At 43.8% G+C, this 288358-nt stretch overlaps 3 protein-coding genes and 1 pseudogene across 4 annotated transcripts; all 4 read right to left on the bottom strand.

Moving 5' to 3' along the window:
• Nucleotides 1–93468: 93468 nt before the first annotated feature.
• On the bottom strand, nt 93469–241075 carry LOC130309035 (dehydrogenase/reductase SDR family member 4-like). 2 transcript variants are annotated; one of them, XM_056552284.1, is made up of 9 exons: nt 241018–241075; nt 112603–112709; nt 112163–112340; nt 111461–111562; nt 104326–104396; nt 104132–104183; nt 102207–102341; nt 97217–97269; nt 93469–93663 (listed from the first exon to the last, which is right to left on the bottom strand). In XM_056552284.1, the coding sequence occupies exons 2-9, from the start codon at nt 112689–112691 to the stop codon at nt 93549–93551; spliced, it is 795 nt and encodes a 264-aa protein (XP_056408259.1). In that variant the 5' UTR covers nt 112692–112709; nt 241018–241075; the 3' UTR covers nt 93469–93548. The 2 variants fall into 2 exon arrangements, with proteins under 2 accessions (XP_056408259.1, XP_056408258.1); XM_056552283.1 differs by lacking the exon at nt 241018–241075 and adding an exon at nt 116363–116433.
• LOC130343885 (U2 spliceosomal RNA) lies at nt 100268–100426 on the bottom strand (annotated as a pseudogene).
• On the bottom strand, nt 144533–145471 carry LOC130270494 (olfactory receptor 5V1-like). Its single transcript, XM_056518195.1, has one exon. The coding sequence runs from the start codon at nt 145469–145471 to the stop codon at nt 144533–144535; it is 939 nt and encodes a 312-aa protein (XP_056374170.1).
• A 12387-nt stretch (nt 241076–253462) lies between the features above and the next one.
• On the bottom strand, nt 253463–254401 carry LOC130270340 (olfactory receptor 6F1-like). Its single transcript, XM_056518184.1, has one exon. It carries the CDS (start codon nt 254399–254401, stop codon nt 253463–253465), a length of 939 nt encoding a protein of 312 aa, XP_056374159.1.
• Between the last annotated feature and the right edge of the window lie 33957 nt (nt 254402–288358).

Raw genomic sequence — 288358 nt, 5'->3', positions numbered from 1 at the left:
TATTTTTTTACACTAACATGCTGGTGTAGACCCCAACTTCACCTTTTCATAAGGGGTGAAAGGAGAAAAAGACCCCCAAGATTTGTTAGGCAATTTCTCCCGAGTACGGAGATACCCCATATGTGTCCCTAAACTGTTGCCTTGAAATACGACAGGGCTCCAAAGTGAGAGCGCCATGTGCATTTGAGGCCTGAATTAGGGATCTGCATAGGGGTGGACATAGGGGTATTCTACGCCAGTGATTCCCAAACAGGGTGCCTCCAGCTGTTGCAAAACTCCCAGCATGCCTGGACAGTCAACGGCTGTCCGGCAATACTGGGAGTTGTTGTTTTGCAACAGCTGGAGGCTCCATTTTGGAAAGAGTGGCGTACCAGACGTTTTTCATTTTTATTGGGGAGGGGAGGGGGGCTGTGTAGGGGTATGTGTATATATAGTGTTTTTTACTTTTTATTTTATTTTGTGTTAGTGTAGTGTAGTGTTTTTAGGGTACAGTCACACGGGCGGGGGGTTACAGCGAGTTTGAGCTGCTGCGCAAAATTTGCTGCATCGCAAACTTGCAGCCCGATACTCACTGTAAGCCCCTGCCCATGTGAACGTACCCTGTACATTCACAGGGGGGGGGACATCCATCTTTTGCAAAACTACTACTAACAATGTTTCCCAACCAGTGTGCCTCCAGCTGTTGCAAAACCACAACTCCCAAACATTCTTAGGCATGCTGGGAGTAGTAGTTCGGCAACATCTTTAGAGCCAGATGTTGCCGAACTACAACTCCCAGCATGCTTGGAGTTGTAGTTTGGCAACATCTGGAGGACTACAGTTTGCAGACCACTAATACAGTGGTTCCCAATCTGTGCCCTTCCAGATGTTGCAAAACTACAACTCCCAGTATGCCAAAACTGTCCAGGCATGCTGGGAGTTGTAGTTCTGCAACATCTGAAGGGCCAGATGTTATAGAACTACAACTCCCAGCATGCCTGGACAGTAAGGGCATGCTGAGGATGTGTAGTTTTGCAACATCTAGAAGGGCACAGTGGTCCAAAAACTGTGGACCTCCAGAAGTTGCAAAACTGCAACTCCCAGCATGCCCAGACGCCAAGGGCTGTCTGGGCATGCTGGGAGTTGTAGTTTACAGGGTCCCAATACAGCAATGCATGTCGCGACGTGCATTGCTGTAAAGGGCCCGACCGCGGCTGAAGATCTACTCACCTGTCGCCGCCATCTTCCTCGCCGGGATCCGGGTCTTCAGGGACGAGGTAAGTACCGGGGCCGGTCCCCAGCACTCCCCCATCCCCCGCCGCGTCCTCCGGTCTTCCTCCCGTCCTCTCCGGACTTCAAGGGGCCGGGCAGGACGGGAGGAAGTAACCGCCCCCCCTCCTGCGATTGGTCGGTTAACTAACCGATGGATCGCAAGGAATAGGAGGAGGTGGTGCCACCTCGCTCCTATTCTTTAGCATGGTCCTGGCTGTCTGTGACAGCCGAGATCATGCGAAATTACCGGGCGGTCGGGTTCTAGAGACACGATCAGCCCGGTATCACTGCAGATCGCAAGGGCGATTTCCTACATGGCCCCCCTCTGCGTTTGCCCTGGATGCCTGCTGAAGGATTTCAGCAGGCATCCGGTTCCGATCTCTGCCCGGCAAGCGGCAGAGACCGGAAAACGCCATGACGTACGGGGACGTCCTGTGTCCTTAAAGCCCAGGGTGCGGGGACGTCCCTGTACGTCCTGGGTCCTTAAGAGGTTAAGGACTCAGCCCGATTGGACCTTAACGGGGTACTCCGCCCCTAGACATCTTATCCCCTATCCAAAGTATAGGGGATGAGATCTCAGATCGCGGGGGTCCCGCTGCTGGGGACCCCCGGGATCTCGGCTGCAGCACCCACCTCAGCGGCTTCCAGCAACATTGGAGGCTTTGGATCCTGACCCCGTGAGCGGAAAAGCGTGATGTCATGACTCCACCCCCGTGTGATGTCATGCCCCGCCCCTCAATGCAAGTCTATGGGAGGGGGTGTGACGGCTGTCCGCCATTACGGGCGGGTCCCTGGGTGCTATCAGCTCCGATGCTCGCGGTTATGCATAGGACGTAAATGTACGTCCTGTTGCGTTAAGTACCAGCTCACAGGACGTACATTTACGTCCTGCATCGTTAAGGGGTTAACCCCTTAACCCCTTCATGACCCAGCCCATTTTCACCTTCAGGACCTGGGCATTTTTTGAAAATCTGACCACTGTCACTTTAAACATTAATAACTCTGGAATGCTTTTACTTATCATTCTGATTCCGAGATAGTTTTTTTGTGACATATTCTACTTTATGTTATTGGTAAAATTTCACTGATATTTTTATTCTTTCTTGGTAAAAAATCTGAAAATTTCATGAAAATTTTGAAAATTTAGCATTTTTCTAACTTTAAAAGTCTCTGCTTGAAAGGAAAATGGATATTCCAAATAAATTACATATTGATTCACATATACAATATGTCTACTTTGTGTTTGCATAAAAAAATTGACAAGTTTTTACTTTTGGAAGACACCAGAGGGCTTCAAACTTCCGCAGCAATTTTCCAATTTTTCTCAAGATTTTCAAAATCGTAATTTTTCAGGGCCCAGTTCAGGTTGGAAGTGGATTTTAAGGGTCTTCATATTAGAAATACCCCATAAATGACCCCATTATAAAAACTGCACCCACCAAAGTATTCAAAATGACATTCAGTAAGTGTTTTAACCCTTTAGGTGTTTCACAGGAATAGCAGCAAAGTGAAGGAGAAAATTCTAAATCTTCATTTTTTACACTCGCATTTTCTTGTAGACCCAATTTTTTTATTTTTACAAGGGGTCAAAGGAGAGAAATCACCCTAAAATTTGTAACCCAATTTCTCTCGAGTAAGGAAATACCTCATATGCGTATGTAAAGTGTTCGGCGGGCGCAGTAGAGGGCTCAGAAGGGAAGGAGCGACAATGGGATTTTGGAGAGTGAGTTTTTCTGAAAGGGTTTTTGGGGGGCATGTCCCATTTAGGAAGCCCCTATGGTGCCAGAACAGTGGACCCCCCCACATGTGACCCCATTTTGTAAACTATACCCCTCATGGAATTTAATAAGGGGTGCAGTGAGCATTTACACCCCACTGGCGTTTGACAGATATTTGAAACAGTGGACTGTGCAAATCAAAAATTTTATTTTTCATTTTCACAGACCACTGTTCCAAAAATCTGTCATACACCAGTGGGGTGTAAATGCTCACTGCACTCCTTATTACATTCCGTGAGGGGTGTAGTTTCCAAAATGGGGTCACAAATGGATATTTATTGTTTTGCGTTTGTCAGAACTGCTGTAACAATCAGCCACCCCTGTGCAAATCGCCTCAAATGTACATGGTGCACTCTCCCTTCTGGGCCTTGTTGTGCACCCCCAGAGCACTTTGCACCCACATATGGGGTATCTCCGTACTCGGGAGAAATTGCATTACAAATTTAGAGGGTCTTTTTTCCCTTTTACCTCTTGTGAAAATGAAAAGTATAGGGCAACACCAGCATGTCAGTGTAAAAAAATAATTTTTTTACACTAACATGCTGGTGTAGACCCCAACTTCACCTTTTCATAAGGGGTTAAAGAAGAAAAAGCCCCCCAAAATTTGTAAGGCAATTTCTCCGAGTACGGCGATACCCCATATGTGTCCCAAAACTGTTGCCCTGAAATACGACAGGGCTCCAAAGTGAGAGAGCGCCATGCGCATTTGAGGCCTGAATTAGGGATTTGCATTTGGGTGGACATAGGGGTATTCTATGCCAATAATTCCCAAACAGGGTGCCTCCAGCTGTTGCAAAACTCCCAGCATGCCTGGACAGTCAATGGCTGTCCGGAAATACTGGGAGTTATTATTTTGCAACAGCTGGAGGCTCTGTTTTGGAAACAGTAGCGTACCAGACATTTTTCATTTTTTTGGGGAGGGGGGCTGTGTAGGGATATGTGTATATGTAGTGTTTTTTACTTTTTATTTTAGGTTAGTGTCAGTGTAGTGTAGTGTTTTTAGGGTACAGTCACATGGGCAGAGGTTCACAGCAAGTTTGCCGCTGGAAGTTTGAGCTGCAGCGCAAAATTTGCGCCATCTCAAACTTGCAGCACTCACTGTAAACCTCCGCCCATGTGAGTGTACCCTGTACATTCACATTGCGGGGAGGGGGCAAACATCCAGCTGTTGCAAACTCCGAGCATGCCCTTTGGCTGTCTGTGCATGCTGGGAGTTGTAGTTTTGCAACAGCTGGATTAACACTGGTTTGGAAACACTAAGTTAAGTAATAAACTTTCAAGTGTTTTGCAACCAAACTTAGTGTTTCCAAACCAGTGTGCCTCCAGCTGTTGCAAAACTACAACTCCCAGCATGCATGGTCTGTCAGTGCATGCTGGGAGTTATAGTTTTGCAACAATTGCAACAGCTGGAGGCACTGAGGTAGGAAACGGACAATGTTTCCCAACTAGTGTGCCTCCAGTTGTTGCAAAACTACAACTCCCAGCATGCCCAGACTGCCCAGGCATGCTGGAAGTTGTAGTTCGGCAATATCTGAAGGATCAGATGTTGCCGAACTACAACTTCCAGCATGCTTGGGCAGTCTGGGCATGCTGGGAGTTGTAGTTTTGCAACATCTGGAGGTCCACAGTTTGGAGACCAATGTATAATGGTCTCCAATCTGTGCTCTTCCAGATGTTAGAGAACTACAACTCCCAGCATGCATGGACAGACTGAGCATGCTGAGATTTGTAGTTTTGCAACATCTGGAAGAGCACAGATTGGAGACCATTATACAGTGGTCTCCAAACTGAGGACCTCCAGATGTTGCAAAACTACAACTCCCAGCATGCCCAGACAGCCAAACGCTGTCTGGGCATGCTGGGAGTTGCAGTTTTGAAACTCCCAGAGGCAGCAGTGAGATCGCTTTACGGCGATCTCACTGCTGCCAATGAAGTTGCCGCCCTGCTGCCGGAAACTCACCTCCAGAACGCAGCGCCGCCGGGACCGCCTGGAGGATGCCGCTCGCGCCGGGACCGCTCGGTACACCGCTCGGACGGGTAAGTGATGCCGGGGGACAGGTCAGGGACACTTAGCAGAGCGGTGTGTGTCCCGATCCCCGTGATCGGGACTCACACACTGCGCTGCTAAGTATTCTGATAGCGAAACGCTGCTATCAGCTAGTCAGATTTGACTAGCTGATAGCAGCGATCGCTGAGGGTGGGGTGGGGGATGAAACCCCCCGTGGTCGCATGGTAAGATGGCTGGCTATCAGTGATAGCCACCATCTTTCCGGGCGCTGCGGGATGCCGCGAGTAGCGGCAAAAATGTTCATGACGTCCCTGTATGTCATGGGTCGGGAACACCTTGCCACCCATGACGTACAGGTATGTCATAGGTCGGGAAGGGGTTAAAGGGGTACTCCGGTGGATTTTTTTTTTTTTTAAATCAACTGGTGCCAGAAATTAAAACAGATTTGTAAATCACTTCTATTAAAAAATCTTAATCCTTACAGTACTTATTAGCTGTTGAATACTATAGAGAAAATGATTTTATTTTTGGAACACAGTGCTCTCTGCTGCCATCACGGGTAGAGATGAGCGAATCGAAGCTGATGAATCCGAATTTGATTTTGTCTCGCGATTCGCTTCATTAAATTCTATTTTACAGCGTTCCCGGCTAAAGGAGACCTAAAATGGCGGATTGACATGTGAGCACATGGGGCAGGAGATTATGGGAGGGTGGGAAAGTACGGCGGGAAGGGAGGTAGGCGGGATGACCCTGAATCAAATGCGAGATGCAGCCTATCAGCATTCATAAATGTATTTCATAGTGATGTGGTACTTAACGCACCATGACGTACATTTACGTGCCGCCATGCGCGGCAGGTCCCAGCTGATCTGATCATCCAGCGTGGCGGCTGGAGGTCCCCTCACCTGGCTCCGGCCGTCTCCCGGGGTCTTCTGCCCTGGTTTGAGATCGATCAGACCAGAGCAGAAGATCACCGATCATACTGATCAGTGCTATGTCCTATGCATAGCACTGAACAGTATTAGCTATCAAATGATTGCTATGAATAGTCCCCTATGGGGACATAAAAAGTGTAAAAAAAAAAAAAAAAAGAGTTTAAAAATGTAAAATAAAAAAGTGAAAAAATTTGAAAAATCCCCTCCCCCAATAAAAAAATAAAATGTCAGTTTTTTCCATTTTACCCCCAAAAATCGTAAAAAAAAGAATTAATACACATATTTGGTATTTCCACGTGCGTAAAAGCCTGAACTATTAAAATATATTGTAAATTATCCCGTACGGTGAACAGCATAAATGTAAAAAAATTTAAAAATCCAAAATTGCTGTTTTTTGTCACATATTATTAAAAAAATTATTATAAAAAATTCATAAAAAGTAAAACCTAAGCAAATGTGAAACTGATAAAAACTACAGATCATGGCGCAAAAAATGAGCCCTCATATCGCCCCATAAAAGGAAAAGTTTGAAAGTTATAGGTGGTCAAAATAGGGCAATTTCAAACATATTAATTTTGTTAAAATGGTTTGAGATTTTTTTTAAGCGGTACAATTATAGAAAAGCATATAACATGGGTATAATTTTATTTGTATTGACCCACAGAATAAATAAAGCATGTAATTTTTACCGGAAAGTGTACAACGTGAAAACAAAACCTTCCAAAATTTGCTAAATTGCGGTATTCTTTTCATTTTTCCCACATAAATAATATTTGTTTGGTTGATTTTATGGTAAAATAAGTGATGTAATTACAAAGTACAATTGGTGACGCAAAGAACAAGCCCTCATATGGGTCTGTGGATGGAAATATAAGAGAGTTATGATTTTTAGAAGGCGAGGAGGAAAAAACGAAAATGCAAAAATAAAGTTGGTCCAGGTCCAATTTTACTTTAGCATTTTAGTTTTTTCCTCCTCGCCTTCTAAAAATCATAACTCCTTTATATTTAGACATTAAACAGCTACATTAGCGTGGTCTAAAGTGATAGGAGGTGCTCAACCCCAAGTGCAGTTGTGCACCTACGTTGGAGTGGAGGACCTGCACTTGTGGACCAAGTATATTGTGGTCCACAAGTGCAGGTCCTCCACTCCAATGTAGGTGCACAACTGCACTTGGGGTTGAGCACCTCCTATCACTTTAGACCACGCTAATGTAGTTGTTTAATGTCTAAATTATGTAATACACATCCACATTTATCTTGTGTAGGATGCCATTGTGGTACTTGTGACCGTCTGCAGGCATCCTCCATTGTATGCACTTTATGCTGGGGATCGCCCATTGCAACGGATCACAAGTGCAGGACCTCCACCCTAGCGTAGGTGCACAACTGCACTTGGGGTTGAGTGTCTCCTGCCACGACCACGTTAATGTTTAATGTAAGCACTCTTTTATATTTCCATCCACAGACCCATATAAGGGCTTGTTTTTTGCGTCACCAATTGCGTCACCAAGTGATGTAATGACATCACTTATTTTACCATAAAATGTATGACGCAACCAAACAAATATTATTTATGTTGGAAAATTTAAAAGAAAACCGCAATTTAGCAAATTTAGGAAGGTTTTGTTTTCACGCTGTATACTTCCAGTAAAAATGACATGTTTTCGTTACTCTGTGGGTCAATACGATTGAAATGATACCCCTTTTCTATAATTGTACTGCTTGAAAAAAATCTCAAACCATTTAAACAAAATTAGTATGTTTGAAATTGCCCTATTTTGACCACCTATAACTTTCTAATTTTTCCGTATATGGGGTGGTATGAGGGCAAATTTTTTGTGCAATGATCTGTATTTTTTTTATCAGTACCACTTTTGCCTAGGTTTTACTTTTTATAAATTTTTTATAAATTATGTGGGGGAATAAAATGTGACAAAAAAAGCAGCAATTTTGGACTTTTAAAAATATATTTTTACATTTACGCCATTCACCGTGCAGGATAATTAACAATATGATTTATTAGTTCAGACTTTTATGCACGCGGCGGTACCATATATGTGTATTCATTTTCTTTAACATTTTTTGGGGGATAAAATGGGAAAACAGACGTTTTACTTTTTTATTGGGGGAGGGGATTTCTCACATTTTCTTACATTTTTATTCTACATACTTTTACTTTTTTTTACACTTTAATAGTCCTCATAGGGGAATATTTATAGCAATCATTTAATTGCTAATACTGTTCAGTGCTATGCATAGGGAATCGAGCAGACCAGAGCAGAAGACTTCGGGAGACAGCGGGAGCCAGGTGAGTGGACCTCCGGCTTCCATGCTGGATGATCGGATCGCCGCGGCAATGCTGCAGGTGATCCTATCATTCATTCAAACTACCGCACTGCCGCAGATGCCATGATCTGTATTGATCACAACATCTGAGGGGTTAATGGCAGACATCCGCGCGTTCGTGGGCTATCCGGCGCTCACGGTCATGGTGTCGCGTAAATGTATGTCATGGTGCGTTAAGTACTACGGCACCATGACGTACATTTACGCCCATTGCCATTAAGGGGTTAATGACAAAAGACGTAAATGTATGTCCCTGTGTCCTGGTACTTAACGCACCATGTACATGACACCAGCACCGAACTGGTGCTCACATCATGCACTGCAGGTCCCAGCTGCTATCAGCAGCCAGGGACCTGCCTGTAATGGCAGACATTAGCCATCTCCCTGATGTCAGCCATTAACCCCTCAGATGCCATGATCAATACAGATCACGGCATCTGCGGCAATTCAATTGTTTGACTGGATGATCGGATCGCCCGCAGCGCTGCCACAGGGATCATCCAACATGGCTGCCAGAGGCCCTCTCACTGCTCCGGCTGTCATCCTGGAGTCTTCTCCTCTGGTCTAACATTGAGCAGACCAGAGAAGAAGATCGTCAATAATACTAATCAGTGCTATGCCTATGCATAGCACTGTTCAATATCTGCATTTTATGGGGGAGGGGGGTTAGTGACAGTTTTCCTTTAAGGCAAAATGGGCTGTGTTAAGGGGTTAATGACATAGCCAATTTTCATGTTTGCATTTTTGTTTTTTTCCTCCTCTCCTTTTAAAATCTATGACTCTTTTATTTTTCCACTTACAGACCCATATGAGGGCTGTTTTTTACATGACCAATTGTACTTTGTAATAAGATCTTTAATTTTACCATAAAATGTACCACAAAACCCCAAAAAATATTATTTGTGAGCAGAAATTAATAAGAAAACAGCAATTTTGTAAATTTGGGGGGTTTGGCTTTTACACAGTGCACTTTATGGCAAAAATGCTACATTATTTGAATTCTGTAGGTCAATGTGATTCAAATAAAACTAATTTAAAAATGCACATTTTTTTTATATTTTATTTTACACCTTTTAAGTCCCCATAGGGTACTTCACAGTATGATTGACGTTCCACTGATATAGCCTAGCTAAGGGGACCCTTTTCACCATTTTAGCATGCGGGGGTTCTGTGAGTCCCAATGAGCTACTGGCAAGCTTTACTTTAACTTTAGACGCTGTGATTGGCATTGATTACAGCATCTAAAGGTTTAAATGACTGACAGCAGTGGGATAGCCACTGACATTCATTGGCACTGACTGTACCTGACACTCACTACTCTGAAGCGGGCACAGCTCCTGCACTCGCTTCAAACCTGTTTAGAGATTTATGGTGTACATGTACACTGTCACGATGCCGGCTGGCAGGTAGTGGATCCTCTGTGCCAGAGAGGGATTGGCGTGGACCGTGCTAGTGGACCGGTTCTAAGCCACTACTGGTTTTCACCAGAGCCCGCCGCAAAGCGGGATGGTCTTGCTGCGGCGGTAGTGACCAGGTCGTATCCACTAGCAACGGCTCACCTCTCTGGCTGCTGAAGATAGGCGCGGTACAAGGGAGTAGGCAAAAGCAAGGTCGGACGTAGCAGAAGGTCGGGGCAGGCAGCAAGGATCGTAGTCAGGGGCAACGGCAGAAGGTCTGGAAACACAGGCAAGGAACACACAAGGAACGCTTTCACTGGCACTAAGGCAACAAGATCCGGCAAGGGAGTGCAGGGGAAGTGAGGTGATATAGGGAAGTGCACAGGTGAACACACTAATTGGAACCACTGCGCCAATCAGCGGCGCAGTGGCCCTTTAAATCGCAGAGACCCGGCGCGCGCGCGCCCTAGGGAGCGGGGCCGCGCGCGCCGGGACAGAACAGACGGAGAGCGAGTCAGGTAGGGGAGCCGGGGTGCGCATCGCGAGCGGGCGCTACCCGCATCGCGAATCGCACCCCGGCTGGCAGCGGAATCGCAGCGCCCCGGGTCAGAGGACGTGACCGGAGCGCTGCCGCGGGGAGAGTGAAGCGAGCGCTCCGGGGAGGAGCGGGGACCCGGAGCGCTCGGCGTAACAGTACCCCCCCCCTTGGGTCTCCCCCTCTTCTTAGAGCCTGAGAACCTGAGGAGCAGACTTTTGTCTAGGATGTTGTCCTCAGGTTCCCAGGATCTCTCTTCAGGACCACAACCCTCCCAGTCCACTAAAAAAAAATTTTTCCCTCTGACCTTTTTGGCAGCTAAAATTTCTTTGACCGAGAAGATGTCCGAGGAGCCGGAAACAGGAGTGGGAGGAACAGATTTGGGAGAAAAACGGTTGAGGATGAGTGGTTTGAGAAGAGAGACGTGAAAGGCATTAGGGATACGAAGAGAGGGAGGAAGAAGAAGTTTATAAGAGACAGGATTAATTTGACACAAAATTTTGAAAGGACCAAGATAGCGTGGTCCCAACTTGTAGCTAGGGACACGGAAGCGGACATATTTAGCGGAGAGCCATACCTTGTCTCCAGGGGAAAAAACGGGGGGAGCTCTTCTTTTCTTATCCGCGAACTTCTTCATGCGTGATGAAGCCTGTAAGAGAGAATTTTGGGTCTCTCTCCATATGATGGAAAGGTCACGAGAAATTTCATCCACAGCGGGCAGACCAGAGGGCAAGGGAGTAGGGAGGGGGGGAAGAGGGTGACGGCCGTACACCACGAAAAATGGGGATTTGGAGGAAGACTCAGAGACCCTGAAGTTATACGAGAATTCGGCCCATGGGAGGAGATCTGCCCAGTCATCCTGGCGGGAGGAAACAAAATGTCGCAAATAATCACCCAAGATCTGGTTAATCCTTTCTACTTGTCCATTGGACTGGGGATGATATGCAGAAGAAAAATTTAATTTAATCTTGAGTTGTTTACAGAGAGCCCTCCAGAATTTAGACACGAATTGGACGCCTCTATCCGAGACAATCTGCGTAGGCAACCCGTGAAGACGAAAAATGTGTACAAAAAATTGTTTAGCCAACTGAGGCGCAGAAGGAAGACCAGGAAGAGGGATGAAATGTGCCATTTTGGAGAATCGATCAACGACCACCCAAATAACAGTGTTGCCACGGGAAGGGGGTAAATCAGTAATAAAATCCATACCAATCAGAGACCAAGGCTGTTCGGGGATAGGCAGAGGATGAAGAAAACCAGCGGGCTTCTGGCGAGGAGTCTTATCCCGGGCACAGATAGTGCAGGCTCGCACAAAGTCCACAACATCCGTCTCCAGAGTCGGCCACCAATAGAAGCGGGAGATGAGTTGCACAGATTTCTTGATACCCGCATGACCTGCGAGATGGGAGGAGTGACCCCATTTGAGGATTCCGAGGCGTTGGCGAGGAGAAACAAAGGTCTTTCCTGGAGGAGTCTGCCTGATGGAGGCAGGAGAAGTGGAGATCAGGCAGTCAGGTGGAATGATGTGTTGCGGAGAGAGTTCAACTTCTGAGGCATCCGAGGAACGAGAGAGAGCATCGGCCCTAATGTTCTTATCGGCAGGACGAAAGTGAATCTCAAAATTAAATCGGGCAAAGAACAGAGACCACCGGGCCTGGCGAGGATTCAGCCGTTGGGCAGACTGGAGGTAGGAGAGGTTCTTGTGGTCGGTGTAGATAATAACAGGAGAACTTGATCCCTCCAGCAGATGCCTCCATTCCTCAAGTGCTAATTTAATGGCTAGAAGCTCTCGATCCCCGATGGAGTAGTTCCTCTCCGCTGGAGAGAAGGTCCTAGAGAAAAAACCACAAGTGACAGCATGCCCGGAAGAATTTTTTTGTAGAAGAACAGCTCCAGCTCCCACTGAGGAGGCATCAACCTCCAATAGGAAGGGTTTGGAAGGGTCAGGTCTGGAGAGGACGGGAGCCGAAGAAAAGGCAGACTTGAGTCGTTTAAAGGCGTCTTCTGCTTGAGGAGGCCAGGACTTGGGATCAGCATTTTTTTTGGTTAAAGCCACGATAGGAGCCACAATGGTAGAAAAATGTGGAATAAATTGCCTGTAATAATTGGCGAACCCCAAAAAGCGTTGGATAGCACGGAGTCCGGAGGGGCGTGGCCAATCTAAGACGGCAGAGAGTTTGTCTGGATCCATCTGTAGTCCCTGGCCAGAGACCAAATATCCTAGAAAAGGAAGAGATTGGCATTCAAACAGACATTTCTCAATTTTGGCATAGAGTTGGTTGTCACGAAGTCTCTGAAGAACCATACGGACATGCTGGCGGTGTTCTTCTAGATTGGCAGAAAAAATTAGGATATCGTCCAGATATACAACAACACAGGAGTATAACAGATCACGAAAAATTTCATTGACAAAGTCTTGGAAGACGGCAGGGGCGTTGCACAGTCCAAAGGGCATGACCAGATACTCAAAGTGTCCATCTCTGGTGTTAAATGCCGTTTTCCACTCGTCCCCCTCTCTGATGCGGATGAGGTTATAGGCGCCTCTTAAGTCCAATTTAGTGAAGATGTGGGCACCTTGGAGGCGATCAAAGAGTTCAGAGATGAGGGGTAAGGGGTAGCGGTTCTTAACCGTGATTTTATTAAGACCGCGGTAGTCAATGCAAGGACGTAGGGAGCCATCTTTTTTGGACACAAAGAAAAATCCGGCTCCGGCAGGAGAGGAGGATTTACGGATAAAGCCCTTTTTTAGATTCTCCTGGACGTATTCGGACATGGCAAGAGTCTCTGGGGCAGAGAGAGGATTGGCGTGGACCGTGCTAGTGGACCGGTTCTAAGCCACTACTGGTTTTCACCAGAGCCCGCCGCAAAGCGGGATGGTCTTGCTGCGGCGGTAGTGACCAGGTCGTATCCACTAGCAACGGCTCACCTCTCTGGCTGCTGAAGATAGGCGCGGTACAAGGGAGTAGGCAAAAGCAAGGTCGGACGTAGCAGAAGGTCGGGGCAGGCAGCAAGGATCGTAGTCAGGGGCAACGGCAGAAGGTCTGGAAACACAGGCAAGGAACACACAAGGAACGCTTTCACTGGCACTAAGGCAACAAGATCCGGCAAGGGAGTGCAGGGGAAGTGAGGTGATATAGGGAAGTGCACAGGTGAACACACTAATTGGAACCACTGCGCCAATCAGCGGCGCAGTGGCCCTTTAAATCGCAGAGACCCGGCGCGCGCGCGCCCTAGGGAGCGGGGCCGCGCGCGCCGGGACAGAACAGACGGAGAGCGAGTCAGGTAGGGGAGCCGGGGTGCGCATCGCGAGCGGGCGCTACCCGCATCGCGAATCGCACCCCGGCTGGCAGCGGAATCGCAGCGCCCCGGGTCAGAGGACGTGACCGGAGCGCTGCCGCGGGGAGAGTGAAGCGAGCGCTCCGGGGAGGAGCGGGGACCCGGAGCGCTCGGCGTAACATACACCCTTTGTTCTTAAGTACAAAAAAAGAAAAATTGCTGATTCGTTAAGGGGTTAAGTTTCCCTTGACATTAAAATCTTTTTGTTCTTAAAAATTGTTGCTTTTATAGCTTCCTTTACACTCTCGTTGCGGAACGTAAAAATGAAAGGACTTAGTAGTGGTGTTATTATTATATTAATAACAGAGACTGCTTTGTTTGCTTCCAATGAGCGGCTATGAGTGGGAGTGACATAAATAAATATCATTCCCCCATAGCCCAATGTTACCAAAGTCAAGTGGGAAACACACGTTGAAAAGGCTTTCTTTTTCTCAGTTGCAGTTGATAATTTACATATAATTACAATTATATAAATGTATGTAATAAGTATAACAAAGAGAGAACTAAACACAATGACTGTAGAAATGGTGACATTCAGAAATTCAATAAGTAATGTTTCTGTACAAGAGAGTCGTATCAATGGACTGCTATCACAAAAAAAGTGGTTAATGATATTATTGCAAAAGGTCTTTCTTAGCATTAATATAGAAGGGAAGGAGATAGCAAGAAATCCACAACACCAACAGCTTATAGCCAAATTCCTTGATATAATGCCACTCATCAAATAAGAGTAGTGTAGAGGTCTACATATGGCTATATAGCGATCTATTGACATAATAGCCAGTAGAATCACCTCAGTACTTCCCAATGAGAAGTAAAGCCAAGACTGCAACATACAGAAAAAATAGGATATGGTCTTGTGTTTTAGCATTAAATTGTCTAAAAGTTTTGGAATTATTAGAGTTACATTAAGAGTTTCAAGCGTAGAAAAATGTGCAATAAACAAGTACATAGGAGTGTGAAGACTGCAGTTATTGAAGATCACAATTAAAATAAGCAAATTTCCAAACAAAGTAATATTGTAAACAATAAAAAGTAAAACAAAAATTGTAATCTCCACCTTTCGAGTTACTTGAAATCCTAATAAAATAAATTCAAAAACAGTCGTTCCATTTTCAGTAAGGTGTCCCATGACTTTTTCTGTATTATCCTATGAAAGAAGAGAGATAATAAGCGATGGGGGGATGGAATAAAATGTATTCTTTTGTGGTATAGTAAATTTTAATGTATCATCAAAACTGTTATGGATTCCCATTTCTAGGCTCATGAAGTATTCATTGGTCAGTTCTTCAAACTTTTTTTTTTTTTAAAGCAACCAACTAATCCGAAATCATGATTATTAATATCATTAAGCAGGTGCATTCACAGTGCATTAGAATATGAGCTTTAGGTTAGGTTTTTCACACAGTTATTTTCTGGCATTTTTAAAGTAATAATTTCCATGTAATTTTCCTATTATTTATGTAGGGGGTCTTTTTTTCTGACCGCACTGCCCTCAACCATTGTGCGGAGACAGTGGGTGATCTCCCCTGGACTGAAGCAGAGCTGTGTTTTTCATCGTACCCACCAGTGGCAGCAAGGTTCAGCTGCCTATGATTCAGTAGCATTATCCCATGATACAGTGTCTTGCGTAATCACCTGGGGGGGGGGGGGTTGCGACTAGTTATGCTTAGGTTTCTATGGTTGTGCATATGATTATTGTGTATAGTATGTGTCAGCAGATAAGAACCATTTGACCCATCTAGTCTGCCTAATAATCTGAATCCTATCAATAGTCTCTGGCCCTATCTTGTATGAAGGATGAAGGATAGTCTTATGCTTATCCCATGCATGTTTAAACCCCTTCACTGTATTTAAACTCCTTCACTCCTTCACTGTAGTTGTAGTGACCACTTCTGCAGGAAGGCTATTCCATGTATCCATACTGCCTGATATTACTGCATAAACCTTTGCCCATCTAATTTAAAACTGTATCCTCTTGTGGTAGTTTTTCTTCTTTTAAATATGCTTTCCTCCTTTTCCGTATTGTTTCCCTTTATGTATTTAAAAGTCTCTATCACATCACCTCTGTCTCTTCTTTCTTCCAAGCTATACATGTTAAGGTCCTTTAACCTTTCCTGGTAAGTTTTATCCTGCAATCCATGTACTAGTTTAGTAGCTCTTCTCTGAACTCTCTCTAGAGTATCTATATTCTTCTGGAGATACGGCCTCCAGTACTGTGCACAATACTCCAAGTGAGGTCTCACCAGTGTTCTGTACAGCGACATGAGCACTTCTCTCTTTCTACTGCTTATACCTCTCCCTATACAGCCAAGCATTCTGCTAGCGTTTCATGCTGCTCTATAACATTGTGGTCCTACCTTTAACCCCTTAAGGATGCAGGATTTTTCAGTTTTTGCATTTTCTTTTTTTCCTCCTTACCTTTAAAACTCATAACCCTTTCAATTTTCCACCTAAAAATCCATATTATGGTTTATTTTTTGCATCACCAATTCTTATTTGCAGTGACATTAGTCATTTTACCCAAATATCCACTGCGAAACGGAAAAGAAAATCATTGTGCGGCAAAATCGAAGAAAAAACACCATTTTGTAAATTTTGGGGGCTTCAGTTTCTACGCAGTGCATATTTCGGTAAAAATGACACCTTATCATTATTCTATAGGTCCATATGGTTAAAATGGTAACCTACTTATATAGGTTTGATTTTGTCATACTTCTGGAAAAAATCATAACTACATGCAGAAAAATGTATACGATTAAAAATGTCCTACCCCAATAACTTTTTTATTTTTCCAAGTACTGGGCAGTATGGGGGCTCATTTTTTGCGCCGTGATCTGAAGTTTTTATTGGTACCATCTTTGTTTTGATCAGACTTTTTGATCCCTTTTTATTAATTTTTTAATGGTATAAAAAGGGACCAAAATACGCTTTTTTGGATTTTAAAATTTTCTTACGTGTACGCCATTGACCGTGCGGTTTAATTAATGATATATTTTTATAGTTTGGACATTTACACACGCGGCGATATGACATATGTTTATTTTTATTTTTATTTACACTGTTTTATTTTTTTCATGGGAAAAGGTGGGTGATTCAAACTTTTGTTAGGGAAGGGGTTAAATGACCTTTATTAACACATTTTTTTACTTTTTTTTGCAGTGCTATAGCTCCCATAGGGACCTATAACACTGCACACACTGATCTATTACACAGATCACTGGCGTGTATTAACACACCTGTGATCAGTGTTATCGGCGCTTGACTGCTCCTGCCTGGATCTCAGGCATGGAGCAGTCATTCGCCGATCGGACACCGAGGAGGCAGGTAAGGGCCCTCCCGTTGTCCTGTAAGCTGTTCGGGACACCGCGTTTTCACCGCGGCTGTCCCCAACAGCCCGACTGAGCAGCCGGGATACTTTCACTTCAGACGCGGCGGTCAGCTTTGATCACCGCGTCTGAAGGGTTAATACAGGGCATCACCGTGATCGGTGATGTCCTGTATTAGCCGCGGGTCCCGGCCATTGTTAGCCGCCGGGACCGACCCGATATGACGCGGGGACACCGCGTGACCCCGCGGCATATCGCGGGAGCCGGCGGAGGACGTAAATATACGTCCTTCATCATTAAGGGGTTAAGTCTTCTGAAATAATTACTCCTAAATCCCTTTCCTCAGATACTGAGGTCAGGACTGTGTCAAATATTCTATATTCTGCCCGAGGGGTGTTGCACTTATCCACATTAAATTTCAGTTGCCAGAGTTCTGACTATTCTTCTAGTTTCCCTAAATCTTTTCCATTTGGCGGATCCCTGCAAGAAAATCTACCCTTTTACATAGCTTTGTGTCATCAGCAAAAAGACACACCTTACCATCGAGACCTTTTGCGATATCACTAATGAAGATATTAAACAACATAGGTCCCAGTACAGATCCTTGAGGTACCCCACTGGTAACAAGACCTTGCTCTTAATATACTCCATTGACTACAACCCTCTGTTGTCTGTCACTCAGCCACTGTCTAATCCACTCAACAATATGGGAGTCCAAGCTCAATGACTGTAGTTTATTGATAAGTCTTCTATGTGGGACAGTGTCAAAAGCTTTACTAAAATCTAGATATATGATGTCTATTGCCCCTCCACCATCGACTATTTTAGTCACCCTGTCAAAAAATGTATTAGATTTGTTTGACATGATATCCTTGAAGTAAAAACAAGTTGTTTTTCTTCTTGCAATCCATGGGATTTTAGATGTTCCACAATCTTATCCTTTAGAAGGGTTTCCATTAATTTCCCCACTATTGATGTCAGACTTACAGGCCTAGTGTTGCTTGATTTCTCCCGACTACCTTTCTTGTGAATGGGCACGACATTTGCTAATTTCCAATCTTCCGGGACAACTCCTGTTACCAGTGATTGGTTAAATAAATCTGTTAATGGTTTTGCTAGCTCACCACTAAGCTCTTTTAATAATTATGGGTATATCCCATCAGGCACCTGTGACTTATTTGTCTTCACTTTAGACAGCAAATGTAGAAAATCTTCCTCTGTAGAGACACATGCATCAAACAATTTATCAGTCTTCCTCCCTAATGGACGTCCTTTTCCTTCTTTTTCTTCTGTAAAAACTGAACAGAAGTTTTCATTAGGACAGTCCGCTAGTCCTTTATTCTCTTCTACATACCTTCCTTCCTTTGTTTTAATTTAGTTATACCTAGTTTTAATTTCCTTTTTTTCATTTATATATCTGAAGAATGTCTTATACCCTTTTTTCACATACTGAGCTAGTTTTTCTTCTGCCTGCGCTTTAGAAGTTCTTATAACCTGCTTGGCCTCGTTCTGCCTAGTCTTGTAGATTTCCCTATCTTCATTGCTCTGGGTGGTTTTATAATTACTAAATGCTAGCTTTTAGTTTTTTATGATTTTGGCCACTTCTGCTGAGTACTACAGTGGTATATATACTGTATATCTCCTGGACTGCTGCTGTGGTAAATATTACACAGGCTCTCAGATACAGAATCAACAAGTGTCCCCAAAATATTAGAAATCACTTTCTTCTGCATGGGTTTTCGAGGCATTGCAGCACTAAACATGAGGATAATATGCAACCCTTCAAAGTAACTCCAATCAACCACATATCTAGTACAGTTACAAACAGATTTGAACTTTTACAGAAAAGAGAGGTCTTCTGGATTTATAAAATGGGAAAGCTGACCCCAGAAGGCCTTAACGAGAAAAGAAGAAAACTTGTTCCTACAAATTAAATTATAATATTATAAAAAAAATTCCCCTCTCCTCTCAACTAGTTTCCCATATTGCCTTGGTCAAGACCGACATACCTGCTTCCATATAACAGCAGAACGGTAATGGAAGATTGTAACGAAGAATACCCCAAGCATATTGCAAAAATAGTACATCCTTGCAAAAAATAAATGAATAAATAAAAAAATAAAAAAAGATAAATGTATATGTATTTTTACCAAAGCTTACAATAATAATAGCACAGTCTTGTTAAAAAATTATAAATGCACATTTTCCTCCTGTATAGTTTAATCTAATAGTGGACAAATGTATGGGAAACTCAGGAGAAATACTCTGGAAAATTTACATCAACAACTCTATACAACATACCAATTCCCCCCATCATTTTCGGATCATCAAACAGCATAAATTGGATATGCAAACAATGCGCGAATAGCGCATCTTGTACTAATTTCTTGGACTGTCAAATAACATTAATTGGAAGCGCAAACATAGTGTGAATAGTGGGATGCATCTAAGTTCACTTAATGCATGGGAAACCCTGATCCTTGGCATTGCATTAAAGCCACCCCTTATTTAGAGCAGTGTCATGCATTAAAAAGATGAGTAATCATTATCTTAGGATGAAGGTTTTCCAATGTCAGCTGGCATTTGGTCCGTTACAACCAATATCACTGCAACTTATACGCAGCATACTGACATCGTTACATTTTTGCAGTGCCACTCCATTGCAAAGAATAGCGCTACTACTAGGTGAATCAATGAATGACATGCAGAGATTGTGTAACAGAGCTCCTCCATTGTTTCGTCTGCAACTTTTAGTGAAATCTGTTTTCTTTTATCTTTTTTGATTTTAAATGTATCTGAGAACTGTTGCAGTTTTAATTATTGTATTATTAACCATGTCAATGACGGGTTTTCACTTTTTTGGAACTTTTTATGTAATTTTATAATGTTATGTAACACAGGAAGCCCCGGAATCGCCATTTTGGGACTCCCTGAAGTGAAGCCAAGGTCTGGGTGTGGCAATTTCACGGGCAATTCCACAGCTTGTCCACTCATTAGTATGCCTTTATATAATGTGTCCTGGCCATGTATTTGTATGCACATCTTTATAAAGAGCTCGATACGAGCTAGAAATGTGTTGAAAATGCTATCACCATCCTTTTATACCTTTGATGTTCAAATAAAGAAAACCTTTTATGGGAGAAGCGCAACATTTGGAGATTTTTTTTCTATAAACTACTACAATCCATTTCTGCTTGCTGACCCTTTTGGAGGATTGGATGCTCCAAGTCTGCTGACCCGCTCAGTAACATGCTGCTCTAGATGTTATGCTCTGAGCATAACCAACTACGGTGACCATAACTTATCGACAACCTTTGCTCCTATATACTATGGTAATACACTAGGATCATGCTTCTCTCTCTTTTTGTCTATTCAGCTAATTTCTATGGGGGGGAGACACACTGTAACAAACCCCCTCCTCATGTAATCCTCTTTCTACTGGGGTGACACACTGACAACACAATAAAACTCTCCTCATGTAATCTCCTTACTACTTGGGAAGGAGGGGCCACACTGTAAAAAATAAAATAAAACTTCTGATGTAATCACCCAACTACTAAGGTGACACATTGTAACAAATGCCCACTTTATGTAATCAACTTACTGCTAGGGTGACACACTCCAACAAACCCCCTACTCATGTAATAACCTTTCTTCTCTGGTGACACACTCTGAGGCTGGGTTCACATATCTCCGGCATCCGGCATATGTGAACTCTGCCTAAATCTCGACGCAACTGATGCCGCAACTGATGACAACTTGCATCAGCTGTGTAGCACCCATAGTCCATTGTTTCTGTACAGCAGAACGCAGCAAGCTGGATGCTGGATTAGGATGAGTTCTAGCATCAGTTTCCCTCCGATGCACACTGGAAGGAAACTATGCCAGATGCAGGACATATGTGAACCCAGCCTAACAAGCACCCTCCTCATGTTATCACCTTACTACTGGAGATACACACTTTTCAACTGGGGTAACACACTGTAGCAAACTATTTTCTCATGCAATCACCTTACTTTTGGGGTAACACAGTGAAAAACAGAGATCTTCACACACAACATAACCAGGAGCAAAGCTCCTATGTTTCCTGCCAGGAATAGAGTTCCACTTCTATATCTAGACCCTTTTTATAGACTTTTATGTCCTGGCTGAGGGAAGAGTGAAGAGAATATGAATATTCATGATAGGGGAGGGGATACATGGCTGGAAATGACAGGAAGAACATTGCTGAAGGAAACATTTGCATATTAGCAACTATAAGGATATCTCAGCAATGGGTGCAAAGATTTAGACTGGGCACAGAGTGTCTTTTTTTTTTTTTTATCAGGATCACCTACACTATAGACCTCATATCTAAGAAAGTGGGGGTGATCCTGCTGTCGGATTCTTTTAAATGTTTTTTTTTTTTTTTTTATGTATTAAGCCAAATGGTTTTATTTAGCCACAATGGTTTTCTCCCGTTTCTATCACATCTAAGATTTAGGATGCTTTTAAAGATGTCCATTTTTAACTTGCATGCTTACATTTTTGAGAATATTATACCAATTTAAGCCACTTAAGCTACTAAACATCTTATTAAATCAGTTATAAAAAAAATATATGATTTTACCTTGGTCAGTATTACTTAGGTCACCCCCTACCAAATATGATCAAATACTAACTGTTAAGAGAAGATATGGAAATACATATAAATATATTCCTTCAAAATACAATTTAAAAAAATGCATTTGTACATTTTGAAACTGATTTCTTTTCCAAAAGATTCTTCTTTTTACCTTTTTATATTTATAAAGTAAACAAAAAACAGTTGGTGCTGTATCTATTGTTCACCTAAAAATAAATCTGGGGACAGCAATACTATGAATTTGATCCTCTTTGAAAAGCTGCATTCCATGCAGTGGCTGCGGTTCATACCCGATAAGATATGATGCAGAAATAGAAAATAATTTATCGCTTTGAACACCATGGTTCTGATCAGGAACAGCAGATTTATTTCTTTCCAAAAGCCGTGTGTTCCTGGCAGGAACAAGAGCTTTATAACTGAAGTAAAAAGCAATTTAGAAATAGAGAATAATTTATCTTTTCTCCCCAAACTTTTCTGTTCCAGGCAAAGCCAGTCAATTTATTCTCTATCACAAAGGCTTATGTTCCCAGTCTAAGCTTTATAACTTTTGTGAAAAGACTAAAAGCAACATGAATATAGTGCTTCTATCATTTTGTCTACTAACAGCCATGAATACAATGGAACAATTGCAACATTTTCAATACAACCAATAGGTTTAGATGTTATTCAATATTACTTTATATTAGGTCACAATGTATATCCAGCATACAAAGCTGTAAAGATCTGAGAGGTAGAAAAGAAACATAAAAAGAGTATCTGTATATTTGTCCGGTTATACAGTATTTGCTGCTATTATCCTATGTTACTAGTTACATCACCTGTAAAGTAAAAAAAATCTATCCTGGAAATAAAAAAATAATAAAAAAACAAACTATATGAATAAGGTTTTCTGACTTCATAATTCTATAGTGAAGGTGACTATTGTTAAATGAAGAGGACTTGAAATTTTGAAAATTTCTAAACTATTGGCCTACCATCTAAAATAATATTCTGTGGACAGAGGAATCAATAGTGGAACTTTTTGGACATTATTGTATATTACAATAAAAATTCCATGGCAAAATATGAAATAAGCCAAAACAGCACAGACCCCTCTACAGTATGGGTCCAAATTATATTTAGTGTGTCCTAACGTAAAATTTAGTTTTAGAGGCCATGAAAGAGAAACAGTGAACCAGGTTGAGTAAAAATTGTCTTATTTGCCAGTAGCAACTAAAAATGAGAAAACTTTTCAAAAGCTTGGTTCTGGCAATTAGAAAAATTCTGGCAAAAGTTTGGGTTTTGATGTAACAACTAGTCCTGTCTGAACCTGTACTTCACAAATAGCCCAACAATGTGTGTAACATAACAATGTCTAAGAGCCCTACAAGTCATGTATAACACTGTTAAATCTAGGAGTGTATCTATGTACTTCTGAGCTGTTTGTAAGGCAAAGTTCATTTTAAAGTAATAAGCAACAGATATGGCTAAGGGTAGACAAATGGTATCTGGCAGTTATTGACAAGTTAAAAAAAAAACACACTACACTAGCTGATTTTATATGGTTATTAAAGTTGAGCTGTGTTGAGATGTGTTTTTATACACGTCTAGGTGATCTATAATCCTCATACACTTCTGTTTATTTTTCTACCTTTATACATCTATTTAATTATCTATTAATATTTTTATTGTCTATGCACTATACTTGGTTACTATTATTTTTGTTTAGTAGACTTAATCTTACAAATCTAATCTATCTGTGTCTGTCCGTGTCTGTGTCAGGAACTGCCCGGAGCAGGAGAGGTTTGCTATGGGGATTTGCTCCTGCTCTGAACAGTTCCTGACACAACGAGAGGTGGCAGCAAAGAGCACTGTGGTCAGACTGGAAATAACTACAGCATACAGCAGCTGATAAGTACTGAAAGGCTTAAAGGGGTACTCCGCCCCTAGACATCTTATCCCCTATCCAAAGGATAGGGGATAAGATGTCATATTGCCGGGGTCCCGCTGCTGGGGACCCCGGGGATCGCTGCTGCAGCACCCCGCTATCATTACTGTGCAGAGTGAGATCGCTCTGCACGTAATGACGGGCAATACAGGGGCCGGAGCATCGTTACGTCACAGCTCCGCCCCTCGTGACGTCACAGCCCGCCCCCGACAATACAAGTCTATGGGAGGGGGCGTGGTGGTCGTCACGCCCCCTGCCATAGACTTGCATTAAGGGGACGGGCCGTGATGTCATGAGAGGTGGAGTCATGACGTTACGCTGCTCCGCCCCTTGTATCGCCCGTCATTACGCACAGAGCAAACTCGCTCTGTGCAGTAATGATGCCGGGGTGCCGCAGCGGTGATCGCCAGGGTCCCCAGCAGCGGGACCGCGGCAATCTGACATCTTATCCCCTATCCTTTGGATAGGGGATGAGATGCCAGGGGCGGAGTACCCCTTTAAGGTTTTTAAATAGAAGCAATTTACCAATCTGTATAACTTTTTGGCACCAGTTGATTTAAAAAAAAAAAATAAATTCCCTCTGGAGTACTTCTATGTAATGTGAATTCCGCAATAAATGTGCGGGTGTTGCAGAATACAGTGGGGCAAAAAAAGTATTGTCAACCACCAATTGTGCAAGTTCTCCCACTTAAAAAGATGAGAGAGGCCTGAAATTTTCATCATAGGTATACCTCAACTATGAGAGACATAATGAGAAAAAAAATTCATTAAATCAAGTTGTCTGATTTTAAAGAATGTATTTGCAAATAATGGTGGAAAATAAATATTTGGTCACCTACAAACAAGCAAGATTTCTGGCTCTCACAGACCTGTAACTTCTTCCTTAAAGGGGTACTCCGGTGGTTAATTTTTTTGACTATATGGCATCTTCTTTGTAAGTTTAGTCTTTTTGCAATATACATGTGTTATATGTTTTGGCAGCATGTATGTGTTTTTCTTACCTGTTTGTTGGGCAGGAAGTTCTGTAGTTCAGAGGGTTTTCTTTTACTGTTGTCCAAGATGTCACAGCTTTTTTTTTTTCTCTGTCTGCAAGAGAAAAATAAGCCACGCCCCCTCCTCTCATCCAGCTGAGTACACAGCTTCTCACCTCCCCTCCCCCCTGCTCTGTATTCTAAGGATGCAGGTCTGCACAGGAAAAGGACCTCACAGAGAAGATAAGTGTTATCTGAAGGGGAGGATGAGAAGGTGCATGGGCTAGGGATGTATGGACTGCAGGGGAATAAATCTCATACTGGGAATGATCTCTATATGTGAAGAGGGAGGGGGGACTCCTGAATGACACATGCTGGGAGTTGTAGTCCCTGTTGTGTGTGTATGTTAGTGTTTACAAACCAGTGTGCCTCCAGCTGTTGCAAAACTACAACTCTCAGCATGCCCTGTCAGACTTTGGGCATGCTGGGAGTTGTAGATTTGCAAAGACTGGAGGCACACTGGTTGGGAAACACTGTTCTAGCCTATTCAGCATACACATCATGTTACACCAGTGTTTCCAAACCAGTGTGCCTCCAGCTGTTGCAAAACTACAAATCTTAGCATGCCCAAAGGCTGTCAGGGCATGCTGGGAGTTGTAGTTTTGAAACACCTGGAGGCACCCTGGTTGAGAAACACTGGTGTATGCCCTACAGAGGTGTGGTGAACTACAACCCCCCAGGAAACTACAGAGGCAGCATGCTGGTATTATACCACAGACTGAAGACTCCTAAATGACACATGCTGGGAGTTGTAGTCCCTTTTGTGTGTGTATGCCAGTGTATCCCACCCAAGGCTGATTATATTAGTGTGCTGTGTATAAGGGGGCTGACCCGGGAAAATAGTAGGATGGGTAAAGGGCAGAACAAAAAAATAATAATCAGCCTACCCAAACCAGCAAGGCATGTGGCATGCTGGTATTTGTAGTTTTCAGCACAGCAAGAAACAGGAAATAGAAGCAAAGATAGGAAAACAAAGTGGGGGATTAAAAGACAACAAAGAACGGAAATAGAGTAGGCTAAACAACAAGAATAGAAATGAAACAAAACAAATAGGGTAAGTCAAAAACGGAAAAACACGTTGACCACCGAAGTACCCCTTTAAGAGTCTCCTCTGTCCTTCACTTGTTACCTGTCTTAATGACACCTGTTTAAACTTGTTATCAGTATAAAAGACACCCGTCCACAACCTCAAACAGTCACACTCCAAACTCCCCTATGGCCAAGTCCAAAGAGCTGTCGAAGGACACCAGAAAAAAAATTTGTAGACCTGCACCAGGCTGGGAAGACTGAATCTGCAAAAGGCAAGCAGCTTGGTGTGAAGAAATCAATTATGGGAGCAATTATTAGAAAATGGAAGGCATACAAGACCACTGATAATCTCCCCCGATCTGGGGCTCCATGCAAGATCTCAGCCCGTGGTGTCAAATTGATCACAAGAACGGAGAGCAAAAACCCCAGAACCACACGGGGGGGGGGGGGGGGCTAGTGAATGACCTGCAGAGATCTGGGACCAAAGTAACAAAGGCTACCATCAATAATACACTACACACTAGGGACTCAAATTATGCAGTGCCAGAAGTGTCCCCTGCTTAAGCCAGTACGTGTCCAGGCCAGTCTGAAGTTAGATAGAGGGCATTTGGATGATCCATAAGAGTAGTGGGAGAATGTCATATGGTCAGATTAAACCAAAGTAGAACTTTTTGGTAAAAACTCAACTTGTCGTGCTTGGAGGAGAAAGAAGGCTGAGTTGCATCCAAGAACACCATACCTATTGTGAAGCATGGGGGTGGAAACATCATGCTTTGGGGCTGTTTTTCTGCTAAGGGACCAGGACGACTGATCTGTGTAAAGGAAAGAATGTATGGGGCCATGTATCGTGAGATTTTGAGTGAAAACCTCCTTCCATCAGCAAGGGCATTGAAGATGAAACATGGCTGGGTCTTTCAGCATGACAATGATCCCAAACACACTGCCCCAGAAACAAAGGAGTGGCTTCGTAAGAAGCATTTCAAGGTCATGGAGTGGCCTAGCCAGTCTCCAGATCTCAACCCCATAGAAAACCTTTGGAGGGAGTTGAAAGTCCATGTTGCCCAGCGACAGCCCCAAAATATCACTGTTCTAGAGGAGATCTGCATGGAGGAGCCAAAATACCAACAACAGTGTGTGAAAACCTTGTGAAGACTTACAGAAAATGTTTGACCTCTGTCATTGCCAACAAAGGGTTTATAACAAAGTATTGAGATTAAATTTTGTTATTGACCAAGTACTTATTTTCCACCATAATTTGCAAATAAATTCTTTAATAATCAGACAATGGGATTTTATGGATTTTTTTTTTTTCACATTATGTCTCTTATAGTTGAGGTATACCTATGATGAAAATTACAGGCCTCTCTCATCTTTTTAGGGGGCAACTTGCACAATTGGTGTCTGACTAAATACTTTTTTGCCCTACTGTATATGGTAGATAAAATGCATATTTAGCAAACAGCAAATCTGTAGCAACTCCACACCAACATCTAAATAATTTAGTGCAGATTTGTTACAGTGAAAATGCTAAATGATGTAAAACTACCCTTAAGGATGGTTTCACATAGCATAAAATCGTAAAATTTGCCAACTTTAATATAAGTAAATTTTTTTTAAGTGTCCTTTTTTATATAATTTACGGTTCAAAATGAGCACATAAAATGTTACACTGCTTGAACCCGGCCTAACATAACTTTGTGATCTTTCTATGCTGGTTTGCAGCTGTTTGAATCTCTCCTACAACTTGCAGCCTCTATAGGACAAATTAAAATTTCATTCATGTATATGATTACTCAAGTTCCCTTTTTTAAGCAGCACCTATGGCTTGAGATTGCATAACCAAAGGGCCACCTGAAGCTGTTTTACATTGATTTTATTTTCACACAGACTCTACCTAGTTGAAGATTGGTAAAGAAAATCTTTCACATTCTGATAGATCTTTACACACTCAGTATAAAACTTGTTTTAGTATTCTAAATTATACCTGAAAATCTTGATTTGAAAACTTACCTGTATACATTTAAATTAATTCATTCGAATACTTTTAGGTAAAGTCTTTTTTTTTTGTCATAAATACAGTACACCTTCTTGCAGCAGCTGAGTAGCACTCATGGCTTTCACTTTTAAAAAGGTTCTAGATTCATGTGTGGATTACTCTCATGAGTAGATATTTCCTTGGAGAGATTATTAATATCGTAGAATGGAATTATTGCTCACAGAAATATGTAAATGACACAGATAATGGCACATGTAATTACATTTCTAGAGGGGCATCCCATTTTCAGAAAACCATATTAATGAGAAGTTGTAAAATGTAACAGTGTTTCAAAGTATCTATAATCTCATTTAAGGTAAGTACAAGAGATAAGCAAACTTTTTAAAATTCTGGCTTGGCTTCTATGGCCTAACACCAACAAACAGTTTGATTCAGACAGCCTGAATTTGATTGTATAATAATTTTAATGGATTCTCAGGTGCACTGTACCCATTATAACCTCATTACCCCAAGCATCAGGGCCACTGAGAAATGCTAAGCACCGGCAGGTATGGACTTTCAAAAGTGTGCTACCAATTTTCTAAGTCATCCATCATTTCTATAACCACCAGGTTTTCAGCCACTACTATTAAAGATGTGCGAACTTTTCAAAAATTCGATTCGGACGATTCGCTGAATTTTCCGATAAAGTTAGTTTTGATCCAAATTTTTTCGCGGCGATTCTATATTAAAAAAAAGGCTATTTCTAGTCTACACACATCCTCTATAGGGGTATAGAACACTTTTCTGTGTTCTAAAATGCATATGGAGTGTGCTGGGGTAGTGAAATAATACTGTTATTCAGAATAACATGCAGATTACCGGCATCGCTTTTAGAATCACTGCCGCACAGCAGCACAATTACAGAGCCTGGTGGTGGCATCAGTGTCAGGAGACCATATAGTGACTGAATGACATAGCGTGGAGGTGTTGGCAGCATGAGGAGACCAAATAGTGGCTGAATGGCACAGTGTGGAGGTGTTGGCAGCATGAGGACACCATATAGTGGCTGAATGACACAGCTTGGAGTTGGCTGATGCACGAATACACAGCAGGGCTTCACACTCCCCCCCAAAAAACACCACAATTTTAGAAATTTTTGAAAAAGATTTTGTATAGCGGGTGCTACCTATGAGAAAATTTGAAATTCCCAGACCCAGGCCCCACAGCGGCATCAGTAACCCATATATTGTCTGAATGATACAGCCTGGAGTTGGCTGATGCACGAGTACACACCAGGGCTTCACAATCCCCCCCCCCCCCCAAAAAAAACCCACAATTTTAAAATTTTTATCAGGAAGCAGCATTGAGCATTGAACACCAGGGCTTCAGAATCCCAAAGAAAAAACAACCATTTAAAAAAAAATATTAAGAATATTTAGGACAGCGGGTGCTACCTACATATTGCCTGATGACACAGCCTGGAGTTGGCTGATGCATGCGCACACACTAGGGCTTCACAATCCCTCCAAAAAAACAAAAAAATTGTAGAAATTTATGAAGAAGACTTTTGGATAGCGGGTGCTACCTATGAGAAAAGTGTAAATTGCCAGACCCAGGCCCAGCAGTGCCATCAGTAAACCATATATTGCCTGAATGACACAGGCTGGAGTTGGCTGATGCATGAGTACGCACCAAAGCCTAACAATCCCTAATAAAAAAGACAAACATTTTTGACGAAAAATTTTAATGAGAATTTAGGACAGCGAGTGCTCTCTATATATTACCAGAATGACGCAGCCTGGAGTTGGCTGCAGCATGAGACCATTAAAATGTGTGATTTATTTATTTGAAATTTAAATCAAAATTTGTGTCCCGCACCCCGCCGTGTGGGTGCAAAGGACCTAGTCTCACAAGCACCCACAGGGCTCATGTGGCCATAAGATGTAGGCACAACGTCTCCATAGCCCTGACCGGCCATTTTTGTTTTTTGTACCTTTGTTTAAGAACATGCGCATATCCAAGAGTCCAGAAGACTCTATAATGCAGGACGGGGGACCACCAAAAGACATTCTTCTATAAAATAATTTTTTATGAAATAAAGAAGCAGCGTTCATCCCTCTGTGTATTTTTTTGAAAATTTTACTTAAAAAAATCACACACAACAATCGTTCAATGGTGTAATGGTTAATATTGTGAAAAATTCAAGTTTATTACTGTGATAATTATCAGAAAATTTGAAAAAAACACTACCCAAGAGTGTTTAATAACCCCATACATTGCACCATAAATGTTGAAATTTAAATTAAGCATGTATGTATGTATTTCAAAAATCCTAAAATTAAAGGCCCAAGCCCAGAAGCATCATGAAGTCAAGTAGTTCCTGAAAGACACAGGAGCAGTCAGGAGTAGGCATCAGCAGTACCCAAGAGGCTTTAATAACCCCTTACATTGCACAATCACTCGCGAGATTGAGCAATAACAGGGGTGTTATGCCCTCAGAGGTCAAGGGCTGCACACGCGCTACACTGAACGGACCAGCGTGTGTCTATCTTTCACCGACAGGTGTGGGTAACCCGCCGAACCCCGTTCGCGATAGGGATCAGGGATTGCAATTATTTGCCAGAAAAGAAGAATCACAACTAAGCGCGGGTCATAAGCTCGGGTTCATTAGGTCCCTGCCCTTTGTGCACACCGCATGTCTCTTCTACCGATTGGATGGTTTAGTGAGGTCCTCGGATCGGCCCCGGCGGGGTAGGAGAAGGCCCTGGCAGAGCGCTGAGAATTTAAAGATCATTGTTGTCATTTGCATTAAGCATGTATTAGCTACTGCTAAACATCCAAAAATTGAAGGCCCAAGGCCTGAGGCATCAGAGAGGCAAGTAGTTCCCGAAAGACACAGAATGAGTCAGGAGCAGTCATTCACAGTACCCAAGAGGGTTTCATAACCAATCCCTTACATTTAAAGATGAATGTTGAAATTTGCATTAAGCATATATTTAGCTACTGCTAAACATCCAAAACTTGAAGGCCCAAGGCCTGAGGCATCAGGGAGGCAAGTAGTTCCTGAAAGACACAGAATGAGTCAGGAGCAGGCATTCGCAGTACCCAAAAGGTTTTCATTACCCCTTACATTTAAAGATCAATGTTGACATTTGCATTAAGCATATATTTAGCTTCTGCTAAACATCCAAAAATTAAAGGCCCAAGGCCAGAAGCATCAGTGAGGCAAGTAGTTCCTGAAAGACACAGAATGAGCCAGGAGCAGGCAATCACAGTACCAAAGAGGGTTTAATAACCCTAATTGATAACCAAAGAGGGTTTCATAACAAACCATAATTGGGAAATGTTGGTGTAGCAGCATGGTCAGTCTACTCTGAGGCATCTGGTATTGGTGGCTGGAAATCCCGGCTGATCCATCCCTGATTCCACTTGACAAACATCAGTCTCTCCACATTTTTTGTGGACAGACGAGTTCGCCTTGGGGTGACTATGGCCCCAGCCGCACTAAACACCCACTCTGATGGCACACTACTGGCCGGGCAGGACAGCTTTTCCAGGGCAAACTCTGCTAGTTGTGGCCATAAATCAAGTTTGGCTGCCCAGAAGTCCAGCGGATCTTCAATGGTTGTTGTCATGGCCATGTCAAGGTATGCCACCACCTGCTGGTTCAGGTCCTGCTCCATGTCTATCTGCTGCTGATGAGTTGCTTCACTATGCAGGTGAAGAAAGCTACTCATCAGCGACTGTAGACTCAGGCTGCTGCTGATTGAGCTGGTACTGCTCCTGCCACCGCATGTCTCTTCTACAGATTGGATGGTTTATCTTGACAAACGTCAGTCTCTCCACATTTTTAGTGGACATACGAGTTCGCCTTGGGGTGACTATGGCCCCGGCCGCACTAAACACCCGCTCTGATGGCACACTACTGGCCGGGCAGGACAGCTTTTCCAGGGCAAATTCTGCTAGTTGTGGCCATAAATCAAGTTTGGCTGCCCAGAAGTCCAGCGGATCTTCAATGGTTGTTGGCATGGCCATGTCAAAGTATGCCACCACCTGCTTGTTCAGGTACCGCTCCATGTCTATCTGCTGCTGATGAGTTGCTTCACTATGCGGGTGAAGAAAACTACTCATCAGCGATTGTAGACTCAGGCTGCTGCTGATTGAGCTGGTACTGCTCCTCCCAACCCTCCCCTCCCCAGCAGCCATGGCAGTGGAAGGTGAGCGCAGAGGGCCCCCCGAGTCAGACCTGCGAGTGGATGGACCATGTGGCCGATAGGCATCAGCCAACTGACTATGTAGAATCTCTCTGTAGTAGATCAGTTTGTCCTTCCTCTTAGTGGGTGTAAAAAAGGCCCCCATTTTGGGATGGTAGCGAGGGTCTAATAAAGTGGAGATCCAGAAGTCATCCCGCTGACGAATTTTGACAATTTGGGGGTCACTACGCAAGCAACTGAGCATGCATCGTGCCATTTGCGCCAGCAACTCGGACGGACTACCTGCCTCCATCTCCACTGCATACTGTCACGGTGTGTCTAGGTCCTCTGTCTCAACTTCCTCATAACCCTCCAGCTCCTCTGGCTGCTCCTGCCCCTCCTCTCCTGTTCGAAGACTAGAAACACCGGCCATCTCATCCTACCTAAACTGTGCTCCGCTCTGCCCTTCATCATCCTCCTCCTCCAGTTCAGCCCCCCACAGGGCTCATGTAGCCTTGAGATGTAGGCGCAATGTCTCCATTGCCGTGACCAGCCATGGTTTCAATCATTTGTTGTAGGAGACTATGTTGTGGGATACCGTTTTGACGCTGCAGCTCAAGGAAGGTGTGCTTGGCGGTGTACGAGTGGCTTAAGTGCATCCACAGTTTCCTTGCCATTTTCAGGATGTTTTGCAAATGGGGTGAAGACTTGAGGAAGTGCTTGACAACCAGATTCAACACGTGTGCCATGCAGGGCGCATGTTTCACACTTCCTTGTCGCAGCGCGGACACAATGTTCTTCCCGTTGTCCGTCACCATGGTTCCCATTTCCAGATTTCGTGGAGTAAGCCATACTCGGATTTCTTTAGAAATTAACTTTAGCAGTTCCTCCCCTGTGTGACACCGTTCGCCAAGGCAAACCATGTGAAGAACAGCTTGACACCGCCGTGCCCTACACACGTGGTACGATGAAGGGCCACCGAGATTTGGACGTGCAGTGGAGGCCGAGGACACGGTGAAGGATAAGGAGGCGGCGTCGCACACTGTAACAGGACCAACTGCCTGGGAGCGAGAGCGTGGAGGAGGAAGCGGGTGACCTGTCCAAGTTGCTGTTGTGGCTGTGCAGGAACCACATTTACCCAGTGGGCCGTGAATACAAGTATTGTCCCTGCCCATAGTTACAGCTCCACACGTCGGCGCTGCCGTGCACTTTTGAACACACCGACAGGCTCAAGGACTGGCCCACCTTATCTTGTACAAACTTATGCAGGGCTGGTACTGCTTTCTTCACAAGGAAATGACGGCTTGGGACTCTCCACCTCGGCTCGGCACAAGCCATCAATTCTCTGAAAGGTGCAGAGTCCACCTTTTGAAAATGGAGGGACTGCAACACCAGCAACTTGGACAGGAGCACATTCAACTTATGCGCCGTTGGATGAGTGGGTGCATACTGTTGTCTCTTGGACATGGCTTCGCCGATGGATTGTTGGCGGAATGGCAGACTAAAAGCGGGAGAAGCTGCAGCGACAGAAGGAGGGTTTGACACACAGCTCCCTTCGGCTGAGGTGGTGGAGCCTTGTCTGGATGAAGGAGGGAGCGGATGGCCTCTGGGTGATGCAGCAGGCTGGACCACTACATCGGAGCCACGGTTCTCCCAGGCAGCTTTATGTGGCGAAGCATGTGTTGACGCAGGGCCGTGGTGCCGACATTGGGACCCTGGCCACGCTTCACCTTCTGCCGACAGATCTTGCATGTGGCTACGTGAACCTCCTCCGTATGCCTTATGAAAAATTTCCACACCGTCAAGTAGCTGATTTTCCTACCCGCAGTCCGCATTTATTGACTGCTACTGGCGCCGTCTCCAGGAACCCCTGTTCCACTACCTCCCGGAAAGGTAGGCTACCGCGAAAGCAGGTGGTCTCCCCCAGGCACGTTTGGCTCCTGAATTTCCACTACTGCTAGCATGCTGACTGCCAACCATGCTACCGCCTTGCTGCCTCAAGGGCAACCTGCAACTCTCTTCTCCTGATGATGATGAAGCCCCTTCTGCACCCGGCTCCCAATTGCGATCGGCTTCATCATCATCCACAGGTGTGTGCACGTCACTGATGTCCTCCTCAGGTTCCCCAACAGTGTCTGTTTCAGGACCCTTAACCCTTGCAACACCGCCACCCACGTCACTCTCCACATCACTACTTGGCCACCTAGCTGAGCAAGCTGCACATGTCTCCTCCCCTTCTTGGCTGTCCAGTAGCTGCTGATTGTCCTCTATTAGATCGTCCTCAGTAAATTGTGGAGCTGAACCCACAGCATAAGATACTTCTTTAGGAGAGGGAACAGCATGGGACAAAGGCAATGGGAGGACAGGGACTGCTCCCGGGCCATGCATACTGAGGGTTGTGTCTGAGGAACCCACCGACTGTTGACTGGGGGTGTCAGATGTCACTTGTGATTATGTGGATGAGCGTGTTAACCAATCGACGAAGGCTGGGTTGGCTGATAACGGGAGCTCAGGTCTATCGCTGCGACTCCTGCCTCCACTCGCCCCAAGTCTGCTGCCAACTCTGCCTGAAGTAATTAGGCCTCTGCCACTCTTCTGTGCACGTCCTGGCACTTCTCTGCCTGACATACTTAGTGCGTTTATGAGGGTATTACAATACGCTACACTACTCTTTAAACAGTATTTGTCTAGAACAGAAGCAGGTGATTACTTACGGCTGTCCTTTCATAGTATAAAGGCCCTTGACAGATTAACAGGTACTAGATGGTACAATACTTGGATGTACCTGTCACGATGCCGGCTGGCAGGTAGTTGATCCTCTGTGCCAGAGAGGGATTGGCGTGGACCGTGCTAGTGGACCGGTTCTAAGTCACTACTGGTTTTCACCAGAGCCCGCCGCAAAGCGGGATGGTCTTGCTGCGGCGGTAGTGACCAGGTCGTATCCACTAGCAACGGCTCAACCTCTCTGACTGCTGAAGATAGGCGCGGTACAAGGGAGTAGACAGAAGCAAGGTCGGACGTAGCAGAAGGTCGGGGGCAGGCGGCAAGGTTCGTAGTCAGGGTGGATAGCAGAAGTACTGGTACACAGGCTTTAGACACACAAAACGCTTTCACTAGGCACAAGGGCAACAAGATCCGGCAAGGGAGTGCAAGGGAGGAGACCAGATATAGCCAGGGAGCAGGTGGAAGCCAATTAAGCTAATTGGGCCAGGCACCAATCATTGGTGCACTGGCCCTTTAAGTCTCAGGGAGCTGGCGCGCGCGCGCCCTAGAGAGCGGAGCCGCGCGCGCCAGCACATGACAGCAGGGGACGGGAACGGGTAAGTGACCCGCTGTGCGAATCGCATCCCCGACGGCCAAGACAGTGCAGCGCTCCCGGTCAGCGAGACCGACCGGGGCGCTGCGGAGAGAGAGACGCCGTACGCGCTCCGGGGAGGAGCGGGGACCCGGAGCGCTAGGCGTAACAGTACCCCCCCCCTTAGGTCTCCCCTTCTCTTTGTCCGGTAACTGCCTCCCCTGGGATGAGGACACCGGGAAAGGATGGAGGGATTCCTCAACGGCAGGCAGAACAGCAGGAGTGGGAATGGGGAGGGAGGGCAGAGGGCGAGGCCTGGCACGGGGCAGTGTGACACCAGGACGAGGGCCATGAGGAGGCACCGAGGCTTGCCTGACTGGACTGGGAGGGGGGGAGAGGCACTTCTTAAGGCAGGCAGAGTCCATAACGACCTTAGGGAGACCGGATACAGGAGGAACCACAGGGTCACGGCAGGGAGTACTGGGAACCGGTTGAAGGCAGTCCTTGGAACAAGAGGGACCCCAACTCTTGATCTCCCCAGTGGACCAATCCAGGGTTGGGGAATGGTGTTGAAGCCAGGGTAGTCCAAGGAGAATTTCGGAAGTGCAATTGGGGAGGACCAAAAATTCAATTTTCTCGTGATGAGGTCCGATGCACATTGGGAGGGGCTCCGTGCGGTAACGCACGGTGCAATCCAACCTGGCTCCGTTGACCGCGGAAATGTGGAGTGGCTTGAACAGACGGGTCACCGGAATGCGGAATTTATTCACCAAGGACTCCCGAATAAAATTCCCAGAGGCACCAGAGTCCAGGCAGGCCACGGCTGAGAGGGAAGAGCTGGCTGAAGTAGAAATCCGTACAGGCACCGTGAGACGTGGAGAAGCCGACTTAGCATCAAGAGATGCCACACCCACGAGAGCTGGGTGCGAGCGTGCGTTTCCCAGACGTGGAGGACGGACAGGGCAATCCACCAAAAAATGTTCGGTACTGGCACAGTACAGACAAAGATTCTCTTCCTTACGGCGATTCCTCTCTTCCAGGGTCAGGCGAGACCGATCCACTTGCATGGCCTCCTCGGCGGGAGGCCTAGGCGCAGATTGCAATGGAGACTGTGGGAGAGGTGTCCAGAGATCTAAGTCTTTTTCCTGGCGGAGCTCTTGATGCCTCTCAGAAAAACGCATGTCAATGCGAGTGGCTAGATGAATGAGTTCATGCAGGTTAGCAGGAGTCTCTCGTGCGGCCAGAACATCTTTAATGTTGCTGGATAGGCCTTTTTTAAAGGTCGCGCAGAGAGCCTCATTATTCCAGGAAAGTTCAGAAGCAAGAGTACGGAATTGTATGGCGTACTCGCCAACGGAGGAATTACCCTGGACCAGGTTCAGCAGGGCAGTCTCAGCAGAAGAGGCTCGGGCAGGTTCCTCAAAGACACTTCGAATTTCCGAGAAGAAGGAGTGTACAGAGGCAGTGACGGGGTCATTGCGGTCCCAGAGCGGTGTGGCCCATGACAGGGCTTTTCCAGACAGAAGGCTGACTACGAAAGCCACCTTAGACCTTTCAGTAGGAAACTGGTCCGACATCATCTCCAAGTGCAGGGAACATTGCGAAAGAAAGCCACGGCAAAACTTAGAGTCCCCATTAAATTTGTCCGGCAAGGACAGGCGGAGGCTAGGAGTGGCCACTCGCTGCGGAAGGGGTGCAGGAGCTGGCGGAGGAGATGGTTGTTGCTGCTGTAGCTGTGACTGAACTTGCTGTAGCTGTGACTGTTGCTGCTGTAGCTGCGACTGGAGTTGCTGTGTCATGGTGGTCAAGTACGACAGCTGGTGATCTTGTTGGGCGATCTGTCGGGCTTGCTGGGCGACCAGCGTAGGGAGGTCAGAGACAACTGGCAGGGGAACCTCAGCGGGATCCATGGCCGGATCTACTGTCACGATGCTGGCTGGCAGGTAGTGGATCCTCTGTGCCAGAGAGGGATTGGCGTGGACCGTGCTAGTGGACCGGTTCTAAGTCACTACTGGTTTTCACCAGAGCCCGCCGCAAAGCGGGATGGTCTTGCTGCGGCGGTAGTGACCAGGTCGTATCCACTAGCAACGGCTCAACCTCTCTGACTGCTGAAGATAGGCGCGGTACAAGGGAGTAGACAGAAGCAAGGTCGGACGTAGCAGAAGGTCGGGGGCAGGCGGCAAGGTTCGTAGTCAGGGTGGATAGCAGAAGTACTGGTACACAGGCTTTAGACACACAAAACGCTTTCACTAGGCACAAGGGCAACAAGATCCGGCAAGGGAGTGCAAGGGAGGAGACCAGATATAGCCAGGGAGCAGGTGGAAGCCAATTAAGCTAATTGGGCCAGGCACCAATCATTGGTGCACTGGCCCTTTAAGTCTCAGGGAGCTGGCGCGCGCGCGCCCTAGAGAACGGAGCCGCGCGCGCCAGCACATGACAGCAGGGGACGGGAACGGGTAAGTGACCTGGGATGCGATTCGCGAGCGGGCGCGTCCCGCTGTGCGAATCGCATCCCCGACGGCCAAGACAGTGCAGCGCTCCCGGTCAGCGGGACCGACCGGGGCACTGCGGAGAGAGAGACGCCGTACGCGCTCCGGGGAGGAGCGGGGACCCGGAGCGCTAGGCGTAACAGTACCTATGCGGTATGCACATATGAGGGCAGTAATATGCGTAACTATATGCAGAAAAAAAATCTGTATTTTTGTAAAACTCCAGCCGGTGGATACTACTGTTTGGACTTTGACGGTTTGGAGCACTTTGATAGCTTAACAGGTACTAAATGGTACAATACTTGGATGTACCTATGCGGTATGCACTGATGAGGGCAGTAATATGCCTAACTATATGCAGAAAAAACTCTGTATTTTTGTAAAACACCAGCCGGTGGTTACTATTGTTTGGACTTTGACGGTATGGAGCACCTTGACAGCTTAACAGGTACTAAATGGTACAATACTTGGGTGTACCTATGCGGTATGCACTGATGAGGGCAGTAATATGCGTAACTATACGCAGAAAAACTCTGTATTTTTGTAAAACACCAGCCGGTGGTTACTATTGTTTGGACTTTGACAGTTTGGAGCACCTTGACAGATTAACAGGTACTAAATAGTACAATACTTGGATGTACGTATGCGGTATGCACTGATGAAGGCAGTAATATGCCTAACTATACGCAGAAAAAAATCTGTATTTTTGTAAAACACCAGCCAGTCGATACTTTTGTTTGGACTTTGACGGTATGGAGCACCTTGACAGCTTAACAGGTACTAAATGGTACAATACTTGGATTTACCTACGCGGTATGCACTGATGAGGGCAGTAATATGCCTAACTATACGCAGAAAAAACTGTTACGCCGAGCTCTCCAGGTCCCTGCTCCTCCCTGGAGCGCTCGCGGCGTTCTCCTCTCTGCAGCGCCCCGGTCAGACCCGCTGACCGGGAGCGCTGCACTGACGTTCACGATGGGGATGCGATTCGCATAGCGGGACGCAGCCGCTCGCGAATCGCATCCCAAGCCACTTACCCGTCCCGGTCCCCGGCTGTCACGTTCTGGCGCGCGCGGCTCCGCTCTCTAGGGCGCGCGAACGCCAGCTCTCTAAGATTTAAAGGGACAGTGCACCAATGATTGGTGCCTGGCCCAATCAGTCTATTAGCCTCCATCTGCTCCCTGTCTATTTAACCTCACTTCCCCTGCACTTCCTGGCCGGATCTTGTTGCCTTGTGACAGAGAAAGCGTTTAGTGTTGTCCAAAGCCTGTGTTCCAGACCTTCTGCTATTGCTATTGACTACAAACCTTGCCGCCTGCCCCGACCTTCTGCTACGTCTGACCTTGCCTCTGCCTAGTCCTTCTGTCCCACGCCTTCTCAGCAGTCAGCGAGGTTGAGCCGTTTCCGGTGGATACGACCTGGTTGCTACCGCCGCAGTAAGACCATCCCCCTTTGCGGCGGGCTCTGGTGAAAACCAGTAGCAACCTAGAACCGGTCCACCGACACGGTCCACGCCAATCCCTCGCTGACACAGAGGATCCACATCCAGCCTGCCGAATCGTAACAGTAGATCCGGCCATGGATCCCGCTGAGGTGCCGCTGCCAAGTCTCGCTGACCTTCCCACGGTGGTCGCCCAGCAATCTCAGCAAATTGCCCAACAAGGACAGCAGCTGTCGTAGTTGACCGCCATGTTACAGCAACTTCTGCCACTGCTACAGCAGCAACCATCTCCTCCGCCAGCTCCTGCACCTCCTCCGCAGCGAGTGGCCACTCCCAGCCTCCGCTTGTCCCTGCCGGACAAATTTGATGGGGACTCTAGACTCTGCCGTGGTTTCCTGTCTCAATGTTCCCTATATATGGAGATGTTGTCGGACCAATTTCCTACAGAACGGTCTAAGGTGGCGTTCGTAGTTAGTCTTCTGTCTGGAAAGGCCTTGTCTTGGGCCACACCGCTCTGGGACCGCAATGATCCTTCCAATGACACAGTCCAGTCCTTCTTCGCTGAAGTCCGTAGTGTCTTTAAGGAACCAGCCTGAGCTTCTTCTGCCGAGACTGCCCTGCTGAACCTGGTCCAGGGTAATTCTTCAGTAGGCGGGTACGCCATCCAATTTCGTACTCTCGCCTCTGAATTATCTTGGAATAACGAGACCCTCTGCGCGACCTTTAAAAAAGGCCTATCCAGTAACATCAAGGATGTGCTGGACGCACGAGAGATTCCTGACAACCTGCATGAACTTATCCATTTGGCCACCCGCATTGACATGCGTTTTTCTGAAAGACACCAGGAGCTCCGCCAGGAAAAAGACCTTGATCTCTGGGCACCTCTCACACAGTATCCTTTGCAATCTACCCCTGTGCCTCTCGCCGAGGAGGCTATGCAAGTGGATCAGTCTCGCCTGACCCATGAAGAGAGGACTCGCCGTAGGGATAAAAATTTATGTCTGTACTGCGCTAGTACCGAACATTTCTTGGTGGATTGCCCTATTCGTCCTCCCCGTCTGGGAAACGCACGCACGCATAGGAGAGGGAACAGCATAGGACAAAGGCAATGGGAGGACAGGGACTGCTCCCGGGCCATGCCAACTGAGGGTTGTGTCTGAGTAACCCACCGACTGTTGACTAGGGGTGTCAGATGTCACTTGTGATGATGTGGATGAGCTTGTTAACCAATCGACGAAGGCTGGGTTGCTGGTGAAGATGGGTTGCTGGTGGGTGTGGCGTCTCTTGGTACGAAGTCTGCTTCTCCACGTCTCACTGTGCCCGTGCGGATTTCTCCTTCTGCCAACTCCTCCTTCTCAGCCGTGGCCTTCTTGGACTCTGGTTCTTCTGGAAATTTTATTCTGGCCTCTTTGGTTAATAGGTTCTGCATCCCGGTGACCCATCTCGTCAAGCCGCTCTACATTTCTTCGGTCAACGGAGTGAAGTTGGACTGCACCGTGCGTTACCGCACAGAGCCCTTGCTTATGAGCATTGGACTGCATCACGAGAAAATTGAATTTTTTGTTCTGCCCAACTGCACCTCTGAAGTCCTCCTCGGTCTGCCATGGCTCCAGCATCATTCTCCCACCCTTGACTGGACCATCGGGGAGATCAAGAATTGTCGTCCTGCTTGCCACAAGAAATGCCTCATGTCTGCTCCCAGTCCCGTCTGTCGGGCCTCAGTGTCTCCTCCTGTGCCTTGTCTCCCCAAGGCCTATCAGGACTGTGCCGTGCCTCCTCATAGCCCCCGTCCTGGTGACACTCTGCCCCGTGACAAGCTTCACCCTCTGCCCCCCCCTCCCCATTCCCACTTCTTCTGGATTACCGGCCGCTGATGTAGCTACCCAGGACTTCTTTTTGTTCCGGAAGGAAACTCAAGAGGCACCCCCTATGTTCTCGTCTCATTTGAAGGGACAAGGAGACAAAAAGAGGGGGAGACCTAAGGGGGGGGGTACTGTTACGCCGAGCGCTCCGGGTCCCTGCTCCTCCCCGGAGCGTTCGCGGCGTTCTCCTCTTTGCAGCTCCCCGATCAGACCCGCTGACTGGGAGCGCTGCACTGACATTCACGATGGGGATGCGATTCGCATAGCGGGACGCAGCCGCTCGCGAATCGCATCCCAAGCCACTTACCCGTCCCGGTCCCCGACTGTCACGTTCTGGCACGCACGGCTCCGCTATCTAGGGCGCGCGTGCGCCAGCTCTCTAAGATTTAAAGGGCCAGTGCACCAATGATTGGTGCCTGGCCCAATCAGTCTATTAGCCTCCACCTGCTCCCTGTCTATTTAACCTCACTTCCCCTGCACTTCCTGGCCGGATCTTGTTGCCTTGTGCCAGAGAAAGCGTTTAGTGTTGTCCAAAGCCTGTGTTCCAGACCTTCTGCTATTTCTATTGACTACGAACCTTGCCGCCTGCCCCGACCTTCTGCTACGCCTGACCTTGCCTCTGCCTAGTCCTTCTGTCCCACGCCTTCTCAGCAGTCAGCGAGGTTGAGGCGTTTCCGGTGGATACGACCTGGTTGCTACCGCCGCAGCAAGACCATCCCGCTTTGCGGCGGGCTCTGGTGAAAACCAGTAGCAACCTAGAACCGGTCCACCGACACGGTCCACGCCAATCCCTCGCTGACACAGAGGATCCACATCCAGCCTGCCGAATCGTAACAAAAACTCAGTATTTTTGTAAAACACCAGCCGGTGGATACTATTGTTTGGACTTTGACGGTATGGAGCACCTTGACAGCTTAACAGGTACTAAATGGTACAATACTTGGATGTACCTATGCGGTATGCACTGATGAGGGCAGTAATATGCGTAACTATACGCAGTAAAAAACTCTGTATTTTTGTAAAACTTCATCCGGTGAATACTATTGTTTGGACTTCCACGGTTTGGAGCACCTTGACAGATTAACAGGTAGTAAATGGTACAATACTTGGATGTACTTATTCGGTATGCACTGATGAGGGCAGTAAGATGCCTAACTATACGGAGAAAAGAATCTGTATTTTTGTGAAACACCAGCTGGTGAATGCTATTGTTTGGACTTTGACGGTATGGAGCACCTTGACAGCTTAACAGGTACCAGATGGTACAATACTTGGATGTACCTATGCGGTATGCACTGATGAGGGCAGTAATATGCGTAACTATTAGTGTTGAGCGGCATAGGCCATATTCGAATTCGCGAATATTCGCGAATATATGGACGAATATTCGTCATATATTCGCGAATATTCGCATATTCGTTATATTCTCGTTTTATTTTCGCATATGCGAATATTCGCGTATGCGAAAATTAGCATATGTGAATATTAGCAAATACAAAGTTAGCACAACAGAAAATTCGCATATGCGAAAAGTAGCATACACTAATTTTCGCATATGCGAATTTTCGCACGCCAGTCTTACACAGTAGTATTACAGCCTTCTTTACACCACACAAGCTGGAAGCAGAGAGGGGTGATCACTGTGATGTGTACTGTGAAGAAAAAAAAAAAAAAAAAAAAACGAATATTCGTAATTACGAATATATAGCGCGAAATTCGCGAAATTCGCGAATTCGCGAATATGCGATATTCGCGAATAATATTCGAATTGCGAATATTCGCGAGCAACACTAGTAACTATACACAGAAAAAACTCTGTATTTTTGTAAAACACCATCCGGTGAATACTATTGTTTGGACTTTCACGGTTTTGAGCACCTTGACAGCTTAACAGGTACTAAATGGTACAATACTTGGATGTACCTATGCAGTATACACTGATGAGGGCAGTAATATGCGTAACTATAAGCAGAAAAAACTATTAAAAAAAAAAAAAACAGCCGGTGAATACTATTGTTTGGACTTGCACAGTATGTTGCCCCTTGATAGATTAGCAGGTACAAAATGGTACAAATGCACTACAGTCCACTGAACAATCACGTATTTCTGAACAGCAGCAGGACCCAACAGTGCAGCACCACAAAAAAATTATTAAAAAATCCAGGGATTAAACGCTAAATTGCACTCTGTCACACAATTCTGAACAGCAGAAGATTTGTGGAGCCAAAAAAAATAAAGTCAATAGGGCTGAAAAATGAGGAAATAAGATGCTTCAGAAAGTTCAGGCAGCTTGGAGATCTGTATGAGGCAGCTGACAGCTATCTGCTCCTCTCTGCTGCAATGCTCAATAACGTGAATAGGAGGTTTAGCTATCAATGATCCTTTTCAGTCTAACAGCACAGCACTCTGCACTCCTTTCTTTCCCTAATGCTGATGTGACTAACAGTTGCAGTGTAACGCTGTGGTATGAGCTATTCACACACACGCAGTCCCGTCCTCTCCATCTGAGTGCATAGATGAAATGAAGAGAGGCAAGATGGCCGCCGAATATATAGGGGCTGTGACATCACAGGGGTCAGTGAACACTGATAGGCTGCATCTCACATGTGGTTCAGTGTCAGCCTGCCTACCTTCATTCCTGCCCTCCCATAATCCCCTGCCCCATGTACTCACATGTGGATCTGCCATCTTAGCTCTCCAATAGCCTGGAACGCTGTAAAATGGAGTTTAATGAAGCAATTTGCGCGATCAAACCGCGGCGATATTCGCATTCGTTGCAAATCAAATTTTTCATGTAATTCGTAACAAATTCGGGTTCGTCAACTTTGATTCGCTCATCTCTAACTACTATGTTCAGGGTAACTCTAGTGTGTTGAAGTTCATATTTTACTGCCTTAATTCTCTCCTACATATCAGCCAATTGAGTTGTAAAGACAGCCCCATCCTTTTGCATATGTATCATGGTGTTAGTTAACATGGTATCTAACATGGAAATAAGATTTATTGATAATTTTGTGGTCTCTTCCAAAGCCAACACTTTGTTACAGCAGGGAACACAGATATACAGATGCCCCATCACAGAGCTCCCATTTCTGCTGTCTCACATATGTGCGCCAGAACCAGGAATCCCACTGGTTCAATTCTTTGCTTAAATCCTATCTATGCCTCGTGGCATTGCAGTCACTTCCTTACTAAGAAGCTCTCTCTACAGGTTTAGGTGGTCAAAGTCCGGACATGAAAGTTTTAAATAAAGAACCTATCTAGAACATTAAAGGGGTACTCCGCCCCTTGACATCTTATCCCCTATCCAAAGGATAGGGGGTAAGATGTCTGATCGCAGGGGTCCTGCCACAGGACAGCCGACACACCGCATCCCATAGACTTGCATTGAGGGGGTGCTGCGGGACCCCCGCGATTAGACATCTTATTCCCTATCCTTTGGAGTGGGGGCGGATTACCTGGGATAGTGGTTTAGTTAAATGTTGCATGTGATTCCCAAGTTTGCTTACATCTCTACCCACCAGGTTGGCACTTGCTATGCCATCACAAATAGGGAATCAATCTAGGATGTGACTTTGCCAACATGTTGAAAGGGTAGGATGTCCTGGGCTGGTTTCTTAATTTAGATATAGTATGTGGCCCCCAGAGACAAGCCTACACCTTTTATACCCTTTATGCCTGGCATTGGCTTTGACATTGGTCATCACTGCTGTAGTAGTCTTCAAGAGCTCCCCAGCTATTGCTGCTGTCCTTGACTCTGTTGCAATGATGTTGCAGCCGGCACTGTTAGTGGAAGTAGGAGACAGGACCAGTGTGCTGATATTTGTTATTCTACACACACACACAAGTAAGACAGTGGGGTATGGGGGGGCTGATAAAGTGATGTAGTAGACCTCTAATGAGTTCATGAAATCTCCTAATGGTACCATAAAGTACTGAAGAATTTAAAGTAACCTCCAGAAGGGTGTTTACCGTCTGTGGAACTACACTAAGGGGGACATGTATCAATGCCTTCTGACTACTTTTCAATTAGTACAAATTTTTTTTTGCATTTGTGGTGCATTTTTTTTGGGTGGATGATTTTCTAAAGTTGTCATATGTTTGGTGTAATGTACACCACTTTACTGGTATGCATCATTTGCGCAAAAAAAAATTTGATTTTTTTTGTGCAATTGGGTTTTTTTTTGCAAAAAAAAAAATACGAGTGGTAGCAAGGAAACGTAGAAAAGTGTTGGACGCTGGACTATGCAGGAGCCAGCCCTTAGCATTGCAATACTACAACTTTTCCCATCATGGGACATAATCTGTCCCATGATGGGAGTAGTTTTAGTACCGCAGTGCTGAGGGACAGCTCTTGCACATCCTCCGGCTCTATTGGGACTGTTAGGACTACTACTCCCATCATGGACAGACTCTGTCCATGATGGGAGTTGTATTCCAGGGGCTGAAGGGCAGATCGCAGCAGGTAATTTTCCAGAGACCTGCTGTGATCCACATTTATTTACAACTACTCCCATCATTGGACACAAAATGTCCCATGATGGGAGTAGTAGTCCAAGGGACAGTTTGGCAGAGGGACAGATCACACTGGGTCTAACTTCTGAGACCTCCTGCGACCTTTACTACTTCGCCCCCTAGTGATGACATCATTAGGGGCGGAGCTACACAGTCCAGGCCTGAAGTCAGGGTGGTAAGTATGGCTCTGTTCTCATTATGCGTTTTGAATAATAGGAACAGAGCCTTTCTGGCAGTGTGTTCAGGGAGACTCCAGCTGTTGTTTAACTACAACCCCCATGATGGGAATTGTAGTTTAGCAACAATTGGAGGCTCCCTGTTTAGGAACACACTGCATTATGTGAGCTCTCCCCAGGGGAGAGCGCAAAAATTTACTAACCCATTTTTCGTGTTTTTCTTTTTCTCATTTCAGATATGTGAATGCGGAGGACTATGTCAGATTCGGTGGACTGCGACGATGACCGGCATTTTTTTAATGTCAATAAAAAGGTTAACAAGGGCTGTGGGGGAGTGTTTTTTTCAACATTTTTTTTCAATGTGTCATCTTTTTTATAATTGAATTTTCAGGCTTAGTAGTGGAAGCTGTCTTGTAGACAGAATCCATTACTAAGCCGGGGCTTAGCGTTAGCACCAAAAACAGCTAGCCACAGGGGTGTCGGGAAGAGCCGGTACCAACAGGCCCGGAGCATCAAATATGGTGCTCCTGGGCCTAGGTGGTAACAGACTGGCTTTATTTAGGCTAGGGAGGGCCAGTAACAATTGTCCTTGCCCACCCTGGTAATGTCAGGCTGTTGCTGCTCGGTTGGTATTTGGCTGAGAATGAAAATACGGGGAACCCTATGAGTTTTTTTTTTTATAGATTAAAAACGTGTGTGGTTACCCCTATTTTCAGCATCAGCCAGATACCAACCAAGCAGCAACAGCCTGACGTTACCAGGGTGGACGTTACTGGCCCTCCCCAGCCTAAATAATGCCAGCCTGTTACCACCTAGGCCCAGGAGCACTATTGTTAATGCTCCGGGCCTGTTGGTAGGGCTCTGTGGAGGTGGGTACCGGCGTAATAATTGGGGGTTAGCACTAACTGTTTTGTGGTTAACGCTAAGCCTCGACTTAGTAATGGATCCCATCTACAAGATGACTTCCACTACTAAGCCTGATAATGTAAAAATGAAATTATAAATAACACGACACGTTGAAAAAATTTTTTATTTAAAAAAACACTCCCCCACAGCCCTAATTAACCCTTTTATTGACATTAAAAAACTGCTGGTTATTGTCGCAATCCACCGAATCTGACGTAGTCCTCCACATTCACGTATCTGAAATGAAAAAAAAAAAAAAAAGGTTAGTACATTTTTGTCGCTCTCCCCTGGGGAGTGCTCCCATACTGCAGTGGAACAAGGAGCCTCCAATTGTTGATGTCTGCCTACAGTATCCTGTATATACAGTTATCTATAGACAGCTGTATATACAGGATAGCGTACAAAGACTTAACCCAGAACTGCTTTGCAGCAACGTGGGTTAAAGGGGTTAGCCAGGAAAAAACTTTTTTTTATATATATATCAACTGGCTCCAGAAAGTTAAACAGATTTGTACATTACTTCTATTAAAAAATCTTAATCCTTTCAGTACTTATGAGCTGCTGAAGTTGAGTTGTTATTTTCTGTCTAAGTGCTCTCTGATGACACGTGTCTCGGGAACCACCCAGTTTAGAAGCAAATCCCCATAGCAAACCCTCTACTTTGTGCAGTTCCTGAGACAAGCAGAGATGTCAGCAGAGAGCACTGTTGCCAGACAGAAAACAACAACTCAACTTCAGCAGCTGATAATTATTGAAAGGATTGAGATTTTTTAATAGAAGTAATTTACAAATCTGTTTAACTTTCTGCAGCTAGTTGATATAAAAAAAGTTTTTTCCTGGAATACCCCTTTAATGCTTTATTTGCTGGGCTTCTGTAAAGTATACATGGATACACTAGGCACCCCAGTATACTATACAGCCAGCGGAGGTAAGTAGTGATGCTCTCCACCCTGTATATGTATATACTATGCATCACTCATTACGTACTTACACTCTGTGGGCCGGGCGCTCTGCATCTGACCCACATAGTGGTACCTGAAGGCAGTGAAAAAAATCACCACAGGGTACAAAAATAATTGTTTCCACACACCAGCAAAAATGCAAGAAAAACTGACAAAATGCAGGAAAAAGCTGTGACAGTTTTTCTGGCGTTTTTGCTGGTGGACAAAAAACCTCAATGGAATCCTGGCCTCAAAGCAATAGAACAAAATTCCTGTGTCCACTTTCCTGTGAGGTGTAGATCAGGTGTACAAATAGAACTGTGTAGAAATTTAGAACTTTGCACAAAATTTATCTTGTGCCTTGCACAAGTATGGTAAGTTTGGTGCAACTGCACCAAATTTAGACCAACCAAAATGATCTACAAAAAACGTCTACCTACACCAACATTGATACATGTCCCGCTAAATGACGACTTTAGTAAGGTCAAGCCAAGGTCATGGGTGCTGAACTAAATTTGGACAGTATTTTTTAAAAACTGACAGTTTTTCTCATGCAGTGGTATTGACAGTATACTAAGAATATTGTGAATGAGGAAAAACATCCAACAAAAGGGGATCCTGTGGATGTAAAAAACTCATTAACAAATAGTGGAAGATGCCAAAAAAATCTGAAGCAATGTTCACAGTGTATTTTCAGGAATGTTGAAGAAAAAATGTTTCGGTAAAGTTGCCTTAATTTTAAGTCTGTTCATTAAAGGTGTATGTGCTCTATGTAAGTTTATAAAAAAAAAGTGGTTGCCTGTGCACACAGTATATAAAAAAAGGTGTAATTTTTGCTTCCATAAAAATAAGTCACATGGCCCTCCGTTTTTTAATATGTAGAGGGGAATTTATCAAACCATTTATGTTACGTTATGCACTCCGGCCGCACATGCTAGCTAGCACATGGTCCCGTTACCTGCTGCTGCCAGTGGGGGTGGGACTCGCAGTTCAATTCCGCACTCTTGCCTCATAACTTGCATGGAATAATGAGGCCTTGTGTGCCACATTCAAAAAGGGACTGTAAAGCATGATTAAAGATGCCCTCGCAGCATGTGATCCTCCATCCTCTTTGACTGAACTTATCCACTTGGCCACTCACATTGATGTGCGTTTTGCTGAGAGACAGGAGGAACTGCGCTTAGAGAGGGAACCTGTCCAAAAAAGGAGAAATCCTCGTCTAGCACCCGTGTTTCAACATCCACCTCTTCTGTTTCCTGCGCCTCTTGCCGCAGAGGCTATGCAAGGATCATTCTCGTCTTAAGAGGTCACAAAGACGTAGTGAGAATATGTGCTTGTATTGTGCTAGCCCGGAGCACTTCCTCAAAGACTGTACAGCTCACCCACAGCGTCCAGGAAACGCTTGCACCTAGGGTTTGTGGGAGAAGCGTCCCTGGGTGTGAATATCACCTCTCCAAGCTTAACTATTTCTGTACAAGTCTTTACTTCAGCCAATTCTTCCTTCAGTGTTACAGCCTTTTTGGATTCTGGATCAGCAGGTCATTTTATTGATGCTTCTTTAGTCCACAAGTATCATCTTCCTCTTACTCGGCTTGCCAAGCCCTTGTTCATCTCTTTTGCTAATGGACAAAATCTGGACTGTATGGTTCACTTCCTTACAGAATCTTTTGTCATGCAAGTGGGAGTACAGCCACACTGTACTTCAGATATTCATCTTGGCCTTCCTTGGTTGCAACGCCATTCTCTGCAACTGGATTGGAAAACTGGAGAGATTATTCGTTGGGGACAATATTGTCTCCAATCAGTTCAGTCTAAAATTGTTTCCAGTCCTCCTCCTTTACCTGGCGTGCCATGACCTTAACAAGATTTCTCTGATGTTTCCTGCAAAAAACAGGCTGAGTCTCTGCCTCCACATCGTCCTTACGATTGCCCTATAGATCTTCTGCCTGGTACTACTCCTCCTCATGGAAGGATATACCCTCTATTGGTTCTTGAGACCAAATCCATGGCTGAGTATATCCAGGAGAATCTCCAAAAGGGATTTATCCGTAAGTCCTCTTCTCCTGTTGGAGCAGGTTTCTTCTCCGTCCATGCAGTGACTACAGGGAACTTAACAAAATCACGGTCAAGAACCATTACCTTCTACCTCTTATCTCAGAACTTTTTGACCCGTCTACATGGTGCCAAGATCTTCTTCAAGTGGGACTTACGTGGAGCGTATAACCTCATTCGTATCCGCAAGGGAGATTAATGGAAAACGCCTTCAATACTTGTGACAGACATTTTGAGTATCTCGTAATGCCTTTTGGTCTCTGCAATGTTCCAGAAGTTTTTCAAGAATTTGTCAATGATATCTTCCGTGAACTTCTCTACACCTGTGTTGTCGTATACCTAGATGACAGCCTGATCTTCTCTTTCAACTTAGAGGAGCACCATACTCATGTTCTTCATGGTTCTTCAGCAACTACGGAAGAATCATTTCTACGCCAAACTTGAGAAATGCCTGTTCGAGAAATCTAGTCTTCCATTTCTTGGCTACATTGTCTCTCATCAGGGCCTGCAGATGGATCCAGATAAATTGCCTTCAGTATTGGATTGGCCTCGTTCTTCGGGCCTACTTGCTATTCAACGCTTTCTGGGATTCGCTAACTATTATCGTCAATTTATCCCACATTTTTAATCCTTGGTTGCTCCAATTGTGCCTCTCTCTAAGAAGGCATCTAATCCTAAGTCTTGGCCTCAAGAGGCAGGCTGAAGAGGCCTACTCCCATTTAAAGTCTGTGTTTGCCTCTGCTCCCGTGCTTACAAGACCTGATCCGAAGAGGCCCTTTGCTTTGGAGGTTGATGCCTCATCTATTGAATCGGGTGCCGTTCTTGCTCAGAAAAATGCCAAGGGCAAGACTGTTGCGTGTGGATTCTTCTCCAATACCTTCACCAATGGAGATCGTGAACTCCTCGCTATCAAGCTAGCTTTGGAGGAATGTCGACATTTATTGGAAGGTTCTTCTCATCCGGTCAGCATCTACTCCGACCATAAGAATCGTCTATACATTCAGTCAGCTCAGCGTTTGAACCCCCACCAGGCAAGGTGGTCACTGTTCTTTTCTAGGTTTAACTTCTTCATTCACTTCCGTCCAGCAGACAAGAACATCAGGGCTGATGCTCTCTCCAGGTCCTCTGATGTCACTGGTTTGGACTCCACGCCTAGGCATATTATTCCTCCTGACTGATTCCTGACGCTCCTGCTGAGACTCAGCAAGTTCCTCCGGAAAAATTCTTTGTGCCCGCCAGATTGAGACGCAAGGTTCTGAAATGGAGTCATTCTTCCTTGACAGCAGGACATCCTGGAATGCGCAAGACTCTACTTCTTATCTCCCGGCACTACAGGCAGCCCCATCTTGAACGTGATGTTTCTCATTTTGCTCGTTCCTGTGTAACTTGTGCCCATGATAAAACTTCTTGAAAAAGACCTGCAGGACTCTTACAGCCTTTACCCATTCCAGAGACTCCCTGGTCCCATATCGCCATGGATATCATCACCATATTGCTACCATCTCATAATAACACTGTCATCTGGGTTGTTTTCCAAGATGGCTCATTCCTCTACCAGGTCTTCCTTTTGCCCCGTAACTGGCGAAGAAACATCTTTTTCCATATCTTTCATTTACTGTGCAGTTTGTCTCTAAGTTCTGTCCAGTCCTTTGTCACCATCTGGACATCAAACTTGACTTCTCCTCGGCCTACCACCCTCAGTCCAACGGTCAGGTGGAGAGGGTTAATTAAATCCTTGAGACTTATCTTCGGCATTTTGTTTCAGCTCGCCAAGACAATTGGGTCGACCTTCTCCCCTGGGCTGAATTCTCATATAATCATAAGGATTCCTAGTCCACAAGGTCATCCCCCTTTTTTGTTGTCTCCATCTCTGTCCTCTTCTTCATCTCCCAGTTTCCTCCGGTGTGCCTGCTGTTGATGAGCTGGTCCGTGACTTCTCTACCATCTGGCAACAGACCCGACAGTCATTATCCCAGGCTTCTTCATGCATGAAGGTGCAAGTGGATAAAAGTAGAATACCAATTCCGTCCTTCTCTCCTGGTGACATGGTGGGGCTTTCATCCAAGTACATCTGCTTCAAGATCCCCTGTTACAAGCTCGGTCCTCGGCTATCTTGGTCCCTTCCAGTTTCTACAAAAAATCAACCCTGTCTCCTACAAACTCTGTCTACCTGCTACGTTACATATTTCCCATTCCTTCCAAGTCTCTCTCCTCTTGTCATAAACCGGTTTTCACAGAAGAATCTTGTCCCCACACCTGTCTCTGGCTCCTCTGACATCTTCAAGGTTAAAGAGATTCTTGCTACAAAAACTGGGGTGTTACAATTTAGACTGCTTTTTTTCTATATTTGTCGCATGAGCAGGTTTGTTCTGTGCAACATTCTCTGCGTCATTTCATTTTCAATGCTTACATTTCATTACCATGAAGTGTTCTTATTTAGAACACTTTGTACAGTGGTCACTGATTTATCATGTGCGACTTCTTGGGAAATGTCTTACAAAAGTTGCACAAATGTTGCAAAGGCCAGTTTTAGAAGTAATCACATGAAAGGTCAACCCTGCCCTATAATGGCTCTATGTGACAATTGTCTTAAAGAGGTACTCTGCTGGAAAACATTTTTTTTAAATCAACTGGAGCTAGAAGTTAAACAGATGTGTAAATTACTTCAATTAAAAAATATTAATCCTTACAGTACTTATCAGCTATTGTATGCTCCAGAGGACGTTGTGAGGTTCTTTTCAGTCTGACCACAGTGCTCTCTGCTGACACCTCTGTCCATTTCAGGAACTGTTCAGAGGTTTGCTGTGGTGATTTGCTCCTACTCTGGACTGTTCCTGACACAGACAGAGGTGTCAGCAGAGAACACTGTGGTCAGACTGAAAAGAACTTCACAACTTCCTGTGGAACATACAGCAGCTGATAAGTACTGGAAGGCTTAAAAAGTACCTGTCATCAAACCATATTTTCTAAACTAACTCAGATTATATTCCATGACTACTCCTAACACCCCTTCTGCGCTTAGAATTTTTTTCCGAGCTTTAAAAAGCTCTGTATCATACCTTTCCTCTTGCTCACATTGTGTAAGCTCCCGGCAGGAGAAAGTGGGCATTCCCCAGCAGCCTGAAGCCTGAAGCTGTGCCTCGCCATGCCCTGCACGCACTGCCTGAGTTTGGTCTCCTGCCAGGCTGGAAGGAGACCAAACTAACTGTTTGACTTGCACAGGAAACAGAACAGAGCCACATAGTCGCCGTTTTTTCAATTACATTAAAAACATATAGGATTGAGAATTTTAACAGCAAGTAAATAGCAAAGTGTCTTATAATTGCACAATGAACAATATATAAAAAGTTTGGTTTGGTGAAAGGTACTCAAAGATTTTTTAATAGAAGTAATTTACAAATCTGTTTAACTTTCTAGCACCAGTTGATTTAAAAAAAAAAAAGGAGTACCCCTATCACGCCCCCTCCCGTAGGCTTGCATTGAGGGGCGGAGCGTGACGTCACACGGGGGCGGAGGCATGATGTCACACGCCGCCGGCCCTGTGGTCGCCGGTAATCAGACCGGGAGCGAACACGCTCCGGGAACTGATTACAAACGGGGTGCCGCGTGCAAGATCCCGGGGGTCCCCAGCGGCAGGACTCCCGCGATCAGGCATCTTATCCCCTATCCTTTGGATAGGAGATAAGATGTCTAAGCAACGGAGAACCCCTTTAATTGGTCACAGAGCATTTGATACATTTTGTGCAGGTCACATTTTCTGAAATTTCACTCTTCACATACACCAAAAAGATAAGCTAAGTCTGGGCTTGTGTAGTTTTTCAGTGGCTGTGCACCTTTTTTGCGCCTTTTCACAAAAAGGCGCAGTTCCTAAAACCCTTCCATATCATGTGTATTGCCAAAATCTGTGAATTGCAACTCAAAATCAGCAGAAATGTGTAAACAAAAGGCGCAAAAAAGGTGCAAATAAACCCTGCTTGCACCTTTTTTGTGCCTTTTCTAGACACAAAAAACAGTCTAAAGACAATGATAAATGTTGCCATATGTGTCACAAAGATAGCACTCTCTGTTACACAGAGAGGGAGGGCAGTGAATAGTGAAAGCGCTCAACAGTGCTGTAGATACCAATGTCTTATTCTATTTCATTTACTGTATATAGCCCAGCTGGCATGGGGCCGATATAATATATAAAAATCCCAGGTACAGTATGTAGTAAAGGTGCTCAGCAATGCAAGAGATCCCTTTATCACAGGTACAGTGCATCGACACAGCATTCTGCAGCACTGTAGGTCCCTTAATCCTGTCCTTTACTTGATTGGCCCTGATGGCACAGGGCCGATGTTATAAACAAGTTACAAGTGGGATACTGTGTGGGGCTGGTACTATGTACCTCTTACCCGTTAGTTGATCTTCTGTCATATAAACTCGTTCCGCTAGCTCAAGCCGGTTCTCAGCTTGCGGGATGTGCAGAGCAGGTATCCGCATGGAGCGCCCGCTCTGATCATGATGTAAGTAGTTATTTAGTTTGGCTAGTGTTGGGGGTACATCAGAATGTTCTGCTGGTGATGCTAGACTCGTTTCGGGGAACCAGGTCCCCTTTTTACATGCAGGGGGACTCTATGGATTCCATGTAATGACGACTTGTTGTAGTTCTGATGGCAAGGTCCAACATGCTACTTTTTGGACACACTGTTTTTTTTCCACAATTGCAAAAAAAAATGCATATCTGCAAGGATTTTTTTTTTCTTTTTTCTTTTAGTGGCAGTTTTCCACCAGTGGTCTTAAACTGTGGCACAGTGGTCTCAAACTGTGGCCCTCCAGATTTTGCAAAACTTTAACTCCCAGCATGCCAGGACAGCTGTTGGATGCAGCCAACGACTGTCCAGGCATGATAAAGGTTAAAGTTTTGCAACATCTGGAGGGCCACAGTTTGAGACCACTGAGGTAGACATACAGTTTGAGACCACTGATTTAAACTATGAATATTCTAGATTTATTTAACCCATTGAGGACTAGTAATGAGCTGCATAGGCCATATTCGAAATTGCGATATTTCGTGACTATTTGGACGAATATTCGTCCTATATTCGCAAATTTCGCATATTCATTCACTTTTTTTCCATGCAAAATTTGTAATAAAATTTGCAACATGAGCATTTGCGATTATATATTTCAAGTAACTATTTTCCTATTAATTGCTATGGATATTGCTAACCTCTGACAACTGTATATTTGCATCCTTCTCATTGGCCAACAAGTTTAAAAAAGGGAGGGATCAGTGTCCTCTGGACGTGCCAATAACTGCATTTTGTTCACATAAAATTAACATTTGCATATTTGCCTTCTTTGGACCATAAGCTGAAAGCAGGGAGGGACGATCACTTTTTATTTACTGTGTACTGTGAAAAAAACAAAAAAAATTAATATTTGTCATAATGAATATAATTTGTGATATCCAAAATATTCATGAAATTGCGAACCACCAATATTTGTGAAAAAAAATTAGCTATTCGAATATTCGCGCTCAACACTATTGACATCAGGCGTACAGGTACACCCTTGCTGCCTGAGCCTTAATGCTCCAGGGCATACCTGTACACCCGGCAATTGAAAAAAAAAAAAAAAAATATGCGCATAGTAAGGAATATGGAGGTGGCTCACCGGTCCGGATGCAGCTTAGAGATAGTATATTTACCACATATGTACTACTGGGAGCGATGATCCGCGGCCATCCTATGCCCGCTCTCAGGCCGGGGAGCGCACCACTGGAGTCTCGGCCGACTCCTATTGACGCGGGGCTTGAGGATGATGGGCAAAGTTCTCGGAGGCTGCAGCGCTTCCACAAGTCACAGTGGCGTCCTCGTGGTTGTAGCACGCGTTCATAGCTTTGGATTGCGCGCTCACCGGTGATTGACAGTTCTTTATAAAGTTGTGAAAATCTGTTTCTATTGACTGCAAATGATGGTTAGAATACAGGTGGTCTGTCAAGTCTCATAGGGGGGTCGCTGGACGCGTTTCAGGACCCACTTAGGTCCTTTGTTCAGCAGCTTATCATATATGCGTTGGGGGTCCAAGTTCATTCATTAAATAAGGTAGAACTCCACACCTACCAATAATGATGTCACAGTCTATTGGAAACATTGTAGTAAAAATAGATTTTTGAATGGCAGTGTTCTAAAAAATGTCACAAAGGGAAAATATATATCCTATTGCTATCATTGAGTCTCCCTATCCGACACCTTGTGAAGAGAGAGCAATGTATGTGCTATACTAATAAATAATAATAAATATACATATATCATAAATAATGAAATAATATAAAACATCATAATAAAATATATCTAATAGTAAAATGGGAATACTATATTAAGAATACTAATCTACTGTAAAAATTCATAAATTCATACAAAATATATATAAAAATCTAAATTCATAGATGGGAATATAGTAATATAATAGGTTTAACAAGTGCAGACTTCTGGACGTTTCATAGATCCAATGTAGATATTGATAATAATATAGAGTATAAAAATATGAAAAAATATGTGTAAAAAATGGAATATAAAAGTATGGCAAATGTACTGAGATGGTATTAATGAAATCTGCATAAAGATATATTATATCAAACGTGTGTTTTATAGTAAGTTTAACAGATACATTTTCTGGATGTTTCATGGAATCAATGCAGAAATTGATAAAAGGTATATATAGAAATATATAAAAATTATAGATATTGAAATATAAAAATATAAAAATATGGAAAAGGTACAAAATATGAAGAATAATGTACTAAGATAGTATAAATAAAAACATGTATCCAATACTGTATATTATTAAGAATTTATTTGGGGAATGGGGAGTGGGACCCTCCTAGGACCGATCGGCATACTGGGAAACTACAGCCAAACGTCGAAGGGTCATTAAAGGGGCACACCCTTCTGTCACTCTTCTAACTAGTCCTGGAAACCGAACAACTCCAAATCATTATTTAGACCTCTTGGTGCCAATATTTTACGTGATTCAGCTCTTGACATCTTGTCTATGTAATTGCCTCCTCTCCAGTCTTGTTTAATCTGCTGTAATGCCACATATTTCAAATTATTATGATTACTCTTGTGGCAGTGTTTAAAATGGGCCGATAAAGGGTGCTTATCATTCTGCTTTTTTATATTATATCGGTGTTCGAGGATGCGAGTTTTCAAAGCTCTTGATGTTCGGCCTATGTATTGTTTTAGGCACGGACACTGAATTAGATAAACAACCCCTTTACTGGCACAATTTAAAAACTAATTTATTGTGTAACTAATATCATTGGACGTGGATTTTACTATGGTCATTCTTTTTTCAAAATTAGTTGATTTACAGTTTGGACAATGTCCACATCTATAAAAACCCTTGAGATCTATTATAGTTGAAGGTGTCTTAGTGCTTGGATTTGTCTGTCTCACTGTGGGTGCTATTTTAATGCCTAAATTAGGGGCTCTTGTATAGACAATTGGGGGTTTCACTGGAAGAATATCCCCCAGAATGTTGTCCTGTTGAAGGAGTGGCCAATATTTTTTCACACTATTCTCTATCTTACGATGTTGAGTGTTGAAAGGGATGATCAGTTTGCAATTATCTTTTTGATTAGTAGGACTAGTTTCTGGAATTTTAGGTATAAAAAATGTGGATCTATCTAATTTTCTAAAATTTTCCAAAGATTTTTGCAGGTTGGACGGTGGATATTCTTTTTCTAGGAATTGGCCTGTTAATTCGGCTGCTTCTATTTCAAATTGATCGTTTGAAGTACAATTCCGTTTCAGTCTGCGATATTGACTCGTGGGGACATTCATTAACCATTGCGGCAAGTGAACACTGGAATGTAGAATGTAGCAATTTTTTGCTACTGCTTTACGGTAGGTGCTACATATTTGTATATTACTTCTATTAAAAAATATTAATCCTTTCAGTACTTATGAGCTGATGAAGTTGGGTTGTTCTTTTCTGTCTAAGTGCTCTCTGATGACACCTGTCTCGGGAAATGCCCAGTTTAGAAGCAAATCCGCATAGCAAACCTCTTCTACTCTGTGCAGTTCCCGAGACAAGCAGAGATGTCAGTAGAGAGCACTGTTGCCAGACAGAAAACAACAACTCAACTTCAGCAGCTGATAATTATTGAAAGGATTAAGATTTTTAATAGAAGTAATTTACAAATCTGTTTAACTTTCTGGAGCCATTTGATATAAAAAAGAAAGTTTTTTTCCTGGAATACCTCTTTAAGGCCAAAATGGGCTGACTCCTTAAGGGGTTAATCTGCTCACTGGTGGGTGTCTGGGGCTCCAGAGCTAACATCCACTTATTAGTGTTTTGATAAAATAAAACAATGCATAACATAACCTAAAAAAATATTTATGTTGATTCTTTTAACCCCTTAACGTGGCCGCCTCTCATTATGTGAAGCACGCTCAGGAGCTGAGCGTGCTTCATACCCGGCAGGTCCTGGCTACTATCAACAGCCAGGACCCCCAGCTAATACCGGACATCGCCGATCGGGCTGGTGTCCGGTATTAACCCTTTAGACGCCGCAATCAAAGCTGTTTAGCTCAGTGGGCTGTTTGGGACTGCCGCACGGAAATCGCGGCATCCCGAACAGCTGAGAGGACAACGGGAGGCTTCTTACCTTGTCTCCCACCGTCCGATTGTCACTCTGCTGCTCCGTTCTCGAGATCCAGGCTGGAACAGAAGAGCACCGATACCACTGATCAATGCAAAGCTATGGCTTTGCACAGATCAGTGTCTGCAATCAAGGTATTGCAAGTTATAGTCCCATATGGGAGCTATAACATTGCAAAAAAAAGTGTAAAAAAATTGTTAATAAATGTGATTTAACCACTTCCCTAATAAAAGTTTGACTCACCCCCCTTTTTCCATAATAAAAAAAATATATGTAAATAAAAATAAAACTGTGCTATCTCCGCGTGCATAAATGAAATATAATGTTAATTAAACCACACGGTCAGTGGTGTACACGTAAAAAAATTCCAAAGTCCAAAATTGCGTCTTTTTGGTCACTTTGTATACTCTAAAAAAATTATAAAAGGCGATCAAAAAGTCCCATCAAAACAAAAATGGTACCGATAAAAACTGATCATGGCCCAAAAAATTACCCCTCATATATGTATATGGAAAAATTTAAAAGTTATAGGGGTCAGAAGATGACAATTTTACACATACTAATTTTGGTGCATGAAGTTATCATTTTTTTTAAAGTAGTAAAATAAAATAAAACCTATATACATTAGATCTCATTGTAACCGTAAGGACCTACAGAATAAAAATATTGTGTAATTTTTACCGAAAATTGTACTCCATAGAATTGGAAGCCCCAAAAGTCACAACATTTTTATTTTCTTTTTTTTTATTTTGCCCCACAAATATTTTTTTCTGGTCTTGCCATAAATTTTATGGTAAAATTATTGAATTCATTATAAAGTAAAATTGTTGGTACAAAAAATAAGCCCTCATATGGGTCTGTAGGTGCAAAATTGAAGGTGTTATGATTTTTTGAAGGTGATGAGGAAAAAACAAAAATGCTAAAACTGAAAAACACTGCGTCCTTAAGGGGTTAATGACATGAATTGGGAGGCTAGGTGATTCTCTTAAAATGCTCAACTGAAAAGAAAAAAAAAAACATGTAATTAAAATTAATTGTAATAATTGGTTTGTAATTCAGGAGCTTCCGTATACACTGTATAAAACTATTTACAATAGTATTTGTGATTACTACTGCTTTACAGAAAACCCCCACAAGAGGTCATCCTATCAACATCATAAAGCATAGATGCTGGAAAAACATTTTACAGGATATTTAATCCCTTTATGTAAGACTTTTCTAAATTTTAGAATAAACTATAACTTATAAATCAAGTTATAGTTTGTGTTTTAGTTCAGAGACTTCATTGCAAATAATAATTCATTTTAATTGCAATCATGATTATGATAAAAGATAGTCTAGTAGCTGTTATGTCTTGGAAAGAATATAAGGGTGCATTCACACACACAAGACACACTGCAGAATTGAAGTTGGGCATCCTGAATTGCGGATCTGAAGGTGTAAAATCTGAAGTTGCAGATTTTACGAGGAAATCGAAATACATAAGAATGACTTTGTCAGCTCTGCAGTTGCGAGTCAGCAATTGTGAATTTTACAACTTCAAATCCACAGTGGTAACCGAGTGTGAATGTACGCTAAGGCCGTGTTCGTTCGCATGGCAAAATTTCTGTCCGTCATTCCAAATTGGAATTCTGCACAGAGATATCGCAGCAACAGAGTCCCATTGAATTCAATGGGATTCTGCTGTGCTGTGCACATGGCGGAATTTGTTTCTGGTGCAGAAATTCCGATTTCCGTGTCCGCAGAAAGAATAAACCTGTCCGTTCTTTCTGCAGACTCTGCATGGAAAGCATAGCCCTCTATGAGATGGCATATTCATGTGCGGTCTTAGCAGCGGCATGTTATGACAGCACCTGCAGTCCGCGGGATGTCTGCACAGACATTTTTTGTGCGGACATTTTGAGATGTGAACATAGCCTTCACACATCCTTATTTTTCAGTTCACACATCCTTATTTTTGCTCCAGAGTTGCTGCAGCAGATTTTACTACCCAATGAAGCAAAATTAAAGGTGTGTGAACTGACAATAAGGGTGTATTCACATGTACAGTATCCTGCATGTTTTTAATGCTGTATAGTTTATGCTGCAGATTTCAATGTAAATGTGCAGCATAAAATCTGCAGCGTCAAATCTGCAGTAACAAATATGCACAGGATACCATATGTGTTAGCACACCCTGAGGCTATGTTTACACAGGGGAATGTCCGCATGGAAAATCTCTGTGTGAACATTACTTTAACAGCACAGTGCCGGCAGAACATATCGGTGCCAGGACCGATTGGAAACGCACCATCTCTTAGACCGCAATGAATTTCCATGCGGAGTCTGCAGAAAAAATAGATGTGTCTATTCTTTCTACTGACAATGGAATTTGAATTACTATGCCAAATGTTATGTGAACATCACGGCAGAATCCCATTGAAATCAATCAGCTGCTGCGGAATCTTTGTGCGGAATTCCAAAGCGGAATTCTGCATGGAAATTCCATCGCGTGAACATAGCCTAAAGGTTTGTTAATAAGTACAGGATCTGCTGCATATTTTGCTTCATATTTTCTGCAGCTGTTTTTGCTACCCATTGAAGTCTATGGGTGACAAAATCAACAGCAGAAAATATGCAACAAAATATGCAACAGATCCTGTACACGTGAACATACTCTAAATGTTCTTGTGCAGCTCCTGTTGTTCAACGGTTATCAAGAAAAGCTTAGTAACAACCATTGTGGGACCTGGGCTGAGATCTCAACTAAGTATAAGGTAAAAATTAAAAGGGCACTGTCAAATTCAAAAACATTTTATATGTTGTACATCTTGGCAAAACATTAACATTTCTAATATGCGTCATAACAAATTATTATTTATTTATATAAATTGTATCATACAGACTACGCACAGAAATACAGACAGGAGAGCACAGAGGAGTATTATCAGAAAGGAGAGAGCACAGAGGAGTGCTATCAGACAGGAGAGAGCACAGAGGAGTACTTTAAGAAAGAAGAGAGCACAGAGGAGTACTATCAGACAGGAGAGAGCACAGAGGAGTACTCAGTACAAATTACAGTGATCATCCCTCTCTGCTTCCAGCTTGTGTGGTTTAAAGAAGGCTCTAATACTATTGTGTGACCGCCGGGCGTATATACAAATTTAGCGAATATATGACGAATATTCGGCCATATATTCAGGAAATATCGCAAATTCGAATATGGCCTATGCCGCTTAACACTACAGATGAGTACTATTAGGCAGAAGAGAGCACAGAGGAGTACTATCAGACAGGTGAGAGCACAGAGGAGTACGTTCAGACAGGATAGAGCACAGATGAGTACTATTAGGCAGGAGAGAGCACCGAGGAGTACTATCAGACAGGAGAAAGCACAAAGGAGTTCTATCAGCCACAAGAGGTTAAAGAGGAGTACTATCAGACAGGAAAGAGCACAGAGGAGTGCTATCAGACAGAAGAGAACATAGAGGAGCACTATCAAACAGGAGAGAGCACAGAGGAGTCCTATCAGACAGGAGAGAGTACAGAGGAGTACCATCAGACAGAAGAGAGCACAGAGGAGTCCTATCAGACAGGTGAGAGAACAGAGGAGTAGTATCGACAGGAGAGAGCACAGGGAATTACTATAGGAAAGGAGAGAGCACAGAGGAGTACTACCAGACAGGAGATTATACATAGGAGTTGTTATGATTCGGCTAGCTGGAGGTGGATCCTCTGTGTCAGAGAGGGATTGGCGTGGACCATGTCGGTGGACCGGTTCTAGGGTTGCTACTGGTATTCACCAGAGCCCGCCGCAAAGCGGGATGGTCTTACTGCGGCGGTAGCAACCAGGTCGTATCCACCGGCAACGGCTCAACCTCGCTGACTGCTGAGAAGGCGTGGGACAGAAGGACTAGACAGAGGCAAGGTCAGACGTAGCAGAAGGTTGGGGCAGGCGGCAAAGTTCGTAGTCAATGGCAATAGCAGAAGATCTGGAACACAGGCTTTGGACAACACTAAACGCTTTCTCTGGCACAAGGCAACAAGATCCGGCCAGGAAGGGAAGGGGAAGTGAGGTTATATGGACAGGGAGCAGGTGGAAGCTAATTAGACTGGTTGGGCCAGGCACCAATCATTGGTGCCCTGGCCCTTTAAATCTTAGAGAGCTGGTGCACGCGCGCCCTAGAGAGCGGAGCCGCGCGCGCCAGAACGTGACAGCCGGGGACCGGGGCCGGTAAGTGGCTTGGGATGCGATTCGCGAGCGGGCGCGTCCCGCTATGCGAATCGCATCCCCGTCGTCAGTGTCAGTGCAGCGCTCCCGGTCAGCGGGTCTGACCGGGGCGCTGCAGAGAGGAGAACGCCGCAAGCACTCCGGGGAGGAGCAGGGACCCGGAGCGCTCGGCGTAACAGTACCCCCCCCCCCCTCAGGGGGGCGACTTTTGAGTTTCCTTTTGGAAAAAAGAGAAGTCCTGGGTAGCTATATCAGCGGCAGGTAATCCAGAAGAAGTGGGAATGGGGAGGGGGGGCAGAGGGTGAATCTTATCACGGGGCAGAGTGTTACCAGGAAGGGGGCTATGAGGAGCAGATGTGAGGCATCGTTTGTGACAAGCAGGACCCCAATTCTTGATCTCCCCGGTGGTCCAGTCAAGGGTAGGAGAATGGCGTTGGAGCCATGGCAGACCGAGGAGGACTTCAGAGGTGCAGTTGGGCAAAACAAAAAATTAAATTTTTTCGTGATGCAGTCCAATGCTCATAAGCAGGGGTTCTGTGCGGTAACGCACAGTGCAGTCCAATTTTGCTCCGTTGACAGAAGAAATGTAGAGCGGCTTGACGAGATGGGTCACTGGGATGCAGAACCTATTGACAAAAGAGGCCAGAATAAAATTTCCAGCAGAACCAGAGTCCAAGAAGGCCACGGCTGAGAAGGAGGAGTTGGCAGAAGGAGAAATCCGCATGGGTACAGTGAGACGTGGAGAAGCAGAATTCACACCAAGGGACGCCACTCCCATTTGAACAGGATGCGTGCGTTTCCCAGACGTGGAGGAAGAATAGGGCAATCCACCAAGAAATGTTCGGTACTAGCGCAGTACAGACATAAATTTTTATCTCTGCGACGAGTCCTCTCTTCATGGGTCAGGCGACACCGATCCACTTGCATAGCCTCCTCAGCGGGAGGCACAGGGGTAGATTGCAAAGGATACTGGGAGAGAGGTGCCCAGAGATCAAGGTCCTTTTCCTGGCGGAGCTCCTGGTGTCTTTCAGAAAAACGCTTGTCGATGCGGGTGGCCAAAAGGATAAGTTCTGACAGGTTAGCTGGAATTTCTCGTGCGGCCAGTACATCTTTGATGTTGCTGGATAGGCCTTTTTTAAAGGTCGCGCAGAGGGCCTCGTTGTTCAAAGATAATTCAGAGGCGAGGGTACGAAATTGGATGGCGTATTCGCCTACTGAAGAATTACCCTGGACCAGGTTCAGCAGGGCAGTCTCGGCAGAAGAAGCTCGGGCTGGTTCCTCAAAGACACTACGGACTTCAGCAAAGAAGGACTGGACTGAGGCTGTGGCAGGATCATTGCGGTCCCAGAGCGGTGTGGCCCAAGATAAGGCCTTTCCAGACAGAAGACTAACTACGAACGCCACCTTAGACCGTTCTGTAGGAAATTGGTCCGACAACATCTCCATATGTAGGGAACATTGAGACAGGAAACCACGGCAGAGTCTAGAGTCCCCATCAAATTTTTCCGGCAGGGACAAGCGGAGGCTAGGAGCGGCCACTCGCTGCGGAGGAGGTGCAGGAGCTGGCGGAGGAGATGGTTGTGCTGTAGCAGTGGCAGAAGTTGCTGTAACATGGCGGTCAACTGCGACATCTGCTGTCCTTGTAGGGCAATTTGCTGAGATTGCTGGGCGACCACCGTGGGTAGGTCAGCAAGACTTGGCAGCGGCACCTCAGCGGGATCCATGGCCGGATCTACTGTTATGATTCGGCTAGCTGGAGGTGGATCCTCTGTGTCAGAGAGGGATTGACGTGGACCGTTTCGGTGGACCGGTTCTAGGTTGCTACTGGTATTCACCAGAGCCCGCCGCAAAGCGGGATGGTCTTGCTGCGGCGGTAGCAACCAGGTCGTATCCACCGGCAACGGCTCAACCTCGCTGACTGCTGAGAAGGGGTGAGACAGAAGGACTAGACAGAGGCAATATCAGATGTAGCAGAAGGTTGGGGCAGGCGGCAAGGTTCGTAGTCAATGGCAATAGCAGAAGATCTGCACAGGCTTTGGACAACACTAAACGCTTTCTCTGGCACAAGGCAGACAAGAGAGCACAGATGAGTCCTATCAGACAGGAGAAAGCACAGATGAGTTCTATCAGCCACAAAAGAGCACAGAGAAGAACTATTAGACAGGAGAGAGCACAGAGGAGTGCTATCAGACAGAAGAGAACATAGCGGCGCACTATCAGACAGGAGAGAGCACAGAGAAGTACTGTCACACAGAAGAGAGTACAGAGGCGTACAATCACACTGGAGAGAGTACAGAGGAGTAATATGAGACAGGACAGAGCACAAGGGAGTACTATCAGACAGGAGAGAGCACAGAAGAGTCCTATAAGACAAGAGAGAGCACAGAGGAGTACTATCATACAGAAGAAATCACGGAGGAGTAGTATCAGACAGGAGAGAGCACAGAGGAGTGCTATCACACAGGGGGAGCACAGAGTAGTATTATCAGACAGGTGAGAGCACAGAGGATTCCAATCAGACAGGAGAGAGCAAAGAGGAGTGATATCACACAGGAGAGAGCACAGAGGTGCCCTATCAGAAAGGAGGGAGCACAGAGGATTACTATCAGACAGGTGAGAGCACAGAGGAGTACTATCAGACAGGAGAGAGCAGAGAGGAGTGCTATTAGACAGAAGAGAGCACAGAGGAGTCCTATCAGACAGGAGGGAGAAAAGAGGAGTACTATCACACAGGAGAGAGCACAGAGGAGTCCAATCAGAGAGGAGAGAGCAAAGATGAGTGATATCACACAGGAGAGAGCACAGAGGTGTCCTATCAGAAAGGAGGGAGCACAGAGGAGTACTATCAGACAGGAGGGAACACAGAGGAGTACTATCAGACAGGTGAGAGCACAGAGGAGAACTATCAGACAGGAGAGAGCACAGAGGAGTACTGCCAGACAGGAGGGAGCACAGAAGATTACTATCAGACAGGAGGAGAGAGCACAGAGGAGTACTATTAGACAGGTGAGAGCACAGAGGAGTACTATCAGACAGGAGGGAGCACTGAGGAGTACTATGAGACAGGTGAGAGCACAGAGGAGTACTATCATATAGGAGAGAGCACAGAGGAGTCCTATCATACAGAAGAAATCACGGAGGAGTAGTATCAGACAGGAGAGAGCACAGAGAAGTACTGTCACACAGAAGAGAGTACAGAGGCGTACAATCACACTGGAGAGAGTACAGAGGAGTAATATGAGACAGGACAGAGCACAAGGGAGTACTATCAGACAGGAGAGAGCACAGAAGAGTCCTATAAGACAAGAGAGAGCACAGAGGAGTACTATCATACAGAAGAAATCACGGAGGAGTAGTATCAGACAGGAGAGAGCACAGAGGAGTGCTATCACACAGGGGGAGCACAGAGTAGTATTATCAGACAGGTGAGAGCACAGAGGATTCCAATCAGACAGGAGAGAGCAAAGAGGAGTGATATCACACAGGAGAGAGCACAGAGGTGCCCTATCAGAAAGGAGGGAGCACAGAGGATTACTATCAGACAGGTGAGAGCACAGAGGAGTACTATCAGACAGGAGAGAGCAGAGAGGAGTGCTATTAGACAGAAGAGAGCACAGAGGAGTCCTATCAGACAGGAGGGAGAAAAGAGGAGTACTATCACACAGGAGAGAGCACAGAGGAGTCCAATCAGAGAGGAGAGAGCAAAGATGAGTGATATCACACAGGAGAGAGCACAGAGGTGTCCTATCAGAAAGGAGGGAGCACAGAGGAGTACTATCAGACAGGAGGGAACACAGAGGAGTACTATCAGACAGGTGAGAGCACAGAGGAGAACTATCAGACAGGAGAGAGCACAGAGGAGTACTGCCAGACAGGAGGGAGCACAGAAGATTACTATCAGACAGGAGGAGAGAGCACAGAGGAGTACTATTAGACAGGTGAGAGCACAGAGGAGTACTATCAGACAGGAGGGAGCACTGAGGAGTACTATGAGACAGGTGAGAGCACAGAGGAGTACTATCATATAGGAGAGAGCACAGAGGAGTCCTATCAGACAGGAGAGAGCACAGAGAAGTGCTCTCAGACAGAAGAGAGCACAGAGGAGTGCTATCAGACAGAAGAGCGCACAGAGGAGTACTATCAACAGGTGAGAGCACAGAAGAGTCCTTTCAGACAGGAGAGAGCACAGAGGAGAACTATCAGACAGTAGAAAGCACAGAGGAGTACTATCAGACAGGAGAGAGCACAGAAGAGTAATACCAGACAGGAGAGAGCACAGAAAAGTGCCATCAGACATGAGAGAGAGAGCACAGAGGAGTGCTATCAGACAGGAGAGAGCATAGAGGAGTGCTAGCACACAGGAGAGAATACAGAGGATTACTAACAGACAGAAGAGAGCACAGAGGAGTCCAATCAGACAGGATAGAGCACAGAGGAGTCCTATAAGACAGGAGAGAGCACAGAGGAGTACTATCGGACAGTAGAGAGCACAGAGGAGTTCTATCAGACATGAGAGGAGTTCTAGCAGACAGGAGGGAGAACAGAAGAGTGCTGGAGAGTAGAGAGTACAGAGGAGTACTTTCCGACATTAGAGAGCACGGAAGAGTGCTATCAGACAGGAGAGAGAACAGATGAGTACTATCAGACAGGAGTGAGCACAGAGGAGTGCTATTAGACACGAGAGAGCACATAGGAGTGCTAGCAGACAGGAGAGAGTACAGAGGAGTACTATGAGACAGAAGAGAGCACAGAGGAGTCCTATCAGACAGAAGAAAGCACAGAGGAGTCCTATCAGACAGGAGAGAGCACAGAGGAGTACTATCACACCAGAGAGAGCACAGAGGAGCACTATTCGACAGGTGAGAGCACAGAAGGGTGCTATCAGACATGAGAGGAATGCTAGCAGACAGGAGAGAGAACAGAAGAGTGCTGGACAGGAGCGAGTATAGAGGAGTACTATCAGACAGGAGAGAGCACAGAGGAATGCCATCAGACAGGAGAGAGCACAGAGGAGTGCTATCAGGAGTGCTATTAGACAGGAGAAAGCACATGTAATAAAAAAAAAGGGAGGGAGAGACAAACGGGGGCGCAACCTGTGCCGTTACTCTGATGGCAATCGATGCCGTAATGCAAATAGAACGGTGCTCACCTGGTGGTGTTGTACGCAGAGTACAACACCTTGTAGCGTATGTCACCCAATTGCAGGGTAGAGGACCGGGAGCTGCCGGAGGTAATCCCGTGTCGGAGGTTGTCTCTGACCGGTGCTGGATAGCTTGAGAGAAGATCCTCGCAGTGGCGCTCACTCGGTGGTTACTGGCAGTAGCCGGGAGAGGTATGTGAAGCCTCGGTCGGCAATATGCAATAGCGTAAAGGTGGAATAATAAATCAAAAAGTTTTAATGGAGGGACTACGCGTTACGAGGGGCAAGACCTGATGAAGAGGGGGTCTTGCCCCTCGTAACGCGTAGTCCCTCCATTAAAACTTTTTGATTTATTATTCCACCTGTCCGCTATTGCTTATTGCCGACCGAGGCTTCACATACCTCTCCCGGCTACTGCCAGTAACCACTGAGTGAGCGCCACTGCGAGGATCTTTTCTCCTGCTTCCACGGGACAACTCAAGCCATTAGACAGGAGAAAGCACAGAGGAGTGCTAGAAGACAGGAGAGAGCACAGAGGAGTACTATCAGACAGGAGAGAGCACAGAGTAGTACTATCTGACAGGTGAGAGCACAGAGGAGTACTGTCCATCAGGAGAGAGTTCAGAGGAGTACTATCAGACAGGAGAGAGCACAGAGGAGTACTATCAGACAGGAGAGAGCACAGAGTAGTACTATCTGACAGGTGAGAGCACAGAGGAGTACTGTCCATCAGGAGAGAGTTCAGAGGAGTACTATCAGACAGGAGAGAGCACAGAGGAGTACTATCAGACAGGAGAGAGCACAGAGGAGTACTGTCTATCGGGAGAGAGTACAGAGGAGTACTATAAGACTGGAGAGAGTACAGAGGAGTGCTATCAGACAGGATAGAGCATAGAGGAGTACTATCCGACAGGAGAGAGCACAGAAGAGTACTATCAGACAGGAGAGAGCACAGAGGAGTTCCATCAGACACGAGAGAGCACCTAACTAATGGACTTTGTCCATGCCTGTGCTTCAGCTTGGACAAAGCCATCATTTTATAAGCCATGATTTCTATAAAAAAAAAACACATTTTCTCATGAAGTATATTAGAAAGGTTCATGTTTTGCCATGATGTACAACATATAAACGTTTTTTGAATCCGTCAGTGTTCATTAAAGCATTGACTTAAAAATAATAAATCAATAGACAGTTTATTTTCTAACTACGCATTTCGAAAAGTAAACTCTTTTCTTTCACAGGTTTATACCATTGCAACACATATAGGGTAATTTAAAAGGGATTGTGCTAGATTATCCCCTTAAGGACCGGGGGTTTTTCCGTTTTTGCATTTTCGTTTTTTGCTCCTTGCCTTTAAAATAAAGGATAACTCTTTAAATTTTGCACCTAAAAATCCATATGATGGCTTATTTTTTGTGTCACCAATTCTTCTTTGTAATGACGTCAGTCATTTTGCCCAAAAATAGACAGTGAAACGGAAAAAAAAATCATTGTGCGACAAAATTTAAAAAAAAAAAAACGCCATTTTGTAACTTTTGGGGGCTTCCGTTTCTATGTAGTACATTTTTCAGTAAAAATGACACCTTATCTTTATTCTGTAGGTCCATACGATTAAAATGATACCCTACTTATATAGGTTTGATTTTGTCGTACTTCTGGAAAAAATCATAACTATATGCAGGAAAATTTATGTTTAAAATTGTCATCTTCTGACCCCTATAACTTTTTTATTTTACCGTGTATGGGGCGGTATGAGGGCTCATTTTTTGCGCCCTGATCTGAAGTTTTTAACGGTTCAGAGGAGAACTATCCGACAGGAGAGAGCACAGAAGGGTACTATCAGACAGGAGAGAGCACAGAGGAGTTCCATCAGACACGAGAGAGCACCTAACTACTGGACTTTGTCCATGCCTGTGCTTCAGCTTGGACAAAGCCATCATTTTATAAGCCATGATTTCTATAAAAAAACAACACATTTTCTCATGAAGTATATTAGAAAGGTTCATGTTTTGCCATGATGTACAACATATAAACGTTTTTTGAATCCGTCAGTGTTCATTAAAGCATTGACTTAAAAATAATAAATCAATAGACAGTTTATTTTCTAACTACGCATTTCGAAAAGTAAACTCTTTTCTTTCACAGGTTTATACCATTGCAACACATATAGGGTAATTTAAAAGGTATTGTGCTAGATTATCCCCTTAAGGACCGGGGGTTTTTCCGTTTTTGCATTTTCGTTTTTTGCTCCTTGCCTTTAAAATAAAGGATAACTCTTTCAATTTTGCACCTAAAAATCCATATGATGGCTTATTTTTTGTGCCACCAATTCTTCTTTGTAATGACGTCAGTCATTTTGCCCAAAAATAGACGGTGAAACGGAAAAAAAAAATCATTGTGCGACAAAATTGAAAAAAAAAAAACGCCATTTTGTAACTTTTGGGGGCTTCTGTTTCTATGTAGTACATTTTTCAGTAAAAATGACACCTTATCTTTATTCTGTAGGTCCATACGATTAAAATGATACCCTACTTATATAGGTTTGATTTTGTCGTACTTCTGGAAAAAATCATAACTATATGCAGGAAAATTTATGTTTAAAATTGTCATCTTCTGACCCCTATAACTTTTTTATTTTACCGTGTATGGGGCGGTATGAGGGCTCATTTTTTGCGCCCTGATCTGAAGTTTTTAACGGTTCAGAGGAGTACTATCAGACAGGAGAGAGCACAGAGGAGTACTATCAGACAGGAGAGAGCACAGAGTAGTACTATCTGACAGGTGAGAGCACAGAGGAGTACTGTCCATCAGGAGAGAGTTCAGAGGAGTACTATCAGACAGGAGAGAGCACAGAGGAGTACTATCAGACAGGAGAGAATACAGAGGAGTACTATCAGACAGGAGAGAGCACAGAGGAGTACTATCAGACAGGAGAGAGCACAGAGGAGTACTGTCTATCGGGAGAGAGTACAGAGGAGTACTATAAGACTGGAGAGAGTACAGAGGAGTGCTATCAGACAGGATAGAGCATAGAGGAGTACTATCCTACAGAAGAGAGCACAGAAGAGTACTATCAGACAGGAGAGAGCACAGAGGAGTTCCATCAGACACGAGAGAGCACCTAACTACTGGACTTTGTCCATGCCTGTGCTTCAGCTTGGACAAAGCCATCATTTTATAAGCCATGATTTCTATTTAAAAAAAACACATTTTCTCATGAAGTATATTAGAAAGGTTCATGTTTTGCCATGATGTACAACATATAAACGTTTTTTGAATCCGTCAGTGTTCATTAAAGCATTGACTTAAAAATAATAAATCAATAGACAGTTTATTTTCTAACTACGCATTTCGAAAAGTAAACTCTTTTCTTTCACAGGTTTATACCATTGCAACACATATAGGGTAATTTAAAAGGGATTGTGCTAGATTATCCCCTTAAGGACCGGGGGTTTTTCCGTTTTTGCATTTTCGTTTTTTGCTCCTTGCCTTTAAAAAAAATGATAACTCTTTCAATTTTGCACCTAAAAATCCATATGATGGCTTATTTTTTGTGCCACCAATTCTTCTTTGTAATGACGTCAGTCATTTTGCCCAAAAATCGACGGTGAAACGGAAAAAAAAATCATTGTGCGACAAAATTGAAAAAAAAAACGCCATTTTGTAACTTTTGGGGGCTTCCGTTTCTATGTAGTACATTTTTCAGTAAAAATGACACCTTATCTTTATTCTGTAGGTCCATACGATTAAAATGATATGAAGAAAAGAAAGCAGGAGCCAGCGCACAGTCTTCAGATTTATTCAAGAGGTATACAAAGGTAACAGGATAGTACACATACCGGCACTCCGGATAGGATGTGACGCGTTTCGGGTCACGTGACCCTTTGTCAAACAGATAGTTGGGTGGAGATTAACCACCTTTTTATATGGTGTTTCACAGGTGCAGCTTGACTGGCTAATGGAAAAAAGTCCATTAACCCTCAATAGCTCGAACGTTGTGAAAACATCAAACAAGCTTAACAAGAAAATGTTACAAAAATTGTACAAAAGCACAAATACAAATAAGTTATGTTGCATATTACAGAATTCTATATGCTAACATAATGAAATGCTGCATAATTAAAGGTAAAGTGTGGAATTGGTATAATATTGCAGAAAAGAGGTGTAGGACTAATCATAATACAGAATAATATCAGATCTAAAATTTAGACCATACGGCTGGTAACTGCGTAAATTATATATCCAAAAGATTTCTCTGTTGCGAAGGGTTTTAACCCTATCACCACCTCGTTTCTGCTTGTGAACCAATTCTATACCATGGAATAAAAAGTGGGATGTGTCACGGTTATGTTTGTCACAAAAATGTTTTGAAACACTGGATATATTAACATGATGGGGATTTAGAATACCTCTAATGTGTTCCTGAATCCTGATTTTAAGCGGACGTTTAGTGCTTCCTATATAGGAAAGTTTGCAGATTTTGCAACAAATCCTATATACCACAAAGGTAGTTTGGCAGTTTATAAAGGATTTTATGGGCAAGCTGTGTTGAGCAGAAAGTCCAGGTGTGAATTTACACTTATCGGCATATCTGCAAACAACACATCTTGAGTTGCCACAAGGAAAAAAACCTTTAACTTTGAGCCAATTGTCGGCTCGTGGACGCACACTGGGTAACATGCTAGGAGATAGCATGCCACCCAGTGTGGGTGCTTTCCTGGAAGAAAAGTTACATCCATTTTTAAGAATTTTAGCCAAAGTTGGATCCTGGTCTAGAATGGGAAGATATTTTTTTATGATTTTTAGAATTTGATGATATTCGTTGCTATAAGTGGTAACAAAGCAAACTTTGGATGCACTCACAGGTGTATTCACACGTTGCGTTTTGGGTACCAGCAAGGAATTCCTTTCTTTTCCACTGACTATAGATCGAGCCCGATCTATGGTCCACCATGGATAACCTCTATCCCTTAACCTTGAAGTAACCAAGGTGGATTCCAAATTGAATGAATGGGGAGAAGAACAGTTACGTTTTGCTCTAGTAAATTCACCTACGGGAACAGATTTTATGGTATGTTGAGGATGGCATGATTCTGCCCGCAGTAAAGTATTGCCGGCACTGGGTTTTCTGTATGTGCATGTATGCACAATGTTATTTTCCGCAGAAAGAAAGATATCCAAAAATGGAACCTTTGTTTCATGCCAGGAAAAAGTGAAAAACAAATTGTGAAAATTGTTGTTGACATAATCAATAAACTTGTGTGCACGGTCCTGTGTGGACGACCATATGATGATCACGTCATCCACAAAGCGGCCGTACCACACAATGTCTGAAAAAAAGGGATTTTCCTCACAGAAAATGTATTGGAGTTCCCACCAAAAAACATAAAGATTAGCTGCAGATGGGGAGGATTTTGCCCCCATTGAAGCTCCTGTTTTCTGTAGGAAAAATTGGTCTTCAAACATGAAAAAGTTCTGTGATAAAATGTAATGCAATGCCTCCAATGTGAATGATTTTAATTCGGAACTGTAAATGGAAAACAGATCCATGACATCCGAAACCGCTTGTACTGACAAGGCATGTGGTAATGATGAATATAAAGATTCAATATCCATTGTGAGCCAAGAATAGGAATTATTCCATTTTATTTGGTCCACAATGGATAATAAATGTTGGCTGTCCTTAATGTAACTGGGGCATAACGGTACAAGAGGCTGAAGAATAGAGTCCACCCACTCACACAAATGTTCATTTAACCCCTTAAGGACTCAGGGTTTTTCCGTTTTTGCACTTTCGTTGTCACGATGCCGGCTGGCAGGTAGTGGATCCTCTGTGCCAGAGAGGGATTGGCGTGGACCGTGCTAGTGGACCGGTTCTAAGCCACTACTGGTTTTCACCAGAGCCCGCCGCAAAGCGGGATGGTCTTGCTGCGGCGGTAGTGACCAGGTCGTATCCACTAGCAACGGCTCACCTCTCTGGCTGCTGAAGATAGGCGCGGTACAAGGGAGTAGGCAAAAGCAAGGTCGGACGTAGCAGAAGGTCGGGGCAGGCAGCAAGGATCGTAGTCAGGGGCAACGGCAGAAGGTCTGGAAACACAGGCAAGGAACACACAAGGAACGCTTTCACTGGCACTAAGGCAACAAGATCCGGCAAGGGAGTGCAGGGGAAGTGAGGTGATATAGGGAAGTGCACAGGTGAACACACTAATTGGAACCACTGCGCCAATCAGCGGCGCAGTGGCCCTTTAAATCGCAGAGACCCGGCGCGCGCGCGCCCTAGGGAGCGGGCCCGCGCGCGCCGGGACAGAACAGACGGAGAGCGAGTCAGGTAGGGGAGCCGGGGTGCGCATCGCGAGCGGGCGCTACCCGCATCGCGAATCGCATCCCGGCTGGCAGCGGAATCGCAGCGCCCCGGGTCAGAGGACGTGACCGGAGCGCTGCCGCGGGGAGAGTGAAGCGAGCGCTCCGGGGAGGAGCGGGGACCCGGAGCGCTCGGCGTAACAGTACCCCCCCCCTTGGGTCTCCCCCTCTTCTTAGAGCCTGAGAACCTGAGGAGCAGACTTTTGTCTAGGATGTTGTCCTCAGGTTCCCAGGATCTCTCTTCAGGACCACAACCCTCCCAGTCCACTAAAAAAAAATTTTTCCCTCTGACCTTTTTGGCAGCTAAAATTTCTTTGACCGAGAAGATGTCCGAGGAGCCGGAAACAGGAGTGGGAGGAACAGATTTGGGAGAAAAACGGTTGAGGATGAGTGGTTTGAGAAGAGAGACGTGAAAGGCATTAGGGATACGAAGAGAGGGAGGAAGAAGAAGTTTATAAGAGACAGGATTAATTTGACACAAAATTTTGAAAGGACCAAGATAGCGTGGTCCCAACTTGTAGCTAGGGACACGGAAGCGGACATATTTAGCGGAGAGCCATACCTTGTCTCCAGGGGAAAAAACGGGGGGAGCTCTTCTTTTCTTATCCGCGAACTTCTTCATGCGTGATGAAGCCTGTAAGAGAGAATTTTGGGTCTCTCTCCATATGATGGAAAGGTCACGAGAAATTTCATCCACAGCGGGCAGACCAGAGGGCAAGGGAGTAGGGAGGGGGGGAAGAGGGTGACGGCCGTACACCACGAAAAATGGGGATTTGGAGGAAGACTCAGAGACCCTGAAGTTATACGAGAATTCGGCCCATGGGAGGAGATCTGCCCAGTCATCCTGGCGGGAGGAAACAAAATGTCGCAAATAATCACCCAAGATCTGGTTAATCCTTTCTACTTGTCCATTGGACTGGGGATGATATGCAGAAGAAAAATTTAATTTAATCTTGAGTTGTTTACAGAGAGCCCTCCAGAATTTAGACACGAATTGGACGCCTCTATCCGAGACAATCTGCGTAGGCAACCCGTGAAGACGAAAAATGTGTACAAAAAATTGTTTAGCCAACTGAGGCGCAGAAGGAAGACCAGGAAGAGGGATGAAATGTGCCATTTTGGAGAATCGATCAACGACCACCCAAATAACAGTGTTGCCACGGGAAGGGGGTAAATCAGTAATAAAATCCATACCAATCAGAGACCAAGGCTGTTCGGGGACAGGCAGAGGATGAAGAAAACCAGCGGGCTTCTGGCGAGGAGTCTTATCCCGGGCACAGATAGTGCAGGCTCGCACAAAGTCCACAACATCCGTCTCCAGAGTCGGCCACCAATAGAAGCGGGAGATGAGTTGCACAGATTTCTTGATACCCGCATGACCTGCGAGATGGGAGGAGTGACCCCATTTGAGGATTCCGAGGCGTTGGCGAGGAGAAACAAAGGTCTTTCCTGGAGGAGTCTGCCTGATGGAGGCAGGAGAAGTGGAGATCAGGCAGTCAGGTGGAATGATGTGTTGCGGAGAGAGTTCAACTTCTGAGGCATCCGAGGAACGAGAGAGAGCATCGGCCCTAATGTTCTTATCGGCAGGACGAAAGTGAATCTCAAAATTAAATCGGGCAAAGAACAGAGACCACCGGGCCTGGCGAGGATTCAGCCGTTGGGCAGACTGGAGGTAGGAGAGGTTCTTGTGGTCGGTGTAGATAATAACAGGAGAACTTGATCCCTCCAGCAGATGCCTCCATTCCTCAAGTGCTAATTTAATGGCTAGAAGCTCTCGATCCCCGATGGAGTAGTTCCTCTCCGCTGGAGAGAAGGTCCTAGAGAAAAAACCACAAGTGACAGCATGCCCGGAAGAATTTTTTTGTAGAAGAACAGCTCCAGCTCCCACTGAGGAGGCATCAACCTCCAATAGGAAGGGTTTGGAAGGGTCAGGTCTGGAGAGGACGGGAGCCGAAGAAAAGGCAGACTTGAGTCGTTTAAAGGCGTCTTCTGCTTGAGGAGGCCAGGACTTGGGATCAGCATTTTTTTTGGTTAAAGCCACGATAGGAGCCACAATGGTAGAAAAATGTGGAATAAACTGCCTGTAATAATTGGCGAACCCCAAAAAGCGTTGGATAGCACGGAGTCCGGAGGGGCGTGGCCAATCTAAGACGGCAGAGAGTTTGTCTGGATCCATCTGTAGTCCCTGGCCAGAGACCAAATATCCTAGAAAAGGAAGAGATTGGCATTCAAACAGACATTTCTCAATTTTGGCATAGAGTTGGTTGTCACAAAGTCTCTGAAGAACCATACGGACATGCTGGCGGTGTTCTTCTAGATTGGCAGAAAAAATTAGGATATCGTCCAGATATACAACAACACAGGAGTATAACAGATCACGAAAAATTTCATTGACAAAGTCTTGGAAGACGGCAGGGGCGTTGCACAGTCCAAAGGGCATGACCAGATACTCAAAGTGTCCATCTCTGGTGTTAAATGCCGTTTTCCACTCGTCCCCCTCTCTGATGCGGATGAGGTTATAGGCGCCTCTTAAGTCCAATTTAGTGAAGATGTGGGCACCTTGGAGGCGATCAAAGAGTTCAGAGATGAGGGGTAAGGGGTAGCGGTTCTTAACCGTGATTTTATTAAGACCGCGGTAGTCAATGCACGGACGTAGGGAGCCATCTTTTTTGGACACAAAGAAAAATCCGGCTCCGGCAGGAGAGGAGGATTTACGGATAAAGCCCTTTTTTAGATTCTCCTGGACGTATTCGGACATGGCAAGAGTCTCTGGGGCAGAGAGAGGATAAATTCTGCCCCGGGGTGGAGTAGTGCCCGGGAGGAGGTCGATAGGGCAATCATAAGGCCTGTGAGGAGGTAGAGTCTCAGCTTGTCTTTTGCAGAAAACATCCGCGAAGTCCATATAGGCCTTAGGGAGACCGGTTACTGGAGGAACCACAGAGTTACGGCAAGGGTTACTGGGAACCGGTTTTAGACAGTTCTTGGAACAAGAGGACCCCCAACACTTGATCTCCCCAGTGGACCAATCCAGGGTAGGGGAATGAAGTTGAAGCCAGGGAAGTCCAAGGAGAATTTCCGAGGTGCAATTGGGGAGGACCAAAAGTTCAATCCTCTCATGATGAGATCCGATGCTCATAAGAAGGGGCTCCGTGCGGAAACGTATGGTACAGTCCAATCTTTCATTATTTACACAATTGATGTAGAGGGGTCTGGCGAGACTGGTCACCGGGATGTTGAACTTGTTGACGAGAGAGGCCAAAATAAAATTTCCTGCAGATCCAGAGTCCAAGAAGGCCACTGTAGAGAAGGAGAAGGCAGAGGCAGACATCCGCACAGGCACAGTAAGACGTGGAGAAGCAGAGTAGACATCAAGGACTGTCTCACCTTTGTGCGGAGTCAGCGTACGTCTTTCCAGGCGGGGAGGACGGATAGGACAATCTCTCAGGAAGTGTTCGGTACTAGCACAGTACAGGCAGAGGTTCTCCATACGGCGTCGTGTCCTCTCTTGAGGTGTCAGGCGAGACCGGTCGACCTGCATAGCCTCCACGGCGGGAGGCACAGGAACAGATTGCAGGGGACCAGAGGAGAGAGGAGCCGAGGAGAAGAAACGCCTCGTGCGAACAGAGTCCATATCTTGGCGGAGTTCCTGACGCCTTTCGGAAAAACGCATGTCAATGCGAGTGGCTAGGTGAATAAGTTCATGTAGATTAGCAGGAATTTCTCGTGCGGCCAGAACATCTTTAATGTTGCTGGATAGGCCTTTTTTGAAGGTCGCGCAGAGGGCCTCATTATTCCAGGACAATTCTGAAGCAAGAGTACGGAATTGTACGGCATACTCGCCAACGGAAGAATTACCCTGGACCAGGTTCAACAGGGCAGTCTCAGCAGAAGAGGCTCGGGCAGGTTCCTCAAAGACACTTCGGATTTCCGAGAAGAAGGAGTGTACAGAGGCAGTGACGGGGTCATTGCGGTCCCAGAGCGGTGTGGCCCATGACAGGGCTTTTCCGGACAGAAGGCTGACTACGAAAGCCACCTTAGACCTTTCAGTGGGAAACAGGTCCGACATCATCTCCAGATGCAGGGAACATTGGGAAAGAAAGCCACGGCAAAACTTAGAGTCCCCATCAAATTTATCCGGCAAGGATAAGCGTATCCCAGGAGCGGCCACTCGCTGCGGAGGAGGTGCAGGAGCTGGCGGAGGAGATGACTGCTGAAGCTGTGGTAGTAACTGTTGTAGCATAACGGTCAGTTGAGACAGCTGTTGGCCTTGTTGCGCTATCTGTTGTGACTGCTGGGCGACCACCGTGGTGAGGTCAGCGACAACTGGCAGAGGAACTTCAGCGGGATCCATGGCCGGATCTACTGTCACGATGCCGGCTGGCAGGTAGTGGATCCTCTGTGCCAGAGAGGGATTGGCGTGGACCGTGCTAGTGGACCGGTTCTAAGCCACTACTGGTTTTCACCAGAGCCCGCCGCAAAGCGGGATGGTCTTGCTGCGGCGGTAGTGACCAGGTCGTATCCACTAGCAACGGCTCACCTCTCTGGCTGCTGAAGATAGGCGCGGTACAAGGGAGTAGGCAAAAGCAAGGTCGGACGTAGCAGAAGGTCGGGGCAGGCAGCAAGGATCGTAGTCAGGGGCAACGGCAGAAGGTCTGGAAACACAGGCAAGGAACACACAAGGAACGCTTTCACTGGCACTAAGGCAACAAGATCCGGCAAGGGAGTGCAGGGGAAGTGAGGTGATATAGGGAAGTGCACAGGTGAACACACTAATTGGAACCACTGCGCCAATCAGCGGCGCAGTGGCCCTTTAAATCGCAGAGACCCGGCGCGCGCGCGCCCTAGGGAGCGGGGCCGCGCGCGCCGGGACAGAACAGACGGAGAGCGAGTCAGGTAGGGGAGCCGGGGTGCGCATCGCGAGCGGGCGCTACCCGCATCGCGAATCGCATCCCGGCTGGCAGCGGAATCGCAGCGCCCCGGGTCAGAGGACGTGACCGGAGCGCTGCCGCGGGGAGAGTGAAGCGAGCGCTCCGGGGAGGAGCGGGGACCCGGAGCGCTCGGCGTAACATTTGTTTTTTCCTCCTTACCTTTTAAAAATCATAACCCTTTCAATTTTCCACCTAAAAATCCATATTATGGCTTATTTTTTGCGTCGCCAATTCTACTTTGCAGTGACATTAGTCATTTTACCCAAAAATGCACGGCGAAACGGAAAAAAAAATCATTGTGCGACAAAATCGAAAAAAAAACGCCATTTTGTAACTTTTGGGGGCTTTCGTTTCTACGCAGTGCATATTTCGGTAAAAATTACACCTTATAATTATTCTGTCGGTCCATACGGTTAAAATGATACCCTACTTATATAGGTTTGATTTTGTCGCACTTCTGGAAAAAATCATAACTACATGCAGGAAAATTTATACGTTTAAAAATGTCATCTTCTGACCCCTATAACTTTTTTATTTTTCCATGTATGGGGTGGTATGAGGACTCATTTTTTGCGCCGTGATCTGAAGTTTTTATCGGTATGATTTTTGTTTTGATCGGACTTTTTGATCACTTTTTATTCATTTTTTAATGATATAAAAAGTGACCAAAATACGCTTTTTTGAACTTTGGAATTTTTTTGCGAGTACGCCATTGACCGTACGGCTTAATTAATGATATATTTTTATAGTTCGGACATTTACGCACGCGGCGATACCACATATGTTTATTTTTTATTTTTTTTACACGGTTTTATTTTTTTTATGGGAAAAGGGGGGTGATTCAAACTTTTATTAGGGAAGGGGTTAAATGACCTTTATTAACACTTTTTTTTTACATTTTTTTTGCAGTGTTATAGGTCCCATAGGGACCTATAACACTGCACACACTGATCTCTAATGCTGATCACTGGCGTGCATTAACACGCCTGTGATCAGCATTATCGGCGCTTGACTGCTCCTGCCTGGATCTCAGGCACGGAGCAGTCATTCGTCGATCGGACACCGGGGAGGCAGGTAAGAGCCCTCCCGGTGTCCGATCAGCTGTTCGGGACGCCGCGATTTCACCGCGGCGGTCCCGAACAGCCCGACTGAGCAGCCGGGTCACTTTCACTTTCACTTTAGAAGCGGCGGTCAGCTTTGACCGCCGCTTCTAAAGGGTTAATACCGCACATCGCCGCGATCGGCGATGTGTGGTATTAGCCGCGGGTCCCGGCCGTTGATTAGCGCCGGGACCCACGCGATATGATGCGGGATCGCGGCGCGATCCCGCTTCATATCGCGGGAGCCGGCGCAGGACGTAAATATACGTCCTGCGTCGTTAAGGGGTTAAAGAGCCGATGCCCGCCACGATGGGTCTCATGGGTGGCGGGAATCGGCCCTTGTGAACCTTTGGGAGTGAGTGGAAAATCGGGGTAATAGGATTAGATACTAACATGTAATCATATTGCTTTTGAGTGATAACCCCCATCTGTAATCCTGTATTTAGAAGTTGAGTCAGATTCTCAGTGAACATTACTGTAGGATCAGACTTCAACCGACAATATGTACTGGTGTCATCTAAGAGGGTTTGATTCAGCTGGCAATAAAGTGATCTATTCATGCATATCACAGAACCCCCTTTGTCAGCCGACCGAACTACCAATTCCCGATTGTCACGTAACTGACAGATAGCCATTTTTTCCCCCCTGGACAGGTTACCAGCGCCCCGGTTCTCAGAGCCATGTGCCAAGCACATGAGATCCTGAATGACCAAGTCCTGTAAACTGTCCATGGGGGAAGATCTGGACTGTAAGGGATAGAAAGTGGGATTGCCAACAAAGAAATTTTGAGACTCACAAATGCAATCCATTTGTGAGTCTCAAAATTTCTTTGTTGGCAATCCCACTTTCTATCCCTTACAGTCCAGATCTTCCCCCATGGACAGTTTCCAGGACTTGGTCATTCAGGATCTCATGTGCTTGGCACATGGCTCTGAGAACCGGGGCGCTGGTAACCTGTCCAGGGGGGAAAAAATGGCTATCTGTCAGTTACGTGACAATCGGGAATTGGTAGTTCGGTCGGCTGACAAAGGGGGTTCTGTGATATGCATGAATAGATCACTTTATTGCCAGCTGAATCAAACCCTCTTAGATGACACCAGTACATATTGTCGGTTGAAGTCTGATCCTACAGTAATGTTCACTGAGAATCTGACTCAACTTCTAAATACAGGATTACAGATGGGGGTTATCACTCAAAAGCAATATGATTACATGTTAGTATCTAATCCTATTACCCCGATTTTCCACTCACTCCCAAAGGTTCACAAGGGCCGATTCCCGCCACCCATGAGACCCATCGTGGCGGGCATCGGCTCTTTAAATGAACATTTGTGTGAGTGGGTGGACTCTATTCTTCAGCCTCTTGTACCGTTATGTCCCAGTTACATTAAGGACATCCAACATTTATTATCCATTGTGGACCAAATAAAATGGAATAATTCCTATTCTTGGCTCACAATGGATATTGAATCTTTATATTCATCATTACCACATGCCTTGTCAGTACAAGCGGTTTCGGATGTCATGGATCTGTTTTCCATTTACAGTTCCGAATTAAAATCATTCACATTGGAGGCATTGCATTACATTTTATCACATAACTTTTTCATGTTTGAAGACCAATTTTTCCTACAGAAAACAGGAGCTTCAATGGGGGCAAAATCCTCCCCATCTGCAGCTAATCTTTATGTTTTTTGGTGGGAACTCCAATACATTTTCTGTGAGGAAAATCCCTTTTTTTCAGACATTGTGTGGTACGGCTGCTTTGTGGATGACGTGATCATCATATGGTCGTCCACACAGGACCGTGCACACAAGTTTATTGATTATGTCAACAACAATTTTCACAATTTGTTTTTCACTTTTTCCTGGCATGAAACAAAGGTTCCATTTTTGGATATCTTTCTTTCTGCGGAAAATAACATTGTGCATACATGCACATACAGAAAACCCAGTGCCGGCAATACTTTACTGCGGGCAGAATCATGCCATCCTCAACATACCATAAAATCTGTTCCCGTAGGTGAATTTACTAGAGCAAAACGTAACTGTTATTCTCCCCATTCATTCAATTTGGAATCCACCTTGGTTACTTCAAGGTTAAGGGATAGAGGTTATCCATGGTGGACCATAGATCGGGCTCGATCTATAGTCAGTGGTAAAGAAAGGAATTCCTTGCTGGTACCCAAAACGCAACGTGTGAATACACCTGTGAGTGCATCCAAAGTTTGCTTTGTTACCACTTATAGCAACGAATATCATCAAATTCTAAAAATCATAAAAAAATATCTTCCCATTCTAGACCAGGATCCAACTTTGGCTAAAATTCTTAAAAATGGATGTAACTTTTCTTCCAGGAAAGCACCCACACTGGGTGGCATGCTATCTCCTAGCATGTTACCCAGTGTGCGTCCACGAGCCGACAACTGGCTCAAAGTTAAAGGTTTTTTTCCTTGTGGCAACTCAAGATGTGTTGTTTGCAGATATGCCGATAAGTGTAAATTCACACCTGGACTTTCTGCTCAACACAGCTTGCCCATAAAATCCTTTATAAACTGCCAAACTACCTTTGTGGTATATAGGATTTGTTGCAAAATCTGCAAACTTTCCTATATAGGAAGCACTAAACGTCCGCTTAAAATCAGGATTCAGGAACACATTAGAGGTATTCTAAATCCCCATCATGTTAATATATCCAGTGTTTCAAAACATTTTTGTGACAAACATAACCGTGACACATCCCACTTTTTATTCCATGGTATAGAATTGGTTCACAAGCAGAAACGAGGTGGTGATAGGGTTAAAACCCTTCGCAACAGAGAAATCTTTTGGATATATAATTTACGCAGTTACCAGCCGTATGGTCTAAATTTTAGATCTGATATTATTCTGTATTATGATTAGTCCTACACCTCTTTTCTGCAATATTATACCAATTCCACACTTTACCTTTAATTATGCAGCATTTCATTATGTTAGCATATAGAATTCTGTAATATGCAACATAACTTATTTGTATTTGTGCTTTTGTACAATTTTTGTAACATTTTCTTGTTAAGCTTGTTTGATGTTTTCACAACGTTCGAGCTATTGAGGGTTAATGGACTTTTTTCCATTAGCCAGTCAAGCTGCACCTGTGAAACACCATATAAAAAGGTGGTTAATCTCCACCCAACTATCTGTTTGACAAAGGGTCACGTGACCCGAAACGCGTCACATCCTATCCGGAGTGCCGGTATGTGTACTATCCTGTTACCTTTGTATACCTCTTGAATAAATCTGAAGACTGTGTGCTGGCTCCTGCTTTCTTTTCTTCATATCTCTGAGGAGATTGCCGGGCGCAAGGAAAGGTGTAGCTGACTATCTTCCATTTCGCTTTTGATTAAAATGATACCCTACTTATATAGGTTTGATTTTGTCGTACTTCTGGAAAAAATCATAACTATATGCAGGAAAATTTATGTTTAAAATTGTCATCTTCTGACCCCTATAACTTTTTTATTTTACCGTGTATGGTGCGGTATGAGGGCTCATTTTTTGCGCCCTGATCTGAAGTTTTTAGCGGTACCATTTTTGTATTGATAGGACTTATTTTATTCATTTTTAAATGCACTATTTTGGACTTTGGAATTTTTTTGCGCGCACGCCATTGACCGAGCGGTTTAATTATTGATATATTTTTATAATTCGGACATTTCCGCACGCGGTGATAACATATATGTTTATTTTTATTTTTATTTACACTGTGTTTTTTTTTTTATGGAAAAGGGGGGTGAGTCAAACTTTTAATAGGGGAGGGGTTAAATGATATTCATTCACTTTTTTTTTCACTTTTTTTTTGCAGTGTTATAGCTCCCATAGGGACCTATAACACTGCACACACTGATCTTTATCATTGATCACTGGTTTCTCATAGGAAACCAGTGATCGATGATTCTGTCGCATGACTGCTCATGCCTGGATCTCAGGCACTGAGCAGTCATTCGGCGATCGGACAGCGAGGAGGCAGGTAGGGGCCCTCCCGCTGTCCTGTAAGCTGTTTGGGATGCCACGATTTCGCCGCGGCTATCCCGAACAGCCCACTGAGTTAATCGGCATGGTTTCACTTTCGCTTTTAGCCGCTCTGAGCGCGCGGCTAAAGGGTTAATAGCGCGCGGCGCCGCGATCGGCGCTGCACGCTATTAGTGGCGGGTCGTGGCTTCACTATGATGCCGGGCCCGCCGTGATATGATGCGGGGTTACTGTGTAACCCTGCGTTATATCACTGGAGGAGGACCAAGGACGTACCAGTACGTCCTTGGTCCTTAAGGGGTAATAAAATGATTTATAACCTAGAGAACATGACACAAATGTAATAACATGAAAAATCCAAGTTTTATCTATACACTATAAATAATAAGAGTTATTTCTATTGGTGTGTTGTATGGGGTGTGATGGAGGGCAGATGGAAATACCCTAGAGGCAGATGGCATTAACCTCTTGTATTTGTGATGCCAGGGCGTGGTTTATCCTCAATAACATCTGAAGGTATACCGCTGGAACCTGGGCTAGGCACGGGGGGCAATAATGACTCCAACGTCAAGTTACGGACAACGGTAGTTTTACTGATTGACAGATGGAACAGTCTATACTGTGTAGCCAGGCCCACGGAGGTGACCAGTGACTTCAGAGACCTTAAGGTCTTGCTGGGACTTGCAGTGGTTTTTGACAATTTAGTGCAGGCCATGTAGACTTGACAATAGATGACAGTGACTGACTTGACTTGACTGGAGATAGACTAAGCTGTGACTTTAGCTTACTTGTAGACTTGTAGCTTATGGCTGCAGACTTGACTTGAGGTCTCCTATGATTTCAGACAAACTCTTAGGCTCAACTGCATCTCAGCAAAGACTCAGGAACTAATAATAATAATATACAATTACAGTAGATCAGATGCAGGGGGTGACCATAGGACATTGCAGGGAGGCTGCCTGACAGGGAAGCAAGGGTATGGGGTAACAACTCCTGTACTGGGCCACCACAAACTCCCCCTCTTAGCCCCTTAAGGACTCAGACCTTTTTCACCTTGAGGACTTTTTTGCAAATCTGACCACTGTCACTTTAAGCATTAATAACTCTGGGTTGCTTTTCCTTTTCATTCTGATTCTGAGATCATTTTTTTCATGACATATTCTACTTTATGGAAGTGGTAACTATTCGTCGATACTTGCATAATTTCTCTGTGAAAAATTCCAAATTTGATGAAAATTTAGCAGCTTTTTTACTTTGAAACTCTTTGCTTATAAGGAAAATGGACATCTCAAATAAATAATATATTGATTCACATATACAATATGTCTACTTTATGTTTGCATCATAAAGTTGACATGTTTTTACTTTTGGAAGACATCAGAGGGCTTCAAAATTCAGCAGGAATTTTCCAATTTTTCACAAAATTTTCAAAATCTGAATTTTTTAGGGACCAGTTCAGTTTTGAAGATGATTTGAGGGGCCTTCATATTAAAAATATCCCATAAATGACCCCATTAAAAAAACTGAACCCCTCAATACATTCAAAATGACATTCAGAAAGTGTGTTGACCCAGCAAACTGAAGGATAAAATTTCAAATCAAAATATTTTACACTCGCATGTTCTTGTAGACCCAGTTTTTTTAATTTTTACAAGGGGTAAAAGGAAAGAAATCACTCTAAAATGTGTAATCCAATTTCTCTCAAGTAAGGAAATATCTCATATGTGTATGTCAAGTCCTTTGTGGGTGCACTAGAGGGCTCAGAAAGGAATGAGCGACAATCGGATTTTGGAGAGTGAGTTTTTCTGAAATGTTTTTGGGGGGCATGTCACATTTAGGAAGCCCCTATAATGCCAGAACAGCAAAAAAAAAAAAACACATGGCATACAATTTTGGAGACTACACCCCTCAAGGAATGTAACAAGGGGTACAGTGAGCCTTAACACCCCACGTGTTTGACGACTTTTCATTAAAGTCGGATGTGTAAATGAATTTTTTTTCACTAAAACGCTATTTTTTCCCCAAATTTAAAATTTTTACAAGGGGCAATAGAAGAAATTACCCCCCCAAAATTTGTAACCCCATTTCTTCTGAGTATGGAAATACCCCATGTGTGGACGTCAAGTGCTCTACTGGCGCACTACAATGCTCATAACAGGAGGAGCGCCATTGAGCTTTTGGAGAGAGAATTTGGTTGGAATAAAAGTCGGAAGCCTTGTGCGTTTACAAAGCCCCCCGTGGTGCAAGAACATTGGACCCCCCCACATGTGACCCCATTTTGGAAATTATACCCCTAACAGAATTTAACAAGGGGTGCAGTGAGCATTCACACCCCACTGGCATTTGACAGATATTGGGAACAGTGTCATGTCAGAAACACTGTAAAATCAGCCACCCCTGTGCAAATCACCAATTTAGGCCTCAAATGTACATAGTGCTCTCTCACTCCTGAGCCTTGTTGTGCGTCCACAGAGCATTTCATATGGGGTATTTCCATACTGAGTAGAACTTGCGTTACAAATTTTGGGGGTCTTTTTTTCCTTTTACCTCTTGTGAAAATAAAAAGTACGGAGCAACACCAGCATGTTAGTGTCATTTTTTATTTTTTTTACACTAACAGGCTGTTGTAGACCCTAACTTTACCTTTTCATAAGGAGTAAAAGGAGACCCCCCCCCAAAAAAAAAAACTTGTAACGCATTTGCTCCCGAGTACGGAAATACCCCATATGAGGCCCTAAACTGTTTCCTTGAAGTAAAAAAGACTGTTGTCCACCATTGTGAAGTGCTCAAGTACTGTGGCAACCATGTGCAAGATCAGGTCGGAGGCTATGTTGTGTTACAAAGTGTTGCCTGTACCTGCAAGGTTTAAATATGTGCCGGAGAAGCGCACAAAAATGTCCAGTGGTGGTCAGGTTCCCGCCCCTGGGCGTGGAAACCATGTTGCTGTAAAGATCCGCCCCTTCTTGCCAGGGGAGCAGAAGTCAGTGCTGCACCGCTGACACACTTCCGTCTGGAAGCCATTTTCCCGGAGCCCTGTATGAAAGGAGCAGCGCCGCTGGATCCTTTCAGTTTGCCGGAAGTCTGCAAGTGGAGCAACATGGGGGAACAAGCAAGCACGAGGTCGGAGAGTCCCAAGATGGCGCCGGAGGCCCGGAAAGTCACCGCGGCCACGGCGCAAATGTTTCAGGAGCTGGCAGATCATCTACAGTGCATCTCCATTGGGGCCGAAGAGGCCTGCTACCAAGTCCCGCTGCCCGAGGACTGGCTAGAAACCCCGGCAATGGGGACTGGACAGCAACCCCGGCAGAGGGAACGCTGGCATCTTCTCGCAGATCATCACCGGCCAAAATTCATATTGAGGAATCAGATGTGAGTACCCCAGCTGAGGTCGCTTTCTTTACCCCTAGCTCAGAACAAACCCCCAGGTCCTGAAGTCTGTGTACGCCCCCGGTCCCCACCATAACCCCGGTGGTTATTTGACGATGAGCCGGGACTATCCAATACATGAGGGGACACCTTCTTCCCCTGCCAGGGAAACCCCATCACTCAGTTCCGACAGTCCAGTCATCTACAGATGTATGTGCCCTGGCCTACTCCTGTTGTCAAAGAGGTTTGGCTTAACCCCTTAAGGACTGAGCATTTTTCCGTTTTTGCATTTTCACTTTTTCCTCATCACCTTCTAAAAATCATAACGCTTTAAATTTTGCACATAAAATTCCATATGATGGCTTATTTTTTGCGCCACCAATTCTACTTTGCAGTGACATTTGTAATTTTACCAAAAAATCCACGGCAAAATGGAAAAAAAAATAATTGTGGGACAAAATTGAAGAAAAAATGTCATTTTGTAACTTTTGGGTGCTTCCGTTTCTACATAGTGCATTTTTCGGTAAAAATTACACCTTATTATTATTCTGGAAACGCTCAGGTTAGAAGAGGTTTGCTATGGGGATTTGCTTCTAAACTGGGCATTCCCTGAGACAGGTGTCATCAGAGAGGACATAGACAGAAAAGAATAATCTTAACTTCAGAAGCTCATAAGTACTTAAAGGATTAAGATTTTTAATAGAAGTAATTTACAAATCTGTTTAACTTTCTGGAGCCAGTTGATATATATTAAGTTGTTTTCCTGGAATACCCCATTTAAAGGTAGGAAGACAATGTAATAGAGCAGCAGGAAATGTTAGCAGAATGCTTGGATGCATAGGGAGAGGTATAAGCAGTAGATAGAGAGAAGTGCTCATGTCGCTGTACAGAACACTGGTGAGACTTCACTTGGAGTATTGTGCACAATACTGGAGGCCGTATCTCCAGAAGGATATAGATACTCTAGAGAGAGTTCAGAGAAGAGCTACTAAACTAGTACATTGATAGGAGGTAAAAACTTACCAGGAAAGGTTAAAGGACCTTAACATGTATAGCTTGGAAGAAAGAAGAGAAAGAGGGGGTATGATAGAAACTTTTATACATAAAGGAATCAACACGGTAAAGGAAGAGAGCATATTTAACAGAAGAAAAACTACCGCAAGAAGACATTGTTTTAAATTAGAGGGGCAAAGGTTTAAAAGTAACATCAGGAAGTATTACTTTACTGAGAGAGTAGTGGATGCATGGAATAGCCTTCTTGCAGAAGTGGTTTCTGCAAATACAGTGAAGGAGTTTAAACATGCATGTAATAAGCATAAGGCTAGCCTTCATATCAGATAGGGCCAGAGACTATTAATAGGATTCAGATTATTGGGCAGACTAGATGGGCCAAATGGTTCTTATTTGCCGACACCTTCTATGTTTCTATATGTTTCTATTCACATGCACTTCTTTTTCCTTTTCCTTTCTCTCACCTGTTTTTCTCTCTTTTGCTGGCTGTTCAGGGATGTACTAACATGTTTAAAGGAGTAGTCCAGTCCTGAAAAACTTATCCCCTATCCCAGTGTTTCCCAACCCAGTCCTCAAGGCACACCAACAGTCCAGGATTTTAATTTTTCCCTGTTCTATTCCAATGGAGTAACTGAAAAAACCCGGAATGTTGGTATGCCTTGAGGACTGGGTTGGGAAACACTGCTCTATCCTAAGGATGACAACTCTTCTCCCTCTGCTCTTTACAAGTTACCCAGTGCTATAATCCTGTCAGCTAACACAGGCACCGCTGAGGAGGAAGAAAGTGTGAGGACTGCCTCCACACCGACAAGCCGAACTGCAGGCAGTGACAGTGATGGATGTAAGTACTTGTCACTGTCTGCCTGTAATTAAATGTAAGAAAATGGTCCTTAATGGGGGGGGGGGGGGGGGGGACACACTGACAGTCCTTCTAGTACTACTACTCCCAGCAGCCTGCTGCATCAGGCTGAGTCTATTAGTCCAAAATGAGCTACAGTACAGCAGAGCCTTATGTTAATGTTGCTTACCAGACTGTAAATGCACAATATAAACTACAGCTCCCAGTGTGGTCTTTCTGTGTGGCCTATGTAATAACTCACCACATTCATTCAAATCCTGTGCACCAAATATGCACAGGATACTGTACATGTGAATAGACCCTAACAGAGAAGATTACTCTGCCTCTGAATTTGTCTGATCAGGAATACATTCATTTATCCAGCACTGATTGTGGTGACACTCTACAAGCCACCATGTGCTATCTGATATTGATATATTGTATGTGTATCAAGTCTCAGTATGGTGGCAAGATTGATATTCCTATAGTAGTTTTTACCTGAATCACTGAATGGTGGCCTTATTTAATCATGGCATGGTTGTGTTATATAGTCTTAGTGTGATGTATATGGAGCACAGGGGGCGTAATGGGATTATCCAGATGGAGGGTTTTGTTTTTCTAGAAGCATGCCCATTCTATGTTATATATGAAAAAAAAATAAACCTTTACATACCCCCAGCGCTCCAGCAGTCCTTCCAATATCCCACTCCGGTCCCTGGCTGCTATCCTCTTGCTAAGAATACTAGTATTATATACATGTGTATAGCAAAAAAAAGTGTTACTGCAATTCTTTTCTGGGAGAAATACTTCATTTACTTGAAACATTTTTTCAAGTAAATGAAGAAATAATGAGAAATAATTCTCAGAGGAGAAATAATTCTGTGCCCCGATGCCAGTGGCTGTGGGGCTGGTTTGCGATTATTTCCAGGGCTGGATTTATTCCCAGTCTGTCCCTGAATACAGTAGTGAGAAAATAGCCTGAAAGCTGTACGGGCTGCACAGAGCCCATAGACAGCACACACACTTAATTTGGATCTTCTAGGACCTTTGGTGACGTCATCAGGACTCTAAGCAAATAGGAGTCATCCCAGGTCTTGGAAGATACATAGTAAGTCTGTGTATGCTGTCTATGGGTTTAACAAACATAGGAGAGGAGAGTAGAAGGTGAGGGGAAAGTATGGGAGGGGGTGCCATAGGGAGCAGTGTATAGTTACACCTTAGAAATGGGGTGTGAGGGTGAGATTTAATATTTTAACCACTCAGGACACAGCCGGGTTTTATTTTTGCATTTTTTGTTTTTTCCTCCTCCTCTTCTAAGAGTCATAACTCTTATATTTCCATCCACAGACCCATATGAGGCTTGCTTTTTTTGCGTGACCAATTGTACTTTGTAATGACATCACTCATTTTACCATAAAATGTACAACAAACCCAAAAAATTATTATTTTGTGGGGAAATTAATGGGGCACTCCGGTGGAAAACTTTTTAAATTTAAATCAACTGGTGCCAGAAAGTTCAACAGATTTATAAATTACTTCTATTAAAAATTCTTAATCCTACTACAGAGGAAATTCTTTTCTTTTTGGAACACAGAGCTCTCTGCTGACATCACGAGCACAGTGCTCTCCGCTGACATCTCTGTCCATTTTAAGAACTGTCCAGAGCAGGAGAAAATCCCCATAGCAAACATATGCTATGATTATAACGATTACATGCTTTACTATTATTGTACTGGTTTTAAAAAAAACTCATACTTTTTTAACAAAATCAGTATGTAAAATTGCCCTATTCTAAAATATATATTATTTTAATCGGGCACCAAAAGCCAGAAGAAGACCAGGACCGAAGGACGGGACTGCGATATTGGCAGCACCAGGGAAGCGGTGAAAGGTTATTTAAAGTTTATTATTTTTATTTTGGCAGCCCGGACATAGTGGATATTTTTTCTCCTTCAGGGTACATTCACATGCTCATAACTAGCAGCCAGTTTCCCACAGCAGAAAAACTTGTGCGGGTTATGGTACCGTTCATTTTAACAGGTCTGCAAACCTGCCACTATCTCAGACTTTCCACGTGCAAGGTAGCGTAACTCACAGTGGAAGCCTACTGCTAGTTACGAACGTGTGAACGTTCTCTTAAGCACAGAAAATATTTACTATAGATCTTACATTTGGACCCTGATACGTTTGTGTTATGGCCTTAGATGCTTTTCCCCTCATTGGGATCTCAGGCCTTATTCACATTGTGCGTGATCAGTTCCCTAGTGCTGTGTATTCTGTATCACAAAACAGAGGAAACCAGGAAAATCTTTGGTCATGCAATTCGGGGGCCCCATATTAGATTTTTCCCAGGGCCACACTTAGTCTAAAACCGGCCTTGACCACTATATAGCATTGGTATACATACTTGTATGGGAAGTGCCATGCGCAAGAGCCGCTCGTCGGCCTTTAGTCTGCCCTAGATGTGATGTCTCTATGTGTTCTGTGTCTGTGTCGCCCCCTAACGCCCACATTACAATCAAATGATGTCGTTTCTGGACTTGGCTCTGCATCTGGCACCAATACTAAGGATTGTATGCACGGGGGCCCGCTCCTGTTCAGGTGTGTTATGGGATTGTTTTGTTTTATGATTGGACACTGCTTGTAAAAGTATCATCCTGTAACCAAGCTGTGACACCTCCGTAAAAAGGAAGGTTTTTCAAAACGACTGTAGGGGTGAGTGCTTGGTGGTCTGTTTTTTTTTGCTGCTACATCTGGGTATCCCTTATGTAATTGTTGTTGCTCTTTTTGCACTTTTGCACATGCAATTTACATATTTGCTCTGCTAATACAGCTTTTACTTGCCTATACCTATATCATTTTCAGTTTTGCCTTTTTTTCTGGAAGGCATATGCACTTTTTTACATGTATTTTTTCAGCACATTTATTGCCAAGCCACTGTTGCTCCCTGTGTTACAGTTGCCATTTGTCTTGTTTTTGTATATGTATTCATTATTTGTTGGTGTGATACACAATTTTAACATGATATAAATGAAGTATATATATATTTTAATATATATTTTTTCTGCCACAATTTTTTTGGTCTGTAGGTTTATATAACTTCTTGTATACTGGTATTATTCATAAAATTGGTCTCAGTATACAGGATATGGTCAGTAACTGTATTATGGTAACATGTGTGGTGATAATATTCCTACTTGTTTACTGGTACTTTTGGTAACATTATAACCATACATATTACTATGATGCTGTTACTGACCAATAAATGGGGACGGGAGTGACCAAAGGAGGGTTGGTGATATACCCATCCCCATATGGGGTTTTCCCCTGTGGGGAGGGAGTGGAACATACAACATTATCCTCTCTCCCATGACGGTCTACAATATTTTGGAAGAGTGGGTTATAGTTGTTGCTGACTTCTATTTGAAAGATGGGGGTCTTGCACAGTCTCATCACCTTCATATGCATGTCAAACAAGTGTCAAGTGTCAAAACTATTTTTTTTTTTACTGTACATTTTCTTTATTATTATTATTTTAGTTTTTTTTTATGTTTTTTGGTTTGTTTATTTATTTTTTGTATTTTTTAAATGTAATTTTTCTTTTTAATTCTTGTTTGCTATAGTATGTATGGTCATTAGAAATAGACATAATAATATGCCCCTATATATAAAGTATTTGCATTCTATACATATGCATAATGGATTAGACAAGGCTCAACTTTTTCTATGTCAATTATTTTTTCAAATGTCAACACCAAGAACAACTATGGCCCTCATTTACTTAGAAAATCAGGTTGTAAGTCTATCTTGCTTTCTAACCCGACTGCTTTTTTCCCCTGGTATTTATTATTATGTCGCATCTTGTTTGTCGCACGTGCGTTTTGTTGGTTTTGGTTTCCGAACTCCTCTGAGCTGTCGGGAAAAAATTCACAACAATTCAACAAATTCGGGTTGGAAACCTTTATAAATACGTGGGAAAGCTCAGAAATGTCGGGTTACGCCCCTTTTTCGGGTTTGGGAGAATCCACATCGGGTCCGTCGGGAAAAAATGTCGCATTGTGTCGCAGACTGGCGCACCATGTCTGCGACATGGCGCAGACAAAGATGCGACTTAAAAACCCGACAAAAGAAGTCGGGTTTAGAATAGTAAATGAGGGCCTATATTTTTAATTGTGTTAAGCAGATAGTGTTAAGTGGTCAAAATTTGAATCGATCCCTCTAGTGGGCACCAGAGCTTTAACCCCAATATCAAATTATTCATGCATTATAGTATGTCATTATAGTATGGCTTTACCTCAGGGTAAGTGAGTCAACATGGCTGCTAGATAACATCTTATTATTCTACCTATCCTACTAGTCTAATGTTAGAAGGTGTTAGTAAGTACCCAGAACCAACTCTAAATTGACAAACAAGTGTAAACATTATTGAAAGTTTTACAAAAATGGTATTAAATGATAAAATACATCTTGTAAAAGTTTTTATAATTTGCAAAAGTGCTTGCTTATAACAATATGCAATATTGGCAAACTGATGATAATGATTCATGGTCAGGATCCTCATAGCCTGCCTCGCATTCCCCCTGTCACAGCAATATTTTCTCCATTAATGTACGATGCATCTTCAGAACATAAAAATGATGCTATGCCAGCACATTCCTGTGGCTCACCGATCCTATAATATGTTAATAATAATGATGAGGTAATCATAATTAAGTTTTAGTATTTTAAACATAAAAATTGGGATATAACTGGATAATAATAAAAAAAAAAAATAAACTGTACACAAAAATAGACACAGATTACAGACACAAAATATGGTTTGGGAAAATTCTAATTTTTTACTATACAGCTTGTCTATTAACATATGGTACATATGTGAATTGTATTCTTAATGTTTTGCTGCAACAAGCTTTATCCCCTTAAGGGTACAATCACACATACAGGATCCTGCACAGGTTTGATGCACAGGATTTGTAACTGCCGATTAGAAAATGTGCTCAGTCACTTAGTTTACATTGAAATCTGCAGCATAAAATCCTGTGCATAAAATCCTGCATATCAAATCTGCATGCGTATGAACGTACCCTAAAGGGATTATCCACCATAAGGGGGTTTAGTACTTACCTGCCAAACAGTAATGGACACTCTTAGGTCTTAGATCTGTTCTTGTCATGGAGCTCAATGAGTATACCTTAGTCTACCATAATGCTGTGGCTTTATTTTTTTGAAATGGCTATTTCCTGTTGGAGTTCCCTTTCTCCAACTACAAGTCCCAGGATCCTTTGTTTATAAGAGTGAGGCCACTTTTCTTTCTCCCACAAATCAGCCACCCCACCCATTGAAGCACACCTGAGCTGCCTCCCATGCTGTGCTGTAAACAGTAAAACAGTGTTTTCCAACCAGGGTGCCTCCAGCTGTTTAAAAACTGCAATTCCCTGAAGAATCATCTCCCTCTGACCCAGCGGTCACTCCATCCATTGAAGCTCAGACACGCTCCCTGGTGAAGTAATGTATTTTTTTTTTTTTTTTTTTTTTGTATGCTGATAAAAATAAACATTGGGGCAAAGATCACAGAAGAATTGCAGGACCAACCATCAAACACATGTATGGCCCCTGTAGCATACTCAAACAAAATCCTGGAATACCCCTTTAAGGACACAGGTAATTTTTGCTTTTGCATTTTTGTTGTTCCTCATTTTATTTGTCTATATGAGGGCTTGTTTTTTGCAGAACAAAATGTGCATCGTATTGACCTTTCATTTTAACATAAAATGTATGACAAAGCAAAATAAATAAATTTTTTTAAGATGGAAATTGGAAAAAAATACACCATTTTGCAACTTTTGAGGGTTTTGTGTTTACATAGTGTACTTTATGGTAAAACTGACATGTTATTGTTACCCATCTTTATATACTTTTCTACTATTACACTACTTTAAAAATAAAAAAAAATGACAAAATAAGAGTGTTTAAAAAAGTCATCTTCTGTCCGCTATACCTTTTTATTTTTCCATATATGGGCTGTATAAGGGCTCCTTTTTTGGCACTGTAAAGTGTTTTTTTTTTTTTTTTTTTTTATTTTTTTTTTTTTGGAGGCTTTTTTTTATGTTTTAATTCTGTTTTTAAATATTTATGAAAAAAATAAATAAAGAAGTACCAGTACTCATAAGGCTACATGATCCAGCAATCCAGCCAGTATCTGTGTATGCACCAAAAATAAAGGCATGGAGAGATTTATCACAACTTGTACAGAGGAAAAGTTGACTAGTTGCCCATAGCAACCAGATTACTTCTTTCATTTATCCAAGGCCCTGTTAACAATTAAAAAGCAATATGATTGGTTGCTATAGGCAACCACAAATCTAATAAATGAGAGATACTGTTAAATGAAAGAAGTATCTGAAGAGTAATGTAGAAATGGGGATAAAAGGAGAATTGTTGGATCAAGGTATGTGAAAGGCCTGTCTAAAAAGATGTGTTTTTAAGGCATGCTTTAAGCGGTTATCTAAGAATCGAAAAACAGAGATAATTTCTTTCAAAAACTGCTCCCTCTCTGTCTCCAGGTTGGGTGTGATATTACAAATGGGCTCTATTCACTTCAATGGAACTGAGCTGCAGAACCACACCAACCTGGAGACAGACAGGGAGCTTTTTTTTGAAAGAAACTGGTTCTTTCCTGGATAACCTCTTTAAAATGTCTTATGAGAAATGGTGCAGCACTGATAAAGGAAGATCTAAAAAAAAAAAATGAGAAAAAAGGTTGGAAAAGACCAGATCATATATTGCTTTAGGAGGATTCATAAGTTGGATACCTTTTTGTTTAAATTATATTCAAAGTTAGAATGTGAGCCCTAAATGGAGGGCACTCTGTACAGCACTGTAGAATGTGTTGGTGCTATATAAATAAATAGTTGTTATTTATATTATATTCGTACGGATAAATTAGAAGAACATATCCACCATATTACATACGATGAGACCATGAGCAGAATTGTGTCATGGAGCAATGGAAGAGTTTGTACAGTTTTATAAATGACTTTTAATTTTATAGCATGTGGATGACTGGGTGCAGGTGCAGGGGAAGATATCACACCTAGGGTTTCTGTGGGAAGAAGGCAAACCAGCAGAGGCACTGTGATTCTCTGGGAAATGTTTTGCTGTAAAATATAGATCACTAATGCGCTGTCTGTTTAGATCATTAGACCATGGCCATTATACTGTATGGAGGCAAAAATGCATTTGTCTTATGTTTGACTGAAACTGGCCTTATACCCTTGACATACGGAATGACCCTTTCTCATCCAAGTATTTTTTACTCCCTGCCTTCTAATGTTAGGTTTACACCTGTGCTGAACGTTTCAATCTGGCCGCCCGCTGCAGTCACCACACATCTCACCCGCTCTGATGGTGTACGATGATTATCAGACTGGGTATAGGACATTATATTTCCTGAACTTAGTGATCTTACTATAATCAAGAATGTGATAGAAAACATTTTTTTTTTTTTTTTTTACAGGCCCTTCTTAAATCATTGTCAAAATGAAGAGCACAGGTAAAGTAGTAGACAAGTATGAGACAAGAAATATATGGAGGTGCAGCACTTAGTAGGTGAAAGATACTGTAACTTGAAAATGTATTCTAGTGTAGTGATTGACACATGGAGGAGGAACCAGTATAGCGGCTGTTCAAAAAAATTAGCCTGGCAGCTGCAGTTTTAAGACAGCTTGGCAAACAATTAAAGGGGTACTCAACCCTAGACATCTTATCCCCTAAGATGGATAAGATGTCTGATCGCGGGGTCTCGGTGCTGGGGACCCCTGCAATCCCTCCTGCAGCCCCCCGAGTCATCACTACACTGAGTCCCCTCATGATGCCACCCCATCAATGCAAGTCTATGGGAGGGGGCATGGTGCCATTCCACCCCATCCCATAGGCTTGCATTGAGGGAAAGGAGCATGGCGTCACGAGGGGGCAGAGCCGTGATGTCACAATACTCCAACTCCTGTATCGTGAGTCATCACACATGGAGAAAACTTAGCTCTGTGTAGTGATGACTTGGGGGCTTCAGAAGAGATTGTGGGGGTCCCCAGCAGCGGAACCCCCACAAGCAAACACCTTATCCTCTATCCTTTTGATAGGGGATAATATGTCTAGGGCGGAGTACCCCTTTAATACTAACTTTACCTGGAATTCACAAATATAGTTACAAAAGAAAAAAAAATCACCTGTAAACACCAAGAGGAATCAGCTTTGATGACAACTCTGGGGTCTTCAGAATCTGTACAAGCAAAAGATTAACTTAAAAAAAATGTCATTTTTTTATTTACCATGCTCTTAAAACTATTCATAATTAAAATGAAGAAAATAAATAATAAAGCTCTGTTTCCTTGAGTTTCCTGCCACGGTTTCTTTGGTAATTGACAAGTCTTGAATGACTATTCTCTTAAACCACTTCCTTAGCTGGTGTCGGCGGGACGTCTTATGGGTAAACATTTCTTGAAAAAGCATGCCCAATTGTGGCACATTATGACTTCCTAGGGGACTAACCTCTTCTTATCAAGGAGTTTGACTCCGTATGAGTCCTTCTGTGTTTCTTCCCAACTTCTAGTTAAACCAATCTCATTTATACATACCCTCCTACTCTATTTACAGAAGGATCAGAGACCTGTCTTTATTTTAAGTTGGGAGAAGGAACTGGATCGTGAATTCTCAAAATAGGATTGGATGAAATCCTTTTTCCTGTATCACAAAATTTCACTCTCGGGGAGTATTCAGGAAACAAATGACAAAATCCTATTGAGGTGGTATAGGGTTCCAAAACTACTTACCCTTCATCCTCCACCTTGTGCTGGCAATGCAGTCAGGAACTTGGTGCCATGACTTATATTTTGTGGTCCTGATTATTACAATAAACTTTTTCGAAAGAGGTTTTGGAAGTTACTTAAAGGGGTACTTCGCCCCTAGACATCTTATCCCCTATCCAAAGGATAGGGCATAAGATGTCAGATTGCCGGGGTCCTGCAGCTGGGGACCCCCGGGATCGCCGCTTAGGCACCGTGAGTTCACTCTGCGCGTAATGACGGGCAATACAGGGGCCGGAGCATTGTGACATCACGGCTCCGCCCCTTGGGACATCATGGCCCGCCCCCTCAATACAAGTCTAGGGGAGGGGGCGTGGCTGTCATCACGCCCCTTGCCATAGACTTTCATTAAGGGGGCAGGCCATGATGTCACGAGGGGCGGAGCCATGATGTCACGCTGCTCCGTCCAGTGTATCGCACGTCATTACGCACAGAGTGAACTCGATTTATGCAGTAATGATAGCGGGGTGCCACAGCAGCGATCCCGGGAGTCCCCAGCAGCGGGACCCCGGCGATTTGACATCTTATCCCCTATCCTTTGGATAGGGTATAAGATGTCTAGGGGCGGAGTACCCCTTTAAGTCCATGCCTTATGACCCTGCCCAATTGCATTTATCCATGTTCCCGGGCTCTCCTACCCATTCTGTTAAATCTCTTTTTCATTTTTTGATTCTAGCTACCAGACTAGTGATTATGCGTCTATGGAAAGCCCTTAGAGTCCCTACCCTTACTGAATGATTCACAAAGATTAATAAAATTCATAAGATGGAAGAATAATTGGTAATTAATACCCTGAGAGCTGATTCACATGTTGCATTGTGATTTCCGTGTATGGAATTTACCCACCTGTTAACCACTACATTATTTTTTGCCATGTCCTAGATTTTGGAGGAAACACCGGTCTTGTTATGGGGATCTGATTTCTTATTGCCTTCTTTTTCTTTGGTATCATGACTGCTTTTTTAAAGTAGTGGAGCAGTGCCCCAGTCCTTCCCTATTTATAAGAGAGTTTTCTTCATTGGTCTTTTGGAATGCTTATTAGTTTGGGATTTCTTTATAGTTTAGGATATTTTGTAACCAAAGTTTTTATATGACTATGTTGTGCCCTGTTTCCAGTCCCTCTCTTAGAAAGGTGTATCTTAACCTTCTGATTGTTGATTGTGTATATTTGTGGCAAACATATTTGTGTTTGCACATCTATATTGATTTTTTTTCCCATTATTATTTTTACTTTCATGTACCCTGTTTATTCAATTCTATTTAAGATAAAACTTTTAAAAAATTAATAAATAAAAGGATTCTACTGTATCATTTGACTTTTTAAGTCAATAACCGCTACTAGAATGGTGTTTTTATGTCACAATGCCATTACATGTGTGTTTTTGTGCTTTTGGATTTTGTTCTTCAAAAGTAATAGTAAAAATAAAATGGAAAACTTCCTCTGCCCAAAAAATATATAGGGAAAAGGATACTTTATTTATCATTGTTGTTGTTAATTTTGAAGTCATTTATTTTTGCTTTGGTTTTGCTTCTATGAGATACATTTATCATCCTATGGAGGGGTGTTGATAAATTTGACACACACAAGCAAAAACTCTAATCTAATCTCTAAATACAATAATAAATCTCATTTACAGTCATTTCTGATTTAATAAAGTGTTACTATTATTATAAAGAACTTGTTTGCTCAGCATTTAGGTGATTTTTTTTTAAGAGCCGAGGCAAGTGCTCTCTATCTCCCAAAGTGCATGAAAAAGTGCAAACGTGTCACACTAAAAAAACGTGCACAAAGGATGCGGTCTATCGCTAAGCCCTTCTCCAACAGGAGAGAGGCCCCCCAACAAACCTACCCTTCACCTCCGGGCCAAAAGGCACCTGCAAGGATCCAGGTTCGATGCCCCTTTTCGCGGAAGCTACTAAGGGGCCGAAAATGCTCCTGGCTTCAACCTAGGCGTTAACCAAGGTATCAGCCAAGGAGCCGTATACTGATGGCATCTTAACCAAAGCCAAGATGCCCAGAGGTTGCAGGGAGGTGAGGAACCTAATGGCCACACACACCTCCCCTAGATCGCCAGGAGGGACATCCAGAAGGGCTACCGCATCCTGCCAATCCTGTGTACAAAGAAAAACATGAAACATGGCACAGTGACATACAAAAAAAAAAAAAAAAAAATAAGTGAATGAAGTGCAGATATACTGCCCGGTCATCCGGCCGGATCTATAAAAATTTCCCCGATCCTAGCCAGAAGGCCGGGATACCAAGGGCGAGTGCCAAAGGTGAAGAGTAATGATGCAGTACTTTCACTCAGTGAGTTATAACACCCAGTGAGTTTTGGCACCTCAGGGTCACCACTCCCCAAGGCACAGACGTACCTCAGCTCTACACCCCTCTACCTCATGGCGAGACCGGGAGGAAACAGGTCACATCAGGACAGCCGTTGGGCTGGTTACGTGGCACCAGCCCCGGAACACCTGCTCCTCCATGCAGCACCCATCCTACATCAATGGCAGAGACTAAACCACTGATAAGAACAGATACTACACTTGATCTTAGCCAAAAAGCCGAGAAGCGATAACATTTAGGTGCTCCGACACTAACAATCACTAGAAAAAACTAGGAGAAGCACTTGGCGGATCGCTTCTCTCCCCAGCTTGCTGCTTTCTGTCTCAGTGCAGGAGACAGATTCTATACCAAGTTTAGGGAGCCCATCTCCTGCAGCAAGATAAGACAAGTAACTTGCAGCCTATTTCTTTTCCTGCTTGTTCTAGCAATCAATGGGGGTCTAGACAACATATTAAAATGCAGAAGCAATGTGTGAAAAATTAAATACACTCCTGCTTCCATATGAATTAAGAAGGTAAGTAGCAGACAGATGACCTTATTTGATAATGAGCAAGTGTGGCCACCTCACATTTAGTGTAAAACAAAAAAAAACAAAAAAACTGTCACATTTACCTTGCAATTAAAATAGATGTTGCACTGACAGAACAGATGCAGAACACTTTTTGCAGTGCTGCTTTATTACAATCTGTGGTGTATCACCTCTTATTGTCTCTTATGCTGGGTTTACATATATCAGAGATTGACACCTAACACCTGTTATCTCTAAAATGGCTACTAAAACTATGTGTATAGGTTTTATAGTTACATCTTTTATTAGACCCGTATGTGGAGAGTTAATTCACAATATATTGCCCAAAAAGACCCTTAATTTAGCAAACACTAAATCCCATATGCCTTATTGAATTCTACACAAATATTAAAAACAAAGTTCTATAGTATCTACTTATGGGATCCTTCCTCTCTCTCGTCTCTGCTATGTGACTAATGTTATGTCAGCAGCTTCTGCCAAACCAAACTTCCCAAAGGTTTTTGGCCAAAGCAAACTCTTAGGTCATAATCAATTGTCTGAATTTCCGTGCCGGATTCCACATTGGAATCTGTCACAGAGATTCCGCTGCAACAGAGTCACGTTAAATTCAATGCCATTCTGCTGCACCGTGCACATGGTGGAATTTCCGTGCCAGATGTTTCTTGCACGGAAATTCCATTTTCCATGTCCGTTCATTCTTTCTGCAGAGACTGCACAGTATGCATAGCCATCTATAAGACGGCACATTCCCATGCACTCCTAGCACCTACATATTATGCCGGCATCCCGCAATGTACGGAATGTCCACATGGAAATTATCTGTGCGAATATTCTGGTGTATGAACATAGCCTTATAAAACATCTGACCAGACTCGGGTTTAGTTTTCTCATCTCAACTGTGAACTCCTCTATATACCAAAATATGTGTCACTTTATTTTATGATTTAACACATTCTAAATATAAAGACAGTTTTGGGCTTCAGTGTACAAGAAAGACTTATTTGGCAACAAAAGTAATACATGGAATGGGAATACTACAGTTCTGAAGAAATGAGATCAAAATAAGGGTTATTTAATTTAGAAAAAAAGATGTCTGAGGGTATCTATAGATATAAATATATCAATGGACAGTACAATGATCCCTCCCATGATCCCATTTATATCAAGGATTGTATGCCTAAGGGGTCATCTTTTACACCTAGAGGAAAGGTTTCTACACCAGCACAGAAGGGGGTTCTTTACTGTAAGGGCAGTGAGACTATGGAACTCTCTGCCAGAGGAAAGTGATCATGGTGAACTCAATAAAATTGTCCAAATGGGCCTGGATGCATTTCTGGGGAGTAATAATATTACAGATTCTGGAGAAGAGTTGCTAATTCAGGGATTAATTCTGATTCTTTTTTTTTTTTGTATAAACTACATGGACACAACAGCTTCAATGTTGGCTAAAATAATAAAAATAAATAAAAATATTCACTAACCACTTTGCTGAAATTTGTATTGATTATTCCCAAAGCCAGTCCATTCACTCTAATGTTCATGAAACGCAGTGCTTGTGCCATTATATTTGTAAGCCCAAGAAGCGTTGTCTTAGTTATTGAGTATGGTCCAACATACTACAAAACACAGAGTTCATGGTTAGTTGTAAATATTTAATTTAAATATTTTGCCATTGCGAACAACTTAAAGGAGTACCCCGGTGGAAAACTTTACTTTTTTATTTTTATTTTTTTAAATCAACTAGTGCCAGATTTGTAAATTACTTCTATTAAAAAAATCTTAATCATTCCAGTACTTATTAGCTGCTGAATACTACAGAGGAAAATTATTTTCTATTTAATACACAGAGCTCTCTGCTGACATCAAGAGCACAGTGCTCTCTGTTAACATCTCTGTCCATTTTAAGAACTGTCCAGACTAGGAGAAAATCCCCATAGCAAACATATGCTGCTCTGGACAGTTCCTAAAATGGACAGAGATGTCAGCAGAGAGCACTGTGCTCGTGATGTCAGCAGAGAGCACTGTGTTCCAAAAAGAAAATAATTTCCTCTGTAGTATTAAGCAGCTAATAAGTACTGGAAGGATTAACATTGTTTAATAGAAGTCATTTACAAATCTGTTTAACTTTCTGGCACCAGTCGATTTAAAAAAAAAAGTTTTCCACCGGAGTACCCCTTTAAGTTTCATTTTTATTTTATCGAAGAGTGCCATTTAGTGTAACGGTTTATCAAAAAATATATAAAAAGTACAAAAAACATACAAAAAATATAACCTAGGATAGTGTTAGACAACCATTACATTATACTTTTTAAAATCTATACTTTGGATATAATACCCATAACTTATGAAGTTCTATTGAACCAAATTTGCTTTGGTGATATCTGTTCTGTTCAGTTGAAACCTAAAGTTTTGCATATTATAGCTGTAATATGGATTTTAATGTGGATGCATTAAAAAATGCATTATTATGACACAAAAGTATGCACCATATGAACAAGTACTCAGAATTCATCCACAAAATGGTACATATTAAAAAGTTTTGTTTAGCTGAATGTTACCCCAAAATAATAATAATAATAATAATAATAATAATAATAATAATAATAATAATAATAATATTGGGGGACATTTATCAAAAACTGTCCAGAGGAAAAGTTGCTCTGCCCAGTTGCCCATAGCAACCAATCATCTTACTTCTTTCATTTTTAACGAGTCCTCTGCAAAATGAAAGAAGTGATCTGATTGGTTGCTATGGGCAACTGGTCAACTTTTCTATTGCACAGTTTTTGAGAAATCTCCACCAAATACTCTGGTGAAAAACTTTTTATTTTTTAAATCAACTGGAGCCAGAAAGTTAAACAGATTTCTAAATTACTTCTATTAAAAAATCGTAATCCTTCCTGTACTTATCAGCTGCAGAATACTACAGGGGAAATTATTTTCTTTTTGAAACACAGAGCTCTCTGCTGACATCACGAGCACAGTGCTCTCTGCTGACATCTCTGTCAATATTAGGGACTGTCCAGAACAGCATATGTTTGCTATGGGGATTTCCTTTTACTCTGGACAGTTCCTAAAATGGACAGAGATGTCAGCAGAGAGCACTGTGCTCATGATGTCAGCAGACAGCTCTGTGTTTGAAACAGAAAAGAATTTCCACTGTAGTATTCAGTAACTAATAAGTACAGGAAGAATTAAGATTTTTTAATAGAAGTAATTTACAAATCTGTCTGGCACCAGTTAATTTAAAAAAAAAAAAAATTTTTTCACCGGAGTACCCCTTTAACATAAAATGTATACTAGGCTATGTTAGTTTTATTATAATTTAGATGTTCTAACACATATTGAAGGTCTTAAATGTTCACTGAACAACTTCATAACATAATCAAATTCCTATGGCACTTACCGGATGTGGTATGTATCCAATAAATGAAGAACATATAATGATTGAGCCTCCTCTATAATACAAGGAAATAGTAATATAGGTTGAAATATACATTAGTAAACTACATATACATATTAATGGGATTCATCAGGATGCTAAGCATTCTAAGCAGTTTCAGGCAGAGTTACTGAACTGACCATTTTCTATCTTCTTACCCCTGTTTTTGTATGTGAGGAGCTACAAGTTTGATCAGAAAGAATGTTGATATCACATTTATATGAAACACCTACAATAAAAATAAAGATCAGTTAAATTACCATACTGCGGTAGGAAAAATAAATCCTGGCACTCACTATTTTCTTCTGCCAAGTGTAACATGTTTATTAAACACAGCGCAAGTACAAAATGACACATTTCGGCCAAAGCCTTACTCAGACTGACATACAAGTAGGTGATTCTGTCACACTATATATGTACAGAAGCCCCTCCTACTTCCGGTTTAAAGAGTTGTTATGGATGCCAATTTGTTTGAAAACATAATATGAATCATCAACAGGAGACTGGGAGAAACAGAGGCCGGCACTGCCGTGTAAAAACACATCATTTCTCTAATGCGCACACTGGCCACAGCAGCATGACTCCGATGCGGGGCTACTACAGTAACTCTTCCCGTGCTCAACTCCTCTTGGTCAGAAGAAGCGCAGCTTGTTCAGCGCGAAAGCAGCTGTTCACCGGGTCAGTCCGCGGGCTCCTGGCATCCCGCTCTATGGAGTGTTTGCACCGCTACGATGTCCAAGAATAAAGCTACCACTTGAATCTACTCCCTAACCGTGAGTGCTCCCTCTGTTCTTTTCTTACACTTTATAATATGTATTATATTGACATACAATCATTATTAAGAGCATAATCAAAAAATTACATGAAAAATTAAACATATGTATACTGATCTTATGTATCTTACATGTTTCTGGTATGATTCCTCCCTTCACTGGAGAATCTATCAACAATGGAAAAAGAACAAAAGTTAAAATAAAAACTATATTATTTACAAAAAAGAAAAGAGCTCATAGTCCCTATTTAAACCTCTAGGCTCCAGGGTAGACAAGTGATGGATCCAATATACCTCTTTTTTCCTTAATAATTACATTTTAATGTCACCTCCCCTCCTAGGGCATTGTATGTGATCAATCACCTGGTACCATAATTGTGAGATATTAAGTCACATTTTTTCAAAGTGGAATGTAATGGGGTACAGAAGATTTTTACATCTGATTGACGATTTTTCGTAGTCTCCCCAATGTATAGGAGACCGCATGGACATTTAATGGTGTAGCTTACATTCTTAGAGTTGCAAGTACTGAAATATTTGAGTTTGATGACCTCTCATGTGTGGATGTAATAGACTATCACTCTTAATAACATTGCTGCACTGTGCGCAATGTAGGCACGGATAGGTGCCCTTGCGTTGGCTTCTCCGGACCGTCTGTTTTAATTCAGTTTTTTGTGATCCCACATCTGCCCGGACAAGTTTGTCCCTTAGATTTGGGGCTCTCTTATTTCACATCAATGGGGGACTCACAAATTCCTGAATTTTGGGGTAAGACCCTCTCAGCACATGGCAATGTTTTTTGACAATGGAATCTATTTTATGGACCAAAGGATGAAATTGCCTTACAAAGGGGATCCTAGATTGATTATTGGATTCCCTATCTCTGCTAGAAGGGGTCCTGGCTTGCTCTAATATTCGTTCCACATAGCCCCTTTGATGAAATTTCGCATCTAGTTCTCCAAACCTCTGTTGTCTCACTTCAGGATCCGTTGAACCCGTTCTCTCTGTGCCCTAGGGATGGATTTTTGACTGACATGGCGTGAGAGCTAGTATAGTGCAGTAGACTATTGCGGTCTGTTTCTTTACAAAACAGGTCCGTTTTAAGGCCCCCTTCATCGTCCTTTTGTACCATTGTGTCCAGGAAGATTACCTGGATTTGGTCACTGACCAGTGTGAATTTAAGTTCTGGTCTAAGATTGTTTAGGTGTTCCATAAATTGTAAGAGGTGGGAATGTGGCCCCACCCATATGCAGAAAACGTTGTCTATAAACCTTTTCCAGGTTTTGATGTATCTTTGGAAAAGCTGATGAGGGTACACATGGACTTCCTCAAAGTGGGCCATATAGGCATTAGCGTATGGGGGGGCTACATTCGCCCCCATTGCCGATCCTTGCCTCTGTAAGTAAAAGGCATCCTCATACATAAAGTAATTTTCTTTTAGTACAATATGTAGTAAATGTAAGAAGAATTATTTCTGTGCCATTGTATAATCCCTGGAACTCAGTAACCAACTTGTAGTCTCAATACCCCTTTCATGCACTATTGGCGTGTTTAGGCTAGACACGTCAATAGATACAATCCAAGTGTCTTCTGTGATTTTATTGACACTTGCTAACACTTGCAAGAGATCTGAGGTATCCAGGAGATGCTCTGGTTGTTTTTGTGAGGGGGTCAACACTTTCCCTAGCAGAATACTTAAGGGGGACAGGACAGAATCAACTAAGGCCACAATGGGCCTCCCTGGGGGGGTTGGATAGATCCTTGTGGATTTTTGGTACCGTATAAAATGCTGGAGTGATTGGTGACTCTTTTGACAAATAACTGTACATTTTCTTACCAATGATATTATCATTAAAGTGTACTGTCAGATTCAAAATTTTTTTTTAAAATATATCACTCAGTACCTAATCCTGACCATGTACATCTAATTTTTATGTGTCTAGCGCCTTTATTTATTTTTTATTACACTTTTAATTTGGCTCACTAGTCTGAATTCCTCTCAAAGGGAGGGGACGTGGCCTCACTGTGCAGGTCTCCGCCCCCTCCCTTAGTATGCTGTCTGCTCACATCTCCCCTAGTATTAGCAAAACTACAACTCCCAGTTTGTCCTCACTGACAGTAGCGGGACACAAGCTGACAGTTGAGGGATTTTTCCTCCAGCTATGAGCCCTGCGCTCACAGCTGTCAATCAAGGAAGTGTGTCCATGACGTAGGTGATGATGCATGGACACAGCAGGACTAGTATGTGTCCAAGTAGGCAGGGGGGGCAGTTGTTTGATTGGCTTTTTCAGTATGAAATACTGAAAATTTTCTAATGAAAGCAATTGCAAAGCCTAAAATCACCAATCCTCTTCTGGATCCTCGGTAAGGGATCCCTATCCAACCTCTCATAGGTGACACTTTCGGACAACTGACGTATAATTAAATTTTTATGCATGGTGGCATCCATTACCACCAGCGAGCCCCCCTTATCGGCGGGTTTAACTGTAATGGTTTTGTTTTGCGTGAGATCTTGCATGGCTTTTTCTCGCTGGTGGTAAGGTTATGAAAAACATCCTGTCTGCCCTGTCCCATTAAATACTTATTAAGGAAAAAAGAGGCATATCGGATCCATCGCTTGTCTACCCTGGAGCCTAGAGGTCCAAATAGGGACTATGAACGCTCTTCTTTTTTTATAAATAATATAGAATTTGTTTTTAACTTTTGTATTTTTCCGATAAAGATTCTCCAGTGAAGGGAACAATCATACCAGAAACATGCAAGATGCATAAGATCAGTATATATATATATATATATATATATATATATATATGTTTAATTTTTCATGTAATTGTTTGATTATGCTCTAAATAATATTGTATGTCAATATGATACATATGGTATCCATAACAACTCTTTAAACCGGAAGTAGGAGGGCTTCTGTGCATATATACTGCGAATAACCTACTTGTATGTCAGTCTGCATAAGGCTTTGGCCGAAACGCGTCATTTTGTATTTGCACTGTGTTTAATAAACACGTTACACTTGGCAGAAGAAAATGGTGAGTGCCGGGATTTCTTTTTCCTACCATTGCATTGCTTTCCACATGCACCACCCCGGGTCTCGAGTGCCATCACTTTCTGTTTGTTCCCAAATTACCATACTGCCACTGTCCACAATTTATATATAAAAAAACAAAAACATTTATTGAACTGTAATTTGTGCTGTATTACCCACAACATAACAATTCTGCTACTTCTTTACTTGAACATTCTATGTTGTAAAATTCCTCTTCGATTCCTTCTGAAAAATGTATGAATGCAGCTTGTTACATAAGTGTCTTTTATCGACAGCTGTGGTGCAAAGCTACAAAGTGTGTTGCATGCATTTTGGTGAACTGCAGCTGTCACTCAGTGGTGCAACAAGATGGAGCACTGCAGCCTAATAACCTAAAAATAGCAGCAGCTTAAAGGGGTATTCTGGGCACAAAACATTTTATTCCCTATCCAAAGGATAGGGAACAAGATATTTGATCGAGCGGGACCCCCCGCGATCTCCCTGAAGCAGCCGCATTCCATGTGGGAGCTACGTCTCCAGTTTCAGAAACCTCCGGTACTGGGGACGTGAAGTGATGCCACACCCCCTCCATTCATGTCTATAGGAGGGAGCATGATGGCCATCACACGGCCTCCCATAGACATGAATCTTTTGGATAGGGGACAAAATGTTTTTGCCCAGAATACCCCTTTAAAGGGGTATTCCGGGAATTTTTTTTATTTGACTATGCTACAGGGGTTGTAAAGTTAGTGCAGTTCATAATATAGTGTCTTTACCTGTGTGTGACGGTTTTCTCACAATTCTTATGTGATTTTCACCCCAATATTTATATTTATCAGCATACAAAATGACTGTTGTCTCGGATTTTTCCCAGCTTGCAATGCGGTCAAGACCTGACTCACTAGTCAGCTGATGACAGGGAGCCTGTCTGCTTCAATGGGTGGAGGGATCAATCTGCAACTAATGCAACAGCTGTAGGCCTCCTGATTGAATACCACAGGTCTGCAGCTCATTTATGTATCAATGGGTGGGGTAGCTGATGTGTGGGAGAGAGGAAAATGGTATCATGGGTTTTTGTAGGCAAACAAGAAAACTGAAAACAGGAAATACAAGTTCACAGAAAGCTAGCCACAGTGTTCTGGTAATCTCACAGCATAGCCATTTAGCCCAAGACAAGCGCAGATCCTTCCTAAGCATGTCCATTACTATCTGCCAGGTACGTACTAAAATCACCTTATGCTGGATAACCCCTTTAACTTCACTTCAATGGCATCTGAGCTGCAGTAACCTGGCAAAGCCGCAACGCAATGTACCAATCCTTCTGTTTCCTGCTCCCTTCGCTGTGTAGTGCAGGTGTCTCCACTCTACTGAACCGCTTATCAGTGGGGGTGCTATATATTGGCACCTTGCTGGTCAGAAATTAATGGCTTATCTTGAATAAAGGTCCGTGGATAGGCCATCAATATGTTTTCACTAAAAACTCTCTTGAGAAAATAGACAATTTTTATTTTTACGCTTTAGTTATTTCCTCCTCTCTGTGCCATTTGGCATAACCCTTTTATTTTTCTACCTACCTACACATATGAGGGCTTGTTTCTTGTGTGATCAATTTTAATCTGTAATGACACCTATCATAAAGCATGCACAGCAAAACCAAAAAATTATTATTTGTGGGTGGAAATTGCTAAGAAAACTCAACAAATTTTGGGGGTTTGTTTTTTACACAGTGCACTTATATATCATCTGATTAAAAATCACGCCATTTCCCTTCACGCCATTTACCATGCGGGATTCTAAATATTATTTTTAACTTATAGTTCCCCTTATAGTACCCCTTATAGGGTTAAATGTCACCCGTGAGTGTCTGGCTACTCATAGTAGCCGACATTCACTGCTCTGAAGTGAGCGCAGCTCCTGCGCTCGCTTCAAAAGTTACTTTTGACAGGTTAAGGCAAATAAACTGAATACTGTTCAGTGATCTTAAAGGGGTACTCCACTGGAAAAATTTAATTTTTTTTAAATCAACTGGTGCCAGAAAGTAAAACAGATTTGTAAATTACTTCTATTAAAAAAAAACTTAATCCTTCTAGTATTTATCAGGTGCTGTACGATCCAAAGGAAGTTCTTTTCTTTTTGAATTTCCTTTCTGCCTGACCACAGTGCTCTCTGCTGACACCTCTGTCCACTTTAGGAACTGTCCAGAGTAGGAGAAAATCCCCGTAGAAAACCTATCCCGCTCTGAACAGTTCCTAAAATGGGCAAAGTTGTCAGCAGGGAGCATTGTGGTAAGGCAGAAAGGAAATTCAAAAAGAGAAGAACTTCCTGCGGATCATAACAGCAGCTGATAAGTACTGGAAGGATTACGATTTTTTTTAATACAAGTAATTTACAAATCTGTTTAACTTTCTGGCACCAGTACACATTTTGCTGCATTATACTGCAGATTTTCCACAGTGTTTTTTACCCATAGCAAAATTACACTGCAATATACACGTGTGAATATGCCCTAAAGCAGGAAATCCTATAAAAAAAAGCAGCACCATAATGTAACTGCAGAAAAGTCATGGCAAAACATCTAAAAGGAGGACACTACAGGTAGTTTAAAGGGAATCTGTTATCAGTATCACCTGCAGTGACCTGTTGGTATAGGGTTACAGTGTGGGTGACACTGATGGAAACCATATTTACCCATCTTCTGTTTTTTACTTCATTCTTCAACAATCCCCGGTCTTTTGGATATGGTAAGTAGAGTGCTTGGTGTATGGGGAAGGGGGGGTTGTGTTCCTTTCACTGTAACCCCACCTTCCATTGTGTTTAGCCTGCTGTGCTGCTGAATGGAGCTCCATTCTGTGGCATTATGTCTATGGCCACAGCTATTGCGCATGCAGAGAAAAGCTGTTATGCTGCAGAGTGGAGCTCCATGCTGCAGCATAGCAGGCTCAACACAGAGGGGGCAGCATTACAATGAAGCCAGTTTGCAGAGATCTTTAGGACACCAGGAAACCCGTGCACCAAACAGGCTGATAATCGGTAAGTATGATTTTCATCAGTGTCACCCGCACTATAACCCTGTACCACCAGGTTAGTAAGGGTGATACTAATGACAGGTTTCCTTTAATAACATTGAATGTAAATTATTTACATTAAGCTATTACAAGTAACAATTAAATTCACAATTCATTTTTCATAATTATGTATGTTTTTTTTAAGGCTATTAAAATGGAGGGTCTGTGAAAAATTGTCTGTAATTCATTATCAGTTGCAATGCAATATTTTTGGTAAACCCCTTCAATTAGAGCTGAAAGTCTATACTGTAAACAAGTATTGCCGGCTTTGTTTTAGATCCAATAAGGTGGTGTACAGAGGCTTAATTATGAAAATTGTGTTAGTGTCTATAGCACTTCTTTACCCAACTATATGGGTTTCTAGTGAAACATGACCTATATTTATTTTACTTAAAATATGCATGTTTACTTATGCTTACCTTTTCCCACATTTCTTCTGTGGTGTCCAGTATTGGGCCAACAAATGGATTAACAGCCACGTTACAAACAAGAATGTCAATTTTGCCATATATTTCAATAGCCTTTCAGAAAAAAACAATGGTAGTTAGTGTGGCAAAAATCATTAATACCGTTGGAGGTTAAATGTATATGGTCAGAGGTACAATAATATCATGCCTTTACAAGTGGCAAACATTTTAGATATTTTTGTTGGTTTATTATGTTGCTATGTTACTCTTCTATTACTACTTCTTCAGTAAGCAATAATTATGGGAAATAAAATATCAAACAATGTATAATGGAATAGACAGTTATTGTTTATTCTAAAACATGAAGAAGAGATTGACATATTTTAGTCACTTTGCTTCTTTTTAAATTATTAAAATGTATATGTCTACACTATAAATGAAAATTTTGTGGAAATATAAGTTCGGAAAAAAGTGGATAAAGCTGTTGTGCTGTATTTCTAAGTACAGTCAAATATGCTTTCCAGTACAATTGCATACAAAATAATGCCTTAGGCAGAGGTCAGAAGTATGAAATTGTATATAAAGATCCACAAATCTGGGACATAAAGTGCTAAAGTCCTACATTTTTATACATTCTATTTACATTTTTAAACACAATTTTAATAACAAAGACCTATAATAACCACAATATAATAAACATTCCAGTTCTCTTACTGTTGCTACTAGTTTTTCTCTGTCTTCTTTATTGCCAACATGACACTGTATAGCACTGATGTTCAGTCCTTCAGCCTTAAGTTGTTCAATAGCTTTGTCTACATTGTCCCGTTTACGACTGCACAGTAAGACACAAGCACCATCTTGAGCTAGGCGACGTGCAATAGCAAAGCCAATCCTAAAATGGAAAAACAGCTTTTAGAGAACATTACATCTTATGTAAATATAGAACAAATCTTATTGTGTTACACATACATATATATATATATATATATATATATATATATATATACATATATATCATAATTTATTTATTTCAATTTTAGAATTCAATATCATAAAATTTGCATGATATTGCTATATAATGTTGATTCAAAATAATCTTTTGGTCTTTTTTTATATTGATATGACAACTTCTATATACCATATGTTAAACATACCCATATGTAGATCCTGTCACAATTGCTACCTTTCCATGTAAAACATTTTTTCCCTCATCAAACCTTTTTAATGTGGCTTGGGACAGCATTGTCGGAGTATAATTGACCTGAGAAAATGAAAGAATAGAAAATAGGAACATACAAATATTTACCTAATATTAAAAAGGATTTTAATCTAAATGAATTATCTTACTTTACTAAATGTTTCTAAGGGTAGGGTCAGACATGCCATATTTTGCTGCATATTTTCTTCAGCTGATTTAGCTATTCATTGACTTCAATGTGTAGGAAAATATACAGCAGAAAATGTATTGCAAAATATGGCACATGTGACTCCACCCTAAAACAAAATAACTTAAAAGCATTTGAAAATAGAGTAATTGATTTCTGCACAAAAATATGCATAAACATCACTTCATTATAACCTATAATGTGATGTATTGCTATTTTGCTGCTATGTATCACATAGGTTAAAATACAATGTAACTATGAAGATATATTATATTTAATGCAGTGATGCACTGAAATAAATACCTAAGCTTGATCAGGGATACTTCCAGCTGTATGTTCTAAATGATTCTTCAAACTCACTATCTGAGACAGCTGACAAGTTCAGCAAAAAGGAATGCAAAAAAAAAAAAACTCCACCTCCCAAAATGAATTAGCCCAGTGATAGAGCAGATGACATATTTGCAAATTCAGATAAGAGGCTTAAGTAAAAAAAAAAGAAAAAAAAAAAAAAAAAAAAAAAAATATATATATATATATATATATATATATATATATATATATATATATATATATTTAAGCTTTTTATACAGGACACTGTATGTACGAGGGTTCACAAGATATTAAAATATGATTCTGACACAATATTTAGCTAATTCTATATTTTTTACATTGTATAAAAAGACACAACTACAGTATAAACAGAGCAGACTATGAAATTACTTAGATGAAAAGATATTAAAACTGCAAGGATAATGTGAATACAGCATAATGCATGTACATATGAGTAGCAAAGGAACCAATTGTCATGAAATCCTGTTTGAAATTCTTAACCCCTTAAAGGGGTACTCTGCCCCTAAACATCTTATACCCTATCCAAAGGATCTCCAGGCCGGCACTGCGGTCTTCTGAACACGGAAGCTTGGAGCTTCCGTGTTCGTGATGTCATGTCATGCCCCATCATTCATGTCTATTGAGGGCATGACGGCTAGTACATAGCCGGAACACCTCCTTCCATAGACATGAGGAGGGGGTGTAATGGCTCTGGTCGCCCGTCATCAGGCAGGAAGCGGAGTACGCTCTGTGCACCAGATGGCTGGGGTGCCGGGGGGGGGGGGGGGGGGGGTGTCGAGTCCCAGTGATCAGACATCTTATCCCCTATCCTTTGTAGCTTTCATTGGTGCAGTTTTTGTTTTGATGGATCTTTTTTGTCGCTTTTTATAAAAAAAAAATTCTGATATATTAAATGATTTAAAAAATCAGTATCTTTAAAGTTTGGTATTTATTCCCATTTACACTGTTTACCATATGGGATCATAAACGCTATATGTTAATCATGTGAACATTTACACACACAGAGATACCAAATATGTTATTTTATTTTTTGAAAAATAAGTGGCGGGACCCCCGCGATCAGGCATCTTATCCCCTATCCTTTGGATAGGGGATAAGATGTCTTAGAGCCGGAGTACACCTTTAAGCGCTTGAATGGGCAGACAGGAGAGAGCACAGAGGAGTGCTAACCCACCTTCACGTACTGAGCTTTGTCCATGCCTGTGCTTCAGCTTGGACAAAGCAGTTATTTTATAAGCCATGATTTCTATGAAAAGGAAAGACAATTTTTTTATGAAGTATATTAGAAAGGTTAATGTTTTGCCAAGATGTACGGCATATAAAAAGTTTTTGTATCTGACAATTCCCATTTAAGTACTTAGTAATATGAAGCTGCTGTGCCAGTGCAATTTATGCCAAGAATGAAGCAATTTCTTCATTTCTCTCTTTCTTGGCCCTAGAGCCCAAAGAGATGAAAAGGCCATGGCTGCAACCTTACGTGTTTCCCTCAGAGTGGTAATTGAAACCTCTGGTGTGACATTGATTTCAAAAATCGAAGTGAGGAGACCTGTACAACTAGTGATGGTGAATGTTTATGATATGGACAGAAATAAAACCTGTAAAACAGACAATTAAAAAGGAAGAAATTTTCTCCAAAGCCAGGCGCTTCTCCCAATAAAAAGTTATCTTTATTCCGTCAGGAAAGACATAAAAAGTTCGTACAAAAAGCACTTTCAACACGTTTGTAGCTCGGACTGAGCTCTTTATCAAGACGTGCAAGACGTGCACATCTTGTTCAAGAGCTCAGTCCGAGCTAGAAACGCGTTGAAAGTGCTTTTTATACCAACTTTTTATGTCTTTCCTGACGGAATAAAGATAACTTTTTATTGGGAGAAGCGCCTAGCTTTGGAGAAAATTTCTTCCTTTTTAATTGTCTGTTTTACTACTGCCTGCCGACCTCCTTGGATGATCGGGTTCTCCTGGGCTGCTGACCCACTATTGATGCGCTGTTGTAGATGTTATGCTCTGAGCATAACCAACTCTGGTGAGCACATATGTGTTGAACACTTTGCTTTTAATGTTTTTGATAATACACTAGGATCGCGCTCCTCTGTTCTTTTTGTCTCTTCAGTACAATAAATAAAACCTGAATTGCTTCTTTAAATATTACAGGTATATACAGTATACTATCAAACCTATGACTGAGGTGTAGCTGAGTTTTTAAATTATAAAGGGTACTTTATCCTCTGAACATCAATGTTATACTTTTAATATTTCAACAATGTACTTCCTATATATTTAGCTAACTCCAGGAAAGGGCTACTACTATATGCCCCGGATGCAGCCATTCAAACAATTAACTTTAAATTAGTCTCCCACCTTTCAGCCCCTCGTGACGTAACAGCCCTCCCCCTCAATACAAGTCTATGGGAGGGGGCGAGGCGATCGTCACGCCCCTGCCATAGACTTGCATTAAGGGGGCGGGTCGTGATGTCATGTGGGGCGGAGCCATGACATCACGCTGCTCCGTCCCCTGTATCGCCCGTCATTACGCACAGAGCTCACTGCACGGTGTCGCAGCGGCGATCCGGAGGGTCCCCAGCAGCGGGACCGTGGCGATCTGACATCTTATCCCCTATCCTTTGTATAGGGGATAAGATGTCTAGGGGCGGAGTACCCCAATAATTCCTTTAGAACATGGGGGTGAATGCAATCTGGACCTGGCGATTTGTCTATTTATTTATTTATTTTTTTTGTAGGCAGCACTGTACTTCTTCCTGGGTTAGACATGTGACCTGTAATGGAGAGTTTATCTTATCTTGCAGTATTTTACCAGCAATTAATGTGTTTAATATATTTGCTTTTTCCTGATCCCCTTCTATAATTTCTTTCTCATCGCTTTTTAAAGGGCTAAGACTTTCAATGTTTACCTTTTTTGCTATTTATATAATTAAAGAACATTTTGGGGTTAGTTTTACTCTCTTTAGCAATGAGTCCTACAGTCTCTACTTTTGCGGCTTTTATCTGTTTTTGACATATTTCACATTTGACTCTATAGCTTTTTAATGCTTCTTTACTGCTGTCCTGTTTTAGTAGCTCTAAATGCTTTATTTTTGTCATTTATTGTCCCTTAACATTTTTATTCATCCACATTGGTTTTCTTCTATTCCTGACCTTTTAATTCCCATAAGGTACATACCTCTTACAGTAAGAATTTAAGATATTTTTAAAAGTCTCCCCTTTAGTCTCAGTATTCTTGTTTTTGAGAACATTGGGGGAGATTTATCAAAAACTCACCAGAGAAAAAGTTGCTGAGTTGCCCATAGCAACCAATAAGATCGCTACTTTCATTTTTAACAAGGCCTCTGCAAAATGAAAGAAGCAATCTGATTGGTTGCTATGGGCAACTGGTCAACTTTTCCTTTACATAGGTTTTCATAAATCTCCCCCATTATCCCATTTATATTAAGGGCTTCTCCGAGTTGATCAAACTTTGCCTTCCTAAAGTTCATTGTTTTTATGGCCCCTCGAGAGATTCCCTTATTGAAGAACAAGCTATAATGTATAATATCATGATCACTATTTCCTAGGTGTCCTTCTACTTGCACGTTAGTTACTCTGTCAGGTCTGTTGGTTAATATTAAGTCCAGAGGGGCACCCCCTCTGGTCGGGCCCTGTACCATTTGGGACAGATAATTGTATTTAGCTATAGTCAGAAACCTGTTTCCTTTATGAGATTCACAGGTCTCAGTCTCCCAGTTTATATCAGGATAGTTAAAGTCCCCCATTATTATCACATCATTCTGATTTGCTGACTTGTTTATTTGCCTCAGTAATTGATCTTCTGGCTCTTCCATTACATTTTGTGGCTTATAGCAAACCCCTATCAGAATATATATTTTTTTAAATCTCCATTTAACCCATAATGAGTCCCCATTATCGTTTACCTCCCATATAGCCTCCCACAGTGTGGCCTTCAGACTGGACTTTACATAAAGACAAACTCCTTCCCCTTCTCGTTTTGTCTGATCTTTCCTGAATAGACTATAACCCTGTATATTGACCGCCCAGTCATAGCTATCGTCCAACCAAGTCTCTTTTATACCCACTATGTCATAATTCTCCTCAGACATTATCAACACCAGTTTGTCAGTTTTATTGGTCAGACTTCTGGCATAAGTAAACATGCAATTCAAAGGTGTATGTTTTTTTCCCCCTACGAAGCCTAACCCTATTAACTATTCTAACCCCTCTCTCTGCTACAAACCCAAGTACATTAATACGTACCACCTCTCTATCTACACTATCTTCCCCCCTCTATGTTGTAGATTCCCTCCCCCAGTCCCTAGTTTAAAACACTCCTCCACCCTTCTAGTCATCTTCTTCCCAAGAACAGCTGCACCCTCCCCATTGAGGTGCAGCCCGTCCCTATGGTAGAGCTGGTATCCAACAGAAAAGTTGGCCCAGTTTTCCATGAACCTAAACCCCTCCTTCCTACACCAGCTTCTGAGCCGCTTGTTTACCTCCCTAATCTCCCGCTGCCTTTTGGGTGTGGCTTGTGGTATGGGTAATATTTCAGAAAATATTACCTTAAGCTTGTGGCCTAAGTCCCTGAAATCATTTTTAAGGACACTCCACCTACCTCTTACTTTGTCAATGGTGCCAATATGACTGCTGGGTCTTCTCCAGCCCCACCCAGCAACCTGTCAACCCGATCCGCGACGTGCCAAAGTCAAGCGACACTGTTCGGCGATCCCGGTCTTTGTGACAGATTGCCCTGTCTGTCCTCCTAATAATAGAGTCCCCAACTATCAGCACCTGTCTGGCCGGCCCTGCACTCCTCCTTCCCTCCTTACTGGAGCAGACACCCCCCTGGCGGCCAGAGGCTTGCTGGCTTTGAAATGACATCACCCTCATCTGCCAACCGGGCAAACTTGTTGGGGTGTGCCAGTTCAGGACTAGCCTCCCTGACACTTTTCCCTCTACCCCGTTTTCTAACTGTAACCCAGCTAGCTGCCTGACTGTCCTGCACCTCTGTCCCACTATCCTCCCCCACCTCTACCCCAGAGAGTACTTGCTCAGTGAGCAGGACACTCCTCTCCAAGTTGTCAATGCGATTCAGTGTTGCCAGTTGCTCCTCTTGATCCAGGATCTGGGCTTCCAGATAAACAACTCGTACACATCTTGCACAACAATATGCACCCTCAAACTGCTGTTCAAGGATTGCATACATCGTGCAAGATGTACACTGGACTGCATTTTCCCACATAGAAGCCATCTTGGCTTTGGGGATTGTAAGAATAAACAGTAAAAAAACAGAAGCAAAAATTTCAATTAAACTTAATTTAAAGTCCCTTAATTTTAAGTGTGAGGTATACTTATACCCACTTGTTTACCTCACACAATCGCTAGCTCACACAATCACTTATTGTACTTGCTTTTATAGTTATCAGAAACCACCTCTCTGTTGCACTACCTGGAAGGAAACCTAGCTAGCTGTAAAGTTAGACTGGATTTCCTTCCTCATGCTTGAGAAAGGTTGGGACTAAGCAAGGAACCTCCCACATTGTAGAGCTTTCTGTATGTAAAACTATGGGCTACTCTATCCAAAAGATAGGGGATAAGTGTCCCAACAGTCGAACACCCCCCCTCCCCCCTCTTGCGATCACCTGCATAAAATCAGGCTCTTGCCGCTAAACTTACCATTGAGTAGCTTTTCCCCTGAATGCTCCTGCGCCCACCTTCATAGACACACAGGAGTGATGTGAGGTCAGCCAAATACTACAATTACTACATGTTCTATATGCCAAACATCTTACTGTAACTCACAGCTCACAATCTATAGGTAACTGGGAGTATATGCATTATCTAACCTGAGGGGATAAGTAAGCAGTTAGATTTCGGGATGGAACCTAGTTCATACTTACAGTATGAAGCGCGAGAAATGACATTAGGAAGACATTTCTTTAAAAAAAAAAAAAAGTAGGCCATGGATTATTCAATCATTAAAGGAGGAAATTATAGTTAAAGAAATAAGAAGGCAACTAAAGGGGTACTCCGGTGGAAAAAAAAATTTTTAAATCAACTGGTGCCAGAAAGTTAAACAGATTTGTAAATTTCTTCTATTAATAAATCTTAATCCTTCCAATACTTATCAGCTGCTGTATGCTCCAGAGGAAGTTTTATTTCTTTCTGGAATTCTTTTTAGTCTGACCACAGTGCTGGTATCTCTGTCCGTGTCAGGAACTGTCCAGAGTACAAGCAAATCCCCATAGCAAACTTATCTTGCTCTGGACAGTTCCTGGCATGAACAGAGGTGTTAGCAGATAGCGCTGTGGTTAGACTGAAAAGAACACAAGAAAGAAATACAACTTCCTCTGTAGTATACAGCAGCTGATAAGTACTGTAAGGATTAAGATTTTTAAATGGCAGTAATTTACAAATCTGTTTAACTTTGTGGTACCAGTTGATTAAAAAAAAAAATAAAATCCGCCGGAGTATCCCTTGAAGAGAGCAGAATATGATATACTGTATAAGTAAGAAAGCATAAGCAAGAACAGGGTTGGATAAGCTCTGTAAATTAAGCTGACAATTTAAATTATCTTTACTATGGGCAACCAATGGAGGCATTAACACAGAAGTGTAGAATTTGAGAAATGTAAGGACCAGTATAAGAAATAAACACAGATAAGTGTAGATGGAAAGTATTTTCTTTAGAAAAAAAAGGAGATACCGTATATACTCGAGTATAAGCCGACCCGAGTATAAACCGAGACCCCTAATTTCAACCCAAAATCCCAGGAAAAGTTATTGACTCGAGTATAAGCCTAGGGTGGGAAATACCTCATCCCCCCCTGTCATCATCCAGACCCGTCATTAACATCCTCATCATCATCCCCTTGTCATCATCCCACACATCCCCCCTTCATCATCCCCTTATCATCCCACACATCCCCCCTTCATCATCCCCTTGTCATCATCCCACACATCCCCCCTTCATCATCCCCTTATCATCCCACACATCCCCCCTTCATCATCCCCTTGTCATCATCCCACACATCCCCCCTTCATCATCCCCTTATCATCCCGCACATCCCCCCTTCATCATCCCCTTATCATCCCACACATCCCCCCTTCATCATCCCCTTATCATCCCACACATCCCCCCTTCATCATCCCCTTGTAATCATCCCACACACCCCCCTTCATCATCCCCACCCCCCTTCATCATCCTCTTCTCATCATTCGCCCTCAGTGGTCTTCAACCTGCGGACCTCCAGAGGTTTCAAAACTACAACTCCCAGCAAGCCCGGGCAGCCATCGGCTGTCCGGGCTTGCTGGGAGTTGTAGTTTTGAAACCTCCGGAGGTCCGCAGGTTGAAGACCACTGCGGCCTTCAACATCATCCAGCCCCCCTCTCACCCCCTTTAGTTCTGAGTACTCACCTCCGCTCGGCGCTGGTCCGGTCCTGCAGGGCTGTCCGGAGAGGAGGTGGTCCGGTGGGATAGTGGTTCCGGGCTGCTATCTTCACCGGGGGCGCCTCTTCTCCGCGCTTCCGGCCCGGAATAGAGGCGTTGCCTTGACAATGACGCAGAAGTACGTTGGCAATGAACGCACCTCTGCGTCGTTGTCACGGCAACGTGACTATTCTGAGGCCGGGCCCGAAGCGCTTAGAAGAGGCCTCCCCGGTGAAGATAGCAGCCCGGAACCAGTATCCCACCGGACCACCTCCTCACCGGAAAGTCCTGCAGGACCGGACCAGCGCCGAGCGGAGGTGAGTACTCAGAACTAAAGGGGGTGAGAGGGGGCTGGATGATGTTGAAGGCCGCAGTGGTCTTCAACCTGCGGACCTCCGGAGGTTTCAAAACTACAACTCCCAGCAAGCCCGAACAGCCGATGGCTGCCCGGGCTTGCTGGGAGTTGTAGTTTTGAAACCTCTGGAGGTCCGCAGGTTGAAGACCACTGCGGGTGGGGGAGTTCACTCGAGTATAAGCCGAGGGGGGTGTTTTCAGCACGAAAAATCGTGATGAAAAACTCGGCTTATACTCGAGTATATACGGTAGTTTAAATGAGATATCTTATTGTTTTCCATAAGCACATATACAGAAGGCATTATTAGGGTGTTGTCCAAAAAAATTGTTATTCCAGGTGAGGCAGATGATTGATATAAAATATGCGGAGTTCTGTCTTGTCCGTGTAAATTTAGGGAAACAGAAGACTTAAAGACAGCTGATGGGAACATAAGATAGTAGGATTACTGGAGAAAAGATTGCATGGTGCTGAAAAACAGCAAAAAAACAAAAAGAACATCTAAAAAGAAGATAATCTGAGTAGTACAAATACATTTGCATTTATCATATTGTTTTGTTCCACACTGTGTTAAACCCTTCACATTTATTAATGTGTGTCACATTATCTAGAATTTTTGGGCTCATCTCAAATTGTAAACAAACTCCAAACCCCAGTTACCCAGGTGACGGGGTAAAAAACCCCTACTGAAAATTCCCTCCCTAACTAAATATATAAAACGTCACTTTTATTTAACCATTAATAAAAGGTCCCATGTAGTGAATTAAAATTGCAGACAATTCCCTCATCAAGTGTTTTCTCTCCTATCTGGAGATGACAAGTGTATATGCTTGACAGTGGCTGCAGACCACTGTCTACTGGGGAATAAAGCTGCTGATAAAATATAATCAATTTGCCTCCCCTACATGTTTCGTGGTATGACCCACGTCCTCAGGGGTTAAGAGACAAATGGCCACTTGCATATGAAAGTGCTTCCTTATATAACGTCATCTAGACACTCCCCAAGCCTTTGGACCAATCATGATCTCTGATCAACCTCCCTGTTCCTACGGCTCCTATCACTAACCAGTTTATTGAAAAGTTACTAGGGTCAAAAAATAACATCCGGCGCTATTTAATGACATCCATAGGTCGCTGAACTTACCCATACTTCCTTCTGTGTTCGTAATCTGATCACATGATCCGCTCCGTAACTCGCGCATGCGCCCACCCGGTCACTGGGTTCACTATTCAGTGCGCGATCAGCGCTGTGAAAACCCGCACATGCGCACGGACCTAGACTTTATTCCGTACCTCTCAATGTCAATGCGCATCTGCACAGACTTAGAATCAAACTGGTGGATAAGTGTATAGCGCTGTGATCAGTGACATATGTAAGTCCAAAAGATCCCCAAAAAATAATGTGACTGGTGTAAAGCTCAAAATCATCAGAAAAAATAATCTCACTCTCACACTTTCTTATTGATTTACTCACATTTGTTTTGACACACAATTATTTTTTATTTAAGGACACCTTCTTTTTCCAGACACAAGGCACCGCTATGGGGTCCTCCTGTGCACCAAATTATGCTAATCTTTTCTTTTTAGGGTGGTGGAGGAGTGAGATTGTTTTTTTCTGATGATTTTGAGCTTTACACTAGTCACATTATTTTTTAGGGTAGATTTATTGACAATGTTTTGATTTTGTGGCATGGGGGGAGCACATTATTAACCTCCTTTCTAGAAGCTCTTAATCACATTGATATTGGCATGCACTTTACTTCGGAGTTTGGGGGTAGACTAATTAACTTTCTAGATCTTACTATCATGATTGATGAGACCAACACGATTCAAATGAAAGTTTTTCGTAAACCTACATCTACGAATAATTTTCTACACTGGCAGAGCTGGCACCCTGATACATTGAGAAGAAGCATTCCTGTGGGGCAATTCTTAAGGGCTAAGCGCAACTGCTCCACCCAAGAAACTTTTGAGGCAGAATCTAGAGAGTTATCTAGGAGATTCTGAGCTAGAAGTTATCCCTCGGCGTGTGAGGAAGGCACAGAGGAGAGCAGATAATAATGAGAGAAGACAACTATTAACCTCCAATAGAGAAGCCACGACCGAACACAAAATCAGATGTATTGGTACACATGATGCATATACCACTAGGATTTTCAATATCCCATGTAGATTCTTATATTCAGATCCAGATATAAGAGAAGTGGTAGGGGTTAGGCCACAATTATCCTTTAGGAGAGGATCCAATCTTAAGGACATCTTAGTCCGCAGTCATTTGTCCACCTTGGGGGAGATTCACAACAGACATCCGATCGGGGTCACAGGTTCTTATCCGTGTGGCCATTGTGATTTTTGTACTTACCCAAAACTCAAGAGTTTACCAACCCACTTGATGGACGACATTACCAAATCAGACAGTTTATTAATTGTTCAACAAAAAATATCATCTATGCAGCATGCTGTAATTGTCATAAACTTTATGTTGGGAAGACAACACAAGAATTTAGAAGGAGAATCTCTAAGCATTTGAGTACTATACGTACAAATAGTCATACACCACTCGCGAGACATATGAGGATAGCTCATAGTCAGAATATATTCGAGATCAAAAACAGCTGGGCTCACGCAAGGGCAACATAGATAAAATACTATTACAAGAAGAGTCCAGATGGATCTATAGATTGGGTACGCGTAGCCCTTATGGCCTCAACGAAGGATTCTCTTTTGTGGCTTTTTTATAAGTAAATGGCATAATCCTTATGATTTTGATCATTCATAACTGGTAGTATTATTGTTCTTGGCAAATCAAGATATTGGAGAATTATTGTTAGATATTAACTGTGGTCCCCTTCTTTTGTTTATTGGTTTTGGCATAAAATGTGCATAGATGGACAGATATAAACTTATCTAACACAAGATAGAGGATAACTAAATGGATCATACATAAGTGCAAGTATGGCTCTAAAAAGGAAAAATTTTTAAAGGCATTAATGAGAAGTTTTATTCCCACTTAAACAAATAATTGGCACTAACTGTCAATACACTTGCCTGATACAATACTATATAGATAATAAATTGTTTATGTCATCATATAGTTGTCCACTATAGATTCCCACAAGCTACAGTCATTATAAGACCTTTTTTCCTCCCTTATAGATCAAGAGATCTTTTGGACTTACATATGTCACTGATCACAGTGCTATCCACTTATCCACCAGTTTGATTCTAAGTCTGTGCAGATGCGCATTGACATTGAGAGGTACGGACTAAAGTCTAAGTCCACGCGCATGCGTTGGTTTTCACAGTGCTGATCGCGCACTGAATAGTGAACCCAGTGACCGGTCGGGTGCATGCGCAAGTTACGGAGCGGATCATGTGATCGGATTACGTGCACAGAAGGAAGTACGGGTAAGTGCGGCGACCTATGTCATTAAATAGCACCGGAAGTTATTCTTTGACCCTAGTAACTTTCAATAAACTGGTTAGTGATAGGAGCCGTAGGAACAGGGAGGTTGATTAGAGATCATGATTGGTCCAAAGGCTTGGGGAGTGTCTAGATGACGTTATATAAGGAAGCACTTTCATATGCACGTGGCCATTTGTCTCTTAACCCCTGAGGACGTGGGTCATACCACGAAACATGTAGGCGAGGCAAATTGATTATATTTTATCAGCAGCTTTATTCCCCAGTAGACAGTGGTCTGCAGCAACTGTCAAGCATATGCACTTGTCATCTCCAGATAGGAGAGCAAACACTTGATGAGGGAATTGTCTGCAATTTTAATTCACTACATGGGACCTTTTATTAATGGTTAAATAAAAGTGAAGTTTTATATATTTAGTTAGGGAGGGAATTTTCAACTGGGTGACTGGGGTTTGGAGTTTGTTCTTGGTTTATTAACCCCCTTCCCGTCCTGGGAATTTAAGTGTTTGCTCATCTCAAATTGTGGCGCATTGCACCCAAATATGTCACATACATCACATGGTGCATCTTCCTCTTACAACTTAAACTCTGGGAAAGAAGAAAGATGGAAGCTCTTGTCACTGTTATACTGTTATATTAGGGCTTATTTTTGTGGACCAGTTGTACTTCTCTTTGGCACTCTTTATTTTATCATATACTATATATTACGGAGCCAGAAAAAATTATATAAAAGGCAACATTTAAAAAAAAAATATGGAATTGTGCAATTCTGTGAGGCAATCATTTTTCCAGAGTTCACAATGGCCCTCATTTACTATTCTAAACCCGACTTGTTTTGTCGTTTTTTTTTTTGGCGCATCTTTGTCTGCGACATGTCGCAGACATCATGCGCCAGTCTGCGTCACGATGCAAATTTTTTCCCGACGGAGCGGGTAGCGAAACGGCATAGGGGTTGTGTGTGATCTCTTATGTGAGTATAACGTGGTGACTCCGGATGCACTGTGGCAGCGTGTTTACCCTCTCTTCCCTTCCGTGGGCTGGTGTATTTCTCTAGTGCAGTGATGTTGCTATGGATGCACCTGTTGATTCCTTCAGGTCTCATACCAACACACTTTTGTCTCTAGTTTCTCAGGCTCCCACAGTGCACCAATAGATCACCTGTATACGTTGTCTCTCTTCTCTTATTATCATTCATTTTGTGTTTGCCTTTTCTATGTGTGCTCAATGTCGCAGTGTTTCTCTGCAGTATGTGTTTAACTGGTAATGGCAAACCTTTAAGAGAATAGTATTTATTAGATCATTGCACATTTTTCTGGCTATTGCTGATTCTCATTATTTATGTTTTTTATTTAATTATTATATATGTTTAATAAAGCTTGTTATTTTATTTATATTTTCACGTCTGGTGCATTTATTTGATAGATGATTCCAATTATACCAAACTTGAATATTTTTGGTTTTATGGTTTAAAATAAAGTAAATAATAGAAAACTTGAAATAGAATAAAATGTTTGTTTAACCCCTTGGGGATTAAGCCCATTTTGACCTTAACCCCTTCAGGGCAAGGCGAACATGCACGCCCTGATGTCCTGGTACTTTTGGCGTACCTGTGCACCCTGGACATTTCCGTTCACCGCCGGTAATCCAGTGGTGAACGGAACGGGATGCCTGCTGAAATAATTCAGCAGGCACCCTATGCAAAACCCTGGGGGACCCCCCCCCCCCATGCCAGCGATGAAAAGGGTGATAGGTGAGACGGCACCTATCACCCTTTAGCAGCAGGAGTGAGGTGGTACTGGTGCCACCTTATAATCGTCCTGATTCTTCGGCCATTACCAGACAATGAATCAGTACTCTCGCTTTTTGGGGTGTCCCATAACTACAATCCCCAGCATGCAAGGACAGCCAAAGGGCATGCTGGGAGTTGTAGTAGTGTGCCTCCAAATGTTGCATAACTACAACTCCCAGCATGACCTTCAGCTGCCAGTGCATGCTGAGAGTTGTAGTTTTGCAACAGCTGAAGGCACACTGGTTGTGAAACACTGAGAGTTTGTTACCTAACTCAGTGTTTTGCAACCAGTGTGCCTCCAGCTGTTGCAAACTACAACTCCCAGCATGCACTGATAGACCGTACATGCTGGGAGTTGTAGTTTTGCAACAGCTGGATGCACCCTGTTTGGGAAACACTGTCGTAGGGTAATTTTGGTATCGGAGGAAGTGTAACGCTTGAATCCTGGTCCGTCCCTATACAAATCCCTAATTCAGGCCTCAAATGCGCATGGTGCTCTCTCACTTCAGAGCCCTGTCTTATTTCAAGGCAACAGTTTAGTGCCACATATGGGGTATTTCCGTACTCAGGAGAAATAGTGTTACAAATTTTGGGGGGCTTTTTCTCTACACTAGTGATGAGCGGCGTAGGCAATATTCAAATTTGCGATATTTTGCAAATATATGGACGAATATTCGGCCTATATTCATGAATTTCACATATTCTTAGACTTCTTTTCATGCAAAATTCATAAGGAAATTTGCTAAATGCGCAAGCATGATTATATCTTTCAACTAACAACTTTCCTATTGGTTGCTAGGGATGTTGCTAACCTCTGACAACTGTATTTGCATCCTTCTCATTGGCCCACAGGGAGGGATCAGTGTCCTCTAGAAGTGCCAATATTCGCAAATTTTCGCATATTCGCCTTCTTTGGACCACAATCTTGAAGCAGGATGGGATGATCACTTTTTATTTACACAGTACACATCATTGTGTACTATTTGTCATAACAAATATATGTTGTTATATTCCAAATAGTCGCAAAATCGTGAAGTGCTGATATTCGCGAAAAAAATTAGCTATTCAAGTAATCACGCTCAATACTAGTCTACACCAGCATGTTATTGTAAAAAAAAAATATATATATATATATATTTATATATTATTATTATTATTATTATTTTTTATTTTTTATTTATTTATTTATTTTTATTTTTTTACACCAACATGATGGTATTAACACTAACATGCTCGTTTTGCCCCATACTTTTCATTTTCACAAGAGGTAAAAGGAAAAAAAGACCTCCACAATTTGTAACGCAATTTCTCCTGAGTACGGGAATACCCATTTTGTGGACGTAAAATGCTCTGAGGGCAGACAACAAGGCTCAGGAGTGAGAGCAAACCATGTACATTTGAGGTGATTTGCACAGGGGTGGCTGCTGGTTACATAGGGGTGGCAGGGGTGGCAGCGACATAAACGCAAAAAAATAAAAAATGAATAAACATTTTGGAAACTACACCACTCACGGAAAATAACAATAGTAATCCTTAACACCCCCGCAGGTGTTTGATGAATTTTTGTTAAAGCTAAAGTTTCTACGTTTTTGAAAATGAAAAAAAAATTCTGGTGTTTCCCCTATTTTTTTCATTTTCACAAGGGTTATTAGGAAAAAAGCCCCCTAAAATTTGTAACACTATTTCAGAGTATGGAAATACCCCATATGTGCCTGTAAAGTGTTCTTCAGGCATAATACAGGGCTCAGAAGAGAGAGCCTTTGGGCTTTTGGAGAGAAAATGTGTCTGGAATTGAAGGCCGTGTGCGTTTACAAAGCCCCCATGGTGCCAGAACAGTGAACTCCCCCCCCCCTACATTTGACCCCATTTTGAAAACTACACCCCCCATGGAATGTAACAAGGGGTGCATTGAGCATTTACACCATGAAAATGAAAAATGTTATTTTTCAGTTGCATAGCTCACTGTTCCAAAGGTCTGTCAGACGCCAGTGGGGTGTAAATGCTCACATGCACCCATTGTTACATTTCGTGAGGGGTGTAGTCTATGAAATAGGGTCACAAGTCGGATGGATCCACTGTTCTGGTAGCACAGGGGCTTTGTAAATGCACATGGCCCCCGACTTCCACTTCCAACCAAATTCTCTCTCCAAAAGCCCAATGGCGCTCCTTCACTTCTGAGCCTTGTAGTGCGCTCGCAGAGCACTTTACATCCACATATGGGGTATTTCCATACTCAGAAAAAATGGTGTTACAAATTTTGGGGGTCTTTTTCTCCTATTACCCCTTGTGAAAAAAAATTGGGGTAACACCAGCATTTTAGTGAAAATAATAAAAAAAAAAATTTTCACGTCCAACTTTTGCAAAAATTTGTCAAACACCTGTGGGGTATAAAGGATCACTGTACCCCTTGTTACAACAAATTTGTCAGAATAAACTGGCACTACTTGTGATATGACTTTAAAGCAGCAACATTTTGTGAAGGGTGTAGTTTATGAAGCAGGTTAACATATGGGGTGGATCCACTGTTCTGATAGCACAGGGGCTTTATTAACACACATGGCCCCAACTTCCAGTTCCAACCAAATTCTCTCTCCAAAAGCTCAATGGTGCTCCTTCTCTTCTGAGCCCTGTACTGCGCTCGCAGAGCACTTTACATCCACATATGGGGTATTTTGGGGGGCTTTTTCTCCTATTACCCATTGTGAAAAAATAAAAATTGGGGTAACACCAGCATTTTAGTGAAAATTAAAAAAAAAAGTATTTTCACGTCCAACTTTAGCAAAAATGTGGGATGTAAAGGCTCACTGTACCCCTTGTTACAATAAATGTGTGAGAATGAACTGGCACTACTAGTGATATGACTTTAAAGCAGCAGAGTGAACAAGGAGTCTTTATGAACCTGCAGCTGGCGAACTGTTAATTGCACAAAGGGAAGTGCTGACTTGGTAATGTCCAACTTATATGCAAAAAGATCCAAGAGAAAAAGAAAAGGTCGCACTAACCATGCTTCTCAAATGTGCTTTCCATCAGGAACGGTGGGTACGTTCAAGCGGGTGCAGTAGTGGAGCAAAACGTGTTTCACGCTAGACGATGCACAACTAGCATGAAACACTTGTCGCTCCACTACTGTACCCACTTGCACGTTCCTGATGTCATAAAGCACATTTGAGAAGCATGGTGAGTGCGACCTTTTCTTTTTCTCTTGGATATTTGTACCCCTTGTTACGTTCCTTGAGGGGTGTAGTTTCCAAAATAGTATGCCATGTGTTTTTTTTTGTTTTTGTTTTTGCTGTTCTGGCACCATAGGGGCTTCCTAAATGCAACATGCCCCCTAAAAACCATTTCAGAAAAATTTGCTTTCCAAAAGCCAAATGTTTGCTCTTTCTCTTCTGAGCATTGTAGTGCACCTGCAGAGCACTTTACGTCCACACATGGGGTATTTCCATTTTCCTATTACGTCTTGTAACGGGAGCTCAGGTCTCTCGCTGCGACTACTGCTGCCACTCGCCCCTAGTCTGCTGTGACCTCTACCTGAAGGATTTAGGCCTCTGACACTCCTCTGTGCACGTCCTGGCACTTCTCTGCCTGACATACTTAGTGCGTATATGAGAGTAGAACAATAAGCTTCACTACTCTTAAACAGTATTTGTCTAGAACAGCAGCGGGTAATTACTTTTGACTGTCCTTTCACAGTATGTAGCCCTTGACAGATTAACAGGTACAAAATAGTACTCTACTTAGATGTACGTATGCGGTATGCACTGATGAGGACAGAAAAATGCACTACAATGTGCATTAAAAACTCTGTATTTTTGTAAAACACCAGCTGGTAAAAACTATTGCTTGGACTTTCACAGTATGTAGGCCCTTGACAGATAAACAGGTACAAAATGGTACACTACTTAGATGTACATATGCAGTATGCACTGATGAGGGCAGAAAAATGCACTACAATAAGCATTAAAAAGTCTGTATTTTTGTAAAACACCAGCCGGTGAGTACTAGTGCTTGGACTTTCACAGTATGTAGGCCCTTGACAGATTAACAGGTATAAAATGGTACACTACTTAGATGTACATATGCGGTATGCACTGATGAGTGCAGAAAAATGCGCTACAATAAGCATTAAAAAGTCTGTATTTTTGTAAAACACCAGCCGGTGAGTACTAGTGCTTGGACTTTCACAGTATGTAGGCCCTTGAAAGATTAACAGGTGCAAAATAGTAAACTACTTAGATGTATGTATGCGGTATGCACTTAGGAGGGCAAAAAAAAAGCGCTACAATGAGCCTAAAAACTCTGTAAGTTTTGTAAAAAACCAGCCGGTGAGTACTATTGCTTGGACTTTCACAGTATGTAGGCCCTTGACAGATTAACAGGTACAAAATGGTACACTACATAGATGTAGGTATGCGGTATGCACTGATGAGGGCAGAAAAATGCACAACAATACGCAAAAAAAATCTGTATTTTTGTAAAACACCAGCCGGTGAGTACTATTGTTTGGACTTTCATAGTATGTAGGCCCTTGACAGATTAACAGGTACAAAATGGTACACTACTTGGATGTATATATGCGGTATGCACTGATGAGGGCAGAAAAATGCACTACAATATGCATTAAAAAGTCTGTATTTTTGTAAAACACCAGCCGGTGAGTACTAGTGCTTTGACTTTCACAATATGTAGGCCTTTGACAGATTAACTGGTCAGGTACAAAATGGTACACTACTTACATGTACCTATGCGGTATGTACTGATGAGGGCAGAAAAATGCACTACAATGCGCATTAAAAACTCTGTATTTTTTTAAAAGCACCAGCCGGTGAGTACTATTGATTGGACTTTCACAGTATGTAGGCCATTGACAGATTAACAGGTACAAAATTGTACACTACTTAGATGTATGTATGTGGTATGCACTGATGAGGGCAGAAAAATTTGCTACAATACGCATTAACCAGTTAAGGACCCAGGGCGTACGCTTAAGTCCTGACACCCTGGTACTAAAGGACCCAGGACGTAAATGTATGTGGGAATTTCGGTCCCCGATGCGCAGGGGGCGGGGACCGGACCAGGGTGACTGCTGATATCGCTCAGCAGGCACCCTGTGCAAATGCCCAGGGGGGTCATCAGACCCCCCCATGTCGGTGATCGCTGCAAATCGCCGGTGAATTCACACTGGCGATTTGCAGCTATTACGGGTCATACGTGATTATGGGGACTCGGTGACCTGGAGAATAAGGGGTATCGGGGTTGTCCAAGACACCCACGATCCCCCTGAAGGGATAGGAGTGAGGTGGCAGGGGTGCCACCCCTCCTATCCCTGCTATTGGTCGTCTAGAAGCAATGACCAATAGCAGATCGGGGGTGGGGGGGATAACTTTTGGTTTCCCCGTTCTGCCAAACCACAATAGGCGGGGCAGAACGGGGAAACCAACAGAGGACCGGTGCCAAAGTCCACATACCCATCGGCGGAGGCTGCGGGCGGCGATCGGCAGGCGGAGATATCATGCGGCTGGCTCCCTGGATCCTACGGAAGCCGGTGAGTTGCCTAGCAACATCGGGAGGGCTACAATTTAAGACCACTATACAGTGCTGTCTAAACCGAAGCCCTCCAGATCTTGCAAAACTACAACTCCCAGCATGCCCAGACAGCTCTTTGGGCATGCTGGGATTTGTAGTTTTGCAACAGCTGGAGGGCTACAGTTTGGAGATAACTGTTCAGTGATCTCTAAACTGTGGCCCTCTAAATCTTGCAAAACTACAACTCCTAGCATGCCCACACAGCAGTTTGCTGTCTGGACATGCTGGGATTTGTAGTTTTGCAACATCTGGGGGGCCACAGTTTGGAGATCACTGTGAATGGGTCTCTGAACTGTAGCCCTCCAGATGTTGCAAAACTGCAAATCCCAGCATGCCCAAACAGCAAACAGCATGCTGGGAGTTGTAGTTGCATACCTCCAGCTGTTGCATAACTACACCGCCCAGCATGCCCTTTGGTGATCAGTGCATGCTAGGAGTTGTAGTTTTGCAACAGCTGGAGGCACACTGGCTGGAAAATACTGAGTTAGGCAACAAAACCTAACTGAAGGCTTTCCAACCAGTGTGCCTCCAGCTGTTGCACGGTCTGTCAGTAGTTGTAGTTTTGAAAAAGCTGGAGGTTTGCCCCCCCCCCCCCCCTGATGTTAATGTACAGGGTACACTCACACGGGCGAGTTTACAATAAGTTTCCTGCTTGAAGTTTGAGCTGCAGCAAATTTTTCGCCGCAGCGCAAACTCCTAGCGGGAAACTCACTGTAAACCTCCGCCAGTGTGAATGTACCCTAAAAACACTACACTACACTAACACATAATAAAGGGTAAAACACTACATATACATCCCCTTACGTGGTTCCCCATAATGAAAATGTATTGTACAGCAGTGTTTCCAAAATGGAGCCTCCAGCTTTTGCAAAACAACTCCCAGCATTTCCGGACAGCCACTGACTGTCCAGGCATACTGGGAGTTTAGCACCCTGTTTTGAATCACTGGTGTAGAATAACCCCATGTCCACCCCTATGCAATCCCTAATTTAGTCCTCAAATGCGCATGGCGCTCTCTCACTTCGGAGCCCTGTCGTATTTCAAGAAAACAGTTTAGGGCCACATATGGGGTATTTCCGTACTCGGGAGAAATTGCACTACACATTTCGGGGGGCTTTTTCTCCTGTTACCCCTTATGAAAAAGAAAAGTTGGGGGCTACACCAGCCTGTTAGTGTAAAAAAATAAAAAAAAATTACAATAACGTGCTGATGTTGCCCCATACTTTTTATTTTCACAAGCGGTAAAAAGAAAAAAAGACCCCCAAAATTTGTAACACAATTTCTCCTGAGTACGGAAATTCCCCATATGTGGGCGTAAAAGGCTCTGCGGGCACAAAACAAGGCTCAGGAGTGAGAGTGCACTATGTACATTTGAGGCCTAAATTGGTGATTTGCACAGGGGTGGCTGAATTTACAGCGGTTCGGACATAAACACAAAAAAAGAAATACCCACATGTGACCACATTTTGGAAACTACACCCGTCACGGAATGTAAGAAGGGGTATAGTGAGCCTTAACACCCCACAGGTGTTTGAAGAATTTCCATTAACCCCTTGGGGACGGAGCCCATTATGACCCTAAGGACGGTAGCATTTTTTGCAAATCTGACCACTGTCACTTTAAGCATTAATAACTCTGGGATGCTTTTACTTATAAATATGATTCCAAGATTGTTTTTACGAGACATATTCTACTTTATGGTAGTGGTAAATTTTCATCGATACTTGCATCATTTCTTGGTGAAATATTCAAAAATGTTATGAAAAATTCAAAAATTTTGCATTTTTCTAACTTTGGAGCTCTCTGCTTATAAGGAAAATAGACATTCCAAATATATTATATATTGATTCACAAATACAATATGTCTACTTTATGTTTGCATCATAAAGTTGACATGTTTTTACTTTTGGAAGATATCAGAGGGCTTCAAAGTTCAGCAGATATTTTCCTATTTTTCAAAAAATTTTCAAAATCGGAAATTTTTCAGGGACCAGTTCAGTTTTGAAGTGGATTTGAAGGGCCTTCATATTAGAAATACCCCATAAATGACCCAATTATAAAAACTGCACCCCTCAAAGTATCCAACATGACATTCAGTAAGTGTGTTAACCCTTTAGGTGTTTCACAGGAATAGCAGCAAAGTGAAGGAGAAAATTCAAAATCTTATTTTTTACACTCGCATGTTCTTGTAGACTCAGTTTTTGAGTTTTTACAAGTGGTAATAGGAGAAAAAGCCCCACAAAATTTGTAACCCAATTTCTCTTGAGTAAGGAAATACCTCACATGTGTATGTCAAGTGTTCGGTGGGTGCAGTAGAGGGCTCAGAAGGGAAGGAGCGACAATGGGATTTTGGAAAGTGAATTTTGCTGAAATGGTTTTTGGGGGGCATGTCACATTTAGAAAGCACCTATGGCATACCATTTTGGAAACTACAGCCCTCAAGGCACGTAACAAGGGGTCCAGTTAGCCTTAACACCCCACAGGTATTTGACGACTTTCCGTTAAAGTCGGATGCGTAAATGAAAAAAAAAAAAGTTTTTTCACTAAAGTGCAGTTTTCCCCCCTAATTTACCATTTTTACAAAGGGTAATGGGAGAAAATGCCCCCCCAAAATTTGGGAGCGATTGAGCTTTTGGAAAGAGAATTCGTTTGGAATGGTAGTCAGGGGCCATGTGTGTTTACAAAGCCCCCCGTGATACCAGAACAGTGGACCCCCCACACATGTGACCCCATTTTGGAAACTACACACCTCACAGAATTTAATAAGGGGTGCACTGAGTATTTACACCCCACTGGCGTTTGACAGATCTTTGGAACAGTGGGCTGTGCAAATGAAAAATTTTATTTTTTGTTCCAAAAATCTGTCAGACACCTGTGGGGCGTAAATGCTCCCCTTAATACATTATGTGAGGGGTGTAGTTTCCAAAATGGGGTCACATGTGGGGGGGTCCATTGTTCTGGCACTTTGGGGGCTTTGTAAACACATGTGGCCTTCAATTCCGGACAAATTTTCTCTTCAAAATCCCAATGACGCTCCTTCTCTTCTGAGCACTGTAGTTTGCCCGTAGAGCACTTAACATCCACATATGGGGTATTTTGTTACTCAGAATAAATGGGGTTACAAATTTTGGGGGGCTTTTTTCCTATTTTCCTTTGTGAACATGAAAAATTTAGGGTAACACCAGCATTTTAGTGAAATTTTTTGTTTGCATTTTCCCATCCAATTTTAATGAAAATTCGTCAAACACCTGTGGGGTGTTAAGGCTCACTATACCCCTTGTCACGTTCCGTGAGGGGTGAAGTTTCCAAAATGGGGTCACATGTGGGTATTTATTTGTTTGCGTTTATGTCAGAACCGCTGTAAAATCAGCCACACCTGTGCAAATCACCAATTTTGGCCTCAAATGTACATGGTGGGCTCTCAATCCTGAGCCTTGTTGTGTGTCCGCAGAGCATTTTTAGCCCACATATGGGGTATTTCCGTACTCTTGAGAAATTGCATTGCAAATTTTGGGGGTCTTTTTTTCCTTTTACTGCTTGTGAAAATAAAAAGTATGGGGCAACACCAGCATGTTAGTGTAATTATTTTTTTTTTTTTTTACACTAACAGGCTTTTGTAACCCCCAACTTTTCCTTTTCATAAGGGGTAAAAGGAGAAAAAGCCCCCCAAAATTTGTAGTGCAATTTCTCCCGTGTACGGAAATACCCCATATGTGGCCCCAAACTGTTTCCTTGAAATACAACAGGGCTACAAAATGAGAGAGCGCCATGCGCATTTGAGGACTTAATTAGGGATTGCATAGGGGTGGACATAGGGGTATTCTACGCCAGTGATTTCCAAACAGGGTGCCTCCAGCTGTTGCTAAACTCCCAGTATGCCTGGACAGTCAGTGGCTGTCCAGGCATGCTGGGAGTTGTTGTTTTGCAACAGCTGGAGGCTCCGTTTTAGAAACACTGCCGTACAATATGTTTTTCATTTTTATTGGGGGGGGGGGCAATGTAAGGGGGTGTTTATGTATTGTTTTACTCTTTATTATGTGTTATTGTAGTGTATTGTTTTTAGGGTACATTCGCACTGGCAGGTTACGGTGATTTTCCCGCTAGGAGTTTGCGCTGCGGCAAAAAATTTGCCGCAGCCCAAACTTGAAGCAGGAAACTTACTGTAATCCTGCCCGTGTCAATGTACCCTGTACGTTCACATGGGGGGACAAACCTCCAGCTGTTTCAAAACTACAACTCCCAGCATGCACTGACAGACCGTGCATGCTGGGAGTTGGACTTTCACCACAGCTGGAGGCACACTGGTTGGAGAACATTCAGTTAGGTTCTGTTAGCTAACTCAGTATTTTCCAACCATTGTGCCTCCAACTGTTGCTAAACTACAACTCCCAGCATGTACTGACAGACCGTGCATGCTGGGAGTTGTACTTTTGCAACAGCTGGAGGCACACTTGTTGGAAAACCTTCAGTTAGGTTCTGTTAGCTAACTCAGTATTTTCCAACATTGGGACTCCATCTGTTGCTAAACTACAACTCCCAGCATGTACTGACAGACCGTGCATGCAGGGAGTTGTACTTTTGCAACAGCTGGAGGCACACTGGTTGGAAAACCTTCAGTTAGGTTCTGTTACCTAACTCAGTATTTTCCAACCATTGTGCCTCCAACTGTTGCTAGCTACAACTCCCAGCATGTACTGACAGACCATGCATGCTGGGAGTTGTACTTTTGCAACAGCTTGAGGCACACTGGTTGGAAAACCTTCAGTTAGGTTCTGTTACCTAACTCAGTATTTTCAAACCAGTGTGCCTCCAGCTGTTGCAAAACTACAACTCCCAGCATGTACTAATCGCCATAGGGCATGCTGGGAGATGTAGTTATGCAACAGCTGGATGTACGCAACTACAACTCCAACTGCAGTGATCTCCAAACTGTGACCCTCCAGATGTTGCAAAACTACAACTCCCAGCATTCCCAGACAGCAAACAGCTGTTTGGGCATGCTAGGAGTTGTAGTTTTGCAAGATCTGGAGGGATACAGTTTAGAGACCACTGTATAATGGTCTGAAACTGTAGCCCTCCAGCTGTTGCAAAACTACACATTCCAGCATGCCCAAACAGCTGTCTGGGCATGCTGGGAGTTGTAGTTTTGCAACATCTGGAGGGCTACAGGTTAGAGACCACTGTATAATGGTCTCAGACTGTAGCCCTCCAGATATTGCTAGGCAACTTACCGGCTTCCGTTGGATCCAGGGAGCCGTCCTCTTGTCCTGCACGACGTCGCGCCCGCCGATCACCGTTGCCCGCAGCCTCCGGACGGGTAAGTTGATCTTCGGCGCCGGGCTCCTTTGGTTCCCCGTTCTGCCCCGCCTATTGTGGGTGGGCAGGACGGGGAAAACAAAAGTAAACCCCCCCTGCCCCCGATCTGCTATTGGTGGTCGCGTTTAGACCACCAATAGCAGGGATAGGAGGGGTGGCACCATAGACCCGTAATGACCCGGAATCGGCGCAAATCGCAAGTGTGAATTCACTTGCGATTTGCGTCGATCGCCGACATGGGCATTTGCACGGGGTGCCTGCTGAATGATATCAGCAGTCACCCCGGTGCGGTCCCCGCCCGGCGTGCGGCGGGGACCGAAATTCCCACAGGCGAATGGATACGCCCTTCATCCTTAAGTACCAGGACGCAAGGGCGTATGCATATGCCCTTCGTCCCCAACAGGTTAAAGTTGGATGGGAAAATGAAAAAAAATTTTTTTTTTCAATAAAATCTGATGTTACCCTAAATTTTTCATTTTCACAAGGGAAAATAGGAAAAAAGCCCCGCAAAATTTGGAACTCAATTTCTTCTGAGTAAGAACATACCCCATATGTCGATGTAAAGTGCTCTCCTGGCGCACTGCAATGCTCAGAAGAGAAGGAGCGCCATTGTGCTTTTGAAGAGAAAATTTGTCCGGAATTGAAGGCCATGTGTGTTTACAAAGCCCCCATAGTGCCAGAACAATGGACCCCCCCACATGTGACCCTATTTTGCAAACTACACCCCTCATGTATTGTAATAAGGGGTGTAGTGAGTATTTACGCCCCACAGGTGTCTGTCAGATTTTTGGAACAGTGGTCCGTGAAAATTAAAAATGTTATTTTTTCATGTGCACAGCCCACTGTTCCAAAGATCTGTCAAACGCCAGTGGGGTGAAAATACTCACGTCACCCCTTATAAAATTCTATGAGGGGTGTATTTTCCAAAATGGGGTCACATGTGGGGGAGGGGGTCCACTGTTCTGGCAAAACGGGGGGCTTTGTAAATGCACATGGCCCCTGACTACCATTCCAAAAAATTATCTTTCCAAAAGCTCAATGGCGCTCCTCCTCTTCTGAGCATTGCAGTGCGCCAGCAGAGCACTTGACATCCACATATGGGGTATTTGCTGAAAAACATGAATGTTAGTGATTTTTTTTTTTCATTTACACATCCAAATTTAACAAAAAGTCATCAAACACCTGTGAGGTATTATGACTCATTGTACCCCTTGTTACGTTCTTTGAGGGGTGTAGTTTCCAAAATAGTATGCCATTTAGTATTTTTTGTTTGTTTTGCTGTTCCGGCATCATAGGGGCTTCCTAAATGTGACATGCCCCCCAAAAACCAATTCAGAAAAACTCACTCTCCAAAATCCCACTGTCGCTCTTTCTCTTATGAGCCCTCTAGTGCACCCACAGAGCACTTGACATACACATATGAGGTGTTTCCTTACTTGAGAGAAATTGTTTTACACATTTTAGTAAGATTTCTCTCCTTTTACCCCTTGTAAAACTTCAAAAACTGGGTCTACAAGAACATGCCAGTGTAAAAAATGAAGATTTTGAATTTTTTCCTTCAATTTGCTGCTATTCCTGTGAAACACCTAAAGGGTTAACAAACCTTTTGAATTTCATTTTGAATACTTTGAAGGGTGAAGTTTTTATAATGGGGTCATATATGGGGGTATTTCTAATATGAAGGCCCTTCAAATCCACTTCAAAACTTAACTGGTCCATGAAAAATGTCAATTTAGAAAATTTTGTGAAAAATTGGAAAATTGCTGATATACTTTGTAGCCCTCTGATGTCTTCCAAAAGTAAAAACATGACAACTTTATGATGGAAACATAAAGTAAACATATTGTATATGTGAATCAATACATAATTTATTTGGAATATCCATTTTCCTTATAAGCAGAGAGCTTAAAAGTAAAAAACAAAAATTCAAAATTTTAAATTTTTTCATCAAATTTTGGAATTTTTCACCAAGAAATTATGCAAGTATCGACAAAATTCTACCACTAATATGAAGTAGAATATGTCACAAAAAAAAAAATCTCGGAATCAGAATGAAGAGTAAAAGCATCCCAGAGTTATTAATGCTTATTACAGTGGTCAGATTTGCAAAAAATGGCTGGGTCCTACAGTGAAAATTGGCTTGGTCCTCAAGGGGTTAAGGACTGGGGAACGGGGGGGGGGGGTACCCATATGCCCTACGTTCTTAAGGGGTTAAAGGGTTACTCCACTGGAAAACATTTTTTTTTAAATCAACTAATGCCAGAAAGTTAAACAGATTTGAAAATGACATATTAAAAAATCTTAATCCTTCCAGTACTTATCAGTTGATGTATACCACAGAGGAAGTTCTTTTCTTTTTGAATTCCTTTTCTGTCTGAACACAGTGCTCTCTGCTGACACCTCTGTTCATTTCAGTAACTGTCCATAACAGGATAGGTTTGCTATGGGGATTTGCTCCTACTTAGGACAGTTCCTAAAATGGACAGAGGTGTCAGCAGAGAGCACTGTGGTCAGACAGAAAGGAAATTCAAAAAGAAAAGAGCATTCTCTGTAGTATACAGCAGCTGATAAGTACTGGAAGGATAAAGATTTTTTAATAGAAGTAATTTACAAATCTTACAATGTGGGTTTGGAGAGGCTCTTGTCAATCAAATAACCATACGACCTGGGCTACCCAATTAAATCACCTATACCCAAGGTGATGAAATAGTTAAATGTACATAGAAGGTAAATTGGGGCTCAAGGTATTGAACAAATGGCCATAGGATATAGTTTGATAAATAAACAACTATTTATTATATATATATATATATATATATATATATATAAAACTAGTGGAGATAGGTGTACCACAGGGCCCTTGTGATGACACCACTCCAACAAGTATATCAATAAAATGGTATGGCAAATAATAAAATATTAAAAATTGTGACCACTATAGGAAGGTAGATATATTCCTCTAAATAATGCGCTCGTTTTTTTCTTTTACCGATTGGCGCAAACTATAAAAATAGCAACTCAATGGCTGTAACCAGTAGCAACCATATATGAGACTGTCAGCCGGCAGTAGTAATTCTTGATAAGTTCCTTCAGTCCTTAATCGACGATAGATATAGAAAAGGATATAGAAAATGCTGGCCAGCATAAATATTTTGTTTTGTTTCAACACATACTTTGAGTTCAAGTCTCTAGCGCAATCAATTTGTAACAAGTTGTACAGATTTATACTGCTGCAGCAAATAAAGTCTATGATGATTGTCAACTATGCAAGAGATACTGGCAGTTATGACAGGTAATTTTGTATCTCACCACTGCCGGGTATGTTCGGTTGCGATCACCTCTGCGATCCCTTCTAAGATGCAGTCCTCGCAGTATATTGTGTACATATCAGTGGCGGCGGATGCCGAGTCGCGGACCTGCAGCGCCTGCAAGTGGCGTCAAGACAGCGGTCCCACAGCTCCTACGTCCGGACAGCAGAAGGTGGCGGTGATCTTCAGATGGTGAATCCGCAGCGCTGCCGACAGCAGGTAAGTGGCAATGTTGGTAGTGTCCTCGTGGCAGCGAGGCGCGCGTAGAGATAGTAGGTTGATTGACAGGTATCTCCGCTACTGTCTGGTTGCTTTAGAAATGGAATGTAGCTATATGAATTCCATATGAAAATGGTCTCAGTGGCCCCCTGTGACCACTGAGACCATTTTCATATGGAATTCATATAGCTACATTCCATTTCTAAAGCAACCAGACAGTAGCGGAGATACCTGTCAATCAACCTACTATCTCTACGCGCGCCTCGCTGCCACGAGGACGCTACCAACATTGCCACTTACCTGCTGTCGGCAGCGCTGCGGATTCACCATCTGAAGATCACCGCCACCTTCTGCTGTCCGGACGTAGGAGCTGTGGGACCGCTGTCTTGACGCCACTTGCAGGCGCTGCAGGTCCGCGACTCGGCATCCACCGCCACTGATACGTACACAATATACTGCGAGGACTGCATCTTATAAGGGATCGCAGAGGTGATCGCAACCGAACATACCCGGGAGTGGTGAAATACAAAATTACCTGTCATAACTGCCAGTATCTCTTGCATAGTTGACAATCATCATAGACTTTATTTGCTGCAGCAGTATAAATCTGTACAACTTGTTACAAATTGATTGCGCTAGAGACTTGAACTCAAAGTATGTGTTGAAACAAAACAAAATATTTATGCTGGCCAGCATTTTCTATATCCTTTTCTATATCTATCGTCGATTAAGGACTGAAGGAACTTATCAAGAATTACTACTGCCGGCTGACAGTCTCATATATGGTTGCTACTGGTTACAGCCATTGAGTTGCTATTTTTATAGTTTGCGCCAATCGGTAAAAGAAAAAAACAAGCGCATTATTTAGAGGAATATATCTACCTTCCTATAGTGGTCAAAATTTTTTATATTTTAATATTTTATTATTTGCCATACCATTTTATTGATATACTTGTTGGAGTGGTGTCATCACAAGGGCCCTGTGGTACACCTATCTCCACTAGTTTTTTATATATATATATATATATAATAAATAGTTGTTTATTTATCAAACTATATCCTATGGCCATTTGTTCAAGACCTTGAGCCCCAATTTACCTTCTATGTAATTTACAAATCTGTTTAACTTTCTGGCACTAGCCCTTTAACCCCTTAAGGATAATGGATGTATTCCTACGCCCCCATTTCCGAGTCCTTAAGGACCGAGGACGTAGGAGTACGTCCTGTCCATTCCCGGCCCCCCGCCGCTAGCCGGAGGGGAGCCGGTGCCCGATGCCTGCTGATATCGATCAGCAGGCATCGCGGCATATCGCCCAGGGGGGTCATGATGACTCCCAATGTCGGCGATGGCCGTAGATCGCTGGACAATTCAGCCCAGCGATATGCGGCGATTCCGGGTCAATCGGGTCTCCAGTGACCCGGTGACCCGGAATTACTGGCTGATCGGGGCTGTCGAACAGCCATAGCCAGCAGGCCGACCAATCAGGGCACCTGCTGTGGGTGTCACTCCCGCAACCCGATCCGACCCTCTTCCAGAGGACGTGATCGGGTGCGGGAAGAGGACCCCGGCAGCTGGGGACCCCGATCCCCGGCGTCCCTGTTGGGATCGGGGCCCCAGGAGCGGCGGCGGTGAGGGACTGACCTGCAGCGTGGATCAGCAGTTGGGTGAGTGACAGCCTCCTGCTGTTGCTTAGCAACAGCTCACAGCATGCAAAATGGGCATGCTGGGAGCTGTAGTTATGCAACAGCAGGAAGCAGACCACCACAACTTCCAGCATTCCCTTATGGGCATGCTGGGACTTATAGTTTTGCAACAGCTGGAGGCACATTTTTTCTATGGAAAAGTGTACCTTCAGCTGTTGCATAACTACAACTCCCAGCTTGCACAATCAGCTAAAGTGCATGCTTGGAGTTGTAGTGGTGCATCTGCTGGTTGCATAACTACAACTCCCAGCATGCTCGTTGGCTGTCGGTGACTGCTGAGAGTTGTAGTTTTGCAACAGCTGAAGGCACACTTGTTGTGAAACACTGAGTTAAGTAGCAAACCAGTGTGTTGTAGTTTTGCAACAGCTGGATGTTTCCCCCCCCCCCCCCCCCCCCCCCCAATGTGAATGTACAGGGCACACTCAAATGGGCGGAGGTTTACAGTAAGTATCCGGCTGCAAGTTTGAGCTGTGGCAAATTTTCTGCCGCAGCTGAAACTGCCAGCGAGAAACTACTGTGAACCCCTGCCCGTGCGACTGTACCCTAAAAACACTACACTACACTACACTAACACAAAATAAAATAAAAAGTAAAAAAACACTACATATACACATACCCCTACACAGCCCCCCTCCCCTCCCCAATAAAAATGACAAACGTCTGGTACGCCACTGTTTCCAAAACTGAGCCTCCAGCTGTTGCAAAACAACTACTCCCAGTATTGCCAGATAGCCACTGACTGTGCAGGCATGCTGGGAGTTTCACAACAGCTGGAGGCACCCTGTTTGGGAATCACTGGCATAGAATACCCCTTATGTCCACCCCTATGCAAGTCCCTAATTTAGGCCTCAAATGCGCATGGCGCTCTCACTTTGGAGCCCTGTGGTATTTCAAGGCAGTTAAGGGTCACATATGGGGTATCGCCGTACTCGGGAGAAATTGTGTTACAAATTTTGGGCTTTCTGCTTTTACCCTTTTTAAAAATGTTACATTTTTGAGAACCCAAGCATTTTAAGTAAAAAAATAAAAAAAAATGTTTTACATATGCAAAAGTCGTGAAACACCTGTGGGGTATTAAGGTTCACATTACCCCTTGTTACATTCCCGAGGGGTCTAGTTTCCAAAATGGTATGCCATGTAGTTTTTTTTTTTTTTTGCTGTTCTGGCACCATAGGGGCTTCCTAAATGCGGCATGCCCCCAGAGCAAAATTTGCTTTCAAAAAGCCAAATGTGACTCCTTCTCTTCTGAGACCTGTAGTGCGCCAGCAGAGCACTTTTCACCCCCATATGGGGTGTTTTCTGAATCGGGAGAAATTGGGCTTCAAATTGTGTTTTTTTTTTCTGCTATTACCCTTTTTAAAAATGTAAAATTTTTGGGAAACCAAGCATTTTAGGTAACAAATCTTTTATTTTTTTACATATGCAAAAGTCGGGAAACACCTGTGTGGTATTAAGCTTCACATTACCCCTTGCTACATTCCCCGAGGGGTCTAGTTTCCAAAATGGTATGCCATGTGTTTTTTTTTTTTTTGCTGTTCTGGCACCATAGGGGCTTCCTAAATGTGGCATGCCCCCAGAGCAAAATTTGTTTTCAAAAAGCCAAATGTGACTCCTTCTTTTCTGAGACCTGTAGTGCGCCAGCAGAGCACTTTTCACCCCCATATGGGGTGTTTTCTGAATCGGGAGAAATTGGGCTTCAAATTTTGGGGGGTATTGTCTGCTATTACCCTTTTTAAAAATGTAAAATTTCGGGGAAACCAAGCATTTTAGGTAAAAAAAAAAGGTGTTCACCAGCTGCATCAGTGCTATGGTCTGGCACACTTCGCCACTACTTTCCACCTTCCTCCTTGATTAATATACATGGCTCAGCCTTCTGATCCGAGGTTGATTCATAGGGCAGTTTGTGAGTGTCTGGGGCTGTCAAATTCACCATGTGTGCCACAACATTTAAGTCAAGGATGCTGGCAGGAGACTTTAAAGCAGTTTTTTATTTTATTTTTTTACTATTTTTTAAGCTTTCAATATCTTTAACACTGTATATTGACACCTGTTTGTTTACATAAAAAAACTGTTTGGTCACATTATTATCTTAGAAACCAGTTCTGTATTTAAAAAAAAAAATGTGTTCAGTATTTTGATGATCCAGTAGACTAAACAATATTGATAAAACCTTTTTTTTTTTTTTTTTTTTACAATCAGATTATGGATCTTCAAACTAAAAATCAGCTCTAAGTAATATTTTTCTTGAAATCAACTTTTGAATAGATAGCTTTACTTCCTTGTTCCTTAAACTGTACAAAATTGGGTTCAGCATTGGAATAACAATAGTATAAAAAACAGCAATCTCTTTGTCCATATTTGAGGATTCATCAGAAGGTTTAAAGTAGGCGAAAATTAGGGTCCCATAAAATAACAGAACAACTGTAATATGTGAGGCACATGTAGAGAAAGCTTTTTTCTTCCCTTCGACTGAACGGATGTTTAATATAGCAAACATTATGAATACATATGAAATAAAAGTTAGGGTAATACAGATTAGTCCTAATATAAGATCTGTCACTATAAGAACATATTTATTTAAAGAAATGTCTGAGCAGGATAATGCTAGTACCTGAGGAACTTCGCAAAAAAAATGGTTGATCTCTTTTGGTCCACAAAATGACAACCACAAAGTGCTTGAAGAATGAAAAGAAGAACTTGAAAACCCAAAGGCCCATACCACAATTGACATACCGAAGCAAGATTTTTTACTCATAATACTCTTGTACCTTAATGGGTTACAGATAGCCAAGTATCGATCAAGAGACATAAAAGTTAGAAGAAGAAATTCTGTGTCCATACCAACTGTAAAAAAAAACATCTGGACAATACATCCATTGAAAGATATAACTTTTTGTTGAGTAATTAAATTAGACAACATTTTTGGGACAGCCGACGTAGTGCAGATTATATCCAGAAAGGAGAGATTACCAAGGAAAAAATACATTGGTGTGTTTAATGCTGGGTCTAAATTTGTGATAATGATAATGAGTAGATTACCAGCTATAGTTACTAAGTACATAGTAAGAAATACCAAAAACAAGAGGATTCCAAGTTCAGGTGGATTGGAAAGCCCAAGAAGAGTAAATTCAGAAATGCTAGACCCATTGTTCATCTTAGTATATACTGGTAATTAAGAAAAGAAATATAAAATACTGGTTGAAAGTAAACATTTTAATTTTGTTTTGTATTTTAATTTAAAGAAGCAAATGATTTACAAACAAAAATATATATTTTTTATTATATATGTTGCACCATTCTTGTATATTATAAAGCTAAAATGATGAGCAAGGTCTGTATTGAATATTATACAATGATCATATGACTCCTTATTCTTTGGAGCAATACTGTTGTTTACCAATTTAATATGTGCAATAGTCTTGAAATGTCAGAATTCTCAGACCCTTATGTATTCAGAAACTTTCTAAGAACAAGGTATGCTAGGTTTGTTTCATGTCTGTGATAATTGTTTGATATATTCACAGTATATCCCTGCAATATATCCTAATGTAAGATGTCCATATACTTTAAAAGCCAAAGTTTTGCCAAAAGAGTGTTCTTTTACTAGTATGCTTTTCAGCATAAATGTATGCAAACAAAAATAACCGGCATACACACAGAGTTGCATGTTTAACCCCTTAAGGACTCAGGGTTTTTCCGTTTTTGCACTTTCGTTTTTCCTCCTTACCTTTTAAAAATCATAACCCTTTCAATTTTCCACCTAAAAATCCATATTATGGCTTATTTTTTGCGTTGCCAATTCTACTTTGCAGTGACATTAGTCATTTTACCCAATAATGCACGGCGAAACGGGAAAAAAAATAATTGTGCGACAAAATCGAAAAAAAAACGCCATTTTGTAACTTTTGGGGGCTTCCGTTTCTACGCAGTGCATATGTCGGTAAAAATTACACCTTATAATTATTCTGTAGGTCCATACGGTTCAAATGATACCCTACTTATATATGTTTGATTTTGTCGCACTTCTGGAAAAAATCATAACTACATGCAGAAAAATTTATACGTTTAAAAATGTCATCTTCTGACCCCTATAACTTTTTTATTTTTTCATGTACGGGGCAGTATGAGGACTAATTTTTTGCGCCGTGATCCGAAGTTTTTATCGGTATGATTTTTGTTTTGATCGGACTTTTTGATCACTTTTTATTCATTTTTTAATGTTATAAAAAGTTACCAAAATACGCTTTTTTGGACTTTGGAATTTTTTTGCGCGTACGCCATTGACCGTACGGCTTAATTAATGATATATTTTTATAGTTCGGACATTTACGCACGCGGCGATACCACATATGTTTATTTTTTATTTTTTTTACACTGTTTTATTTTTTTATGAGAAAAGGAGGGTGATTCAAACTTTTATTAGGGAAGGGGTTAAATGACCTTTATTAACACTTTTTTGTAACTTTTTTTTTGCAGTGTTATAGGTCCCATAGGGACCTATAACACTGCACACACTGATCTTTCAACCTGATCACAGGCGTGTATTAACACGCCTGTGATCAGCATTATCGGCGCTTGACTGCTCCTGCCTGGATCTCAGGCACGGAGCAGTCATTCGTCGATCGGACACCGAGGAGGCAGGTAAGAGCCCTCCCGGTGTCCGATCAGCTGTTCGGGACGCCGCAATTTCACCGCGGCGGTCCCGAACAGCCCGACTGAGCAGCCGGATACTTTCAGTTTCACTTTAGAAGCGGCGGTCAGCTTTGACCGCCGCTTCTAAAGGGTTAATACCGCACATTGCCGCGATCGGCGATGTGTGGTATTAGCCGCGGGTCCCGGCCGTTGATTAGCGCCGGGACCGACGCGATATGATGCGGGATCGCGGCGCGATCCCGCTTCATATCGCGGGAGCCGGCGCAGGACGTAAATATACGTCCTGCGTCGTTAAGGGGTTAAGGTTAAGGTACACGTTCAGTGGACTTGTTAAAGTGGTCCCACTGAATATAATCTAGATATGTGGTTTCAGTCTAGCATAAGTTACATATTGCTTTTATATAATTATCATGGTTATATAAAATATAACAGTTAGTTTGGAGATGAGGACAAGTAATATCATATGCTAGTGATGGCTAACAGACTATGTATCTGATCCTCTAGTTCACAGTGTACTGATAGATCTGCACAGATTCTATTGTATTAGGCACATTGAGAATAACTTTGTACTAAATACATGCAGCGACCAATATTCAGGCATATGTAACCTTTTCTAGACAGTCACCTAATGGTCTAAATACTACTATGTTCCTGTAAATGAATCATTTATAAAGTGTAAGTTGACATAAACACTGCATATGCCCTAAATTTATACAACAACATAACACTCACATGCCCTCTGGAAAATGGACAGTCCCTTCCTATTGCAAATGTAATGTGTCCAGCTTATATACATAGACTGCTGAGTGAAGGGACTTCACCAAGAGGGAATAGGAAATGAACGCACCTTTGGGTATCGTATATTTTCCTTCGTAACTGGCAAAACATGATTCAGAAGGGGGTAATTGAAAAATAAATAAATAACCATATCAATCTTCTATTAAATGGCTGATGTGGGATAAACTTCATAGCACACACACACAAAAAAAAAAAAAAATACACTTGTTACCCCGCTCAGACGTTGGAGGCACCACAGTTATTTGGCACGTCGTATTTCACAGGGAGAAAGAAATACAGATCACAGCAGACATGGTGGTACGTGTGGAGGCAGCTTTATGCTTTAGCTGTCATAGAGTTAAGTACATGCTGACTGCTGCAACTCGAGCTGAGAAGCACTACAAAACTAAAATCAGGAAGTGCACACGGGGCTGGCCTTAGGTTCAGGCGCCCTGTGCGAGCTAACCTTGTGCCCCCCCCCCCATTACCCCATAAACATACACAAAGGAAAAAAAATCTTTCAAACAAATATTTTTTTTAAATATTTAATCATTCCCCTGCCCCCTTCACCAGTCCCCCGCCCCCCTTAATCAGATGCAGTGCAGTTCCCCCACATTAGGTGCAGTATAGTTCCCCACATTAAGTGCAGTATAGTTCCCCCACATTAGGTGCAGTATAGTTCTCCCCATTAGGTGCAGTATAGCTCTCTACATTAGGTGCAGTATAGTTCCCCCACATTAGGTGCAGTATAGTTCCCCCACATTAGGTGCAGTATAGTTCCCCCACATTAGGTGCAGTATAGTTCTCCCCATTAGGTGCAGTATAGCTCTCCACATTAGGTTGGCAGTATAGTTCCCCACATTAGGTGCAGTATAGCTCCCCACATTAGGTACGCAGTACAGTTCCCCCACATTAGGTAAGCAGTACAGTTCACCCACATTAGGTAAGCAGTACAGTTCCCCCACATTGGGGGCAGTACAGTTCCCTCACATTAGGGGCAGTACAGTTCCCCCACATTAGGGGCAGTACAGTTCCCCCACATTAGGGGCAGTACAGTTCCCTCATATTAGGGGCAGTACAGTTCCCCCACATTAGGGGCAGTACAGTTCCCCCACATTAGGGGCAGTACAGTTCCCCCACATTAGGTGCAGTACAGCTCCCCACATTAGGTTCAGTATAGTTCCCCACATTAGGTAGCAGCAGGTTCCCCACATTAGGTAGTAGCAGGTTCCCCATATTAGGTTCAATGTATGCATCTAGAATGCTTCCCTTTTTCTCAATAGTTGTTTGATATCCCCACTTCTTCTGGGTAGTTTAACTTCCTCAATAATTAGAAATTTTCATTGTGAGATAGAATGTCCCCAATTTTTTTTAATGGTAAGGAATAGGAAAAATTGTGCTTTCGCAACAGATGGTGGATTTGTGGCGGTTTATCCGTTCACTTATGAATTTCATTGTGTCTCCAATATATAAAAGTCTGCAAGGACATTTAATACTGTCATTAACATTTTTACTTTTACAAGTGAAGAAACCTTTTATGGGAATTGCTTCTCCAGTGTGTGGATGGTATATGACATTTCCTTTGATATGACATCTTCTTTGATATGACTACATTGAGCACATTGGAGGGATTGCAATGTGCCATTCTTTTTACCTCTAATCAATTTATCCCGAAAGTTTGGTGGTCTTTTATTGCAGATTAATGGGGGTTCAATAAATTCCTGAATCTGTGGGAAGCATTTCTGTACGATCGGCCAACGTTCTCTTACTATCTGGTCAATTTTGTAGTGTAAAGTGTGGCATGCTCTGACAAATGGGATTCTTTTATTTTGTGACCTGTGTTTTTTCCTAGGTTTTTTGCTAGGGTATTTTTAAAGTACCCTCTTTCGGCAAATTTGGTCTCAAGTTCCTCAAGTCTAGTTTTTCCTAGAGATGGGTCACTCACTATCCTTTCTATTCTCTTCTGTTGTGATCGGGGTATAGCTCGTTTAATAGTCGGGGGGGGGGTGGAACTGGAATAGAGTTAGAGATTATTCCTGTCGGTTTCTTTCCTATACAGGTCCGTACATAGTCCCCCTAGGTCATTTTTTAATACCATCGTATCAAGGAAATTAACATGTTCCTGGCTCTCAGTCATGGTAAATTTGAGTTCTGGTTGTACTGTGTTGAGGAGGTGAAAGAAATCAGTAAGTGTTGAATGAGGCCCCTCCCATACACAAAATATGCCATCTATGAATCGTTTCCATGTTTTAGCATGTTTCTTAAAGATATCATTATCATAGACAAACTCTTCTTCAAAGTGAGCCATGTAGGAATTTGTGTATGGGGGGCCACATTCGCACCCGTGGTCGAACCCCTCTTCTATAGGTAAAAGCAATCTTCAAACAAAAAATAGTTTACATGTAAAACCACCCCTAACAATTCCAAAAAGAAGGTATTTTGATGAGTGGTATATGAGTTCTGTTCCAACAACCAATTATCAGCTTCTATGTCCCTCTGATGTTCTATGGATGTGTACAGAATTGTCACGTCAATTGTGACAAGCCATGTTTCTTGTGTGACATCTTTAATGTCTAAAAGTGTCTTAAAAAAATGGAAGGTGTCAAGTTAAAAAGCCTTGGTTTGTTTCGGAAGGGGGGTTAGAATCTTTTCTAAAAGAAGGAAAGGAGGTGACAAAATAGAGTCGGTCGAAGCCACAATAGGGCGATCAGGGGGATTATGCAGATTTCTCATTTTAGAATAAATTATACACCTGGTGAAATAGTCTATTGAGATATCATAGATTTTTTTCTTAATACGTGGCAAAGGGTCAGAGGAGAGATGCTCATACGTTTTAGTGCCTGAATATTGGTGCATAATTTCTTCTTTATATCTACAGGTGTCCATTATCACGATGGACCCACATTTGTCGGCAAGTTTTATAGTTATTGCTGGGTCAACTTCATAAACCTTAGCAGAGGAAGCAGGAATAATTTTTCAGCGCAATTATGTGTCTTTGTTCCACAACAAATCACCTCCTGGTTTTACTAGTCTGTAGACAATATAACACCATAGCAGTCCATTCCTAATAGTCTTTGACAGAGAACAATTTTAGGTTTAGTACACAGTTTTTGTGTGCTCTAGCACTGTTATATATATATATATATATATATATATATATATATATATATATATATATATTATAGTGTGAAAGGCCAGGCAAAAGTACTCACCGGTTGGTGTTGTCCTCAAATATTTTTTTAAGCGCACTGTAGTGCATTTTTATGCCCTCATAAGTGCATACAACATACGTACATCTAAGTAGTATAGTATTTTGTACCTATTAATCTGTCAAGGGCCAAGATACTGTGTAAGGACAGCCAAAAGTAATCACCGGCTGGTGTTTTACTCCAATACGCTTTTTTTAACCGTACTGTAGTGCATTTTTATGCGCTCATAAGTGCATACGACATACGTACATCTAAGTAGTGTACTATTTTGTACCTATTAATCTGTCAAGGGCCTAGATACTGTGAAAGGACAGCCAAAAGTAATCACCGGCTGGTGTTTTACTCCAATACATTTATTTTAACCGTACTGTAGCACATTTTTATGCCTTCATAAGTGCATACCACATACGTACATCTAAGTAGTGTACAATTTTGTAGCTGTTACTCTGTCAAGGGCCTAGAGGCAAAAGTAATCACTGGCTGGTGTTGTTGTCCAATACATTTTTTTATCGAACTGTAGCACATTTTTCTGCCCTCATAAGTGCATACAACATACGTACATCTAAGTGGTGCACTATTTTGTACCTGTTAATCTGACAAGGGCCTAGATACTGTGAAAGGACAGCCAATAGTACACACCTGCTGTTGTTCTAGACAAATACTGTTTTAAGCATAGTGAAGCGTATTGTACTCCCCTCATATACGCAATAAGTATTCAGGCAGAGTAATGGCAGGACATGAACAGAGGAGTGGCCGAGGCCAAAATTCATCAGGTACAGGCGGAGGTCGAAGCAGAGTAGGGGCATGAGGCAGCCGGAGTCGCAGGGAGAGGTCTGAGCACCCGGTGTCAGCTAGCATTCGTGTCTCGACCCGCAACCCAGCAGCCGTGATTGATCGGTTCACTCGGTCATCCACTTCATCCCAAGTGACATCCGACAGCCCCAGTCAACAGTCGTTGGGTTCCTCTGACTCAACCCTCAGTTGGAATGGCCCTCATGCTGCTGCTGCCACCTCCAGGCTCTGTCATTGTTCTGCTCTATTGTCTCCTCATGCTAATGCTGCCACCTCCAGGCTCTGTCATTGTGCTGCCATATGATCCCCTCATGCTGATGCTGCCACCTCCAGGCTCTGTCATTTTGCCACCATATGGTCACCTCATGCTGATGCTTCCACTTCCAAGCTCTCTAATTGTGCTGCTGTATGGTCTCCTTGTCACGATGCCGGCTGGCAGGAGGTGGATCCTCTGTGCCAGAGAGGGATTGGCGTGGACCGTGCTAGTGGACCGGTTCTAAGTTACTACTGGTGTTCACCAGAGCCAGCCGCAAAGCGGGATGGTCTTGCTGCGGCGGTAGTAACCAGGTCGTATCCACTAGCAACGGCTCAACCTCTCTGACTGCTGAAGATAGGCGCGGTACAAGGGAGTAGACAAAAGCAAGGTCGGACGTAGCAGAAGGTCGGGGCAGGCAGCAAGGATCGTAGTCAGGGGCAACGGCAGGAGGTCTGGAACACAGGCTAGGAACACACAAGGGAACGCTTTCACTAGGCACAAGGGCAACAAGATCCGGCGAGGGAGTGCAGGGGAAGTGAGGTATACATAGGGAGTGCACAGGTGAAGACACTAATTGGAACCACTGCGCCAATCAGTGGCGCAGTGGCCCTTTAAATCGCAGAGACCCGGCGCGCGCGCGCCCTAGGGAGCGGGGCCGCGCGCGCTAGGACAGGACCGAGGGAGAGCGAGTCAGGTACGGAAGCCGGGGTGCGCATCGCGAGCGGGCGCCACCCGCATCGCGAATCGCATCCCGACTGGAGGCGGTATCGCAGCGCACCCGGTCAGTGGATCTGACCGGGGCGCTGCCGTAGCGAGGATGTTGCGAGCGCTCCGGGGAGGAGCGGGGACCCGGAGCACTCGGCGTAACAGTACCCCCCCCCTTGGGTCTCCCCCTCTTCTTAGAGCCTGAGAACCTGAGGACCAGACTTTTATCTAGGATATTGTCCTCAGGTTCCCAGGATCTCTCTTCAGGACCACAGCCCTCCCAGTCCACTAAAAAAAAAGTTTTTCCTCTGACCTTTTTGGAGGCCAGTATCTCCTTTACGGAGAAGATGTCTGAAGAACCGGAGACAGGAGTAGGAGAAATAAGTTTGGGAGAGAAACGGTTGATGATGAGTGGTTTAAGAAGAGAGACATGAAAGGCATTAGGAATACGAAGAGAAGGAGGAAGAAGAAGTTTGTAAGAGACAGGATTAATTTGGCACAAGATTTTGAAAGGACCAAGAAAGCGTGGTCCCAATTTGTAGCTGGGAACACGGAAGCGGACATATTTAGCGGAGAGCCATACCTTGTCTCCGGGAGAAAAAATGGGGGGAGCTCTTCTTTTCTTATCAGCAAACTTCTTCATGCGTGATGAAGCCTGTAAGAGAGAATTTTGGGTCTCTTTCCATATGGTGGAAAGATCACGAGTTATTTCATCCACAGCGGGCAAACCAGAGGGCAAGGGAGTAGGGAGGGGGGGAAGAGGGTGACGGCCGTACACCACGAAAAATGGGGATTTGGAAGAAGATTCAGAGACTCTGAAGTTGTACGAGAATTCGGCCCATGGAAGAAGATCTGCCCAGTCATCCTGGCGGGAGGAAACAAAATGCCGTAAATAATCACCCAGGACCTGGTTAATTCTTTCTACTTGCCCATTGGATTGAGGATGATAAGCAGAAGAAAAGTTTAATTTAATCTTGAGTTGTTTACAGAGAGCCCTCCAGAATTTTGACACGAATTGGACGCCTCTATCCGAGACGATCTGCGTGGGCAACCCGTGAAGACGAAAAATGTGTACAAAAAATTGTTTTGCCAACTGAGGCGCTGAAGGAAGACCAGGAAGAGGAATAAAATGTGCCATCTTGGAAAATCGATCAACGACCACCCAAACAACAGTGTTGCCACGGGATGGGGGTAAGTCTGTAATAAAGTCCATACCAATCAGAGACCAAGGCTGTTCGGGGACAGGCAGAGGCTGAAGAAGACCAGCAGGCTTCTGGCGAGGAGTCTTATCCCGGGCACAGACAGTGCAGGCCCGCACAAAATCAGCAACATCCGTTTCCAGAGTCGGCCACCAGTAGAAACGAGAGATGAGTTGCAAGGATTTCTTGATGCCCGCATGGCCTGCGAGATGGGAGGAGTGACCCCATTTGAGGATTCCGAGGCGTTGGCGTGGAGAAACGAAGGTCTTCCCTGGAGGAGTTTGCCTAATGGAGGCTGGAGAAGTGGAGATCAGGCAGTCAGGAGGAATGATGTGTTGCGGAGAGAGCTCTACTTCCGAGGCATCCGAGGAACGAGAGAGAGCATCGGCCCTAATGTTCTTATCGGCAGGGCGAAAGTGAATTTCAAAATTAAACCGGGCAAAGAACAGAGACCACCTGGCCTGGCGAGGGTTCAGCCGTTGGGCAGACTGGAGATAGGAGAGATTCTTGTGATCGGTGTAAATAATAACTGGAAATTTTGATCCCTCCAGCAGATGCCTCCATTCCTCAAGTGCTAATTTAATGGCCAGTAGCTCTCGATCCCCGATGGAGTAGTTCCTCTCCGCCGGAGAGAAGGTCCTAGAAAAAAAACCACAAGTAACAGCATGCCCAGAAGAATTTTTTTGTAGAAGAACCGCTCCAGCTCCTACTGAGGAGGCATCAACCTCCAATAGGAAGGGTTTAGATGGGTCAGGTCTGGAGAGCACGGGAGCAGAAGAAAAGGCAGACTTGAGCCGTTTAAAGGCGTCTTCCGCTTGAGGAGGCCATGACTTAGGATTGGCATTCTTCTTGGTTAAAGCCACGATAGGAGCCACAATGGTGGAAAAATGTGGAATAAATTATCTGTAATAATTGGCGAACCCCAAAAAACGTTGGATAGCACGGAGTCCGGAGGGGCGTGGCCAATCTAAGACGGCAGAGAGTTTGTCTGGGTCCATTTGTAGTCCCTGGCCAGAGACCAAGTATCCTAGGAAAGGAAGAGATTGACATTCAAACAGACATTTCTCCATTTTGGCATAAAGTTGATTGTCTCGAAGTCTCTGAAGAACCATGCGGACATGCTGGCGGTGTTCTTCTAGGTTGGCAGAAAAAATCAGAATATCGTCCAGATACACAACAACACAGGAATATAAGAGATCACGAAAAATTTCATTAACAAAGTCTTGGAAGATGGCAGGGGCGTTGCACAGGCCAAAGGGCATGACCAGATACTCAAAGTGTCCATCTCTAGTGTTAAATGCCGTTTTCCATTCGTCCCCCTCCCTGATGCGGATGAGATTATAAGCACCTCTTAAGTCCAGTTTGGTAAAGATGTGGGCACCTTGGAGGCGATCAAAGAGTTCAGAGATAAGAGGTAGAGGGTAGCGGTTCTTTACCGTGATTTTATTAAGTCCGCGGTAGTCAATGCAAGGACGTAGGGAGCCATCTTTTTTGGACACAAAGAAAAATCCAGCTCCGGCAGGAGAGGAGGATTTGCGGATAAACCCCTTTTTTAAATTTTCCTGGATGTACTCAGACATAGCAAGAGTCTCTGGGGCGGACAGAGGATAAATTCTGCCCCGGGGTGGAGTAGTGCCCGGGAGGAGGTCAATAGGACAGTCATAAGGCCTGTGAGGAGGTAGAGTCTCAGCTTGTTTCTTGCAAAATACGTCAGCATAGTCCATATAGGCCTTAGGGAGACCGGTTACAGGGGGAACCACAGGGTCACGGCAGGGAGTACTGGGAACCGGTTTAAGGCAGTCCTTGAAACAAGAGGTACCCCAGCTCTTGATCTCCCCTGTGGACCAATCCAGGGTTGGGGAATGGCGTTGAAGCCACGGTAGTCCAAGGAGAATTTCAGAAGTGCAATTGGGGAGGACCAAAAACTCAATTTTTTCATGATGAGGTCCGATGCACATTAGGAGGGGCTCCGTGCGGTAACGTATGATACAGTCCAATCTTTCATTGTTAACACAATTGATGTAGAGGGGTCTGGCGAGACTGGTTACCGGGATGTTGAACCTGTTGATGAGAGAGGCCAAAATAAAGTTTCGTGCAGATCCGGAATCCAAGAAGGCCATAGTAGAGAAGGAGAAGGTAGATGCAGATATCCGCACAGGCACAGTAAGACGTGGAGAAGCAGAGTTGACATCAAGGACTGTCTCACCTTTGTGCGGAGTCAGCGTGCGTCTTTCCAGGCGGGGAGGACGGATAGGACAATCCTTCAGGAAGTGTTCGGTACCGGCACAGTACAGGCAGAGATTCTCCATGCGGCGTCGTGTCCTCTCTTGAGGTGTCAGGCGAGACCGGTCAACTTGCATAGCCTCCACGGCGGGAGGCACAGGAACGGATTGCAGAGGACCAGAGGAGAGAGGAGCCGGGGAGAAAAAACGCCTCGTGCGAACAAAGTCCATATCCTGGCGGAGCTCCTGACGCCTTTCGGAAAAACGCATGTCAATGCGAGTGGCAAGATGAATGAGTTCATGTAGATTAGCAGGAATTTCTCGTGCGGCCAGAACATCTTTAATGTTGCTGGATAGGCCTTTTTTAAAGGTCGCGCAGAGGGCCTCATTATTCCAGGATAGTTCAGAAGCAAGAGTACGGAATTGTATGGCGTACTCGCCAACGGAAGAATTACCCTGGACCAGGTTCAGCAGGGCAGTCTCAGCAGAAGAGGCTCGGGCAGGTTCCTCAAAGACACTACGAATTTCCGAGAAGAAGGAGTGTACAGAGGCAGTGACGGGGTCATTGCGGTCCCAGAGCGGTGTGGCCCATGACAGAGCTTTTCCAGACAGAAGGCTGACTACGAAAGCCACCTTAGACCTTTCAGTAGGAAAGTGGTCCGACATCATCTCCAAGTGCAGGGAACATTGTGAAAGAAAGCCACGGCAAAACTTAGAGACCCCATCAAATTTATCCGGCAAGGATAGTCGTAGGCCTGAAGCGGCCACTCGCTGCGGAGGAGGTGCAGGAGCTGGCGGAGGAGATGATTGCTGAAGCTGTGGTAGTAGCTGCTGTAGCATCACGGTCAGTTGAGACAGCTGGTGGCCTTGTTGCGCTATCTGTTGTGACTGCTGGGCGACCACCGTGGTGAGGTCGGCGACAACTGGCAGAGGTACTTCAGCGGGATCCATGGCCGGATCTACTGTCACGATGCCGGCTGGCAGGAGGTGGATCCTCTGTGCCAGAGAGGGATTGGCGTGGACCGTGCTAGTGGACCGGTTCTAAGTTACTACTGGTGTTCACCAGAGCCCGCCGCAAAGCGGGATGGTCTTGTTGCGGCGGTAGTAACCAGGTCGTATCCACTAGCAACGGCTCAACCTCTCTGACTGCTGAAGATAGGCGCGGTACAAGGGAGTAGACAAAAGCAAGGTCGGACGTAGCAGAAGGTCGGGGCAGGCAGCAAGGATCGTAGTCAGGGGCAACGGCAGGAGGTCTGGAACACAGGCTAGGAACACACAAGGGAACGCTTTCACTAGGCACAAGGGCAACAAGATCCGGCGAGGGAGTGCAGGGGAAGTGAGGTATACATAGGGAGTGCACAGGTGAAGACACTAATTGGAACCACTGCGCCAATCAGTGGCACAGTGGCCCTTTAAATCGCAGAGACCCGGCACGCGCGCGCCCTAGGGAGCGGGGCCGCGCGCGCCGGGACAGGACCGAGGGAGAGCGAGTCAGGTACGGAAGCCGGGGTGCGCATCGCGAGCGGGCGCCACCCGCATCGCGAATCGCATCCCGGCTGGAGGCGGTATCGCAGCGCACCCGGTCAGTGGATCTGACCGGGGCGCTGCCGTAGCGAGGATGTTGCGAGCGCTCCGGGGAGGAGCGGGGACCCGGAGCGCTCGGCGTAACACTCCTCATGCTTATGCTGCCACTTCCAGGCTCTCTCATTGTGCTGTTCTATGGTCTCCTCATGCTGATGCTACCACCTTCAGGCTCTCTCATTGTGCTGCCATGGATACTGCACAACATAATTTAGGTGCTGGTCCCCAGTTTTCGAAATTCCTCTGAATTAGACCACAAGTAAATATTGAGGATGTGCATTACGTAAAACTTAACTTTTCTTAGGATAAAATATATGGACCCCAATTTTTTTTTAAATCTAACACAAGGAAAGGTGTGCAAAAAACACCATGTTCCACCTACACCACCAAGTATTTATGCGATGCTGTTACGCACCTGTATGAGGGGCAGTCACGAACTGGATGTGGATCCTTCACCTGTGTGGCTGATGACTCGAACCGTATCGGGGAGCAGAGTCTAAGGTGCCGCTGGTCTTCACCAGAGCCCGCCACAAAGCAGGATGGATTTGCAGCGGCAGGCAGCACCCAGGTGGCAACACCCAACACGGCACGACCACACAGGTAACTGGGCAAGGCGAAGTACAGGAGGATGAGGCAGAGGCGTAGTCAACGTAGCAAAAGGTCAAGGCAGGTGGCAAAGGTTTGGAGCCAGTAAACGTAGCAGGAAGGTCTGGAACACGGGTATGACAAAAACAGGCTATGGGAACGCTTTCTCTTAGGCAATGAGGACAGAAGATCCGGCAGGGGTGTGTGGGAGGTGCAAACAATTTATAATGTGCTGTTCAGGTGCATACTAATTATGGGCGCACTGGCCCTTTAAATGTCAAAGCACCGGCGCACGCGCCCTAAGGGATGGGGCTGCGCTCACCGAGGCTGAGAGGAAGAAGCAGGAGCAGAGCAAGATCATAACAGTACCCCCCCTTTGGTCTCCCCCTCCATTTGCAGGTCAGGAATTTCCTGAGAAGGTCCAGAATGTTGTCCTGTGGCCCCCAAGACCTCTCTTCCGGACTGAATCCTTTCCAATCTACCAGGAAAGAATGCTTTCCTCTGACAATTTTGGAATCCAAGATGTCCTTAACAATAAAAACATCAGAGGTACCAGAGATGGGAGAAGGTGAGATGTCCTTTAGGGAAAATCTGTTATAGATGACTGGTTTCAAGAGGGATACATTGAAGGAATTTGGGATCCGGAGGGAGGAGGGCAGATGGAGAGAATAGGCCATGGGATTGAGTCTCTTCTTGACTTTATAGGGACCCAAATAGCGAGGACCAAGTTTATAACTGGGTATCCTGAACCGCATATATTTAGAAGATAACCAGACTTTGTCATCTGGAGAGAATTCAGGAGGAGGTCGTCTTTTCTTATCCGCTTGGAATTTAATGCTAGAAGTAGTATGTAGAAGAGAGCGACATGTCTTCTGCCAGATGGATGAAAAATTCTGCAGTTGTTCATCAACGGCGGGAACTCCAGTAGAAGAAGAAGACAAGGAGTGAGGAGGACGAGGGTGAAGCCCATAGATCACGTAGAAGGGTGAAGTACCAATGGAGTCGGAATCTTTATGATTGTAGGAGGACTCCACCCATGGTAGCAGAGCAACCCAATTGTCTTGACTCGCAGAGATGAAATGACGCAGATAGTCTCCTAAGATCTGATTCACCCTCTCAACTTGTCCATTAGACTGAGGGTGGTAGGCCGAGGAAAAATTTTGCATAATTTGTAAGCGTGAGCAGAGTGCCCGCCAGAACTTAGACACGAATTGGACACGGTCAGAGACTATATGGGAAGAAAGTCCATGTAAGCGAAAGATATGCTGAAGAAATACCTTAGCAAGCTGTAGTGCTGAAGGAAGTCCGGGTAAAGGTACAAAATGCGCCATCTTAGAAAATCGATCTACAACCACCCAGATGACTGTATTGCCTCGGGAAGGTGGAAGGTCGGTAATGAAATCCATAGAAATATTGGTCCAGGGAAGCTCAGGCACTGGCAAGGGGTGAAGAAGTCCCGCTGGCTTGGAATAAGGTGGCTTGTTGCGAGCACATACTGAGCAGGATCGGAAAAAAGTCAACGAATTCCCGTTTTAAGGTAGGCAACCAGTATTGCCGAGAGATGAGCTGTAGGGATTTACAAATTCCAGGAGGACCAGCCAGAAGAGAAGAATGCCCCCATTCCAAGACTTGAAGTTTCATACGGGGAGATACATAAATCTTCCCGGGAGGCAGATGCTGAAGACTTACAGGAGCCACAGAAATGAGACGTTCAGGAGAAATAATATGCTGCTGAGGAGATTCATTGTCATGCACATCAGAGGACCTGGAAAGAGCATCGGCTCGTACATTTTTTTTCTGCAGGACGGAAGTGGATATAGAAGTCGAACCTGGAGAAAAATAGCACCACCGGGCCTGCCGTGAGTTGAGTCTATGGGCGGTCTGCAGATAGAGCAAGTTTTTGTGGTCAGAATAAATCGTAACAGGAGGGGACGCCATTCCTCTAACACCAACTTAACGGCCAGGAGATTGCGATCCCCGAGGGTATAGTTCTTTTCCGCAGGAGGGAAATTTTTGGAAAAAAAAAATGCAGGTTAAAGTTTTCCCCTTATCTGACTTTTGTGTTAACACTGCTTCTGCTCCAACTGAAGAAGCATCCACTTCCAGAATGAATGGCTTGTTAGGTTCGGGTCTAGAGAGAACAGGAGCAGATGCGAAAGCCGACTTCAACTGCTTAAATGCTTCTTTGGCCTCAGGAGTCCAGACTTTAGAGTTAGTTTTCTTCTTGGTGAGTGCAACGATGGGGGCTACCAGAGTAGAGAAATGGGGAATGAATTGCCGATAGTAATTGGCAAAGCCGAGGAAGCGCTGAATCGCTTTCAAACCAGTGGGTGGTGACCAGTCCAGAACTGCGGATAATTTGTTGGGATCCATTTGAAGATCTTGGCAGGTAGCAATGTAGCCCAGAAAAGGGAGGCAAGTCTATTCAAAGGTGCACTTCTCTAGTTTAGCGTATAGATGGGGCGTTCAGGTTTATTTGGGTTGGTCCTTAAGGGGTTAAATCTCAAGGCACCGGCGCATGCACCCTAAGGGATGGGGCCGCGCGCACCGAGGCTAAGAGGAAGAAACAGGAGCGGAGCAAGGTAATGGACGGGCCGGGACACGCATGCGGGTGCGTCACGCGATGCGAATCACGGCCCCGCCAGGAGACGGGGGCACAGGGACTCTGCGCTCGCGGCCGGAGCGCAGAGCGTAACAGATGCAGAGACCTCTAAAAGGTTGAAGGGAACAGCGTATAGTCCTATGTAACAGGTGTGCTTAAAAACTTCCCCTGTAAGGTCCTACTCTCACACTATTAATTTCCCTCTTGGCAAGTGTTACTTGTCCTAAAAAGGGCGGCCCCACACAGGAACCTCTCCCTATTTCCAACTAAAAACCATGGAAAATGGCAGTGTTTTTAGGTGGAAATAGGGAGAGGTTCCTGTGTGGGGCCGCCCTTTTTAGGACTTTGCCAATAAGGGAATTAACCCCTTAACAATGCAGGACGCTCCCTATGGGAGCTATAACATTGCAAAAAGAAGTGAAAAAAAAATAAAGTGAATAAAGATCATTTAACCCCTTCCCTATTAAAAGTTTGACTCACCCCCCTTTTCCCAATAAAAAAAAAACTGTGTAAATAAAAATAAAAATAAACATATGTGGTATCGCCGTCTGCAGAAATGTCTGAATTATAAAAATATATCATTAATTAAACCGCATGGTCAATGGCGTACGCGTAAAAAAATTCCAAAGTCCAAAATAGCGTATTTATGGTCACTTTTTATGTCATGAATAATGAATAATGTGATCAAAAAGTCTGATCAATACATAAATTGTACCGCTAAAAACTTCAGATCACAGAGCAAAAAATGAGCCATCATACCGTCCCATATGCGGAAAAATACAAAAGTTATAGGGGTCAGAAGATGACAATTTTAAACATATACATTTTCCTGCATGTTGTTATGATTTTTTCCAGAAGTATGACAAAATCAAACCTATATAAGTAGGGTATCATTTTAGTCATATGGACCTACAGAATAAAGATAAGGTGTCATTTTTACCGAAAAATGTACTGCGTAGAAATGGAAGCCCCCAAAAGTTCCACAATGGCATTTTTTTCTTCTATTTTGTCGCACAATAATTCTTTTTTTCCATTTTGCCGTCGATTTTTTTTGGTAAAATGACTGGTGTCATTACAAAGTAGAATTGGTGGTGCAAAAAATAAGCCATCATATAGATTTTTAGCTGCAAAGTTGAAAGGGTTATGATTTTGAAAAGGTAAGGAGGAAAAAACGAAAGTGCAAAAACTGGAAAAACCCTCCGTCCCCAAGGGTTTAATACAGATTTGTCGCAAATAAATTCGGACCAGACCAAATTTTTTTGGGAAAATTCGGCGAATCAGCCAAACCGAATTTTTCAAAAGTTTGGCTCTATATATTACTAATAAATACGAATAAGCATTGAAGAAGCTGGTGCCGGTGTCACGGATCGGCAGGCTGGAGGTGGATCCTCTGTGTCAGAGAGGGTTTGGCGAGGACCGTGTCGGTGGACCGGTTCTAAGTAGCTACTGGTTTTCACCAGAGCCCGCCGCAAAGCGGGATGGTCTTGCAGCGGCGGTAGCAACCAGGTCGTATCCACCGGCAACGGCTCAACCTCTCTGACTGCTGAGATAGGCATGGTACAAGGGATAAGGCAAGAGTAAGGTCGGACGTAGCAGAAGGTCAGGGCAGGCAGCAAGGATCGTAGTCAGGGGCAACGGCAGGAGGTCTGGAACACGGGCTAGGAACACACAAGGGAACGCTTTCACTAGGCACAAGGGCAACAAGATCCGGCAAGGGAGTGCAGGGGAAGTGAGGTATAAGTAGGGAGTGCACAGGTGGAAACTAATCAAGGTAATTGGGAAGATTGGGCCAGGCACCATCATTGGTGCACTGGCCCTTTAAATCTAGAGAGCTGGGTGGTGATATTAACTTCCTGTTTGTGGCACATTAGTATATGTGAGGGGGGAAACTTTTCAAGATGGGTGGTGACCATGGCGGCCATTTTGAACATGGCCATCTTCATGTCAACAGGTTATGCTGCCATGTATTCTATTTATTTAAAGAGGAAGTGTCAGTTTTATATCAATAGTAGCGCAGAGAGTAAGGGTACCTTTATTGTGTTTGTCTGTGGCTTCTATGCTTTAAAAAAATCCATTTGCCTGGCCATCTGAAGAGTCAAAGAGGCATGGTCGAGGCACAGAATTTTCCCAGGCTATATTGTGTCTCTTCCAGCACCGTGGAACCACCCTCCCTGCCCCTATATCTATGATTGACAGGTAGAGCTCTCCGATCAGCAGCAAGATAGGTCAGGGAAGCGTCCACTGGAGCTGCACTGTTATCCAGATGAATGGCGACTTTGTTGAATTTTGGAGAGCCATGCCTGTCAATTATACATAAAGCATCAAAGAGTGCAGTCCAAGGAGCAGAGAGAGGCAATGCAGTACCAAAGGAATGTCTTATCAAATGTTTAATTATTTTAGTCACTCGTTTATGCAAAGCTATATCTGTAAACTAAAATCACTGCTAGGGTGCATTCACATCACATTTTGGGGACATTTGAAAGCATTTCCCCATTGCACCCATGCTACACCCCATTTATTAGAATAAGTCCCTTAGATGGGGCTCACATACTTCTCCCTCCGCCTCAGGCTCAGAGTTAATTAACTTAAAGCTTTTGCAATGTTTGTACCACACACTCAGAATGGACTGGTTGACATGGTACAAGGATAGCTCAGCTGCAGTTGGGATGGCAACCTGCCATTTTAGCCAAGGGACCCCTTGGATTAGAAGCAGTGTAGTTTGTGCACCTTTTCTAAGAGGCAGGGTCTAGAAAGGACCTCCAGCATGTGATTGTGGCTCTCGCTTACTCTGAAAGATCAAGCAAGATGCTTGGTGAAAAGGCCTGCTGATGTGAATGCCTTCAGAGAACAGCGAGTGCAATAAGTGGTGCAGCCTCAGAGAATTTAAAGGCCTGAGGGAATGAAAGTCTCACTTAGAAGGCAGTCCTACTGTTTACACATAGGAAGAGATGACTTTGAATTGCTCGGAGTACCACTAACCTTCAGAGACAGATCCTGCAAGTTTTTTATACAACTTTGATTAACCTCTATAGGCTAAGAAGGCAATAACAAATGTATAGGCTGTTGTATGCAGTTTACATAGCTCCAATAGAGGTTAAGAGAAGTTGTATAAACAGCTAGCAGGATCTGTCTCTGACGTCTGAGTCAGAGAATCTTTAACCCCTTCCTGACCCATGACATACATGTACGTCAAGACCGGGAGGTGTTCCCGACCTAGGATGTACATGTACTGCTGCTATTTGTGGCACTGCTCTGCACACTGTAAGATGGTGGCTATCACTGATAGCAAGCCATCTTACCTTGGGACCCAGGGGGTTTCGTCGAACCACCGCCGCTCACCACGATTGCTGCCATCAGCTAGTCAAATCTGACTAGCTTTTGGCAGCATTTCACATGGAAAATATCGTTACCTTGCCCTGTAACAGGGATCATTGGTGGTGTTAGGTGCTGTAAAGCACAGCACCAATCACCACTGGTGTTTACATTAGGCGGTTCTGTTGCGGTCCGTCTTCGATTGGCTGGTCCGGAGGAACCGCACCAATCACAGCCAAACCGCTTAATGTAAAGAATAAACACAACTCTGCTCACCTCCAGTCTGTTTCCCCTCGGTGAGCAGAGCGGTGTAAAAAGTGATTTCAGCAGCCTCCCCAGTGTCCCCCAGTTCCCCACTGTCCTTACCAGAGTCTTTTTGTCCCATCTGTGGAGCTCCGGCAGATTGTTCTAACAGGTCTCCCTCCTCTGTCTTCTTACACCTAGTGAAGAACAGAGATTTTTTTTCCCTTGCTGTTTAGCTGTTATAACAACTTCTACTACAGTTCAAAGTCTGCAACTACATTATCCCTGTAGTGCAGCTTAATTTTTTTTTTCTGTGGTAAAAAAAAAAAGATAAATATATATCTTTCTAAAAAAAATTGTTGGGAGTTTAGGTTCCTGTTCATAGACAGGTTGTTAGGGTGGCGACGTCTAGGTTAGGGGAATAGGAGTTAGCATCTGTTTTTTTTTTTGTTAAAAGAAAAAAAAATATATATATAGATATATTTACACACATATATATATATATATATATAAATATATATATATATATATATATATATATATATATATATAAAAGTTAAGTTGTAAGGAGCTTAGGTTCCTGTTGCTAGGCAGGTTGTTATGGTGGTGGACATCTAGGTTAGGCGAATAGGAGTTGGCATCCATTTTTTTTATTTATTTAATGAATCTATCTTAGTTTAGGAGTTTAGGTTCCAGTTATGGGCAGTTAGGGTGACAACGTTTAGGCTAGGTGATAGGAATTGGTGTTGTCCATTTCTTTGAACAAAAATTTGTCTAGTTTGGGTTCTTATTTTAGGTAGGGCATTAGGGACATTTAGGTTAAGTGAAAAAATCTAAGTTCTTGGGATGGGGTGTATGTAATGCTTTTTCACCCCCCCCCCCCCCCACATACATGTTAAATCACCACGTACACCCCTACCTGACATACCCACCCTCCCCACACACACACACACGTTTAAAAAAGTATTACATACACCCCATCCCAAATTTGAAACACCCACTTTATAACCCGGTCAGCGCAAAGGGTGTTTACAGTGGCAGAGGCACTGCTGAGACTGCCAGTGAGGCAGAAGAGGAATACGCCCCATTCCTCTTGTCGTCCTCCTTCTCACCCTCCTCCAGTAGTGATGAGGAACCGCCACAAATGTGTCGCAGGACACTGCCTGAGCCAGCACCCAAAACAAGTGACCCTGTGTGGACCCCAGTCCCAGAAAATGATGAGGCCTAGATTCCTGAGTTTATAGCTGCTCAGGAATTCATTTCAATACAGATGGCCTTACTGAAATTGATTATTTTAAAAAAAATTGGAATGAATTGGTCAACATGATTGTACAAAAGACCAATTTATATACCCAGCAAATTTTAGCACAGAATCCCACTTCATCATTTTCAAACTGGACCCCGTCACTTCTAATGAAATGATGAAATTTTGGGGCCTTGTTCTCCACATGGGCATAGTGAGAAAGCTGGAAACTAGGCAGTATTGGAGTGCGGAAATCCTGTACCATACCCAAATTTACAGCAACAACATGCTCCGCAAAAGATTTGAGGCAATCCTGAAATTTCGCCATTACAATGATAATACCTAATGCCCACCCCCAAATGACCCCTCTTTTGATTGCCTTTATAAACACATCTCGGGGTACACTCATAAATTTAATAAATTTAAAATGCATGAAGGGAAAGACATCATTATCGCGCCCCCCCCCCTCTCTCTCTTAGAGTAAGTGGAAAAATAGTTTGGGACATGGTGTACCCACTTTTAGACAAAGGTTATTACCTTTTATATGGACAATTTTTATTCAAGCCTGCCTCTCTTTCAGTGCCTTACTGCCAGAGCTACTGTCGCCTGTGGCCCTGTGCGCAAGAACCAGCAAGGCTTCCCCAGAACACATGTTGCGCAACCAGGAGAGCAGGGCACTTTGCAGCAATAACATCTTGCTGCTAAAATATAAGGCCAAAGAGATGTCCTTATATTGACATCCATCCATGGCAGCGGCTCCACACCTGTCCCTGTTCGTGGCAAAAATTTCACAGTCTCCAAACCAGATTGTATTCTGGATCATAACAAATACATGGGAAGGGTGGACTTATACGATCAAGTCCTCAAGCCGTACAGTGCTATGAGAAAAACTATGGCTTGGTATAAAAAGCTTGTGGTGCACATTGTGCAGATGGCATTGTACAATGCATACGTGCTTATCACGTAATGCAGGTGGGACAGGGACATTTCTTGATTTTCAAGAAATTGTAATTAAGGCCCTCATTTTTGGACACCAAGAGGGGGAGCGGCTGTTGTGGTTCTTGGCTTTGGTCAGATTTAGATTTGGCTCAAAAGGATTTACAGTAATTACTTATTCAAATATCTGCAGGCCATTTGTCTGAGGTCATCAAGATGGCTGCCTAAAACTCAAAATGGCCGACCAACCATGTGGTCAGTGAATACAATATATTCAAAAAGCCCAGATACCTTAGACACTTAACTAAGCAGTATTACTGGAGCCTAAATGCATTAATAAACTCCCGACAGGCCAACCTGTTTATTAGGAATTTTGGAAGAGTTATATCCTTATATCCAATGTACAAATTAACACTACACACCCAAATACTGGCATAGATAAAAATGTTTAATAAACAATTAAACACGTTCTAACTAAGAAAAAAGAAACATACAATACTAAGATAGTTAGACCCTTAAAGCTGCAGTGTAAATTAACACATTTTCAACAATTATAGTAGAAAAACTATCTGTTGGCTATTTGGGTGGATTTTCCTTAAAAGGCAGAACTATAATATATAAAACAGACAAAAGAAGATAATACTGAAATAATTAGCTTCAGGGAACCCTTACAGAGAATGGAACAAAGGCAGTGGAGAAATTGCTGCATTCCTTCTATTGATGATCAGGTCCCACCAGGAAATTGAATGGAAGGTGTTATGGTTGCTGGCCCAGAAGAAGAAGAGACAAAGAGAGACCCCCATCCTCCTTGCAACGGCTTTTATTATGCTTTCTCCGCCCCTTTTCCAACCCACCTGTGGGCTGGCTTTGTTTACAAAAGACTACCTATAGGTCCCTGTGAACATGTCTGGGAGACTCCTCTGTTACCTGCACCCAGAGAAGACAGACTCCCTTTTGTAACTAACTCCATGGGGCATTCTGGTATAGGAACACAAAAAAGAGACATTCCATAACAGCACCCCAGTACCTTATCAGCATGGTATAACCGTATAGTAACTGGCCAACATTTTCCCAATGTTATTCACTCTAGTGGAAAAAGTGAAGGACACACAAAAGATGTTGAGTCTGCTACAAAAAGGAAAGGAAATCACTTTCCACTGTGAAACGTGCCCCGAAAATTCTGGACTGTGCATAAAAGATTGTTTCAAGTTCCACAATAGACGCCGCGGTCACAGTGACCGCAGCATCTACAGGTTAACTCAGGAGCCGCGCTCCGATCCTGAGTGCTGCGGGCAGCCTCCCCCAACGGGGACGCCCTCACCACCGATCGCTTCACTGAATGAAGCGGTGGAGGAGAGGGGGAAGGAGAAGACCCCGCCAGATCCCTGCTTTCAGTTCGTCTGAACTGACTGACCAATAGCAGTGATCGCCGGCCGAGGACCGCTGCGATTGGTCCTTGGCCGGCTTCAGGGAGGCCCTGCTGTGTAGCACAGCAAGTTTCATTAAACTGTCACAGCGCGGCAGAGCTGTGACAGTTTATTTCCATCAGGTACATGTACCTGATGTTGTGTTAAGTCACCGCTAATCATCAGGTACATGTACCTGATTTTGCGTAAAGGGGTTAAAAAATGTGCCTTCACTTTGCTTAATTCTTGTGAACCACCTAAAGGGTTAATAAACTTTGCATATGTTATTCAGAATACCTTGGGGAGTGTAGTTTTTAAAATGGGGTGATTTATTGGGTTTTTTAGAGGTTTTTAGCATACAGAACTAAAGTGGTCACTAAAAGAATACCATTTTGAAATGACCTTGAAAATGTGAAAAATGATCAATATTATAAGCTTTTTAATGTCCTAAAATAATAAAAGAATGTATAACAAATGATGCAACTGTGGTGCCTTGGGGGGTGTATGGCAGTTGGGGTGTTGCTATGCAGTATATCAAGGGTGTAATTAACTCTTGTCAGTAGTGACGCCAGGGTGAGGGTTAATACTGTGATGCTTGGCCTATCGCCACCCTTCCCAAGAGTGATAAGGAAGTGAAGAATAAGTGCAATGTCCACAACCAGAAGCTTTGCTGAAAACTGTCGGAAACTTTACTGAGTATTTTCTGCAACAGGGATAACAGGAACAGTCCATATAACAGAGTCTATGTACAGCTTAAGCAAGCGAAGATTGACATGTGGTTTGGGACTTTGTAAGTTCTTTTAGGAGGAATGGTAAGCATAGATTCGCTGGATTTAGGGGTTTGCTTAGGTCCAGAGATCCTGCTAGCATTAGCGGGGAAGTTGTAAGAACTCACTGTTTAGTTTCAGGCCGAGGCCGGCAGGTTTTGGCTCAGTAGTTGTCGTTGTAAGTTGCGCAGATCTTGACTCTTCAACGATCCGGAACCCAAGAGAGAGACTATTGGCTGCAGCTCCCTTATATGGGCAGGGGCTGGCCGTTTTAGGATTGATCCACACCATCTGTCAATCAACTTCACAACGTGTTATGGGTAATCACATGACCCATAAACCTCCAAAGGTCCTTTTACCTACCATAGAGTACTAACTCGAGTCACATGACCTAAGGCCCTGCGACGCAATGAAGGTAAGCATACATATTATATACAGCATTTCCGTGTAATTTAACAGAATATTAACTATCTGAGAGGTGACTAGGGGAGGACTAGGGAAGCGGACCCCCACAGTTCCTAGGAACTCTGACTTTGGGGACCCCCAACCAAGGTAAAGTATGCAATATGGTACCGGGGCACCACAAAAACCGTTAAAAAAAGACCTATTGTAGATGTGAAATAATAACTACATTTGTTTGGCATGACTATTTCTCTTACAAGTAGAGAATTTCCAATTTTTCCAAATTTTTCACAATATTTTTGAGTTTTTCACAAAAACAGCTGCATGTATCAACATAAAATCACTACAAATATAAAGTAAAATATGTCACAAAAAACAATCTCAAAATTGGATTGCCCAGTAAAAGCATTCCAAAGTTACTACCACATAAAGAGACACATGTCAGATTTGAAAAAAACGAGCTTGGTCATAGAGGACAAAACTAGCTGGGTAATGAAGGGTTTATTCTTGAGACAGTGGGGTCCATATCTGTCAGAAATTTATGACATGTATTCTATTTGTTTATACAAAAAAGAAGGTTGCAGCAGCACTCTTGGTAAAAAAATGGAGGCTCAGCACACTTTTGATCAAAACATGTCCCACGTATACCACGCGGAGGTGGCCTCATTTTGGATAGGACCCTAACACTCATTTCACTCACCTCTGCTGGGCATATGGCCTCTGACTGAGTTACATCTGGATCCACTATCAATTTAAAAAACTCCTGTGAAACAGGAGGGGTGCACGGCTAGAGAGGATGCCACTCCCCCTAAATAGCACAGCCACCACGCGGAGGTGGCCTCATTTTGGATGGGACCCTAATTCTCATTGATAGTGGATCCAGCATGTCACCCAGTCAGAGGCTATATGCCCAGCAGAGGTGAGTGAAATGAGTTTTAGGGTCCCATCCGAAATGAGGCCACCTCCACATGGTGGATAGGGTAAAAATTTTGATCAAAAAGTGCGCTAAAAGCCTCTATTTTTTTTACCAAGAGTGCTGCTGCATCCTTCTTTTTTGTATACTCTGTATTTGCCTCAGCAGCGTGAACCCGTGTATTAGTGAGTTGTGCTGGCTATTTTTCTTTTTGTTTTTGCTGTGCAATTAAGGGGGTGTGGAACCCTCTGTAGTCGTGCACCCCTCCCTGTTTCACAGGAGGTTTTTTAAATTGATAGTGGATCCAGATGTCACGCAATCAGAGGCCATATGCCCAGCAGAGGTGAGTGAAATGAGTGTTAGGCTAGGTTCAGACTACGGAATTTCCAACAGAAATTCAGTCGTAAAATTTCCGTCTGAAATTCCGCTTGCTAAAATGTGTAGTGTAGTGAATCGATTTCAGTTCACAAATTCACACTTCGGAATTTGTGAAGCGGAAAATCCACTTAGTAAATCCACTCTTTCTTCAGGCGGAATTCCTCACAGAACACATTGCAGTCTATGGGAGACTGCAGTGTCCGCGCTGTCCTAGCGCCGACTTATTCAGTCGGCGCAGGCGGAGCTCAGAATCTCCGGGCGGAAATTTTCTGCCCGGAGATTCCGTAGTCTGAACCTAGCCTTAGGGTCCCATCCGAAATGAGGCCACCTCCACGTGGTGGTTGGGGGACATGCTTTGATCAAAAAGTGCTCTAAGAGCCACCATTTGTTAACCAAGAGGGCTGCTGCAACCTTCCTTTTTGTATGCCCTGTATTTGCCACAGCAGCGTGCACCCGTGTATTAGGTAGTTGTGCTGGCTATTTTTCTTTTTGTTATTCTATTTGTTTGTTTGTTTACCCAAATTCTTTTGTTTCTTTTTTTCCAGACACATTCAGATTTCTAATTGTTTTAAATTGGTGCAGATATAAATTAATTTTGTATAGAGCCTTAGATTTAAGTAATTGACTTAAATCAAAAGGGATTTATTAAATGAAACAGTAATAAAAGAGCAAATTACAGAAGAACCAACAAGAATAAGGAATTAAATGTTCTAGTGCTTTACTACAAACATGAGATAAAACAATTATCTTAAGATGAGATAAAGAAGTATCATATTAATATCAGATAATGTATTACTTCCTTGTGAAAACTGATATAGCTTTTTAAGAGATATTTTTATAGATGCCTTAAGGCCTAAAGTGAATCATGAATAAATGTATTTAATTATCTATTTTTTATAGCTTCATATCTTGAAGCTTTGTTGAGCTCTAGTTTTGCAATTATACTTACATTACATGCAACAATCTTCTTTATTATTATTAATAGATTTTATTTTTGTAAAGAATTAGGACTGAATATATATATATATATATATATATATATATATATATATATATATATATTTATATATTTTTTTATTTTTTTTATATATTTTTTATTTATTTATTTTTGCGGGTGAACAGCTTTATAAAGAGGGGCCACTTACTTGACCTGTTGAGTATTTTCTGAGTTATGCCACTGTGATCTTCCTGTTAAAGCACAGCTCAGCGTCCCTGCCTCCTCCATATATCTCCATACACCCTGCCCTCGTCATTAATATGCTAATGAATATGTCTTCTTATGGCTAGTGAAGAACAGAGAATTTTGTTTACTATTGCGGCATCACTCCGTGCCCGGTAAGATGGTCGCTATCCCTGATAGCCAGCCATCTTACTTTAGGATCCATGGGGGTTTCGTTGACGCCCCCTCACCACGATCGCTGCCATCAGCTAGTCAAATCTGGCTAGCTGATGGCAGCATTTTGAGCAGAAAATCACTTTGCCCTGCCCGTTAACAGTGATTATCGGTGGTGTTATGTGCTGTAAACAGCACTAATCACCCCCGGTGTTTATATTAGGCGGTTCTGTTGTGGTCAGCCTGTGATTGGCCGGTCCAGAGGGATTGCACCAATCGCAGCCAAATCGCCAAATGTAAAGAATAAACACCGCTCTGCTCACCTCCATTCTGATTCTCCTTGGTGAGCAGAGCGGTGTAAAAAGTGATTTCAGCAGCCTCCCGAGTGTCCCATGTGTCCCCCAGTGTCCCCAGTGTCCTTACCAGAGTCTCCCTATCCCATCTGTAGAGCTCCGGCAGCTTCTTCTAACAGGTCTCCATCCTCTGTCTTCTTCTGGCTAGTGAAGGACAGAGATTTCTTTTTTTTTCCCTTGCTGTTTATCTGTTATATTAGCTACCCCTACAGTTCAAAGTCTGCAACTACATTCTCCCTGTAGTGCAGCTTCTGATTTTTTTTTCTGTTGTGAAAAAAAGATATTTATTAATTAATATTAATACATAAAATATTGAATAAAGTCAGATAATGTGCTCTTTTTTATGTGGTGCTAGTTATATTTTCTTGTGCTATTATATGATTTATTGCTGTGACCATTATTCCATGCTTATTATTGAAATTATTCAATCTTTTATAATACCTGTATATATCAGTTTGTCTTTGTATATGGTTTGGTAAAGTTGCATGACTATGTAACATGTGATCCATTGAAAGGTTTTACAGCATACCGCAATGAGATGTCACATGATGTGAGAACACCCCTATATATTGTTTTAAGATTCATTGTATATTATGCCATGACTAAGGGTACTGTTACCCGAAACGCGTAGGCGTACATTCCACTGTATTGCTTATCTTTTTAGCCTAATAAATCCTAAGAGCAACGGATTCTATGTGCTGGACATTCCTTCTTCTTACTTCAGTGAGCTGTTGCGCTTCTGCCAGTCCGAGCACACCTGCATCTGCCTAGGAGGTGAGAGCTGTCTGCACCTTTATTCCTTCATGCTGATTTTACAGCGGTTCTGACATAGAGGCAAATAAATAAATTCCCACGTGTGACTCCATTTTGGCAACTGCACCCCTCACACAACGTAACAAGGGGTATAGTGCGCCTTAACATCCCACAGATGATTGACAAATTTTCGTTAACGTTGGATGGGAAAATGAAAAAAAAAAAAAACATTTTTTTAACTAAATTCTGGTGTTACCTTAAATTTTTCATTTTCTCATAGGAAAAAGGAAAAAAAGTCCCCCAAAATGTGTAACCCCATTTCTTCTGAGTAAGAACATACCCCATATGTGGATGTAAAGTGCTCTGTTGGCAAACTACAATGCTCAGAAGAGAAGGAGCTCCACTGGACTTTTGAATAGAAAATTTGTCTGGAATTGAAGGCCATGTGTGTTTACAACGCCCCCATAGTGCCAGAACAATGGACCCCCCCCACACACATGTGACCCCATTTTGGAAACTACACCCCTCACGGAACGTAATAAGGGGTACAATGAGCATTTACGCCCCAATGGTGTCTGACAGATTTTTGGAACAGTTGTCCGTGAAAATGAAAAATTTTATTTTTCATTTGCACAGCCCACTGGTCCAAAGATCTGTTAAACACCAGTGGGGTGTAAATGCTCACTGCACCCCTTATTAAATTATGTGAGGGGTGTAGTTTCCAAAATGGGGTAACATGTGGGGGGGGTCCACTGTTCCTGCACCATGGGGGGGGGGGTTGTAAATGCTCATGGCCCCCGACTTCCATTCCAAACAAATTCTCTCTCCATAAGCCAAATGGCGCTTCTTCTCTTCCGAGCATTGATTGTAGTGCGGCAGCAGAGCACTTGATGTCCACACTTGGGGCAAAAAATTTTTTTCATTTACACATCTGACTTTAACAAAAAGTCTTCAAACACCTGTGGGGTGTTAAGGCTCACTGTTCCACTTTTGCATTTCTTGAGGGGTGTATTTTCTAAAATAATAAAATAGTTTTACCCCTTGTAAAAATGTGAAATTTGGGCGAAAAAACTGCATTTTAGTGAAACATTTTTTTTATTTACACATCCGACTTTAACGAAAAGTGGTCAAACACCTGTGGGGTGTTAAGGGTCACTGTACCCTTTTTTTACGTTCCTTTTTTTTTTTTTGCTGTTCTGGCACCATAGGGGCTTCCTAGATGCGACATACCCCCTAAAAACCATTTCAGCAAAATTCACTCTCCAAAATCCAATTGTCGCTCCTTCCCTTCTGAGCCCTCTATAGCACCCACAGAGCCCTTTACATCCACATATGAGGTATTTCCTTACTCGAGAGAAATTGAGTTACAAATTTTGGAGGGATTTCTCTCCTTTTACCCCTTGTAAACATTTTAAAAATGGCTCTGCAAGAACATGCGAGTGTAAAAAAATAACATTTTTAATTTTCTTCTTCACTTTTCTCCTTCACACCTTATGGGTTAACAAACTTTTTGAATGTCATTTTGAATACTTGAGGGGTTCAGTTTTTATAATGGGGTACATTATGGGGTATTTCTGACAAGAAAGCCCATCAAATCCACTTCAAAACTGAACTGGTCCCTTAAAAATTCCGATTTTAAAATGTTGGTGAAAAATTGGGAAATTGCTGCTGACCTTTGAAGCCCTCTCATGTCTTCCAAAACAACATAAAGTAGACATATTGTATAAGTGAATCAATATATAATTTATTTGGAATGTCCTTTTTCCTTACAAGCAGAGAGCTTCAAAGTTAGAAATTTTGGGATTTTTCACCAAGAAAGGATGCAAGTAACGACAAACAACTATCACTATGTTAAAGTAGAATATGTAATGAAAAAACAATCTCGGAATTAGAATAAACGGTAAGAGCATCCCAGAGTTGTTATGCTCGGATATTGATATGCGTTGTCCTGTTCCCTCATGCGGAGCTCTGCTTATGCCAAGTACCAGTGCGCCAGCTTATTGGTGACCTATGATGCCTATATATGGTAGGCTCTCCTTTCCTTTGAGTTTGATTTATATAAGTCCTATAATTTACCTTGCATATTCTTGTTATTTGGTCCCACGGACTTGTTGGATTTGATACTGTTAATTCCAATTCTGTATGACTTTTAAAATCTAATAAACCTTACTGTTTAAAAAAAAAAAAAAAAAAGCATCCCAGAGTTATTAATGCATAAAGTGACAGTGGTCAGAATTGCAAAAAAGGGCTCAGTCCTTAACCCCTTAAGGATCAGGCCAATTTTGGCCTTAAGGAACAGAGCGTTTTTTGCACATCTGACCATTGTCACTTTAAGCATTAATAACTCTGGGATGCTTTTACCTTTCATTCTGATTTCAAGATTGTTTTTTTTTTTTTTTGTGACATATTCTAATTTATGTTAATGGTAAAATGTCATCGATACTTGCATCATTTCTTGGTGAAAAATTCTAAAATTTTATGAAATATTTGAAAACTTAGCATTTTTGTAACTTTGAAGCTTTCTGCTTATCAGGAAAATAGACATTCCAAATTATATATTGATTCACATATACAATATGTCTAATTTATGATTACATCATAAAGTTGACATGTTTTTACTTTTGGAAGACATCAGAGGGCTTCAATGTACAGCAGCAATTTTCCAATTTTTCCCAAAATTTTCAAAATCTGAATTTTTCAGGGACCAGTTCAGTTTTGAAGTGGATTTGAAGGGCCTTCATATTAGAAATACCCCATAAATGACCCCATTATAAAAACTGCACCCCTCAAAGTATTCAAAATGACATTCAGTAAGTGTGTTAACCCTTTAGGTGTTTCACAGGAATAGCAGCAAAGTGAAGGAGAAAATTCAAAATCTTCATTTTTTACATTTTTACACTCGCATGTTCTTGAAAACCCAGTTTTTGAATTTTTTACAAGGGGTAAAATGAAAGAAATCTTCCTATAATTTGTAACCCAATTTCTCTCAAGTAAGGAAATATCTCATATGTGTATGTAAAGTGTTCGGCGGGTGCACTAGAGGGCTCAGAAAGGAAGGAGCGACACTGGGATTTTGGAGAGGGAGTTTTTCTGAAATGGTTTTTGGGGGGCATGTCACATTTAGGAAGCCTCTATGGTGCCAGGACAGCAAAAAAAAAAAAAAAAAACATGTGGCATAATATTTTGGAAATTACACTCCTCAAGGAACGTAACAAGGGGTCCAGTGAACCTTAACACCCCACAGGTGTTTGACGACTTTTTGTTAAAGTTGGATGTGTAAATTACATTTTTTTTTCACAAAAATGCTGCTTGTCCCCCAAATGTTACATTTCTACAAGGGGTAATAGTAGAAAATGCCCCCCAAAATTTGTAACCCCATCTCTTCTGAGTATGGAAATACCCCATGTGTGGACGTCAAGTGCACTACAATGCTCAGAAGAGAAGGAGTCACATTTGGCTTTTGGAAAGCAAATTTTGCTGAAATGGTTTTTGGGGGGCATGTCCCATTTAGGAAGCCCCTATGGTGGCAGGACAGCAAAAAAAAAAAAAAAAAAAAAACACATGGCATACTATTTTGGAAACTACACCCCTCAAGGAACGTAACAAGGGGTCCAGTGAGCCTTAACACCCCACAGGTGTTTGACGACTTTTCGTTAACATTGGATGTGTAAATGATTTTTTTTTTTCACTAAAATGCTGCTTTTCCCCAAATTTTACATTTTTACAAGGGGTAATAGGAGTAATCGACCCCCAAAATTTGTAACCCAATCTCTTCTGAGTATGGAAATACCCCATGTGTGGACGCCAAGTGCTCTGCTGATGCACTACAATGCTCAGATGAGGAGGAGCGCCATTGAGCTTTCAGAGAGTGAATTTGTTTGGAATGGGAGTTAGGGGCCATGTGTGTTTACAAAGCCCCCCGTAGTGCCAGAACAGTGGACCCCCCCCCCCCCGCATGTGACCCCATTTTGGAAACTACACCCCTCACAGAATTTAATAAGGGGTGCAGTGAGTATTTTCACCCCACTGGCGTTTGACAGATCTTTGGAATAGTGGGCTGTGCAAATGAAAAATAACATTTTTCATTTTCACGGACGACTGTTCCAAAAATCTGTCAGACACCTGTGGGGTGTAAATGCTCACTGTACCCTCTATTACATTACGTGAGGGATGATGTTTCCAAAATGGGGTCACATGTGGGGGGGGGGGTCCATTGTTCTGGCACTATGGGGACTTTTTAAACACACATGGCCTTCAATTTCAGACACTTCTCTCTCCAAAACCCCAGTGGCGCTCCTTCTCTTCTGAGCATTGTAGTTCGCCGCAGAGCACTTTACATCCACATATGGGGTATGTTCTTACTCAGAAGAAATGGGGTTACAAATTTTGGGGGGCTTTTTTCCTATTTTCCCTTTTGAAAAGGTAAAATGTAGGGTAACACCAGCATTTTAGTGAAAAACATTTTTTTTTTCATTTTCCCATCCAACTTTAATGAAAATTCTTCAAACACCTTTAGGGTGTTCAGGCTCACTATACTCCTTGTTACGTTTCCAGGGGTGTAGTTTCCAAAATGAGGTCACATGTGGGTATTTATTTTTTTGCGTTTATGTCAGAACCGCTGTAAAATCAGCCACCCCTGTGCAAATCACCAATTTAGGCCTCAAATGTTCATAGTGCGCTCTCACTCCTGAGCCTTGTTGTGCGTCTGCAGAGCATTTTACGCCCATATATGGGGTATTTCCCTACTCAGGAGAAATTGCATTACAAATTTTGGAGGTCTTTTTTTTGCTTTTATATTTGTGAAAATATAAAGTATGGGGCAACATCAGCATGTTAGTGTAAAAATTTAAATTTTTATACACTAACAGGCTGGTGTAGACCCCAAGTTGCCGCAGCTGAAAAATTTGCCGCAGCCCAAACTTGAGGCAGGAAACTTACTGTAAACTCGCCTGTGTGAATGTACCCTGTACGTTCACATAGGGGGGCAAACCTCCAGCTGTTTCAAAACTACAACTCCCAGCATGTACTGACAGACCGTGCATGCTGCGAGTTGTACTTTTGCAACAGCTGGAAGCCCACTGGTTGGAAAACCTTCAGTTAGGTTCTGTTACCTCCAGCTGTTGCAAAACTACAACTCCCAGCATGTACTGATCACAGAAGAGCATGCAGGGAGATGTAGTTATGCACCAGCTGGAGGGATCGCAAGTACAACTCCCGACATGTTGAGACATCTGTTTGCTGTTTGGCCATGCTGGGATTTGCAGTTTTGCAACATCTGGAGGGCTACAGTTTAGAGACCACTGCACGGTGATCTCCAAACTGTGGTCCTCCAGATGTTGCAAAACTACAATTCCCAGCATACCTAGACAGCAAACTGCTGTGTGGGCATGCTAGGAGTTGTAGTTTTGCAAGATCTAAAGTGCTAGAGTATAGAAATCCCTGTGCAGTGGTCTCTAAACTGTAGATCTCCAGCTTTTGCAAAACTACAACTCCCAGTTGCCCAAACAGCTGCCTGGGCATGCTGGGTGTTGTAGTTTTGCAACATCTGGAGGACTACAGTATAGAGACCTGTATAGTGGTCTCAGACTGTAGCCCTCCAGATGTTGCTAGGCAACTCACCGGCTTCCGTACGATCCAGGTAGCTGTCCTCTTCTGCCACCTGCTGCCGATCGCGTCTCGCTGCCATCGCCGTCGGGTAAGTGGACTTCGGCGCCCGGTCCTCTGTCGATTCCCCGTCCTGCCCCGCCTATTGTGGGTGGGCAGGACGGGGAAAGTGAAAGTTAACCCCCCCGCCCCCGATCTGCTATTGGTCATCGCTTCTGACGTACGCGTACGTCCATGGTCCTTAACAGGTTAATGTGAAAAGGGCTGATTCCTTAAGGTGTTAAACAGGGACCACGTTCTATAACGCGGGACCACAGCATGGCCATGCGTCATAACGGGTGGGGCCGGGCCTCTAAAAATGGCCAGGACACGTGGCTAATAGCATGCGCCACTGATCGCGGTGCCGCATGCTATTAACCCTTTAGACGCGGTGTTCAAAGTTGATCGTCGTGTCTAAAGTGAAAGTAAAGTACTGCCAGTTAGCTCAATGGGTTGTTTGGGACCACCGCGGCGAAAACGTGGTGTCCCGAACAGCTGGCAGACACAAGGAGGGTCCTCACCTGCCTCCTGTGTCCTGAGATCCAGGCATGAGAAGTCAAGCAGCAGAATCATCGATCAATGTTATCCTATGAGATAACAAAGATCGATGTAAAAGATCAGTGTATACAGTGTTATAGCCCCCTATAACACTGCAAAAAAAAGGGAAAAAAAGTTTTATAAAGATCATTAAACTGTGTAAATAAAAATAAACATATGTGGTATAGCCGCGTGTGGAAATGTCTGGATTAGGAAAATATATTGTTAATTAAACCGCAAGGTCAATGGCGTACGTGCAAAAAAAGTGCAAAATAGTGTACTTTTGGTCACTTTTTATAGCATGAAAAAATGAATAAAAAGTCAGATCAAAAAGTCCAATCAATACAAAAATGGTACCGCTAAAAACTTCAGATCATGGTGCAAAAAATGAGCTCTCATTACCCCCCACACGTGGAAAAAAAGTTATAGGGGTCAGAACATGACAATTTTAAATGTATACATTTTCGTGCATGTAGTTATGATTTTTTTCCAGAAGTACGACAAAATCAAACCTATATAAGTAGGGTATCATTTTAATTGTATGGACGTACAGAATAAAGAGAAGGTGTCTTTTATACTGAAAAATTTAGCGTGTAGAAACAGAAGCACCCAAAAGTTACAAAATGACGTTTTTTCTTCAATTTTGTCGCACAATGATTTTTTTTTCTGTTTCACCGTAGATTTTTGGGTAAAATGGCTAATGTCTTTACAAAGAAGAAGAATTGGTGGCACAAAATTAAGCCATCATATGGATTTTTAGGTGCAAAATTGAAAGAATTATTATTTATTTAAGGTAAGGAGGAAGAAATGAAAGTGCAAAAATTGAAAAACCCTGAGTGCTTAACCACTTAACGACCTAGGGCGTATGGATACGCCTTGACGTCCTGGTTCTTAAGGACCCAGGGCATATCCATACGCCCGTAGGAATTTCGGTCCCCGCCGCACGCGGAGCGGGGACCGGACCTGGATGCCTGCTGATATCGTTCAGCAGGCATCCGCGGCAAATGCCCAGGAGGGTCGTCAGACCCCCCCATGTCGGCGATCGCGGCAGAACGTTGGTGAATTCACACTAACGGTCTGCCGCGACTCGGGTCATACGGGTCACGTGTGACCCGCTGACCCGAAGATACAAGGTGATCGGGGGTGTACAATACACCCCCTATCACCCACTGTATCTAGGAGCACTGCTATTGGCTGGATCGTCCAGCCAATAGCAGCCGGCGGAGGAGGAGGTAACTGCATCTTCTTGCAGCTCTGTCCATTAGCTGAGTTCAGTCAGCGTTCAAAGCTGTTCGAAGCTGCCAGAGATCCCCCCCTGTGAGGATTGGAGCCCCCTCAGGACCGACGATCCCCCATAGAGCAGGGACAGAAAACCCCCCAGGGAAAGGTAGGAAAGATTTTTTAGCTTGACCCGGGCCCTATTAGGGGTTCAGGGCGCTGCATTTGGCCCCCCATTTTTTTGGCCGCAGCTTTTTATTTTTGTTCATATAACGGTGTGTGATTTCTAATCACACACCGTTATATATACTATACACCAAGCACACACTACATACATCCCACAACACCGGTCCTCAAGCCTGATTGTATTCTGGACTACAATCGGTATATGAGGGGAGTTGATCTTTCTGATCAAATCCTGAAGCCATATAACGCCATGCGGAAAACACGTGTATGGTACAAGAAAGTTGCGGTCTACAGGTTGTCATGTACAACTCTTTTGTACTGTACCAGAACGCTGGTAACACAGAGACATACCTTCAGTTCCAAGAAGTCCTAAAGGTCCTGATCTTTGCTGACCGGGAAAGAGCAGGCCAGATTTCCCAAGGAACTGAAGTTATAGGTGCCAGGATCGTCCCAGGCCAACACTTTCCAGGTGAGGTCCCCCACACTGGAAAGAAGGGACGATCCAGAAAAAATGCAGAGTGTGTAACAGGAAGGGGATTCGGAAGGACACCACCTATCAATGTGACACTTGCCCTGATCATCCGGGCCTCTGCATTAAAAACTGCTTCAGGGAGTATCACACTTCCATGCCGTACAAAATTTTCCCTTTTCATTTAAATTTTCCATAATTTGACCCCAATGTACCAAGTCCAGAGTACATTCCAAGTTTTAACCCCATAAACCACTAAATTGCCCAAAAAACTCTCATAAAAAAAAAAAAAAACTGATAAGACTTCTGGGGGTATTTTTTTGTCTGGGTCATGGGTCACTGAGTCACTATCATCGGGGACTTTTTATGTTGCCTCAAATGCGCAGTTCTCTTTTTATGTTGCCTCAAATGCGCGCTCTCTCTCCACCTGAGCGGGGTGCGCATTTGAGGCAACAGGTTAGGGACGGCCATACACATCACATTCCCAGAATTATGATTCAGAGCATAGGGTTTGGGTTGGGCATATTTTTTAGTTTTGGCTATGCTCTGGGTCATCATTCTGGGAACATAACCTGTTTTATCCTTTTATGTCCCACTGTACCCCTTGTTAGTTATTAGTGTACCCCATATAATGCCCCTTGAGGGGGGGGGGTCCCACTGTTCTGGCTCCATAGGCAGAAGCTCAAGGCCCCTGACTGCCCTCCGGTTCCTCCGTGACCAGTGTGCACCCGGAGATCCGTTCTACGCCCAGATATGAGGTATGTCCTTTTTCCAAAGAAATGTATTTACAATTTTTTTTTGCTTTTCTGGCAGTAAATGTGACATGCCCCCCCCCACCCCCACCCCCCATTTCAGCAAAATTAGCAAATGTGACTCCTTCTCTTCTGAGCATTGTAGCGCTCCTGCAGTGCATTTGACATCCACTTATGGGGTACCTCCATACTCAGAAGAGATTTTGGGGGGTATTTTCTGCTATTAACCCTTGCAAAAATTTGAAATTTGGGGGGAAACACACATTTTAATGAAAAAAATATATATTTGTTTTACATATGCAAAAGTCGTGAAACCCCTGTGGGGTATTAAGGCTCACTTTATTCCTTGTTACGTTTCTCAAGGGGTCTAGTTTCCAAAATGGTATGCCATGTGGTTTTTTTTCGCTGTTCTGGCACCATAGGGGCTTCCTAAATGCGACATGCTCCCCGAGCAAAATTTGCTCTCAAAAAGCCAAATATGACTCCTTCCCTTCTGAGCATTGTAGTTTGCCCGTAGTGCACTTCAGGTCAACTTATGGGGTACCTCCATACTCAGAAGAGATGGGGTTACAAATTTTAGGGGGGTATTTTCTGCTATTAATCCTTGAAAAAATGTGAAATTTGGGGGGAAACACACATTTTAGTGATTTTTATTTTTATTTTATATATGCACAAGTCGCAAAACCCCTGTGGGGTATTAAGGCTCACTTTATTCCTTGTTACGTTCCTCAATGGGGTCTAGTTTCCAAAATGGTATGCCATGTGTTTTTTTTTTTTGCTGTTCTGGCACCATAGGGGCTTCCTAAATGTGACATGCCCCCCAAAAACCATTTCAGAAAAACTCACTCTCCAAAATCCCACTGTCGCTCCTTCCCTTATGAGCCCTCTACTGCGCCCGCTGAACACTTGACATACACATATGAGGTATTTCCTTACTCAAGAGAAATTGGGTTACACATTTTAAGAAAATTTCTCTCTTTTTACCCCTTGTAAAAATGCAAAAACTGGGTTTACAAGAACATGCGAGTGTAAAAAATGAAGATTTTGAATTTACTCCTTCAACTTGCGGCTATTCCTGTGAAACACCAAAAGGGTAAACAAACCTTTTGAATGTCATTTTGAATACTTTGAGGGGTGCAGTTTTTATAATGGTGTCATTTATGGGGTATTTCTAATAAGAAGGCCCCTCAAATCCACTTCTAAACAGAACTGGTCCCTGAAAAAATCTGATTTTTAAAATTTTGTGAAAAATTGGAACATTACTGCTGAACTTTTAAGCCCTCTGATGTCTTTCAAAAGAAAAAACTGTCAACTTTATGATGCAAACATAAAGTTGACATATTGTATATGTGAATCAATATATAATTTATTTGGAATATTCATTTTCCTTATAAGCAGGGAGCTTCAAAGTAAAAAAAATGCTATTTTTTCATCAAATTTTGGAATTCTTCACCAAGAAATGATACAAGTATAAACAAAATTTTACCGCTAACACAAAGTAGAATATGTCACGAAAAAACATTATCGGAATCAGAATGAAAGGTAAAAGAATCCCAGAGTTATTAATGCTTGAAGTGACAGTGGTCAGATGATAAAAAAAATGGCCGGGTCCTTAAGGTATATTTGGGCTGTGTCCTTAAGGGGTTAAGGGGTAAATGTTCCCTCTTATCCCACTTATTAAAAGATAGGTGTTATTAGTTAGAGAACATTGCCAATATCCAACATACAAATCACTGTAAGCCCCTTTTAGATCAGAAAAATATTCCTAAATATAAACGTTTAATAAATTAATTTTAGTTGTTAGGAAAATTTGTTAATTTGGCCAATTGGTTATTCATATTCATAACTCCTGCAAAATTCCAAGCTTGTTGTGGTTCGTGGCTTTGGGGCAGATTTAGATTTGGCTCAAAAGGTTTTACAGTAATTGCTTAGTCAAATATCTGCAGGTCATCAAGATGGCTGCCCAAAACTAAAAATGTCCGACAAACCATGTGGTCAGTGAATACAATATATTCACAAGGCCCAGGTACATTAGACACTTATCTAAGAAGTATTACTGGAGTCAAAATGCATTAATAAACACACCACAGACCAACCTATTTATTTGGAATTTTTGAAGAGTTATATCCTAATATCCAATGAACAAATTAACACTACACACCAAATTACTGGCAGAGATAGAAATGTTTAATAAACAATTAAACACATTCTAACTAAGAAAAAAGAAACACACAATACTAAAAGCTGCAGTGTAAATGAACACATATTCAACAATTATTGTAGAAACACTATCTGTTGGCTATTTGGGTGGATTTTCCTTAAAAGGTACAACTATAATATATATAACAGACAAAATAATTTTGTGATGACTGATTCTGCCAGAACCCATAGGGCTAATTATTTCTAGCCCTGTGGTTTGTTTTGGTTGCTGGGATGATGCCTCTGTGCTCCTGGGTGTGGTTAAGCTTGCTGAGCCAATTAGAGTCCTCCTGGTTGCAGCTCAGGCATATATAAGGAGGCCATTTTCAGTAATTCTCTGTTTGTGCTAGTTCTTAGTAACTTACCTAGCTATCTCTGTGTGCATTCTGTTTATTCTGGTTTTGTGACGTTTGGCTTGGGTTTTGACTTCCCTTTGATACTCTGTTATTGTACTTCGTGCTCTCCAGGTTTATACTCGGCCCTCTGACTATGTATTTTTTGTGTGTGCGTGTTTAGGTTTGTTTTCTGTTATTCGTGTACCTCCAGCATTTCGCGACCTTTTGTCAGTTTTGTAGTTTATTGTTTTGACTTTCCCTCACTTATTTAGGAAGGGACTTTCACTGTGGTTATGGACCTATCTTCTAGGGCAGGTACGTAAGTAGGCAGGGACAGGGGAGTGAGCGAGAATAGTGTGCACTCCTTCCCTGCCCAGATGTGACAAATAAAATATTGAAATACTTCGGGGCAGCCTTACGGCAAGTATGGGACTGGAACAAAGGCAGTGGAGAAATATCTGCATTCCTTCTATTGATAATGAGGTCCCACAACGAAGTTGGATAGAAGGTGTTATGGTTGCGAGTCTGGAAGAGGAAGAGACAAAGATAGACCCCCATCCTCCTTGCAAATGCCTTTTACTATGTTTTCTCTGCCCATTTTCCAATCCACCTGTGGGTTGGCTTTGTTTACAAAAGACAACCTATAGGTCCCTGTGAACATGCCTGGGAGATCCCTCTATTACCGGTGCCAAGAGAAGACAGACTCCCTTTTGTAATTAACTCCATGTGGCTTTCTGGTACAGGAATAGTGTTGCTCGCGAATATTCGCAATGCGTATTTTATTCGCCAATATCGCATATTCGCGAATTCGCGAATATTCGCGAATATAGCACTATATATTCCGTAATTACGAATATTCGTTTTTTTTTACTAAATTTTTTTATTCACAGTACACATCACAGTGATTATCCCTTTCTGCTTCCAGCTTGTGTGGTGCAAAGAAGGCTCTAATACTACTGTGTGAGACCGGTGTGCGGATTTTCGCATATGCGAAAATTAGCATATGCTAATTTTCGCATGTGTGAATTTTCACTTATGTTAATTAATGTATATGCTATTTTTCGCATATGTTTATTTTCGCATATGTTAATTTTCGCATACGCGACTTTAGGCATATGCGAAAATAAATCGAGAATATTACGAATATGCGAATATTCGCCAATATTCGTCCATATATTCGTGAATATTTGCGAATTCGAATATGGCCTATGCCGCTCAACACTATACAGGAACACAAAAAAGAGACATTCATTAACAGCGCCCCAGTACCTCATCAGCGGGGTATAACCGTATAGTACCTGGCCAACATTTTCCCAATGGTATCCCCTCTAGTGGAAAAAACAGAATGACACAAAAAAGATGTTGAATCTGCTACAAAAAAGGCATCAGAAAGGAAACCACTTTCCACTGTGAAACTTGCCCTGAAAATCCTGGCCTGTGCATAAAAGATTGTTTCAAGGAGTTCCACAGATCCCTAAATTACTAAATTAAATTTTTTAACCATGCTATAATGTTTGTATTCCCATTCTCTGCAGTTTCTATATACGCCCACAAATCCAACCTCAATTTGGCACCCATAAACTATTCCGTTAATCATTTTAATTTTACCCCAAAAGCATTCCAGCAAAATCTGTGGTTCAGTATGCCACTTTTTTTTGTTACACCCCAAAACCATTCCAGCAAAATCTGTGGTATAGTATACCGTAAATTATTTTTATTGTATCCCAAAACCATTCCAGCAAAATCTGTGGTTCAGGATGCTGCTATCTTTTCCATTGTACCTCAAAACTATTCCTTCAAAATCTGTGTCAGCTAAGCACAACTTATTTGGCACTTAGATGGCAAATCTGTGATCCAATAACAACTTTCTTTTTGCACAATCCCTAAGAGCATTAGCTTTTGGAAAACCTCTCTTGGATCAAAATTGCCCACCACCTCCTTATATGAATTCCTTGATGGATGGAGATTCTAAAATGGGGTCACTTCTACAGTAATAGTTCCTACAGGGATCTGCAAAATTTACATTGTACCCCAAAAGCGTTCCTGCAAACCTTGTACTCCAGTAGCCAGTTGTATGAAGGAACACAGAGACGGCAACTCACCAGATCTTCATGATTTCTTCTTTATTAATCACTCATATTCACATCTTGACAGGGGGGAGACATGCAGGGGGTATGTAGATGAACAGAGGCTACGGCTACTGTTTCACACTAGTTGTGCTTCAGCGGGCTTCACCAGCACAACTAGTGTGAAACGGTAGCCGTAGCCTCCGTTCATCTACATACCACCTGCATGTCTCCCCCCTGTCAAGATGTGAATATGAGTGATTAATAAAGTAGAAGTCATGAAGATCTGGTGAGTTGCCGTCTCTTTGTTTCTTCCTGCCACTGGATACAGTATATTATGACAAGCTGTTTAGACAGATTACCACTATACTTCAAATACATCTGTCAACAATATAGCATATATTACTTGCACTAATCCACCAGTGGCAATGCCAAACAGTACCTATCTTTGTTTGGCTTGTACTCCAGTAGGCCCTGGACAGTCCTTCAGTTTTGAGCCCTGCCATGTGCCCAAACTACATTGACCAATCAACATATTGGGAATTGCCGTACCCAGGAGAACCCACATAACAATTCCAGGGGTGTAAGTCTCCGGTAGTGCAAGCTAAGCAAAATATATTAGGCACTTAAATGGCATATCTGTGGTACAATCACAACTTTCATTTTGCACAATCTCTAAGAGCATTAGCTTTTGGAATACCTTTGTTAGATCAAAATGCTCACTACCTCCTTATATGAATTCCTTGATGGGTAGAGATTCTAAATTGGGGTCACTTCTCTGGGATTTCCAAAATTTTTTACACCTTTAAGCTTCTGCAATAAATGCACAATGCAATAAATATGTCCAAAGTAGACCTGAACCTGGGCTTATGCTATCTCTCTCCGGAGCCCTGCCATCTGCTCAGTCCAAAGATATTCTGCCACAAATGGGGTACTGCTGGGTTTAGGAGAAGTTGGGTAACAAAGTTTGGGGTACTGTTTTCCTGTGTTTCTTGTGAAAATGAGCCACCTTCTGCAAAATGTGCCATTTGTGCATAAAAGTACAAATTTTATTTTTGCGGCCTAATATTAAAAATAGAGATGAGCGAATTTTTGAAAAATTTGATTCGGCCAATTCGCTGAATTTTCCCAAAAAGTTTGTTTTGTTCCGAATTTATTTGCGGCAAATTGCTATTAAAAACGTCTATTTCTGGCCTACAGAGAGCCTCAATAGGGGTGTAGAACACTTTGCCTTGTCCTAACACGCATAGGGAGTGTGCTGTGTTAGTGAAATAATACTGTTATTCAGTATAACATACAGATTACAGGCATCACTTTTAGAATCCCTGCCGCAGAGCAACTGGATGTGGCAGCAGGAAGACCATATGGCGTCAAAATTGAAGAGTATAAATAGATTTATTGTGTAATTTTTATTTAATTTAATTAGAACTTATTTACATTTTCTTGAGTAGGCATTCTGGAAAGCATCGAGCTGGCGGTCCGACACAAGGTGAGCTACCACCTGTTCCAGCCCATGCCTCTCAGCACCCATGCCCCCCCCCCCAAACACACACACACACACTGTCTTACTCTTTGTGAAACTGCAAATGTGTCATTTATCAGTTATGGTTCTTTGTTATCACTCCAACCTGTTTCATTGGATTCTTGTGGTAATTCAACGGCTAATATGTGACGTCAAAGACCATAGGGCCTCAGTCTTGAAAAGATTACATCGATTTTTTGAAATTTAAATTAAAGATTTTGAAATTTAAATGTAATAATACACTCCCAAGTTTAATATCCGGGGCCCCAGCGTTTACTTTACATAAATAGTCTGGTTACAAAAGACCCAATCTAATAAGGAGTCACTTTGACACAATGACAGAGCCTGGAGGTGGCATCAGTATGAGGAGACCATATAGTGGCTGAATGTCACAGCCTGGAGTTTGCGGCAGTATGAGGAGAACATATAGTGGCTGAATGACACAGCCTGGAGTTGGCGATAGCATGAGGAGAACATATAGTTGCTGAATGACACAGCGTGGAGGTGGTGGCAGCATGAGGTGAACATGTAGTGGCTGAATGACACAGCGTGGAGGTGGCGGCAGCATGAGGAGAACATATAGGGGGACATTTATCAATGTTTGCTTATGTGTTCCTTTTTTTAGTTATTTTTTTCTTACATTTTTTTGCTTATGTGCGACGTATTTATCAACTGGTTTCAGCCTGTTGATAAATTTCTTTCACATAAGCAATTTTTTTTTTTTTTTTTGCTTTGGTAGTGGCTTTTTTTGGTCCATGTCTGAGCTGGAGTAAATGTAGTAATTTTTTTCATGCCATGCGACTTTTTTACGACTTTCGCACTTGATAAATTTCTGACCACTGCAAGTCAAAAATCACTTTTTGCTTTGGTAAGCAAGATTTGAATTTTTTGCTTAGGACACTGCACAATCAAAAAGTCGCAGAAAAAAAGAGAGTAGTCGCACTTGCGACTTTTTGTAACAATTTTAAACAAAAAAAAAAATCTACTAAATGCTTTGATAAATCTCCCCCATAGTGGTTGAATGACACAGCCTGGAGTTGGCAGCAGCATTAGGAGACAATATAGTGGCTGAATGACACAGCCTGGAATTGGCGGCAGCATGAGGAGACCATATAATGGCTGAAGGACACAGTGTGGAGGTGGCGGCAGCATGAGGAGAACTTATACTGGCTGAATGAAACAGCCTGGAGATGGCAGCAGCATGAGGGGAACATATGATGGCAGTATGAGACAGCCTGGAGCTGGCATCAGCATGATGAGAACATATGGTGTCAGAATGAGACCACCAGAATCATCAGGAGTCCTGAAAGTGACCCGGTGACAGAGTGCTGAGGTGGGTGGCAACACCAGTACCCGGTGATGAAGATGGGTGAAAAAAGGAGAACTTGGCATCAGATGTGTGGCATCAGGCGGGTGGCAGGATCAGAATAGTAGCTGAGGCAGGTAGGCAGAAGAAATGGTCTCTTCTGTAAAAGTGTTAGTGTGCACAAGTAAGTATTGAGGATATGCATTACGTAAAACTTAACTTTTAACAGTATGCTTGGGGTAAAATATATTGTCCCAAATTATTATTTTTTTAAATCAAACCAAGGGAAAGGTGTGCAAAAAACTCCATGGCCCAGATTTATCAAAGAATGTCTATGGTAGAGATATTTTCCCACGTTTATTTGAGTGGTGGGTTTGACTAGCGTGCATCTTATTTATCAAGAAGGTGCAGCAGGATGATGAATTTTGCGCAGCTCTGCTGTGGTGGGAAAAGCTCTACCACATACACTTTTTCTAGACACTTGTGAGGGAGGGAAGTAGACACATTCTTGGGTCCTGAATTTGGCAGGTTAGGGGTTTTCACTTAGTTTCACAGAGCTGCTGGGACATTTTTACTTGCATTTTAGATGCAACAATCAAATTTGATTGCGGTGTCTAAGGGGTTAAAGCCGGGCATCACTGTGATCGGTGATGTCTGGCATTAGAGATGAGTGCGTGTCATAGATGGGGAGTGGGACGCTGTCGTCCACAAGAGGTTAAAGGTTGAATTGCAGAAGGTAGAAGGGTTTTTCCCACCTACTGGTAGGTGGTGTAGCTTTGCACCTAAAAAAAAGTACCAAATGTCGCAAATGATAAATACGTGACCACTGCATGGTCAAAAAGAAAAAGTTCTACGCATAGGCAAAAAGTGTGAAGCTGTCTATATCAAAAGACTCATAAAAGTAGCTAAATATGCTGCTTATGTCTGAGCTGCACCAAAACATAGACAAAAAATATGCTCTAAAAGCAATGATAAATCTCCCCCCATGTGTCACCTACACCACCAAGTCCATTGTATGTATATTGTATGGTCCATTGTAACCAGTGGGGGTAAACACTTCCCCTGTGAGGCCCTACTCTCGCATTGTTAATTATTATCCTGGCAAGTGTTACTCGCCTTAAAAAGGATGGCCCCACACAAGAACTTCACCCTATTTCCATCTACAAACACTGCCATTTCCCAGAGTTTTAAGGTGGAAAAATGGATTTGTCCCTGTGTGGGACCGCCCTTTTTAAGACGAGTAACACTTTCCTTGAAAAGGTGGAAGGGATCAACATATTGTCAAGTGTAGCAGGTGGGGGTAAAAACTTCCCCTGTAAAGCCCTACACTCGCCCTATTAATTCCCTTCTTGGCAAGTGTTACTCACTCTAAAAAGGGCAGCCCCACACAGGAACCTATCTCTATTTCCACCTAGAAACCTTGGGAAATGGCAGTGTTTGTAGGGGGAAATAGGGAGAGGTTCCTGTGTGGGGCCGCCATTTTTAGGGACAGTAATATTTGCAAAGATGGGAATTAATGCAAGAGTAGGGCCTTACAGGGGAAGTTTTTACCCCCACCGGTTACAATGGACCATACATTGTTCACCTTCCACCTATTAGAGGTCTTTGCATCACATCAATACTTGGTGGTGTAGGTGGCACATGGTGTGTTTTGCACACCTTTCCTTTTACTTGACTTCACAAAAAAATTGTGTACGTGTATTTTATCCTAAGAAAAGTTGTGTTTAAGCTAATGCATATCCTCAATACTTACTTGTGGTCTGATGGCAAGGAATGTCTGTAACTGGGGAGCAGCATCCTAAAATGTTTTCCACTATTCATATTTGTGAAGTGTTGGTGTGGCACATGATCAATCTACTCCGCTTGTGGACAGACTAGTTCTCCTTGGGGTTACTATGGCCTCCACCGCACTAAACACCTGCTCTGATGGCACACTACTGGCCGGGCAGGACAGCTTTTCCAGGGCAAACTCTGCTAGCTGTGGCCACAAATCAAGTTTGGCTGCCCAGAAGTCCAGCAGATCTTCAAGATGTGGTCATGTCAAGATATGCCATCACCTGCTTGTTCAGGTTTTGCTCCAGGTCTACCTGCTGCTACTGAATTGCTTCACTATGCGGGTGAAGAAAGCTACTCATCAGTGACTGCAGACTCAGGCTGCTGCTAATGAAGCTGGTACTGCTCCCTACAGATAGGCATCGGAGGGACTCAGAGAGACTCCCTGCCTCCATCTCCACTGCATACTGCCACGGTGTGTCTGGGTCCTCTGTCTTGCCTTCCTCATAACTCTCTAGCTCCTCCTTCTCCTCCTCTCCTGTTAGATGACTATAAAACCCGCCAATCTCGCGCATCCTAAACTGTGCTCCACTGTGCCCCACCCCCAATTCAGCCCCACAGGGCTCATGTGGCCGTGAGATGTAGGCGCAACGTCTCCAGTGCCCTGACCAGCCATTGTTTCAACACGTGTTGTAGTAGATGAAGCAGTGGAATGACGTTGTTCATCCCATAATCCTAGCAAATGAATGATAATGTCACGGTGTCACGTATGAGCTGCCACTGATTGACATTGAAGTTACACAGGGGAGTCCCCCTATCTGCTTGGATCATCAAGAAATTGATGATGGCTTTTTTCTGTTCATATAGTCGGTACAACATGTGGAGGGTGGAATTCCAATGTGTGGAAATGTCACAAATCAGGCTATGTTGAGGGATGCCGTTCTGACGCTGCAGCTAAAAGAGGGTGTGCTTTGCGATATACAAGTGGCTGAAGTGCATGCAAAGTTTCCTTCCCATTGTTAGGATGTCTTGCAGATGGGGGGAACACTTCAGGAACCACTTGACAACCAGACTGAACACATGTGCCATGCAAGGCACATGTCTCAGGCTTCCTTGTCGCAGCGCAGACATGATGTTCTTCCTGTTGTCAATTACCATGGTTCCCATTTCCCTTTTTTGTGGAGTAAGCCATGATTTTATTTCTTTATGAATGACTTTTAGCAGTTCCTCCCCTGTGTGACTCCGTTTGCCAAGGCAAACCATGTGAAGAACAGCGTAACACCACTGTGCCCTGCACACATGGTATGCTGGAGGGGCATTGAGACTTGTCCGTGCAATAGAGGCTGAGGAGGCGGAGTCGAACACTGTCACAGGACCAACGGCTTGAGAGCATGGAGGCAGAAGAGGCGGGCCTGTCTAAGTCGCTGTTGTTGTGTCTGTGCAGGAACCACATTCACCCAGTGGGCTCTAAAGGACATTTATTGTCCCTGACCGTTGCTACAGCTTCACACGTCTGCGCTGCCGTGCACTTTGGTACATACCGACAGGCTCAAGGACTGGCCCGCCTTCTGTTCCACAAAATTGTGCAGGGCTCGTACTGTCTTCTTCTTAAAGAAATGACGGCTGGGCACTCTGCACCTCGGCTCGGCACAAGCCATCAGTTCTCTGAAAGGTGCAGAGTACACCACTAGAAACGGGAGGGACTGCAGCACTAACAATTTGGATAGGAGCACATTCAGTTTCTGCGCCGTTGGATGAGTGGGTGCATACTGTTGTCTCTTGGACATGGCTTCGCCGATGGATTGCTGGCGGAATGACTGACTCGAAGTTTGAGGAGAAGGAGCATCTGGAGTGACAGAAAATGGGTATGACACACAGCTCCCTTCGGCTGAAATGGTGGAGCTTTGGCTGGCTGAAAAAAAGGGAGCGGTGTGTACTGGGTGATGCAGCAGGCTGGACCACCACATCGGAGCCATGGTTCTCCCAGGCCACTTTATGGTGATGCTGCATATGTTGACGCAGGGCCTTGGTGCCAATATTGGGACCCTGGTCACGCTTCACCTTCTGCAGACACATCTTGCATGTGACCAGGTTAACCTCCTCCTGATGCTTGATGGAAAACTCCCCCATTGCTGAATAGCTGATTTTCCCACCAACAGTCCACACTGATTGACTGCTACTGCCGCCGACTCCAGGAAGCCCTTGTCACGATGCCGGCTGGCAGGAGGTGGATCCTCTGTGCCAGAGAGGGATTGGCGTGGACCGTGCTAGTGGACCGGTTCTAAGTCACTACTGGTGTTCACCAGAGCCCGCCGCAAAGCGGGATGGTCTTGCTGCGGCGGTAGTGACCAGGTCGTATCCACTAGCAACGGCTCAACCTCTCTGACTGCTGAAGATAGGCGCGGTACAAGGGAGTAGACAGAAGCAAGGTCGGACGTAGCAGAAGGTCGGGGCAGGCAGCAAGGATCGTAGTCAGGGGCAACGGCAGGAGGTCTGGAACACAGGCTAGGAACACACAAGGAAACGCTTTCACTGGCACAATGGCAACAAGATCCGGCGAGGGAGTGCAGGGGAAGTGAGGTATACATAGGGAGTGCACAGGTGAACACACTGATTAGAACCACTGCGCCAATCAGCGGCGCAGTGGCCCTTTAAATCGCAGAGACCCGGCGCGCGCGCGCCCTAGGGAGCGGGGCCGCGCGCGCCGGGACAGGACCGACGGAGAGCGAGTCAGGTACGGGAGCCGGGGTGCGCATCGCGAGCGGGCGCCACCCGCATCGCGAATCGCATCCCGGCTGGAGGCGGTATCGCAGCGCACCCGGTCAGTGGATCTGACCGGGGCGCTGCGGGAGCGAGAGTGTAGCGAGCGCTCCGGGGAGGAGCGGGGACCCGGAGCGCTCGGCGTAACAGTACCCCCCCCCCTTGGGTCTCCCCCTCTTCTTGGAGCCTGAGAACCTGAGGACCAGACTTTTATCTAGGATATTGTCCTCAGGTTCCCAGGATCTCTCTTCAGGACCACAGCCCTCCCAGTCAACCAAAAAGAAGGTTTTTCCTCTGACCTTTTTGGAGGCCAGTATCTCCTTTACAGGAAAGATGTCTGAAGAACCGGAGACAGGAGTGGGAGAGATAAGTTTAGGAGAGAAACGGTTGATGATGAGTGGTTTAAGAAGAGAAACGTGAAAGGCATTAGGAATACGAAGAGAAGGAGGGAGAAGAAGTTTATAAGAGACAGGATTAATCTGGCACAAAATTTTGAAAGGACCAAGATAGCGTGGTCCCAATTTGTAGCTGGGAACACGGAAGCGGACATATTTAGCGGAGAGCCATACCTTGTCTCCGGGAGAAAAAATGGGGGGAGCTCTTCTTTTCTTATCAGCAAACTTCTTCATGCGTGATGAAGCCTGTAAGAGAGAATTTTGGGTCTCTTTCCATATGGTGGAAAGATCATGAGTTATTTCATCCACAGCGGGCAAACCAGAGGGCAAGGGAGTAGGGAGGGGGGGAAGAGGGTGACGGCCGTACACCACGAAAAATGGGGATTTGGAAGAAGATTCAGAGACTCTGAAGTTGTACGAGAATTCGGCCCATGGTAGAAGGTCTGCCCAGTCATCCTGGCGGGAAGAAACAAAATGACGTAAATAATCACCCAGGACTTGGTTAATTCTTTCTACTTGCCCATTGGATTGAGGATGATAAGCAGAAGAAAAGTTCAATTTAATCTTGAGTTGTTTACAGAGAGCCCTCCAGAATTTTGACACAAATTGGACGCCTCTATCCGAGACGATCTGCGTGGGCAACCCGTGAAGACGAAAAATGTGTACAAAAAATTGTTTTGCCAACTGAGGCGCTGAAGGAAGACCAGGAAGAGGAATAAAATGTGCCATCTTGGAAAATCGATCAACGACCACCCAAACAACAGTGTTGCCACGGGATGGGGGTAAGTCTGTAATAAAGTCCATACCAATCAGAGACCAAGGCTGTTCGGGAACAGGCAGAGGATGAAGAAGACCAGCGGGCTTCTGGCGAGGAGTCTTATCCCGGGCACAGACAGTGCAGGCCCGCACAAAATCAACAACATCCGTCTCCAGAGTCGGCCACCAATAGAAACGAGAGATGAGTTGCACGGATTTCTTGATGCCCGCATGGCCTGCGAGATGGGAGGAGTGACCCCATTTTAGGATTCCGAGGCGTTGGCGTGGAGTGACGAAGGTCTTCCCTGGAGGAGTTTGCCTGATGGAGGCTGGAGAAGTGGAGATCAGGCAGTCAGGAGGAATGATTTGTTGCGGAGAGAGCTCTACTTCCGAGGCATCCGAGGAACGAGAGAGAGCATCGGCCCTGATGTTCTTATCGGCAGGCCGAAAGTGAATTTCAAAATTAAATCGGGCAAAGAACAGAGACCACCTGGCCTGGCGAGGATTCAGCCGTTGGGCAGACTGGAGATAGGAGAGATTTTTGTGATCGGTGTAAATAATAACTGGAAATCTTGATCCCTCCAGCAGATGCCTCCATTCCTCAAGTGCTAATTTAATGGCTAGTAGCTCTCGATCCCCGATGGAGTAGTTCCTCTCCGCCGGAGAGAAGGTCCTAGAAAAAAAACCACAAGTAACAGCATGCCCGGAAGAATTTTTTTGTAGAAGGACCGCTCCCGCTCCTACTGAGGAGGCATCTACCTCCAATAGGAAGGGTTTAGATGGGTCAGGTCTGGAGAGCACGGGAGCAGGAGAAAAGGCAGACTTGAGCCGTTTAAAGGCGTCTTCCGCTTGAGGAGGCCATGACTTAGGATTGGCATTCTTCTTGGTTAAAGCCACGATAGGAGCCACAATGGTGGAAAAATGTGGAATAAATTGTCTGTAATAATTGGCGAACCCCAAAAAACGTTGGATAGCACGGAGTCCGGAGGGGCGTGGCCAATCTAAGACGGCAGAGAGTTTGTCTGGATCCATTTGTAGTCCCTGGCCAGAGACCAAGTATACTAGGAAAGGAAGAGATTGACATTCAAACAGACATTTCTCCATCTTGGCATAAAGTTGATTGTCACGAAGTCTCTGAAGAACCATGCGGACATGCTGGCGGTGTTCTTCTAGGTTGGCAGAAAAAATCAGGATATCGTCCAGATACACAACAACACAGGAATATAAGAGATCACGAAAAATTTCATTAACAAAGTCTTGGAAGACGGCAGGGGCGTTGCACAGGCCAAAGGGCATGACCAGATACTCAAAGTGTCCATCTCTAGTGTTAAATGCCGTTTTCCATTCATCCCCCTCTCTGATGCGGATGAGATTATAAGCACCTCTTAAGTCCAGTTTGGTAAAGATGTGGGCACCTTGGAGGCGATCAAAGAGTTCAGAGATAAGAGGTAGAGGGTAGCGGTTCTTTACCGTGATTTTGTTAAGACCGCGGTAGTCAATGCAAGGACGTAGGGAGCCATCTTTTTTGGACACAAAGAAAAATCCGGCTCCGGCAGGAGAGGAGGATTTGCGGATAAAGCCCTTTTTTAAATTTTCCTGGATGTACTCAGACATAGCAAGAGTCTCTGGGGCGGACAGAGGATAAATTCTGCCCCGGGGTGGAGTAGTGCCCGGGAGGAGGTCAATAGGACAGTCATAAGGCCTGTGAGGAGGAAGAGTCTCAGCTTGTTTTTTGCAAAACACATCAGCAAAGTCCATATAGGCCTTAGGGAGACCGGTTACAGGGGGAACCACAGGGTCACGGCAGGGAGTACTGGTAACCGGTTTAAGGCAGTCCTTGAAACAAGAGGTACCCCAACTCTTGATCTCCCCTGTGGACCAATCCAGGGTTGGGGAATGGTGTTGAAGCCAGGGTAGTCCAAGGAGAATTTCGGAAGTGCAATTGGAGAGGACCAAAAACTCAATTTTTTCGTGATGAGGTCCGATGCACATTAGGAGGGGTTCCGTGCGGTAACGCACGGCACAGTCCAATCTTTCATTGTTAACGCAATTGATGTAGAGAGGTCTGGCGAGACTGGTCACTGGGATGTTGAACCTGTTGATGAGAGAGGCCAAAATAAAGTTTCCTGCAGATCCGGAATCCAAGAAGGCCTTAGTGGAGAAGGAGAAGGTAGAGGCAGATATCCGCACAGGCACAGTAAGACGTGGAGAAGCAGAGTTGACATCAAGGACTGTTTCACCTTTGTGCGGAGTCAGCGTACGTCTTTCCAGGCGGGGAGGACGGATAGGACAATCCTTCAGGAAGTGTTCGGTACCGGCACAGTACAGGCAGAGATTCTCCATGCGGCGTCGTGTCCTCTCTTGAGGTGTCAGGCGAGACCGGTCAACTTGCATAGCCTCCACGGCGGGAGGCACAGGAACGGATTGCAGAGGACCAGAGGAGAGAGGAGCCGGGGAGAGAAAACGCCTCGTGCGAACAAAGTCCATATCCTGGCGGAGCTCCTGACGCCTTTCGGAAAAACGCATGTCAATGCGAGTGGCTAGATGAATGAGTTCATGTAGGTTAGCAGGAATTTCTCGTGCGGCCAGAACATCTTTAATGTTGCTGGATAGGCCTTTTTTAAAGGTCGCGCAGAGGGCCTCATTATTCCAGGAAAGTTCTGAAGCAAGAGTACGGAATTGCACGGCGTACTCGCCAATGGAAGAATTACCCTGGACCAGGTTCAGCAGGGCAGTCTCAGCAGAAGAGGCTCGGGCAGGTTCCTCAAAGACACTTCGAATTTCCGAGAAGAAGGAGTGTACAGAGGCAGTGACGGGGTCATTGCGGTCCCAGAGCGGTGTGGCCCATGACAGAGCTTTTCCAGACAGAAGGCTGACTACGAAAGCCACCTTAGACCTTTCAGTAGGAAACTGGTCCGACATCATCTCCAAGTGCAGGGAACATTGTGAAAGAAAGCCACGGCAAAACTTAGAGTCCCCATCAAATTTATCCGGCAAGGATAGTCGTAGGACTGAGGCGGCCACTCGCTGCGGAGGAGGTGCAGGAGCTGGCGGAGGAGATGATTGCTGAAGCTGTGGTAGTAGCTGCTGTAGCATCACGGTCAGTTGAGACAGCTGGTGGCCTTGTTGCGCTATCTGTTGTGACTGCTGGGCGACCACCGTGGTGAGGTCGGTGACAACTGGCAGAGGAACTTCAGCGGGATCCATGGCCGGATCTACTGTCACGATGCCGGCTGGCAGGAGGTGGATCCTCTGTGCCAGAGAGGGATTGGCGTGGACCGTGCTAGTGGACCGGTTCTAAGTCACTACTGGTGTTCACCAGAGCCCGCCGCAAAGCGGGATGGTCTTGCTGCGGCGGTAGTGACCAGGTCGTATCCACTAGCAACGGCTCAACCTCTCTGACTGCTGAAGATAAGCGCGGTACAAGGGAGTAGACAGAAGCAAGGTCGGACGTAGCAGAAGGTCGGGGCAGGCAGCAAGGATCGTAGTCAGGGGCAACGGCAGGAGGTCTGGAACACAGGCTAGGAACACACAAGGAAACGCTTTCACTGGCACAATGGCAACAAGATCCGGCGAGGGAGTGCAGGGGAAGTGAGGTATACATAGGGAGTGCACAGGTGAACACACTGATTAGAACCACTGCGCCAATCAGCGGCGCAGTGGCCCTTTAAATCGCAGAGACCCGGCGCGCGCGCGCCCTAGGGAGCGGGGCCGCGCGCGCCGGGACAGGACCGACGGAGAGCGAGTCAGGTACGGGAGCCGGGGTGCGCATCGCGAGCGGGCGCCACCCGCATCGCGAATCGCATCCCGGCTGGAGGCGGTATCGCAGCGCACCCGGTCAGTGGATCTGACCGGGGCGCTGCGGGAGCGAGAGTGTAGCGAGCGCTCCGGGGAGGAGCGGGGACCCGGAGCGCTCGGCGTAACAGCCCTGTTCCATTACCATTAGGTAGGCTGCCGCAAAGCAGGTGGTCTACCCCGGGCATGTTTGGCTCCAGACTTTCTACTTCTGCAACCATGCTGACTGCCAACCATGCTACCACCTTGCTGGCTCAGCTGCCTTACGGGCAACCTGCAACCCTCTTCTAATGATGATGATGAAGCCCATTCTGCACCCGGCTCCAAAGTGCGATCAGCTTCATCATCATCGTCGAGTTGTGTCTGCACGCCACTGATGTCCTCCTCAGGTTACTCAACAGTGTCTACTTCAGGAGCCTGAATGCTCACAACACCACCTCCCACACCATTCTCCTCATCACTACTTGCCCGCCTAGCATAGGAAGCGGCAGATGTCTCTTCCAATTTTTTGATACGCAGTAGCTGCTGACTGTCCTCTAGATCGTCCTCACTAAATAGTGGAGATTAACCAACAGCGTAATATACTTCTGTGGGGGAGGGAACAGCATGGGACATAGGCAATGGGAGGACAGGGACTGCTCGCGGGCCATGCCAACTGAGGGTTATGTCTGAGGAACCCACCGGCTGTTAATTGGAGGTGTCAGATGTCACTTGTGATAGAGTGGCTGACCGTGTTAACCAATCGATGATGGCAGATGGGTTGCTGCTCAAGACACAACTGCTAGCTGATACCGGGAGCTCAGGCCTCTTCACTGCGACTCCTGCTGCCACTCGCCCCTAGTCTGCTGCGACCTCTGCCTGATGAACTTACGCCTCTGCCACTCTTCTGTGCACATCCTGGCACTTCTCTGCCTGACATACTTAGAGCGTATATGAGGGGAGTGCAAAATGCACCACTACGCTTAAAAAAGTATTTGAGTACAACACCAGCTGGTAAGTACTTTTGCCTGGCATTTCATAGTATCTAGGTCCTTAAGAGTTTAACAAGAACAAAATAGTACACCACTGAGATGTACGTATGTTGAATGCACTTATGAGGGGAGTACAATGTGCTCCAGTACGCTTAAAAAAGTATTTGTGTACAACACCAACTGGTGTGTACTCTAGCCTGGCCTTTCACAGTATCTAGGTAGATGAATGGTCGGCACTGTAGTATAAGACAGGTGCTCGCGGACAATGAAATTAGTAATAGAAAAAAGGTCCCGGCACTCAAATATGGATGAATCAACTTCTTATTATTTTATTAATGGCAGTAAACGCAGCACGCGTTCCGGCTACTGCCTTTATCAACTGCACAAAGGAAATGAACATAGTAGCTATATATATATATAGCAACAGAAGAATGCAGCAGCACACTGCCAGCACAAGGATATAGGTGCAACATGAATATGCAGTTAAAACATGGAGAGCTATACAGCTATGGTGTAATAGATGCAAATGTGAAACTATGAAATAGTGAGGCACTTAGCTTGCAAATTTGTCTCCGCCGGCGGTCAAATAGCTTGGACCGTCCCACCGCGATAAGGTAGCCTCCTGGGACGGACCCTACTCTGTGAATATGCCTCTGTGTGAACAGTTCAGTAAGCATGGCAGGATCTGGAACATCCAAGCCACCTTATATACACACCTGATAGAGGTGGGTGGGGTGCAAGGCCAACATGGAGGTAGCCACTCCCCCGTATGTGCAATACAGACAAAGAATAAGTCAGCCAGCACTTTAGTTGATACCAAACTATTATATGGACCTGGCCTACAGGTGCACACTACTAGGCTAGATATACAGCAACAGAAGAATGCAGCAGCACACTGCCAGCACAAGGATATAGGTGCAACATGAATATGCAGTTAAAACATGGAGAGCTATACAGCTATGGTGTAATAGATGCAAATGTGAAACTATGAAATAGTGAGGCACTTAGCTCGCAAATTTGTCTCCGACGGCGGTCAAATAGCTTGGACCGTCCCACCGCGATAAGGTAGCCTCCTGGGACGGACCCTACTCTGTGAATATGCCTCTGTGTGAACAGTTCAGTAAGCATGGCAGGATCTGGAACATCCAAGCCACCTTATATACACACCTGATAGAGGTGGGTGGGGTGCAAGGCCAACATGGAGGTAGCCACTCCCCCGTATGTGCAATACAGACAAAGAATAAGTCAGCCAGCACTTTAGTTGATACCAAACTATTATATAGTTATTATATATATATATATGTCACAGGCACATCATTATCACATCATTAGTAACCATGACTACACAATAAACTAAATAATAAAAAAAAAAAAAAATTGAAGAAAAAGAAAAGTAAAACATACAGCATCATTTCTTGACAGAAGATAAATGCTTTATAATGGAGAAAAAATTGTATTAATATAACAATCTACAACAATTGGTTAACCTCATATTCACGATTTAACCCCTTGGGTTCCAAACTACCTAATGTATGTATCCAGAATGCTTCCTTTTTCAGAAGCAATTTTTGATTGATCCTCCAGGTCGCCCTATAGTGGCAATTACAGATTCGATTCTATCACCACTATCAATGGTCTTGGAAAAAACTTTAACTCCCTTGGTCAAATTCACACCAACATTTTTGTTGGATACATCTGAATTTTTGCAAATTATCAAAAATATCACTGGAGTAACAGAGGAAACTCTATTAGTGACAATAGATGTTGTAAGCTTATATACTTCTATTGTTCATCATAGAGGTATAGAGGCTACCAGGTGGTTACTGGATAAGAATGCTTACACTTTGGAACAAAAATATTTTTTTGTGGAAATGTTGACTATCGTTTTGCATGAAAATTACTTTCTATTTGAAGATGATTTTTATGTACAGTGCAAAGGATTGCGATGGGGGCCAACGTGCCCCCCTCCCCACGCAAATGCATATATGTCTTTTTTTGAACATCAATTCGTATATATACAAATGATTTATTTGTCAAACATGCTAAATTATGGAAGCGTTTTATCAATGACATTGTATGTGTATGGGAGGGGCCACGTTCATCACTTGAACTTAAATTTACTATGAATGCAGATAATTATCAGGCACATTTTCTTGATACTCTGCTATTAAAAAATGGATGTGGGGGTTTGTGCACAGACTCATACCATAAACCGACGGATAAAAATAGTGTGTTGCATTATACCAGTGCTCACCCCCCGAGTATCAAAAAATAAATTTTCTCAAAAACAGCGCATTAATAGGATAGTCACAGACCCCATAATTAGACAACGTAGGATTGCTGAGTTAGAAGAGAAATTTGCTGCCCGAGGTTATCCAGAGCGAGTTTTAAATAAAATTCCACAAACAAGGGAATCTAATGATAAGGATAAGGCTGCACGTATACCTTTTGTTAGGACTTATCATCCTTTGAGTTTGAAGTAGACACAATTGTGCGCAAACATTGGTTTATCTTGGGAAGAGCATATCCAGGCATTAAGGAATTTCAAGATCCTCCTTTGATTTGTAACAAACATCTACCTAATTTAAGGGATAATTTAGTTAAAGCGGATTTAGGTTCCAGTAAGAAATCACGTCAAACATTACTGAGTACTAGAAAATGTGGTACCTTTCCGTGTCTGAATTGCGCCCAAATGCAGTAATATCATCAAAGGAGATAAAATAGCACATCCTCACACAGGTAAACAGATTTCCATTAAAGGTTATTACACTCGTCAATCTAAAAATGTGGTGTATTTGATTAAATGTCCGTGCGGTCTCCTATACGTTGGAGAAACATCCCAGCGTGTATAGGCATTAATAGGCATAAATCCTCCATTCGCTGCAGCAATCTCTTATTTCCTATACCTTACCACTTTAAATTGAAGGGACATAACATTTCCCAGTTACGTTACCAAGTGATTGATCAGATATTCCCACCAAGATGTGGAGGGGATATTAAAAAAATGCTTCTGAAAAAGGAAGCATTCTGGATACATACATTAGGTAGTTTTGAACCCAAGGGGTTAAATCGTGAATATGAGGTTAACCAATTGTTGTAGATTGTTATATTAATACAATTTTTTCTCCATTATTTCATTTAGAGACCAACCTGAATATCTATGATAAAGCATTGATCTTCTGTCAAGAAATGATGTTGTATGTTCTTTAATTTTCTTTTTTGAAAAAATTATTTTGTTTATTCTGTAGACATGGATACTAATGATGTGATAATTATGTGTCTGTGACGTATATACAGATCTACTATGTTCATTTCCTTTGTGCAGTTTATAAAGGCAGTAGCCAGAACGCCTGCTGCATTTACTCGTATGCCATAAATAAAATACTAAGAAGTTGATTCATCCATATTTGAGTGCCGGGACCTTTTTTCTGTTTCACAGTATCTAGGCCCTTGAGACTTTAACAGTAACAAAATAGTACACCACTAAGATGTACGTATTTGGTATGCAATTATGAGGGGAGTACAATGCCTTCCAGTACGCTTAAAAAAAGTATTTGTGTACAACACCAGCAGTACACACCAGTGCCGCAGCACACAGTCGCTGTGTACTGCACCGAAAATTGCACTCTCTCTCAGTCTCACTCCATTCCCTATCAGTGCTTCTAGGCAGGATTTGTGCTTGAACTGATTTGCTGCTGTTCTGTGCAACACACTGTGTAACACACTGCTCTCTGTGCCTGTCTGTAATAGAACGCTGTAGACAGTGACTGGGAGGTGAATTGCTGCAGTAAGAATGCTTTTCTGTGCAAAACACACTGCTCTCTGTCCCTCTCTCTGTACAACAGAACGCTGACTTGGCAAGGAGGGGAATCGCTGCTGGAAAAAAGCTTTTCTGTGCAACACACAGCGCTGTCTGTCCTTATCAATCTCTTTGCAGTGAAAGGCTGAAGTGACTGGTGGCAACATGGCTGCAGATTATATATGGCTGTGACATCAAATGGGTGATTGGCTGCTGATAGGCTGCATCCTGCATGTGATTCAGGGTAATCCAACCTACTCTTGTCCACCCCTTCCCAGGATTCCTTGCCCCATGTCCTCACATGTGGATCCACCATTTTAATTGCATTTGAGCTTGGACCGCACTAAATGGAGTTTAATGAAGCGATTTGTGCGATACAATCAAGGCGATATTCACATTCATTGCAAAAAACTCAGATTCGGCAGATTCGATTCGCTCATCCCTAGTTAAAGTCTTCCCTCAGATACCTGTTGGGTCAAAATGCTTGCTACCCCATAAATTAATTCACTGAGGTTGTTGTTTCCAAAATGGGGTCACCTGTGGGGTTTTTCCACTGTACTGGTACCACGGTGGGCACTACAAATGCAGCTGGTGTGAGAAAACACAATCTGCAAAATCTGCATCCAGAACCCCAAAAATCTCTCCTTTCCTTTAGTGCCTAAAAAGGGGTTTATGACCACATATGGGGTACTGCCACATTCAGGAGAAGTAGGGTAACAATGTTTGGGGTGCTATTATTCTTGTGTTTCTTTTGAAAATGAGTCACCTTGTGCAAAATGTGCCATTTGTGCATAAAAATTACAAATTTCATTTTCATGGCCCAATGCTAAAAACTTTCCTCAAACACATGTGAAGTCAAATTACTTGCTACCCTCGAAAATGAATTCACTGAGGGGTTTAGTTTCCAAAATGGGGTAACTTTGTGGTTTTTCCACTGTCCTAGTACCACGGTTGGCACTGAAAAATATCCTAAAAAAAAGGTGTCAAAATCTACTAGGTGCTTCATCAGGTCTTAGGGCTATGTGTGGGTCAGGGAGCACACTAGAAGGAGATATGAGATATTTCTAAAATCGGTAAAATTGGGAAAATACGTGTAAATTAGCATTTTTTTGGTAATTCGATCCATGTTACAGAAAAAAAAATTGAAATAAGAAAAATGCGAAAATAAATTTGAAATTAAAAAATGTCCCTTCACTTTGCTTAATTCCTGTGAACCACCTAAAGGGTAAATACACTTTGTATATGTTATAGTATATGAATACTTTGGGGAGTGTAATTTTTAAAATTGCATGATTTATTGGGGTTTTTAGCATACAGACCTCTTAAATCCACTTTAGAACAAAAGTGGTCACTAAAAGAATGTCATTTTGAGATGACCTTGAAAATTAGAAAAATGCTCAAAATATTATAAGCCCTAAAATAGTAAAAGAATGTATAACAAATTATGCAACCATAAAAAAGACCCATTGTAGATGTGAAATAATAACTGCATTTATTTGGCATGACTATTTCTCTTACAAGTAGAGAATTTCAAATCTATTGGCTTTATGAAAAATCTATTACCTTGATCTCATAAGCCTGCACCCCTCATCGTGTATCCTGGTTATGCTGCTTTCCTGGAGTTTTTGTATCTATTTGTCTATCTCTGTAAGGTTCTACTGAGTATACATAAGATAAACAATTGTAGGTACAACAAACCAACTCTCTATGACTAATACTGTGCATTTAGTGTCAACTAGCATTCTATTTGAAGTTAAGCTGTTTGTGGTGTTTTGTCTGACACATTATGAAATTATTTTTCATTTTATTCACTATACCTCCAGGGTACCAAAAGATGGAGTTTTAGTTTAGTATAAAGAAAACTAATCCACATTTAATGATAGAAATAGTTGTAAGATTTAGCATTCTCATCAGTTAGGCATGCAAAAATGTACAATGATTCATTATCATAGTTACATATACCTTTAGGTATCTACAGATCAGTTTGAAAAGATGGGTATGTGTAAAAGAATAAAACAAGTATACTAACAATGTGTTGCGTATGGTAGCAGGACTGGGACATAGTGTTTTGCTGCACTAGGCAGATTAGACCAAATGATACTTTCTTGCTTCATAGTCCAGATGGGATTCAGGATCTACATGTATGTCCTAGTGCAGCAAGTACCAAGCAGCCAGGGCGTACAGGTATGTCCTGTGTCCTTAAGGGGTTAAATATTATATAATAATACATATGCAATGTATATATGACTTCACACCACCAGAGTAATGAGAACAGCCCTGGGAGTATAATATAGAATTATTACTTGCTGGGCTCCCTCCCAGGCTCCACCTCTCCTGGACAAAGCAGGTCAGTGAAACGCGTCGGAGGGTGAGGTGGGGGAGCGTGGGTGACCAGCCATTTGCACCAATACATGTAAGTGTTTGGCTATACTTAGCAAATGTGCTTTTTTCATGCATTGTACACTTTTGGGGGCACTATTACCCTTATGAATTGTTGTTGTATATATATATATGGGATATTCGCACATGGTTTGTGCTGAGCATACTATATAGAATTAGTTTATTAATTGCACATAGCACCTTCCATGATTCTATAGCTGCTATCTTCTGGTTAATGTTTACATCTTACTACTTTAAGACAAATCGTCATTGTGTTTACTACCTCCATTCCCATTCTCAGAGTATGCTGCTGTATTATGGATTGATTATAATTTTTTGAGTGTATATTTATCAAACAAATGTATATACTGTTCCTGGTGCAATATACGGATAACCCAGTACATGGAATCCTTACATACTTATAGCTGGTCACCAACACGTCTCCCCCCCCCCCCCCCCCCCCCTTTTAACTGTCTTGTGCCATATATGTTTTTTATGGGGTTCATTTGGGTTTTTCATATTCTGTGTGCTTTATGTATCTAATAAAAATTGTTATATTTGTACCTTATATTTTGTTGTTGGTTTATTTTTTGAGGTCCCTTGTAGGTATACATATTTGTGTTTTAGGATCTCCAAAAAACACATATTTTTCATGTTTTTATTCTATTTTTTGTAGGTTTAGTACCTCATCATTCTCAGACAGCACAAGCCTGATTTGGAAGTAAATGGTAGATAGGATCCACTTTAGAGTTAAGAGAGCCAAGACCCCAGAACCTGGATTCGGTCCAAACTTCAGTAGGTTCACTGCTTGCAGAACTCTTGAACATTGCCAATGGGGATGAGCAAATCAAATCTGATGAATCCAAATTTGTTACGATTTTCAGGAAAAAAATTATTCACAACGAATGTGAATATAGCCGCGATTCGGTCACACAAATTGCTTCATTAAACTCCATTTAGTTCGGTCCAGGCTCCAGGGCATCTAAAATGGCAGATCCACATGCCAGGATATGGGGCAAGGAATCCTGGGAAGGCGGGAACAAGTTTCAGCGGGATGACCCTGAATCACATGCAGCATGCAGCCTATCAGCAACCAGCCACCCCTGTGATGTCACAGCCATATATAATCAGCAGCCATCTTGCGGCCAGTCACTTCAGCTTTTTATTGTAGAGAGAGGGAAGGACAGACAGCAGCGTGTTTTTCACAGAAAATAATTTTTACAGCAGCGATTCACCTCCCAGTCACATCAGTGTTTTATTGCAGAGTGGGGCAGGGAGTAGTGTGTTGCACAGAAAAGCTTTTTTAAAGTAGCGATTAACCTCAAGCCCAAATCCAGCCTAGAAGCACTGATAGAGAAGGGAGTGAGATTGAGAGAAAAAGTGCAATTTTGAGTGTAGTACACAGTGACTGTGTGCTGCAGCACTGGTGTGTACAACAACTGAAAAGCTAATAGTAGCCAGCCAGTTAGGGTGAGCAGAGCAATAAAAGCATATAGTCCTCAAGGGCCTATATACTGTGAAATGCCAGCCAAAAGTACACACCTGCCGGTGTTGTAGAAAAAGCATACTGGAGCACATTGTCCTCCCCTCATAAGTGCATACCACATACGTACATCTAAGTGGTGTACCATTTTGTTCCTGGTAAAGTATTTAGGGCCTAGATACTGTGAAAGACCAGGCAAAAGTACACACCTGCTGGTGTTGTAGACAAATACTGTTTTAAGCATACTGGAGCACATTGTCCTCCCCTCATAAGTGCATACCACATACATACATCTAAGTGGTGTACCATTTTGTTCCTGTTAAAGTCTTAAGGGCCTTGAAACTGTGAAAGGCCAGGCAAAAGTGCCCACCTGCTGGTGTTGTAGATAAATATTGTTTTGAGCATATTGGAGCGCATTGTCCTCCCCTCATAAGTGCATAATACATACGTACATCTAAGTGGTGTACTATTTTGTTCCTGTTAAAGTCTTAAGGGCCTAGATACTGTGAAAGGCAATGCAAAAGTACACACCTGTAGACAAATACTGTTTGAAGTGTAGTGGAGCGTATTGTACTCCCCTCATATGCACTAAGTATGTCAGGCAGAGAAGTGCCAGGACGTGCACAGAGGAGTGGCAGAGGCCTAAATTCATCAGGCAGAGGTTGCAACAGACTAGGGGCAAGTGGCAGCAGGAGTCACAGAGAGAGGCCTGAGCTCCCGGTATCAGTTGCTTACGTGTTTCGACCAGCAACCCATCTGCCGTCATTGATTGGTTAACATGGTCATCTACTTCATCACAAGTGACATTTAACACCCCCAGTCAACAGTCGGAGGGTTCCTCAGACACAACCCTCAGATGGCATGGTCCGGGAGCAGTCCCTTCCTCCCAGTGCCTCTGTGCTATGCTGTACTCATCCCCACATAAGTATTTTATGCTGTGGGTTCAGCTCCACTATGTAGTGAGGACGATCTACTAGAGGACAGTCAGCAGCTACTGCCCAGCCAAGAAGTGGAGGAGACATTCCTTCACTTGGCTGGCAAGTAGTGATGAAGAGATTGGCGTGGGAGGTGGTGTTGCGAGCATTGCGGTTCCTGAAGCAGACACTGTTGAGGAACCTGAGGAGGACATCAGTGACGTGCAGACACAACTCGATGACAATGAAGCCGATCACACTTGGGAGCTGGGTGCAGAATGGGCTTCATCATCATCAGGAGAAGAGGGTTGCCGGTTGACCGTGAAGCAGCCGCTGAGCCAGCAAGGTGGTAGGATGGTTGGCAGTCAGCATGGTGGTAGAAGTGGAAAGTCTGGAGCCAAACGTGCCTGGGGTAGACCACCTGCTTCGCGGCAGCCTAATTTCCCAGGAGGTAGTGGACCAGGGGTTCCTGGAGTTGGCAGCAGTGTTGGCAGAAGGTGAAGCGTGGCCAGGGTCCAAATGTTGGCACAACGGCCCTGCTTCAACATATGCAGCTTCACCATAAAGCAGCTTGGGAGAACCGTGGCTCCGATGTGGTGGTCCAGCCTGCTGCATCACTCAGTGGCACGCCGCTCCCTGTTTCAGCCAGCCAAGGCTCCATCACCTCAGCCGACGGGAGCTGTGTGTCATACCTATTTTCTGTCACTCCAGATGCCCCTGCTCCTCCTACTTCGAATCAGTCATTCCCCCAGTAATCCATTGGTGAAGCCATGTCCAAGAGACAACAGTATGAGCCCACTCATCAAACGGCACAGTAGCTGAATGTGCTCCTGTCCAAGTTGCTGGTGCTGCAGCCCCTCCCCTTTCAAGTGGTGGACTCTGCACCTTTCCGAGAACTGATGGCTTGTGCCGAGCTGAGGTGTAGAGTCCCAAGCCATCATTTCTTTGTGAAGAAGGCAGTACCAGCCCTGCCCAATTTTGTGGAAGAGAAGGTGGGCCAGTCCTTGAGCCTGTCGGTGTATACCAAAGTGCATGGTAGCGCCGACATGGGGAGCTGTAACTACAGTAAAGAACAATACATGGCCTTTACGACCCACTGGGTGAATGTGGTTCCTGCACAGCACAACAGCAACTTGAACAGGTCAAGGCTGCTTCCGCTTCCATGCTCTCAGGCTGTTGATCCTGTGACAGTGTACGACTCTGCCACCTCATCCTCCACAGTGTCCTCCACTGCATGGACATGTCTCAGTGGCCCTCCAGCATAACATGTGTGCAGGACACTATGGTGTCATGCTGTTCTTCACATGGTTTGCCTTGGTGAACAGAGTCACACAGGAGAGGAACTGCTAGAAGTCATTCATCAAGAAATTGAATCATGGTTTACTCCACGAAAACTGGAAATTCGAAGCCTGGTGACTGACAACGGGAAGATCATCTTGTCTGCGCTGTGACAAGGAAGCCCAAGCCCTGCATGGCACATATGTTCAATCTGGTTGTCAAGCGGTTCCTGAAGTGTTCCCCCTATCTGCACAACATCCTAACAATGGAAAGGAAATTTTGCATGCATTTCAGCCACTCGTACACCGCCAAGCACACCCACCTTAAGCTGCAGCGTCAGAAAGGTATCCCCTAACATAGTCTGATTTGTGACATTTCCACATGTTGGAATTCCACCCTTCAGATGTTGGACCGACCATACAAACAGAGAAAAGCCAATTTCTTTATGATCCAAGCTGATAGGGGGACTCCCCTGTGTAATTTCAATGTCAACCATACGTGAAACCTTCCGTTTGCTCAGGCCATTAGAGGAAGCCATATTATTAGCCAGTCGCCAGGATTATGGGATAAACAACGTCATTCCACTGCTTCATCTACTACAACAGGTGCTGAAAACAATGGCTGGTAAGTGTTACTCGCCCTAAAAAGTGCAGCCCCACACAGGAACCTCTCCCTATTTCCACCTACAAACACTGCCGTTTCCCAGGGTTTTTAGGTGGAAATAGAGAGAGTTTCCTGCATGGGGCCGTCCTTTTAGGGTGAGTATCACTTGCCAAGAAGAGAATTAATAGGGCAAGAGTAGGGCCTTACAGGGGAAGTTTTTACCCCCACCTGCTACAATGGACAATACATTGTTCCCTTCCACCTTTTTGAGGAAAGTGTTACTTGTCTTAAAAAGGGCAGCCCCACACAGGAACCAATCCCTCATTCCACCTAAAAACCCTAAGAAAAGGCAGTGTTTGTAGATGGAAATATGGAGAGGTTTCTGTGTGGGGACGCCCTTTTAAGGGCAAGTAACACTTGTGTCATGCGCTGTGCTCCGGTCGCAATCCCGGGCGTGAGCGCAGTGACCCGGGGTCCCCGTCTGTCGGCGGGGCTGGGATTCGCATCGCATGCGAATCCCAGCCTGTCACTTACCCCGCTCTGCTGCCTCAGCTCCGCCACACTTGTCCCCGTCTCCTAGGGCGCGCGCACGGCGGAGCTCTGAAATTTAAAGGGCCAGTGCGCCCATAATTAGTCTTTGCACCTGACACCACATTATAAGTTCTTGCACCTCCCACACCCCCCTGCCGGATCTTCAGTGCTCATTGCCTTAGAGAAAGCGTTCCTATAGCCTGCTTTGCCTATCCGTGTTCCAGACCTTCCTGCTACGTTTTTGACTCCGAACCTTTGCCGCCTTCCTAGACCTTCTGCTACATTGACTAGGCCTCTGCCATATCCCCTGGTACCTCGCCTTGTCCAGTTACCTGTGTGGTTGAGCCGTATTGGGGCGGGCTCTGGTGAAGAGCAGTTGCACCTTAGACTTTGCTCCCCGATACGGTCTGAGTCATCAGCCACACAGGAAGAGGATCCACATCCTGTTCCAGACCGCTCGCATTCAGGTGCCTGACAGCAAGATCCTGCCATGGATCCAATTGGGGTTCCTCTGCCTTATTCTGACTTTGCATCTGTCGTGGTGCTCCAGTTCCAGAAGTTGGAACAGCAGGTACAGCAGCTTAACCAGCTATCCGCCATGATGCAGCAGCTGCTATCTGCCTGGCAGAACCCGCCACAGCCTCCTCTAGCTCCAGTACAGCCTTCCGCTGCTGCAGTTTCCTCCGGATCGAAACTCCGTTTGTCGCTTTCTGAGAACTTTGAGGGGGATCCCAAGTCCTGACGGGGTTTCGTGACACAGTGCTCCATGCACATAGAACTCATGGCGGACCAGTTCTTCACAGAACGAGCAAAGGTGGCCTTCGTCATCAGTCTCCTGTCTGGTAGGGCCTTGGCCTGGGCTACTCCACTATGGGATAGCAGTGATGCTATCACTACTAACCTCCAGGCATTCCTAATGGAATTTCGCACAGTCTTTGAAGAACCTGCCCAAGCTTCCTCTGCTGAGATGGCATTGCTGAGTCTTTCCCAGGGCAACTCCACTATGCCATCCGGTTCCGGACCCTGGTGTTGGAGTTGTCTTGGAATAATGAAGCTCTCTGTGCTACTTTCAAGAGAGGATTATCAAACCAAATAAAAGATGTTCTTGCTGCCTGGGAATTGCCATCTAATCTGAATGAACTGATACAACTGGCATCCCGGATCAATATCCGTTTCTCTGAGAGACGCGAGGAACAACATCAGGAAAGAGAATCAAAACAACCTTGTACCTGTACGCCCTGTGCCGGTCCCGGTATAAAACGCGGGGTCACGCCGTGATCCCGCATTATACCGGGTCGGTCCCGGCAATTAATGACAGCCGGGACCCTGGGCTAATAGGGTGCGGCACCGATCGTTGTGCCGCGCGCTATTAACTCTTTAGACACAGCGTTCAAAGTTGATCGCCGCGTCTAAAATTAAAGTAAAAGCTTCCTGGCAGCTCAGTCGGGCTGATCGGGACCATCGCGATTTCCCGATGTCCAAAATAGCATATTTTTGGTCACTTTTTATATAATGAAAAAATGAATTTACCTCTTCAGGACACAGGGCGTATGGATACGCCCTGCATTCCGAGTCCTTAAGGACACAGGGCGTATTCATATGCCAATGGGAAATACGGTCCCCACCGCTAGCCGGTTGGGGACAGGAGCCGGATGCCTGCTGAAATCATTCAGCAGGCACCCCGGCACATCGCCATGGGGGTCCTGAGACCCCCCATGTTGACGATCGGAGAAAATCGCATGTCAATTCAGATATGCGATTTTCTCTAATTCCAGGCTGATCTGGTCACTGGTGACCTGATCACCCGGAAAATAGGGCTGATCAGAGTTGTCAGCAAAAGCCCCGATCAGCCTAAGGGATAGGAGTGAGGTCGCAGAGCTGCGATCTCCTCCTATCCCCCGCGAATAGTCAGAACGGAGTTCTGACCAATGGCAGCGCAGGACAGGGGGTTGCCATGGCAACCCCCCGTTCTGCCCGCCCCTGGATGTCGAGGGGATCTGGGAAGAAGATGGAGGCCGTACCTGCAGGAGAAGATGCCTGGGGACCCGGGATCTTCGCTGGAGCCTGCTGGATCAGGTAGGGAATCAACAGTGGGGGGGAATTGAAAGTGAAAGTAAAACAATCTTTACTGTAGCAACCACTAGGAAGGCCAAACTGCGACTCCCAGCATGCCCAGACAGCCAAAGGTTGTCTGGGCATGCTGGGAGTTGTAGTTTTGCAACATCTGGAGGGTCACAGTTTGGAGACCACTGTTACAGTGGTGCCCAAACGGTAGCCCTCCAGATGTTGCCAAACTACAACTCTCAGCATGCCTCGACTGCCCAGGCATGCTGGGAGTTGTAGTTCTGTACATCTGTCCCTTCAGATTTAGCAATTTTCATGAAAGTTTTGAAAATTGCTGCTCTACTTTGAAGCCCTCTAATTTTTTTCAAAAAGCAAAAAATATGTCCATTTTATGATGCCAACATAAAGTGGACATATTGTTTTTGTGAAGAAAAATTAAATTTATTTGGAATATCCATTTTCCTTAGAAGCAGAGAGCTTCAAAGTTAGAAAGATGCTAAATTTTCAACATTTTCATGAAATTTTGGGATTTTTCATTAAAAAAGGATGCAAGTAACGCCGAAAATTTACCACCAAAATAAAGTAGAATATGTCATGAAAAAACTATCTCAGAATCAGAATATTTATATTGGGTGGACTATTTCGATGACTGGCATTTTTTTTCTTCTAAGCAAAATGGTTAACGAGGGCTTGTGGTGGGGGAATGTTTTTTTTGTAATACATAAAAAAAAACAAAGAAAAAAACGTGTTGTGTTTTTTTTTTTATTGGAAGCCTTCTCATAGATGGAATCCATTACTAAGCGGGGGCTTAGTTTAGGCCCTTAAAACAGCTAGCACTAACCCCCAATTATTACTCCGGTACCCACCTCCACAGGGGTGCCCGGAAAAGTGGGTACCAACAGGCTCGGAGCATCATAAATTGAACTCCTGGGCCTAGGCGGTAACTGGCGCTCCTGGGCCTAGGCAGTGACAGACGTTATTTAGGCTGGGGAGGGCCAGTAACAATGGTCCTCATCCACCCTGGTAAGGCTGTTGCTGCCTGGTTGGTATCTTGCTAAGAAAGGAAATATGGGGAACTAAGGAGTGAGGATTGAGAATTATAGGCCAGGGAGGCGGTCAGCATAGCGCTCATCTCCACGGCCGGTGTAATGAAGAAAAAAATTTTTTGTTCATAACACCGGCCGGGGAGATGGGCGCTTTGCCTGTAATAAAGATCACTTAGGAGTGAGTCTCACTCTCTTAACCCCTTAAGGACGCCGAGCGTATCCATACGCCCCCGTTTTAAAGTCCTTAAGGACTGAGGGCATATGGATACACCCGTGGGAATTCCGGTCCCAGCCGCTCGCAGGGCGGGGACCGGACCGGGGTAACTGCTGATATCTATCAGCAGGCACCCCGTGCAAACCCCTGGGGGAGTCCCGAGACCCCCCCATGTCGGCGGTCAATTCAGACCAACAATTTGCGGCATTTCCGGGTCAATCGGGTCTCTAGTGACCCGGGAAAAAAGGGCGAATGGGGCTGTCCGAGAGTGAATGGGGCTGTCATTCACCCTTACCCAGCAGGAGTGAGGTGGCACAGGTGCCGCCTCACGATCACATGATTGATCGGTCGGAAAGACTGATCAATCACAACCCTGCTGGGCGGCGATCGGGATGACGAAGATGACGGAGATCGGCGGAGGTCTCCTACCTTGCCCTGGTCCGGCGGGGTCCCCTCGGGATCGGTGGCGGCAACAGGAGCAGCAGGCTCGGCGGCAGCAGCGGTGGCGGTCCCAGCGGAAGGATCCAGCAGGAGGTGAGGCCTGGTCACTTCCTGCTGTTGCATAGCAACAAATCGCAGCATGCACAGGCAAAGGGCATGCTGGGAGTTGTAGTTTTGCAACAGCTAAAGTTCCTAATACAACTCCCAGCATGCCCTTTGGTAGTCTGTGAATGCTGGGGGTTGTAGTTCTGCAACAGCTGGAGGCACTTTTTTTCTATGAAAAAGTGTGCAGCCAGCTGTTGCAAAACTACAACTCCCAGCATGCAGAGACTACCAAAGGGCATGCTGGGAGTTGTAGCAGTGTGCCTCCAGCTGTTGCAAAACTACAACTCCCAGCATGTCAATGCATGCTGATTGTTGCAGTTTTGCAACAGCTGCACACACATTGGTTGTGAAACTGAGTTTGTTAGCTAACTCAGTGTTTTGCAACCAGTGTGCCTCCAGCTGTTGCAAAAATACAGCTCCAAGCATACACTGAGAGACTGTACATGCTGGGAGTTCTAGTTTTGTAACAGCTGGAGGCACACTGATTGCGAAACACTGAGTTAAGTAGCAAACTCTGTGTTTTGCAACCAATGTGCCTCCATCTGTTGCATAACTACAACTCCCAGCATGTATGGTCTGCCAGTGCATGCTGGGAGTTGTAGTTTTGCAACACCTGGAGATTTGACCCCCCCCTCCTCCCCCTATGTGAATGTATAGGGTAGATTCACACGGACGGGTTTACAGCGAGTTCTGCTGCAAGTTTGAGATGCGGCAAATTTTCTGCCGCAGCTCAAACTCCCAGCGAGAAACTCATTGTAAACCTGCGCCCGTGTGAATGTATCCTAAAAACACTACACTAACACATAATAAAGAGTAAAACACTACATATACACATACCCCTAGTCCTCCCCCCCCAATAATAAAAAAAAAACGTATTGTAAGGTAGTGTTTCAAAACGGAGCCTCCAGCTGTTGAAAAACAACAACTCACAGTATTGCAGACAGCCACTGACTTTCAAGGTATGCTGGGAGTTTTGCAACAGCTAGAGACACCCTGTTTGGGAAACACTGCCGTAGGGTATTTTTGTGGCGGATTCAAATACCCTATTTAGTCCTCAAATTCGCATGGTGCTTTCTCACTTCGGAGCACTGTTGTATTTCAAGGAAAGAGTTAAGGGCCACATATGGGGTATCTCTGTACTCGGGAGAAATTGCATTACAAATTTAGGGGGGCTTTATCTCCTTTTACCCCTTAAAAAAGAATTATTTTTTTTATACTAACATGCTGGTGTTGCCCAATACTTTTAATTTCCACAAGCGGTAAAAGGAAAAAAAGACCCCAAAATTTGTAACATCATTTCTCCTGAGTACGAAATACCCCATATGTGGGCTTTAAGTGCTCTGCGAGCGCACAACATGGCTCAGAAGTGAGAGCGTTCCATGTACATTTGAGGTCTAAATTGGTGATTTGCACAGGGGTGGCTGATTTTACAGCGGTTCTGACATAAACGCAAAACAATAAATGCCCAGATGTAACCCCATTTTGGAAACTACACCCCTCATGGATTGTAACAAGGGGTATAGTGAGCATTTACGCCCCACAGGTGTTTGACAAATTTCCATTAAATTTGGATATGAAAAAAAAAATGATTTTACCCTACATTTTTCATTTTCACAAGGGAGAATAGGAAAAAAGCCCTCCAAAATGTGTAGCCCCATTTCTTCTGAGTAAGAACATACCCCATATGTGGATGTAAAGTGCTCTGTGGCCAAACTACAATGCTCAGAAGAGAAGGAGCGCCATTGGGATTCTGGAGAGAGAATGTGTCCGAAATTGAAGGCCATGTGTGTTTACAAAGCCCCCATAGTGCCAGAACAGTGGACCCCCCCACAGGTGACCCCATTTTGGAAACCACACCCCTCACGTAATGTAATAAGGGGTACAGTGAGCATTTACGCCCCACAGGTATCTGACAGATTTTTGGAACAGTGGTCTGTGAAAATGAAAAATAACATTTTTCATTTGCACAGCCCACTGTTCCAAAGATCTGTCATACGCCAGTGGGGTGTAAATGTTCACTGCACCCCTTATTAAATTCTGACACCACGAGGGGCTTTGTAAACACACATGGCCCCTGACTTCCATTCCAAACAAATTCTCTTGCCATAAGCTCAATGGGGCTCCTTCTCTTCTGAGCATTGTAGTTCACCAGCAGAGCACTTGACGTCAACACATGGGGTATTTCCTGGGAAAACCAGCATTTTAGTGAAAAAAATAAAAATATATTTACACATCCAACTTTAACGAAAAGTCATCTAACACCTGTGGGGTTTTAAGGCTCACTGTACCCCTTGTTACGTGCCTTGAGGGGTGTAGTTTCCAAAATGGTATGCCATGCAGGGTTTTCTGCTGTTCTGGCACCATAGGGGCTTCCTAAATGTGACATGCCTCCAAAAAACCATTTCAGCAAAATTCACTCTCCAAAATCCCATTGTTGCTCCTTCCCTTCTGAGCCCTCTACTGCGCCCGCCAAACACTCGACATGCACATATGAGGTATTTCCTTACTCGAGAGAAATTGGGTTACAAATTTTGGTGGGCTTTTTCTCCTTTTACCCATTATAAAATTTGAAAAACTGGGTCTACAAGAACATGCGAGTGTAAATAATGAAGATTTTGCATTTTCTCCTTTACATTGCTGCTATTCCTGTGAAACACCTAAAGGGTTACCATGCTTTCTAAATGTCATTTTGAATACTTGGAGGGGTGCAGTTTTTATAATAGTGTCATTTGTGGGGTATTTCTAATATGAAGACCCCTCAAATCCACTTAAAAACTGAACTGGTCCCTGAAAAATTCTGATTTTGAAAATGTTGTGAAAAATTGGAAAATTGCTGCTGAACTTTGAAGCCCTCTGATGTCTTCCAAAAGTAAAAACATGTCAAATTTATGATGCCAACATAAATTAGACATATTGTATTTGGGAATCAATATATAATTTATTTTGAATATTCATTTTCTTTACAAGCAGAGAGTTTCAAAGTTAGAAAAATGCTAAATTTTCTAACTTTTCATGAAATTTGGGGATTTTTCACCAAGAAAGGATGCAAGTAACAAAGAAAATGTACCACTGTGTTAAAGTAGAATATGTCACAAAAAAAACAATCTCGGAATCAAAACAATCAAAAAAAGCATCCTAGAGTTATTAATGCTTAAAGTGACATAGTTACACAGTTACATAGTTAGTATGGTTGAAAAAAGACATACGTCCATCAAGTCCGACCAGGGGATTGAAGGGAAGGATGTAAGGGGATAAGGGAAAGGGATGTAGTTTTATAATTCTGCATAAGCATTAATGTTATTTTGTTCCAGGAATGTATCTAACCCTGTTTTAAAGCTGTTAATTGTTCCTGCTGTGACCACTTCCTGAGTTAGACCGTTCCATAAATTCACAGTCCTCACGGTAAAGAAGGCGTGCCGCCCCTTTAGACTAAACCTTTTCTTCTCCAGACGGAGGGAGTGCCCCCTCGTCCTTTGGGGGGGTTTAATCTGGAACAGTTTTTCTCCATATTTTTTGTATGGGCCATTTATATACTTATATACGTTTATCATATCCCCCCTTAAACGTCTCTTCTCAAGACTAAACAATTGTAACTCCTTTAATCGCTCCTCATAGCTAAGATGTTCCATGCCCCATATTAGTTTAGTCGCGCGTCTCTGCACCCTTTTCAACTCCGCAGTGTCCCTTTTATGAACAGGCGACCAAAACTGAACAGCATATTCCAGGTGAGGCCGTACCAATGCTTTATAAAGGGGGAGTATTATGTCCCTGTCCCTTGAGTCCATGCCTCTTTTGATACATGACAATATCCTGCTGGCTTTGGAAACAGCAGCCTGACATTGCATGCTATTTTGTAGTCTGTGATCTACAAGTACACCCAGATCCTTCTCTACCAGTGACTCTGCCAGTTTAATCCCCCCTAAGACATATGACGCATGCAGGTTATTAGTACCCAGATGCATAACTTTACATTTATCCACATTGAACCTCATTTGCCAAGTGGATGCCCAGACACTTAGTCTATCCAAGTCATCTTGTAACTTATGCACATCCTCTATAGACTGTACCGTGCTACAAAGCTTGGTGTCATCTGCAAAGATAGAAACAGAGCTGTTAATACCATCCTCTATATCATTGATAAATAAATTAAACAGCAGCGGGCCCAGTACTGAACCTTGGGGTACACCACTAATAACAGGGGACCAATCAGAGTACGAATCATTGACCACCACTCTCTGGGTACGATCCATGAGCCAGTGTTCAATCCAGTTACAAACTAAAGTTTCCAAGCCCAAGTACCTTAACTTACCTGTCAGACGTCTGTGAGGGACAGTATCAAACGCTTTGGCAAAATCCAGAAACACTATATCCACAGCCATTCCTCTGTCAAGGCTTCTACTCACCTCTTCATAAAAGCAAATTAGATTGGTTTGACAACTTCTATCCTTAGTAAACCCATGCTGGCTATCACTTATAATACTATTATCCCCTATGTATTCCTGTATGTAATCCCTTATAAGTCCTTCAAACAATTTACCCACAATGCACGTTAGACTTACCGGTCTATAATTGCCTGGCGAAGACCTAGAGCCCTTCTTGAAGATTGGTACCACATTAGCCTTGCGCCAGTCCCTTGGCACAATACCAGACACCAGAGAATCTCTAAATATCATGAACAAGGGTACAGATATTACTGAACTTACCTCTCTAAGAACTCTTGGGTGTAGTCCATCGGGCCCTGGAGATTTGCTTACATTTACTTTACTTAACTTACCTTGTACCATCTCTACATTAAGCCAGTTCAATACATTATATGATGTGTTACCAGCACTGACCTGGCCAATGTCAGCTCCTTCTTCCATAGTATATACAGAACTAAAGAACCCATTCAGTAGCTCCGCCTTCTCTTGATCGCCCGTGACAACCTCCCCATTATCATTATTAAGGGGTCCTACATGCTCTGTCCTTGGTTTTTTTGTATTTATATATCTAAAAAAATATTTAGGATTAGTTTTGCTTTCTTTGGCCACCTGTCTCTCATTTTGAATTTTTGCTGTTTTTATTACATTTTTACAGATTTTATTAAGCTCCTTGTACTGTTTAAATGTTATCGCTGACCCATCAGATTTGTATTTTTTGAAGGCTATTTTTTTGTTGTTTATTGCTCTTTTAACATCATTTGTCAGCCATGTAGGATTTAGTTTTAGTCGCTTATATTTGTTCCCCTTTGGTATATATTTAGATGTATAGTTATTTAGAGTTGATTTAAAGATGTCCCATTTACCTTCTGTATCAGTATTTGAGAACACCTCCCCCGAGTCTATGTCCTGTAGTGCAGCCCTCAGCCCAGGGAAGTTTGCCTTTTTAAAGTTATATGTTTTTGCTTTCCCCGTCTGTCTTTGTTTTCTACATTTTAAGTCAAAAGTAACTATATTGTGGTCGCTATTACCAAGGTTTTCCCTCACAGTTACATTACCAATCAGCTCTGGGTTGTTGGAAATGATCAGATCAGACAGTGGTCAGAATAACAAAAAAGGGCTCAGTCCTTAACCCCTTAAGGACAATGGACATACTCCTACGCCCCCGTTTCCGAGTCCTTAAGGACCGAGGACGTAGTTGTACGTCCTGTCCATTCCCGGCCCCCCGCCGCTAGCCGGAGGGGAGCCGGTGCCCGATGCCTGCTGAAATCGTTCAGCAGGCATCGCGGCATATCGCCCAGGGGGGTCATTATGCCCCCCCATGTCGGCGATGGCCGCAGATCGCTGACAATTCAGTCCAGCGATCTGCGGCGATTCCGGGTCAATCGGGTCTCCAGTGACCCGGTGCCACCTCTGCAGGGGTGAGATGGCACTGGTGCCACCTCACGATCGCCCTGATTCGTCGGCCGACCAATCAGGGCGCCTGCTGCGGGTGTCACTCCCGCTCCTGCTCCGCCCATCTTCCGGAGGACGTGAGCGGGTGCGGGAAGACAACCCCGGGTGCTGGGGACCCCGATCCCCAGCGTTAATGTTGGGATCGGGGCCCCAGGAGCGACGACGGCGGCGGCGGGACTGACCTGCAGCGTCGATCAGCAGCAGCAGGAGGTGAGTGACAGCCTCCTGCTGTTGCTTAGCAACAGCTCCCAGCATGCAAAAAGGGCATGCTGGGAGCTGTAGTTATGCAACAGGAGGAGGCAGACCACCACAACTCCCAGCATTCCCTTATGGACATGCTGGGACTTATGGTTTTGCAACAGCTGGAGGCACATTCTTTCTATGGAAAAGTGTACCTTCAGCTGTTGTCTAACTACAACTCCCAGCTTGCACAAACAGCTAAAGTGCATGCTGGGAGTTGTAGTGGTGCATCTGCTGGTTGCATAACTACAACTCCCAGCATGCCCGTTGGCTGTCGGTGACTGCTGAGAGTTGTAGTTTTGCAACAGCTGAAGGCACGCTGAGTTAAGTAGCAAACCAGCGTGTCTCCAGCTGTTGCATAACTACAATCCCCAGCATCCCCAGCCAAAGTAGTATGCCTCCCGCTGTTGCATAACTACAACACCCAGCATGCCCTTCCGCTTACCGTACATGCTGGGGGTTGTAGCTTTTGCAACAGCTGAAGGCACACTGGTTGCAAAACACTGAGTTTGTTGCCAAACTCTGTGTTTCACAACCAGTGTGCCTCCAGCTGTTGCAAAACTACAACTCCCATCATGCACTGATAGACCGTACATGCTGGGAGTTGTAGTTTTGCAACAGCTGGATGTCCCCCCCCCCCCCAGTGCGACTGTACCCTAAAAACACTACACTACACTAACACAAAATAAAATAAAAAGTAAAAAACACTACATATACACATACCCCTACACAGCCCCCCTCCCCTCCCCAATAAAAATGAAAAACGTCTGGTACGCCACTGTTTCCAAAACTGAGCCTCCAGCTGTTGCAAACTACGACTCCCAGCATGCACTTATAGACCCTACATGCTGGGAGTTGTAGTTTTGCAACAGCTGGATGCCCCCCCCCCCCAATGTGAACGTACAGGGTACACTCACATGGGCGGAGGATTACAGTAAGTATCCGGCTGCAAGTTTGAGCTGTGGCAAATTTTCTGCCGCAGCTCAAACTGCCAGCGAGAAACTACTGTGAACCCCCCGCCCGTGCGACTGTACCCTAAAAACACTACACTAACACAAAATAAAATAAAAAGTAAAAAACACTACATATACACATACCCCTACACAGCTCCCCTCCCCAATAAAAATGAAAAATGTCTGGTACACCACTGTTTCCAAAACGGAGCCTCCAGCTGTTACAAAACAACTACTCCCAGTATTACCAGACAGCCACTGACTGTCCAGGCATGCTGGGACTTTTACAACAGCTGGAGGCACCCTGTTTGGGAATCACTGGCGTAGAATACCCCTATGTCCACCCCTATGCAAGTCCCTAATTTAGGCCTCAAATGCACATGGCGCTCTCACTTTGGAGCCCTGTCGTATTTCAAGGCAACAGTTTAGGGCCACATATGGGGTATCGCCGTACTCGGGAGAAATTGTGTTACAAATTTTGGGGGGTATTTTCTGCTATTACCCTTTTTAAAAATGTAAAAATTTTGGGAAACCAAGCATTTTAGGTAATTTTTTTTTTTTTTTTTACATATGCAAAAGTCGTGAAACACCTGTAGGGTATTAAGGTTCACTTTACCCCTTTTTACATTCCCCGAGGGGTCTAGTTTCCAAAATGGTATGCCATGTGGGTTTTTTTGCGGTTCTGGCACCATAGGGGCTTCCTAAATGCGGCATGCCCCAGAGCAAAATTTGCTTTCAAAAAGCCAAATGTGACTCCTTCTCTTCTGAGACCTGTAGTGCGCCAGCAGAGCACTTTTCACCCCCATATGGGGTGTTTTCTGAATCGGGAGAAATTGGGCTTCAAATTTTGGGGGGTATTTTCTGCTATTATCCTTTTTAAAAATGTCAAATTTTTGGGAAACCAAGCATTTTAGGTAAAACATATTTTTTTTTTTTACATATGCAAAAGTCGTGAATCACCTGTGGGGTATTAAGGTTCACTTTACCCCTTGTTACGTTCCCCGAGGGGTCTAGTTTCCAAAATGGTATGCCATGTGGTTTTGTTTTGCTGTCCTGGCACCATAGGGGCTTCCTAAAGGTGACATGCCCCCCAAAAACCATTTGTCGCTCCTTCCCTTCTGAGCCCTCTACTGCGCCCGCCGAACACTTTACATAGACATATGAGGTATGTGCTTACTCGAGAGAAATTGGGTTTCAAATACAAGTAAAAATTTTCTCCTTTCTACCAATTGCAAAAATTCTAAAATTGGGTCTACAAGAACATGCGAGTGTAAAAAATGAAGATTGTGAATTTTCTCCTTCACTTTTCTGCTATTCCTGTGAAACACCTAAAGGGTTAATACACTTATTGAATGTCATTTTGAATACTTTGGGGGTGTAGTTTTTATAATGGGGTCATTTATGGGGTATTTCTAATATGAAGACCCTTCAAATCCACTTCAAACCTGAACTGGTCCATGAAAAATAGCGAGTTTGAAAATTTTGTGAAAAATTTCCAAATTGCTGCTGAACTTTGAAGCCCTCTGGTGTCTTCCAAAAGTAAAAACTCATTAATTTTATGATGCAAACATAAAGTAGACATATTGTATATGTGAGCCCAAAAATGTTTTATTTTGTATATCAATTTTCCTTACAAGCAGAGAGCTTCAAAGTTAGAAAAATGCAAAATTTTCCTTTTTTTCATCAAATTTTGGGATTTTTCACCAAGAAAGGATGCAAGTTACCATAAAATTTTACCACTAAGTTAAAGTAGAATATGTCACGAAAAAACAGTCTCAGAATCAGAATGATAACTAAAAGCATTCCAGAGTTATTAATGTTTAAAGTGACAGTGGTCAGAATTGCAAAAAACGCTCCGGTCCTTAAGGTGTAAAATGGCCTGGTCCTTAAGGGGTTAAGGTGAAAAAGGGCTCAGTTCTTAAAGGGTTAATAGTGAGACTCAATGCAATTCAGGTAAAATGTTTTAAAGAGGTATTCCAGGCAAAAACTTGCTTTTATATATCAACTGGCTCCGGAAAGTTAAACAGATTTGTAAATTACTTCTATTAAAAAATCTTAATCCTTCCAATAGTTATTAGCTTCTGAAGTTTTCTGTCTAACTGCTCAATGATGATGTCACGTCCCGGGAGCTGTGCATGATGGGAAAATATCCCCGTAGGAGTTGCACAGCTCCTGGGACGGGAGTCATCAGAAAGCAGTTAGACAGAAAACAACTTCAGAAGCTAATAACTATTGGAAGGATTAAGATTTCTTAATAGATGTAATTTACAAATCTGTTTAACTTTCCGGAGCCAGTTGATATATAAAAAAAGTTTTTGCCTGTAATACCCCTTTAAGTTGTGCTGCACTGTGATTTTGGCCACGTATCAGACACTTTTTAAAAGTTCAGCAAGCCCGGTGAGCCAAAATTTTGAAATGCTTGCTCATCTCTAGTCTGCTCCCATTATATACTTTTAACATGCCATTTCAAAGAGAAAAAGGAATACTAAAACCACATAATGTGAACAGAGTCATACGTACCGCAACTTGTTCCAGGCTGTGAGCTTCTTCTTGTGTAGCTTCGGCTCTGTGACATCTTCGTCAATGGCAGGGTTACACAAGAAGAGGGCTCGGACCTGTGACGAGGTGGTATATATAACTGTCTTTACTTTACACATATACAGCTATCTATATAGCTTGCCAGCACCAACTAACTCCTTCCTTGCCTAGCTGAGCCTTACCCGCGTCTATCACCTACATGCACAGTTCAGCCCTGACATTGCCAGGTTGACGCAATGTTCTTAACCCCTTAAGGACTCAGCCCATTTTGGCCTTAAGGACTCAGACAATTTAATTTTTATGTTTTCATTTTTTCCTCCTCGCCTTCTAAAAATCATAACTCTTTTATATTTTCATCCACAGACTAGTATGAGGGCTTGTTTTTTGCGCGACCAGTTGTCCTTTGTAATGACATCACTCATTATATCATAAAATGTATGGCGCAACCAAAAAACACTATTTTTGTGGGGAAATTAAAACGAAAAACGCAATTTTGCTAATTTTGGAAGGTTTTGTATTCACGCCGTACAATTTATGGTAAAAATGACATGTGTTCTTTATTCTGAGGGTCAATACGATTAAAATGATTTCCATTATTATATACTTTTATATTATTGTTGCGCTTAAAAAAAATCACAAACTTTTTAACCAAATTAGTACGTTTATAATCCCTTTATTTTGATGACCTCTAACTTTTTTATTTTTCCGTATAAGTGGCGGTATGGGGGCTCATTTTTTGCGCCATGATCTGTACTTTTTTTGATACCACATTTGCATATAAAAAACTTTTAATAATTTTTTTATAATTTTTTTTTTAATAAAATGTATTAAAAAAGTAGGAATTTTGGACTTTTTTTTTTTTCCGTTCACGCCGTTCACCGTACGGGATCATTAACATTTTATTTTTATAGTTCGGACATTTACGCACGCGGCGATACCAAATATGTCTATAAAAATGTTTTTTACGCTTTTTGGGGGTAAAATAGGAAAAAACGGACGTTTTACTTTTTTATTGGGGGAGGGGATTTTTCACTTTTTTTTTACTTTTACTTTTTTTACATTTTTTTTTTACACTTGAATAGTCCCCATAGGGGACTATTCATAGCAATACCATGATTGCTAATACTGATCTGTTCTATGTATAGGACATAGAACAGATCAGTATTATCGGTCATCTCCTGCTCTGGTCTGCTCGATCACAGACCAGAGCAGGAGACGCCGGGAGCCGCACGGAGGAAGGTGAGGGGACCTCCGTGCGGCGTTATGAATGATCGGATCCCCGCAGCAGCGCTGCGGGCGATCCGATCGTTCATTTAAATGGCGAACTGCCGCAGATGCCGGGATCTGTATTGATCGCGGGCGTCGGCCTTTGCCGGCGGGTCCCTGGCTGCGATCAGCAGCCGGGATCAGCCGCGCATGACACGGGCATCGCTCCGATGCCCGCGGTTATGCACAGGACGTAAATGTACGTCCTGGTGCGTTAAGTACCACCTCACCAGGACGTACATTTACGTCCTGCGTCCTTAAGGGGTTAAAGGGGTACTCTGGTAAAAAAAAACTTTTTTTTCTTTTAAATCAACTGGTGGCAGAAAGTTAAACATATTTGTAAATTACTTCTATTAAAAAATCTTAATCCTTCCTGTACTTATTAGCTGCTGAATACTACAGAGGAAATTATTTTCTTTTTGGAATGCTCTCTGATGACATCTCGAGCACAGTTCTCTCTGCTGACGTTATTATAATAATGCTTTATTTATTGTTGTCCTTAGTGGGATTTGAACCCAAGTCCCCAGAACTGCAAGGCAGCAGTGCTAACCACTGAGCCACCATGCTGACCTTAGCATACTCCTGCTATGCATGGTTGTTAAAATGGGCAGAGATGTCAGCAGAGAGCACTGTGCTCGTGATGTCATCAGTGTTCCAAAAAGAAATTAATTTCCTCTGTAGCATTCAGCAGCTAATAAGTACTGGAAGGATTAAGATTTTTTAATGGAAGTAATTTACAAATATGTTTACCTTTCTGCCACCAGTTGATTTAAAAGAAAAAAGTTTTTCACCTGAGTACCCCTTTAAGTTTGGCGATTCAGGGAGTTTAGAGGAGAGACAGTTGTGTTAATTGTATTAATAACAATTTCTGTTTTTGATATTTGTTCTATCCCCATCACTAAGATGTCCTCTGTGTTTAACAATGCTATCCAGTGTTCATCTTCCCCGATGTATACACCCCTTGAACAGTGGTTCAAGGGTGTATACTGCTGTGCAAGATGTGTGCAGGTTGCTCACTTGGAAGCCCAGATTCTGGATCTAGAGGAACAACTGGCGAGACTGAGATCCATTGACAACATGGAGAGGCATGTACTGCCCACTGTTAGTTCAAAGCTCTGACAACCAGGGGGTGTCTTCTCCAGTAAGGAGGGGAGGAGGAGTGCAGAAATGGAAAGACAGGTGCTGGTAGTGAGGGACTCTATTATCAGGGGGACAGACAGGGCGATCTTTCACAAAGACCAACATTATTGAACAATGTGTGCATGTAGCTTGAAGAAGTGCACGCTCGGCAAAAAACCACGCAGTCCTACCCTCACCCACTGCCTCCTTTGTTGCCCTCCCTTGCCTCTCTGTGCTATCCGGCCTACCTCCTGGAATAAAGGAACTTTATTGCTGCAGAAATGGTGAGCTGCTGAGTTTCTTTTGCTACTGTATTACATTATTGAACAATGTGTTGTCTTCCTGCTGCCAGAGTTTGGCACATCGAACCAGGGTTCTTTACTGTAATAGCAGTGAGACTATGGAACTCTTTTCCAGATGAAGTGGTCATGGTGAAAGTGAAAGTTCAAAAGGGGCATGGATGCATTTCTGGAGAGTAATAACATTACACATTATGTATACTAGATTTATCGGGACAGAATGTTGATCAAGGGATTTATTCTGACTGCCATATTTTGAGCCGGGAAGGAATTTTCCCCTAATATGGGACAATTGCAATCAGCTTCATAAGTTTTTTTTTGCCTTCCTCTTGATCAACACAGTAGGGACACAATAGGGATATAGGTTGGTCTTAATGGACTCTGGTCTTTTTTTTAATCTTATGAACTATGTAGCTATTTTATGCCACTGACCTCAAGTTGAAAAGGCATTTGTGAAAAGACGCAGATTTAAATAGTATAGAACAGTAAAGCAATCAATAACTAAGTTCAGTTCAGTATTTTACTGCAAACATAAAATAATTACTGTGCTACAATAAATTAAAGTAATGTATTTACATAATATAATTTATTGCTACATTGTGAGAACTGGTTCTAAAAAAGTTTTTTTTTTCTTTTTCATGTATGCCTTTAGGATAATATATATTAAATACACCAGAATAAGTGAAGCATGAATAAAGATAATCCATATTTAATGATGACAAGTCAGAGATTATATGGCTTTTATGGCTTTATATCTTGAAGCTTTATCTTGAGCTAAAGTGTTATGCAAGTAAACAGTAAAAGTAGCAATAATCTTAGGGAATTTTTTTTCAAGAATGATATTTAATTGTTTGTAATAAAATAAAAAATATTATCACTAGTTTTGTCCCTGGCCCATGGAATGTAGAGGATTAAGTGGATTAACCCCTTCCCGCAAATGGACGTATATATATACCTCCATTTTAGTGATGCCTTGCCACAAATGGGTGTATATAAAAGTCCATTCCCGATCACGGCGCCGCTGCCGTGCGGGTGGTGATCGGCGGCTGCAGCCAGCGATTGCATATCACCACAACTGTCAGGAGCGGAGCAGAGCTCTGATCCTGACAGTTAACCCCTTCAGTGCTGTGGTCAGTGTGACCACAGCACCGATTTTGTTGACAGAGGCAGGGTGCTCCCTCTGTTCTCTATTGAGACCCTGCAATGCCATTGCTGGGTCTCATTGTTAGCCATGGCAACAAGAGACCTCCGAACTGCCTCTGGTTACCTGGCTACGGAAGCCGATCAGGCTCTGCCCAAGGCCGAGTCTGATCTGCTATGCATGTCAGGGAAATTATATACACATATTTAGTATTGCAGCGTCCGTAATAACCCAAGTAATAAAACATTATTTTACCCGTAAGATGAACGCCATAAAAATATTATGAAAACCTTGCAACATTTATGGCTTTCTATCAATGCCGTCCCTGTAAAACTAAAATAAAAATTGATCAAAATGTCCCATGTATCCAAAAATGGTACCACTAAAAACTTCAACTCCTCCGGAAAAAAATTTGTCATCATATAACATTGTCGATATTAAAAAAATATATATATCTCCCAGAAAATGACGATGCACGAGCAAGATTTTTTAAATCAAAAATAGTTTGTGTGAAAGTAATAAATCAGTAATAAACCGTTCTTTTTTTAATCAAAAATTGTTTCGAGTATAAAAGTAATAAACCATCAAATAAGATACATAGCACCAACCCAGAAGTGAAAACAAAAGGGGTCTCCCTAGCCTTTCATAAATTCCTCCCCATCAAGGTATTGGATACCGCTATAGATCCTAATGCCCGTTATGTTTTTGCCATTTGTGAGCTAACTGGCCATAAACTCACAATTGCCTCTGTGTATGCCCCCAACCACTGTCAAACTGCTTTTTTTATGCAATACTCTGGAGGCACTATCCTCCTTTGCCACTGGCCAAATTATCCTTTGTGTCAACTTTAATCTTCCGCTATCCCCCCTATCTGACTCTTCTTCGGGCCATTCCTACTCTTTGTCACTTCTATTTCAACTCCCTCTGGGGCCCTCTCTCACTTGACACATGACATCCTATCCGCCTTCCGACAATACTAAACGGCCTTATACAACCTACCTATACCCCCCTCCTCATCCGCCTCTTCCTGCCCATCATTGCTTCACTATGTTTCCTCCACGGCCCTCCTGACTCTTTCTGATGACACAATTTCCTCTTTGGAATCTCCTTTCTCCTCGGAGGAATTGGAATTGGTGATATTGGCCCTCCCTGCTGGGAAAAGCCCTGGCCCGGACCAGCCAAGTTTTACAAATCCCTTCGATCAGAACTGTCCTCCCCACTTCTCTCAGCATTCAACTCTGACTCTGGATCCTCCCATGTCCCTCATTCCTTTTTGCGAGCCTTCATCACGGTAATCCCTAAGGAAGGTTAGGATCCCACACAATACCAGAATTACAGACCCATATCACTTCTCAACTCTGACACCAAGCTTTTTGCTAAACTGATTGCAAACAGGTTGGCAGCTCATATGGACACCCTAATTCACCCGGTGTCCATATGACTCAAGTTGGATTCATCCGGGGTAGGGAGGCTAGAGATAATACCCTCTGTGCCTTCTCTGCCATTCACTACTCCCGTAAGCATAATTGTCCTCTCTTCTTATTGCCCCTTGATGCTTAGAAGGCTTTTGATCGGGTGAATTGGGGCTTCCTAGATGCTACCCTGTCCCAGATTGGCTTGTGGCCCTGATGAAGGCTCGCATTATGGTTCTTTACTCCAACCCTCAGGCCAAGGTCAGGGTTAATGGCCAATTGTCCTCTCCGTTTGACATTCGCAATGGCACAAGGCAGGGCTGCCCCCTGTCTCCGATCCTCTATATTCTATGTATGGAACACCTGCTCAATGCCATACGACAGTGATTCCCAACTGGGGTACCACGGCACACTGGCGTGCCGTTCGGCACTGCCCAGGGTGTCGGGGGAATATACTGTCAAAATTAAAAAAAAAAAATAATTATTTCCCTCCCTGGCGCCGCAGGGGGGAGGGAAGTTTGTGTTCACTGTGCGTGCGACTGAGGCTGTAACAGATAGAGGAGCAGTGTGCTTACAGGACCTGCGATGATGTCACCGTCATGTGATCAATCGCATGGAGGAGAAGGAGTCACATGATCAGGGGCTGCTGTTCTAGGCTTCAGCGTCCCCCTGCATCCCTTAGCTTCCCCCTCCCCCCTGCGGCCCAGAGAGGGGAAATATGCGGAAGCTGCGCAGGGCCGCTGTAGTGACCTGTGCCCCAGCGTCTCCCTCCCCCCTGCGGTGCAGTGAATGATTGCTCTGCCGGAGGCCCTGAATCAGTGCCCTGACGGAAAGGGGAAGAACGGGGAAGAAAAATGGCTTGCTTAAGGTACTGTACCATGTCCATCCCCCCCTCTCACCCATGTCCATCCCCCCCTCTCACCCATGTCCATCCCCCCTCTCACCTATGTCCATCCCCCCTCTCACTCATGTCCATCCCCCCCTCTTAACCATGTCCATCCCCCCTCACCCATGTCCACCTCCCCTCACCAATGTCCATCCTCTCACCCATGTCCATCCCTAACTCTCACCCATGTCCATCCCCCTCTCACCCATGTCCAACCCCCCTCACCCAAGTTCATCCCCCCTCACCCATGTCCATCCCCCACTCTCACCCATGTCCATCCCCCCCTCACCGATGTCCATCCCCCCTCTCACCCATGTCCACCCCCTCTCACCCATGTCCATCCCCCCTCTCACCCATGTCAATCCCCCCCTCACCCATATTTATCCTCCTGTCATCCATGTCCACCTTGTCCACCCCCTGTCCATCCCTGTCACCCATGCTCACCCCCCAGTCTACGCCGTGTCACCAATCTCCACCCATCACCCCTCTGTCCCCCCTCTTTTATCCCCCTTGTCATCCTTGTCCACCCTCCTGCCATCCCTGTTTACCCCCATATCTCCCGTGTCCACCCTCCTGTCATCCATGTCCACCTTGGCCACCCCTCTGTCATCCCTGTCCATCCCCCTGTCACCCATGTTCACCCCACTGTCCACCCCTCTGACCACCCCCCAGTCTACACCTGTCACCTATGTCCACCCCCCCTATCCACCCCTCTGTCACCTCAGTACACCCTTCTTTGTCACTCCTGTCCACCCCTCTTTTAATCGCTTGTCACCCTTGTCCCTTGCCATGACTAAGGACCTGTAACGGTCCGAAACGCGTCGGCTCCTGCCTGATGCAAGTTTGTATCTGCTGATCCTAAAATAAAGTACCTGTCGTTTTACTGCACTTGGCACTGGACATTCCTTTGTTATACCGTTGATTCGGTCCAGGGACGCTGCCAGCTAGCCCGTGCGCTGGTGCTGGAAACACAAGGGAGAGGGCTGTCCACACACAGTGTTGCCACCCTTGTCCGCCCCTCTGTCATCCCTGTCCATCCCCGTGTCACCCATGTTCACCCCCCATTGTCCACCCCTCTGACCACATCCTTGTCACCCATGTACACCCCTCTGTCCCTTTGTCACCCCTGTTACCACCTTGTCACTCCTGTCCACCCCTGTAACCCCCAACGCCCCCCTGTCACCCATGTACAGTCTTCTACACCCCTCTGTCATACATGTACACCCCTTTGTCACCCATGGACACCCCTTTACACCCCTCTACCACCCATGTACACCCCTCTGTCACCCATGTACACCCCTTTACACCCCTCTGTCACCCATGTACACTCCTCTACACCCCTCTGCCACCAATGTACACCCCTCTACACCCCTCTGCCACCCATCTACACTCCTCTACACCCCTCTGCCACCCATGTACACTCCTCTACACCCCTCTGTCACCCATGTACACCCCTATGTCACCCATGTACACCCTTTTACACCCCTCTGCCACCCATGTACACCCCTTTACACCCCTCTGCCACCCATGTACACCCCTCTGCCACACATGTACACTCCTCTACACCCCTCTGTCACCCATGTACACCTTTCTGCCACCCATGTGCACTCCTCCACACCCCTCTTCCACCCATACTTGCCTCACCAATGTCCTTGAAATCTTTAAGAGATCTCTGCAGTGATACTCCTGACCCCTTTTCACAAGTTTTTCAATACTCCCAATTAAGGCACTTATATATAAAGTCCAAAGATAGTTTGAACTTGCATCGCCCCCTTTCCTTGTTTGAGTTAGCTGTGTGTCACTACTACCCGGACATTTCATCCGATTAGCTCTGTTTATGCTCTCCTTCTTGATTCTTTGAGAACAAACCAACTGCCTTATAGAAGAGGCTGGGAGAGGGAACTGGATGAGGGGTTCACGGACGAGGAATGGGGGACAGCGATGCACCTCTGCCATAAACTATCAACTTCTTGTAAGGCCCCGGAAACAAACTACAACTTCTGACAAGATGGTATAGGGTCCCCTCTCTCCTGGCTAAATTCCACCCGTGAGTACCTGACACCTGTTGGCATTGCGGTGCACCTTGAGGCTCAATGTCCCTTCTGGTCTCAGATCCTTGAAGTAACTCACAAACTGATATCCATTCAACTACCAATGTCACCTGGTCCCCACCTACTCTCCATATTTCCGCCCTCCCTACCTAGGTGGCCTGCCCGCCTCACCAGATTTATGGTTCTAGCTGCAAGGATGGTCATTCCCAGGTTATGGAAGTCCTCCTCTCCCCCTTTGCTCTCTTCTTGGTTCCAGGAACTCTCCCATCTCCAAAAGATGGAAGAGTTAACGGCTGACTCCAGAAGACAAGCAGACAGATATCATCTCATTTGGAGCCCGTGGATCAACTTTATGTCTACTGAAACCTATAGAAGCCTCCATTTAGGGTCCCATGATTCACAAACGGATTGAGCGACTCGGACGTGTACCCTATCATTCAGTGTCGGCCCACTGCGTTGAGGAGATCTCACCTGTAAACCACGATGAGAATTTTTTTTTTTTAAAAGTATCAAAAAGTATATAAATGAGATATCGCCATAATCGCTCCAACCTGCAGAATAAAATTACCATGGTGAACACCGTAAAAAAAAAAAAAAATAATAATCTTGCCAAAATTACTGCTTTTTGGTAATCCCGTCTCACCAAAAGTTTTATCAAAATAGATCAAAATATCAGAAATACCCCAAAATACCACCATTGAAAACTGCTACTTATCCCGCAAAAAATAAGCCCTTACACAGCTTCATTGGTTAAAAAATAAAATGAGAGCTCTCAGAATATGGTGACACAAATTTTTTTTTTTAACAAAAAAATAATATTTTTTGTGATGTAAATGGGATAAACAAATTAGTTTTTATTAAAATAGTATACAGATAAACAATCATGAAGAACTCGGTAAACGCACTAGTGCTCAACATCCCGGTGCGGAGTGGAGCCGCTTTGTCTGCATGTCCCAGCAATAAACACGAAGTTACATCAATGTGGTGAGTTGCCTGTACTTTCTTCTTTATCCAGTGGATTTGCACACATCTGAATATCTTTACAGTACATGAGCACCACCACACGAAGATACATTGCTAGCTAGATTGCATACATAGACCATTCAAGGGAGTTAAAATTGAGGGATAGCAGTGCCAGCACATTACTTTCTTATTGAAGCTCTGTGATTACAATCATGAAGAACAGTAGCAAAGCAATGTACAGAATGTTTCAGTTGCAATAAGCAGAATCTCCTTGAGCGCAAGTACACATTAAAGAAATTGTATATGGTAAGTACATCAAGTGAGACATACATTGCTGCAGCAAATTAACATAACAAAGAACAAATAACACATGAGAGAAACATAAGAACAACAGGGTTTGGTGTCATGGTGTAGGAAAAGAGAACAAGTACAAGTTCTGCAAAGTACAGTTGGTATATTTCAACCATGGCGTAGCGATGAGCTGACCAATAAGCTCCACAGGGGGCTGCAGGCAGGGGGGAGTTCAGTAAGTAGGGCTGAGTAGGTGTTGGGGAGGGCATGCATAGCATTTTAGAAGCAACCCAATAGGGCCAGAATGATAAAGCGTAAATCTGTCATGTGTGAGGGGAATGTTTGTAGGAAAGCCATGGGCCCCATAGGGCTACTGTTACGCCGAGCGCTCCGGGTCCCCGCTCCTCCCCGGAGCGCTCGCTTCACTCTCCCCGCGGCAGCGCTCCGGTCACGTCCTCTGACCCGGGGCGCTGCGATTCCGCTGCCAGCCGGGATGCGATTCGCGATGCGGGTAGCGCCCGCTCGCGATGCGCACCCCGGCTCCCCTACCTGACTCGCTCTCCGTCTGTTCTGTCCCGGCGTGCGCGGCCCCGCTCCCTAGGGCGCGCGCGCGCCGGGTCTCTGCGATTTAAAGGGCCACTGCGCCGCTGATTGGCGCAGTGGTTCCAATTAGTGTGTTCACCTGTGCACTTCCCTATATCACCTCACTTCCCCTGCACTCCCTTGCCGGATCTTGTTGCCTTAGTGCCAGTGAAAGCGTTCCTTGTGTGTTCCTTGCCTGTGTTTCCAGACCTTCTGCCGTTGCCCCTGACTACGATCCTTGCTGCCTGCCCCGACCTTCTGCTACGTCCGACCTTGCTTTTGCCTACTCCCTTGTACCGCGCCTATCTTCAGCAGCCAGAGAGGTGAGCCGTTGCTAGTGGATACGACCTGGTCACTACCGCCGCAGCAAGACCATCCCGCTTTGCGGCGGGCTCTGGTGAAAACCAGTAGTGGCTTAGAACCGGTCCACTAGCACGGTCCACGCCAATCCCTCTCTGGCACAGAGGATCCACTACCTGCCAGCCGGCATCGTGACAGTAGATCCGGCCATGGATCCCGCTGAAGTTCCTCTGCCAGTTGTCGCTGACCTCACCACGGTGGTCGCCCAGCAGTCACAACAGATAGCGCAACAAGGCCAACAGCTGTCTCAACTGACCGTTATGCTACAACAGTTACTACCACAGCTTCAGCAGTCATCTCCTCCGCCAGCTCCTGCACCTCCTCCGCAGCGAGTGGCCGCTCCTGGGATACGCTTATCCTTGCCGGATAAATTTGATGGGGACTCTAAGTTTTGCCGTGGCTTTCTTTCCCAATGTTCCCTGCATCTGGAGATGATGTCGGACCTGTTTCCCACTGAAAGGTCTAAGGTGGCTTTCGTAGTCAGCCTTCTGTCCGGAAAAGCCCTGTCATGGGCCACACCGCTCTGGGACCGCAATGACCCCGTCACTGCCTCTGTACACTCCTTCTTCTCGGAAATCCGAAGTGTCTTTGAGGAACCTGCCCGAGCCTCTTCTGCTGAGACTGCCCTGTTGAACCTGGTCCAGGGTAATTCTTCCGTTGGCGAGTATGCCGTACAATTCCGTACTCTTGCTTCAGAATTGTCCTGGAATAATGAGGCCCTCTGCGCGACCTTCAAAAAAGGCCTATCCAGCAACATTAAAGATGTTCTGGCCGCACGAGAAATTCCTGCTAATCTACATGAACTTATTCACCTAGCCACTCGCATTGACATGCGTTTTTCCGAAAGGCGTCAGGAACTCCGCCAAGATATGGACTCTGTTCGCACGAGGCGTTTCTTCTCCTCGGCTCCTCTCTCCTCTGGTCCCCTGCAATCTGTTCCTGTGCCTCCCGCCGTGGAGGCTATGCAGGTCGACCGGTCTCGCCTGACACCTCAAGAGAGGACACGACGCCGTATGGAGAACCTCTGCCTGTACTGTGCTAGTACCGAACACTTCCTGAGAGATTGTCCTATCCGTCCTCCCCGCCTGGAAAGACGTACGCTGACTCCGCACAAAGGTGAGACAGTCCTTGATGTCTACTCTGCTTCTCCACGTCTTACTGTGCCTGTGCGGATGTCTGCCTCTGCCTTCTCCTTCTCTACAGTGGCCTTCTTGGACTCTGGATCTGCAGGAAATTTTATTTTGGCCTCTCTCGTCAACAGGTTCAACATCCCGGTGACCAGTCTCGCCAGACCCCTCTACATCAATTGTGTAAATAATGAAAGATTGGACTGTTCCATACGTTTCCGCACGGAGCCCCTTCTTATGAGCATCGGATCTCATCATGAGAGGATTGAACTTTTGGTCCTCCCCAATTGCACCTCGGAAATTCTCCTTGGACTTCCCTGGCTTCAACTTCATTCCCCTACCCTGGATTGGTCCACTGGGGAGATCAAGAGTTGGGGGTCCTCTTGTTCCAAGAACTGTCTAAAACCGGTTCCCAGTAACCCTTGCCGTAACTCTGTGGTTCCTCCAGTAACCGGTCTCCCTAAGGCCTATATGGACTTCGCGGATGTTTTCTGCAAAAAACAAGCTGAGACTCTACCTCCTCACAGGCCTTATGATTGCCCTATCGACCTCCTCCCGGGCACTACTCCACCCCGGGGCAGAATTTATCCTCTCTCTGCCCCAGAGACTCTTGCCATGTCCGAATACGTCCAGGAGAATCTAAAAAAGGGCTTTATCCGTAAATCCTCCTCTCCTGCCGGAGCCGGATTTTTCTTTGTGTCCAAAAAAGATGGCTCCCTACGTCCTTGCATTGACTACCGCGGTCTTAATAAAATCACGGTTAAGAACCGCTACCCCTTACCCCTCATCTCTGAACTCTTTGATCGCCTCCAAGGTGCCCACATCTTCACTAAATTGGACTTAAGAGGCGCCTATAACCTCATCCGCATCAGAGAGGGGGACGAGTGGAAAACGGCATTTAACACCAGAGATGGACACTTTGAGTATCTGGTCATGCCCTTTGGACTGTGCAACGCCCCTGCCGTCTTCCAAGACTTTGTCAATGAAATTTTTCGTGATCTGTTATACTCCTGTGTTGTTGTATATCTGGACGATATCCTAATTTTTTCTGCCAATCTAGAAGAACACCGCCAGCATGTCCGTATGGTTCTTCAGAGACTTCGTGACAACCAACTCTATGCCAAAATTGAGAAATGTCTGTTTGAATGCCAATCTCTTCCTTTTCTAGGATATTTGGTCTCTGGCCAGGGACTACAGATGGATCCAGACAAACTCTCTGCCGTCTTAGATTGGCCACGCCCCTCCGGACTCCGTGCTATCCAACGCTTTTTGGGGTTCGCCAATTATTACAGGCAATTTATTCCACATTTTTCTACCATTGTGGCTCCTATCGTGGCTTTAACCAAAAAAAATGCTGATCCCAAGTCCTGGCCTCCTCAAGCAGAAGACGCCTTTAAACGACTCAAGTCTGCCTTTTCTTCGGCTCCCGTCCTCTCCAGACCTGACCCTTCCAAACCCTTCCTATTGGAGGTTGATGCCTCCTCAGTGGGAGCTGGAGCTGTTCTTCTACAAAAAAATTCTTCCGGGCATGCTGTCACTTGTGGTTTTTTCTCTAGGACCTTCTCTCCAGCGGAGAGGAACTACTCCATCGGGGATCGAGAGCTTCTAGCCATTAAATTAGCACTTGAGGAATGGAGGCATCTGCTGGAGGGATCAAGTTCTCCTGTTATTATCTACACCGACCACAAGAACCTCTCCTACCTCCAGTCTGCCCAACGGCTGAATCCTCGCCAGGCCCGGTGGTCTCTGTTCTTTGCCCGATTTAATTTTGAGATTCACTTTCGTCCTGCCGATAAGAACATTAGGGCCGATGCTCTCTCTCGTTCCTCGGATGCCTCAGAAGTTGAACTCTCTCCGCAACACATCATTCCACCTGACTGCCTGATCTCCACTTCTCCTGCCTCCATCAGGCAGACTCCTCCAGGAAAGACCTTTGTTTCTCCTCGCCAACGCCTCGGAATCCTCAAATGGGGTCACTCCTCCCATCTCGCAGGTCATGCGGGTATCAAGAAATCTGTGCAACTCATCTCCCGCTTCTATTGGTGGCCGACTCTGGAGACGGATGTTGTGGACTTTGTGCGAGCCTGCACTATCTGTGCCCGGGATAAGACTCCTCGCCAGAAGCCCGCTGGTTTTCTTCATCCTCTGCCTGTCCCCGAACAGCCTTGGTCTCTGATTGGTATGGATTTTATTACTGATTTACCCCCTTCCCGTGGCAACACTGTTATTTGGGTGGTCGTTGATCGATTCTCCAAAATGGCACATTTCATCCCTCTTCCTGGTCTTCCTTCTGCGCCTCAGTTGGCTAAACAATTTTTTGTACACATTTTTCGTCTTCACGGGTTGCCTACGCAGATTGTCTCGGATAGAGGCGTCCAATTCGTGTCTAAATTCTGGAGGGCTCTCTGTAAACAACTCAAGATTAAATTAAATTTTTCTTCTGCATATCATCCCCAGTCCAATGGACAAGTAGAAAGGATTAACCAGATCTTGGGTGATTATTTGCGACATTTTGTTTCCTCCTGCCAGGATGACTGGGCAGATCTCCTCCCATGGGCCGAATTCTCGTATAACTTCAGGGTCTCTGAGTCTTCCTCCAAATCCCCATTTTTCGTGGTGTACGGCCGTCACCCTCTTCCCCCCCTCCCTACTCCCTTGCCCTCTGGTCTGCCCGCTGTGGATGAAATTTCTCGTGACCTTTCCATCATATGGAGAGAGACCCAAAATTCTCTCTTACAGGCTTCATCACGCATGAAGAAGTTCGCGGATAAGAAAAGAAGAGCTCCCCCCGTTTTTTCCCCTGGAGACAAGGTATGGCTCTCCGCTAAATATGTCCGCTTCCGTGTCCCTAGCTACAAGTTGGGACCACGCTATCTTGGTCCTTTCAAAATTTTGTGTCAAATTAATCCTGTCTCTTATAAACTTCTTCTTCCTCCCTCTCTTCGTATCCCTAATGCCTTTCACGTCTCTCTTCTCAAACCACTCATCCTCAACCGTTTTTCTCCCAAATCTGTTCCCCCCACTCCTGTTTCCGGCTCCTCGGACATCTTCTCGGTCAAAGAAATTTTAGCTGCCAAAAAGGTCAGAGGGAAAAATTTTTTTTTAGTGGACTGGGAGGGTTGTGGTCCTGAAGAGAGATCCTGGGAACCTGAGGACAACATCCTAGACAAAAGTCTGCTCCTCAGGTTCTCAGGCTCTAAGAAGAGGGGGAGACCCAAGGGGGGGGGTACTGTTACGCCGAGCGCTCCGGGTCCCCGCTCCTCCCCGGAGCGCTCGCTTCACTCTCCCCGCGGCAGCGCTCCGGTCACGTCCTCTGACCCGGGGCGCTGCGATTCCGCTGCCAGCCGGGATGCGATTCGCGATGCGGGTAGCGCCCGCTCGCGATGCGCACCCCGGCTCCCCTACCTGACTCGCTCTCCGTCTGTTCTGTCCCGGCGCGCGCGGCCCCGCTCCCTAGGGCGCGCGCGCGCCGGGTCTCTGCGATTTAAAGGGCCACTGCGCCGCTGATTGGCGCAGTGGTTCCAATTAGTGTGTTCACCTGTGCACTTCCCTATATCACCTCACTTCCCCTGCACTCCCTTGCCGGATCTTGTTGCCTTAGTGCCAGTGAAAGCGTTCCTTGTGTGTTCCTTGCCTGTGTTTCCAGACCTTCTGCCGTTGCCCCTGACTACGATCCTTGCTGCCTGCCCCGACCTTCTGCTACGTCCGACCTTGCTTTTGCCTACTCCCTTGTACCGCGCCTATCTTCAGCAGCCAGAGAGGTGAGCCGTTGCTAGTGGATACGACCTGGTCACTACCGCCGCAGCAAGACCATCCCGCTTTGCGGCGGGCTCTGGTGAAAACCAGTAGTGGCTTAGAACCGGTCCACTAGCACGGTCCACGCCAATCCCTCTCTGGCACAGAGGATCCACTACCTGCCAGCCGGCATCGTGACAGCTACAAATGTGTCATGGGAGAGCCAGCTGGTTAATTCTTCCATGCAACATATTTTATTCAGTTTCTCTTTCCATTGGGCCTTAGAAGGCAGATTAAGCTGTCACCAATGTAGCTGGATGAGTGTCTTGGCAGCAGCTATCATTTGAGTGGGGAAAGGACTTAGTTGAAGGTCTGATGGAAGAAGTAGGCAATGCCAATGCAACAATATCTATGAAAAGAGAAATGGAGCATTTGCTGACAGAATTAATAATGTCTTCCACTTCCTTCCAGAATTGATGCAGAACAGGACATGTCCACCAGATGTGAACGAGCGTACTCACTGCATCGCGGCATCTCCAACATAAGTTGTTAGTAGATAGGCCAAAATGTAAAAGAGTTTCCGAGGTTTTTTTACTATCTTGTAAGTAATTTTAAATGATTTTCTTGCAGCTTGATGCAGCAAAAGAAGCCATGGGAACATCGAAGCACATGACAGCGGAGTTCATAAGTTAAGTTAACACCCAACTCCTTCTTCCAGGAAAGTAGAGGGGAGGGTGTAATACCTTGTATCAAATGGTTGTAGAATACTGCAAATTTCAGTTTAGAGTTAGTGCCATGAACATATAGCTCCTTCAGCCATGAAGGTTAGTCGGCAATTGAGAATTTAGGAATTTAGGAATGTGAGCCTTGTTTGCCTCGCAGTGTAAGCATGGAGTGCAGCAGAAGGGTTAGAGACCACCAGAGATTGGAGCACTTCAACTTCGGGTGGGGCATTGTTCGTAAAGAAGTGTGCGAGAGAGGTTGAGGTCAGTGGGGTCCAAATGAGGTTGGTGTTGTCTACTGGTGTGTTCAGTGCTTGAGGGGAAGCTGGCACTATAGGAGAGACTATCTGAGGGTTCTGAGTGGGAGGATAGAGATCGTATTTAACCAACAAGGTGCCTTTTAGGAGTGGATTTCTTAAGGAGGAAACTTTTTTTTTCGGGGGACCCATTGTAGGCTTGTTTTATTGTTGCCCAGTTGGTTAGTTTCCAATTCCAAACCCTGGAGAATGCCCTTACCCGACACCAGGTCTACCCAGCGTTTTAAGTGGGTGGCTTTGTAATATTGTTCCACATCCGGGAGTCAAAGACCACCAAAATGCTTTTTACAGATCAGGAGAGAGTGTGCCAGTCTTTTCCACAGAAAAGCAGAGAAAATATTATCTTAAAGAAAAATGATTTGGAAAGATTGATAGGAATGAGGTATAAAGTGTAAAGACACAAAGGGAGGACGTACATCTGTAAAAGGTTCTTACGGCCCATCCATGAAAGGTAGGGTAGATCGTAAGAACGTAGTGTGTCTGTTAATGTCAAAAGGAGAGGGGCATAGTTAGAGTCGCACAGCTTGGAGAGCTCCCTGTGGGTTGTTTTCCTAAATATTTCAAGGAGACTGATGGCCATATAAAGGGGGCAAGCTTTATTTTAATTCTGTGGCTGCACGAACAGACAAAGAGAGGTTTAGTATCTCTAATTTCTTATAAATTACCTTGAAGTTTGACACCTTCGAACATTGATAGGACCCGAAGAAGTCTCAGCAAGGATCTATCAGGGTTTGTAAGCAGAAGCAGTATGTCATCTGCAAATTTACCACTAACATGAATTCCAATATGTCACAAAAAACAATCTAAGAATCACTTTGATAAGTTAAAGTGCCCTGAGGTTATCACAACATGAAGTGGGGCAGGTCAGATTTTAAAAATGGGCCCTGGTCCTTAAGGTCAAAACAGGCTTGGTCCTGAAGAGGTTAAGTGGAGTACATGTCTCTTGCTATAGGGAAAAATAAGAACAGCTGTGAAAATGGGGAGGATACATGCAATACAAGTGATGCAACAACTAATCCCTAGACAATGAAGCCCAGGGCTGTCTGTCCATTTTTTTTTTTTTTTTAATCTAAAGAAAAATTAAAAAATGGCAGGTTCTCAAGGACTGCTTGTAAATGCTGCCGTGAATGGAAATGAGTGCATGGATGGATGATGTGGGACTATAGATGTCAGTCAGTGATAAGTGTCAGATGGATATGTAATGGTGTGAAATAATTAATAAAAAAAAAATATATTGTGTTAACTGAGAGGAGATGGTGGACGATATATATATATATATATATATATATATATATATATATATATATATTCACTTGAGGCAAATGTGTGTGAGGTGATTGAGAATTATCTACTGATTGTGTCTGATGGTTGAATAAAAGGGGGTTGATCACTGAGGAAGGACCGAGAGGGTCCAAAACTAGTCTGATCTGCTTCACTTATACCCAAAGACCACTACAGAACTACTGTAAAGATGACCCTAATACCGGCAAGTTACGCTGTCATCAAAAGAAGGTGCTTCCATCACTAGAGCACGCACTCCAACGAGATACCTGTGGACACCACACTGAAAACCGGCATATCCACCGAGGGTGACCTGTCTGTCGGCAGGCAGACTCCGTCACCTACACCTTGACGAAGCTGACGAACATCAGAACAGCACAGGACACTCACCCGAGATCATTGCCAGGACAGGTAAGCGGTACATAGTACCAATGCTTCATTCATTCATTCTGTTGCGGCCGCCGAACCATTAATATTGCAGCAAATTACTAACTTGATACTCCCAAGCCACGGATGTGGTCCCAGGCTGTGCTGCTGTCACAGCCACCCAGCCTAAACAGCGCTCACTATCAGAAACTTTGAGCTACAAACCATTGCACCGACACAGTGGGCCGAAAATTGGGTGACTGCAGCGCTTGAGAACGGACAGCGCTCCAATACCTCTATCTCAAGCTGGTTCATACCAATAGACAGTGGTTACCTAGTGGTGCAACAACTGTTATAATTTCACTACTACTCTTTATTTGATTTTATATATTTTTTTTTTTATTCATTTACCAGGGAGGCATGCAAGGATCCTGCATCCTCTCTGTTTTTGTATGTTATAATAGTATTTGACCATTTAGAATAAACTACATTTGTACCTTGCTAGCATTTTTCTCTATTCCCCCCTTTTCCCTCAGCTAACACAACCATTTTTTCCCATTGTTATTTTTATCTATGTATTTACTTTTTCTTTCCCCCATTTTTCTTTCACATTCATGACCACCTAACCCTTCATTCAACCATCAAACACAATCAGTAGATAATTCTCAACCACCTCACACTCACATGTTTGCCTCAAGTGAATATATATATATATATATATATATATATATATATATATATATATAGAAACCAAAAACAGGCGCAGCACTCCAAAAAAAAGTGTGATTTAATATCTCATGTCAGCATTACAACGTTTCAACTCCTCCTGGAGCCATTTTCAAGCATAGTGATATACAAACACCACAGGGCTTTTAAGTCCCTAACAATTAATTAGTGCAAATCAATTCATGAAGTGCCAATCATATAAACATCATATAAAAGTATAAACAGTGCGTTACATAATTATATAGCACATAGTGCATCAGTGTAAATAAAGTGCTATGGTGCATACAGTGCATAAGAATCATACATAAAGTTAAAATACAGCTTGAAAATACATCTCAAGATATGATTGCATATAATCATACAATCATAAGCACCTGCGTATATAATAAACATCATAAAATAGTACATACTGCATAGTGAGAAGGAAACATCCACCTGCTCCATACAATGGCGCCGTAAGCGTGGGCTACTAGCTATTGCGCCTGCGCAAACAGGCTGTGGATACTTCCGCATACACGCTCGCGGTCATGTGACTCACCCGCTCACGTGATCAGCTGCCCCGGCAACGGCCAACGCTATCTGCGAGGCAGTGTACAGAGACAGCCGGAGCACGATCGCAGGCGACAATCCAGGCTGCGAGATGTGTATACACAGAAGAGAAAAAAACAAGAACACAGGTATCAACAGAGAAGAGGGCACTAACAGGACCATGGATTTAGATGCCACAACATGGGGGTTACGAGGCGCATAACAGAGTAAGGGAAGATTAGGAGCAAGAAATTGAGAAAACATAAAAAAACACAAATGATAATGAACATAAAAGTAGAAAATAAAAATAAAATAAAAATAATAAATAAAAAAATAAAAAAATTAATGGAATATAATCCATAAAACATTGTTTCTTTTTTTGCAGTTATGTTTTCATTATTTTTGTATAATATTAATAGGGTTGTACCTTGTTGGGCCAGGGATAGATAACTGGCTTAACCCCTAATAGGGCCAAGGAGTCATCCATCAAAGGGGGGACTCCTGTGTTCAGGACCGTCAAGCCCTCACCCCACTGGACTCACCCCACCTGGGCTATACTCAAGGGCGCCCGCTTATTCAGCAGCGCTAACCCTAGGCATACTGCCTAGTGTAATTCAAAATAAAAAGAACAAAACATAATAAAAAACAAAAGAAAAGAAATAAAAAAATAAAAAAATACAAAACAATATATTCTTTTTATCATATAAAAAAGATATAAAAAAATAATAAATGTAAAGGCAGAAATAGAGAAGATTAAGAAATTTTGAAAAATACCCCAGAATGTTAAAATATGCGCATATATACCCCACATGATGAAATCCACCAACCACGGTCCAAGTAGTACCACAACAATGCTGAATCTGTGTAACTTTATTTAATTCACCACATCAGATTGTTATAATACAAAAAATTAATAAAAAAATATCCGCCACAGTGTAGAAATTTATCTTAATTCACATATGTTGGAGTAGGTGATGTCTCCTCCTATGGTTGTAGAAATCTAAAAAGTAAAGAAATATATTATTAGAATTATAACATTTTATTTGTATATCACATTACATATGTATAGAGGAGGTAAGTATAACAACGGATAAATGGAATTTAGGGGCTGTTTGTAGGCCACCTCTGTATACAAGTTTTCTACATAATGTTGAAATCCGCATTAAGACCATAGGGACGTAGTGTTTTAAGCTTATATATCCACCACAATTCGCGTCGTTTCAAAATTGCTAATCTATCACCCCTCTCACAGGATGTGGTATATGATCAATCGCCATGAAACGTAGGTCCTTCTCCAAGTGGCCAAGCTCAGTAAAGTGCTTGGACACCGGGAGGTCCAACCGACGTTTACGTATGCTAAACCTATGGTTATTAATTCTAGTTTTCAAATTCAAAGTAGTTTGCCCCACGTAGACTAAATTACATGGGCAAGTCAGAATATAAATTACCCAGGTTGAGTCACACGTGAGGTAAAATTTAAGAGGATATTCCATCCTGGTCCCTGGGTGTCTAAAGCTAGATCCCTTTATCATAAATTTACAATCCACACATGTTAAACATGGAAAAGAGCCAAAATTACGTATACTGAGTACAGTCTGTCTAAGGGTTTGGGGTGAGTCAATAGTAGATTTTACCAGTTTATCCCTCAAATTAATTTCTTGATCTTTTATAGGACATCAAGGGAAATGTGGAGAACTCCTCAATTCCCTTGAAACTTTTTTGTAATATGGTCCAGTGTTTGTTGATAACACCCGCAATTTTACCACTATGGTTATTATACACTGTTGTGAAGGGAATTCTTCTTGCTTTTTGAATCTTACTAACTTTTGTCAAGGTAGATTGTCTGTCAAGAGTCTGTAATTTATTTCGCTGTCTGTCAATTATGTCTTTAGGATACCCAAAAATAGGATACCCATTATGTCTTTAGGATCTCCAAAAAATTGGAAGAGATGGTATCCAAGGTAGAGTCCAGAGTTAGTTCGTCACTTACTATATGTTTTGCTCTAAGTAGCTGGCTGTACGGGAGTGATTCGATCATCCTTCTAGGATGACAGCTTTTGAAGTGCAATAGCGTATTTTTATCTGTTGGTTTAGTATACAATGACGTGAAAATCTGTCCATCCTTTTTGCCCACCCAGACATCGAGAAAACTGATGCCCTCTAGGGAAAAAGTCATAGTAAATTCAATGTTGGGATCAAATGAATTTAGAAATTGGTGGAATAGATTTAATTCATCCACAGAACCGTTCAACATATGTCAATTAAGATAAATTTCTACACTGTGGCGGATATTTTTTAATTCATTTTTTGTATTATAACAATCTGATGTGGTGAATTAAATAAAGTTACACAGATTCAGCATTGTTGTGGTACTACTTGGACCGTGGTTGGTGGATTTCATCATGTGGGGTATATATGCGCATATTATAACATTCTGGGGTATTTTTCTAAATTTCTTAATCTTCTCTATTTCTGCCTTTACATTATTTTTTTATATCTTTTTTATATGATAAAAAGAATATATTGTTTTGTATTTTTTTATTTTTTTATTTCTTTTCTTTTGTTTTTTATTATGTTTTGTTCTTTTTATTTTGAATTACACTAGGCAGTATGCCTAGGGTTAGCGCTGCTGAATAAGCGGGCGCCCTTGAGTATAGCCCAGGTGGGGTGAGTCCAGTGGGGTGAGGGCTTGACGGTCCTGAACACAGGAGTCCCCCCTTTGATGGATGACTCCTTGGCCCTATTAGGGGTTAAGCCAGTTATCTATCCCTGGCCCAACAAGGTGCAACCCTATTAATATTATACAAAAATAATGAAAACATAACTGCAAAAAAAGAAACAATGTTTTATGGATTATATTCCATTAATTTTTTAATTTTTTTATTTATTATTTTTATTTTATTTTTATTTTCTACTTTTATGTTCATTATCATTTGTGTTTTTTTATGTTTTCTCAATTTCTTGCTCCTAATCTTCCCTTACTCTGTTATGCGCCTCGTAACCCCCATGTTGTGGCATCTGAATCCATGGTCCTGTTTGTGCCCTCTTCTCTGTTGATACCTGTGTTCTTGTTTTCTTCTCTTCTATGTATACACATCTCACGGCCTGGATTGTCGCCTGCGATCGTGCTCCGGCTGTCTCTGTACACTGCCTCGCAGATAGCGTTGGCCGTTGCCGGGGTAGCGGATCACGTGAGCGGGTGAGTCACATGACCGCGAGCGTGTATGCGGAAGTATCCACAGCCTGTTTGCGCAGGCGCAATAGCTAGTAGCCCACGCTTACGCGCCATTGTATGGAGCAGGTGGATGTTTCCTTCTCACTATGCAGTATGTACTATTTTATGATGTTTATTATATACGCAGGTGCTTATGATTGTATGATTATATGCAATCATATCTTGAGATGTATTTTCAAGCTATATTTTAACTTTATATATGATTCTTATGCACTGTATGCACCATAGCACTTTATTTACACTGATGCACTATGTGCTATATATTTATGTAACGCACTGTTTATACTTTTATATGATTGGCACTTTATGAATTGATTTGCACTAATTAATTGTTTGGGGCATAAAAGCCCTGTGGTGTTTGTATATCACTATGCTTGAAAATGGCTCCAGGAGGAGTTGAAACGTTGTAATGCTGACATGAGATATTAAATCACACTGTTTTTTGGAGTGCTGCGCCTGTTTTTGGTTTCTGTCTATGGAGGACTTTGATCGAGTCTTTTTTTTGGACGCTGGCACCACTATTATTTGCTGGACTAGATAAGTAGTGCTGCATTAATTTGGGACTATATATATATATATATATATATATATATATATAGTCCACCATCTCCTCTCAGCTAACACAATAATTTATAATCTTTTAATATGTTATTTTTTTTATTCATTCACACCTTACATATCCATCTGACACTTATCACTGACTGACATCTATAGTCCCACATCATCCATCCATGCACTCATTTTCATTCACGGCGGCATTTACAAGCAGTACTGGAGAACCTGCCATTTATTCATTTTGTTTTAGATTTTAGTTTTGGGTGGTGGGAGGATACCACCAGAGCAGAGTTCTCGGACAATATATATAGATTGAGTACCTCCAACTATCTGCTTTTCTCCATTTTTTTTTTTTATTTCAGTTATAATTTAAGTTAACACAGTTCTATACACAATTGGGAAGATTTATCAAAACCTGTGCAGAGGAAAAGTTTACCAGTTGCCTATAGAAACTAATCAGATCGCTTCTTTCATTTTTAAAAAGGCCTCTGAAAAATGAAAGGAGCAATCTGAATGGTTGCTATTGGCAACTTCCCAACTTTTCCTCTGTGCAGGTTTTTAATAAATCTCTCCAAGTACCCATACGAAGACCTAATTTCTTTCAAATACATCTTCCTGTCTATCTCCAGGTTTGGTGTTTTATTGCAACTTGGCTTGATTCACTTCAATGGAACTGAGCTGCAGAACCACACCCAACGTAGAGACAGACAGGGAGCAGTTTTGAAAGAAATTACGTCTGTTTTTCAATTCCTGGATAACACCTTTAACATAAATTGATGGCAATAAAATCATACCAAATATCATGATAATGCAACCAAACTAGATGTGGTGCAGAGACAACAACATAAGATGTAGTGAAAGTGCAAAAATAGCATGTTTTCTCAATGAAACTATAAAACACCTTCTGGTATAAGAAGGATCCTTTTAAAAATTTGGAAACTTAGAGATAAAATTTAAAAAGCTCTATAAAAATCTATGAAGTTTAAAAGCACCTGTCTAGGTACCAAACATTTGAGATTAAAGGATAACTGACAGCACAGGAGCATCACCCGCACTAACCTGAATATACAAATGTAGTTTAGTTCACGTTCAGGATCTTTTACATATTTTTGTTGCATATTTTCTGCAACTGATTTTGCTACCCATTGAAGTTAATGAGTAGGAAAAACACTAAAGGTAGGGTCACATGTGCTGAATTTTGCTGCATATTTGCTGCTGCATATTTTTCTACCAATTAAAGTCAATGGGTAGCAAAATATGCAGCTGATTTAGCTTGGTTGGAAAATAAGCAGCAGCAAATATACAGTAAAATACAGCATGTGTGACCCTACTATAATAGTGCAGGAAAAAATCAGTTGATCCTTTCTTGAGCAATCAGAATTTGTCTTATATGCAAATTTCATTTTCTGAACAAGGAAAGCGATCTCCAGTCTTCTGAGCAATACTCAAACATTGCTCAAAAGTGATACAATTCCTTTTATAGTTCAGAAAATGAAGGTGATGCTGCTGCCTGTTTCACTTTAAAGGGGTACTCCACTAAGTAAAACCTATGCCCTATCCAAAGGATGGGGGAAAGTGTCTGATTGTGAAGAGTTTTAATTAAAAGGGGTCTAGGACCCCCACTAATAATTAGAACGAGCCAGGAGAAACCTGCGGCTGTGTGTTTCACATCCTAGTTGTGACCTCCGTCTCACTGCAGAAGACAAGCTTTACTATAACACTATAACAAGTGCTAATGTACTAGATTGTTACCTGTACTGGACAGTTGTCTTCCCATCTAAAATGGCCCTTGGTTGCCAAATGTCATATCTGTTCTGTGAATTAATGGACACATTGAAACCATGGCAACATCTGGATAGTTAAAGGGGTACTCCGGGGCTTAGACATCTTATCCCTTATCCAAAGGATAGGGCATAAGATGCCTGATTGCGGGGGTCCCACCGCTGGGGACCCCCGTGATCTTGCACGCAGCACGCCAGTTAAAATCAGTCCCCGGAGCGTGTTCGCTCTGGGTCTGATTACCGGTGACCATGGGGACGGCAGCGTGTGATGTCACGCCTCCGCCCCCGTGTGACATCACGCTCCGCCCCTCAATGCAAGCCTACGGGAGGGGGCGTGATAGCTGTCATAGGCTTGCATTGAGGGGCGGAACGTGACGTCACACGGGGTGGAGGCGTGACCTCACACGCCACCGGCCCTGTGGTTGCCGGTAATCAGACCCAGAGTGAACATGCTCCGGGGACTGATTTTAACTGGGGTGCTGCGTGCAAGATCATGGGGGTCCCCAGCGGCGGGACCCCCGCGATCAGGCATCTTATCCCCTATCCTTTGGATAGGGGATAAGATGTCTAAGCCCCGGAGTACCCCTTTAAATAGAATAATGTGTAACTATTAGCTCCTTCTTTCGACATTTACTTCTGCTTTCTCACCTATGAATGATAGCCGCTGATGTTATGACTTTCCTGAACCACTGTAACTATATTGAACATTGAGTGTTCAGAATTTAATAAGGGATGCAGTGAACATTTAAACTCCACTGGCGTTTGGCAGATCTTTGGAACAGTGGGTTGTGCAAATGAAAAATTAAATTTTTCATTTTCACGGACCACTGTTCCAAAAATCTGTCAGACACCTGTGGGGCGTAAATGCTCCACATAAATGCTTATTAAATTCTGTGAGGGGTGTAGTTTCCAAAATGGGGTCACATGTGGGGGGGGGTCGACTGTTCTGGCACTAGGGGGGCTTTGTAAACACACATGGCCTTCAATTTTGGACACATTCTCTCTCCTAAAGCTCAATGATGCTCCTTCTCTTCTGAGCATTTTAGTGCGCCCACAGAGCACTTTACATCCACATATGGGGTATGTTCTTACTCAGAAGAAATGGGACTACAAATTTTAAGGAGGCTTTTTTTTTCCTATTCTCCCTTGTGAAAATGAAAAATGTAGGGTAACACTAGTATACCAAATTTTTTTTTTTTCATTTTCACATCCAACTTTAATGAAAATTTGTCAAACACTTGTGGGGTGTTAAGGCTCACTATACACCTTTTTACATTCCGTAAGGGGTGTAGTTTCCAAAATGGTGTTACATGTGGGTATTTATTGTTTTGCATTTATGTCAGAACCGCTGTAAAATCAGCCACCCCTGTGCAAATCACCAATTTAGACTTCACTTCTGAGCCATGTTGTGCGCCCGTAGAGCACATGACGCCCACATATGGGGTGGTTCTGTACTGGGGTCTTTTTTTCCTTTTACCGCTTGTGAACATTAAAAGTATGGGGCAACACCAGCATGTTAGTGTAAAAAAAATTTTTTTTTACACTAACATACTGGTGTAGACCCCAAGTTTACCTTTTCATAAGAGATAAAAGGAGAAAAAGACCCCTAATTGTAACGCAATTTCTCCCAAGTACGGGGATACCCCATATGTGGCCCTAAACTTTTTCCTTGAAATATGACAGGGCTCCAAAGCGAGAGAGCACCATGTGCATTTGAGGCCTAAATTGTGGATTTTAATCCACCACAAAAATAGCCTATGGCAGTGTTTCCCAAACGGGGTGTCTCCAGATGTTGCAAAACTCCCAGCATACCTGGAAAGTCAGTGGCTGTCCGGCAATACTGGGAGTTGTTGTTTCTCAACAGCTGGAGGCTTTTGAAAACAGTGCAGTAGGTGTATGTGTATATGTAGTGTTTAACTTTTTATTTTGTGTAGTGTATTGTTGTGTAGTGTTTTTAGGGTACATTCACACGGGCGGGAGTTTACAGCAAGTTTCTCGCTGGGAGTTTGAGCTGCGGCGGAAAATTTGCCGCATGTCAAACTTGCAGCAGAAAACTTGCTGTAGACCCGCTCATGTGAATGTACCCCATACATTCACATGGTGTGGGGGGGCAAACCTCCAGCTGTTGCAAAACTACAACTCCCAGCATGCACTGACAGACCATACTTGTTGGGAGTTTTAGTTATGCAGCAGCTGGAGGCACATTGGTTGTGAAACACTGAGAGTTTGTAACTTAACTCAGCCTCCAGCTGTAGCAAAACTACAACTCCCAGCATGTACAGTCTCTCAGTGCATGCTGGGAGTTGTATTTTTGCAACAGCTGGAGGCACACTGGTTGCAAAACACTGAGTTAGGTAACAAACTCGGTTTCACAACCAATGTTGTGAAACACTGAGAGTTTGTTACTTAACTCAACCTCCAGCTGTTGCAAAACTGCAACAATCAACATGCATTGACAGTCGAACAGCATGCTGAGAGTTTTACTTTTGCAACAGCTGGAGGCACACTGCTACAACTCACAGCATGCCCTTTGGTAGTCTGTGCATGTTGGGAGTTGTAGTTATGCAACAGCTGGATGCACGTGGGGACCCCCACCGGACCAAGGCAAGGTAGGAGACCCCGCCGGCCCCGATCGCCGCCATGATCACCATCACGATCAATGCCCAGCAGGGTCGTGATTGGTCGGTTGTTCCGACCGATCAATCACGTGATTGTGAGGCGGCACCCGTGCCCCTCACTCCTGCTTGGTAAGGGTGAATGGGGCTGTCTCGGACAGCCCAATTCACCCTTTCTTTCCGGGTTACTGGGTCACCAGAGACCCGATTGACCCAGAATTGCCGCAAATCGCTGGTCTGAATTGACCGGCGATTTACAGCGATCGCTGACATGGGGGTCTCAGGACCCCCCCCCCCCCGGTTTGCACGGGGTGCCTGCTGATAGATATCAGCAGTCCCTCCCCCCCGGTCCCTGCCCGGCGAGCGTCGGGGACTTTAAAACAGGGGTATATGGATACACCCAGCATCCTTAAGGGGTTAAATGTGATACTGTAACTAAGCAAGATAAAAGACACCCATATTTTTTGGGTGAATAATTAATTGTGATTAATAATAATAACAACATTTTAGGTTATTCATAATCTGTAAAGGCTGTATGTACAGATATATACATGAAATAAATAAAATGTATGCTGAAACTCATGTCTATATAGTCAATAAGTATAGAATGGAGGCAGCATGTCCAAAAAGTGGTTGTTTATACATATCAGATGCAATGTTTCAACTTACAAAAGACTTTTCCCAGCATGAGTTTGGTGCTCTCATATGGAGAGATTTATCAAAACCAGTGCAGAGGAAAAGTTGCCCAGTTGCCCATAGCAACCAATCAGATCGCTTCTTTAATTTTTAACAAGGCCTCTGAAAAATGAAAGAAGCGATCTGATTGGTTGCTATGGGCAACTGGGCAACTTTTCCTTTGCACAGGTTTTGATAAATCTCCCCCATAGGGAGAGATTCATCAAAACTTGTACAGAGGAAAAGGCACCCAGTAGCCCAAAGCAACCAGATCGCTCCTATCATTTTTTTAAAAAAAAGACCTCTGGGAAGAAAATAAAAGAAGCAATCTGATTGGTTGCTATGGGCAACTGGCCAACTTTTTCTCAGATCAGGTCTTGATGAATCTCCCCCATAGTGTGATGAAATAGTCACATCAATCATAGCAATCAGTGTCAGATCAAAGTGAAAGTCACAAAAATAAGTCTCTCTCTCCCTTTCTCCCTCCCTCTCCTTCTCTTGGTCTGTGGTGGGGAAAAGTGGGTAATATTTGCCTTTAGCTTGTAGGTAGGTTCCAAATCCACTGCACTCAAGCACTGTGTCTAGAAAAGGCACAAAAAAAGGCACAAGCGGGGTTTATTAGCGCCTTTTTTGTGCCTTTTGGTTTACACATTTCTGCTGATTTTGAGTTGCAATCCACAGATTTTGGCAATGCACATGATATGGAAGGGTTTTATCAACTGCGCCTTTTTGTGAAAAGGCACAAAAAAGGCGCAAGGCCACTGAAAAGTCTCTAAAACTACACCAGCCCAGACTTAGCTTAGCTTTTTGGTGTTTGTGAAGAGAGAAATTACAGAAAATGTGACCTGCACAAAATGTATCAAATGCTCTGCTACCATTTAATAAATTTGGTTCTCCCACACATTACCAGCACACACAAAAAGAAGGTGAAGAAAAATGCTTCACTCACACCTACAATGATAAATGCCCAATGTGTTCAGAAATACATTAAGGGTATGTTCACACATGCATGTTATGCTGCGTATTTCGCTACAAATTTTATGCAGCTAATTTTTACTACCACTGGGTAGAAAATCTGCAGCAAAATATGCATGTGTGAATGTACCCTAAGAGACCAAAGAGAGAGCATCACAACAGACATTGGGGGACATTTATCAAATCCTGTCCAGAGGAAAATTTGCCCAGTTGCCCATAGCAATCAATCAGATCGCTACTTTCATTTTGCAGAGGTCTTATTTTATTTTTTTTTTATAAATCAGAATATCCATTTAATATATTAACCTAATTATATAAAGACAACTGTACAGTCATTAAACATAAACACAGACTTAGTTTTGTCACTGAAGGTTTAGTTACCTTTAGATGTCTTTAGAATTGCTTTATGGAGTGCTTTTTTCACATCCTGATTTCTCAGAGTATAGATGAAGGGATTCATAAAAGGGGTTACAACAGTATAAAGTAAAGATAAGATTTTATTAAACTTTTCAGTTTTTGCTGTGTTCGGACTGACATACATGAAAATCATAGCACCATAAAAAATAATAACTACTGTAAGATGGGCGGTACAGGTGGAGAAAGCTTTTTGTCGACCTTTAGAAGAGGGAATTTTTATCATAGTTAGTATGATTTTACTGTACGATGCTAGTGTAAGGAGACAAGAACCTAGAAGAATGGTGGTGGCTAAAATCCATGACACAGTTTCCATAGTGTGGGCATTTTTGCAGGATAATTTTAGAACTGGCTGAAGGTCACAGAAAAAATGTTTAATTTTATTGGGGCCACAGAAGCGCAAATGGGAAACTAACACAATTGCACCAAAAGTAGCAATAAATCCTGTTAACCAAGAACATAAAGCCATCAATATACTTGTCCTAGTAGTCATAAGTAAGGAATAATGTAATGGTTTGCAGATGGCTACATATCTGTCATAGGCCATAGCCCCTAAAAGAAAGCATTCAGTGGACCCCAGAGAACCAAAGAAATACAGCTGAACAATGCATCCTGTGAATGGCACCGTGGGATTGTCCATTATAATATTAACTAACATTTTTGGGATAATATTAGATGTATACAAAATTTCTAAACATGATAAATTACTTAGAAAGAAATACATGGGGGTGTGCAGATTTAAATCTCCATATACAATGGCGACAATAAGAATATTTCCAGTGATAGTCACAATGTAGATATATAAAAATAAGGCGAACAAAAGCAGCTTTATATGTTTATCATCACTGAATCCTAACAGAATAAATTCAGTTATTATTGTTTCATTTGTGCTCATCATTCTTATCAACCAGTAAAACACTTCACATGCAATAAATGGATGTTAGAGATTATTCACATTTTAAAAAATAAGCATTTAAGGCCCTTTCTAAGACCTGTGATGTGAAAAAAGAAAACAAGAGCATAAAAATTTAACAAACGCACAGAAAGTGGAAAATATAAAGCTTTATTATTACTAAAATACTTAAAAAATTAAATTCTGTTATTTAATATCCACCTTTAATCTTACATTTAATAGATCCTAAAGCTAAATGTTCTATAAATTACTATATCATTTTCATTATTGTGAATGTGGCCTCAAGCTGGTTAAAAATAAATTTCAACACACTTAAGGGAACAAAAGCTATAAATATGCATCACTTTTTGCTATCATAGCATCACTGTTTAAGTTAGAGATGAGTGACTTGAGCCCAGAAAACCCAGTCTTACTCAGAACTTTGAGGTGACAGCGACTTGTCGAGCTTTCAAACTCTGCCAGGCAACAGCAGTAATAATAGAAGAATGCATGAGAAACACATGGCGTTTTGGTGCCTCAACAAAAGGAAGAAGCCCTGGGAACACTTAAATGGCATCAGGGTAGCCCAGCATACATTGCAGCTATCAGCAAGATCACATGACCCGAGGTTATCCAATTATTGCTTTTAATTATGTTACATACAGCACTCAGGCCAATGAGGAGACAGCATCAGGGTTGGTTTAATAAGCTGATAAAGCCCTATGCACTACATTGTGGATGGCATCTTGGAGAAATAAAGCTGAGAGATAGCAGTGCACCGGAACTACTAATCCCAGAATGTCTTCACAAATCCAGTGACTCGTGTCACCTGCATTACTTTACTAGTACAGGTAGCAGCAGCAGCAAGGTTCCTTGTGGTAGGAGTAGCAGGAGCAGCAAACAAAAGTTGTCACTGATGGTGTACCTATCTTTTATGTGGTACCCTGACATGTGGAAATTATTTTCTATCTTTCCACATACAGAAAACCAGAAACAGTGACATATCTGTAAAAGGAAAGTCATAACTAGGTTCAGAGTTTAGAAATTGCAGCTATATGTAAGCATGTGGGGTGGCATCACAAGACCTAGCTAAAAGTATTACTAGTCCACTAATGCCTGCTGTCCGATGGCTGCTACAACTACCCCCAGTGGGCCACTGCTTGTTGTCAGCTGGCTACTACAAGCACTTGTCCTTCACTGCCTGCTTTCAGCTGGTTTCTACAGCTACCACTATTCCACCATCACCGACCTACACAACAATTTTTGTTGATACTTGCTTCATTTCTTGGTAAAAAAATTCCAAAATTTGATCAAAAATTTAAAATTTAGCATTTCTCTTTGAAACTCTGCTTGTAAGGAAAATGGATATTACAAATAAATTATATATTGATTCACATACACAATATCTCTACTTTATGTTTCCATCATAAAGTTTACATGTTTTTACTTTTGGAAGACACCAGAGGGCTTCAAAGTTCAGCATCAATTTTCCAATTTTTCACAAAATTTTCTAAATCTGAGATTTTCAGGGACCAGTTCAGTTTTGAAGTTGATTTGAAGAGCCTTCATATTAGAAATGCCCCACAAATGACCCCATTATAAAAACTGCACCACTCAAAGTATTCAAAATGACATTCAGTAAGTAAGTGTGTTAACCCTTTAGGTGTTTCACAGGAATAGTAGCAAAGTGAAGCAGAAAATACAAAATCTTAATTTTTTACACTTGCATGTTCTTGTAGACCCAGTTTTTGAATTTTTACAAGTGGTAGTAGGAGAAAAAGCCCCCCAAAATTTGTAACCCAATTCCTCTCGAGTAAGGAAATACCTCATATGTGTATGTCAAGTGTTCGGCGGGCGCAGTAGAGGGCTCAGAAGGGAAGGAGCAACAATGGGATTTTGGAGAGTGAATTTTGCTGAAATGGTTTTTGAGGGGAATGTCGCATTTAAGAAGCCCCTATGGTGCCAGAACAACAGAAACCCCCCCTCATGGCATACCATTCTGAAAATTACACCCCTCTAAGCACGTATCAAGGGGTCCAGTAAGCCTTAACACCCCACAAGTATTTGACGTCTTTTTGTTAAAGTTCGATGTGTAAATGAAAAAAAAAATGTTTTCACTAAAATGCTGGTTTATCCCCAAATTTTACATTTTTATAAGGGTTAATAGGAGAAAATGACCCACAAAATGTGTAACCCCATTTCTTCTGAGTATGGAAATACCCCATATATGGATGTAAAGTGCTCTTCTGGCGGACTACAATGCTTAGAAGAGGAGGAGCTTCATTGAGCTTCAGGAAAGAGAATTTGGAAGGGAAGTTAGGGGCCATGTGCATTTATAAAGCCACCCGTGGTGCCAGAACAGTGGACCCCCCTACATGTGACCACATTTTGGAAACTACACCCCTTATAGAATTTAATAAGGGGTGCAGCGAGTATTTACACCCCACTGGCGTTTGACAGATCTTTGGAACAGTGGGCTGTGCAACTGAAACATTTTATTTTTCATTTTCACAGACCACTGTTCCAAAAATCTGTCAGACACCTGTGGGAAGTAAATGCTAACTGTACCCCTTATTACATTACGCGATGGGTTTAGTTTCCAAAATGGGGTCACATGTGGGGAGGTCCATTGTTCTGGCATTATGGGGGCTTTGTAAACACATGTGGCCTTCAATTCCGAACAAATTTTCTCTCCAAAAGCCCAATGGCTTATTTTTTTTGCGTTTATGTCAGAACCGCTGTAAAATCAGCCACCCCTGTGCAAATCACCAATTTAGGCCTCAAATGTACATAGTGTGCTCTCACTCCTGATCCTTGTTGTGCGCCTGCAGAGCATTTTATGCCCACATATGGGGTATTTCTGCACTCAAGAGAAATTGCATTTCGAATTTTGGGGGGCTTTTTTTCCTTTTACCACTTGTGAAAATAAAAAAGTATGGGGCAACACCAGCATGTTAGTGTCAATTTTTTTTAATTTTTTTACACTAACAGGCTGGTGTAGCCCCCAATGTTTCCTATTCATAAGGGGTAAAAGGAGAAAAAGCCCCTTAAAATTTGTAGTGCAATTTCTCCCAAGTACGGAAATACCCCATATGTGGCCCTAAACTGTTTCCTTGAAATACGTCAGGGTTCCGAAATGAAAGAGCGCCATGCGCATTTGAGGACTAAATTAGGGATTGCATAGGGGGTGGACATAGGGGTATTCCCAAACAAGATGCCTCCAGCTGTTGTTGTTGTTTTGCAACAGCTGGAGGTTCTGTTACCTTACTCAGTATTTTCCAACCATTGTGCCTCCAGCTGTTGCAAAACTACAACTCCCAGCATGTACTGATCGCCGAAGTGCATGCTAGGAGATGTAGTTATGCAACAGCTGGAGGTACGCAACTTCAACTCCCAGCATGCCGAGACATCTGTTTGCTGTTTGGGCATGCTGGGATTTGCAGTTTTGCAACATCTGGATGGCCACAGTTTGGAGACCACTGCACAGTGATCTCCAAACTGTGGCCCTCCAGATGTTGCAAAACTACAAATCCCAGCATGCCCAGACAGCAACCTGCTGTGTGGGCATGCTAGGAGTTGTAGTTTTGCAAGATCTAGAGGGCCACAACTTAGAGATCACTGCACAGTGATCTCCAAACTGTGATCCTCCAGCTGTTGCAAAACTACAAATCCCAGCATGCCCAAACAGCTGTCTGAGTATGCTGGGAGTTGTAGATTTTTAACATCTGGAGGGCTACTGTTTAGAGACCACTGTATAGTGGTCTAAAACTGTATCCCTCCAGATTTTGCTAGGCAACTCACTGGCTTCCGTAGGATCCAGGGAGCCGCATCACCGTCCTCTGCTGCCGCCGATCGCCGCTGCCGGTCGCCGCCCACAGCCGCCGCCCTCTGCCGTCGCAGATGGGTAAGTGGACTTCGGCGCTGGTCCTCGTCGGTTTCTCCGTTCTGCCCGGCTTATAGTGGTTGGGCAGAACGGGGAATACGAAAGTTAACACCCCCTTCGCCCCTGATCTGCTATTGGTCATCGCTTCTAGAAGACCAATAGCAGTAATAGGAGGGGTGGCACAGGGGGATCGTGGGTGTCTTGGAAAACCCAGATCCCTCTTATTTTCTGGGTCACTGGGTCACCAGAGACCCGTATGACCCGGAATCGCGGCAAATCGTCAGTGTGAATTCACCGCGAATTCATTGCGGCATGGGGGGGTCTCAGGACCTAGATATCAGCAGTCACCCCGGTTCGGTCCCCGCCCGGCACGCGGCGGGGCCCAAAATTCCCACGGGCATACAGGTATGCCCTTGGTCCTTAAGTACCAGGGAGCGAAGGCGTACCTGGATGCCCTTGGTCCCTAAGTGGTTAAACAAGTTGTTTGTTACATTGGGTTACCATATGTTGCAGTGTTATACACATGCTTTGAAGCTTATTTTATTGCTGTTTGCATTCCAAACTTTTGCAGAAACTTTGTCGAGCCCGCCAAGCCAACCTTTTAAAATGTTTCCTTTACTCAAGTTATAATACATCCCATTTTTTAGAATTGACCTTGAATGAGTTGTCTTGTTTGGATATTATACATTTCATATTAATTCTGACGAAATGGGTGGTAGTAGAGATGGGTGAGGACATAGGGCAAGGAAGTCTGGGAAGGCGGGTCTTCAGGATCACCCTGAATCACATAGCGGCATGCAGCCTATAAGCAGCCAGCCAGCCCTGTGATGTAACACCCCTATATATTCGGCAACCATTGCCGAAGATGGGCATTTCCTGAGAGAGCAGACACTGTGTGATCACTAATCAGTGTTACTGACAATACAGATCAGCACAGGGGAAATCCATTGACCTCAAGCCCGCATCACTACAGACAGGCAGGGAGAGTTTAGAAGTAATTTCATAGTCTGCCAATTGAGATCATCACAGGAAGCACTCCCCATTCAAAAACTACAAGCAACCATAGTGCAGGCAGGGACAGTTCAGAGAGAGAGAACTCTTTTTTCTATTGCAACTGTACTGGGGTGTATTACTGTAAAAAAAATCTCTTTGATCTCTTCAATTGTGATGCCATATGGCCTCCCGACCCTGCTGCCACATCCAGACTCTGTCATTGTGTCGCTCTGCAGCAGTGATTCTAATAGTGACGCCGGTAATCTGCATGTCATACTGAATGGCAGTATTATTTCACTACCCCAGCACACTCCCTATGTGTGTTACGGCAAGGCAAAGGGTTCAACACCCTTATTGAGGCTCTTTGTAGCCCGAGAATAGCCGTTTTTAATAGCAATTTGCTACGAATATATTCGGATCAACCAAATTTTGGGGGAAAATCCGGCTAATTGACAGAATCAATTTTTTTTTTTTAAATATGCCTCTCTAGATGGTAGTCTTCTGCTCAGACTGATTGCAGTCAATTGTTCTGTTTATTATCAATGGATTCTTTTAACAAGTAGGGACGTGGACAGGACCTTGTAACTGTGTGCATACAGAATTATGGTGGTATTCCAATTTTACACTTCAAAGTGGCATGATGAAAATAATAAAAAATTCTAGTTACCTAATTTCTGCTGCAGACTCGCCACCTTTCAAAATACTTTTTGGTTTAGTCTAGGATAATATGTACCGTATTTATCAGGGTATATCACGCACCAGCCTATAACATGCACCCTCATTTTTCCAAGGAAATTTGGGTAAAAAAAGTTTTTTTGCCCAAATAGCCTTGTTAAAATGAGGGTGCATGTAAGTGTGTGTACACCCTGATAAACTATGACCCCGCAAATGCCGCTGTGGTTCATGTATCTGCAGCGGCTTCTGCTGGGCCAAAGTCCCACCACCTCCACCCATCCCCGGCTTTCATATTTACCTGTTCAGGGGCATGCTCCTGCAAGCTCTGATGGCATCCTGTGCTGGCTTCTGCGGGGCCAGAGTCCCCCTGCATCCACCCGATTCCCTCCCCATCCCTGGCTTTCATATTTACCTGTCCAGGGGCATGCTCCTGCACTGTCGCTGTGTGCTGCACAATGTCGCGTTGAGGACATCAGCGCACATAGCGACAGCACAGGATGCTGCTGGAGCACGCCGCCCCAGGTAAATATGAAAGCCGGGAGATGGGGAGGAAATCAGAAGGTGATGATGGGACTCTGGCCCCGCAAAAGCCACTGCAGTTAGTTACATGACCTAAAGCGGCCACTTTAAATCATTGAACCGCTTCTGCTGCGCCAGAACACGCAGATAGATATAACACGCAGATAGACTTTAAGCTAAAAATGTTTACCTTAAAAAGTGCGTGTTATACGCTGATAAATATGGTAATACATTGAATTTCTAAAGTTCTGTACTACAGGTACCTCACACAGGATGTGTGTTTTTGGCTCTGTGGCATGAAAAGTATGAAATGTATTAGTATTAAATGTGTTAGATTAAAATACAGTACAACATAATAACCCATTCATATTCTTAAAGCAATGATAAAAACAACTGGGGATTTAAATAAAAATACTTACCAACAAGAATTGTGAAATATTTCATAAATCCAATATAACAAAGGTAACAGGCTGTGCAATGGCACCAAAATGAATATATCTACGGGCTTATATATACAGTGGTATCCCATAGGAATATACTATTAATTAGTGACAGGGCATGAATTTAAAAATACACAAATTCCCCCTGGGAAATTAATGTTTTAACAATTGGGTGCTAGTTAATCTTCTATGACATATATAGACACATGTCAAACATTACATTTATTTTCATTTATAAATGTTGCCCAGGGTAAGCCATAATTGGGCAGTATTTTGATGACAATGTTGAGAACGGGGCTTTGTTCTTCTTTACCCTGAAGATTGAAGAAGTAACATTAGCTCTATGATTAGGATTAGAGATGAGCGAATTGAAGTTGACGAACCCGAATTTGTTACGAATTTCATGAAAAATTTGATTTGCAATGAATGCGAATATCGCTGCGATTCTATCGCGTGAATCGCTTCATTAAACTCAATTTTACAGCATTCCAGGCTATTGGAGACCTAAGATGGCAGATCCACATGTGAGTACATGGGGCAGGGGATTATGGGAGGGCAGGAAACAGCGGCGGGAATGAAGGTAGGCAGGCTGACCCTGAACCACATGTGAGATGCAGCCTATCAGTCTTCACTGACCCCTGTGATGTCACAGCCCCTATATAATCGGCAGCCATCTTGCCTCTCTTCATTTCATCTATGCACTCAGATGGAGAGGACGGGACTGTGTGTGTGTGTGTGAATAGCTCATACCACAGCGTTACGCTGCAACTGCTAGTCACATCAGCATTAGGGAAAGGCAGGAGTGCAGAGTGCTGTGCTGTTACACTGAGAAGGATCATTGATTGCTAAACCTCCTATTCACATTATTGAGCATTGCAGCAGAGAGGGGCAGATAGCTGTCATCTGCCTCATACAGATCTCCAAGCTGCCTGAACTTTCTGAAGCATCTTATCTCCTAATTTTTCAGCCCAATTGAGTTAATTTTTTTTTTGCTCCACAAATCTTCTGCTGCTCAGAATTGTGTGACAGAATGCTATTTAGGGTTTAATCCCTGTATTTTTTGTTTTCTTGTGGTGCTGCACTGTTGGGTCCTGCTGCTGTTCAGAAATACGTGATTGTTCAGTGGACTGTAGTGCATTTGCACCATTTTGTACCTGTTAATCTGTCAAGGGGCTTCATACTGTGCAAGTCCAAACAATAGTATTTACCGGCTGTTTTTTTTCTTTTAAATAAAGAGTTTTTTCTGCGTATAGTTACGCATATTACTGTCCTCATCAATGCATACCGCATAGGTACATCCAAGTATTGTACCATCTAGTACCTGTTAATCTGTCAAGTTGCTCCATACCGTCAAAGTCCAAACAATAGTATCCACCGGCTGGTGTTTTACAAAAATACAGAGTTTTTTCTGCGTATAGTTACGCATATTACTGCCCTTATCAGTGCATACCGCATAGGTACATCCAAGTATTGTACCATTTAGTTCCTGTTAAGCTGTCAAGGTGCTCCATACCGTCAAAGTCCAAACAATAGTATAAACCGGCTGGTGCTTTACAAAAATATTGAGTTTATTCTGTGTATAGTTACGCATATTACTGCCCTCATCAGTGCATACTGCATAGGTACATCCAAGTACTGTACCATTTAGTACCTGTTTATCTGTTAAGGTGCTCCATACCGTCAAACTCCAAACAATAGTATCCGCCGGCTGGTGTTTTTCAAAAATACAGAGTTTTTTCTGCGTATAGTTACGCATATTACTGCCCTCATCAGTGCATATCGCATAGGTACATCCAAGTATTGTATCATTTAGTACCTGTTAAGATGTCAAGGTGCTCCATATTGTCATAGTCCAAACAATAGTATACACTCGCTGATGTTTTACAAAAATACAGAGTTTTTTCTGCGTATAGTTACGCATATTACTGCCCTCATCAGTGCATACCGCATAGGTACATCCAAGTATTGTACCATTTAGTACCTGTTAATCTGTCAAGGTGCTCCATACCGTCAAAGTCCAAACAATAGTATCCACCGGCTGGTGTTTTACAAAAATACAGAGTTTTTTCTGCATATAGTTACGCATATTACTGCCCTCATCAGTGCATACCGCATAGGTAGATCCAAGTATTGTACCATTTAATACCTGTTAATCTGTCAAGTTGCTCCATACCTTCAAAGTCCAAACAATAGTATCCACCGGCTGGTGTTTTACAAAAATACAGAGTTTTTTCTGCGTATAGTTACGCATATTACTGCCCTCATCAGTGCATACCGCATAGGTACATCCAAGTATTGTACCATTTAGTACCTGTTAAGCTGTCAAGGTGCTCCATACTGTCATAGTCCAAACAATAGTATACACCCGCTGATGTTTTACAAAAATACAGAGTTTTTTCTGCGTATAGTTACGCATATTACTGCCCTCATCAGTGCATACCGCATAGGTACATCCAAGTATTGTACCATTTAGTACCTGTTAATCTGTCAAGGTGCTCCATACCGTCAAAGTCCAAACAATAGTATCCACCGGCTGGTGTTTTACAAAAATACAGAGTTTTTTCTGCATATAGTTACGCATATTACTGCCCTCATCAGTGCATACCGCATAGGTAGATCCAAGTATTGTACCATTTAATACCTGTTAATCTGTCAAGTTGCTCCATACCTTCAAAGTCCAAACAATAGTATCCACCGGCTGGTGTTTTACAAAAATACAGAGTTTTTTCTGCGTATAGTTACGCATATTACTGCCCTCATCAGTGCATACCGCATAGGTACATCCAAGTATTGTACCATTTAGTACCTGTTAAGCTGTCAAGGTGCTCCATACTGTCATAGTCCAAACAATAGTATACACCCGCTGATGTTTTACAAAAATACAGAGTTTTTTCTGCGTATAGTTATGCATTTTACTGCCCTCATCAGTGCATACCGCATACGTACATCCAAGTAGTGTACCATCTTGTACCTGTTAATCTGTAAAGGGCCTACATACTGTGAAAGGACAGCTGTAAGTAATCACCTGCTGCTGTTCTAGACAAATACTGTTTAAAGAGAAGTGTAGCATATTGTAATACCCTCATAAACGCACTAAGTATGTCAGGCAGAGAACTGCCAGGACGTGCACAGAGGAGTGGCAGAGATCTAAATAATTCAGGCAGAGTTGGCAGCAGACTTGGGTCAAGTGGCAGCAGGAGTCGCAGCGAGAGGCCGTGTCTCCACCAGCAACCCATCTGCCGTCATTGATTGGTTAAAACGCTCATCCACATCATCACAAGTGACATCTGACACCCCCAGTCAACAGTCGGTGGGTTCCTCAGACACAACCCTCAGTTGGCATGGCCCGGGAGCAGTCCCTGCCCTCCCATTGCCTTTGTCCTATGCTGTTCCCTCTCCTAAAGAAGTATCTTATGCTGTGGGTTCAGCTCCACTATTTACTGAGGACAATCTAATAGAAGACAGTCAGCAGCTACTGGACAGCCAAGAAGGGGAGGAGACATGCGCTGCTTGCTCCGCTAGGCGGCCAAGTAGTAATGCGGAGAGTGACGTGGGAGGCGGTGTTGCAAGTGTTCAGGGTCCTGAAGCAGACACTGTTGGGGAACCTCAGTGACGTGCATACACCTGATGATGATGATGAAGCCGATCGCAATTGGGAGCCAGGTGCAGAAGGGGCTTCATCATCATCAGCAGAAGAGAGTTGCACGTTGCCCTTGAGGCAGCAAGGCGGTAGCACGGTTGGCAGTCAGCGTGGTTGCAGGAGTGGAAATTCCAGAGCCAAACGTCGCGGCAGCCTACATTTCCGGGAGATAGTGGAAAAGGGGTTCCTGTAGACGGCGACAGTAGCAGTCAATTAGTGCGGAATGCGGGTGGGAAAGTCAGCTACTTGGCGGTGTGGAAGTTTTTCATAAGGCATTCGGAGGAGGTTCACGTAGCCACATGCAAGATCTGTCGGCAGAAAGTGAAGCGTGGCCAGGTTCCCAATGTTGGCACCACGGCACTGCGTCAACACATGCTTCGCCACCATAAAGCGGCCTGGGAGAACCGTGGCTCCGATGTAGTGGTCCAGCCTGCTGCATCACCCAGTGGCCATCCGCTCCCTCCTTCATCCAGGCAAGGCTCCACCACCTCAGCTGAAGGGAGCTGTGTGTCAAACCCTCCTTCTGTCGTTCCTGCTTCTCCCACTTTTAGTCAGCCATTCCGCCAACAATTCATCGGCGAAGCCATGTCCAAGAGACAACAGTATGCGCCCACTCATCCAACGAAGCAGAAGTTGAATGTGCTACTGTTCAAGTTGCTGGTGTTGCAGTCCCTCCCTTTTCAAGAGGTGGACTCTACACCATTCAGAGAATTGATGGCTTGTGCCGAGCCGAGGCGGAGAGTCCCAAGCCTTCATTTATTCGCGAAGAAGGCGGTGCCAGCCCTGCATAAGTTTGTACAGAAGAAGGTGGGCCAGTCCTTGAACCTGTTGGTGTGTTCAAAAGTGCACGGCAGCGCCGACGTGTGGAGCTGTAACTATGGGCAGGGACAATATTTGTCTTTTACGGCCCACTGGGTAAATGTGGTTCCTGCACAGCCACAACAGCAACTTGGACAGGTCACACCGCTTCCTCCTCCACGCTCTCGCTCACAGGCAGTTGGTCCTGTTACAGTGTGCGACGCTGCCTCCTCATCCTTCACCGTGTCCTCGGCCTCCACTGCACGTCCAAAGCTCGGTGGCCCTTCATCGTACCATGTGTGTAGGGCACAGCGGTGTCAAGCTGTTCTTCACATGGTTTGCCTTGGCGAACGGAGTCACACAGGGGAGGAACTGCTAAAGTTAATTTGTAAAGAAATCCGAGTATGGCTTACTCCATGAAATCTGGAAATGGGAACCATGGTGACCGACAATGGGAAGAGCAATGTGTCCGCGCTGCGACAAGGAAGTGTGAAACATGCGTCATGCATGAACTTCAGCCACTCGTACACCGCAAAGCACACCTTCCTTGAGCTGCAGCGTCAGAACGGTATCCCACAACATAGTCTTATTTGTGACGTTGCCACACGTTGGAATTCCACCCTCCATATGTTGGACAGACTATACGGACAGAGAAAAGCCATCACCAATTTCTTGATGATTTCTTGATCAATGTGAACCAGTGGCAGCTCATACGTGACACCTGCCGTTTGCTGAGGCCCTTTGAGGAAGCCACATTATTTGTAAGTTGCTTATATTACGCCATGAACGACATAATTCCACTCCTACATATCCTACAAGTTCGTGTGATGTGCCAGACCCAGCGCCACAGCATGGAAGTGAGCGAGGACGCGCGACCGAGGTGGGTCACATGACCGCGCGCACCGCTGAAATTTATTTGGGCGTTTGATACCCTCCATGTAAATGTACAGGGTACATTCACACAGGCAGGTTTACAGTAAGTTTCCTGCTTCAAGTTTGGGCTGCAGAAAATTTTTTGCCGCAGCGCAAACGCCTAGCGGGAAACTCATCGTAACACGCCAGTGCGAATGTACTCAAAAAACACTACACTACACTAACACAAAATAAAGGCTAAAATACTACATAAACACACCCTTACCCTGTCCCCCCCAATAAAAATGAAAAACTTATTGTACGGCTGTGTTTCCAAAACGGAGCCTCCAACTGTTGCAAAACAACAACTCCCAGCATTTCTGGACAGCCACTGACTGTCCAGGCATGCTGGGAGTTTAGCAACAGCTGGAGGCACCCTTTAGGTCACGGCGGTGTCATACTGTTCTTCACATGGTTTGCCTTGGCGAAAAGTCTTGGAAACAATGGCCGGTCAGGGCAATGGAGACGTTGCGCCTACATCTCACGGCCACATGAGCCCTGTGGGGGCTTGTCAGATTTGGTCCTTCGTACCCACACGCTGGGGTCCGGGACACTGAAAGTTTGTTTCAAATTTCAAATCAAAAAATGATGGCGCTGCTGGGCCTGGGTCTGGGAATTTCAAATTTTCTCATAGGTAGCACCCGCTATCCGAAGTCTTTTTCAAAAATTTCTAAAATTGTGTTGTTTTTTGGGGGGGATTGTGAAGCCCTGCTGTGTACACGTACATCAGCCAACTCCAGGCTGTGTCATTCAGGCAATATATGGTTTACTGATGCCGCTGTGGGGCCTGAGTCTGGTAATTTCAAATTTTCTCATAGGTAGCACCCGCTATCCAAAATCTTTTTCAAAAATTTCTAAAATTGTGTTGTTTTTTTGTGGGGGGGGGGGGGGGTATTGTGAAGCCCTGCTGTGTACTCGTGCATCAGCCAACTCCAGGCTGTGTCATTTGGGCAATATATGGTTTACTGATGCCGCTGGTGGGCCTGGGTCAGGGAATTTAACATTTTCTCATAGGTAGCACCCACTGTCCAAAATCTTTTTCAAAAATTTCTAAAATTGTGGTGTTTTTTGGGGGGGATTGTGAAGCCCTGCGGTATACTCGTGAATCAGCCAACTCCAGGCTGTGTCATTCAGGCAATATATGCTTTACTGATGTTGCTGTGGGGGCTTGTTAGATTTGGTCCTTCGTACCCACACTATGGAGTCCGGGGTCTCAAAGTTTTTTTGTTTTTTTTTTTCAAATAAAAAAATGATGGCGCTGCCCACAGGTGTCTGACAGATTTTTGGGACAGTGGTCCGTGAAAATGAAAATGTAATTTTCATTTGCACAGCCCACTGCTCCAAAGATCTGTCAAATGCCAGTGGGGTGTAAATACTCACTGCACCCCTTATTAAATTCTGTGAGGGGTGTAGTTTCCAAAATGGGGTCACATGTGGGTGGGTCCACTGTGCTGGCACCACGGGGGGCTTTGTAAACGCACATGACTGACTGACTGACTTCCATTCCAAACAAATTCTCTTTCCAAAAGCTCAATGGCGCTCCTCTTCTTCTGAGCATTGTAGTGCGCCAGCAAAGCACTTGATGTTCACACATGGGCTATTTCCATACTCGGAAGAAATGGGGTTACAAATTTTGGGGGTAATTTTCTCCTAGTACCCCTTGCAAAAATGTAAACTTTGTGGAAAAAACAGCATTTTAGTGAAAAATATATATATATTTTTTTTCATTTACACATCCAAATTTAACAAAAAGTCGTCAAACACCTGTGAGGTGTTAAGACTCCCTGTACTCCTTGTTACGTTCCTTGAGGGGCTTCCTAAATGCGACATGCTCCCTGAAAACCATTTCAGCAAAGTTTGCTTTCCAAAAGCCAAATGTGACTCCTTCTCTTCTGAGCATTGTAGTTCGCCCGCAGAGCATTTTACGTCCTAACATGGGGTATTTCCATACTCAGAAGAGATGGGGGTTACAAATTTTGGGGGGCACTTCCTCCCATTACTCTTTGTAAAAATGGTAAATTTGGGGAAAAAACTGCACTTTAGTGGAAAAAAATATGTCATTCACACATCGGACTTCAAACACCTGTGGGGTGTTAAGGCTCACTGAACCCCTTGTTACGTGCCTTAAGGGGTGCAGTTTTCAAAATGGCATGTGTTTTTTTTTCTGCTGTTCTGGTACCATAGGGGCTTCCTAAATGTGACATGCCCCCCAAAAACCATTTCAGAAAAACTCATTCTCCAAAATCCCATTGTTGCTCCTTCCTTTATGAGCCATTTACTGCGCCCGCCGAACACTTGACATACACATATGAGGTATTTCCTTGCTCGAGAGAAATTGGGTTACAAATTTTGAGAGGATTTTTCTCCATTTACCCCTTGTAAAAATTCAAAAACTGGGTCTACAAGAACATGCGAGTGTAAAAAATGAAGATTTAGAATTTTCCCCTTCACTTTGCTGCTATTCCTGTGAAACACCTAAAGGGTTAACACACTTACTGAATGTCATTTTGAATACTTTGAGGGGTGAAGTTTTTATAATGGGGTCATTTATGGAGTATTTCTAATAAGAAAGCCCTTCAAATCCAAATTGGAAAATTGCTGCTAAACTTTGAAGCCCTCTGATGTCTTCCAAAAGTAAAAACATGGCAATTTTATGATGCAATATAAAAAGTAGACATTTTGTATTTGTGAATCAAAATATCATTTATTTGGAATTTCTATTTTCCTTACAAGCAAAGAGCTTCAAAGTAAAAAAAAAATGCTAAAGTTTCGATTTTTTCATCAAATTTAGGAATTTTTCACCAAGAAATGATTGACAAAAATTCACCACTAACATAAAGTAGAATATGTCACAAAAAAAAAACAATCTGGGAATAAGAATGAAAGGTAAAAGCATCCCAGAGTTATTAATGCTTAACCCCTTAAGGACCAAGGACGTACCGGTACGTCCTTGGTCCTGCTCTTCTGATATAACGCGGGGTTACACAGTAACCCCACGTCATATCACGGCGGGCCCGGCGTCATAGTGAAGCCGGGACCCGCCTCTAATAGCGCGCAGTGCCGATTGCGGCGCCACACGCTATTAACCCTTTAGCCGCGCGCTCAGAGCTGAGCCGCGCGGCTAAAAGTGAAAGTGAAGGTTCCCGGCTAGCTCAGTCGGGTTGTTCGGGATAGCCGCGGCTAATCACGGCATCCCGAACAGCTGACAGGACAGCGGGAGGGCCCCTTCCTGCCTCCTCGCTGTCCGATCGCCGAATGACTGCTCAGTGCCTGAGATCCAGGCATGAGCAGTCATGCGGCAGAATCGTTGATCACTGGTTTCTTATGAGAAACCAGTGATCAATGATGAAGATCAGTGTGTGCAGTGTTATAGGTCCCTATGGGACCTATAATACTGCAAAAAAAAGTGAGAAAAAAAAAAAGTGAATAAAGATCATTTAACTCCTCCCCTATTAAAAGTTTGAATCACCCCCCTTTTCCAATAAAAAAAAACACAGTGTAAATAAAAATAAACATATATGGCGTGTGGAAATGTCCGAATTATAAAAATATATCATTAATTAAACCACTCGGTCAATGGTGTGCACGCAAAAAAATTCCAAAGTCCAAAATAGTGCATTTTTGATCAATAAGTCCTATCAATGCAAAAATGGTATTGTTAAAAACTTCAAATCACGGCGCAAAAAATTAGCACTCATACCGCCCCATACACGGAAAAATAAAAAAGTTATAGGGGTCAGAAGATGACAATTTTAAACGTATTAATTTTCCTGCATGTAGTTATGATTTTTTTGAAGTCCGACAAAATCAAACCTATATAAGTAGGGTATCATTTTAATCGTATGGACCTACAGAATAAATATAAGGTGGCATTTTTACCGAAAAATGTACTACGTAGAAACGGAAGCCCCCAAAAGTTACAAAACAGCGGGTTTTTTTTCAATTTTGTCGCACAATGATTTTTTTCCCCGTTTTACCGTAGATTTTTGGGCAAAATGACTGACGTCATTACAAAGTAGAATTGGTGACGCAAAATATAAGCCATCAAATGGATTTTTAGGTGCAAAATTGAAAGAGTTATGATTTTTTAAAGCAAGGAGCAAAAAACGAAAATGCAAAAATGGAAAAAACCCCGGTCCTTAAGGGGTTAAAGTGACAGAGGTCAGATGTGCAAAAAACGCTCTGGTCCTACAGTGAAAATTGGCCTGGTCCTGAAGGGGTTAACCAGAAAAATGTAGAACTGCAGAGTGCGTATATTTTTCACTTTTTTAACATGTTTGGAATAGTTGGAATGTATGGTTGGAATAGAAAAAGAATACTCTCTTTCTCTCTCTATGAACTGTCCCTGCCTTCACTATGGTTGTTTGCAGTCTTTAAATGGGGATTGCTCTCAGTTGGCAGACTCTGAAACAACTTCTGAACTGTCCCTACCTGCACTATGATTGCTTGCAGTCTTTGAATGGTGAGTGCTTCCTGTGAGGATCTCAATTGGCAGACTATGAAATTACTTATAAACTCTCCCTGCCTGCCTGCAGTGATGCGGGCTTGAGGTCAATGGATTTCCCCTGTGCTGATCTGTATTGTCAGTAACGCTGATTAGTGACCACACAGTGTCTGCTCTCTCTCTCTAGCCAGAATGAATGCGGGTTTGAGATGAATGGATTCGCCGTTGTAAAGATCTGTATTGTCAGTAACGTTGATTAGTGTGCACGCACAGTCTCTGCTCTCTCAACAAAACATCCGGCAAATGCCGGTCTTTGGCAATGGCTGCTGAATATAAAGGGCTGTGACATCACAGGGCTGGCTGGCTGCTGATAGACTGCACATCGCCATGTGATTCAGGGTGATCCTGTCTACCCTCCTTCCCATACTTCCTTGCCCCATGCCCTCACATGTGTAGCTGCCATTTTAGCCCCCTGGCCCACACAAAATATAGTGAATAAAGTGATTTGTTCCCACAAAGAGCGAGGAAATTTGGATTCGTTCAGAGTCAAAATTTCATGAAATTCGGAACAAATTGTCCTCTCATAAGTGTACGATTTTTTTTTTCCTGTTAAACTAATTTGGGCCTAGTTACTGTGAAAGGCCAGCCAAAGCTACACACTTGTTTTGTAGCATAATACAGTTTCAAGCGGAGTGTATTTGTAACGCCGAGCGCTCTGGGCCACGCTTCCCCTCCAGAGCGCTCGCGGCGTTACTCTCTTGCCTGCAGCGCCCCGGTCAGACTCACTGACAGGGAGCGCTGCTCTGTGTCCCTCAGCAGGGATGCGATCCCCGTGGCGGGACGTGCCCGCCCGCGGATCGCAGCCCGTATCACTCACCGGCCCCGTCCTTCTGCTCAGTCCCGGCGCGCGCGGCCCCGCTTCCTAAGGCGCGCGCGCGCGCCGGGTCTTTCAGATTTAAAGGGCCAGTGCACCATTAATTGGTGCCTTGCCCAATTAGTTCCAAGTACTTCCCACACTATATTAACCCACTTCCCCTTCCTGTCCCTGCCGGATCTTGATGCCTTGTGTCCTGACAAAGCGTTTCTGTGTGTTCCATTGCCTGTGTATCCAGACCCTTGCCATTGCCCCTGACTACGAACCTTTGCTGCCTGTCCAGACCTTCTGCTACGTCCGACCTTGCTCTTGCCTTGCCCTTGTGTACCGCGCCTGTCTCAGCTGTCAGTGAGGTTGAGTCGCTATCGGGTGGAACGACCTGGGGGTTACCTGCCGCTGCAAGTCCATCCCGCTTTGCGGTGGGCTCTGGTGAAAACCAGTAAACCCTTAAATTCCGTTCCCCTGGTACGGCCCACGCCATCTCCTCACTGACACAGAGGATCTTCCACCTGTGTCCTCTCCGCATACCAGTCCGGATCCTGACAGTAGATCCGGCCATGGATCCCGCTGAGGTCTCGCTGCCCAGTGTCGCTGACCTAACCTCCGTGGTCGCCCAGCAATCACAGCAGATTGCGCTACAAGGACAGCTGTAATCAGTTGACCACTATGCTGCAGCAACTTCTGCCGCAACAACAGCAACCCTCTCCTCCGCCAGCTCCTGCATCTCCTCCGCAGCGAGTGGCTGCTCCCAGCTTCCGCCTGTCTCTACCAGACAAGTTTGATGGGGACTCTAAACAGTGCCGTGGATTCCTGTCCCAGTGTTCCCTGCACCTGGAGATGATGTCAGACCAATTCCCTACAGAACGGTCTAAGGTGGCGTTCGTGGTCAGCCTGCTGTCTGGAAAGGCCTTGTCATGGGCCACAACGCTTTGGGACCGCAACGATCCTGCCACTGCTACAATCCAGTCCTTCTTCTCAGAAGTACGTGGTTTATTTGAGGAGCCTGTCCGGGCTTCCTCAGCCGAGACTGCTTTGCTGAATCTTGTCCAAGGGAGTTCTTCTGTGGGGAATACGCCATCCAGTTCCGCACCCTCGCCGCTGAGCTTTCCTGGAATAATGAGGCCCTCTGAGTGACCTTCAAGAAAGGCTTATCCAGTCACATCAAAGATGTCCTGGCCGCACGAGAAATTCCTGCTAATATGTCTGAACTCATCCATTTGGCCACCCGCCTCAACATGCGTTTCACGGAAAGACGCCAGGAGCTTCGTCAGGAAAAGGATCTTGTTCGCACCAGGTGGTTTCCCTCCCAGGCTCCTCTCTTCCAACGTCCTTTGCAATCTGTTCCCGTGCCTCCTGCCGATAAGGCTATGCAAGTGGATCGGTCTCGCCTGACCCAACAAGAGAGGACTCGCCGTAGGGATGAAAACCTGTGCCTATACTGTGCAAGCACCGAACATTTCCTAAAAGACTGTCCTATTCATCCTCTGCATCTGAGAAATGCACCCACTCACCTAGTCAACGTAGGAGAGTCGTTGCTAGGAGTGAATTCTACCTCTCCACAATTGACTTTACCTGTGCGTATTGCTATACCCGCTAATGCTACTTCCTTCTCCGTTGTGGCCTTCTTGGACTCGGGTTCAGCAACAAGTTTCATTGAAGCCTCCCTAGTAAACAGATTCAACATTCCAGTTACGTCAAGCCTCTCTTCATTTCATCCGTCAATGGAGAGAGACTGGTCTGCACCGTGCGTTTCCGCACTCAACCGCTACTCATGACTGTTGGAGTTCACCATCATGAACATATTGAATTTTTTGTACTGCACTTCTGAAATTCTTCTGGGCTTGCCCTGGCTCCAACGTCATTCGCCTAGCCTCGACTGGGTCACCGGGGACATTAAGAGCTGGGGATCTTCTTGCCACAAGCGATGTCTTCACCTAGTTTCTTCCTGCCAAGTCTCCATGGCTACTCCTTTGCCAGGTCTTCCTAAGGCCTATTAGGACTTTTTGGACGTCTTTTGTAAAAAGCAGGCAGAGGTCTTACCACCACATAGACCCTATGACTGTCCTATCGACCTGCTCCCTGGTACCACACGCCCCGTGGTAGGATTTACCCACTTTCCGCCCCGGAAACCCAAGCTATGTCTGAGTACATACAAGAAAAACTCAAAAGAGGTTTTATCCGGAAATCTTCTTCCCCGGCTGGAGCTGGATTTTTCTTTGTCGCTAAAAAAGATGGATCTCTCCGCCCTTGTATTGATTACCGCGGTCTCAATAAAATTACCGTAAAAAATCGCTATCCTCTGCCTCTCATCTCCGAACTCTTCGACCGACTGCGAAGTGCTAAGATTTTCACCAAACTAGATCTAAGGGGCACATATAACCTCATCCGTATTCGAGCAGGTGATGAATGGAAGACCCCCTTCATTACCAGAGATGGTCACTTTGAATACCTAGTTATGCCATTTGGTCTATGCAACGCCCCAGCAGTCTTTCAGGACTTTTTTAATGAATTTTTTCGGGATATGCTGTACTCTTGTGTAGTAGTCCGTCTTGACGACATCCTAATTTTTTCCTCCAACCTAGAGGAACATCGCCTTCATGTTCGTCAAGTGCTCCAGCGACTACGCCAAAATCAACTTTACGCCAAAATCGAGAAGTGTCTATTCGAACGCAACAGTCTTCCCTTCTTGGGTTACATTGTGTCCGGACAAGGTCTTTAAATGGACCCTGATAAACTTTCTGTGGTAATGGATTGGCCTCGTCCCACTGGCCTGCGAGTAATTCAAAGATTTCTCGGATTTGCAAATTACTACCGTCAATTCATTCCCCACTTCTCCACCATCGTTGCTCCTATTGTAGCACTGACTAAGAAAAATGCTAATCCGAAATTCTGGCCGCCACAGGCGGAGGAAGCCTTTAACCACCTCAAAGCCGCCTTCTCCTCTGCTCCAGTCTTGTCCAGACCTGATCCTCAGAAGCCCTTCTTCCTCGAGGTTGACGTCTACTCTGTTGGAGCCGAAGCTGTTCTCCTACAAAAATCCGCTAAAGGAAAAAATTTCACCTGCGGATTGTTCTCCAAAACCTTTTCACCTCCAGAAAAAAATGATTCCATCGGAGACCGTGAACTGTTGGCGATTAAGTTGGCCCTTGAGGAGTGGAGACATCTTTTGGAAGGATCCCTTCACCCCATCACCATTTATACAGATCACAAAAATTTGTCTTATCTCCAATCCGCCTAGCGGCTAAATCCTCGCCAGGCTAGGTGGTCGTTGTTTTTTGCCCGTTTCAACTTTCAGATCCATTTTCGTCCTGCAGACAAGAATGTCAGAGCTGATGCTCTATCTCGTACCACCGATGCCTCTGAAGCCAAGACCCTTCCTCAGCACATCATTCCCTCTGAGTGCCTGATCTCTTCTGCTCCGGCTTCTCTGGTACCTGTCCCTCCAGGAAAGACTTATGTTCCTCCCCGTCTTCGGATCCTCAAATGGGGCCATTCCTCCCTTCTGGCTGGTCACGCCGGAATAAAAAAGACTTTACAGTTGATTGCCAGACACTATTGGTGGTCCTCCTTGGAAAAGGATGTGACCGATTTCGTACGAGCCTGTACAGTATGTGCACGTGTCAAGACACCTCGTCAGAAACCTTCAGGTCTTCTCCATCCGCTGCTGGTGCCTGAACATGGCAACACGGTCATCTGGGTGGTCGTTGATCGTTTTTCCAAAATGGCTCACTTTACTCCGCTTCCAGGCCTTCCTTCTGCGCCACAGTTGGCGAAGCAATTTTTCACCCTCTTCCCCCCCTCCCCATTCCCACTTCATCTGGAGTTCCTGCCGTGTATGATTTGACCCTGGACTTCTCTTCTATATGGAAGGAAACTCAAAAGTCGCTCTCACTGGCCTCTTCTCGCATGAAGAAACATGTGGATAAGAAGAGAAGAGCTCCTCCTGTCTTTGCCCCTGGTGACAAAGTGTGGCTCTCTGCCAAATATATTTGGTTTCGTGTCCCTAGCTACAAGTTGGGTATTCGTTACCTCGGACCATATAGAGTCAAAAGTCAAATCAACTCTGTCTTCTACAAGTTCCATCTTCCTCCTTCTCTTCATATTCCTAACTCCTTTCATGTATCCCTTCTCAAAGCTCTCATTCTTAACCGCTTTTCCCCCAAGGTCACCGTTCCCGCTCCTGTCACTGGGTCCTCTGACGTCTTCTCGGTAAAAGAAATCCTCGCCTCCAAGGTCGTCAGAGGTAAAAAAAAAATTCTCGTTGATTGGGAGAATTGTGGCCCCGAAGAGAGGTCTTGGGAACCCGAGGACAATATCCTCGACAAGGAGCTCATCCATAGGTTCCTGGGCTCTAAAAAGAGGGGGAGACCAAAGGGGGGGGGGAGGGTACTGTAACGTCCTCCTCTCATAAGTGTAAACTGTACGTACACCTACGTGGTGTATATTTTTTTTCCTGTTAAACTAATTTGGGCCTAGTTACTGTGAAAGGCCAGCCAAAGCTACACACTTGTTTTTGTAGCATAATACAGTTTGTAACGGAGCATATTGCCCTCCTCTCATAAGAGTAAACTGTATGTACACATATGTGGTGTATGATTTTGTTCCTGTTAAAATCATAAGGGCCTAGTTACTCTGAAAGGCCGGCCAAAACTACAAACCTGCTTTTGTAGCTTTTTGTAAAGACAGTTTTAAGCGTAATGGAGCGTATAGTCCGCCTCTCATAAGTGTAACATATACACACTCAGCTGGTGTATAAGTATGTCAGGAAGAGAAGTGCCAGGACGTGCACAGAGGAGTGGCAAAGGCCTAAATTCATTAGGCCCAGGCAGAGGTTGCAGCAGACTAGGGGCAAGGGGCAGCAGGAGTTGCAGCAAAATGCCTGAGCTCCTGGTATCAGCTAGCAGTCATGTCTCGATCAGCAACCCATCTGCGGTCATTGATTAGTTAACTCGGTCATCCACTTCATCACAAGTGACATCTGACACCCCCAGTCAACAGTCGGTGGGTTCCTTAGACACAACCCTCAGTTGGCATGGCCCAGTAATATTCCCTGTTCTCCAATTGCCTCTGTACTATGCTGTTCCCTCCCCCACTGAAGTATTGTATGCTGTGGGTTCAGCTCCACTATATAGTGAGGACGATCTACTAGAGGACAGTCAGCAGCTACTGCCCAGCCAATAAGTGGAGGAGGCTAGGCGGGCAAATAGTGATGAGGAGAGTGGGAGGTGGTGTTGCAAGCGTTCAGGCTCCTGCAGGTGACACTGTTGTGGAACTTGAGGAGGACATCAGTGACATGCAGACACAACTCGATGATGATGATGATGAAGCCGATTGCACTTTGGAGCCGGATGCAGAAGGGGCTTCATGATCATCAGGAGAAGAGGGTTGAAGGTTGCCGTTGGGGCATCAGTTGAGCCAGCAAGTTGGTAGCATGGTTGGGAGTAAGCATGGTGGCAGAAATGGGAATTCTGGAGCCAAACATACCGGGGGGAGACCACCTGCTTTGCGGCAGCCTACCTTCCCGGGAGGTGGAGGAACAGTGGAACAGGGGTTTGGCGGTGTGGCAGTTTTCCATAAAGCATCCGGAGGAGGTTAACATGGCCACTAGTAAGATGTGTCGGCAGTAGGTGAAGCGTGGCAAGGGTCCCAATGTTGGCACCTGCGTCAACATATGCAATGTCACCATAAAGTGGCCTCGGAGAATCGTGGCTCCGATGCGGTGGTCCAGCCTGCTGAATCACCCAGTGGCAGGCCGCTCCCTGTTTCAGCCAGCCAAGGCTCTACCACCTCAGCCAAAGGGAGCTATCTGTCATACCCATCTTCTGTCAGTCCAGATGCTCCTGCTCCTCCTACTTCGAGTCAGTCATTCCACCAGCAATCCATCAGAGAAGCCATGTCCAATGGGATCTACCCAGTAGACCTCCCGGGTCTGGCCTGCACCACTGAGAGGGAGTACAGACTGACACATTACTCTAAAATTGTTGTGCCACTCTGCGGCCTACATAGGCTGCTGCCACCTCCAGACTGTGTCATTGTGCCGCCATATGGTCTCCTCATACTGCTTTCACATCCAGGCTGTGTCATTCTGCCGCTATTTGGTCTCCACTGGCTCATGTCAATTTTATAGCTTTTCTACCAAAATAAATTCATATCAAACTAAATTTTTTCTGAAAATTCTGCTAATGGGACCAATGAAATATTTTATAATATTCGATCATCACTAGTTCACATATGTTATCTCTGGAATTACCACAAGAATCCAAAGAAACAGGTTGGAGCGAGAAAATTAATCCATAACTGATTAAATGAAACATTCATAGTTTTATATGCAGTTTCACAGTACCAATCGTGCTTACTTACACGTGCATGGCTTGATATTTTCGACAAGCATTTGATAGCGGCAGGATCTACCCAGTAGCCCTACCAGGCCAGGCCTGTACCACTGAAAGGGAGTGCAAACTGACTCACTACTCTAAAATTGTGTGCCTCTGCGGCCTACATAGGCTGCCGCCAACTCCAGACTGTGTCATTGTGCCGCCATATGGTCTCCAAATACTGCTGCCACATCCAGGCTCTATCATAGTCCTGCCCTATGGTCTCGTCATGCTGTGGCCACCTCTAGGCTCTGTCATTGTGCAGTCACGTCATCTCCTTGTCATATTGATCTTGTAGTTTGACAGTATTTTTTTCAAAGTAAACATTTCGGGCACCTGGAACATTCAATCATAAGCATAGGGGGGGGGGGGGGGCGTGCTAAGAAGCAGTCGCTGTGACAGTTGGTAGCTGACCTCGCAGCAGACCACCAGCTAGATTTTAAGATACAAGTACGAGCTTTTTCACTGCTGCAGCTTATAGCAGTATGTGCCCCCTCATCCAACGGCGCAGAAGCTGAATGTGCTCCTGTTAAAGGGGTACTCCGGTGAAAACCTTTTTTCTTTTAAACCAACTGGTGGCAGAAAGTTAAACATATTTGTAAATTACTTCTATTAAAAAATCTTAATCCTTCCAGTACTTATTAGCTGCTGAATGCTACTGGGGAAATTTCTTTCTTTTTGGAACACTGATGACATCACAAGCACAGTGCTCTCTGTCCATTTTAGCAACCATGCATAGCAGATGTATTCTAAGGGCAGCATAGTGGCTCAGTGGTTAGCACTGCTGCCTTGCAGTGCTGGGGACTTGGGTTCAAATACCAGTAAGGACAACAATAAATAAAGCATTATTCTTATTATTATTATTATAATAACGTCAGCAGAGAGAACTGTGCTCGTGATGTCATCAGAGAGCATTCCAAAAAGAAAAGAATTTCCTCCGTAGTATTCAGCAGCTAATAAGTACAGGAAGGATTAAGATTTTTTAATAGAAGTAATTTACAAATATGTTTAACTTTCTGCCACCAGTTGATTTAAAAGAAAAAAGGTTTTCACCGGAGTACCGCTTTAAAGTTTCCAGTACTGCAGTTCCTCCCTTTTCAAGTGGACACACAGGAGCATGGGGTTGCGCTCAGGGGCTGGGACAGGTGGTAGTTGGCCTCACGGCAGACTGCCAGCTCGATTTTAAGATACAACTAGGAGTTTTTCCATAGTTTACACTGCAGCAATTATACACTATTGGAGCTGGAATTACCGCGGCTGCTGGCATCAGACTTGCCTTCCAATTAGTCTTCAAAAAGATTTAAAGTTAGCTCATTCCAATTACCAGGCTCTGTCATTGTGCCACTGTGCCATTGATTCTAATAACGATACCTGTAATCTGCATTTCATACTGAATAACAGTATTATTTCACTAATACAACATACTCCCTATGCGTGTTACGACAAGGCAAAGTGTTCTACACCCCAACTGAGGCTCTCTGTAGCCCAGAAATAGCCGTTTTTAATAGCAATTTTACGCAAATCAATTTGGATCAAACCAAATTTTTTGTGAAAATTCGGCGAATTGGCCGAATTGAATTTTCCAAAAATTCGCTCATCTCTAGTTATCAGACTAGGTATAAGGGCCTAAGACAGGATTTCCAGTTATAAAACGGTGTAGAGGGAAAAGTGTCAGAGAAGTTAGTCCTGACCTAGAACACCCGAACAAGTTTGCCAGGTTGGCAGATGGGGGGGATGTTAGTTCAGAGTTAGTGATGCGGCAAAAAAAAAAAATTATAATAAACAACAAGAAAGAAAAAAAAATTTTACATTTTTATGCAAATAGCGGAATAAAAAAATATCAAAAGCTTGGATGTATCACAAAAATGATATCAATGAAAAGTACAACTTGTCCCACAAAATAAGCCCTTACTCAATGGCATTGGATGAAAAATAAAAAAGTTATGGCTGTCGGAAAATGATAACACAATAAAGGGAAAAAAAAAGAATTTTGCTCAGAAAAGGAAAAATAACATTAAAATCTATTGTAATCAGAATCACTCCGCTCAAAAAATGCATTGTAAAGTTATTACTATTTAAAGAGACACATGTCAAATAAAAAAAAAAAAGAGCCTGGTCATTATGGTAAAAAATGGGTCCGTTCTTAAGGGGTTAATGCAGCTAATGTGATAAAAAATTATGCTCAGGCTTGATAAAAGCTCTAATGTACAATATTTTTGCTGCCGCATGTCCCAGCCATGGAGCATGAAGCTAAGAATCCAAACAGTCTCGTAGGGATCTAATTTAGGTTGTTAGACCTAAAGTTGTGCTGCTACTTGCAGTTGTAATACAGAGACTACAAAGCGGCCACATTATTGCTGTCTCAAAAAGGCAAATCAAAAACAAAAAGAAACATAGCCAGCACAACTACCTAATACACGGGTGCACGCTGCTGTGACAAAAATACAGAGTTTACAAAAAAGAAGGTTGCAGCAGCACACTTGGTCAAAAAATGGAGGCTCTTAGTAGACTTTTTTCTATCAAATCGTGTTCCCCATCCACCACGCGGAGGTGGCCTCTTGTCGGATGGGACCCTAACACTCATTTCACTCACCTCTGCTGGGCATATGGCCTCTGGCTGGGTGACATGCTGGATCCACTTTCAATTTAAAAAACCTTCTGTGAAAAAAGGGAGGGGTGCACAGCAAAAACATAAAAGAAACGTAGCCAGCTCAACTACCTAATACACGGGTGCACACTGCTGTGACAAATACAGAGTATACAAAAGTATATAAAAGTGCGCTAAGAGCCTCTATTTTTTTGACCAAGAGTGCTGCTGCAACCTTCTTTTTTGTATACTCTGTATTTGCCACAGCAGCGTGCACCCGTGTATTAGGTAGTTGTGCTGGCTATTTTTCTTTTTGTTTTTGCTGTGCAATTTAGGGGGGGTGACCATGCACCCCTCTTTTTTTCAGGAGTTTTTTTTAAATTGATAGTGGATCCAGCATGTCACCCAGTCAGAGGCCATATGCCCAGCAGAGGTGAATGAAATGAGTGTTAGTCTCTCATCTGAAATGAGGCCACCTCCGTGTGGTCGATGGGGGACAAGCTTTGATCAAAACGTGCTCTAAGAGCTTCCATTTTTTGACTAAGAGTGCTGCTGCAACCTTCTTTTTTATATGTCTGAAAAAGGCCTACATTTGCCTTTCATCAAAACATATGGAAACTCTTAAATTAGCTTTCTATTTGGACCCATAATAAGTTTGTAAATATTGTTTTTTTGCTGTCAGTACTTCAGTGATATTGTATTGTGGGTATTTTGATATCTATAACTATGTGTAAGTCAATAAGTCAAACCATAATAGAGTTAAGCTTACTGTATGTTATCATTGCGCAGAATCATTAAAATCATTAGCAGCACACAAGTGTATTGGATCAGTAAAACTCCTGATAATACTTTAGTGACAACAAGATACATGTTTGTTTTTGTAGGAGATTAAATTAATTGGAACTTAGCTGCACATGGACCATTTGAAACCAAATACTAATGAGAATCTCGAGGATTTAGCTGCACAGACATTTCATTCCCTTGATACTAGTTAGTCTTCTTCCAGTGCCATAACTATTTTTAAATGTATTCTTGTTATTTATAATGATATTAGATAGAAAAGCTGTAGCCATTCAAATTATGCAATGCTTCATTTACTGTATACAGTTTATCATTACATTATTTATATTATATTAATATAAATATATAAATTAGTCCAAATGTGAATAAAATTGCTTCTCATTGATTTATAAAATAAATATTTGTTAGGCTAGGGTAACACTGCGGAATCTCCTGGCAGAAAATTTCCGCCCGGAGATTCCGAGTGTGGCCAGCGGCAACTGAATCAGTCGGCGCTAGCACCATGCAGACACTACAGTCTTCAATAGACTGTAATGTGTTCCGCAAGTATTTCTGCCTGAAGAATGAGCAACGCCGTTCTTCAGGCGGAAATTTCCAAGCAGATTTTCCATTCACAAATTCTGCTTCACAAATTCCGAAGTGTGAATTTGTGAACGGAAAGGTGAAGTTTCCACTTGTTTTTTTTTTTGTTTTTTTTCTGGCAGTTATTGGAAAACTGCCACTGCAGTTTTTGATCCAAAGACAGAAATGTATTCAAAAGGAATAGGACATATAAAGGAAGGACTTACACTTCTCCTCCCTTATGGATCCACTTCTGACTTTGGCTCAAAAACTGCTGTGGCAGATCTCCAAAAACTGGAAACTTAGCCAAACCCATTCACTTCACTATACATTTTAGCAAGCATAATTTCTGCCCGCAATTTCAAATTCCGGAATTGCAGGCGGAAATTCCGAAGTGTGAACCTACCCTTAGAGTTGGAGCTTTGTCATAACCCGTGCTACCCTATAGCTATACTTGCTCTGTCCATAAATTGGGTTGAAGTTCTCTTGGTGCTGTGCTCGGCCTGCAGGGGGAAGCAAAGGGCCCAGGAGCTGAGAGCAGGAGCTCGTGTTGGGTGCAGCAACAACATACAGTAATTGCTTTCCATGCAGTGTTTCCACCTGAGCTTGTTCATGGCCTTTGCGTCTGTCCTTTTCCATGCTGAAGTCACAAAGAGAGGAAAAAGCTGCTCCCCTAAATTAATGTCCCCTTCCTCTCTATTGGGGACATTTATCACTGTTACTTTGGTAAGCAAGTTCTGTAGGCATTTTTTTCTTGTTATGGTTCTTGCATATGTGTGACATATTTATCATACCTATCACAGGGGGTTGATAGTTGCAAAAAAACAATAAATCACTTTTGAATACAATTTTTTTTTAGCAAATATATATATATATATATATATATATATATATATATATTTATTTTTTTTTTGTTACCCCTTTAGGACACAGTTTTTTTTTTTTTTATAATTTTTTTTTCTCCTCACCTTCTTAAAATCATAACGCTTTCAATTTTGTTTTTTGCACAACCAATTTTAATTTGTTATGACATCAATAATTTCACCACAAGATCTATGGTGAAACAAAAAAATAATTATTTGTGGGGCAAAAATGGAGAAAAAAAAGACGCAACTTTGTAAATTTTAGGACCTTCCATTCCTCTGACTAAGCCATATGTTGCGAAAACGCCTTTGGGGTAGGAGGTGAGAGGTGCATCAGGAGTGCACTGGTCATGTATTGTACAATGTTTGCATGATGCCCTGAATATATTCTTTATTGTGTGTGTTCCTGCATTCTATCACTTTGGTTAATACAAATTCAAGTAGAAGAAACAGACATGGTCGCACATGCACATATTGTATTTTGATCTAATTGCTTCTCAGCATAAATTCAAAAACTAACATGTTGTTAGTTTACATTTTGATCAAAAGGTACAAGCCCACTCGCCACATCAAGGCCACCTATTTAGAGTTGGTCCCTAACATCCCTAGCATAAAATGGCATAGCACTGGGCAGCGACCACCACCTCCGCAGTGACCACCACCGCCGCAACACCAGCACCCACAGGGTGAACGACCCACTGGCAGAGCGGCTTTGGTTAATACTGCTAGTACTGTCTGCTCTTAGAGATAGCATCAAATGTCTCTTGTGATTTTCGCTCAGCATTATATTCACCCATGCAATTTTTTAATCCAGCCCTTTCTATAGAGCATGGTTTATGCCCTTCCAGGCAATTTCTGTCTTGTGCTTCAATGGAGCCCTAATTTATCGGGATCTTCGACAGTGCCCTCATTCTCCTTTCTTCTACCTGAGTTTTTGTGGTACCCCTACATGATATTAGATTTTTAAGTGTTTTTAACAATTGTTACATTTCAATAAAATTTGATCTTATCTATAATAACATTGTTGTTATATGGTCCATTTCTTGGTGTTAGTACTTTTGCCACCATGCTGACTGCCAACCATGCTACCACCTTGCTGGCTCAGCTGCTGCCTCATGAGCAACCTGCAACCCTCTTCTCCTGATGATGATGAAGCCCCTTCTGCACCCGGCTCCCAATTGTGATCAGCTTCATCATTATCAAGTTGTGTCTGCAAGTCACTGATGTCCTTCTCAGGTTCCTCAACAATGTCTGCTTCAGGAGCCTAAACTCTCGAAACACCACGTCTAACACCACTCTCCTCATCACTCCGCCTAGCGGAGGAAGCGGCTGATGTCTCCTCCACTTCTTGGCTGGGCAGTAGCTGCTGACTGTCCCTATTGGATCGTTCTCACTAAATAGTGGAGCTTAACCCTAAGCATAAGATACTTCTGTAGGAGAGGGAACAGCATAGGACAGAGGCAATAAGGGACAGGGACCGCTTGCGGGCCATGCCAACTGAGGGTTTTGCCTGAGGACTGTTTACTGGGGGTGTCAGATGTCACTTGTGATGAAGTGGATGACTGTGTTAACCAATCAATGACAGCAGATGGGTTGCTGGTCAAGACAGAACCCCTAGCTGATACAGGGAGCTCAGGCCTCTCTCTGCGACTCCTGCTGCCACTCACCCCTAGTCTGCTACAACCTCTGCCTGTTGAATTTAGGCCTCTGCTACTCCCTTGTGCAGGTCCTGGCACTTTTCTGCCTGACATACTTAGTGCGTATATGAGGGGAGTACAATATGCTCCACTTCGCTTAAAACAGTATTTGTCTACTACATCAGCAGGTGTGTATTATTGGCTGGCCTTTCACAGTATCTAGGCCCTTAAGACTTTAACAGGAACAAAATAGTACGCCACTTAGATGTACATATGTTGTATGCACTTATGAAGGGAGTACAATGCACTCCACTACACTTAACCTCTTAAGTACTCTTGACGCACGCATACGTCATGACACCCTGGTACTTAAGGACCCATGACGTATGCGTACATGATGGAGAATTCCGTTCCCCGTCACGCGCCAGGCGGGGATCAGACCGGGATGCCTGCAAATGCCCAGGGGGGTCATCAGACCCCCCCCCCATTTCGGCGGTCGTGGCAAATCGCAAGTGAATTCCGGGTCATTATGGGTCTATGGTGACCCGGAATATAAGGGGGATTGCGGTTGTCGAAGACACTGACGATCCCCCTGAAGGGATAGGCGTGAGGTGGCAGAGGTGGCTATCCCTGCTATTGGTTGTATAGAAGCGACAACCAATAGCAGATAGGGGGCGGGGGGTTTACTTTCGGTTTCCCCGTTCTGCCCACCCACAATAGGTGGAGCAGGACGGGGAAACCGTCAGGGACCGGCGCCGAAGGTCACTTACAGATTTGCGGAGGCTGCAGGCGACGGTGATCGGCAGGCGGCGATGTCGTGCGGCTGGCTCCCTGGATCATACGGAAGCCGGTGAGTTGCCTAGAAACATCTGGAGGGCTACAGTTTGAGACCATTATACAGTGGTCTCTAAACTGTAGCCCTCCAGATGTTGCAAAACTACAACTACCAGCATGCCCAGACAGCTGTTTGGGCATGCTGGGAGTTGTAGTTTTGCAACAGCTGGAGGTCTACAATTTAGAGAACAATGCCCTTAAGACTTTAACAGGAACAACATTGTACACCACTTAGATGTACGTATGTGGTATGCACTTATGAGGGGAGTACAATGTGAATACAGTACGCTGAAAACTGTATTTTTGTACAACACCAGCAGGTATGTACTTTTGGCTGGCCTTTCAGGCCCTTGAGACTTTAACAGGAACAACATTTTACACCACTTAGATGTACACACAGGTACACTTATTTGTAGACAATACACTTTTAGTGCTCTGCTCACCCTAACTGTCTGGCTACTTGTAGCTTTTCAGTTGTTGTACACCCCAGTGCTGCAGTACACTGTTGCTGTGTACTACACCCAAAATTGCACTCTCTTTCTCAATTTCACTCCCTTCCCTATCAGTGTTTCGAGGCAGGATTTGGGATTGAGGTGAGTCACTACTCTAATACACTCACAATTGCACTTTCTCTCTCAATCTCTCTCCCTTCCCAATCTGTGCTTCTAGGCTTAATTTGGGCTTGAGGTGAATTGCTGCTGTAAAAAAGCTTTTCTGTGCAATACACTGCTCTCTGTCCCTCTCTCTCTGCAATAGAACACTGATGTGAGTGGCCACAAGATGGCTGCCAATTATATAGGGCTGTGTCATCACAGGGGTGACTGGCTGCTGATAGGTTGCATGGGATTCAGGGTCATCCCGCCGATCCCTTGCTCTCACCCTCCCAGGGTTCCTTGCCCCATGTCCAGGGCTGCCATCAGAGATTTCGGGGCCCTCACACAGCTCAAGGCCTGCCCCCCCCCCCCCCCCCACCTGTGGCCTGCTCCAATATTATTTTATTGTCTACTTATATTTATAATTAGATTAGAGCAGAGTGCTGTGTTGTATAACACTGTTCTATTAAAGGATTTGTCTGGTAAAAAATTACTTATCGCCTATTCAAGGATAGGGCATAAGTTATAGGGTTTGAGCATTGGGCCCCCCGCTATCTCCTGCATGGGGTCCTGACAGTTGGCTGGAAGGGGGCCATGCCATACCCCGCACGGAGCGCCGGCCGATGCGCTCCTCTATGTACCCCATAGAGATACATGGAGGGGGTGTGCCGGCCGCAGCTTCCTGCCGGGTACAGACGTCAGCTTTCAGCAAACTGCCGGGGCCTGTGCAGGAGATCGCGGGGGGGTCCCAGCGCTTGGACCCCCATGCGATCTATAACTTGGATAGAGGATAAGTTACTTTTGACCAGACTACTCCTTTAAAAGATTGGCCTACCCAAACTATATGGAAGAAACTATTAACAGAGGGGCCTACCCAAACCATATGGAAGCAACTATTAACAGAGGGCTTACCCAAACTATTTATGGGGCTCCATATAGTTTGGGTAGGCCCCTCTATTAATAGTTGCCCCCATAGTTGTGGTAGGCCCCTCTGTTAATAGTTGCCTCCATTATTGTGGTTGGCCCTTCTGTTAATAGTTGCCACCATAGTTGTGGTAGGCTTTGGCCCCTCTCAGAGAGGCCAACAACTATATGGGGGGAAAACTATTAGCAAAGAGGGGCCAGGGCACAATTTGCCACTATACCATTGTTGTACACTCCTTTCTGATGTTAACCGTTGCCCCCAATGCTCTGTCAATGAGCAGCGGCCGTGCTCAGAAGTGTACCTAGAAACCACAGGGCCCGATGCAAAAAATTACCTAGGGGCTCCCTATGTGTGAGGCTTCTGCTGCTCCTGTCACTGCACGGGGTGGATGCTGGAGATCGTACGGGGATGTAGGCAGGAACAGGCCAGGTGATTGGAGTAGACGTGCGTGCCTGCGCGGGGCACGTGACATCTCTACTCCAATCAGCCCCTGGCCTGTCCAGCCCTGCCATAATTCTTAAGAGGCCCGCGCCCTAGAAATAGGTAATTTACTAGAAATGTGCTGGCCCCCCGGACCATGAGGCCCAGTCTTAGTCCTTTCGGGCATCCAGTGGTCAGTGAGTGACAGTCGCAGTCACTCACTGACAAGCCAGTAAAAAAAAAAAAAAAAGGTCTAGAGATGTCCGGGCCCCCTGAAGCTTCAGGCCCCATACAGGTGAAAGGGTTGTACCCCCCTGATGGTGGCCCTGCTCATGTCCTCACATGTGGATCCGCCATTTTAGATGCCTGACCCCTGGAGCCTGGACCGTACTAAATGGAGTTTAACAAAGTGATTTGTGTGATTGAATTGCGTCAATATTCGCATTTGTTACGAATCAAATTTTTCCTCAAATTCATAACGAATTCTTCAGATTCGATTTGCTCATCCCTAATTGTAACGTCTGGCCGAACATGAAGAGTTAAATTATTCTAGTTGGGCTGGATTGCTTGGAACTCACATTTGTCGCCTGGGTGTGTTTCTCAGCTCTGCTACCTATCAGGGAGGTGTATCCCTGATGATTTGCCTATATAAGCTAGGAGCAGTGATAAGTTCACTGTCTGTGAAAGGTGATACCTTAGCTGACCCCTCCTGCTTACCGGACTCATCTATTGCTCTGCATTCCTGTTCTCCGCTATCTCCTGGTACCGACCTCGGCTAGACTGACATTGATTTGATCGTGTGTGTGTCTTAGTCTGTCTCTGTTAGTATTTGTGCCTCCAGCGTTTTCCCAACTCCTATTGTTTTTTGTATTTTATTATTTTGACAATGCTGCCCTAGCACTTAGCAGGGGGTGTTTGTAATTGTAGTTGTTGATCCGTCACTTAGGGTGGATAGGCAATAAGTAGGGATAGTGGCTGTGGGTGAGTTAGGGCTTCTCTGTTCCCTGCCTATACATGGCATATATATATATCTCAGTTTTTGCACTTTCATTTTTTCCTCCTTACCTTTTAAAAATCATAACCCTTTCAATTTTCCACCTAAAAATCCATATTATGGCTTATTTTTTGTGTCACCAATTCTACTTTGCAGGGACATTAGTCATTTTACCAAAAAATTCACGGCGAAACGG

The sequence above is a fragment of the Hyla sarda genome, chromosome 1 (genome assembly GCF_029499605.1).
Source record: "Hyla sarda isolate aHylSar1 chromosome 1, aHylSar1.hap1, whole genome shotgun sequence".
In the NCBI taxonomy this organism is placed as follows: Eukaryota; Metazoa; Chordata; class Amphibia; order Anura; family Hylidae; genus Hyla; species Hyla sarda.
Note: the sequence above shows the minus strand (reverse complement) of the source record. Positions and strands in the feature narration are given on the sequence as shown.

Excerpts from the sequence above, each read along its gene's own strand:
- LOC130309035 (XM_056552284.1), bottom strand. The coding sequence starts at position 112,691 with ATGCTGTCCCAAGCCACATTAAAAAGGTTTGATGAGGGAAAAAATGTT. Across the intron at positions 112,341-112,602 it reads GTGACAGGATCTACATATGG|GATTGGCTTTGCTATTGCAC; the intron begins GTATGTTTAACA and ends TTTCCATTTTAG. Across the intron at positions 93,664-97,216 it reads ATTCCTCTTGGTGTTTACAG|GATCGGTGAGCCACAGGAAT; the intron begins GTGATTTTTTTT and ends AACATATTATAG.
- LOC130270494 (XM_056518195.1), bottom strand. The coding sequence starts at position 145,471 with ATGAACAATGGGTCTAGCATTTCTGAATTTACTCTTCTTGGGCTTTCC.
- LOC130270340 (XM_056518184.1), bottom strand. The coding sequence starts at position 254,401 with ATGATGAGCACAAATGAAACAATAATAACTGAATTTATTCTGTTAGGA.